This window comes from Panthera leo, chromosome B4 (assembly GCF_018350215.1).
Source record: "Panthera leo isolate Ple1 chromosome B4, P.leo_Ple1_pat1.1, whole genome shotgun sequence".
NCBI lineage: Eukaryota > Metazoa > Chordata > Mammalia > Carnivora > Felidae > Panthera > Panthera leo.
The window spans coordinates 77,797,739-78,084,323 of record NC_056685.1 but is presented as its reverse complement, the minus strand read 5'-3'; the positions used below and the strand labels follow the sequence as shown (position 1 = coordinate 78,084,323).

The following is a 286,585-nucleotide window of genomic DNA, read 5'->3' as shown; positions in this document are numbered from 1 at the left end:
AAGTACTTGACTATGCTTAAAAACAGTACTTTAGTATTTTAAGAATTCCCCTTGTGGGGTGAAACCACTTTATATCTATTTTAAGACCTTGTTAAGTCTGCTTAAATGTAGTTAATTTTTTTTTTTTTTTTTCTGGAAAAGATACCGGCTGCATCAGAAAACTGTTTCTGGCAAAGGTAAGATTGTATAAGTGTGCACCACACAGGCGCTTTCCAAAGGCCATTTCCACCAGAGAGCAGATCTGATTGCCGGAGATTGTTACTAAGGGAACAGTGGGGTGCGAATATAAATTTCACTTCACAAAAGACCTAACGAAAGTATTGATCCAAAGAGATCAGCCAGTGAGTACAGGATAAGAAGCCTGTGTCTAATTGAAATAAACACGCATATAGACATAGCATATATATGTATATATGCAATCTTAGGTTTTTACCTTGTCCTGCAAATCTCTCCTGTTTAGCTGCTGCCCAGATAAGGAAACCAGGGAGATTAGAGAGCCAGGGGCTGGGGAGAGGGACTGGACTGCCTTTCTCCCCTCTCACTTGAGAGAGGAGCAAAGCTAGAAGCATTGACCCCAAGCCAGCCTATAGCTCCACGGAACAGAAGCTGTAAACACTATCCGTGAGGATAGTACACTATTGTTGGTATTGGTAGTATTATTTGTTAAACAATTTTGGCCTGGCCCTTTGCCCAACCTGCTCACAACCACCTTATGTATTATCCCCATTTCAAGATGGGGAAGCTGAGTATCCGTGCTGATCTGCGTCCGGGATCGCAGGCTCGTGAATGGCCGTCAGGACCCCAAAGCTCCGTGGTGGTGGGTTTTGTTTCCTTACCCTTCCGGCAACCCCCCACAACGGGCCTCAGGTTAGTCACACGGTCACATGTTATCATCTGTGCAAGCGGCCTGTGCAAGGCCGCAAGGCACCTCTCGGATTTTGTTTTCTCTTTCTCCACTCCCTTTTCCAATCTCCATCCACCTGCTCCCCTCACCCCCCAGGCACTGTGGTGAACTTGTTCATGTCCTTAAATACATGCACATCTTTGTGAAGGCTGTGGCGTTGTTTTGAATATGCATGCATTCTATTATGATTGTGTGGGGGGGATAGAAACACTTGACATAAGGTCTACCCTCTTAGCATATTTTTAAGTATACAACACAGTATTGTTAACAATAGGCTGTATACTGCACAGAGCTCTAGAACTTTATCTTGTAGAAATGAAACTCTGTACCTTTGACTACTCACATCCTATTTCCACCTCCCCCCAGCCCTGATAACCACCACTCTACTCTCTGCTTCTATGAGTTTGACTATTTTAGATTCCTCAAAAAGTGATACCTTGTCATATTTGTCCTTCCATATCTGGCTTATTTCACTTAGCATAACGTCCTCCAGATCCATCTATGTTGTTGCAAATGGTAGGATTCCCTCCTTTTTTTTTTTTTTTTTAATGTTTATTCAGTTTTGAGAGAGAGCAACAGAGAGTGAGCAGGGGAGGGGCAGAGAGAGAGGGAGACACGGAACTCGAAGCAGGCTCCAGGCTCCATACTGTCAGCACGGAGCCCGACATGGGGCTCAAACTCAGGAACCGTGAGATCATGACCTGAGCTGAAGTCGGACACTTAACTGACTAACCCACCCAGGCACCCCATGGAGTCCCTCCTTTTTAAATATTAATATTAATATTCATTAATGGGTGAATAATATTCCACTGAGTGTACATACTGTGTTTTCTTTTTCTAAATATTTTTAAAGTTTATTTATTTATTTTGAGAGAGACAGAGACAGAGAGAGCAGGGGAGAGGCAGAGAGAGGGGTGGAGAGAGAATCCCACTCAGACTCCGAGCTGACAGTGCAGAGCCCAACATGGGGCTTGAACTCACGAACCATGAGATCATGACCTGAGCTGAGATCAAGAGTTGGATGCTTAACCGACTAAGCCACTAATCTTTTTTTATTTATTTAGACAGAGACAGAGACAGCAAGAGCGGGGGAGAGACAGAGAGAGAGAGAGAGAGAGAGAGACAGAGACAGAGACAGAGAGAGAATCCCAAGCAGGCTCTGTACCATGAGCACAGACCCCGATCCCGACGTGGGGCTCAAACTCACAAAACCAGGAGATCATGACCTGAGCAGAAACTGAGAGTCACTTAACCGAATGAGCCACCCAGGCATCCCTTGTCTTTTTTTTTTTTTTAGGAGAGCTTATTTTTAAGTAATCTCTACACACAACGTGGGGCTTGAACTTACAACTCCAAGATCAAGAGTCGCATGCTCCACCAGCTGAGTCAGCCAGGCGCCCCAATATACCACATGTTCTTTATCCATTTGTCTGTCGATGGACAGCTGGGTTGCTTCATGGTCTTGGCTATCATGAATAATGCTGCAATGAACATGGGAGTGCAGAAATATCTTTGGGATCCTGATTTCAGTTCCTTTGGGTATATACCCAGAAGTGGGATTGCTGGATCATCTGGTGGTTCTCTTACTCATTCCAAATTTATATGAAAGGCATTGTGCTATGACTTTCATTCTCTTTTTGCCCGTCAGTTCTGTGTTTTCTAGATCTATCCATGTAGCAGGGTGCCTGGGGGCTCAGTTGAGCGGCCGACTCTTGATTTCAGCTCAGGTCATGATCTCATGGTTCTGAGTTTGAGCCCTGCATTGGGCTCCATGCTATCACAGTGTGGAGTCCGCTTGGGACTCTCTCTCTCTGCCCCTCCCATGCCCTCTCTCTCTCTCTCTCTCTCAAAATAAATAAATAAACTTGAAAAAAAATTTTAAAAGATCTATCCATGTTACTGTATGTATATTTGGTTCATTGGATGACATAATATTCTGAGATATTCATTTATAACATTTTACTTAGCCATTCCCCCAGGGATGGACACCAAGGTTGGCTCTAGCTCCCTGCTACCACAAACAACACTGGGTTGAACTCCCTCATTCGTGTCCCCTCATGGACTTGTATGAGTACTTTACTGACGTATGGGTGCAGACATGGTATCACAAGGCCAAATGGGACAGACACACCCATTTTTGTAACGCTAAAAAGGCTATACCAATTTACATTTCTATAAGAATTACACAAGAGTTTCTATTTCCCCACATCGTTGCCAACACTGGGCATCATTCACTTTTTTAAATTTTGCCATTTTGATAGATGTCAGGTGTTGTGTCATTTAAATGTGCATTTCTTGCCTCACTAGTGAGTTTGAGTTGTATTGTTAGTCTTTTGGGCTTCTTTTTTGGCGAACTGACTCTTCACGTCTTTGCCCACTTTTTATTGGGTCTTGCTGATTTCCAGGAATTTCTCACACGTTATAGACAATAATGCCTTAAAGTTTTAGGGATTGCAAATATCTCCTTTCAGTCCGCCATCTTTTTTTTTTCAATTAGAGAGAGAGAGAGAGAGAGAGAGTGGGGGGGGAGAAAGGCAGAGGGAGAGAGAGAGAGAGAGAGAGAGAGAGAGAGAATCTTAAGCAGGATCCATGCTCAGAGTAGAGCCTGACTTGGGGCTTGATCTCACGAACCATGAGATCATGACCTGAGCTGAAATCAAGAGTCTGACACTCAACTGACTAAGCCGCCCAGGTGCCCCTCATTAATTTTTGATGTCACCTTTATTAGGTATTAGTTCTTAGGTGTCTATGATTCTGTTTCTGAGCTCTTTATTGTGTTCCACTGGTCCATTTGTCTATCTGTCCACTTGTCTGGTCTTACTCCTCTTACTATGGCTTATCATCTGCTAGAGCAAGTCTATCCTCTTCTCACTTCATCAGAATTGACTTGGCCAGATTCACATATCCTTTGATCTAGGAATTTCACTTTTTCAAATTTATCCTACACATATACTTGAATGAAGCAAAATGATGTACACACCAGTTTACTCGCTGCAGCATTGTTTGTAACAGCCCCAAATTAGGAACAACCAAACTTCCAAATAGAGGGGACTGGCTCTGGAAAACAGTGTGGAGGTTCCTCAAAAAATTAAAAAGAGACCTACCCTATGACCCAGCAACAGCACTGCTAGGAATTTACCCAAAAGACACAGGAGTGCTGATGCACAGGGGCACGTGTACCCCAACGTTTATAGCAGCACTTTCAACAATAGCCAAATTATGGGAAGAGCCCAAATGTACATCAACGGATGGATGGATAAAGATGTGGTTTATATATACAATGGGATACTACGTGGCAATGAGAAAGAACGAAATCATGCCATTTGCAGCAACGTGGATGGAACTGGAAGGTATCATGCTGAGTGAAATAAGTCAGTCAGAGAAAGACAGATATCATATGTTTTCCCTCATATGTGGAAACTTAGCAGAAGACCATGGGGGAAGGGAGGGGAAAAAATAGTTACAAACAGAGAGGGAGGGAGGCAAACCATAAGAGACTCTTAAATACAGAGAACAAAGGGTGGATGGGGGCAGGGGAGAGAGGAAAAGGGGTGACGGGTATTGAGGCGTGCACTTGTTGGGATGAGCACTGGGTATTGTATGTAAGCCAATTTGACAATAAATTATATTAAAACATTTTTAATAAATAAAAGAAAAAAGAGAGAGGGGCCAGGTTTAAATAAGGTGCATTTAAACAGCAGAATAGGGGCGCCTGGGTGGCTCAGTCGGTTAAGCGGCCGACTTCAGCTCAGGTCATGATCTCATGGTCCATGAGTTCGAGCCCCGCGTCGGGCTCTGTGCTGCCAGCTCAGAGCCTGGAGCCTGTTTCAGATTCTGTGTCTCCCTCTCTCTGACCCTCCCCCATTCATGCTCTGTCTCAAAAATAAATAAACGTTAGGGGCGCCTGGGTGGCGCAGTCGGTTAAGCGTCCGACTTCAGCCAGGTCACGATCTCGCGGTCCATGAGTTCGAGCCCCGCGTCAGGCTCTGGGCTGATGGCTCGGAGCCTGGAGCCTGTTTCCGATTCTGTGTCTCCCTCTCTCTCTGCCCCTCCCCCGTTCATGCTCTGTCTCTCTCTGTCCCAAAAATAAATAAAAAACGTTGAAAAAAAAATTAAAAAAATAAATAAATAAATAAACGTTAAAAAAATTTTTTTAATAAAAAAATAAATAAACAGCAGAATAAAATGAATACAGAAAAGAAAAGGAGGGGCGCCTGGGTGGCGCAGTCGGTTAAGCGTCCGACTTCAGCCAGGTCACGATCTCGCGGTCTGTGAGTTCGAGCCCCGCGTCAGGCTCTGGGCTGATGGCTCAGAGCCTGGAGCCTGTTTCAGATTCTGTGTCTCCCTATCTCTCTGCCCCTCCCCCGTTCATGCTCTGTCTCTCTCTGTCCCAAAAATAAATAAAAAACGTTGAAAAAAAAAAATTAAAAAAAAAAAAAAGAAAAGAAAAGGAAAGAAAAAAGGAAAGAAGGAAAGAGAAAAGAAAAGAAAAGAAAAGAAAAGAAAAGAAAAGAAAGAAAGAAAGAAAAGGCAAGGAAGAAAAAGCTCTCTATCTGCCGATATGGAAAAATTTCCAAGACATATTATTAAGTGAAAAAAACAAGGTGTAGAATAGTGTATATAATATGCTATTTTTGGGGGCGCCTGGGTGGCTCAGTTTGTTAACAGTCCAACTCTTGATCTTGGCTCAGGTCATGATCTCACAGTTCATGGTTCGAGCCCTGCATCAGGCTCCACGCTGACAGCACAGAGGCTGCTTGGGATTCTCTCTACCTCTCTCTCTGCCTCTCGCCCGCTCGTGCTTTCTCTCTCTCAAAATAAATAAACTTAAAAAAATATATGCTACTTTTGTATAAAAGGTAGGGTGGGACAGGCTCCATATTAAATTCACATATATATATCTACATAGATATATATATGTAAATATTAAAAATATAGGGGCGCCTGGGTGGTGCAGTCAGTTGGGCGTTCCACTTCGGCTCAGGTCGTGATCTCGCAGTTTGTGAGTTCGAGCCCCACATCGGGCTCTGTGCTGACAGCCCAGAGCCTGGAACCTGCTTGGGATTCCACGTCTCCCTCTCTCTCTGCCCCTCCCCCGCTCATGCTCGCTCTCTCTCTCTCTCTCTCTCTCTCAAAAAAAATAAATATTAAAAAAAATAAAGTACTCTTTGCTTAATTTAAAAAAATATATATATATTAAAAATACATACGTTACATATATAAACTCTGAAGGGACAGAAGCATAAAAACCTAAGACTGGTGATTTCTCTGGGGGTCAGGGAAGGGGAGACAAGGATGGAAGGGAGACTTTTGGCACTTTTGGTTTTGAACCATGTGAACGTATAAACTATTCCAAAAGTCACCTAAAATAAGGGGGAAATTGATACAGCTTGTTAGGAATTTATATTCTTCCATACAAAATTAAGAATAAATTTGTTGAATTACTAAAAAGAAATTCAGCTGGAATCTTGACTAGGATGAAAACCGTTGCTCCTCACTACTCTGCTCCTTCCTCAGGTATCAGAAGTGCAACGAAAGATATGAGGGACCGAAGTCAGGGGAAGACCCTGGTCAGGTGGGAACAAGGACCGGAAACGGTCCAGAATTCAGGAGAAAGTCACCAAGTGGCACGTGGCTGTGGTTTTCCTTTTAAACTCTGGTCATTCAGAGAACCATCTATTCCACTCCTATGTTTGCCTGTTTTATTAAGGAATTACATCTCAGTCGGTTAAGCACCGACGTCGGCTCAAGTCATGATCTTGCGGTTCGTGAGTTCGAGCCCCGCGTCGGGCTCTGTGCTGCCGGCTCAGAGCCTGGAGCCTGCTTCGGATTCTGTGTCTCCCTCTCTCTCTGCTCCTTCCCTGCTCAGGCTCCATCTCTCTCTGTCTCTCAAAAATAAATAAACGTAAAAAAAAAAAAAAAAAAAAAAAAAACCAAAAAACTAAAAAAAAAAGGAATTACATCTCTGGGGAGGAAGAAAAGAGTATTGAACAGAAGTCTTTAGAACACCTCTGTCGGTGAGCAACCCCTACTTGAAGCCTAAGTGGTGGATAAAAACCTCATCACCCACCTGGCGAAAGGTCATCTTAACTGCAGGCAGGGGCGCTCGAGAAAAACTGCCTTGGTCCAGCTGAGTTTACAAATCCAGACCCAAAGAGGGCAGACTGGCATGCTTTGCAAGCTTGTTTGCTTTCATTTTTCTGAACATCAGTCCAGCTTCTTGTCCTGAAGGATCACAGATTCCAAATTGGTAGAGTCAAAATTAATGAGATTTCCCAGTAATGAGCCTAAGACTAAAATTATGGAAAATCCACTAATTATAGACTATGCAGCCACCTATAACCACTACTTGGAGCCAGGACTCTGTGGGGAGGAGGGAGAGGAAGGTCACAGATGCAACCTGTGCCTGACCGTCCTTCCTTCCTGCTGCCCCTGCCCTTCTCCCTAGGCTAGGGGGCCTCACAGCACCCAGTGCTTCCTGCCTCTGAGCTCTGACCCTGCCCCCACCCCCACCAGGTCAAGCTAGGTCCTGCTTCTAAGGGCTCTGTAAGGCCAAATTCCTGGAAACTACAAAATAGGGCCCAGAGTGGAGGTGGGGGGCATGTTTTCCCCCTCGGTTCTGGGAAGCAGTGGGGGAGGGATGCCGGGAGAAGGAATAAGGTAGAAAAGGCAGACGAAATGCCCATTATACCCAAGCCCGTCAATTTCCTTTTTTCATCTCTTTATCAGTGTTTGTGACTGAGCTTCTTATCAACAGGAAACGCCTGCCTAAGGGGACAGGGCAGGTCCAGGGGGACTGGACGCCAGGGATTGGGAATTCTGGGTAATGCACTGCTGCTGTCCAGCCTGACCGAACGGCCTCATGATTGCCAGGACCCAGTAAGGCTCTTGGCCTTGGCATCTGGTGAATCCTTAGGTCTACACAGTAAGACAGCACACCAGACCGGCCCTGAGGCCAAAGGTCTGCAGGAGGGTGGGGCTCCACCTCTAGCCCTCCATGACCAAGGACAAGTCACCAAACAGCTCAAGCCATGAAGTAAGAATTGCCCTTATCCCTAAAACCCACCAAACCCCCTCCTTTCTAGCTGAGGAGAGGCCAAATGACCTACCAAGGTCACAGACGACTTAATGACAATCGCCCCAGTTGGCCCTTCTACTGTGTTTGCCTTCAGCCCTCAGAGGATGGTACCTGTGCTGGGCCTCCAGGCCTGGGACAATTAGGTACTTGGCACGACTTCTAGATGAAGGGAGGAGAGGGGCTCGAGCACTGATTAACCTCCTACTATGTGCCAGGGGCTTTAAAAACACGGATCCTCACTCCAGGCTACTGGTTTCCCAGACGGGGCTCCCAGGAGAGGGACAGACTGAGGGTCAGGTTTCACGGGACGCTAAGATCAAATCTTGGTGCTGAAAATAAACGCCCAAGAGGGATATCTGGGCCAAGCAAGGCTTTATGGGTGGCTCAGAGGAACAGGTTTATCTAGACGTCTTTCTTCAGACTGGCAGACGACTGAACCAAGAGTATGAGAACTGGCTGTTCCCCTGGTGAGGAGAGACAGGAAAGGTTTCTGTAGAACAGAGCTTGGGCCACCTTGCTGCCCACTTCCTGGCCCTCTTGCCTACCAGTTGCTCTTGAGAGGCCACACTCTGCTTCTGGAAATTCCAGCGTGCCTCTTGCCCTGTCCTTGTGTCTCCCTGGACAACCCCACTCTTCCCTCTCACCTCACCACTTGCGCCTCCAGTTGGGATCTAGGTCACTAAGAGTGGGTGGGTGAGAAAGAACAGAGAAGAGACTCATCCAGACGTGACACCCTGCAGGGCAGCAGTGACAACACTTTAACCTGAAATCTGCCTGAAAATAGACTGTGTGTCTATGACATTATGCAAATTATATGCAAAGTCAAGAAGCCCTCTGTCTCTATTTCTAGCAAACTGAATGTGGCCCTGGTGTTAGCAGCTCCTTCCAAGAGTCGCCCACCTAGAGTGACGACGGCAGTTCGCATCAGTCCCCAACCTGGGAGACTGGACTCAGGACGGGCACCCCTCCACTCCAGCCCCAGGCCTGGGTCTTTTACACATGAGGACTGTTATGTCTTGGTCTGTTAATCTTGATGCAAGTGAGGAGTTGGAGAAGCACAGCACCCTCCTTGAAGGTGATGTGGGGTGGGCCTGAGGGAGATTGGTGACTGGGAGGAAGGGAGAATTGTCCTTGAAGGCCTGGGTACCGCGAGGCCCTGGCAGGGGAAGGTTGGTCCTCAGCCTCAAAGCCCATGCTCTAGAGACCACCTTCACCCCCCCCACTTGGGCATGTTACAGGCACTCATCACCCCTAGGGAGGGTCCTTATTACACAGACAATCCTCTTCCTCTTCGCACAGGTAAGGACATTAGAGTTTGGGGTCCCCCAGGAAAGTAGAGCAAAACTGCAAAGAAGTCAATGGGTTTCTTTCTTCCACAGGCAGGCAGGTTCCCTAGGCTCTACATGGCACCTCCCAAGGGCACGGTGACCTCCCAAGGACTCTTCTACCCCTGGAGGGCAATGAGCCAATTCTCCTTTGTCCCACCCCAGCCATAGCCAACCATAGTGTGGACATCAGGGTGGAGATGTAAGGACCAGGTCGGGTGGGCACAGGGAGGGGAAAGGCTGCCTTTGTGGGACACCAGGAACGCTCCAATTTCCACAAAGCTGGTCTGAGAGGTCCTCTGGGGAGGAGGGCACTGTCTGTTGTGGGGAGCTCCATGGACACAGGCACAGGGAGGCTGCAGCAGGCTCTAGGCATAAGGCCAACTGGGGGGCCGCAGGACATAGGGTCGGTCCTCTGTGATACAATCAGGGCACCCTTTCTGCGGTTCCCTAACAGGGCCTCTGATACAAAGGCACAGATTTTTCTGGGCTGAGAAGTCAGATGGACGAGTCCCTTCTCTAATTCTTGCAGTACCTTTCTCCCACATGGCACGTCCTTGCCCCCACTGTCCCGGGGTTGGGGGTGGTGGGAGGTGTTTTCCAAGCCCAGGACGCCAAGATGGGTCTTCGAGGATGGTGAGGACCTTAGCAGTCCAGGGGTGAGGGCCGACTCCCGGCAAGGTGGGGGCCCCATTTGGGGGGGAGGGACTTGAGAACAGAGAAAAATCGAGGCAGACGGGTCCAAGCTGACTCTGAGTGAGGACACAAAAGAGCGCCTTCCTAGGTTTTCGGGGGACAGTCCCTGCAGACTGAGACCCGGCGCAGCTCACGCACGTGCACGCCGGACGCACAGAAGGCGGTCCAGCCCGGGGAAGGGTCCGCGGGTGCCTGCGCAGGGGCGGGGCGGGGCGGGGCGGGCGGCGGCCGCCCGGCAGCCTTTGGCCAGCAGAGGGCGATGTGGCGGACGCCTCGAAGTGTCTGCTCAGGGGCAGAACTGAGATTTGGGCCGCGGGCGGGCGTGGGGGGAAATGATCCTGCGCGAACTTGTGACTTGTGCGTGAAGGGCAAAGACCGGGCATGATACTCAGGGACCCTCTCCTTCCCTGTCCCTTCTGGTTCCCTCTGCGACGAGCCACTGCAGAGGAACCAGCTTAGCAAGACTCAGTAGGAGCTCGAGATTGGACCATGGTTTATTGAGGATCTACTGTGTGCTGAGCACGAGCTGAGTGCTCCCACAAGCAGGATCTCCAGGTAAGAGGCTGTAATTTGGGCCCTGGCACACCTTCCTGCACTCAGACGGAAGCACCGGTGCTCTGCTCTCACCAAAGCCTCTTTCCATCCCTGACCACTGGCCATTAAGCCGGCCCCTGTCACTCCACTTCCCGCCTCAGAACTTCACCCCCTCAGGCATTTTCCAGCCTCTGGAGAGCTGCTGCCTTTGGAGTCCCAGGAGGAGCCTCTTTGCTCCCAAATCCAGCAGAGATAAAATCTGTCATGGGGAGGACTGACTCCTGGGCTGAGCGGGTTCCAGTAACCAGAAGACGCAAAATTGCCGGGAAGTAAACTGCCCTGTGATCATCTGAGAACCTGACAGGTCCCTCTCACTTTCTGTTTTCACCAGTTTCACTTCCTGGTTCTCCTTCGGGCCTTGCACAACTCAGGGAGCCAGGCCTGGGAAAATGCCACGGTGCACGCAAGCCGCCCCTGGGTGGGGGCAGACGGGGGGGGGGGGGTGCTGGGTCATTTGCAGCAGGAGGGAAGGAGGCTGTGTTTTTGTCACCTCCTGTGGAGAATGGTGGGTCCTTCCCTGCCCCAAGGGCTGAGAGGCCAGGTCTTCCGAGCTTGGGACTGTCCTCATCCCTAGCCTGAGCCCTCCCACCCCACAAACCTGAGGCTCTACCTCCCATCCACCAGCCCAGGCTTTGGGGTAACCTCTCCATCACATGGACATACACCCTTGACGTTGCCAAATGCTGAACATTCCACGTGTTTCTCCACAGCCATCAGGTTCTTCTTAGACACACACGGTCTGGGGTCTGGCCAAGACTGTGGGCCTGGGCCAGGGACCAGTGGAGAGCAGGAACCTGGGTGCTGCAGGCTTGCTGGCTGGAGCCAAATTTCTTCTGAGCCTCGGAGGCCCTGCAGGAAGCCGGCCCTCAGCCCTTCTCAGTCCTGGACAGAGAAGGCTAAGCCACAGAGTGGGGTGAGCAGCCAGCTTGCCTGCCCAAAGGCCCAGGGTTGTCTGGGCCCAAGGATGGCGGCTGGTTTAAGGCAGGAACTGGAGCTTGTAGAATTAGTCTCGGAGGCCCTTCAGGCACTCCTGGCCTCAGATAAAGTTCTTTTCAAATCCCCATCTGGAAGCAAATTGCCAGGGGCTGGGGGGCAAAAGGAGCAGAAGGGACTGATGAACTGAGCTCTGACACCGGCTGAAATTTCAAAGAAACCTCACAGGACATCAGGACTGTGGGACAGTGAAGGTCCTGGGACAGTGAAGGCCTCATTCTTGTCACGTAGAGCAATTACCTAGGACCAGAACCTGGGTCTCCCGACTCCCAGCTGAGTCTTTCCCCAGCTGTGCTGGGCTTCTGAAAGCCAAGCTTTCAGTTAGTCCGAAAGTCCTGGGCCTCACCCGTCTGACCTGCTACCTCTGCACTGTCCTCTGACCCTGCCACACCTGCAGCAGGACTCCCTGGGTGGAACGCCCTAATAAGGCAGCTAGGATGGAGGTGGGGAGGGGCCCAGGATCCGGGCCCCAGCTCTCCCAGATGGTTGGCGGCTGGTGCTCAGCTGGTGGGGTCTTGTCCCGGAGACAGAGGCCCCAGGCCTCATAGAGCTGAGATAGAAACCCACACAGAGAAAATGACGGGCCCTGGGTGTCTGTTGGGCTTGTGCCAGAGGCTGAGACCTGGCAGGGCAGGATGTCTACTGAAGGCTGGACAAGGCCCTGTGTCACCCGGGCAGGTCTGGTGGGGCAATGGGGTTAACTGAGGGCAGGGGGTAAAGTGCAGGCCTAGGCTCCGGGCCCGGGGACTGGGATTCCCTGGCCTGGCCACCCTGGCTCTGGGGCCTCTTTTGCATCCTATCCTGGGGGTAGTAGGGGCTGCGCCCCAGGGCGTGAGGGTGGGGAGAGAGCCAGGCGTCAGGGAGCCTGCTGCTCTGCGCGGGCCAGACGGCGGGGGATCGGGTTTCAGCCCAGCTGTATTTTTGGCTGGATGAGCCGGCAGGCGGGCACAGCGGCCCAGAGAGGGGCACCCTCCTCCCCAGCACGCGTACTCACGCCACCTCTACCCAGACAGGGCACCCACCGTCTGCCACCCACCCCACACGCACTGCAGGTACAGGGGAGTCAGGCTTCAGGACTGTGGCTAGCGAATCACTTTGGGCTTCTCGAGACCGTTGCTGAGTTTCTGTAGTGTCTTCTTGATCCGCAGAGCCGTGAGGCGGGCAGAAGGGTTGGGGTACCAGCACTCCCGCATCATCTGAGCCAGGCCTGAGAGGACCTGTGGGGTGGGGGTGGGGGGGCAGGGAGAGGCAGAGGGGAGGAATCAGAGACACAGATCAGGGAAGATGAAAAGGAGGTGGTGAAAAGGGGGCAGTGCCCAAATGGGGGGACATTAAGCGGTACAGAAAGGACCGGATGGGGGAAATAAGAGCATCGAGGAAGGGCAGAGGAAAGACAGAGTGGTAAGAAAGGGAACGGAGGGCAGGAGAGGAGAAAGACGAAAGATGGAAGGGGAAGACAGCGGAGTGACGCGGGGTGGAAGGTGGCAGGCGGGACAGAAAGAGAGCTGTAACTCAGCCCTTCGGGGGCACTCAGGCCCCCTTCGGTGAAGAGTGTCTGGGGAACACCTTACTCCCACCCACCCCCCACCTCCGCCAAGATCCGAGGAAGGGGAGACGTGCGAGCCTCAGAGCCTCCACGTGCCCCGTGCGGCTGGACTCCGGTGCGGAGAGAGGGACTCCCTGGCAGGGCCCCGTGGATACTGGAGGAGGGTCCAGGAGGAGCCCATCCCAGGAAGCTGAGTGGTCTGAGACTGAACGAGCAGCACCTCTGCCTCAGAACTCAAGCTGGTTCCCGACAGGGAGTGTATGTGATGTGTGTGTGCACAGCACTGCCTATGCGTGGCTTTTTATGGATACGCATGTTGTGCAGAAACACGTGTCTATGTACATGTATGTATATACATGCATATTCATTCCTTCAATAAACATTTGTTGGGCGTTCTGAGCCAGGCACTGTGATAGATAGCTGAGATACAAGGCAGCGAAGGAGACATGTTCTTTGTCTTCACAGGGCCAACCGTCTGGCATATATGTGCATGCATATGTATCTGTGAGTATATGTTTATGTAGAAGCATGTGCATGCCTGTATGTGTTTACATACACATGTGCCTGTGTCTTATATATGTATGTGGAGTGTTTAGAGAAAAAAACGAAAACAAACAGCAACAACAAAAACTCCACAGCAAGAAATGTGGCAGAGAGACTCTGCCTTTTCAGGCAAAATGGAGGGTTCTGAAAATCCAACATTTCAGGGGTCCACAGGCCACGGATGTGGGAGGTCAGAGTACCCCCCGGACGGACCCTGGAATCCACCCTCCAGAATCGATTCAGGTGAACAGAGACCTCAGGCACAAGTTCCCAGGGCCAAAAGTCCTAGCTGTGAGCCACCGCCCCATGCCATCCCAGCCCTGGGGAAGCCTCACCGGGTCTGCGGTCAGCCGGTTGGGGATGGTGGGGGTCTGCTGATCAACACACACCACCTTCTTCATGTCCTCAAAGCTGGGATCATTGGGCACCACGTCATAGAAGGGTGGCCTATAGTCCTCCACGATGCCTGAGGATGGGAGCGGGGGGTGGGACAGTCACTCGGCACCCCAAGAAGGCCCCACGCCACCCCGAGGAGAGGCTTGCCCATCTTCTGTTCCACGGTCCGGAAAACCAGGTGTCTGACCCATGCTACCCCTGAGAGGGATGCTATGACATAATCGATACGTGCACCAATAATGATAATTACTGCTAATTTTGCACTCGCCATGTGCCAGGCATTGTGCTATAAACACTTCAATGCTTCCTTTTGTTAGCCTTCACGACAACCCAACGCGATGGGTATTATCATTACCCCTATTTTACAGATGAAGAAACCGATGCTCAGAGGCGTTGAGCCCCAGGTGACACAGCTAGTAAGGGTAGAGTCAAGATTTGGGGGGTCTTGAGCCCAAAGGGTTGAGCCCCAGGTGACACAGCTAGTAAGGGTAGAGTCAAGATTTGCCCAACTCACCTTGGGGCACCTGGGTGGCTCACTCAGTTAAGTGTCTGACATCGGCTCGGGTCACGATCTCATGGTTTGTGAGTTCCAGCCCCCGAATCAGGCTTCACGCAGACAGTGTGGAGCCTGCTTGAGACGGTCTCTCTATCCCTCTCGCTCTCTGCCCCTCCCCCACTCATGTTTGCCCTCTCTCTCAAAATAAATACATAAACTATATAAAAGTATTTTAAAAAGAAAAAGACTTGAACTCGTCTCATTGGATTGCCAGGCCAGACCTTGTTTCAATCTTTCCGTGGCTGCCTCCTGCCCGGGGTCTGGGCACTGCTCCCAGGCCCCAACCATCACAGATGCCCGATAAAAACGTTTACTGGGCACGTTCCCTGTGCCAGGCCCGGTCCTAACTGCGCTGCATTAAATCTTCACAACAACCCTCTGAGTAAGTCATGCTATTAGCTCCACTTTACGAACGATGTAATTGAGGCCAGAGAGGTTAAGACACTTGTCTGAGATCACACAGGCAGTGAGTGACCGAGCTAAGATTCAAGCCCAGGAAGTCTAACCAAAGCCTGTGCTCTTGACCTCCAAGCTATACTTAAGAGAGAGAAGCTGGCCTGCTGCGGGGTGCGGAGGGACGTGGCACAAGGAGAAAGGGATCTTCACCCGGCTCCAAGTAACACCCACCCACTCTCAGACACGGCACAGGCCTCGCTGACCCCTTAGCGGGCAGTACTACCTCTCCTCACTGTCCCTGAGGAGGAGCCTTCTGAAAATGCCTGTGGAGCTGCAGACAGCGCAGGCAGAAGAGGCCAGACCTAGACAAGGCGCCCCGGGCCCCCCTGCTTCCCAGCCTGAGGCTGGGGGCCGTGGCCACACAGCCGCAACCTCAGGAGGGCCCGCGCCAGCTGTTCTCCCCGTGGCGGGCTTCCAGGCTGGCCCCTGCGCCTCTCGAGCCCTAATCAGTGCTGCGCAGAGGCCTGAGCGTGTCTAATGGGCCTTTAATCAGTGCCGGGGCTGACACCAGATTACAGTGTTTATAATGCGCCACGAATCTGTGTGGGGCTGACAGAGCTTCCCTCCGCCCCAGGAGCCTGCGGTCAGCCTCCCTTGCGGCCCTGGCCGGTCCAGCCTTCTCGTCCTGCCTGCAGCCTGGCCCAGGGGGTCTCGGCTCCTTCCAGGTGCCCCCTTCCCCAACCCTAGTGTTCAGAGCCTACTCTGGGAGTGTACGTCTGAAGGGGCAGGAATCTGAGCCCCTCCAGAGTCTCCCAGAGGGACTGGCTACACTCTGGCCTCTCTCTACCAGTCAGCGCTGAGGGTAAAAGAAGGCTGGCATGGGGCTGGCTCCTAGCGGATGCTCAGGAAATGAGAATGTCCCTGTCCCCAAGGAACGGAGCTCAAGTTATATCCTGAGGTTGGCCCCAACCTGTCAGGACCTCCAGCAATCCCTCCCCACAGACAGCCTCCACAAAGACTGACAAGCCTCCCCACCTGGTCCGGGGCTGCAGGGCACCAGCCACAGGTCTGCCCCAGCAAGGCTGAGGTCCCTCCAACTGTTCCTAGCCCCTCCAAAGGCGCCCATGTGTGATAATGAGGCAGCAATAAGCAGGCAGTGCAGACACTATTATATCCTGCATTTTTATAGCAAAGAAACCAAGGACCAAAGAGGTTTAAGTAGCCCAGTGATAAAGAGCATTAGCGCCAGAGTCATATTGGCCTGGTTTCAGAACCCGATGCTGCCTCTAGCCAGCTGAGATTCTGTACCTCAGTACCCTCATCTGTGAAATGGGGATGATACCACGTCAGGTATTCGTTATTACAATAAATTGCTGCTAATATTTACTGAGCCCCAGAATACCTCCAGATACTGTCCTAGGATTATCTCAATTAGAAACTATTAAAAAAATTGTTTTAATGTTTACTTATTTAGAGAGAGAAAGAGTACGTGGGCAGGGCGAGGGGCAGAGAGAGAGAGACTCCCAAGCAGGGCACAGAGCCCGGCTCGGGGCTTGAACTCATGAACCGTGAGATCATGACCTGAGCCGAAAACAAAAGTCGGGCGCCTAACTGACTGAGCCACCCAGGCGCCAATACTAGAAACTATTTTTATTCTCATCTCCAAATGAAATGGAGGCACAGAGAGGTTAAGTAACTTGCCCATGGTCATAATCAGGAACTGAACCCAGGCAGTCTGATTCCCAGCCCATGCCCTTAACCGCTAAGTGATACTACCTCCTGCCAACACACGATGATTAAAGATCATCCGTGCATATAGCAAGGCACGTGGCACATATTTAAGCTCAATAAAAGTTAGCTGCTATCACTTATCCAAGATTTCACAGCCAGACTCATAGATTTGCAGAGCCACACCTTAAACGGTCACTCAACACGACCCTCATGCCACGGGCACCAGCAATGGCAGGAAGCCCCTGTCTCCTGCCTGTCTGCTTGTCTATCTACCTGCCCCATCCCTCTTTCTCCACCCTGTGCGGGGTGGGCCCTCACCATTGACAATGGTCCGACGGGCGATCTCCCACAGCACCAGGCCAAAGGCCCAGATGTCTGTCCACTTGTAGGACTCGAAGCAGTCAGTGCGGATCTGCTCTTCCAGCACCTCGGGGGCCATGTACCGCTTGGTGCCCACTCGTGGGTTGTTTCCGATGTCCAGGTAATCACTACCCTGGGAGTGCATCACAGCCAGGCCTGTGGGTACCAGGCCTGTCACTCCTGCCGCTCGCCCAAGCCCACAGAGTGGCCCCGGAGGTTGGGGTGCGGGGGGCAAGGTGGGGATGGAGAGAGATGGTGAGACATAGAGTAGCAGGCGAATGGAGACCTGCCCTGCGGTGGGCTGGGAGACAGCAGCCACCAGGAGAACCACCTGCCCCGGTTATATTCTGCTCGTGTAGCTCTCCTAGGTGCCCAAGGACCCAGAGAGACGTGAGTAGGCAAGGCAGGTGTAATTATGCCCGTTTCGCAGAGCAGAACCCCAAGGCCCGGTGAGGGGAGCCATGCAGTCAGTGAAGCCAGGATGAGAACCCAGGTTCCTGGAGCCCTGCCCCTTTCTCCCAACTCCTGGAGCCAGAGCGGTATGCCGGAAGGAGTCTGGGCTTGCAAAGCGTCAAGGCAGCTTGTGGGGCTCTCGCACAGGTGAAATGAGACAACACACATGCCTGGAGGGATTAAAGCGCCCATCAGTAGTTGAGTCGTCGCCACACTCGGGAACAGGCAAAGGCAGAGAACCTAGTGAGGGGGAGGGTGCTCCAACCCCGCGCCCCGCGAAGGGCCCGCCCTACCCGGGCAGCTCACCCAGGTCGGCAATGCAGCACTGGAGGTTGCTCTTGACCAACACGTTGCGGCTTTTGAGATCCCGGTGGGCGATGGCCGGTTTGCCCTGAGTGCCGAAGATCTCCACGTGCAAGTGTGCCAGGCCGCAGGCGGCCGATACAGCCAGCCTCAGGGCCAGCTGGGGCTCCAGCGTCTGCCTCTGCAGAAAGTCATAGAGTGACCCATGCTCGTGGTAGTGCGTGATGAGCCACAGCTGCGTGCTCGAATTGCGGGAAGTCATGTCCGAGGCGATAAAGCCTGTGGGCAGAGGGTCGGGTGGCTCAGGCAAGGGGCTAGGGATAAGGGAGGCCGGACTGATCGGGTCAGGGCAAAGCTGGGGCTGGGGCTGGGGTGGAGGCAGGTCTGGCTTAGGTCAGAGATGAAGCTGGGGTCAGCAGTTGCGGCTGAGGGCTGATGGGAGTCCTTCAGGACTAGGTCGGTTGTCCTGAGGCCCGGGGACTCCAGCCTGGAGTGGTGGGGGGGGGGGGGGTGCTGAGAACCCCGGCCTGGCTTAGCATTCCCCGCTTGCCTAGAATGTTGTCGTGTCTGAGCAGCACCGTATTGTAGATCTCTGTCTCCCGGAACCAGGACTGTTCATCCCTTGAAGAGAAGATCTTGATGGCCACGCTCTCACCATGCCACAGGCCGCGCCACACCTCGCCGTAGCGACCCTTTCCTGATCCAATGGCCAGAGGGGTGGGAGAGGGTCACATACTGTGCGCACACAGCCCCTGGGCATGGGAATCCCCAGAAGACCCCCCCATCTTCATTCTGCACTGACCCCAATTGCAGAACCTCTAATGTTTATGTTTAACTTAATCCGGGCCCACCCTCGTTAGCCTTGTTCCTGCCAGCACCTACAAAAGGATCTAGCCCTGAACCATCTCCAAGCCACTCCCTGCCCAGCAGAATTCCCATTTGGACCCAGGCCTGGTCCTGCCTCAGAGGTCCAGACTCAGAGGCCAAGAGCTTGCTCACTCCTGTGCACTCATGGGAGCCCTTGGTCCAATCGCCCAGGCTCACCCACTGCTCACCTACACACTCCACCAGGGCCACCTGCCGCGCCACTGTCCTCTGCACCAGGAAGGGCAGTCCTGAGCCACTGCCCGTGGTGCAGTCACTGTCCAGGAGATCCTGGGGGTACAGAGAGGCCACTGAGAGGCTGCCCCCACCTGGCCCAGCCCATTTCTTCCTCCTTAAGCTGGGCCCCCGCTGCTGTGTCCCTACAGGCTCCTCCCTTGCCCAGCGGCATCTCCCCCCCACCACCCACCCTGACTCAGATCTCTGGGTGTCTGTGACTGAGTCTTTCTCAGCTCCTGTCTGGCTCCTATCTGATTCTCTGGCTCTCATCTACCCAACCCCCACCCCCGGGGTCCCAGGCACCCCCAGGCTTGTACCCCCAGCATGCTGTCCCCCTGCTCCGACGCCTTCAGGATGAGGCTGGACTCGCCCAGCTCGCTGTGCAGACCCCTCTTCTTCTCCCGCCTCCGCCGCCGGACATGCCACAGGCCCAGGGCAGCCAGGGCCACCAGGACCAATAAGGCCAGCACAGGGCCCAGGATCAGAGGCAGCTGGCCGTCTACTTTCGGCTGTTCTGGAGGAGTCGGGGTGGCTGGTGGAGGGGGCAGAGAGGACACTGAGGCCCAGCTTCCACCAAGCCAGATTCCCCCCCCCCCATTTGGCCACTCTGCCAGGTATATCCCAGGGTCCTTCCTCCCCCACCCTCCTGGCCAGAGCAGGAGCTGGAAGCCGGGCAGGGAGGACAGGGACTAAGAAGACAGGGAGGGGTTGCTGGGGTGGCCGCACGTACTCTTCAGCGCCAGAGACACGTTGTGGTTGCACAGGGGGCTGTAGCAGCAGTAGTGGTTGACGAACTCGGTGGGACGCCCCTTGCATAGCTCCTCGTGCAGGCTCCCACAGCCCCGATGCTCCTGGGGTTGTCCGCCCTCCTCCCGCACCAGCACTACTATGCACCAGGCCCCCTGGCAGGTGGGCCCCCTGCAGGTTGGACTCTCACATGTGCAGGTCACCAGCGGGCCCCGGGAGGGCTTCACAGGGTCTCCTGCGAGACACAGCGGAGGCTCAGCCACTCTGGGCCCAACTCCTAGGCAGAGCCTAACAGCCATGCCTGTCCCACTGCCCCTCCCTTCTGACCTCTCAAACACACCCGCTGAGACCTTGGTCCTTCAGTCCCATCCTTAGATTATCCTCCCCTCCAGAACCTGACCCCCCAGACACTAGGAGAACCAGGCTTCTGTCCCCTCCCTGATCCTAAGACCTTCCCTCCCAGTTCTAGGCCCAGCCCTGGCCCCAGCCCCAACCCTGAGGGGTCTCCCAGGTGCCCCCTGCCAATGTCCTCACGCTCTGCACCCCCAGGTGGAGGTTCTCACCGTGGAGGCTGGTAGAGCACCAACCTGTGGGTTTGGATCAGGAGGACAGCAAAGAAGGGTTGGGGTAGCTGGGCATTTAGTCTAACTGAGCCTGCCTCCCACTCTCCAGCCAAGCTCCTAGGTGCCCCCCTCTCCCCAGCTCCTCAAATTCAGCCCCAGCAAGAGCTGAACCTAGCCAGACCTTTCTCTATCCAGGACCCTGTCCCCTACCTGCTTCCCTAGTACTTACCCTGGGTCAAGCCCAAGGCCATCAGTAGCATCAGAAAGCCTCTCCTGAGGGAGTCCAAGGTCATGGTCCCTGGAGAAGAGAGGGGGTACAGCAACATCTATGAAATGTGATCCCCTTGGTGTTCTCAGCCACTAACTGTGGGTCCCTCCCACCTAGAGGAAATCACTGGGAGTTTGGGGGGGGCACAGGGAGGCCTCCTCCCTACTCCCTGTGTCTGGCTTTGGGGCGGGGCCTGCAGGGGAAGTCCTGGTTCACTTCCCCATGGAAACCATCCTGTTAGGGGTAAAGGGTAGAGAGCCATATTTAAGTGACAGAGAGCTTGGGGGACTCCTAGCTATTTACCCCTGCTCCTGAGTTCAGATGGGAGGGCACAGAGGGCACAGGGCCAGGGTGGAAGGAGAGTGTTTTTAGCAGTACCCCCCACTCCTGTCCTCTGCCTCTTACCCACCCCTTTCCCGGTGCCACCATCCCCCTAGCCCTGGCTGCCTCAAACATAAACAGGCTCCTGTCTTCACTTCCTGCCATTCAGGGTCCCGCCAAACTGGGAACAGGAATCAAGATTGTTTAGATTGGGGTCTGGATAGAACAGGCAGGAGTCACGCACAGCAGGGAGGGAGCTCAGGGCTATTCTCAGGGCAGGCTGGGGTGGCTACAAGGTCTGGAGGAGCCACACGGGGCTGGGACACCCCGTGACAGAATTCTAGGGGGATACCTTGTGAACCACAAAACCCAGCTCCTTATTTTAGAGAAGATGGAGATTAGGCCTCAGACAGGGCAGGAGACTTGTCCAAGGTAAGACAGGACTCAGTGGCAGCACCAGGAGTGTGACCCAAGTGTCCAGACTCCCAGTCCAGTGCTTTCCCCACTCTGTCTCCCAATCCAGGCGACAGCCGAGGTCTGAGCCCTCAGGGTGGTAACAACCATACAAACTTGGACAGCGATGGCTCAGGCCAGGTATGAGGAAACCTGTCTACAATCTCACCAGAGCATAAGATGCCCTCTCTGAGCCATTCCCTGGCCGCCTTCCTCCTCTCTCCTTGCTGTCCTGGGAAAGGGTGGGGGTAGGGCCATTGACGTGGGAGGGGAAGTGAAACATACTTAGACACTGAATATTTGACCTTCCACGGCCAGTTAAGGTTGAACTTTTCCAGAAGTTTGGTAGAGAATGTTAAGGAAGTAATTCTGATTGGGGCGCCTGGGTGGCTCAGTCGGTTAAGTGTCCGAATTCAGCTCAGGTCATGATCTCGCGGTCCATGAGTTCAAGCCCCTCACTGGGCTCTGTGCTGACAGCTCGGAGCCTGGAGCCTGCTTCCGATTCTGTGTCTCCCTCTCTCTCTCTCTGCCCCTCCCCCACTCACACTCTGTTTCTCTCACGCGCAAAAATGAATAAATGTTAAAAATATTTAAAAAAAAAAAAAAGGAAGTAATTCTGATCTAGGATAGTCCCCAACTCAGGTCCCAAACCAACTTGTGCTTCAGAAGCCACCTCCTTCTTCATTTCTCAAAGGCTTAGAACTAGAAGGATGGATGCTGCAGCAAGAAGGACTGAGGTCAGACAGCAAGAAGGACTTCCTGAGTGGTGGAGAGTGTGCAGGTGTGTGCCTGGGGTTCCAGTCCCCAGGAGCAGCTACCACCAGGCTGGGGCGGGCGGGGGGGGGGGCTGGGGCGGAGGGGGTCTTTTGGCATAACACAGTGAGGCTGGCAGGGCTGGATGTATGGCCACATGGGCTTCAGAAGGGCCATAGTCTAAGAATGGTACCAAATGAAGATCCATGGTACTGAGGCTCCCAGGGCAGGATGGCTGGGGCGGGGGGGGGGGGGGTGGGGAGGAGGGAGGGGGGATTCATGGGCCTCTTTGGCTGGTGGCAGCTCTAGCCTTCCTGCCTGGGCTTCCTCTGCCCCAGAGGCCCAGGGCTGGGGGAGGAAACGGAGCCCTGGGCTGCTGCAGCTGTGTCCCCAGCCTCTGCCTGACCTCCTGTCTCTCGCCCCTCCCGGCAGGCAGTGATGACTCTGGCAAGCACTCTGCAGGGGGACCGGTGGCTGGAGAAGGACCCCCAGACAAGCTGAATTTACCCACTGGGGCAGGGGTGGGAAGCCATCTGTGGAAGCCTTTTCTTGCCCAAAAAGCAGCTAAGGACAAGGTACGGGGCAGGAAGGAAAGGGTGGATAGCGATCAGGATAAAATCTCCTCTCCAGAAGCTTCCACTTCTCTGACAATGCCCCACGGTACCCTCTTACCTACTTGATTATGCATCAGGATCCCCTGGAAGTGCACATTCTTTGGTCACACCCACACTCCAAATTCTGATTCAGTCCATCCCGGGACCAGCAAGAAACTTGCATTTTAAAACGTCTCCAGGTAATTCTGACCTGTTTGCATGGGTCTACCCCTTGAGAAATGTGTCCTACACAGTGCTAAACCTGCTGTATGTGTTTTCATTTCTCTGTGCAGGGAGGGCCCTGCTGGGTGAGTGGGAGCAGGGTGCAGAGGACAGGGACTCTCAGTCCCACCAGGCACTCCCCCCCCCCCCACCAACTAGAGAAGGGACAGACTAGTGAAACCTCAAAGCCAGGGACTTGGAGACGCTGCAGAGGGAGGGTGGAGTGAGGGCTTTGTTCTCAAGCTTCCCAGGCTCAACAATGGTACAGGGAGGGCCTGACAACATTTGCAGACTCCGCTTCTGGTCTTATCCTGGGAATGTAGTGGAGTAAAATTGTGACTCTCTAGCTTTTGTTTTGTTTTTTGTTTCTTTAACGCCTCCTTTTAATTTTTTCTTTTCTTTTATGTTAGAGACAGAGCACAAGCAGGGCAGAGGGGCAGAGGGAGAAAAAGAATCTTCAGCAGGCTCCACACTCAGCGTGGAGCGGGACACGGGGCTCGATTCCACAACCCTGGGAGCACAGCCTGAGCCGAAATCAAGAGTTGGACGCTCAACTGAATGAGCCACCCTGTGACTCTCTAGCTTTTAACTGGGCCCGGCACAAAGCTAAGTACAGAGAGTGCTGAGTCCTGCCAGTCCAAACTCAGAATGACCCTGATTGCCCAGAGACCTGACTCTAGCACAGACAGACTCCTGGGGACTCGTAGTATCCCTTCACTTCTTTTTTTTTTTAAATTTTTTTATTTTTGAGAGAGAGAGAGAGAGAGCACAAAGGGAGGAGGGACAGAAAGAGAGGGAGACACAGGATCTGAAGTAGACTCCACGCTCCGAGCTGTCAGCACAGAGCCCGACATGGGGCTTAAACTCACGAACCATGAGATCCTGACCCCAGCCGAAGTCCGATGCCCAACCCACTAGGCCACCCAGGTGCCCCTCCCTTCACTTCAAAGCAAAACTTCCTGAAAGATCTCCTGCTGACAGAAGCATCACTGTTGTTGGCCAGAAATCACAAATGCCAAACTAACTTCAAACATTAACTGCCCACTGTGAAATCTTTAATAATAAGAACTAATCTTCTCTGAGTGCTGCTAAGTACTCAACTTTGATGGTTAATCTAATTTAACCCTCACAATGATCCAGTGGGGAAACTGAGGTTCAGGGATGTTAAGTTTCTTGCTCATCATCACCACGGGTGTCCCGATCATCTTGAGGACAGGAACATATTGCACGCTGCTGTTGTTACCACTGGGTGCCCGATGAGGGTTTGTTTAGATGGGAAGACAGAAATCATCTGCTTGCTGCAGGCTTAGTCTTAAGTTGGAGAACCAGAGAAGGGGTGCGCTCAGAAGGTGGTTATCGATCTGTTTCTCAGCGGCAGGACTGGCTCCGCACAGCGACAATTGTAACAGGGCTGGAAGAGCCTCACTCTGCAAATCAACAGGTCTTACCCACACAGCAGAGGGCTGAGCTACTCATACCAGGCTGCCCCTTACCGTACACAAAACACTTTCATCTGCATCATTTCACTGGCCCTTCACCGCAGCGTGATGTAGCATCACCTGGATTTTAGGGTCTCAGACAGAAACCACAGGCAGCACAGTACAGCACCAGGGTCAGGATCAGGCAGACCTGGGTTCAAATCCTGCCTCTCCCACTTAGAACTACGAAGTTTGGGGCAAGTTACTTAAACTTTCTGAGGCTTAGGCTTCCCTACAAAAAAATGAAAATAACAAGTGTTCATTTCATAGGTATCATGTAGTAGAATTATTCAGCCGAGTACTAAGTGGCACACAGTGAGCATTTAACAAATGTTACCAAAAACCCAACAGCACCATTTACACCATCCACGGAGCTTTGGACAAGCGACTCAGGTCTGAACCTCTTTAGTTTTCAGTAGGATGGGCGTAATAAACCTCTTCTGCTAAACTGTGGCCAGGATTCCATGAGAAAAATATAGCTAAGTGTACATCTAAGAGCACTCAAATAAATGGTATCTATTTTTTGACAACCCCATGAGATGAGAGGACAGGCACTAGGACAAATGGGACCGTCAGGAATCAGAGAGGACAGACCCCGACTCAGCCAGAAGCTGCCACTAATAGAGAAAGTCAGTGCTATAGTCCACTATGCCCCTGTCCTTCAAGAAGAAATGGGGGGGGGGGGGCAGCCCAGAGATGCGCTTAACAGCACTGGCCTCCAGGGCAGACTGAAAATCTGGGGTCCCAGCCTACAGGGAGAAAGGGAAACCCTCTGGCCTGGATCTCCAGGGAAGGCCATGGCATGGGGATTATCTGACCCTGCAGGGTTGGAGGTGAGGTCTCCAGGATGGAATTATCCTTAAGCAAGAACCGCAAAGGCTGGCCTGGGAAAGGTGGGCTTCAAGGGGAGGCTCAACACGGTTGCAAGTAGACACTCCCTCCCAGGTCAAGGCAGCTGCCTGGAGGGACACGCGACCCCTTCCCTGTGAAGCAGAGCAGGAATCCTTCTGCCCCTTTTACAGATGAGGAGAGGAGACAGAGAAGTGACTGGCCCAGGAGCCAGAAGTTTTCTGATTCCCAGCCCAGGTTTGGCCCAGCCCGCTCCAGGGTCGTGGGCAGATGTGCGGGGAAGGCCAGGGGCAGCTTGCCCTAGTGGGGAGCTGGGACTGACCCTACGGCGACCTCTGTGAGGCGTCCTCTGGGATCCGCCCCGAGAAGGGCCCGTTCGGGCTCGGGCGCGGGGTCGGGCCGCCCGCGGACCTGGACTCACCTCTGGACCCGCCCTGCGGGCGGCGGGCCGGGCGCCTCCCCTCCCGGCGGCGGACGCGGTGGCACGTCGAGCGCTGGACGGCGGGCCCGGGTCGTCCGCGGCCCCGGACGGCGCTGGGGCCCGGGCGGGGCTCGCTCGGCGCGGACGGCGCGGCGGCCTCCCGGGACTGGGAAAGGGGCTGGAGCAAAAAATGTTTCTTATTCCAGCGTCTTCCTGCCTGGCCCGGCTCCACCACTCCCTCCTAATAAACCGTTTCCTATTGCCCAGCTAGCCGACGGGCCGCCCGCTCGCCCCTCTCTGGGGCCGCAGGACCCGGACCCTCCCCCGCGCGGCTCCCAGACCCCGAGGGCAACCGCCCGCCTCGCCCGCCTCGGCCGCCCCCGCCCCGAGATCGTGGCGGCGCCCCCGCCCCGAGCCTCCCACATCCGCCTCCCCGAGGGGGCGGGCCTTGGACTCGGGCCGCGGGGGGTCTCGCGGGGTGGCCAGGCCAGGAGCCGCGGGGGGCCAGAGCCGAGGTGGGAGGCACGGTCTGAGGGCCGGTAGCGGAGACGATGGACGGGGAGGCGCCCTCTCCCGCTCCGAGACGCGGAGGGGGCGACCTGGAATCGGGACTGGAAGGGGGGCACCGAGGGAAGAACCGCGAGGAGAGGGGGAAGGGGAGGTAACTTACCTGTCCTTCACCCACCCTCGGCCCCTAGTCCTCGGCCTACTAGGCTCAGAGCAGCGAGGGCAGGGTTTGGGGCTGGCAGGGTCCGAAATATTTTGGCCCCGCCCTCTCCACCCTCGACCCCCCGCCCTCGAGGACTCCCGACTCGGTCCGAATCCTTCAGCCTCCTCCCTCTGGCCCCTTCAACCCCTCTTGTTCACTCCCCTCTTCCGCAGCCTCTCTCCGCTCAGCACAGGGTGAAGAGGCCCAGCTCGGGCTGCTCTGGGTCAGCGGTGGGAAGAGTGAGGCCCTCCGGCCACAGCACAGCCCAGTGACAAGCACTCCTCTCCCCACAATGCCAGGCCAGAATTGGAAGGAGAGGCTGGGAACTGCCTTCGACTGCCCCCTTCCAGGAGGCCCCTCACCCCACCAAATGGAGATGGGGACTGGAGCCTACGTCGTCGTCGTCGTGGGGGCACTGATGGGACAAGGCAGACAAAGAGTTGCAGAGGGGAGCAGAATGGCTTCTCCCCCAGAGAGAAACTTGCTCTCTGTCCTGATTCCCTCGCATAGGCTCAGAGTACTGACGTCATCGCCTTGCTTTGCTCCAACCACTGTGAGCACCCTGAAGGCAGGACTTCATTTCTAGCCTCCTAGTTACCCACAAAGACCCTGCAGTCTGGGAATCCAGGCTAGCTGCGTACCTCTCCGTGCCTCACTCCCCCATCTGCTAAATGGGCACAGTCAACAGTGCCAGCCTCATAGGGTTGTTGTGAGAATGAAGGCAAATGATGCTTATCTCAGTGCACAGCAAAAAATGCTGGCTGGCTGTGCCTGCCACAGGGTGGACCCTCAGTGACAGTGTTCAATGAATAAATGAAAAGGCTGGGGAGACAGTAGCCTGGGGGCCAAGGTGGAAAGAGTAGGTATTGGAAGCAGAAGCGGACCTCTAAGGTGCCTTCCTCTGTGAAGATTGTGTAAAATGGGCCAGGGACTCTCCCGCCCACCCCACCCCACCCCACCCCGGGGGCTCCCACCCCAGCCTTTGCTGGGAATAGAGGCTGGGGGAGACATCAGCTCAAGGCTCCGACCGACATCGGTTGTTGACTGACCTCACTTCCTCTGCTGAAACCCTCCCCAGCCCCGACCCCACAGCTGCTTCACAACTTGTGAGCATTGTGAATTGCAGAGCCAAGGCACACCCAGATTTCAGTGTCAGGACCGAGCTGAGTCCTGCAGCCAATAGGAAGTACTATGGGATTACGGTATCTGCTCTTTCAGATTATAGCGGCCACTTCGGAGCGTGGCCTCGTGTCCATCTATCACACCCACTCTCCCCGCCCCCCCCACCCCCCCCACCCCCGCTCCGCCCCTGCCCTGCATTGGCTTCTGATAAACTTCTGCCAATCCCAGCCCCTGGATTTCTGTTCTGGGCGGTGGAAATGGGGGCTTCCCTGAGGGAAGCATTCGGTCTGAGACACTCAGCGGGGACGGAAACAGTGAGATGGCTAGGGCTGAGTCGCTGGTGAGAGCCGCTGGGGATGGGGGCGGGGCGGGGGGGGTGTTATCTAGGAAGGGGTCAAGTTTGGAGGAGGAGGACGGGTGCCCAATGGGGCAATGGGGAACGGGCTGTCAGTCTGTGCTAGAGTCCCCCAACCTCTCCAGAGCACTGAGCCCTCTGGCGCCTGACTGGTGCTCACTAGAGCTTCTTGTGAACCCACCCATGCCACAGCACACGGAAAACCTGGGGAAGGCATCGGAGGAGGGACACAGAGTTGGAGAAAGCCCTGGAGAATCGGCCCAATGAGGAAAGGGAAAAGGAATTACAAACTGTGTCCAAGTCTACAAAATTAATTACTCAGAAGGACCAGCTGTTCCCCATATTCAGTGAGGACAGAACAAGAGGAAACAGGCTGAAAGGGCTGAGATCTGAATTTAGATATTTGGAAGGATTTCCCGATAGTGTGTGAAGCAGAGAGAGAGGCCTGGAGATCCTAGGAAGGGTATGTGGGGTGAATCTCAAGGAGATTCTCACCTGTGGAAGGCAGGTGACGTGGAGTCCAGCAGGCAGGCAGGAGATCGGACAACCTGCACTTTCAGAACCATCTACTAGTGTTGAGTTCACGTATCGCTTTTGACATGAAGGCAGGGCCAACTTCATGGGTATTCAACCTGTGCAGATACATAGGACCCCACGCTTGGCTTAATGCTCTGCTGTTGCCATCTTGAAATTCTTAGTAATGTTTGAACAAAGGGCCCCCGCGCGCGTTTTCATTTCGCACTGGGCCCCACAAATTATGTAGCCAGTTCTGCACCGGGATGAGTAGGAAGAAAAAGCAAGGGGTGGGGGAGGGGGAGGGTGGAATTAGCAGAGGATGAGCTGGGCTTTGTTTCATTCAAATTGCAGAGAGGGAGAGCGAGAGGAGCCAACCTAGGGAATCTTTCTAATGTAAGAGACATGGAAACAGCAGAACAGGGTTACACTACCTGAGGAGGAAGAACTGTGGGTCTCCTTTAGCAGGGAAGAGGGCCAGATACCTGTGAAGTCTGTGCATCAATTCAACACGGAGAAGAGAGTCTGAGCTTTGCGGGCTGGATGAAGCCCGAGTTTTGCCTGGAGTGGGAGGGAAAAGTGATCTCTCTAGGTTTCCTTCAGCTCTGAGCAGAAACACCATGTTGTCCTAAAAATAGCAGTAAACCAGGGGCCTTCTCTGGGCCTCAGTTTCCTCCTCTGTACACTGAGGGGTTTAAACCGGGTACTTCCAAAGTTCCTGCCCAGCTTCATATTATCTTGTTTGGCTCTGAGATTCAGAAAATGGTCTGATCTAAGGCCCGGTCATTACAGCTCAGGTAAAAAACGCCATGTGGCTGGTGTTAAAGTTGGGGGAGGGGAGGGCAGCCAGGGCCTACCCAGCACCTCAGGAAGAGGCTGGCAGACAGGGGCCAGATTGCCAGACTCGGAGGGACAGAGTCACCTTCCTTTTCCTTCCCACCTCCTCCAGGATGTCCCGTAGATGGGTTCATCCGCTCCTTGCCTATCCCTGAACCATCAGGATGACTCATCTCAGGATGGAACCTCTTAAGAAAGGGTTGGCATGTCAGGGCAGCAGTCTGAGATCAGGCAGTGACCACACAATGCCTCAGGGGCAGTTGTCCTGCAGCCTGGGCTCTGCTGGGAAGCCTTCCAGCACCACCTCCACCTCGGCAGGCCGGCAACCTCTGGACTGCCCCTCCCCACTTGCGTCCTCAATGCTCTGACCCTTCCAGAAAACCGGCCCCACCACCGCAGGGAAAGAGTCCAGACTTGGACTTGGAGTGTGCACGCGAGCCTTTGTCTCCACAACCTGGGCAAGGCGCGGACTGTTCCTCCTCTACCACGTTCTCAGCATAAAAGCAAACACTCTGCGAGGGTCCCCTACCAGCTCTAAAACCCACACAGATGTCCAGTTGTGCGCTAGAGGGAGGCCGAGCTGTGCGGGAGGAGAAGAGCGTGAACCAGAAGTCAGGAGATCAGAGGCTTGGCTGTGCGACGGGGGCCTCTGCTTCCCCACCTGCTCAAAGATGAGTAGGATGTGTTGCCTCGTCTACTGATAGGTACCTGAGGGCTTGTTATCCAGATGAATGTATAGCCACTGCAGATGACTTTGAACTATGAGGCCACCATTCTGGGAAAAAAAAAAATTCAAAAAATTCCAAATAAGCACGGGGTGACATAAAGAAATGAGATCCTGGCAGAGGGACTTGATAACGAGAAGCAACTGTGCCCACCCCCGGCCCCTCTTGCTGGGGCTGACCCCCTTCCCAGAGTCTCCACTACTCCCTTCTCTGATGTTTACTGGGTAACTCTAAATGATACATTCGCACTGAGCTCTCTCCATCTTTCCTCAGTTTTATTGAGGTATAATGGACAAGTCAAATTGTAAGGTATTTAAAGTGTTTATCAAAATGATTTCATACACGTATACATTGTGCAACGATTCTTCCCATCAAAATAACACATCAGGGGGCACCTGGGTGACTCAGCCGGCTGAGTGTCCGACTTGGGAGGCTCAGCGCATGATCTCGCTGTTCGTGGGTTCGAGCCCCGTGTCGGGCTCTGTGCTGACCACTAGCTCAGAGCCTGGAGCCTGTCTTTGGATTCTCTCTCTCTCTCAAAAATAAATAAAACATTAAAAAAATTAAATAAAAATAAATAAATATTCAAAAAATAATAACACATCCATTACCCCCTCATAGTTATCTGTTGTTGTTGTTGTTGTTGTTTTGGTGAATAGAACTTTAGTTCCATACTCTCCACTAATTTTATGCAATACGGTATTATCAACTGTAGTCACCATATTGTACGTTAGGTCCTCAGACCTCATTCATCTTCTAGCTGAAAGTTGTACCCTTTTACCAGCCTCTCCCAATGTCTCCCTCCCCTCATCCCCGGCAACCACTTTTCTACCTGCGGTTTCTATGAGTTTGTCTTTGTTTTTGGATTTCACACATAAGTGACACCGTGTGGTATTTGTCTGTCTGCTGTCTCTAAACTCAAAAGCGTTGGGCATTTTTTTTTTTTAAGATTGTATTTTTAAGTAATCTCTACACCCACAGTGGGACTTGAACTCACAACCCTGAGATCAAGAGTCGCACCCTCTACCGGCAGAGCCAGGCAGGCATTATCTTAAAGCTTCAGAATTTAGGCCATTTAGATTCTTTTCTTTTTCTCACTCTTCTAACTATTGATCATTATGTTATTATTTTGTAAATTTAAATAATACAACTTTAGTTCCTATTCTATCGGTATCAGATAGTGTCTTTTTTTTTCCCTACATGGTATCTCTTTTTTCTTTTTTTTTAATTTTTTTTTTGGAGTTTATTCATTTTTGAGAGAGAGAGAGAGAGAGAGAGAGCAAGCAGAGGAGGGGCAGAGAGAGCAGGAAACCCAGAATCTGAAGCAGGCTCCAGGCTCTGAGCTGTCAGCACAGAGCCCAATGCAGGGCTCGAACCCACGAGCCGAAGTTGGATGCTTCACTGACTGAGTCACCCAGACTCCCCCACATACAGTATCTCTTGACTCTTCACTAATTAAGACTCTTCCCCCTTCCCTAAAGCTGCAATTTTGCTGCCATAAAGGAAGATACATCGTGCTGAGGTGAACATCTTATTATTGGGGGATGCCAGGTTGAAAGATCACTGGAGGTGTCCTGAAGGTCTGGCTGAGCATTTGGAATGGCAGCGGAGTTCCTAGAATCATCGAGACTTTTGCCCACCCTAAAGGAAAGCAGATCCCAAATTTGTGGGGTGAGGGTGGGCAGAGTTGCCCGGCCAGGGGATGGGGGCCTGGTAGGCTCTTGGGTGGTGCTGAGGGGACCCTTGCTGCCTGAGGAGAGAGTCTGAGGGGTTAAGGGGACCATCCCCAATGGGGAGGGCTTAGTATTTGAACAAGGAGGGGGTCCCCAGGATTTGAGAGCTGGTAATGGCCCCAGCTGGGAGAGATTGTTTGAAAGAGGGTCTGAGTGGCTGGGTGAGGCCGCAGGCCAGCGGGATTTCCTTCAGCTCCAGCCACGCGGGTGGGTGGGACCGGATTGCTGGAATTGGACACAGGAATCTGCCTTTGTTTCCAGCTGGAGGGGAAATACCATAAATCCTGCCCCTTTCCCACCCCTCTGGCATCCGTGCCCAGGCTCTGTCCTTGCAGGAGCAGACAGCCTAGTATGGAGGGCCCTCAGCAAGCCCGGATTCCAGGGCCCCCCATCCACAGGCCACTGCCCCAAATTCCCCCACAGCAGGTCACGGGCATGGATGTAGGAAATAGTGGTTGGGAGGTATCCGAGGCTCGTCTCGGGTAAATAGCCACAAAGCAGGGTTTAGGTTTTGGCCTGCTCACCTCTCTCCTTTACCTCAGAGGGACCGTGGCTTTTCAGTTAGGTCTAAGGGTGAACTCAGGGGTAAGGTTTTGTCCTGCCCCTCCCTGTCCCCCACCAACTCCCACTCCAAATAGTTGGACAGACTACAACTAGGAGGATAGTCACATGGGCAAAGCACGGAGCTGGACGGCTGGAGAATGTAGAATGCTGGGGCACAGAGGGGCTAAGAGGGGGAGATGGGACCCCAGGAAGGGGGGACCCCGTCTTGATTTTTCCCTTTGCCAGTGTGTCCGTGTGTTTGTGTGCCTGTGTGACAGGGTGTGTTTACGTGTGCTTGGTGGGGGGGTGGGGTAGGGGCCTGTGTGTACTTCTGTGCCTGCCAGCCTGCAGGTCCCTGTGGCACCTGGCTGACTGTTGTGTGTTGGCACGTGACACTGCCTGTGTGACCGATCCACGTTGCAGAGTCCCTCTGACCCCAAGCCTTGCCGTCCAGTCCTCCCTCCAGATGTCATACCTTCCTTAACCATGAAAAGCCAGGTTCCCTCTGAGGAAGAGGAGAGAGGTGAGCAGGTCTGAAAGTCTGCTGACCAGGTGGGTTTCTCGGTGGGGCCAGCTGAAATCTGGGGGGAGAACGATCCTTGGGGGTCAGGGTGAGGGACGGGTGAGGGATGGGGGAACGTATGGGGAGGGAAGCAGCAGGCCTGGTGCTTGGTGTGGTGGGAGATGCGTAGCTGTTTCCAACCATTTGCAACCATTGCATTTCCCAGTTTGGAAAAAAAGACACATCAATGAATGAGTCCCCACCTGTCCCTCTGTCCTCCCTACATATAAGTACTCCCTTGCCTTTTCCTGACCCAGCAGGGCTTCCCTGGGGCATGCCCTGGGATGACTGGGGACACTTGGCTCCTGGACCAGAACAGCTCCTAAGAGGAGGAAGGAGACGGTAAAGGGCCCTCTAAGCATCCCGGACCTTGGTGGAGTCTGAACGCAGTTCGTTGCTACACACGTTTATTCAGCCTGTATGGGTTAGGCACAGAGCCAGGGAGTAGGGAGACGGGCTGAGGTTCTGTCCATGCAGGACTGAGGGAAGGGCGTCCCCACAAGCCTGGCTGATACCCCAGTGTGTCCGGAAAGCCAACTTTCCAGTCCCTTCCGTAGGAGCCCCTATCGGGCAGGGTGAGGGTGGACCTGTGCACATGCAGGGAACAGGTGGTCTGGCCATCAGTGCTATGGGGATGAAAAGTGGGCTGGGGGCACTCCGGGCCTGGGGGGTCTGAGAAGCTGGTCTGAGAAGGCTGTCTGGCCTGAGCAGGTGTTTCCACTTCAGGGCTCGCCAGAGTAGTATTCTAGAATCACGGGGGAGGCCATGGGGTTCCAAGGACATGTCCGCTGGCCTCCTCCACGGGGCTGCCCCCCTTGGCCTCACTCCTTGCCAATCAGCACAGTAACAAAACCTGTTGTTTACCGGGCACTGATGGTTGGCCGGGCCCTTCTCGGAGCCTGGTATGCCTCTCCCTGTTTAGGCTGCACGACAACCCTGGGAAGTACAGATTCTATATTGTCACCATTCGCTGTTACAAATGAGGAGCCGAAGGCTGGGAGCGCTCCCTGGTCACAGAGACGGTAAGAGTCAAGGCCGGGATTCAAACCCAGGTGTTGGTCTTTGCAGGGCACTTTTGCCAGGGGCGTGTTCTGCACAGCCAGGGACCTTGTTCAGAATTCCTTGGCCTCTGCTGACAGGGACTCCATTTGGAAGGCTCGGGAGCTGGGCTGGCGTGGGAAGAAGCTGGGATGTTAGCGGAGAGGTTGACTCGGGGCAGCACAGGCAAAGCGAGCCACGTGGGCTTCTTTCCTCTCCGGCAGCCTGAAAGGCTGTCAGAAGCAGTTAGAGGATTAGAGAGAAATGGCCTGGGAGGAGGACTGGCAGGGCGCAAGCCAGGGACTCCCAGCTGCCCCGAGATGGCCATCAATAGAGGGTGGGTCTCCTAGGTGGAGAGGCTCCCCCTGCTGGAAGATCGCTGCCGCTTGTCGAGCTCCCCAGCATGCTAGACGGGACAGAGAGAGCGACAGTGGGCTAGTTCTCTGGTTCTGAAGATGCTGTGGTCACCCCCACGCCCTAGTACAACTCAGGCTGGTTAGAAGTGGGAGGAAGAGGGGCGCCGGTCGGCTCAGTCGGTTAAGCAGCCGACTTTGGATTTCGGCTCAGGTCATGATCTCATAGTTCATGAGTTCGAGTCCCACGTGGGGCTCTGTGCTAAAGCATGAAGCCTGCTTCAGATTCTCTGTCTCCTTCTCTTTCTGCCTCTCTCTCTCTCTCTGTCTCTCAAAAATAAATAAATGAACATTAAAAAAGTTTAGTGTGTGTGTGTGTGTGTGTGGTCTCCCTATTCAAAGAGCAGATTTATTTTTTAATTTTCCAAGATTCAGTAATACATGACTAAAAAGTCAAAACGTTCTGGGCAGAGTAATTCCAAGTAATTTATGTAGATACTCCACCCCCAGGGGCGCCTGGGTGGCGCAGTCGGTTAAGCGTCCGACTTCAGCCAGGTCACGATCTCGCGGTCCGTGAGTTCGAGCCCCGCGTCAGGCTCTGGGCTGATGGCTCGGAGCCTGGAGCCTGTTTCCGATTCTGTGTCCCTCTCTCTCTGCCCCTCCCCCATTCATGCTCTGTCTCTCTCTGTCCCAAAAATAAATTAAAAACGTTGAAAAAAAAAAAAAAGATACTCCACCCCCAGGAAGATGGGACCTTAACTCCCGCTCTTTCAGTATGGGCTTCATAGACTGACTCCTTTCCAAAGAGCACAGTATAGAAAGGGGGAGAAAAGAGTAGCATCTCAGGGAGAAACCTGACGAATATTACCTCAGTCAGGCGATCGAGGTTCCCTCAACCGTGATGAGTCATGTTCTCGGTATATAACCTTCACACGAAGTAATGAGAATGACATGTCACCTCTGTGGTCTTCCTCCCGCAAACCTATAACCCCAGTCTCCTCATGACAAGAACAGTCCACAAAATACCCGATCAGTACTCCTCAAAATTGTCAAGGTCATCAGAAACAAGAAAAATCTGAGAAGGTGTCACAGTCGAGGGACATCGGCAGAGACGTGACAGCTAAATGTAATGCGGTGTCCTGGCTGGAATTCCGAACAGAAAAGGGGCATTAGGAAAAAACTAAGGAAACCTGAATAAAGTTTAGACTTTTGTAATCATGATGTATTAATATTGGTTCATTAATTGTAACAAATGTACTACATTCATGGTCATCATACAGGTCACCGAGTGTGGGGTATATGGGAACCCTGTACCACCTTTACAACTCTTCTGTAAATCTAAAACCGTTCTAAAAAATAAGGCTCATTTTTTAAAAAGTCAAAAGTTTCAAAAAGGTATTCAGTGACAAATTTCCCTTCTACCCTCGGTCAGTTGTTCAGTCATCTTCCTGAGCGAACTGCCATGTTTCTCCCCAGGGAGGTTCCAGTGAGGGAGTCTGGCTTCCACAACTAGATGGCTGGCTCTGAATCTTGAAAGAGAGGAAGAAAAAATACCCAGGGGTGCCTGGCTGGCTCATTCAGTGGAGCATGAGACTCTTTCTTGATCTCGGGGTTGTGAGTTTGAGCCCTATGTTGGGTGTGGAGAGTACTTAAAAAGAAAATCTTTAAAAAAAGGAAAACCTGAGGGGCTCCTAGGTGGCTCAGTCAGTTGAGCGCCCGACTCTGGATTTTGGCTCAGGTCATGATCCTAGGGTGGCGGGATGATGGTGCCCCCTGCCCGGCTCTGTGCTAAGAGTACCGGGATTCTCTCTCTCTCTCTCTCTGCCTTTCTCCCACTCATTCTCTCTCTCTCAAATAAAAAATTAAAAACATTTTTAACTGATGAAAGACAATTTTAAATAAGGCACACATGAAAAATTACTAAGTGCCTTTCAAGATACTAAAACATTTTTTCTTAAATTTTTTAACATTTATTTATTTTTGAGACAGAGAGAGTCAGAGCATGAATGGGGGAGGGTCAGAGAGAGAGGGAGACACAGAATCCGAAACAGGCTCCAGGCTCTGAGCTGTCAGCACAGAGCCCCATGCGGGGCTTGAACTCATGGACTGTGAGATCATGACCTGAGCTGAAGTCGGACGCTTAACCGACTGAGCCACCCAGGAGCCCCAAAACAAACATTTTTTTAAACGTTTATTCAGTTTTTTAGAGACAGAAAGCGAGCAGGGGAGGGGCAAAGAAAGAGGGAGACACAGAATCCAAAGCAGGTTCCAGGCTCTGAGATGTCAGCACAGAGCCCTTACGAACCAAACCTGTGAGATCGTGACCTGAGCTGAAGTCAGACACTTAACCGACTGAGCCACCCAGGCGCCCCTTTTCAAGATGTTTTAGATCACTGGCTAATAACCCCACCTATGGGTCATCCAGGGGAAGTAATTTTGTCTGACATAGTATTTACTATTGATTAGGGCCCAGATTTTCTATAGGAAGTTAAGAGGTTAACCTGTAGAAGACTGATAAGCAGCAATTTATTTTTGTCTGGCAGAAAAAAAAAAAAGTTATGGTGTTATTGCCGGGTAAGAATTAACTTTTTTTGTACCTAACTTTTCAATCTCATTCTGGGCTTCGTATTTCCACTGTCAGTAATGGTTTTTCGTTTCCTCCTTTGATCCTTCGTTCATCAAGTACTTAAATACATCTTGGTACTCCCTATATATTTGTATTGGTCAAGTTTCTCTTGGTGCAGATTTTACATGGACAAGTAGTAGCATGCCATACACGCTGTTCCACCCATTGAAGACTTTCACTTGATACCTCTTAGAGATAGTTTCATATCAGAACGTAAAGAGCTTCCTTACTCGTTTTACCACTGTATAAAATACATCATATGGATGTATACTTATCACAGCCATAAGCAATTTAGCTAGTCCCCTGCTGATGGACACTTAGGTTGTTTCCACTCTTAGTATTGCAAATAGCGCTGTGTGGACAACCTCCTAAGTAGATTAGAGTAGAATCATTTGTACAGATCTGGATGGGAGAGCACAAGGGGCTCCAGAGGGCAAAGGAGCCTTAGGGAGGGACCTGATCACCTGCTCCCAGCCTGGCCTAGCCCATCTTTCCCTGACTTTGTGCCCGCCTGGCCTCCTCCTCCTGCTTCCTCCTCTCCATCCTGAGCTCCTGATATCTCCAGATAGGAAGGGCCAACCTTCGATTCTCTCCAGGCCTGGACTCTGGCTTGTGCTGTCTGGGAGATGAGGGTGCCTTGGAGAGGCGGATCTTTGGGGCTTGGGGCCTGGGGCTGCTATCGTCACTGGGTTGTAGCCACTGAGGGCACATACTCAACACGCCCTGAGGGCTCTGGTAGGGGATGAGGGCCCGGGGGCCAGGGGCTACCTGGGGGGGCTGGGGATCTGGGGGCGGGGGAGGGGCAGTGCCTAGCAGCTCTGGCACAGACTTGCTTCGGGTGCCCAGTGCAGGTGGGTGCTCAGGGCACAGGGTGTGGCAGGCAGTGGTGAGGAAGGGACTGGCCAGGCTGGTCGTGATGGTCACAAGGTGGTCCAGGACACCCCCCTCCTGAGGAAACCGGGCAAAGGGGAGGCTCAAGGTGGCCTGGAGTCGCTCTAGAAGAGATGGGGCAGCCTGGGCCTGGGCCTGGGCCTGGGCCACGAGCCCAGGCAGGGCTGGCCACTCGGGCTGGTAATGCTGGCTGAGCTGCTCTATCTGGGGGCGCCGCAGCAGCTTCCGGATCCTTTGCACGGTGTCGAAGCTGTCAGTCAGCACTGCCCACTCTAGGGCCGTCTTGCCCCGGACAGGATCCACCGCTGTCAGCTCAGCACCTGGGAGGGGGCACAGGAGTGGCGTGCGATGGGACAGGGATTGGTGAGTTGCAGAAGGGCAGACTCTTTAGCAGCAGGCCTGATTGGGGTCAGATGAAAAACCATAGAGTCCCACCCCGTCGCAGCTGGAATCCGGGAGCCATAGGTGGCTATAGCCTAGGGACAGTACCAGTCCCAGATCCCAACTTCCCAGTATAATGAAGGTGTTGGCTTTCTCTGGGATGCCTTCCATCTCTGACAAGGCAGGGTTCCAGGGACACGATGATGTGTAGTTGGGGCATGTGGCTGCGTGGGACATGCAGGGAACCTGGGTGGCTCAGTCAGTTAAGCGTCCGGCTCTTGATTTTGGCTCAGGTCGCCATCTTGCGGTTCGTGGGATCGAGCCCCCAGTTGGGGCTCCATGCTGACAGTGCAGAGGCTGCTTGGGATTCTGTCTCTCCCTCTCTCTCTCTCTCTCTCTGCCCCTCCCCTGCTCATGCTCTCTCTCTCTCTTTCCCTGTCTCTCTCTCTCAAAATAAATAAATAAACTTAAAAAAAAAAAAAAGACTAAAGAAGAAAACTGAAGTCCAGAGAGGGGAAAAGACTTCAGAGGGACCTGTTGGGGGTCTCCGAACCTGGAATAGAATAAGATCTCCTGGGGCGCCTGGGTGGCTCAGTCGGTTGGGCATCTGACTTCAGCTCAGGTCATGATGACTTCAGCTCAGGTCAGCTCATGGTTTGTGAGTTCGAGCCCCGCGTTGGGCTCTGTGCTGACAGCTCAGAGCCCAGATCCTGCTTTGGATTCTTTGTCTCTTTCTCTCTCTGCCCCTCCCCCACTTGTGCTCTGTCTCTCTCTGTGTCTCAAAAATAAATAAATGTAAAAAAAAAAAAATTAAAAAAAAAAAAAGAATAGAGATCTCCTGAGCCAATAAAGGGGTGGTGTGCAGGTTGCTCAGGACAGGGGGAGGCCCGAGCTGCACCTTCTGGGCAGGTGGAGTGGGGCCCTGCTGGTTCCCACTCCCCATTCTTCTGTTCATCAGCACACCCCTCAAATCCAGGTGGGGGGAGAGCAGTCAACTTGGGACAAAAGAGGGTGTGGAGTTTCCTCCTTTCGCACCCCAGACACAGTTAGATGGCTTGGGGAAGGGAAGAGCTGGAGGCAGGGGTCCCCCAGAGTGATGAATAGAGGGCAGCCTCACCTCAGGAAGAGTGAAGGCCCAAGACTGCACGAACAGTGTGAACTTCACTCCAGAACAACCCCACGCAGCCACGTGCCCCAACTACACATCACCATGTCCCTGGAACCCTGCCTTGTCAGAGTTGGAAGGCATCCCAGAGAAAGCCAACACCTTCATTATACTGGTAAGGCCCAGAGAGGGAAGCCATCTGTCCCGGGTCACTCAGCTAGTGACAGAGCCCGGACCAGAACCCAAGTCTGGTTCCAGATAGCAGCCTTTCTTGTTTTTCCAGCTGGTCTAGGTTATCCTCCCTGGACCAACATTCACCATGGAAATAGAGCTATCCAAGAGCTAGACTTTGTTGATTGTGAGAAGCTCAAGCACACTCCCCTCCTCCAGGAAGTCGGCCTAGATTGATCCTCCATCTCCACTTCTCTCTTCAACTATACAGCTGACTTAGTGTCAGGCTGGAGAGCTTGGGGAGGGACTGGAGGTCACAAATCCCGGTCCAGGCCCCACGCACCTGCCAGGAGGAGGGCCGCCACACATTCCGAACGGTTCCGAATGGCGGCCTTCATCAGTGCCGTTAGCCCCCGCTGGTCCCGGCGCTCCAGGTCCAGGCCTGGGTAGTAGTTGAGCAGGAGACTCACCAGAGGCACATGACCTGCGAGGCACCAAGGACAGAGCTTAGCTGTCCCGGAAAGAGAGTGATGACGCCCCAAACACTCCCTCCACCAAGCACAACAGTGTCCATGGTGGGAGAACCTTATACAAAAAGTGTGGGGTTGTGGCTCCATCTGAAGTGGGGGAGGGGGGATGGTAGGAGGTAAGGTCAACAGTCTGTCACCTGCTTGGGCAGCCAGCATGAGGGCTGTGTCCCCTTCCTTATCCTGCTGGTTCACATCGAGGAAAGGGCAGCGGCTGAGCAAGGCCACAACATTCTCAAAACCGCGGTAGCAGGCGACCATAAGACCTGTCTGGGGGAGGGGCAGCTCAGCTCCTGCTGTCTTTTCCAGGATCTCCTTGGGGCCCCTGTGCCCTCTAAATCCACACCATTCCCAGAGATGTCCCAGCCTCCAGGAAGACGCACCCTGGCTCCCTCCCTCCCTCCCAAGGATGCAGGCACTGAGCGGCGCTGGGGACTCAGAGTTGCACCAGCTGCCCTGGGGAGCACCTGGGGTGGCTCACCCTCCCATTGCCATCCACCTGGACGGCCTCCTCCGGGGAGACCCCACCATCCAATGCGGCTTGGAGCTGGACAGGATCATTGCGGACACACGCCCAGTACAAGGCCCCCAGCCTGCAGCCTGGGGCAGGGGTCTCGCTGCCAGGGCAGGACGATGCCTCCGACATGTCCGGCCCTCCCCGGCACAACGGCCGGCCGCTCTTCCTCTTCCAGCCCGGGGGACAAGAAGACCCGTCGCTCCGCCTCACGCGGGTGCCATCTAGAACACAGAATGGAGGGGAGCAGTGTCTCCCTGTATCCCAGGGTGGGGTCCCAGCACCCCACCCACCTTATGAGAAGACAAGTTGTGGGCCGGGGCCCTAAGAGGGCAGCATCGTTCGCTGGGAAGATCCCAGCGAGAGTCAAGGAGAGGGGTGGTCTTCCCTTTCCCGCAGGACCTTACCCGGCGGCGTGTGGAGGTTCCCCGGGAGGCAGCCATTGCCGGGGGCTCACAGCATCCCGCAGACTCCCGGGAGCACACTCCCCGGGTCTCCGGGCCGGCCCGACGGGGACTCTCTGTCCCCAGAAAGCAGCGCAGGTAACAGATGGCTGGACTTACGGAACGAGCTGCTGCAAACACCCCGGGGCTGAGCTGGATCAAGCTGGGTTAGTAGGGGATGGGGGGTCGGGAGGGGCGGGTGCTCTCCTCCCCCAGCGACCCGGACCCGCCCTGGAGCCGGCCCCGAGTGGGCGGGGCCCGAGTCACGGTGGCTCCTCCCCCAGCTCCTCCTGCACCAAAAACACACCCTCCGGAGTCTGGGGAAGGGGGAGAGGGGTCGCGAGGTGTCCCCCACCCAACCCCGGAAAGCCCGAAGTCCCTTTCCCTTCCGCCAAGCGGGGGTGCTGGAAGGAGAGGGTGCAGGGCAGATGTCTCCCTGAATAGGGGCTGGGACTGGGGGAGGTGGGGCTCCGGGGGTCCCCCCGACCTATTCTTTTGAGGTTCTGGGGAAATTAAAACACAAAGAATTGCCTAATTAGGAGTACATAAATTATGATGGGGGCTCCTGGGTGGCTCAGTCAGTTAAGCATCCTACTCTTGATTTGGGCTCAGGTCATGATCTCACAGTTTGTGAGATCCAGCCCCCTTCCAGCTCCAGGCTGACAGGATGGAGCCTGCTTGGGGTTCTCTCTCTTTGCCCCTCCTCTGCTCGCTCTCTCTCAAAGGAAAGAAATAAACTTAAAAAAAAAAAGAAACCATGACATAGTAAGTTTCGTGGACTAGTTTTGGTATGGTAAATTAAATACAAAATATTTAAATTGCATTAATATTAGATAATTGAATGAAATTAGTTATAATTATTTATCAATAATTATTAAATCATTCTTTAAACTAATACTAAATATTAAATTTAATCGGTCAGTTTTGGACCTCAGTTGTAGAAAATTGAGCCAACCATATTCCTCTGTTTATATCACTCCCACGATCAGCATGTACAAGATCTTTTTTTAAATTTTAGTTTATTTGAGGGGTGCCTGGGTAGCTCAGGCTGGTGGGCGTCCGACTTTGGCTCAGGTCATGATCTCACAGTCTGTGAGTTCAAGCCGGGCCTCGGGCTCTGTACTGAGCTCCGTGCTGTCAGTGCGGAGCCTGAAGCCTGCTTCAGGTTCTGTGTCTCCCCCTCTTTCTGCCCCTCCCCCACTCAAGCTCTGTCTCTATCAAAAAATGAAAAAATGTTAAAAAAAATAAATTTTAGTTTATTTGGTTTTTCTCTTTCATCCCTGATCCCTACAGCCGATTCTTCTCATCCTTCCGTTTACCAACGGGTACTTATATATCCTTGAAAATGTACATTGCATTAGAAAAAGTAGTGTTGGGGGCTCCTGTGTGACTCAGTCTGTTAAGCGTCTGACTTCGGCTCGGTCATGATCTCACAGTTCGTGAGCTCGAGCCCGTGTGGGGCTCTGTGCTGACAACTCAGAGCCTGGAGCCTGCTTTGGATTCTGTGTCTCCCTCTCTCTGCCCCTCCCCCACTCATGCTCTGTCTGTCTCTCTCAAAAATAAACATTAAACAAATTTTTTTTAAAAAGTAGTGTTGGGGGGCGCCTGAGTGGCTCAGTCGGTTGAGCGTCCGACTTCAGCTCAGGTCACGATCTCGTGGTTCACAAGTTCAAGCCCCGCGTCGGCTCTGGGCTGACAGCTCAGAGCCTGGAGCCTGCTTCAGATTCTGTGTCTCCCTTTCTCTCTGCTCCTAACCCACTCTCTCTCTCTCTCTCTCTCACAAATAAATAAACATTAAAAAAAAATTTTTTTTAAATAGTGTTGGGGCGCTTGGGTGGCTCAGTCAGCTGAGTGTCAGACTCTTGATTTCCCCTCAGGTCATGATCCCAGGACCCTGGGACCCAGCCCCGTGTCTGAGCTGAGCACGGAACCCGCTTGGGATTCTCTCTGTCTCTCCCTCTGCCCCTCTCCCACGATCGTATCCTCTCTCTCTCTGTAAAATAAAAAATAAAAAATAAAAAAGGTAGTGCTGATGTATGAATGTTTTAACCAACACCTTAGAACTGTGTGACAAAGCTCATTCTGTTTTTTTTTTTTCACCCCACGCTGTTTTTGAGATCCACTCCTCCTTGCTTTCTGTGCTGTGTGCTAGTTAGGAATGTCTTGGGTTGTAGTTAACCAAAAGCTGGCCTCTGGGTGTGGTGGGCACCAACATCGATTCCAAACTCCTTTTTAGTGTTTCTCCTGAACTACCGAAGGGAAAAAACTAAAACGACACTTCCTCGATTCCCTCGCGTTAGGAATCTGTGATTTAGTTTCTGCTCTTGTGCAAGACATAAATTTGGAACAGAGCTAAATACCATGGGACATCTGTTTTGCTGTCACAGATCAGGACAGATGCAGTAGGGCTCTGGTGAGCAGCTTCCTGATTCATCGGCTTCCTGTAGCAGTGACTGCTGCTTCCCGATCACCGGCAGAGGTCATGTGCTTGTCGAAGCTGGGAGTTGTTTCTGAACCTAGAACGTGCTTCTCCATTCCTTTATGTTGACAGCAGCCAGATTTATTTCTGTTGTCTACGGCTGAGCCCTAACTGACACAAATGGCTTAACTAAATAGGGGTTTATTCTTCACACAAGATTAAGAAGTTCAGGGATAAGCTGTTGGTGTTGATATAAACTAATGATGGCAGGGGCCTTCTCTGGGAGTCTCTTGACTTTTCCTCATGGTCACAAGATGGCTGTGTACTTCCAGCCACGACAGTAAAATGTGGTGAACGCACACCATGGAATTCTATGCAGCAGCTAAAAGAAATCTAGTAGATTATGTGTTAGACATCACTCATCAGATGGCACAATCCCCATCTCTAACCCCCGTCTCTCTAATCACTTTTTAGTTAAATGTGACCACATAACACAGTTTTGGCCAGCAAAATACAAGCAGCGGTCTGATGGGTGACTCTCCTGGGAAAATCTTTGCTCTCTTGCTAAAAGATATGGGGCATACTTTTTACCTCCGTCTTTCTCCCCTCTTCTTCCCGCTGCATAAAATTGCACCGTTGTGGGGAGCCTGGGTGGCTCAGTTGGTTGAGTGTCCGACTTCAGCTCAGGTCATGATCTCACGGCTTGTGGGTCTGAGCCCTGCGTCAGGCTTTGAGCTGACAGCGCGGAGCCTGCGTCAGATTCTCTGTTCCCTCCCCGCTCCCGCTCTCTCTCTCAAAAATAAATAAACATTAAAAAAAATTGTTTGTAATTCCACAGTGTGCATCCATCAGATTTGACTTCTCTGTTCTTCCAGTGTTGAACACCCAGTTGCCTCCAACTTCCTGCCACTACAAATAACGCTGCATGGGGCGCTTGGGTGGCTCAGTCCGTTAAGCGTCCGACTGCAGCTGGGGTCAGTGATCTTGCAGTCCGTGAGTTCGAGCCTCGCGTCAGGCTCTGTGCTGACAGCTCAGAGCCTGGAGCCTGTTTCAGATTCTGTGTCTCCCTCTCTCTGACCCTCCCCCGTTCATGCTCTGTCTCTCTGTGTCTCAAAAATAAATAAAGGTTAAAAAAAATTAAAAAAAAACAAATAACGCTGCATGAACATCCCGGAACGCATCTAGTAGGCCTGTGAGAGAGTATCTCTGAGACTGCTAGGTCACAGGGCACATATATGCTTAATGACCAGGTATTGTCAGATTGCGCCCTATTTCTGAAGTGTGCCCACCAGCGATGCAGAAAAGCCTCCCTACATCCTTGGCCACGCTCGTAATTATCCAGCCTTCTAATTTTTGTCAATCGGATGGTACAGAACTAGAAGGTAGTATCACTATTTTCCACCGGATTTTTCTGGTTATCGACAAGGTGAGCATCTTTCCAAATACCCGAGAGCCATGCTTGTGTCCCCTGCTGCAAACCGCCTGTTCCCAGCCTTTGTCCGATACTCTGTTGAGTTTTCTTATCTTTTTCTTATTGCTGTTTCAGGAATTCCTTTTAATAGTCTAGATAATAAACCCATTTCTAAATGGGTTTTTTTTAAGTGTATTTATTTATTTATTTATTTATTTTGAGAGAAAGAGAGGGAACGAGTAGGGGAAGGGCAGGGAGAGGAGAGAAACAATCCCAGGTAGGCTCCACGAGCCCAATGAGGGGATGGATCCCGCGACCCTGGGATCATGACCTGAGCCCAAATCAAGAGTTAGACACTCAACCGACTGAGCCATCCAGATGCCTCCACTGTCAAATGGGTTTTTAAGTGTCCTGACTGTACCATATACAGTTCTGTACCATGTACACCTTTGGAAAGTCATCAAAATTTCTCCTTATGCTTTGTGCCGTTGGGTCTTTGTTTAAGAACTTTCCACTCCAAGATCACAAAGATCTTCATTTCTTTTATTAATCTTGCAGTTTTATTCGTTTTTACTTTCCTGTTTTGGGGGGATAGAGAGAGTGCGTGGGCATGAGGGCACAAGCGGGGGAGGGTCAGAGAGTGAGCAGGAGAGAGAGAACCTCAAGCAGGTTCCAGGCTCAGCATGGAGCACCCTACTTGGAGAATGATCTCATAACCCTGAGATCATGACCTGAGCTGAAACCAAGAGTCAGACGCTCAACCGACTGAGCCACCTAGGTGCCCCTGCAATCTTTTTTTAAAAATGTTTTAATGTTTATTTATTTATTTATTTAAAAAAATGTTTAATGTTTATTTATTTTTGAGAGAGAGAGAGAGAGTGACAGAGCACAAGCAGGGGAGGGGCAGAGAGAGAGGGAGACCCAGAATCCAAAACAGACTCCAGGCTCTGAGCTGTCAGCACAGAGCCCGACGTGGGGCTCGAACTCAGGAACCGTGAGATCATGACCTGAGCCAAAGCTGGACACTTAACTGACTGAGCCACCCAGGTGCCCTTGCTATTTTGTTTTTAATAGTTAGTCTTTAATCCATCTGAATTTATTCTCATATACAGTATGAAGAAGGGATCTGTTATGAATTGTGTGCCCGCTAAAATTCGTATGTGGAAACCCTAACCCTCAATGTAACTGTATTTGAAGACAGGGCCTTTGTGGACGTCCTTAAAATTAAATGGGGGGGGGGGGGGAACCCTACCCCTCCCCCGCTTGTACTCTGTCTCTGAAAAATAAATAAATGTAAAAAAAATTTTTTTAAATTAAATGAGGTCATGGATTGGGGTCCAAATCCAATAGGGTTGCTGTCCTTTCAAGAAAAGGAAGAGACACCAAAGGTCCCTCCTGTTCTCTCTGTTCCTTTTTTCTTTTTATAATTAATTAATTAATTTTGAGAGGGGTGGGGGGGAGGGGCAGAGAGAGAGAAAGAATCCCAAGCAGGCTCTGCAGTGACAGCGCATGACCCCTACACAGGGCTCGAATTCACGAACCATGAGATCATGACCTGAGCCGAATTTGGATGCTTAACTGACTGAGCCCCCCAGGCGCCCCTCTCTGTCCCTTTCTTTCTCTCTCCCCACTGCCCCTGTCCCGTGTGAGATAGTGGAAAGGCCAAGTGAGGGCACAGTGAGAAATCTATGGTATATAAGCCAAGAAGAGGGTTCTCACCAGAAGCCAACCCTGTTGGCACTTTGGTCTTGGACGTCCAGCCTCCAGAACCGTGAGGAGATACATGTCTGTTGTTTAAGCCATCCAGTCTGTGCTAATTGTTGGGGCAGCACAAGCAGCCTAATGTACAATCCAACTTCATTTCTCTCCAGTTAGTGAGGTGACCCCATCTATGAGACAGTTCTCTCTCTTTTGATGTCTAGTGTCACCTCTATGGTATACGAACTGCGAATTCTCTTTAATGTTTCATGCTGTGTTTGAGTTCTCTGACGTCACCTTTTTAGACTGCTCTTCTGCGAAGGCCCCCTTGATTGTATTACTCTAGCTTTGGGGTCTGTCTGACTGCCTGACAGTGGGGTTCTCCATGTTCGAGTTTCTTTTTCAAAACCAATTTTTATTCTTTCATATAAAATTGCAAACAAATTTGTTTTCCTTTAAAGCTTGCCTTTTTGCTCTTGCTGCGTTTAAAATCTTCTCTTTGTCTGTGGTGTTCTAAAGTTTTACTCTTGGGGTGCCTGGGTGGCTCAGTCACTTAAACATCCAATTCTTGATTTCGGCTCAGGTCATGATCTCACAGTTCGCGGTCTGAGGCCCACCTTGGGCTCTGTGCTGACAGCATGGAGCCTGCTTGGGATTCTCTCTCTCTCCCCTCCCCCTTCTCCTCCCTGACTCATGCTCCAGCTCAAGCGCATGCATATGCACACTCTCTCTCTCTCTCTCTCTCTCAAAATAAATAAACTTAAAAAAATTTTTTAAATAAAGTTTTACTCTTACGTGTAGGCATGAATTTCTTATTGTTTATCTTTCTTCAGATGTTGTATCTATCCTGCTTTTGGATCTGTAAATTGTCCTTCATCAATGCTGGAAAATTCTGAAAATCTCCCACTAAGTTCACCTTGGCTCTGTCAAAGATAGACTGTGGATATTGTGGGGTGGCTGGCTGGCTCAGTCGAAAGAGCATGAGCCCCTTGATCTCCAGGTTGTGAGTTCGAGCCCCATGTTGGGTATAGAGAGTACCTGAATAAATAAAACTTAAGGGGTGCCTGGGTGACTCAGTCGGTTGAGCATCCGACTTCGGCCCAGGTCATGATCCCACGTTTCGTGGGTTCGAGCCCCGCATCAGGCTACGTGCTGACAGCTCAGGGCCTGGAGCTTGCTTCGGATTCTGTGTCTCCCTCACTCTCTGCCCCTCCCCCACTCTGTCTCTCTGTCTCCCAAAAATAAACATTAAAATAAATACATACATACATACATAAAATAAAACTTAAAAAAAAGAAAAAGACTGGAAATTGAAGCTCAAGTTTGCCTAATTCAACAAATATTTTCAAAAATGTTTTTTAATTTATTTTCGACAGTGAGAGAGAGAGAGACAGAGCATGAGCAGGGGAGGGGCAGAGAGAGAGAAGGAGACACAGAGTCCAAAGCAGGCTCCAGGCTCCAATCTGTCAGCATAGAACCTGACATGGGGCTTGCACTCGTGAACCCCAAGATCATAACCTGAACTGAAGTGGACCGCTTAACCAACTGAGCCACCCAGGCGCCCCCAACAAATATTTTCAGACTAAAGTAGATTCCATGTTTTGTTTCCTTGTCTGGGTTCCTGCCTTCCCTTAGAGTTTAACCTAATAAATTCTTGCTATCTGGCCAGCTCTTCTAAGCTTTTAAAATAATTTGTATTTGTATTTTAACTAGCATTTTTAAAATAAATTTTTAAGTTTGTTTATTTATTTATTTATTCATTTATTTAGAGAGCACAAGCGGGGGAGGGGGCAGAGAGAAGGAAAGACAGAATCCCAATCAGGCTCCATGCCACCTGCACAGAGCCCAATGCAGGACACGAACTCACGAACCTTGAGATCATGACCTAAGCCGAGATCAAGAGCTTAACTGACTACACCAGCAGGCAGCCCTTAACTGGCATTTTTGCTGTTTTACTTGGGAATATCAGTCCAGAGTCTAGGCAGTCATGCTATTGGAAATAAAATTTCCTCTAATCCTAATTAATTAAAAAACAATCTAATAGGAATATGGGCAAAAGACGTAATTAATTCATAGAAGAAATACAAACGGCCAATAAACATTTGTAAAGATGCTTAATCTCACAAGTAAGCAGGAAAAGGCAAATTAAAACAATAATGAAATATTACTTTGGGTCCACAGCTTAGCAAAAATTAAACATTAATAATATTAAGTGCTTACACTGTTGGGGGGAATGGAAATTAGTGAAGTATTTTTGGAAAGCATTTTGACAGCATCTTTCAAAATAACAAATGTACATACACATGAACCCAGAAATTTTGCGTTTAGAAATCTTTCCAAAACAGTACTTGCATATGTGAACAAAGATATACTGTATATACTTTGCAGCATTGTTTCTAATTGTAAAAAAAAATTTTCTAACTTAAATGTTCATTAGTAGAGGAAGGGCTTGAAAAAATATGAGATATATCACATGAGATTATGTATGCCTCCATTAAAAAATAATTAGATCCATATGGACTACTCTGAAAATATCCCTGAGACATGTTGTTAATTGAAGAGGAAAAAAAAACGTGTGTGTGTGTGTGTGTGTGCGCGCGCGTGTGTGAGATTGGCTACTTACATGTATGCAAATGCATACAGAGGCCTGGAACAGTAGTTGTAAACATTGGCTGTACCCTGTACTCACTTAGTCACTTTAAAAACAATAGTATGGGGGGCGGGTGCCCGGGTGGCTCAGTCAGTGAAGCGTCCAGCTTTGGCTCAGGTTGTGATCTTGAAGTTAGTGAGTTCCAGCCCAGCATCGGGCTCTCTGCTGTCAGCACAGAGCCTGCCTCGGATCCTCTGTCCCCCCCTCTCTCTGTACCTCCCCCACTTGTGCTCTCTCTCTCTCTCTCTCTCTCTCTCTCTCTCAAAAATAAATAATTAAATAATTAACAAACAAACAAACAAATAAACAAACATTAAAAAAAATAGTGATGCCTGGCACCCACTCCGGAGATTCTGAGGTAATTAGTCTGAGCACAACTTGGGTGATGGGATTCTAAAATCTCCCCATGTGGGGCGCCTGGGTGGCTCAGTTGGAAGAACATGTGACTCTTGGACTCAGGGTTATGAGTTTGAGTCCCATGTTGGGTATAGAGAGTACTTAAAATAAATAAATAAATTTTTTAAATTAAAATAAAAAAGGGGCGCCTGAGTGGCTCAGTGGAGCATCTGGCTTCAGCTCAGGTCGTGATCTCATGGTTTGTGAGTTCGAGCCCCAAAGCGGCCTCTGTGCTGTCCGTGAGAAACCTGCTTTGGATCCTCTGTCTCCCTCTCTCTGCCTCTTCCTTGCTTGCGCTCTCTTTCTCTCAAAAATAAACATTAAAAAAAAAAATTAAAATAAAAAATAAAATCTCTCCATGTGATTCTAACATGTAGCCAAGTCCCAGGACTCTTGTAAATGACCTGTGTTAAAGCATCGCCGGGGTGCCTGGGAGGCTCACTCGGTTAAGCCTCTGACTTCAGCTCAGGTTGTGATCTCACAGTTTGTGAGTTCGAGCCCTCCATGGGGCTCTGCGCTGACAGCGCAGATCCTGTGTCTCCCCCTCTCTCTGCCCCTCCCCCACTCACGCTCTTTCTCTCTCCCTCTCTCAAAAATAAATAAACATTGAGAAAAAAAATTTTTTTAAGCATTGCCAGTGGTTAATTTGAGGGAGGAGAATAGGAATGAGGTGAAAGGAAACCCCATGTTTTCCTTTTTCAACTTCTATGATGTTTGAATCTCCCACCAAGATAATTACTACTTCAGGGCACCTGGGTGGCTCAGTCAGTTGAGCATCCAACTTTGGCTCGGTCATGATCTCACACTTTGTGGGTTCGAGTCCTGCACTGGGCTCTGCTCTGACAGCTCAGAGCCTGGAGCCTGCTTCAGATTCTGTGTTTTCCTCTCTCTCTGCCCCTCCCCTGCTTGTGCTCTTTCTCTCAAAAATAAATAAACATAAAAAACATCATTATTACTTCATAACAAAAGGGGAAAAAGAATCACAAAGATTTCCCTGATTATTTCCTCCTCTTCCTCCCCAACTGCCTATATGTATCTATATATATTTTAAAGTAATCTCTACACCAAACCTGGGGCTCGAACTCCTGCCCCCAAGATCCAGAATCATGTTCCACAGCCTGAGCCAACCAGGCTCCCCTCCCCAATCTCTCTTGTACACAGAGTTCATCGCTTCTCAGTGTTGCCTCTAAACGGCACCCATTCGTTCATTCATTCATTCCTTCAATAACTATTAACTGAAACCTGCTTTGTGTCAGACACTTACTTTGGCTCTTCATACGAGTTATCATTAATCTTGTTCTTGGCTGTTTCCCTCACCTTGGTCGTCCTTGTCTCCTGTATCTAGCACAGTGTTAGCCACTCAGGAAATGCAAGTTCCTGGACAGTCTCTCCTCTGGCCTAAAGAGCCTCCTCCTCCCCACCTCCAGTGCTGTTCAGCAATGACTGTAAAGGCATAGGAGACTTTGATCTGTGCTGAGAGGCTCCAAGGACATCTAACTAGGTAAAAGGGAATTTCATTTCACATTTTGCTTTTCCAATTATCTTCCTCCAAGCCTAGAGAAGCTACCTCTGGTTCAGCACAGAGCACCCCCCCCCCCCCCCCCCCCGCCCCCAGCCTCGGCAAGGGTCTTGTTCTGCAAGGCCACTCTCAGCCAGCAGGTGGCAGCCCTGGGCAGGAATTAGGGGAACATCCTCAACCCAGCGTTGAGGTTATAGCATAAGGTCCTGGGGTTGGGTGTAGGGGCAAGGTCTTGGGAGGGCAGGTGCACAGGAGGAGGGAGATGGAGTCCCACTTTGGGTCCCAAAGCATGGTAGACAAGGCATTTATTTCTGTAGATCAGCTTTAGCCAAGCTGACTGGATACCCAGAAGGTTTGTGAGGTTTCTTTTACCTTCTGTCTGCAGCAAAGCTGTTCCATGGTGCCCTGTCCAAGCTTCTGTCCTCAGGAGGACTGTATGCTTGTCCCTTCCTAACCTCCTTTCCGGTTCCCCAGGCTGGGTGTTGACCCTCCTCGTGCATGTCTTTGCTGTTAGGGATGATTGTGGTAGAGGGGGACTGGAGGTTGCTGGGTAATGCCTAAAATATGATGACATCCTGGGTGTTACAGGTACATTTCAGTCAGGGCCTCAGTGTGGCAGTGTCGAGGATTAACCATGAGGGAACAGTACAGGCTATCAGGTTATCGTCCTTCTGATCTCTTAGCTGCTGGGGTCTTCTGATGGGGGTACACTAGAATGCTCTTTTCTTGCCACTCCAACTTCCTTCCCTTCAGTCTTGATCTCCTCACTGCCTTCTGTCTGTCCATCTTCTTTCTGCCTGCCTGACTTCACCTCTTCTCCATCTTTTCAGTTTTGATCTTTCTCATCTCATCGTCTGGATCTTTCCATCGTCTATCCTTCTAACACTCTCTTAAGCCCTGATCACATACATTGTCTGGAGCAGTGGCTTGAGTCTCTATCTGGTCCCTAACCATCATGCCATATCTCCAACCATCTAATCCTTTGGGCGGGGTTTGCAGGAGTCTTGACTTGTGGAATTCAATCAGAAGGGAAGGGGAAGATTTGGGGAAAGTGTAGTGGTACATCTATAGAGAAAGAGCTCAGCAAACTCTCGAGTTAAGTTTGGAGCACAGGCCAGTCACTGGGAGGGAACCAAATGTACTGTCATCTCAACCTCTGGCTTTCTTCCAGGGTCTTTTTCCAGCACAAGCTCCCTATTCCCACCCTACAGGCCTGGTGGCAGGTATAGCGGGGGCCGGCAGTCAGTAGGGAAATGGCCTATCCCAGCTGAGGAACTAGACACGGGATAGGACCCAACATGGTGGGATAGAGAATGGAGGAGATGACCTCTGACCCCAGCTCTGGCCCCTTCTGGGGGTCCCGTGTGACCTGCCATAGGTCATGCCCCCTCCTCCCTTACCATATCTACATCACAAAACCCACAGCTCGTAACTCAATGCCAGCCAGGGAAGTCTGGGATTGATTTAGGATCCCTTCTGACCAGTTCACCACCACTGGACTATGGCCCCTGGGGTGGAGGTGGGGATGAGGGTCATGGGTGAAGTTCAGGCGGGGGGTCTCGACGACCACTACATCATACCTGTTGCACTCTTAGTGGATGTGTTGGGGGGAAGGGTCCAAGCACAGGAGTTCAAGGTTCTCACTGACCAGCCCCTTCCTGGCTCAGCTCAGGGCCATGCCGAGGGAGCAATGGCCATGGCCTAGTAAGGATTCAGGGACAGTGTCCTCAGGATTCAGAGCCAAGGCATCCTACAAAACAGAGATTCTTGTTACCCACCAAGAGGGCGCTCCGATGGGTCCTAAATGCCCCACCCCCAATCTCAGTTACGCTGAGTTACTCAAAGCCAGGTCTCCCCACCAGGAATGCCATAGCCCAAGACCCACCACATTCTACATTTATATTTCTCCTGGTGTATTTCTTATCGTTCGTTTCCCTTCATCCACCTTTCCATTCTGGAGATACCACTGAAGAATTTCCTCTACTTGGAATATTTCAAACGTTTTTGACCATCACCCACAGTAAAATACATCTACCTCTGGCCCCAGGACACATAAACATCCACAGAACTAAAAGCAAAAGTTTTACGTAACATTGTACATGATGTTTTCTACTCTATTCCATTTTGTTGTTTAAAAATGATTTCACAGGGAGGTGGTGCCTGGGTGACTCAGTCAGTCAGTTAAGCGTCTGACTCTTGATTTCTCTCTTGATTTTGGCTCAAGTCATGATCTCTTGGTTTGTGAGATCAAGCCCCACATTGGGCTCTGGCAGCGAAGAGCCTGCTTGGGATTCTCTCTCTCTGCCCCTCCCCCTCGCTCAAGTGCTCTTTCTCTCTCAAAATAAATAAATAAACTTAAAAAAAATGATTTCACTGGGGTGCCTAAGTGGCTCAGTCAGTTGAGCATTCGACTCTTGTTTTCAGCCCAGGGCATGATCTTGGGGTTCATGGGTTCGAGCCCCCCGTGGGGCTCTGCGCTGATAATGAGGAGCCTGCTTGGAATTCTGTCTGTCCCCTGCTGTCTCTCAAAATAAATAAACTTAAAAAAATGATTTCACAAACAACTAAGGAGCTGGCACTTACAGTTTATAAGTAACCTCTTATATTTTGACATCTTCACAAGCAGTAAAGCCCATTTTATAAAGAGAAAAATCCCTATTATCTTCATAAAAGCCCAGTGAGAAGGTAAGGCAGGGTTTTTCATCAACCCATTTTATAGATGAGAAACACAGACACTGAGCGGCTAGTGGACCTGCTTGAGATCCCCCCTCTCAGCACCCCCCCCCCCCAATCCGGTGATTTTCTGAGATGGGATTCCAAGCCAGGTCGTCCACGTGCTGGTTTGCAGTTCCCTGTGCCCCCAAATCTTCTCTCCCTCCCTCTCATCGCCAACCCTCCCAATTGACTTCATTGTCTCTTTCCAGTTTGAAGGCCATCCCCTTCCAGGAACATGAGGGACAGAGCAGCTGAGTAATTCTGTTTTCTTGTCATCTGTTAACACTGCACCATCTGCCAGCTCTACCCTGGGCTCCTACCGTCTCCGTGAGATGCCGGACGGCAGGGGAAGGGGTGGGGGGCGGTAAGGCTGCTGCCGTCCTGGAGTCTGGACCTCCGGGCCCCCCTTCACCAGGGAACTCCGAAATACCCACACAAGGCTCATTTTTCTGCTCAGCCCCAACAGCAGCGGGCTAGAATTACAGGGATAAGCAAGGGAGCGGAGCGGGATGGGAGGAAGGACTTCCTGACGTCACAGGGATAAAACAATAGGATCCACCCCTCCCCCACTCTCAGGGTCTTGTCTTCAGGCCTCCACACCTCCACGGTGGAGACGGTGATGCTTCAGAGCTGTGAGGGTGACCTGATCCCAAGCAGCAGAAGCCCTGCAAGCCACTCGGGGTGAGGGCAAAGCAAGTCCATCTCACAGGGAGCCCAGGAAGATTTATGAGGCCTCGGGTGTGGCTGGCTGTTACTCAGCCTCTGACTTTTTAATTCCCCAGTCCCCTCACCCACCCCGCCTCCTCCTCAAGAGGGCCTTTGTGCAGGACAATGAGGAATCTATAAATTCCGGGGGACAGGGATGTGGGGGAGGGGAGCACTGGTCATTTCAGCTCAGCATCGACAGCAAAGGGTGGCCTCCATGGACCCGCCACGTCTCATCAGATCCGCACTAGAGCCCAGAGAGAAGGGTGGGCCATGCCTTACCACGGTCTTTTACGGATAAAGAAACTGAGGCTCCGAGGCAAAAGGTATCTCTAGTCCCTTCTTCATTTATTCCACCTTTCACTCATGTATTTATTCTCCTCTCTTACTCTTCCCCGGGTCCTTCCCTCACTCGGGCATTCACTCAACAAACACACGTGTTCACTCAACGGAAACCCACTGAGTACCAACTCGGTACCAGGGCAAGTCCAGAAGACACAACAACTGGTAAACCCTGGCCCACCCTGGAGGGGCATGCAGCAGTGGACTGTGACTCAAGAAGGGCCAAAGTATGGCTCCAGCCCCCAGCTTCTCAGGCTGGCAGCCTGCACCCTTGTCCTATTCCTTTCCAGCAACAACCCTCTGTGGCTGATGAAGTGCTTTCATGAGCGTTTTTAAATTTAATCCCAGTGCTGGCTCTGGCAGTTAGGTAGTATGTAAGCCTTCCCTAGTCTTTTGCTAATGTGGCCCCAAGAGGATAAGTGGTAGCCCAAGATCACTCCTCTGGTGGGGGGCAGAATACCAGGACCCAGGCCCTTGCCACTGCACCACGGCTGTGGCTGTACTCCTGGGTGCTGTGGGGATCCAGAGCACGGGCCTGGGCTGTGGCCCTACACTTCCTCTTCTACCCACTTGCCCAAACTAGCCGTGTGTCCCCCACCCCCACCCCCCATGCTGATCCTTCCCTAACGTTCTGTCCTCCTGTTCCATTCTGCCTTCCTGCTCCACTTATTAAATGCCCCGGGTGCACCTGTGTATTTATTTACTCAACTTACCCATCTGTTGTACAGTAATAACCAACTCAGTGCTTATGATGCATGCATGTGTTTGCAGACTGACCACACATTCTTGTGTATGTCCTAGTATGTCTCTGCTGAGGATATTAGTATCTACTTTGTTGTACAAATTAAATTAGTTAAGCTATGTAAAGCACTTAGAATCATGCCTGGCACATCGTAAATGCTCAATGAGTCTTGGCTGCTAAGTTTACTGATACTGGAAACCACAGGCCTGCCCTAATCTATGAGGCATTTAGGTGAAACATAGGTGAATACAGGGATTTGCAGCTGGCTTCTCCCAGGGAGGGGCCCCCTTCGAAGTGACCAAATGGATTAGTATCCAGTTCATTCCCCAGGGACTCCTGCATTCCTTAAATGCATGAAGTACGTTCAGCACCTCCTAGGTCTGTGCCAGGCATTGCGCTAGCAGAGAATAAGAAAGACACCTGCTGTCATTCTGGTAAGTGAAACAAACCACAAACCAAGTGAATAAAGAAGATAATTACAGAAAGCAGTTAAGTCCTGAAGAAATAGATACAGTTAAGTGACACAGTACACCAGGCAGTTGGGTGTGGGGCTGCTGTAGCATTGTGGTCAGGATTGATGGGGAGCTGACAACCCTGTGAAGGATCTGGGCAGAATGTTCCAGGCAAAGGGAACAGCAAGACCGAAGCCAGAGGTGGGGAAAAGCTTGTCAAGTTCGAGGAATAAAAAAGGCACCCAGTGTGAGTGGCATCTGGGCAGAGGGGAGAGTGAACTAGGAGAGGTCAGAATAGGCAGGGGCAGTGTTAAGAAATTAGGGCTTTCCTCCAAGGGAAGCTATGCAAGGTTGTTAAACAGGGAGTGACGTGCTCTTTTTTTTTTTTTTTTTTCCTGATTGGTATCTTTAACGTCCCCCTGGAAACTGTGTGAATTGACGGTCAGGGTCCAAGAGAGCAGACAGAAGACTTTGCAGTTGTGCAAGGAGGTGATAGGGGCTGAGACACAGGAGGTGGGGAGCTGGGACTGATCCAAGATACATCTTAGAGACAGAAGGGACAAAATTTGCTGATGGACTGGACAACAGGGGAACGATGGGAGAGGAACTCAGGAAGAAAGAACCAGGGAAGCTCAATTGGTAGAGTCATCTCTGTCCTGAGCCATAAGTGTCCTCCAGCTCTCTTTGGCCCTGCCCCAGAGCCCCAGAAGCCTACTCTAGCCATTTACTCTCCCCCCTGTCTACAGTCAGCAGTCCTAAATCAGGGGCAGTCCAGACCCGCTCATCGGGACCCTTTGTAAGAAAAAGTCCCTTGCCTTCCTCCAGAAAGAGCAGCACCTGCCAAGACCCAAGGCTTGGACTTCAGACCCCTTTTAACCTCTCCACCCGGCCCTCGTTTAGATCACAACCCGCACAACCTTACAGCTCCCCTCTCCCCAGCCTGGACCACTGGCCCAACCTGAAAATCCTAGGAGCTTTGAGACCTGCGGGCGCTGGGCTTGTCGGGACACGGGCCTGCAAGCATTCTGGGGCCGGGAACGGGAAGGTGGGGCTTGGCTTTCCCTAAGGGAATCTCCCAGCCGGTTCCCGGGGGAAGGAAGTCCCCTCCCGGGCCGGCGCCCCGGCCCCGCCCCGCCCCGCCCCCCCGCCGGCTAGCTGGCCGCGGAGGCCGCCGTCCCTCCCGCCCTGGAAAGCGCTTGCAGCCGGTCTTCCGGCCTCGGGCTACGGGCGGGGGAGGGTCCGAGCCGTAATTGCTGCCATCTGCTCCCTCCCCTCCCCCACCCCCGCCTGGGGGAGGGGCCGGGGCGCGCACCGCACGCCCCTCTGACGCCCGGCCCCCGAGGGGCGGGGGCTTCGGGTGCCCCGCGAACCCTCCTAGGGGCGAGTGCTGGGGGGTGGGCATGGGGAGCGCGCCCGCAGCCTTTCGTGGGGAGGGGCCGAGGGGTCCCGAGCTGAAGGCACAGCGCTTTACCAGACACCGAAAACCAGCGTTCGGGTTCTGCCCCTCGCGGGGTCGGGACTCCAAAGGGTCCTGGGGGGCCCACCCGCCTCTACTCACACGCGCGACGTCCGCACCGGTCTGTGGTTAAGGCCGGCGTTGGGACATTGACGCATCGATCTCTGTCTGAACAGGACGGATGTGACTGTGGGCGGGGAGGGGGAACCCAAGGCCGGGGCCTGGAGCCCGCGCGCGGGCGAGCCAGGGCGGCTGGAGACAGAACTTGGCCCTCAGACACCAGGGGCCGGGCTGAAAATCCTCCCAGTTACTACCCACTCCCCACTCGGAGGAGCTTGAGTCCATTACTTCGAGCCTCAGAGCCCTCAGAGTCCATTTCCTTGTCCGTAAAAACGGGATCCCCAGCTCCTACCTCTCAGGTGATTCCAAGGAGGGCGAGTTGCTAGTTCTGGGGAGATGGGGGTGGGTGGGTATTGGGCCTTCTGTCTGGCCTGGCGGAGTCCCTGGGACAGTGGGAGTGGGCCCTGTGGAAGGTGCTTGGCAGCTGAGAGCCTTGAGGAGGCAGGCAGAGGGAGGGTGGGCTAGGGACAGGAAGCCAGGGAACAGATCTTGGGAGCAGCCTCACTGGTTTCAAGCCCATCTCTGGTGACTTCTCTGCAACGTCAGCCTCAGGAGGTGAGGATATTGTCTGGCCTCTTTATCCAGCACTGATGATAGCTCTGGGGGCATTGGGGGTGCTCACAGGGCAGAGGAGAGTACCCTACTGCCCGGGTGCTGGGACCCACTTGCCTAAACACATCTTCACACACACCCAGGGGTCTACATAATCCTCCAAGTGCAGAAGCACACGTGATCCCCAGCGAGGCCTCCCTCCTTCTTGCCAGGGCCACAAGACCTCACCTTACATCACACAATGTCTGCTGCCTTCCCCTCCTACAACCTTGCCAACTCTAACAAACCTGTGTTTGTCCCAAGAGCCGCTTCCAGAGGGGCTGAGCTACAGCCCCTCCGCCCCCCAACCATTCCCACCACCAACCTGAGGGCCCATTCCTCCACACAGGTGAGCCCCAGGGATGCCAGGCGGTCTACTCCCAGCCCCTGGAGAGGCTCTCACTTGGAGGGGAGGCAGCTTGAGACATTTGGGAATCACAACAACCATCAAGACAACCCAGGGCACTGCCCTGGGGAGGGGTCCAGAAGACGCTAGGAGTCAGTGGCTTCTGCGGTGGGGCTTCAAGGAGAAACAGAAGTTAACCGGGGGTAGAAGAGGAGATGTGGTGTTCCAGGCAGAAGGAACAGCATGTGCAAAGGCTTGGGAGTGTGAAAATCTGACGGGTCTGGGGACGAGTGAGAAGTTTGATGGGCCTGGACCAAGAGTATTGGAGGGGAGCTGACAGGGATGGGAGGGACAGGGTGTGAAGGGTGGATGAAGTGACATATCACTAGGCCAAGGGATTTAGACTTGGGTTTGTTGTAGCAAGCTACAGTGTCTGCGCAGAAAGAGACAGACAAGAACATAAATGGCTAGAAGGAGTGAAGCTGACAGGAAGTGAGATAAAAAGGTCAGTGCCAGCCCAGTGATAAAAAGGCCATTCACCCATCTCCTGGGGACTGGGGCACATGCAAGCCCCAGGGATCCCTTCTGAAGGGCACAATTGTTACTCGGGCCCCAGCCAGTTATTGTCATACTGGCGTGTGAGCTTAGTGTGGTCAGATATTTTCAAGAAAAGAAATGCAGATGTTTATGTGTTGCCTGCAGGTTTTTCAATGTTGACAACCTTAAAACGGTGTGTGTGTGTGTGTGTGTGTGTGTGTGTGTGTCCAAAACACACCTAACACAGATGTACGTGCAACCGCTGCAGAGTTACTGGGAAGCTGTTGGAAGTTTTGTAAGGAGGGAAATGATCTGAATAGCAGGCCTGGGTTTTAGGATGCCCACTCGGGGGCAGTATGGAGGAGTGGCCTGGTAGGGGGGACAGTTGCAAGTGTCTGGACCAAAGGGGCTGAGGCCTGAACAAAGGCAGCTGACCTGGAGAGGAGGGAGGGCTCCCAGACACAGTGTAGGGGTCTTCGGGGATTAGCCCTTCCTGGGGGCGTTAAGGGTTTAAGTCTCCTATCCTTTTGTCCCCTTTAAGAGATTGCAAAAACATCATCTAGTGGGTGGGGAGGCCTATTTGGAGTGGGATGCCCCTGAAAATCCTGAAAGTTGCACCGTGGCAGGCCACCCCGAAGGAGGGAAAGACGGGGTAAGACATTCCAAGCAGCCCGAAGAGGGAGGGGCCGTGTTGGGGGAGGGGCTCAGGAATCCGCCTGGCCTTCAGGAAGACCCCAGCCAGCCCTAATGGGAACCACACATGGGGTGAGCTGGAATCCCGGATTGCCTGTGACGTTTGGCTTTGGAATTGGACACTTGGCTCAGGTCACTCCTGACCCGCTCAAGTCTGAGGCCTCCCAGCCCAGCTCCCCTCCTAATTGCTGCCAGACGTATTCGGCCCTGTACCCAGCTCTGGGGCCGGCCTGGGTCCCCCATCTCTCACTAGAAGAGCACCTACATTCTGAGGCAGTAGAGGGTTTTCAGACAAGAATTCTAAAACGCTTGATGCTCTCAGAATAGCAGGACAAGAAGTCCTTTCCAGTATCTCCCCCAACAAGATCCCCTGAACTTCACACAGCTCCCAGAGCCCTGAGCTGCTTCTGGCTTTGCAGAAACTGGCGCCCTGGACCTCCAATCCTCCACTGCGGCATCCGTAGGGTGCTCTATGGCTCTGGCAGTCTTAGCTTCCTCCATACCCCGCAGTGTTAATTTCCTGCAGGCCCTCAGGCAGTAGGGGCAGGGAGCAGTCCAAAGGGCAAGGGAAGAGCCCTGGGAGCAGGTGGTTTGCTCCTGAAGATTTGCTGTAAAAAAACGGAAGGGGAACAGGTCTCTCCTAACATATTTCCTGGTGTTTCTCTTCCCCTCATTCATACACCCCCTGGCCCAGGGGACAAAGCTGAAGTTGCATTACAAGATGTCTCAATACAACATGGAAGGCCTAGGAAAAACTCCCAGTCTTTATTTGAGGGGCTCACTCCAGCCTCTGGGCCATGGCTGTCTTTACACCTGCTAAACCCTCTTCATAACCCTGCAACTATAGTGTGTATGAATGGGGGGGGGGGGTGCTTCCTGCTTAAGTCCCAGACACTGCCAGTGGCTGCCTCCAGGCCTTCAGGCCCAGCTCCCTCCCCTGGGGTTCCCTCCTTGAGAACTTCCAGGCAGCCTGCTCAACATCAAGCTAGGGGCCCAGGAGCTTGGACAGACTGCATTCCTGGGTGAAGGGTAGAGGAGACGAGGGCTGCACAGAGCCCCCCTCCTCCCCTTCCAGCACAGACTCCATGTTGGCCAGCCTGAAACTCTCTCTAGCCTACTGAAGATGGCCAATGTAATGCCAACAAAACCCTTGGCAAAGTTAGCAGAGCCAGGGACCTAGGGGCCTCTCTTGAGGATGATGCCATCTCTGCCTTGGAGCTATTCCATTGCTAGTGGGACCTAAGGACTCAGCATTGACGAGGGGCCCACGGTGGGCACAAAGAGGTCTGTGGAGTGAGGCCACCAGGCACAGAGGGGATGCGGGCAGAGGACTGGGGAAGCCCTTGTCGTAACTCAGCACCACACTTCTGCAGGCAGCTCAATCTCCCAAGAGTCTCTAGAGAGGGCTTAGGGACTTCCAAAGAGAAATGTGCCTCAGCAGAATGGAAATCAGGCGGCAGTAGCAGAAGATGAGAGTGTTGGGGAGGAGCCGCGAGGGGGGCCTCCGCTGAAGCTGGGGATTCAGGTAGTCCCTCCAACCGAATCCACCCCCATCCCCCAGCCTGGTTTCGGGAAGCTCTCAGAATGAATATTTAATAGCTCAGCGCTGGGCCTGATTGAATTTTAATGCGGGCGACCCGAGCCCGGAGCCCGAGTCCAGGCAATTAGTCAGGAGCCATTAACGCTGACGGAGCTGATTTATGGGCGGGACCAGGCCCTGTGCGGGGGAGCCCAGGCTGCCCGAGGCCCCGGATTGGGCGGACAAAGTCTCCCGCGTCAGCCAATTCCTGCGGCTGTCTCGACTTGCTTTGCATCTCTTTTGCATAACACTCCCAAAGGGCCGACCTGGGCGGTGGCCCAGGAGAAAACCCGGGGGTGGGTGGATAATAGGGGGTGTCCGGCTGAGACCGGGATCCAAGCTTCGCCTTCCTCTCGGCCTGACCACAGGACATTTATGACTGGGAAAATGTCTATGTTTTGCACGTGGGATTCCATCGGACATTCCAGCTATTCAACAATCTCCTGCCCTTACCTCCCCCCCCCGCCCCGCAAATCAGTAGAGCCCAGTTCTGGGGAAATTCCAAAGGAGGAGGAGAGGAGCAGAGACTCGGGCCGACCTGGGAACTCAGGGCAAAGTTGCTGGGTCTCAGGACCTAGCAAAGGGCTCTGCGGTTAATGGAGACAGGAGCCGTATTGAGCCCTCGCTATGTGCCGGGCACTGTGATTCCATGCCCTCCACCGCTCTCCCGGCTCCCCCACTTGTCCCCTCTCCCACTCCCCATTCGCCTCTCAGAGGAGTTGGGGTGGGGGGGCCGGTGTTCTTCACTGATGGGGATGGGAGTTGCAGGCATTCAGGATGCTGGATTATGCCTCAGAGGGCTGGGAATGAATCCAAGGGACTCTTGGAGGAGACGCCCCCCTCCCTTCCCTGCCCCTCATCCCTCATGACCTGTGCGAATGAGCTGGGACTCAGCCTGGAGTGCTCTATTGAACTATGCCCGACCCCTTAAATCGTAGGTCAAGGATTTAGCTGGCCTGTCTGCTGCCACTCTGGCAGGTGGCCTCCTCCTCACCAGCCCCCACCTCTTTCAGAGCCCTCATCCACTAGAGATGTGGAGAGCGGGCATCCTTCCCTTACTGGACAAGCATCCCCATGGGTCCAGGCCTTATCTGAACTGGAGTGGTCTTTATTGAGGGTTGGGCAATGAAAGGGAGTGGATAGAGCTCTGGGCTGGGAGGCCAGCTCCTACAGGGAGGCTAGTGGAGAGGTTGGCAGGGAAAGGGGAGGCATTAGTCAAGGAAGGCTTCCTGGAAGAGGGAGGTCAGAGTAGACACTGGAAGGAAGGGAGGGACAGGGTCAAAGAAAAGGGGAGGAAATCCTCTGCAGGGAACACCCTGTTTGAGGCAGTAGAAGATGAAGTGTATGCTCAAAACTCTCCATACAGGACTGTAGCAGCAACTCAGCACGTTGCCTGTCTAGGCAGTGGAGACAAGACTTGAAAGGATGATGAAAATTATTATGACTATTTAAAAAAAATTTTTTTTAACATTTATTCATTTTTGAGAGACAGAGCGTGAGTGGGAGAGGGGCAGAGAGAGAGGGAGACAGAATCCAGCAGCTCCAGGCTCCGAGCTGTCAGCACAGAGCCCAACGCGGGGCTCGAACTCGCGGGCCACGAGATCATGACCTGGGGTGATGTCTGACGCTTAACAGACTGAGCCACCCAGGAGCCCTATTGTGGACAATTTAATAAGCACCTACTATGTACCAGCACAATGCTAAGCACTCAAAATATATTGTTTCAAACCACAAGAGACTCTTCACAATAGAGAACAAACTGAGGGTTGATGGAGGGAGGTGGGTAGGGGATGGGCTAGATGGGCACTAAGGAAGGCACTTGGGTGTTGAGCACTGGGTGTTGTGTGTAAGTGATGAATCGCTGAATTCTACTCCTTTTTTTAAAAAATGTTTATTTTTGAGAGAGAGAGGGAGCAGGCAAGCAGGGGAGGGGGAGGGGCAGAGAGAGAGGGAGAAAGGGGATCCAAAGTAGGCTCCACAATGTGAGCCCAAAGCCTGATGCGGGGCTCGAGCTCATGAACCGAACAGCGAGATCATGACCTGAGCCAAAGTCCAATATTTAGCTGACTGAGCCACCCAAGTGCCTGCCCCAAATGAATTCTACTCCTGAAACCAATATTGCACTGTATGTTAACTGAAATTTAAATAAAAAGTTATATATATATATAATATAATATATATAGTTATATATTATAATATATATAATATATATTAAAAGATATGTGTTTTATATATATATATATATATATATATATATTCCTTGACTAGTTTCATCTAATTCATCTAATCTTTATAGCAACCTAATGGAGAAAGTATTCTCAGAATTCCCATTTCACAGGTGAGGACACTGAGGAGCTTGGAGAGAGGCAGTAACTTGCCCCAAATCACATGCTAGTTGGTGGCAGACCCCTTTTTCTGGTCCACTATTCCATGCTGCTCAACTTACACTCTTGGTTTCACTCTCCAAATGTACCCCTCCTCCCATGTTTCTTATGTCCCTTTACCAGCATCTTCCTGGTGCTCAGAACAGATTCTGCTCATAATCTCTGCCAAAAGCTTGAGAAACAATCCTGTCTATATTGTCACCCAAGCCTGAGTCCTGGTGTCATCAATAAATTATAGTCTTGAGATCTGTTTCCTAAAGGTTTCTGAATTCTGTTCCCTCCTCTCTGCTGACCTCTGCTTGGTTCAGGCCAGTTGAGGCAGGACAGGAGCCTTATGGAGCCCTTACTAGATGCCTGGCACTGTGCTGAGAGCTTTCCTGAGTGTTCTCTTAATTAATCTTCGCCAGAAGCTTGAGAGTCGGTCCTTTGATTGCTAGGGTCCCCATTTTCCAGATGGGGGTGGGGAAGGTCAGGGAAGGGTAGGAAGAAACCCCCAGCTGTACTGGGCTCTCTATGGTGGTGGGGCAAGGAGCAGACCCCATCGGATGAAACAGAGCTTCAAAGTCTCCTGCTCTTTTCAGCTGTTCCTCGGAGCCCACAGTTTCCCCGCGCTGGATCTAGGCCCTGACCTCTGAGTGCCTTTCCCTTCTTTTAACCAGAGGGATTAGGCTTCAAGTTACAGAAGACCCAACTTTAAAATACCCTAAACAGTAAGGACAATTGTTTATTATGTTACCAAACAAGAAGTCCCAAGGTGAGGCTGTTGATTAATTCAGTGACTCAACAATGTTATCAAAGGCTTGGTTCCTTCCTTCCTTCTGATTTGTTTGTTTCTTCTTCCTTTCTTTCTGTCTCTCACCAATTTGATTGAAATATAATTTACATGTGGCAGAATGCACACATTTTAAAAGTACAGTCTGGTGAGCGTTGATGAATGAACAGCTGGTAGCCACCATTCCAATCAAGATATAAAACACTGAGGGGCCACCTGACTGGCTCAGTCGAAAGAGCATGGGACTCATGATCCTGGGGTCATGAGTTCGAGCCCCACATTGGGTGTAGAGATTACTTAAATATGTAAAGCTTTAGAAAAAAGAAAAGAAAAAGAAAAAAGATATAGAACACTGGCATCATTCCAGAAAGTTCTCTAGTGTCTGTATGTGCAATCCCCCCCTCATCCCCTGCCACAGGTAACCACTGATTCAATTTCTACTTCAGGAGATCAGGTTTGCACATTCTAGGCCTTCCTGTGAATGGAATCATATTGTATATACTCTTGTGTCTGTCTTTTTTTGCTTCAGGCAATGTTTTTGAAATTCACCTGTTTTGTGGTCTGTATCAGTAGTTGATTTCTGTTGCCAGGCAGGATTCCATTCTGTGAGCATTCTGCTACATTGCTTTCTCATTTCTCTGCCACCCTTATCACGTTGTTTATGTCCTTGTACCCTGACTTCTCTTAAAGTCACAAGATGGCTGCTGCAGTTCTGGACATCACATGCAGACAATAACATTCAGAGGCAAAGAAAAACGGTTTTTCTCCTTCAGCCTCTGAAAAACCTTTCCAGAAGTCTCCTCACAAAAATCCCCTCGTGTGTCGTAGACCAAAATCATATTACATGTCCATTCTTAAGCCAAACACGGGCAGAAGGAATGGAATTCACACAGGTGTCTAAGACTAATCAAGACTCACCCCCTGGAGCTGGAGAGGGGCTCAGCCTCCCCTGAAGAACATGGCAGTCTACTCCCTGAGCAAAATCAAGGTTCTGTTCACAGTCAAGGAGGGCAATGGTTGTTGGTAAATAACTAATAGTGACTGCTTCATCTGCTTCTTCCTTATTAACAGAATTCAGATTTTGTTCAGGGATGCACCTCTCAAGGAACGTAACCCCATGCCCACCCCGCAAATAAATACTACATCAATCTACGTCAATCCTAGTAATCCTGTGCCCCTGACCAGGGGTTAGTTTAAGCATGAAGACAGCGGGAGACTCTGCTTGTGGACACCTACCATCCATTCTCCTCTCTTCTTCCTTAGTAATAAAGAGTCAAATCTTATTTAAGTGACACAGTGCCCAGCTAAAAAACGTTTTTAGCTTTTCTTGCAGCTAGATGTGGCCATGTGACCAACTTCTGACCAATAAGATGTAACTAGAAATGTTCTGTGGGATATCTGAGAAGGTTGCCTAAAGGAGCTGACTCTGTTGAGGAACAACCTTTTGTTCTTCTGCTTTTGCCCCTTCTGGTCTACAGTATAGATCTGATGGCTGGAACTCCAGCAGCCATTTGGGAACATGAGGCAAATCTGAGAATGAAATCCCAGGATATGGGTGGCACCTGAATTCCCGGTGACACTGAAACCATGGAGCCAGCACAACAGCACTGCATATCTTCAGACTTCTTTTATGAGAAAGAATAACCTTCAATATTATTTAAACTAGTCTTGAGTTTTGCTAACATATGCAACTAAACCTAATCCTGACTCACATAGGCAGTAACAATTTCAGGTCAATGAGACAAGGGGGAAATCTTCTGAATGTCTCTGAGAAAGGTTTCTTTGCTCTTAAAAGGATACACCCAAGAGGAATCGTTAGGTCCACACGGGATGATTGCTACCGTATCTGCCATTTTGTGATTTGAGGGGAACCATCCAGAGACACAGCCTTTATGCTAAAGGTGTTAGATGTGAAGATGGAAGGAACTTGGGTCCCTGAAGAAGGTGTTGAGTCTGAATTAATCAGCTCTGGAGCTACCATTTCTCCTTATTATGTAAAATATCACATTTGATCAATTCTAAAATGCACATTTGGTCACGTTTTTAACATTTCTGAAATCATTAGGCATCTTTCGATCAATAGCATTTTATTTTTTTTTATTAAATTTTTTTTTAAACGTTTGTATTTATTTTTGAGACAGAGAGAGACAGAGCATGAACAGGGGAGGGTCAGAGAGAGGGAGACACAGAATCTGAAACAGGCTCCAGGCTCTGAGCTGTCAGCACAGAGCCCGACGCGGGGCTCGAACTCACGGAGCGCGAGATCATGACCTGAGCCGAAGTCGGCCTCTTAACTGACTGAGCCACCCAGGCGCCCCTCGATCAATAGCATTTTAATCTGCTGTCAGCCAGACAGCCGTTGTGCTCAGCTGTCCTTCCTGGGCATGTGCAAATTTTGGTGACTTCCCTGATGTCCGGACAAGACAATGACAATCCTATGATGTTTTATTATTGTTTTATTATTCTTTTAATGTTTATTTATTTTTGAGACCGGGGGAGGGGCATAGAGCAAGAGGGAGACACAGAATCCAAAGCAGACTCCAGGCTCTGAGCTGTCAGCATAGAACCCGACGTGGGGCTTGAACTCACCAACTGTGTGATCATGACCTGAATCAAAGTCCGATGCTTGACTGACTGAGCCCCCCAGGCGCGCCAATCCTGTGATGTTTTAGTCCATAAGCCATTCAAGGACTTTTTGAGTCCTGAATGATACCTAGAAACTTTTATTGGGTATCTGACAAGATCATCTGCCAGCCATAAACACTTCTAGAATGGATGTCAGTGGCTTGGGAGGAAATCCTGGAGTGTGGTACTGGATGTGGTAGTCAATCTGCAAAATGGCCCCCCAACGATCCTCACCTCCTGCTACTCAAGCTCTTGTGTCGTTTCTTCCCACAGTGTTCTGGGCTGGTCTTTCTGACTAGGAGTATAGGGCAGAAATCACGCCATGTCTCTTCTGATATCAGCTTATAAAAAGGCTGTGGCTTCTGTATTGAATGCTTAATTGTGCTCTCTCTTGGATCACTTGTCAGTGAGGCCAGCTGCCATGTCATGAAGACAGTCAGGCAGCCTACTGAGGCCTATGTGGCGAGGAACTGCGGTATCCAGACAACACTCAGGTAGGAACTGAGATCTGCCGTGTCAATGAGCTTGGAAGTGGACTCTCCAGCCCCACAGGACTGCAGTCCCCTGCCAATAGCCTGACTGCTAGCTCAGGAGAGACCCTGAGCCAGAACCTCCCGGCTAAACCACTCCCGGATTCCTGACCCACAGAAACTGTAAGGTAATAAATGTTTGTGGGCCGCGTGGGTGGCTCAGTCGGTTAAGCATCGGACTCTTGATCGCAGCTCAGGCCTTGATCTCAGGGCATGAGTCCAAGCCCCGTGTGGAGCCTACTTTAAAAAAAAAAAAGGAGGGGATAAATGTATGCTGCTTTTAGCTGCTAAGATTTGGGGTAATTTTTTACACAGCGAGAGATAATTAATCCAGTGGAGCAGTTTTAAAGAAATGCTGTGTCACCAAAACTTGTGACGGCCCAGATGATGAGTCTATATGTGTAAAAACACAGACACCAATAGCTCCAAGATGAAAAGTGATTCTAGGAAACAGGCTCGGGATGTGATAAAGTTTAAAGAAAACCTTAGCCAATCTATTTCACCTGTGTTTTCCTTGTTCTGTAGGTGCGAGAGTAATTTATGTTAAAAAATATATGTTTCTGGGGCACCTGGGTGGCTCAGTCAGTTAAGCACCTGACTTTGGCTCAGGTCGTGATCTCACAGTTTGAGCCCCGCATTGGGCTCTCGGCTGTCAGCACAGAGCCTGCTTCAGATCCTCTGTCCCCCTCTCTCTGCCCCTCTCTCTGCCTCTACCCTGCTGGAGCTCTCTCTTTCAAAACTAAATAAGCATTAATATATATATTATATATATATATAAATCTAAAAGAGTTTTCTAAATAAATCTAAAATAAAAGCTCAAAGTGATAAGAAATCCTTGTGTCAGTTTAATTGGCAGTGTTTTTTCTTTCTAATGGTATTTTTATAAAGTAACAGTGCTTTTTTTTGTTTATGTATTTTGAGGGGGGGGGGGCAGGAGAGAACACAAGCGGGGTAGGGGCAGAGAGAGAGAGGGAGAATCCCAAGCAGGCTCCAAGCTGTCAGTGCAGAGCCCAACGCAGGACTCTATCCCACAAACTGTGAGATCATGACCTGAGCTGAAATCAAGAGTTGGTTGCTTAATGGACTGAGCCACCCAGGTACCCTCGGTAATGGTGCTTCTTAACATCAGTGGCATCTAAACTGGATGAAATGTGATCACACGTTTTCCTATTGCATAAACCACCATGAGGGGAGTTTTCTGGTACTTGCAGCAAGGATTTGAATTCGCCAGAGTATAGGACTAGGGTTGAGGTGGTAAGAAGGAGGAAACAAGGATATGAGGGACACCAGAAGAAGGTTGAGTCAGGGTTTGTGGCAAACTGCTCAAAAATATGTACAGGAGAGGCACCTGGGTGGCTCAGTCGATTACCCATCTGACTCTTGATTCTGACTCAGGGCATGATCTCACAGTTCATGGGTTTGAGCCCTGCATCGGGCTCTGAGCTGACAGCACGGAGCCTGCTTGGATTTTCTGACTCCCTCTCTCTCTCTCTCTCTGCCCCTCCCCTGTTCACACTCTGTCTCTCTCTAAAAAATAAATAAATAAGCATAAAGAAAAATATGTACGGGAAACCCATGTTGCTCACTGCTCAAGCGTGTCACTCCTAAACCTCCAGTGCGTTATTAAAAGCCTGGAACCAATGTCACCCACGGCGCCTTAGCAATGGCTGGCTGCACTGGAAAGCCTGCATTTCCCAGACAAAAATGAAGAAATATGATCTGACAGGAGTTTTCCTGTATTTTAAATTTCATTTTCCCCCCAGAGCCTTTAGAGTTTTACAGCTTTAGGGCTCCTATAAAGGGAAATGGGCCTGTGGAAGAGAAATACTTCCCTGGGACATCAGTTGCCCCTCATCTCCCACAGGTGTGGCCAATTGTTGGGCAAATGTCCAGGGGCCCAAATCTAGACCGGACATGAGATCTAGACTGGGTTGGGGATCAGTCGGCGTCAGCATTAAGCCTGAATCATGATTCCACTTGTCTCACCAGCATTGTTTCATCCTTCCTCAAGAGAGCACCAGGAGGGAGTGGGTGTCAATCATCGACCCTCTTTACAGACTGGAAAGCTGTACCCAGTTCAGCTCACGGGGTAAAGGACAGGCCAGAATTTGAACTCAGGCCATCTGGCTCCAAAGCCAGTGCTCGTCTTAGCCAATGCGTGAAGGCATTTTAGATCTGTGGGGAATTTGGCAACCAGGGAAGCCCAAGCCCCTGATTTTACAGTTGAGAAAACAGGGGCTTTCCAGAGAGCAGGACCTGCCCGAGATCCACCGGGAGGGGGTGGCGGGGCAGGCCTGATTAGGCTTGTGGATCTGAGCTGGTAAAAGGAGGGGGCGGGGCTGTAGGCACAGAAGTACTGCCGTCCCCACCCTGCCCCCAATACAAAGTGCCCCTTCGTTCCATTTTGGGAACGGGTGCAACTTGCTGGGGGCGGGTGGGGAGCGCTCGGAAAACCACCAGCCTTCTTCATTCTCGGGATTCCCGAAGCAGCCATTTTCGGGGGAAGGAATGTTCGTCCAGCAGCCCCCAGGGGCGGGGCCCCTTTCCGGGCACCAGACAAGCCTGCTTTGTGCTCTCCACCCAGGGCCCCTCCCAGGCCGGCTGTCACTAGCCAGGCTTTCTGAGCATCTTACAGGGAGGGCTTCCAGGCCAGGTCACTAAGGGATGAAGCGAGTAGGAAAGGCGTGGGCCTTGTGGGAAGCACTGAAAGGCCAGTCTGGGAAGACTGCAGGGAGGAGGTATGAGGTCTGAGGTCCACCCAGAGGTCTGGACTAGTGGCTCCTCAAAGTTAAAAATACGCATTCCTGGGGCGCCTGGGTGGCTCAGTCGGTTAAGTGCCCGACTTGGGCTCAGGTCACGATCTCACGGTTCATGGGTTCGAGCCCCACGTCGGGCTCTATGCTGACAGCTCAGAGCCTGGAGCCTGCTTTGGATTCTGTGTGTGTGTGTGTCTCTCTCTCATCCTCCCCTGCTCGTGCTCTGTCTCTTTCTCTTTCAAAAATAAATGAACATTAAAAAAACTTTTTTTAGTAAGCATTCCTAGCTTCCCATTACTAGAAATTTATCCTAAACAGACATGCACAAAGGTGGATGTTGTAAGTCTGTTCATCAAGCTTTTATTTGTGAAAACAACAACAACAAAATCCCACAACAAAAGAAACTTGTTAATTCTTGCATGTCCACAGGATGGAATATTAAGCTGTCATTAAAAATTATGTGGTATAGGGGCACCTGGCTGTCACGTGCAACATGTGACTCATGATCTTGGGGTTGTAAATTAAAGCCCCACACTGGGTGGAGAGATTACTTAAAATAAAATCTTTAAGGGGCACCTGGCTGGCTCACTGGGTTGAACATCTAACTCTTGATTTTGGCTCAGGTCATGGTTGTGGGATGGCCGCACTCTGTGCTGACAGCATTGAGCCTGCTTGGGATTCTCTCTCTCTCAATCTCTCTCTCTTTCTCAAAATAAATTAATCAACATTAAAAAAAAATTAAAAATAGAAGTAAAAAAAAAATAGAAGTTAAAAAATTACGTGTAATAAATTTATTTATAGATAGGAACAGATATTCAAAATATTTGTCTATTGAGAAAAGCAGATTACAAAATAGTGTAGAGACCTGTCTATATATACATATATTGGTATCTAGAATAATATCTGAACTGCTCCAGAGTCTAACCAGTGGTTATCTCTGGGTTGTGGGATTAAGGGTATATGCTTTTTTTTTAATTAAAAAAAAAAAAAAAGTTTGTTTATTTATTTATTTTTGAGAGACAGCGCGAGTGGCGGAGGGGCAGAGAGCCAGGACAGGATCCGAAACGAAGCAGGCTCCAGGATGACAGTACAGAGCTCGATGCAAGGATTGAACTCACAAACTTTGTGATCATGACCTGAACCAAAGTCAGCCGCTTAGGTTTAACCCACTGAGCCACCCAGGCTCCACCTATTTGATTTTTTAAAAAACTTTTTGTTTTGTGCTTTTCTCCGTATGTTCTAATTTTTGTGAAAAGGTGTTTCAGTTGTGTAACACAAGCGTGGATGCGTGTGTGTATGTGCGGACCACCGCTGCCTGCTGCTCTGGACTGGGCGTCCCCCACCAGAGAAGTTTCTGCAACATGGCTCCTGCCCTCCGAGGAGGGGGCAGAGACAGCTGTGGAAGCATCAGAACGAGAGCCGGAGCGCCAGACAGGCAACGTTTGAGCCTAATGACAATGGCAACCGCTCACCGAGCACCGCACAAAGTGCTTCTAACACACATTATCTTATTTGAATCCCACCACAACCCTCCCAGGTCGCATCATCCCGCTTTTACAGGCGAGGAGACAGGCTCCGGAAGGTGAAGTGGCCCCCCCTAGGGGCGGGAAAGTGGGGAGCCGCGTTTCGAGCCAAAGTCTCTGGTCTTCCGCCACCTTACCCCACCGCGCTCCCCTCGTGTCCATCCCGGCATCTTGCCTCTATTCGTCCACTGTCCTTCTCCTCCACTGACTGTGACTCTGTCTTGGTAGCACTGGGGTTTTGTTCAAGGTCTCTCTTCCCAGAACTTAGGGTCCTTAGGCATCGGTACCCGCTCTCGGATGAATGAATGAACATCCAACCGGGCTGAAGAAGGTCATCCATGAGCCTGTTCTTTGCCGCCCCTTGTTTTTTTTTTTTTTTAATTTAAATCCAAGTTAGTTAACAGATAGTGTAATACGTAGCCTGTGTCTTTGGATACTTGTATTGTCTGCCTTTATTTCCCTTTGGTTCTTTAATATTAGCAAAGCCTTTTGGAAAATGGCTGACAGCAAGGGTTGTCGTGGGAACAGCTCTCTGTCTGGATCTGAACCAAAACTTTAAAAAAGGCAGAAACGCTCCCACTCCTTGTGACACACACAAGAGAAACTGGAGGCAGCCACCCTGGAGGCTGACTGATGGTGGCAGAGGAGGGGCCCTTGGTCAGCTTTCCTCCCTGCCTCGGGGAAAGGTTTGTATTGAGGACCAGTGCTTGGAAAGGATGGGGATTCCACACACTGAGCCACACTGAGCACACACCCTCCTGGACCCTGGACCCCAGAACCGTAGAGATGGAGAGTTCAAGGGATGGGCCAATCAAGGAAGGCATCCTGGAGGAGAGAACCAGGAGGTTTAGGAAGGGGAGGAGGCCAGGACAGAGGGGAGAAGAGCAGGGGACATGCCTGGGCAGTTAGTTGGGCGCTGGGTGATTTAAGTACAACCAGATGTGCTGGGAGTCTCCTGTCAGGCCCAGCCCCAGTGAGGGCAGGCAGAGTGGGGGTGGGGAGACCTCTGAGCCACTTGGATTTCCACTTCCCCATTCTGCCCTGGGTTTGTAAGCTTTAGGGAAAGGAGAAACCCAGTGGGAGTCCAGAGGAGATGGCACGTGAAAGATTGAGCCAGTCAGGCCTGGATTAGTCTTCTGCCTTTGAAGAAGGAGGGAAGGGCTCCTCTAGGAAGCAGGGTATTGGCTCAACTCCTGGAACCTAGGAAAAAGGATTGGGAGAGCTCTGGGGTAGGGGCTATCAGCTCTCCTGGGGGTGGGGGATAGCTAGGGAAGGCTTTACAGAAGAAGGAATATCTGAGTTGGGTTTTGAAGGATGAATAGGATCTCCCCAGGCATAATAGGGGAAAAGATAACTCCAGCGAGAGAGACTCGGGTATTAAATTGGTGTGGATTCTTAGTGAAAGGTTCTGCAAGGCTGTATTATAAAGGTAAATGGGGAGATGATGGTTCAGCTTGGGGTGCTGGCCCAAAGTCTGTGCTGCGGGGGGGGGGGGGGGGGGGGGGGTGGGGGGATGCTTCTGTTCACAGAACAAATGGTAGAGCCAGATATGTGATGAGGATTTAGAAGTGGCCACCAGGATCCCCAAGAGTTGGGCCCCTAAGGGAAAGGAGGGGATCGATGGCCAGCTCCTCCTCCTAAGTCTTGTGTGGTCGGGCACAGAGCTGTGTCTGCCCAGGACAGTTTTTCTGGTTCTTATGGAGGCTCTTTAAGAGCCCCTGGCCAGGGGTGCCTGGCTGGCTGAGTCGGTAAAGCGTGTGACTCTTGATCTCAGGGTTGTGAGTTCAAGTCCCACCTTGGGTGTAGAGATTACTGAAAAGAAAAAAAAAAGAAAAAGCACCCCTGGCTGTGGCTGTGGTGGGGATTGGCCCCGGACTCACCGGGAAGGTAAATCTGGTATGAGCGCACAGAGAGTAAGGGGCTGGAGCAGCATTGAGGAGGCACTGAGAGATGAATCTTAAAAGCCAAGGGGCTAGAAAGAGAAGATCTGGGGCCCCACAAAGGGGGGGGGGGAGCAGCCCCAGCCCTGGCTAGCAGGCAGCACTAAATGAGCTGGGTGTGGTGTTTCTGGGCGCACCCCAATCCCCCAGCCCCAGGACCAGCCCCAGGACGCACTTCCTTCCTTTCCAGCTTCTTAATGATTCCTGAGTGGCCCATGCAGAGGACCACAAAGAGAGCTCTCTCCGCCCTTTCCTCTTCCTCTCTTCCATTTCTTTCTCCCTTCCTCCCCCCACCCCCATCCTTCCCCGGGGCCCTTTTCTTTCCTTCCTCCCCACCCCACCTGCTCCTCCCTCCCTCCCTCTTGGCTTTCCACATCTTCCCTCTAACTCTCCTCTCTCTCTTTGAAACTCTCAACGCTGGTTCTCCCGGGTCAGCTGGGTTAGTGTCCTTCATGTTTTCAGAAAGGCCTTGTTACAAGTCTGGACCCCGATGATCACACACTCGCACACGCCCTATGCATATACACATGCTCCGTATACACACACCCAAACATAGCACCTGCCTTCCCTGGGAGTGGGGTTGGGGGGGGGGGGGGATGGGATTCTCCACTTTGAATGTGATACCAGCAAAAGGACTAGGAAAGAATGGAGGGCCCTCTGCAGAAGACAAGCATTACTGCCATCATCACCACTATTATTATCCAATCCACTGCTGCGCACTTGACCTACCCCTGAGCTGATCACAAGACCAGCCTGACTCCTGTCCGCAGCAGGGGGCTCTCAAGGGCACAGATCCCTTGACTAGGGACAGTCAGGAGAGGGGTGAGCAGAGAGTCCTCAGAGATTAGACCCCCAGCACCCTGCCCAGGAGAGCAGAGGCAGAGACATGATGAAGGGCCATTTGCTAGGATTGAGTATTTGTCAGCCCAGGAGGCTGGATGATGTATTAACAGGACTTTAATGAGCTTGGGAGGGGGAGCCACACTTCATTGCCTGAGCACTGGTGCAGGATGGGGGGCAGAGGGGTGAAGAGGCCAGCCGCACCCCCAACTGCTAACTAACCCCCTTAATGTGACCCATGCTAGTTTGCTCATCGGAAATAACTCAGCACCTCCAAGATGCGGAACACTCCCTCCTGGAGGCCAGTGAAGGCCTTCTCAGCATGCTGGCCAGTCCTACTATCTTACTGGGAAGGACTTCCCTAGGTCTAACCCTGTCCTTCCTACTAGCACTGGAGGGTTCTGGGGGAAGAGGGAGAACTGAACACTTGCTCCAGGGGAGCGCATTATCAGTTCTTTCCTCTGGCCTTACTACTGTCATCCGCCCCCACCCTGAAGCCTGGTGGAGAATGGCCCCCAGTGACACCCAGCCACAGTGCCCTGGCAATGCCAGGCTTGGCCTCCCGGCACTAGTCCTGCTGGTTGAGATCGCTCAGCTCCTGTGGACATTGGCTTCTCTCTTAACTCTTGCCTCTGACCCTTGGGGAACAGGACAGGTGGGGTGGAAATTCTACAGTGGATTCTAGATCCAGTTTTGCTGTGCGACCCCAAGAATGTCACTTCTCCAGGCTTCAGATGCTCCATCAGTAAAGAAACACCCAACGAGTTTCTTCCACCTCTGTTACCCTGGGATTGTCCCTTCAGCAGGGAGTTGAGCCCCCCCTAGGGTGGTGGCTGTGGCTCCCTTTATCCTGCTGGTCTGATTCTGAAGCCAGGGCTGCCCCAGCATAGTGAGCCTTGACACATCTGTCCTTGGTGCCAGGCTGTGGTCCTGGGGGTGTGAAGTGGAGAGGAGGAGAGGATTCTGGGAGTGGAGAAGTTCCTCATCTTGGTGAGTTCCAGAACCTGCTTGGGTGCTAGTCTTGCCTCCACATGCGGGACACTGGGTACTCAGTATCTCCCCCAGGAAACGTATCCTGACCCTCCAATCTAAGCCCAGCTCCATCTCAGACAACCTCCTTGGGCGCTTTCGCTGCAGCCTCCCTTTTCCACCTGGACCAGCGCTAAAGCCCTGAGCCTGGGCCGGTAGAATCCTGGCCACCCTTGGACCAGGAGCTCCACGGGGACAGGGATGTGCCTCGGAGACTCTTCTCAGGTGTCTCCAGCGTCTAGCTCAAAGCTTGGAGCAGAGTCGGCGCACCCAGCCCTGAACGCCTTAGGCTACCTCTCCGCAGACCACAGGTCTGGAATCCATCCTCCCTCTTCGCCCTCCACCATTCAGCCTGCTTGGCCCAGCGTGAATGCCGCCTCCTTGGGGAAGCCCTCCAGTGAGCCCAGCCTTTTAGAACTCACACCCTCCCCTCCGCTGTCTAGGTCTAGGGCTTAACCACGGCCGCCACTCGGAGAGGCGGACTTGCGCGGCTGTGTGTGTCCCACCCTCTGCATCCTGGGCTGGGGCGGTCTCCTAAGCAGTAGGAGCTCAGTTCACCTGGGGGCGGGAGGATGAGAGCATGAGTCAACAAGGCTTTGGCCAAGGGGCTTAAGGCTGTACTGCGCGAGGGGGTCTAGGGAGGCAAGCTGACGGGGCGGGCCGGGCTGGCTGCCTTCCCCTTTAGCTGCCTTCCCCTTTGCCCTTCGACCCAGGAAGCCTCTCACACCCGGCGGACACGCTCGGTGGCCCCCACTCAATCCCGGCCTCCCCCCTCGGGGGACCGCTCCGCCACCCTCACCGGCCTGCCCAGCCTCCACCCCCACCCCAACTTCCCGCTCGACGGCCCGGGAGAGGCCGGGGCGCGCCGGAGAGTGGCGCAAGGACACTATCCACACCAAGGGTCATTTGCTCTTTTCTCCCCCTCTGTGGCTAATTTATTTTAGAGCTAGGGGAGGGAGGGGGCGGGGCCAAGCCGGGAGGGTTGAGAGGAGGGGCCGGGCGAGCCCAGGGGAGGTGGGGGCGGGGCGGGGGCGAGTTGGGGGAGGGCGGAGAAGGAGCCCGGGGTGGAGAGGGCCAGAGAAGGGGCGGGAGTTGGGGGGAAGGGAGGGGCATTAGGGGAGGGAGGAGCAGGGAAAGGGGAGGGGAGCAAAGGCCTGCGAGGGAGGGCGCTGGGGGCGGGCGAGGGGAGGCGGGGGTGGGGGTGGGGGTCCTGCCTGCGGGGGGAGCCGGGGCGGCCCCTTGTCCGGCCACCCCCACTGCCCAGTCCCGCTCCCGGCCGCGGCGGCCGCAGCAGCCGCAGCAGTAGCGGCTCCAGGATGGTGAGCGCCGCTGCCCCCCAGCCCCGGCCTGTCGCCCCCGGCCCGCGCCCCGGCCCCGGGGCCGGACGCCCCCCCAGGCCGCGCACACTCACCTAGGACCCGGCCGGGATGCCGAGGTACGGGGCCGCGGGCCCGGGCGGGGGCAGACACGGGAGCGCGCGGGCGGGCCGGGGTCAGGGGGTGGTGACCGTTCGGTCGGGGTGTCCGGAGCTTTGTCCGCGGGCGCGGGGCAGTGTGAGGGCCAGAGAGGGCGGGGGTTGCGGGGCGCGGGGTTCAACTAGGCGAGGGTCGAAGGGCAAGGCCAGCCAGAGACCCGGGCGGGTGCGTGGGAGCCGAGGGTCACTTCCCGGGGGGAGGGGGAGGGCCGACAAGGGGGCTCTCGTCTCCGCCGCCGACGGGCACCCTCTTCGCCGCCCCCTTTGGTGCGCAGGCTGCAGCAATAGCGAGCGTCCGGCTCTGGGGGGAGCCTGCGGGATTGGGGGGTGGGGAGCCAGGATCTGCGGGTTCGGGTCCCCGAAGGATCCTGTGTCCGGAGCCCGAGGGCCGGCCCGCAGGCCCCTCCCACTCCGTCAGGTCTTTGTCCAGCGGCCCCTGTGTGTGTGGGAGGGGGTGGGGGCTGGGTTCCTGGCCCGGAGATTCCCCAGCATCGTGACGGGGCAGTGACAGGAGACCGAGGCCACTTAGGGCCCTGCGCCCCTAACGCCCACCCCCTTCCTTTCTTTTCTTCTGGCCGGGGAGAGCATAGCCCCATCTCAGAGTCAGGGCGTTGCAAAAAGCTGCACTTACCTTCTTCACCCTTGGGCTACTGGCTACAAGGGGGACCCTCTGAGCTCTCGGCTCTCTAGAGAGCCCCCCTTAAACTTGCCTACTCCAGGAGCCCTCTCGGTCTGCACAGAGCTTCCCTTGCTGGGAACCCACTCTGTCGAGGGACCTCCGCAGAAAGATGGGCACACAGTAGGTGCTTACCAAATGTGGCCCCCCCTCCCCCCTTCCCCAGCGCCGCGGTCCCGGAGCGGCTCCAAGGGCGGAGGAGGCCTGGGAAGGGTCTGCGCGGGGAGCGAGCGAGCGGCCTGGAGCCTGCGCCCAGCGGCGGCCTGGAGCGCAGGGGTGGGTGGACGGGTGGGTGGGCTGTTAAAGGGACGGTCACTAAATCAGGATTAGGCCGTGGGGCTGTCAGGCTGCCTGGCCCTGTCTCCATGGATACCTAATTTGGAGGAGAATAGAGGACGGAAGAATGTTTGTGTTGTGGTCCGCACGGGCTGCCGCGGCTGAGCGGGCTCTTGCCCTGGGCCAGGCAGCGGGGAGCCGGGCTCTGGTTCCCAGCCCACTCTGGACTTCTGTAGGGGGGAGCTTCTCGGTTCTCGGGGCCCAGAGCCTTCCCTGTGGAGTCTTTAGAGTGGGAGGGATGGTGTCGGGGTCCAAAGCCCCCTGACCTGCACAGGGAGCCCCAGAACCTCCGGAATCCAGCCTGAATGCCCTGTGCACCCTCCTGGATACCGCCGCGCTGAGGTTCCCCTCCCCAGACCTCCTGGCCGGGAGCAACCGTCATTCTCCGCTGAGCTTTGGCCCCGGAGGACCCACGCGCTGGGCGGCTGGGTGCTGCGGCGCTGCCGGGACCCGGCCGCGGAGCGCGGACCCCGCGGCCACTGGGCAGCGGGCAGGGGGCGGGGCGCGACTTCCTGGGGTGGGCGAGAAAGGGGCGGGGCTTGCCGGCTGGCTGCGCTGGACGCGGTGACAGGCCTCGTAAATCCCCCTTTCCCATATTTAACACCATTTCATTTATTTCCACTTCAATCTATTGGTGTCCGCAGCAGCAACCCCAGTGAGGAGCGCCCCTCGCCCTGGCTGTAATACCTTCTGGGGGAAAGTCCTCTTGGGCCAAAGGGAATTTAGCTCTGTAGGGCGGTGGAGTTGCCCCTGGTGAGTCCCAGATAACCTAATTCCTCCGAGGGGGGCGGGGGGGGACCTCCATCTTCCCAGAAGTGGGGGCTGAGAGGCACAGGATGGAGTTTGGCCTCTGAGGCCCTTTTTGGATTTTCTGGCTGTGGTCTAAGAGTAGGTTGGGCTGAGGATCCCATGGGTGGATAATTCCAGCACACAGCGTGGAGCGGGGTAGGGGAGAGGGACCGGACCAGTGTGTGTGTTGTTCCAAGGGCCCTTTCCTGCCTTCCTCCTGGTCATCCATGGCCACAGCTTTTTATGGAGCAAGGGTCCCTTCCCCTCCCCTGCCTGGGCTGCAGCTTTATTGCTGAGATCTCAGACTCTCCACGCAATTTCACGCTTCTCTGCCTTTGCTCTTGCTGTTCCCTCAGCCAAATGCCTTCCCCATTGTCCCTGTCTCTCCACAACCTCCTCATTCTTCAAGGCCCAGCTCAGATGCCATACTTCCTCCCTGTAGCCTCCCCAGAGCCCCTAGCTCTTGTCACTTGCTCCTCCTGCCATGTTCTCCAAGCCCTGCACCTGTGCCTCCCTTCAGCTTTTGTGGCTGAGTCCACACTAGGCTTTGCCTTGTGGAGGATAGGGATGGGGCCCACACCTCCCTGCACCCTGCCCACGCCGGGCCTGGCACAGAGCCTGGCACCTTGTGGTTGCTCTGTGAATATCTGTCGGCTGAATACAACGGATTTTGTGAGGGCAGCCTGCAAAGCATGGAATCTGGCCACTCTGGCAAATAGCTTTGCACTCCTGGGTGGGTGGAGACCCCTGGGTGGGTCTCCTCCTCCTCCTCCTCCTCCTCCTCCTCATTGCTGACCCTCCCCACCCCCCAAGTTGGGGAGGACTTTGCCCCTTCCTTTCCCCACAGACCAGCATTCTTTCCCTGCCATTATCATCCTGTTAAACAGAGAGGCCAGTCAGGATCCATATGGATCACATTAACAATTGCTTATTATCTGGGCCACGACTGCCCCCACTCTCCACCCCCAGCTCCTGCTGCTGCAGTTGTTGGGCCCTTAGGAGCCCAGCCTCCCTGCCTCCCCCTCCCCCCACCATCGGTCAGCCAGGGAGGGCAGGGGACAGGCTGGTCTCCCTCACCCTCCCCATGCCTTCTAGCAGAACTTCGCTTCTTCTTGACTTGGCTGGCAGTTAATGACTCCTTTCCCTGATTTAATGAAAACCAGGCTCCCCGTAGAAAGTGTGGCTCAGTAAATTTCCAGGACTGCAGCAGGGAGAGGTGGACCTAAGTTCCGGGTGCACCTGTGGTCCGCAGCACTGACAGCCCCCGCCTTCCAGTGGACAGAAGCTGTGGGTTGGGGCCAGCCACACTGGGCCGGCCATGGGGCCCTTGGCTGGCCCTGCTCCCTTCTGGGAGCTGGTAGGCTAGTGAGGGGGATCAAACCAGGAGAGACCTTGCATAGCCTTGGGTCCCAAGCCTTCTGCTGCAAAGAAGCAGGAAACCTGAGAGTTTCCCAGAGCTGCAGCGGAGACAGCCTTGAAGGATGGGGAGTGGGTTTCTGCTGAAATGCATATAGCCCGAGAGCACTAGGGATGGAAGAGGGTCTTCAAGATCGCCCAACAATTCTTCTGATTTACAGGCCCCTCAGAGGGATTGATGAAAGCTGTTCCCCCAAAATGCACCTTCAGTTGACCCTAGCCTTTGCATTCTGCCTCCAAGGGTTCTTGGGCCCTCTGAAGCCCATGGGGACCCTGCATGAAGACCTCCCTCTAGTCCAGTCCCCCTCTGATATGCAGAGGGCCAAGGTAGGCTGGCAGCCCAGGACTCCTGACCTCCACACTCAGCGCTGTCTTCATGGCCTTATTCCTGGGCCAAGGGACCAGGGTGGCTATTGAGGTGCTGGGCCAGCCTTCAACTGGGAACGGTTCACACTGCCTGTGTTGGGGTAAGGGCTGGTCGTGTCGTCTCTGAGTGTGTTGCCTGGAGAGAGGACGTTCAGGGTTTTTTTTTGGTTTGTTCTGTTTTGGAGTCTACTCGTCCCCAGGAACATGATCGATTGGCAAGAAAGTCTAACTCTTTTCTGAGCATTTTTGTAAGTGTCTCGAGTCGTAATGAACACTTAAGTAGCACGTATTGAACACTCCATATCTCACCTGCGAAATGGTGCTCTCCTGAGTGTAATCATGAGGATTAAATGAGGCAACAGGCAGGAGCCGGGAGCCCCGAGTTCCAATCTTGAATGACTGTGTGCTGCGAGGGCTGCTCAGGAATGCAGGTGACAGGGCTCAGGGCTGTCATTGCTGTCGATTACCCAGCCAAAGAGAGGGGACTGCATGGGAGCCACCAGGGTGCCTTGCTTTCTTTTCCTTTTGAGCTGAGGTGTTGGCAGGGTCGGCCTTTGCAATTCATCTTGGGGACTGGAGGTGGGGTGGGGTGTTCTCAGGGAATGGGAGAACGCGGCTCTGGTCACAGGCCAGTCTCCCACAGGGCTGTGACACTGACCCCATTTTATTTTATTCAGTTTTAATTAAAAAAATTTTTTTTAAAGTAAGCTCTATGCCCATCGTGGGGCTGGAACTCACGAACTCAAGCTCAACAGTCGCATGCTCTACTGACTGAGCCAGGCGGCACCCCAACCTGGCCCCGTTTAAAATGACTAATCATGGAGGCGCCTGGGTGGCTCAGTTGGTTAAGTGTCTGACTTCGGCTCAGGTCATGATCTCATGGTTCATGAGTTCAAGCCCCGCATCGGGCTCTGTGCTGACGGCTCAGAGCCTGGAGTCTGTTTCAGATTCTGTGCCTCCCTCTCTCTCTGCCCCTCCCCTGCTTCTACTCTGCCTCTTTATCTGTCTCTCAAAAATAAATAAACATTTAAAAAAAAAAAAAAAAGACCAGTCATGGCCTCCACCCTAGGGGCCAAGCCCTGGGCTGCAATGACCCCGACACTAATTACGGATAATTGCCCTAGATGAGTCACTCTGGGTCTCAAATTCTCATCTGTAAAATGGGGATAAGGACACTAGTGAGTTCATAGGTGACAGAGGCCCTGATTTTAAATAGTGTGCCCTTTTGTCTCTGAAGTACATGCCTGCCTCTGGTGAGCTGCTCAGTAACTCAGAACCCAGGGACTCTGGAGAACCACCTCCCGTGTAGGTGCAAGGAGAAAGAGAGGGCATGTGTGTGTGAAAGTTCTGGGCCATCTTTGAAAGCTCCCTCCAAAGTCGAGTCAGAGCAGAGAGGGGGGGTCAGGAGGTGGGCGAGAGGAGAGGCAGCTTGGCTACCTCAGGAATCTGGGAGGTGAAAGCACACCTTCCTTTATCTGCCCTCACGGCCCAGGCAGGCTCAGGCCACCTGGTCCCTAGCCCTGTGCTGGGATTAATCGGGGATGGGTCAGGAGATGTGAGGACAAGGAGGCATTTTACCCTTAGTAACGCGGTGTTGAGCACCTGCCGTGTCCTGTGGTTCTGGGGATACCCCAGCCAGGCTCCAGAGGGGGCCCAGCCAGGGTTGGGATTCCTGGGCCCCTGAGACTTGCCGCACACTCACTGGGCAGCTAAGCACCAGGCCCTGAGCAGGGCAGATCTCCCATAATCGCCTTCGGCTTCCCACGTGGCCAGGGAGGACCAGAGGACATTCCCCGGCCCTGGCATTGTTTGCTCTGCCCCAAGCACCTAGCAGGAAGCGTGGCCAGGCTCGTGGCCCCCTTGGCAAGGCCGTGTGCCAGGCCCTGGAGATGTTTGTCCGGGTAGCTCTTCACCAACATCCATGATTGTCTGATGCAGTCCCACTTTCTAACGTTTATTTATTTTTGAGACAGAGAGAGACAGAGCATGAATGGGGGAAGGTCAGAGAGAGGGAGACACAGAATCTGAAACAGGCTCCAGACTCTGAGCGGTCAGCACAGAGCCTGACGCGGGGCTTGAACTCACGGACCTCGAGATCATGACCTGAGCCGAAGTCGGCCGCTTAACTGACTGAGCCACCCAGGCGCCCCCGGTCCCACTTTCAAGGAGCTTACCGGACAGTTGGGCACCAGAGAAGAGGCAAAGAGACAGGCTGGGCTTTCAGAGACTGCGTTCCTGGTGCTTCCCTGTGCAGACGGGGGTCAGTGACTGCAGAGTGGTGCTGCTTAGGGCTGTGGAGGGAGCACCAGAGGGGCTGGAGAGGAGGGACTCGGGGAAGGGACCAGCTACCTGACCGCAGGGCTCTGCATCACCGGTGGCATCCAAAGGAGACTGAGTTTCCCCGGGGGAGGCTGTTCATAGGTGACAGAAGGTCCAACTCAGTGAGAATTAGGAGGAAGCTGGGAATGTCCCCCTGCAGCTGACTGGCCTATTTGGCCCGTGGACGCTCAAGAGGCTGGGGCTATCTGTCCTTTCTAGGCTAGTGAGGAAAGAAAGCTGGTGGGATTCAGGTTATACTGAAGAAAGACTCCCCGTCCCGCCCCATGCATCGTGCGTTCCACAGCTACCCGGTCTGCCAGTCGGTTTCTTTGGGGGCAGAGGGGCTCCCTGGAAACACTGGCCATGGGGGCACTCACCCCTTCCACCCAGCTCTGTAGACAGCATCCATCAGTGGCCTGACCCGTACTCTTCTTTTTCCAGACTGACTGAGTCCTGTGTGGGGTGGCCATTCTTAGGTCATATCTTCCATACTGGAGGATGAAGGATATTCGGGGCCAGAGAACATAGGATCACTCAGTCTTTAAAGCTTAAGCTTTTTGGAGGTCACATGCCACCCAAATGGACTCATGTTAAACCTGGTTGAGGGAAAGGGTGTTGGGGCCGGCGAGGGGGGTTCTATCCAGTCTTCTGGGCTGAGACTTGTGGTCTACGACCCCTGAGGAGTTCACGGGTAAAACCGTATTCTAATGTTATTAGTTCCTTTTGTAGCCTCGTGTATTTTTAATTTTTGTTAAAGTTTTTATTGCTTATCTTTATTTTAAAAATTTTATTTTTTCAGGGTGGAGTTTTAGGGACGTGAGCCCCTTGTTGAGAATGATGGACGCGCCTCGATGGGGTGGGGACGGCAGCTGGAGGGTGGGGGTGGGGTGGCCGGGAGTTCAGTCCCCGTGGCTTGTTGGCTTTGGCCTATTAGATATGCAAGTGGGGAGGCCCCAGAAAACCTGCACAGAGGAAGGAGGAGTCCTTCAGCCTGCCGGGAGTGCCCCTCTCAGGACAGAGAGCCTCTCATGCTGAATGCCTCTATGGATGGGGAGCTCGTTCAGACAGCTAACACGAAGCCAAACCTCTTTCTTGGAGGGTTCGCCTCGTTCGAGGAGGGTGGGGAGAGGAGTGGCCGTGCACAGGCACACGGCCAGCCGCCTGACAGTCACAGTCGGTCAGGGATTTGGAGACAGGGGTCCTCGGAATCTTTCTTTCCCGAGTAAACACTCCCACTTCCCACCGTAGCTGTCCTGCTCCTCTCTGATCACTCCCCTGAGGGCTGGGGGCTCAGACCTGCAAGGGTGCAGGTCCCACGGGAACCGCTTTGGAATGTGCTGAGCTCTGGGGTCTGTGGCTGCGGATGGGGGCACCAAGGGAAGAGGGCTACAGGGGGGCAGGGGAGGTTGATGAGGATGGTGGGAACCAACTGATACCTCCATTTTCTTAGCTGTGAAATGGGAACATTAACAACTGCCTCTGGCAGGAGAGGCAGAGAAGCCTCTGGGCTGAAAAGCCCCCGTGGGTGTCACCACGCCCTAGCTTGGTGACTGAGCCGAGCGGACTGTGCCTCAGTTTCCTCCTCTATAACACGGGACTAATAGCTGTACCTGCTTCCCAGCGTCGTTCTGTGGATTCAGTGAACTACTCTGCAGAGGTCCCTTAGAACTGTGCTTGGAGAGTGCTAGGATCCCGTACAGGAGCAGACAGACAGAAGGAACTGTCGTGGTGGGTCAGTCTTTGCCTAGCACCCTCTCCCCGGTTTCTCTTTCCACCTCTGTTCCTGTGGCCTTGCGGGTATGGGGGGGCCACCCCCCTGAGGATGTAGCCCTGCCCACTCACGCCCAGGTAGACCGGCCAGGCCGCATAGCTGGAGTTACTCAGCTCAGCACCCCCAGGGCTGGGAAGGGCCTACGAGGGGGGCAGGGGTGGCTACTGGGGAAGCCTGGGTGGGCGGCCTGGGCCTGCTTCCTTCCCTCTGCTCAGCCTGGTTCTGTGTCTCCCACCCACCCCCGTGCATGGTGGGGGGTGGGGGCGGCATATTTGGGGCCCTAAGAACATAGGATCACACCCAGTCCTTAAAGCTTAAGGATCACACCCCCTTTTTGGAGGTCACATGCCACCCAAATTGACTCAAGTCAACTTTGGATCTTAAACCTGGCCGAGGGGAGGGGTGGTGGGTGGAGAGGGGGTTCTATCCGGTCTTTTGGGCTGAGACTTGTGGTTTTCGACCCCTGGGGAGTTCATGGGTGAAACTGTATTCTAATGTTATTAATTCCTTTTGTAGCCTCATGTATTTTTTATTTTTATTGTGATTGTTACATTTTTTTATTTTTTATTTTTGTTTCTTAGTGTTTATTTATTTTGTGTGTGTGTGAGAGACAGAGTGCATGCAAACACAGATGTGGGGGAAGGGCAGAGAAAGAGGGAGAGAGACTCCAAGTGGGCTCCTGGGCTATAGGGGGGCAGGGGAGGGGGGCAGCTAAGATCTGCACTTGGTGTCAGTGCAGACCCCAGAGCCCAATGCAGCCCATGAACGGTGAGATCATGACCTGAGCCAAAATCAAGTCAGACACTCAACTGACTGAGCCACCCAGGTGCCCCTAAATTTTTTATTTTATTTTTTAAATGTTTCTTTTTTAATTTAATTTTATTATTATTATTTTTTTAATTTTAAATGTTTATTTTTTTGAGAGAGACAGAGTGCGAGCAGGGGAGGGGCAGAGAGAGTGAGACACAGAATCTGAATCAAGATCCAGGCTGTGAGCTGTGAGGCACAGAGCCCAACGTGAGGCTTGAACTCACGTACCGTGAGATCATGACCTGAGCTGAAGTCAGACACTTAACCAACCGAGCCAGCCAGGAGCCCCTACAATGTTTATTTTTGGGAAAGAGAAAGACAGAGTGCGAGTGGGGGAGGGGCAGAGAGAGAGGGAGACACAGAATGGGAAGCAGGCTCCAGGCTCTGAGCTGTCAGCACAGAGCCCGATGTGGGGCTCGAACTCACCAACTGTGAGATCATGACCTGAGCCGAAGTTGGATGCTTAACTAACTGAGCCACCCAGGCACGCTGAAAAAGTGGTTTTGAACAGACCACAGGTTTACCAGACGGCAAAAGGGGTGGATTACTGGGGTGCCTTGCTGGCACCGTTGGTAGAGCGTGCCGCTCTTTTTTTTTTTTTTTTTAATGTTTATTTATTTTGAGAGAGAGAGAGAGAGACAGAGGCCGTGAGCAGAGGAGGAACAGAGAGAGAGAGACACAGAATCTGAAGGCGACTCCAGGCTCTGAGCTGTCAGCACAGAGCCCGATGCAGGGTTCGAACTTGCAAATTGCAAGATCATGACTTGAGCCAAAGTTGGACACTTAACTGATTGAGCCAGCCAGGCACCCCGGAGCATGTGACTCCTGATCTTGGGGTCGTGAGTTCAAGCCCTACACTGGGCATAAAGCTTACTTAAAAACATTTTTTTTAGGGTCGCCTGGGTGGTTCAGTCAGTTGGGCGACCGACTTCACTCAGGTCGTGATCTCACAGCTCGTGAGTTCGAGCCCCGCGTCGGGCTCTGTGCTGACAGCTCAGAGCCTGGAGCCCGCTTTGGATTCTGTGCCTCCCTCTCTCTCTGCCCCTCCCCCCGCCCCCTCTCTCCTTCAAGGGTAAACGTTAAAAAAAATTAAAAACAAATTTTTTTAAAGGGGCCTATGACTGAACACTGATCAGGAGCCCTGACTTCACCCTCCAACCCACACCCACCCAGGGCCCAGTCCCCAGGGAGGAGGGCCCCCAGATACAGACCCATGAGGAGACAGACCCTGGGAGGGTCTCACCCAACCCTGACAGCCTTGGGGCCACGGCCTCCTCGGAGCACAAGCTTGATGTATCCAAGTGTCTGTACATTGAAGCGCTCACAAGCTTTGTGTGTACAAGGCCAGTACTGTCTCCATACTGTGGTGAGAAGCTGAGTGGCTCAGAGAGGGGCTGACTCTAGAGGCGGTGGGGTGGGGTGGGTGGGGAAGCACACCCCTGCAAACCACTGTGCTTAAGTGAATAATCTTTATTTTTTTAATGTTTGTTTATTTTTGAGAGAGAGAGAGAGAGTGCCAGCAGGGGAGGGGCAGAGAAAGAGAGACACACAGAATCCAAAGCAGGCTCCAGGCTCCGAGCTGTCAGCACAGAGCCCGACCCGGGTCTCGAACCCACGCATCGTGAGATCATGAGCTGAGCCGAAGTTGGACACTTAACTCACTGAGCCACCCAGGCGTTCCAGTAAATAATCTTTAAAAAGAGGAATTATTGGGGTGCCTGGGTGGCTCAGTCGGTTAAGCGTCTGACTCTTGATTTCAGCTGCGGTCATGATCTCACAGTTCATGAGTTTGAGTTCCACATCCGGCTCCTCACGGAGTGTGGGGCCAGCTTCGGATTCTCTCCCTCCCTCCCTCTCTGTCCCCCTTCCCTCCCACCCCCACCTCCACGCAGAAATAAGTAAACTTTAAACAAAATAATAAAAGAAATTTTAAAAAAAGAAAAGAGGAATTATCTAGAACAAGTACCTACTGTAGGAAGAACGCCACAGGCCCTGCTCTTCCCACGGCCATTGTATCAGGGAAGGTTTTCTGGGGAAAGGACTTTGGGAGGGAGAGGACAGGGCAGGCAGGGAAAGGTTGGGCTGCTGGACTAGAAAAGTGCTGTGCAAAGGCCCAGGGGCAGGGGTATCTGAGCAGGGAGGAAATGGGGAGCCCATTTTAACCAGTGACAACTGCAAATAAGGCCTTTGAGTGGCAGGACAGAAGTGCAGGGCACTTGCTCGGGGCACCCAAGAAGGAGCCAGCAACAGTATCGAAGTGACATAATAGGGGTGCCCGGCTCTCTCAGTTGGTAGAGCATGCGATTTTCAGGTCGTGAGTTCAAGGCCCACATTAGGCATGGAGCCTAGTTAAAAAAAAAAAAAAAAAAAAAGCAAAGCAAAAACAAAACCAAAGTGACATAACAGTGTGGGAGCACCCCCACTGCAGAACTGGGAAGAGGGCATTTTGGAACATGGAGCAAAGGCCTAGAAGTATGAGTGTGTATTGCCTGGAGAATGGACCCATGTGGCTGGAGGGGTCCAGAATGGCAGAGCCTGAGGCTGGAGGAAGGACACACTGAGCCACCTCTGGTGCTGGGCTAAGGGGTTTGAGGCCCCCTCTGAGGTCAGGGGAGGGTTGAGTCTGAAGAAACCCCTGGCGGCCGTCCAAAAGAAGGGTTGTGGGGGAGAGACGGAGTCCAGACGTGGGGCCAGCCATGGTGGGAGGCAGGGGAGCTGCAGGTCATTTCAGACAGTGTGAAGGGGACTCAATGACCAGCTAGATGCAAGGAGGCTGCAAGAGGTAGAGAGACACGAGGACTCCAGGGTGTCCAGGCTGGGTGAATGGATTCTGGGGAGAGAAGACAGAGATGTTTTCTCTGGGCACATGGAGTCTGAGGTCTTGGTGGGCATCCATGAGGCTCGAAAGCGTCTCATCTATCATCTAGATTCTCAGGCGCGATGAAAAGTGTGGCTCAGGTTGAAGTTGGGTCTGGTGTGGGGGGCCCTCAGGATGCATGTGAAGAGGCATGTGACCTTGGCCGGGCAGTTTCGGAGTGGTGGGGTGGGGGTGGGGGTGGGGGGGTGTGGCAGGGCCCTGAGGCTCCTGCCTCTATCAGCAGGAGAGGAGCTGGTGAGAGCTGGCCCAGAACACAGGTCAGAGGGGCCAGGAGCCAGGCTAGGATGTCTTAGGAAGCTGTGGCTTCAGTGACGTTGAGCTCAGGTCCCCCACAGCTTCTTCAGACCCACCCGAAAGCCAGTCAGGGGCAGGACAGGGACTTCACCCTGCCGGTCGGTGCTCTCCACTCAGGGCACAACTTCTCTCCTTGGGGTCCCTCACGTCTGTTGGGTTGTTTTGGCCTCAGAAAGCATCTGCCCCCTCTCCTACTCTACCCAGCCTGAAGCACCTGGCCAAGTCAGAGCCTGCCCTAGGTCCTGCCCCAAGCCCTGGTCCCATTCTAGAGAGTCTTAAAAGTACCACTCTTCCTTCCTTGCCCTCAAGGTAGCCTGTGAGGGAGATGCTGGGTGCCCCCCCCCCCCATTTCACACCAGAGGAAACAGAGATTGACACTTGACTCCTGCACCATCTGAGCCACGGGAGGGAGGTGGGACCTGGACCCCCAGATGGACACCCCAGGCCTGACAGGGTGGGCGCAGAGACCCCGCCTTGGGTCAGCCTTTCAGACACCTGCCTGACTCCAGCTGCTAATGGGTCCAGGCTGCATTCGAGGGTCCATGGAGGCAGCCCATGAAGGTGAGGAAAGCAGGGCGGGGAGGGGTTAAGGGAAGGGAAGGAGTAGAACTGACTTGTACCACACTCCTTGTCTAGCAGCCTGTTGCCAGGGCTGACGGACATCGTGGAGATCTAGCCCCAGCCCAGCATGCAGGAGCCCCTGGGAGACAGCCTGACCTCCTGAGCCCTCTGGAAAGCACTCCATAGGGTGACCCCTCCCTCCCTTCCTGTCCCATCCCCTGGGCTCAGAAGTTGAAGTCCAGTCCACACCCAATGTAGGCAGGCCGTGAGAAGGGGGCGTGGCAGAGTGGGCTGCTGCCTTCAAAGCAATTCCCTGCCCTAAAGACTTATTGTCAAATGTGCTGAAAATGTGTACTTGCTCAGTGCAGCTCATCTCAAGCAGGCGGTAGGCAGAGCCAATCAGCCTTGCTAACCTTCACGAGGGGTGAGTGGCTGATGGCCAGGAAGCTCCCAGGGGTGCGCGTGGTTTAAAAGAGGATATTTGTGGGGCGCCTGGGTGGCTCAATCGGTTAAGCGCCCGACTCTTAATTTCGGCTCAGGTCATGACCTCCCGGTTCATGAGATCATGAGATCGAGCCCCACATCCGGCTCCGCGGTGACCTGTGGAGCGTGCTTGGGATTCTCTCTCTTTCTCTCTCTCTCTCTCTGCTTCTCCCCTGCTCACTCTCTCTCTAAAAAATAAATGAATAAACTTAAAAAAATAAATAAATCAAAGAGGATGTTTGTGAATGAGAATGGTCTTCTGTTGCTGAAATCCCAGGCAGCCTTAGCTAAGTGAAGCAAACAAAATTTAGGCGGGTGAAGACAAATTGTGTTTATTTTGGGGGAAGGGGCAAGGGTAACAACTAGGCTAGTTCTCCCTACCTGGTGTGTCCAGGGAGGTGGGTTAGGGATAGAGAACCGGTACCCACCCCGCCGCCAGCCAGCGGTGTTCCTAGCCAGGGGGAGGGGAGAGGTGTGGCGGTGGAAGGAAGGAATCAGAGCATGCCCCAGCAGTGACGGCACCAGAAGTAGGGCCAAGAGGAAACATGGAGGGGCTGTTGGAAAGAAAGGGGCGGGGAGGTGAGTTTCAGAGCTGGAAAAGTGATTAGCAGCTCTGATGAAACTGATGTCAGCCCTGGCAGCCCCGGGGCAGCCCCGGAGAGAAATAGCTTAGCCGTTATTCGCGGAGGGCAGACAAAGATGGCCGCCAGGCGAGCCTCCTCCCCCAGAGGCCGCCGGATCACAGCGGGTCCAGGCTGGTCCAGGCCCTAGGACGGATGCCCCTCTAGGAGCTTGGGGGTGGGACCGAGTCTGCAGATAAAACGCTGGGAACCTGTGTGCCGGGTCCAGGCTCCCCAGGACCTTCTGCAAGAGTGGGGGAAGCCCAGCAGCCACCCCCAACCTCCTGGGGTAGTAGATGGGCCGTTTGATCAGTGAGTGTGTAAATTGGGATTTTATGGATCGCTTATTCACTGCTGGAGCTGGGGCCCCCAAATTCCTCTGTGCCCCAGAATGCTTAATCTACTCCTGAGCTTTCCCCTGGGAGAGGAGGGAGGAAAGCTCCCCACAGGCCCCCACCCCTCCTGCTGTGTCTCCTCCCAAGGCCCCAGGCTTTGTCATTGCTGGTTGAGCGGTTCAAATGTGCTAATACACTCCCTGGGGGCTGCTGGGCAATGGGACTTACCCTTCAGTGCTGTGATTGGCCAGAGAGACCATGGGAGGGGGGGTTCATGGCAGCAGCTGGGAGTGTGTGTGTGTGTGTGTGTGTGTGTGCATGCGCGTGCATGTGCGCCTGTTTGAAGGGAGGGGGTTGGGGGGTGTCCATCCTGCTCAGACCACTGGGCAGAGACAAAGGATCTTCATCTAGGCTGAACAGAGGATTAAGTCCAGAACAAGCTACCTGGTCAAGCTGGTTGGGGAGCCCACCTGTCCATCTTTCCATCCTCTTATTACATCTTGATGTGGTGGGGACTTACTCAGGGTGTGTTGAATGGCTGGATGGATGAGTGACCACATGAGTGACTGCATTTTTAACTGGGGCTGTGTCTGCTGGAATAATCCAGCACCTACAGATTCCTAAACCTCCCCTAAGATTCCTGAGTACCTCCCCCTTCCCTGAAATTCGCTTTAGCCCAGTCCCAGCCCATAGAGGCTGGACATGAGGGACAGGCCAGGCCTCGGGGGACACAACTGTGACCCCCAGACTCTGTTGCCATTTGAGAGTGCTTTCACTGTGGTCACGTTTCCTGCAGCCGGCCCCCATCTGTCCTTGGGATTTGATGAGGATGAGGATGGTAGGCAAAGGGGAGGGGTGTTGAGCAGCTGAGGGGGTGTGGAGGGAAGGAAGCGCAGCCCGAAGGGCCAGATGACAAACTGTCCTGTCCTACTGTCCTCTCTTCTTCAGCCTGCTCCTCCTCTCCTGCCCTGAGCTTGAGGACAGGGTGGGCTGGTGGGGAGGGGCTGGTCCAGCTAGTCAGCCCTCCCTTCCTGGCCCCTGGAGCCCTGCCTAGCCAGAAAACTTCCCAGAAATCCTAAGGAAAGGAGTCTGAGTCCCAGCAAAGTCTACCTGGAGACCCTAGGAAGGGAGACTCCATTCAAGTTCAAGAGAAAGCTTTGGAGGCTCCGGTTGTAGTGGGAAGCACCCTGGCTGCAGAATGGAGCCCTGGCTGGGATTAGAGCATTGCTGTCCAATAGAACTTTCAGCAGTGACGAGAATGTGCTGTGTCTGCACTGTCCGAAATGGCAGCCACTACCACACATGACTGTGGAGCGCTTGGGGTGTGGCAAAAGCCGTTGAGAAACCGAAATTTAAATTTAACTTCACTTTCATAATACATTTTTTATTTTGGTAATTAATAAATGATAATGACTTACATTTAAAAGTAATTCATACATTGTAACACATTTGAATTTGAATAGCCACCTGTGGCTAGTGGCTGTGATTTGGACAGCACAGGACTCAGGGCTCTGATCAGGGGCTGAAGCCAAGCCCTTGGGTGCAAATCCCTTCCTGGCTGTGCGACCTTGGGTAGGGCTCCTCCCAGCATGAGATGCTCTCTCCCCAGACCCAGGGTGGACCCCAAGAGGTTAGGGAATCATCTGTTCCTGTGTATGGCTGCACTGCCCTTAAGAGGTCCTCGGACATGAGGGGGTCAAACCAACAGATCAGCAGACAGATCAATAGCCCAGGGTGGGAAAGGAGTGGCTGTACAGAGCTCTATACTTAGAGGCATCTTCAGAACTTCCTTGGTGGTGTCAGTCCTAAAGGTTTTCTGGAAGAGGGGGCTATGGGGCAAGCTGGAGCTGGAGCTGAACAGTGAGCCAGGGATGGATGGAAGGGCTACACTTGAGTGTTTGGTGCCCAGGCACCTTGGTCAAGGCTGGGGTAGGGAGGGGCTGGCAGAATGGGCTGAGAGTCCCAGCTTCCTCTCTTACTAGCTATTATGACCTTGAGAGAATCACTCCTTTTCTCTGAGCCTGCATTTCACCTTCTGTAAAATGGGGAGACTACGCTTAGCTGGCAGGCAAGATGTGAGGGTGAAAGCAAATGGTAACTGTGAAAGTTCTTTGCAAACACTAGAAGGCCAGGGGAAAGCGATGGTTTATCCTCAGGGACGCTAGGCCCCTGGACTGGCCTCTCAAGAAGACAACAGATGGTCGCAGCTTGTCTGTGGCCCTGACCGCGGACACAGGCAGGGATTTCTACACTCTCCCCTCCCCCCAGCGCGTGTGTGCGCACACATACAGCCCAGATGGGGGCTGCTTGGCCAGCCCTGCTCAGGCTGACCTCCTGCTGTTTGGCATTTGACATATGAGGAGTCCAGGGCCACAGCACACCCCCCTACACACCTCCCACCCCAGAGAGGAGCCAGACTGGCGGGGAGGCCTCACTACCTCGAGGAAGCAGGATCCCAAGGGTCCTGATCTCTTTACCATGTGTCCAGTGGCCTTTGATGGGAATTCCAGTGCCCCTTTTGTCCTCTCCCAGAGGCCTAACTTCGGGAAGAGAGAAGGAGGAAGATTTTTCTTAAAAAGGCTAGGTGGGGTCCTGGGGGGCTCAGCTGAGTGCCCTTCAACTGCAGCCAGATTGCTCTGGACACCCTTTCCCTATCCACTCCTGAAGGAGTCTCCCCTGGCTTTGCCTCCTGCCACCCTCACCATTTCATGCGGCTCAGACGGAGTTACCCTTTCACTCTTTCTTTGGACACAGAGGCGATTTCCGGCCTCTTTGCTCATCTATTGGCTCAAACATCCATCCATCCATTGTATAGTCTATTAAAAACTTGTTGTGTAGGGTGCCTGGGTGGCTCAGTCGGTTGAGTGAATTCGGCTCAGGTCGTACATGATCTTGTGGTTCATGGATTCTGTGCTGACAGCTCAGAGCCTGGAGCCTGCTTCAGATTCTGTGTCTCCCTCTCTCTCTGGCCCTTCCTGGCTCGTGTTCTGTCTCTCACTTTCTCTCTCAAAAATAAATAAACATTAAAAAAAAAAAAAAACACAAAACTTATTGTGTGCCCAGTGCTGTTCTAGGTGCTTGGGGGCAGAGGATGGAAGAGAAGGAAACAAATAGCAACACAGGAACTTTTAAACCATTGTTTCCCTGATCTCAAGGAACTTTCTAGTGGGTTCAGCAGAGCAACCAGTAGGGCAGATTATGATGAGTGCTACAAGGAACAACAGGTTGAGGCGGCCAGTGTGTGATGAAGTGACAACCGTACAGAGACCTGAGGGTATGAGCGAGTACAGGTGGGAGCAGGCCTGTGTGGGGAGGCCAGTGTGGCTGGAGTGGAGGAGCTGGGGGAGAATGGCAGGAGAGGGAGAGCTAAGGGGACGTGGTGGGGCCCTGTGAAGATGCTGGTTTATTTTTTGGGGGGGGGGTAAATTCTACCCCCAATGTGGGGGCTCAAACTCACAACCTTGAGATCAACCCCAAGATCAAGATCGCATGCTCTACAGACTGCGCCAGCCAGGGCCCAGGGACATGGGCTTTTATTCTGAGAACGCAGAGAACGGAAAGACAAGGCTAGAAATGGGAGGTGGGATAGGAGGCTGCTGCAGGAATCCGGGTGAGAGATGGTTGCATTCCGGATAGATTTTGAAGCAAGGGCCAATCTGATTGGCTGGTCTGAGGCGTGAGGGAGAGAAGTTACAGATGGTCCCAGGTTTTCTGGCCTGAGCAACTGGTAAGGATGAAGCTGCCATTTCCTGAGACAGGGAAGACAGGGAAGGGTAGATCGACCAGGGCGGGGCTGGGGAGCTAGGGAGCGGTGAGGAAGTGAGAGGTCTGATTTCTAGACATGTTATTATGCCAATTAAGTGTCAGGAAGAAGGTTGAATGTGCCAGTGGGGAGCGCAGGGGAGAAACCTAGGCGGAAGCATCATGTTTGGGAATCCTCAATGTACTGACACTGGTCAAGTCCACGGGACTGAATGGGGTCTCCAAGGAGTTAATGTGTAAAGAAGGCTTGGAGGACAGAAAGGAGGGCAATGAAATAGGCTGAAGAGGAGAGGGGGTGGGCAGCCCAGTAAAGAATTTTCCGGAAGGAGGGATGATCTGCTGAGGCTCCTGTTGCTGAGGTGAGGACTGATCACCAATTTATTTATTTTTAAATTCTTTTCTTAAAGTTTATTTTTGAGACAGAGAGAGAGAGAGAGAGAGAGAGAGAGAGAGAATGAGTGGGGGAGGGGCAGAGAGAGAGGGGGGCAGAGAGAGAGGGGGACACAGAATCCGAAGCAAGTTTTAGGCTCTGAGCTGTCAGCACGGAGCCTGACACAGGGCTCGAACTCACCAACTGTGAGATCATGACCTGAGCCGAAGTCGGACGTTAACCGGCTGAGCCACCCAGGCACCCCTGGACTGATCACCAATTTAACAACGTGGCCTGCACGCAGGTGGCTGCAGTGCTGGGTGTGAAAGCCCGGAGGGAGGGCATTCAAGAGAGAACCCAAGGGGAGGAACCAGAAATAGTTGTGCGGACAACTCTTAAACTGTTTTGGTAAAAAAGGAACCAGAGAGCAATGGGATGTAGCTGGGGGGAGGGGGTGTCAAGAGATTATTTTGAGCTTTCCTCCCCCCCCCCCCCCCCGCCTTAAAATGGGAGAAAAAACAGTATGTTTGTAGGCTGATGAGAGGATCCTCTAGTGGGGAAAGGATGAAGGGGACAGTGGCCTAGAGCATTGACAGGGGATGGAATCAGTGCACAGGAGCAGGACCGTCCTCTGTTCTTGCTGCCCAGAGGGGCTTCAAGCGGGGCTTCAAGAGGGGCTTTGTCCAGCTTACCCAAGAAGGCAAAGCGTCCCTAGGACTGGAGTGGCCAGGAAAGATGTATGGAAGTGGAGGCCCCGCCATGGCCCTGAGGATGGGAGAGGGTTGGTTGGCAGAGGGAGGGCATTTCTGACAGGTACAACTGTGTGGGCAACAGTCTCAGGCCTGAATGAGCAGTGCTGATTTTTTCTAGATTTCTTTAGGTCCTGTGCGTGGAGAGAAAATCTGGCTTCAGAGAGGCTGTGATGTTCACCAACAGTAAACGGGGAGGACAGGAACTTGCCCTGAGCCACAAAGGGAATCATCCTGACAGTAACATACCCGTCCAGACCATTCCCACTCCTTGAGCTCATGGCAAGTGCTCCAGTCCTCATTTTTCCATGGACCTCCCCTTGCCCTGACCAGCTACAAGTTCTTTACCATTCTCCAGCGCAAGATTGAGCTTGGGGACAGGGAGGGAGAGTTCAGATCTCAAGAGCCGATCCTTGATCTCCAATTTACATCCGTGCCTGACCACAGTCTGTAGAGGTGGGAAAACACCAACCAGAGGGAGGAGGGCCCTTCGGACCTTGGCAGGCTACATCTCCTCCCCGGGACTCAGTGTCATCTATAAATACTATCTACTTAGGTGGGGCCTTGTGGGCAGTGATGGCTGAACCCATGTTGTCAGCGTTTCCTCTTCTCACTGGCCTCAAGTTCATGCACAGACCCCAAGCCTTCCATCCTCACACACGCATTTTAAGTGCTGCCCTGAGGGGTGCCTGGGTGGCTCAGTTGGCTGAGCATCCAACTTGGGCTCAGGTCACGACCTCATGGTTCGTGGGTTTGAGCCCTGCATTGGGCTCGTTGCTGTCAGTGCAGAGCTGGCTTTGGATCCTCTGTCCCCTTCTCTGCCCCTCCACTGCTCGTGCTCTATCAAAAACAAATAAAACATTTAAATGCTGCCGTGATTCCCCGGCCCACCAAAGATAGCCTCAACTGTCTATGAACCACCAGAATTCATTCTTTTCTTTTCTCTTTTCCTCCCTTTTTCCCTCTCTCCCTTTCTTTCTTTTGGCCAAGGCCGCTTTCACCTTATCTCTCCTGTTAGAGGATAGAGTCCCTGAGGGTGGGTCACAGTTTGACCCAATTTTGCATCTCTAACAGCCAGTTTGGCCCTCTGGTGTCCTGAGAGTGTCTGCTGGCTCCGTGAGACCGCAGATCTGTGGACAACAGGCTGTAGCCCTAGCGACATGAAGTCTGGCAGCCACCTCTCTGGCCTCCTTTGGCTCATCCCCTAAACACATATTGAGCCCTGCCCAAGCTAGGCCCTGTGCCGGGACCCAGGGGGGCTCCCCAGGCAGGGTTCTGGCGGTCTGGCTGTGTTAGGGGCTGCTCTCCGGCCTGGACTTGGGGCAGAGGTTCCTGAGTGGCGGGTGCAAGGCTGTGGCAGGTGACCAGTCCTCGGTTCCCCTCGTCGCCCCTCCCTCTCCTCTCCTGTTGCAGTAACTGGGGTTGGCACGAATGGGCAGGGGCAGGGGCAGGGCCCAGTAGTTGGGGGGAGGGAGGGGACAGCCCAGTTCGAGTTCTGCCAGGCAGACAGAGACCCCCGGGGCACCAGTTGTGAGCAGGAGACAAAAAGCCTGGGACAAAAGGCCTGTGGGAGCCGTGGTGAATAGATTAATGAGATTTCCATAGGCGGCCCAACAATGGGATTCTCCACTCCAGCCTCTTTGTCCCAGGCTGAGATAATGGAGGCCGAGGAGCTTGCCCAGGAGGACGGCCTTGTGCCTGCTGCACTCAGGTCTGGAGCAGCCACACAGCTGCCCCTCCTCCCCTGTCCTGCCCCCAGCCCTGTCTATGGGTAATGGTATTTGGAATCAGAGAATTTCTGTAAGATCCAGAGGGGTGTCAGGAGCCTCCTCAGGGAGTCGGAGGGGGCTGCTGGCACTGCGTGGCTGGGGTCCCCTCCCATGGCATCTTGTATAAAATTGGCTTGGAAGGGTTCCTAGTGGGAGAAAAGTTTGCTGTCCGCTGCCTCAATCAACTGTCCTTCGACGCCTGAAGAAAAGGAGGCTTAAAGAGGCTGGGTGTCTTGCCCTCGGTCACTGCAACCGTGGAGGGTGTCCGCGGGCCTGGGATGCCAGGGTAGGGGTGGAAGAGGAGGGTCTACAGGCCTGTGTGAGGGAAAACACGCCCTCCCTGCATATCTCTTCCTTTATTCGCACCCTACGTTGCCACGTGCTCCACTTCCGACACCCACGTAGGGGTTTCCACATGGCAACCAGTTCCGTCACACCAGCTGGACGTCCTACAAACTGCACTCAACATCTACCTGGAGATAGCATCAGATCCTATCGGGTCAGGGCTCAGTCCCACGAGACTGCCCCACTTCAGATGCCAGTCGACAGTCCAGACTGTCACCTGTGCTTCTGACCTGTGGCTCTAAATCCCATGGCCCCCTCCCTCCTTGGGTCCGATTAATTTGCTAGAGGGGCTGAAAGAACGCAAGAAACCAGTTTACTCACTAGGCCACCGGTTTATTATCACAGGGTGTGACTCAGGAACGGCCGGATGGAAGAGGTGCAAGCGGCAAGGTGTGAGAAGGGGCGTGGGGCTTCCAGGCCCTTCCAGCACGTCCATGTGTTCACCGCCCTGAAGGGATCCAAACCCCATCCTTTTGGGGTCTTGTGGAGGCTTCCTCACATAGCCACGATTGAATAAATCATTGGCTGTTGGGGACTGAGCTCCACCTCTAGTCCCTCGCCCTTGGGTGGGGAGATGTGGGGCGTGATCCAAAGTTATAACCCCCTAACCAAGGCTTGTTCTTCGGGCAACCGGCCTCCATCCTTAGGTTACCTTGGGGCTTTGAATACCCCACCCACTTTGCCTTCATGGCTCTGAAGCAATTTCAGCGACTGAGGACAAGACCATTCCATAAGGAAAGGTGCTACCATTGCTCTTACACTTAGGACATCGCAAGGGGTTTTGGAACTGTGAGCCAGAACAGTGGACACAGACCAAATATATGTTTCTTATTATAAATCACACTCACTATCGCAGCCTGTGTCAGGCCTAATGCACCAGTGTCCTGGGCAACGGCCCATAGGGACTGAGACTGGTGCACTGGTTTGGCCATTTGTGAAGGCCCAGTCTCTCATCCATCCTGGAAGACTTCCTAAAAACAAGGGGGAGGAGTTTAAGAGATTCTTTACTTATCCTTCCATCCAGTAATTCTTGCCATTGCTGTCAGTCACCTGTGAGTTTGAAGGCCGCACTCTCTGGGTGGAGTCCAATGGTGTTCCACCCTCCTGTGTGGAAGAGGGCCCCGGCGTCTTCAGGGGTCTGCAGAGACAGAGCTTCGTGACCTTACTTCCCAAACAGTGCAGCCACAGGGAGTTTTCACTAGGGTCCTAGCCAGTCCCGGGGGAGGTCACAGACCCAAAGAAAGACCTGTCCGCCCAGCCTAGGGGTGTGACCCCTAGGACCACACCTCCCGGGCTGTTTTGCGGTGAGGACATGAATCCTCTCCTGCTTGGGGAGCACAGGAGACTTGGGACCCCCCAGCAGGCAGGTGCTTCCAGCTGGATTTGAAGGATAAATGCAAAGCACGTGAGGCACAGCCACATTCCCAGGCAAACACAGAAACGTGCTTCCACAGGAACAAGATGAGCATGATAAAGGCCATCACAGGGTCAGGTTCTTCTCTGGCTGGGAGAACCAAGGGCTAGACCAGGGAGGCAGTGCAGCCAAGAGTAAGGGCCTGGGCTCTGTGGTCAGACTGCTGGGGTCTGAATCCCGCTCCGCTATGTAACAGCTGTGTGACCTTGGGATGTATTAATCTCCCTGCACCTCAGTCTCCTCATCTGTAAAGTGGGGACAATGACAATAGTAGTAGTCTCATAGGGCCATTGTGGGGGCTACATAAGACAATGCACGGAAGCCACAGAAAAGGGGCTGGCTCTCTGAGCCTAGTGCTGGAGTGCTCTGGTGCTGATGATGGACTAATCTGTCATATCAAAGCTGGAAGGAATTTCCCTCACAGAACATTTTCCAAGTTCCTCCAACCCCGGGGAGTTATTCAGAGTCACTCAGCAAGGTAAGGCCACTGCTTGGGTTCTTAACTGTACCATTTATCACACAATTTTGTATCCTACATGGGACATATATATTTTATATACTTTATTTATTATTCATTTTTTAAATTTTTACTTTTTTATTTTTGAGACAGAGAGAGACAGAGCATGAGCAGGGAAGGGGCAGAGAGGGGGGAGACACAGAATCTGAAGCGGGCTCCAGGCTCTGAGCTGTCAGCACAGAGCCCGAAGCGGGGCTTGAACTCACGGAGTGTGAGATCATGACCTGAGCCGAAGTCGGATGCTCAACCAACTGAGCCACCCAGGCACCCCGATACATTACTTTTTAAAAAAATGTTCATTTATTTTGAGAGAGCGAGAGAGAGTGAGCGAGCACATGAGCTGGGGAGGGGCAAAGAGAGAGAGAGAGACAGAATCCCAAGCAGGCTCTGCACTGTGAGCGTGAAGCCCGATTCAGGCCTTGACCCGTGAACCATAAGATCCTGACCTGAGCCAAAACCAAGAGCTGGACACCAAACTGACTGAGCCACCCAGGCGCCCCTATACATTACCTTTTTAAATCTTGTGGCCACCCTTCAAAGGATATGTTATGCATTTTAACAGATGGAGAGGTTCAGTGAGGTCAGGTAATCTGCTCAGGGTCACATAGTGTCTGAGCGTGGATTCAAACCCAGGTCTCGCGGAGTCAGAGCGCACACTTACCCTAAGTCCCCAGGGCCTTTCCTTACTTCCAGCTCAGCTGATGCACGGCATTGGAGTGTGGCCTATGAACCTGGAAGGAGACCACTCCAGGTGCGGGAGGCTGAATGGCAGGAGCTTGTGGGCTGGGCCACAGGCAGGCCCAGGGTCACTGTGAGAAGAGGAGGGCTGTAACTGGCCTGGAGGGGGGGGGGGGGCGGCCAAGGAGACAGCATGGTCTCCCCCCTATCCTCCCCCACCCCACCCTTCTGAGTCAGGAAGGGGCAGAAGTCAAGGTTGTTGTGGGCGTGGGTGTGGCAGGAGGCACCCAACTGATACTGCCCCTAAAGCTTGAGACTGTGTGTCTATACACGTGGGCCTGTGGCTGTGTGCATCTGTGGGTGTTCCCAGCGGTACGTGTGTGCATGCGGGTATGTCCTCAGGCTCACATAGACCAGCACTCTCAGCCTATGTGCAGGTCAGGCAATGTCACCTCCTTCCCTTCCCTGCAAATTTCTGTCCTCTCATTTTCCTTGGGTTGGTTGATTGAGCTTACTCCTTGGGCAGTTTGACTGTGGCCAGACCTTTGTTCTTTCCCTTGGAAGAGGTGAGAGGAAGTCTCCAGATGCAGTCTATGTGACTAAGTTCAGCAGAACCTGCTGACTCGGTCCTCTGCTCCCCAATGAGTGGTCTAAAGGACCTCTAGTAGAGGCCGTATGGTGAAAGAGAAGGGGCAGAGGGATGGGCTGGTAGCTAGTGGGGGACTTGGGGTCCAGGAGGTCTTTTTGAAGGTGGGAAAGAATTAAGCTTGCTGTGGGGAGGGAGCCAAGGGGTGGAGTAGTTCATTGATGGTGGTAAGGTCCCTACCGGACCGCAAAGTGGATGTAGATGTAGATGAAGGTGGAAACGGAAGGCCAGAGGTGAGGGAGCTGTGCCCTTGGCTAAAATGAGAAGAGAATTACCTGGAATGGAAGGGCCAGTATCTGAGGGGATGGAGGGGAGAGACCAGGTAGGTGGCATGAGCTGCCAGGGACAGGTTCCCTCTAGAGAGGGACTAGGAGCTGCCTAAAAGGGGCGAAGCCCAGAATAGGATAGTAGGTGTGAGGCTGGGAGGACAGGTTTGGAGAGCTGGAGGTGGGTTCCCTGAGTCCACAATTGCTGAGATGGAGAGGTTTGGTGATGACCAGGGCCTGAGTATGCTGGTCTTGAGGGTAAGGCCTTGAATGGAGATTGCTGCAGGCCAGGGCAGTTGCTGAGTGAGAGGGGCAGGGAGGACACCATTGTGACAGGAGAGGCGGGGAGCAGAGGGTTTGGGAAGGGGCGAAGGAAGTTTTTCGTAAGTCCAGATCCAGAGCTTTCCTTGCTGTGTCTCTGTCCTTCTGAGAGGGGCCCTGCTTTTTCCCCAGCATGCTGGGGCAGGGTGGGGGTGGGGGGGTAAGTGTGATCAAGGCCAAGTCTCCTTTTCCATATTAAGAAGACAAAGCACAGATAACAGAGAATAAAAAAAACAAACAGGTTTGGGGTCCATGTCACATCATAGTATTTGCATTGGTAGAACCTTGAAGTTCCATCATTGTATAACCCTGCAAACCAGAACCACTTGTGATTTCTGATGTCCCAGGACATTACCCCCTCTGACACTAGGTAATGCCTCTGTTCTCCAGAGACCCCTCTCAGCAGGGGCTGGAGAGATGCGTATCTGCCCTCCAGGGACCTCACACTCAGTTCTGCCGTCTCTGCTCTGAACCTCTTGCCACTGGTGGCCGGGCTCTCCTCTCCACCTCAGAGAGGTCTACTTCCCTTTTTAGCTTTAGTACCTATGGCTCATGCCTCCCTTAGGGCGGTGGGAATGAGAATACAGTTTTACTTTCAAACAGTGTCCTGCTGACAGCAGGTCCTAGCCGTAGGAGGTGGTGACATCAACAGAGGTCGTGCTGCCAACAAGCAGCTGCAAGAAAGGGCAACTGAAGAGAACCCCAGAGCCACCTGACGATCTGCAGCCTTTTCTACCACTCCCCCCCCACACACCCCATGGTACAAATCTAGATTTGTAGATTATGACAACTTTCCGGAAGGTGGCAGTAGAGTGTCTTGAGGAAGGGAATAGGGCGAGTAAGCTAACAGAGCCCTGGCTTTCTGAATGCATTGTGCTGGAACCTTCTGGCCTGCCTGGCCAACTTGGTCCCTCACCCTTCAAGGTCCAGTAAAGACACCTCCTTCCTGCTGAGGTCTTGTTAGCCAGGCATGGCACATTTCCCTGAGCCCCAGAGCCCCTGGCATACACCTCTGTTTTCCCACCTCATAAAGGATGTCGTCTACTTGTCTAAACCTTTCATTCTGCCCCTTTGCCTGGCACCTTAGTATTCGCTCAATAAAAATTTGAAGACAGAATATTGAACCTGTAAGTTTAACATGTCTTATCAAAAGCTTAGGTTTGAGAAATAATCATTATCAAAATGGTCTCTGGCATGCCATGGGCCCACTTCACCTTTGAAATTTAATCCTCAGATCAGGCCAGCCCATTGGAGACATGTGCCTGGGAAGAGTTGTTCCCCAGGCCCTGAATCCTTTACCAACCAGTGTTCGGCTCATGCCTTGACTGGTGCTCAGGACTAGGGTAAGAAACTTGTGGGGGACATTTGTGCCATGTTTATGGCATGGCTAAGAGGACACTATTTATTACATCTCGCAGGTCTGCTTCCTGAGGTCCATGAAAAAATGTTCCAAGATTTCTATGCCAGCAACGTTTTTGCTTCTTTTGAGTATGGTTGGTGCTCTTTGTTTTGCAACGTGTTTTCGGTTGCTGGGAAGCTCAGAAACAAATCTGTGACGCACTTTCCATGACGTGTACTAACTGTCCCCCCTCTTCTCTGGAATGTGATTTGTCTATTCTAAATAACGCTTCTGCATTGTGGTGAAACACATTTTGGGAATGAGGCAGATGGCGGTGCCTGCCTGGGCACACAGCGAGCGTGTGCAGGGATGGGTCTGGAACCCAGGTGCTCTGACTTCATCAAGCAGAGACTGAAACTAAGCGGAAAGGAAGTGAACGCTTCTGGGTCAGCCACTGGGGTTTCCTAAGGACCATGAGGCACTGCCTACAGACGCTGGAATCTCTGACTTCAGGCCCAAAGAGGGCCCTGGAACCTCGGGGAGGGCTGAGGTGCACAGAGTACCCAACTGCCGAGCCACTCATCTTTATACAAACCTAGTGTTTCTGTAATGCCTAGCGCCTGGTGGGTGTGTAGCAAACATGTATTACTTGAGCCCCACCTGGATTTGACTATTCCCAGGGGTGGGGTGTCTCACCCATCGACTGACCATTGACTCCATTAGGGCTGGAAGTAAGGACCAGGTGTTCTAGAGGGCAGCGCTCCCGTGGCTGGGACAAAGTCATCATCATATTGCCTTTAAGGTGAAGTTAGGGTCAAACATCTCGTTTCCAGATCTCTCTGAGGAAAGTATTTTCAGAGAACTTTAATCCTGGAACGTGCCGGGCAAGGCAAGTACTGTGTAGCTGGTGCCTGGAGAAGGGTGGCCCGGGAGGGTGCAACGGTGGGTGGTGGAGAGCAGCCCGTTCCAAGCTGCCATCCAAGCCGCCTGGCCTGTGACTGGCGGGTGGTGGGTCCTCTGAGGCTCTGCGGAACCTCTCTAGGCGCTTCTCTCCCTCTCGCCCGCAGCTCTGTCGAAGATGCACTGGACACCGGAACACGCCCAGCCCCTCAACCAGTGGCCAGAGCAGCACCTGGACGTCTCCTCCACTACCCCGTCGCCGGCCCACAAGTTGGAGCTGCCCCCTGGGGGCCGCCAGCGCTGCCACTATGCTTGGGCACACGACGACATCTCTGCCCTCACAGCCTCCAACCTCCTCAAGCGCTACGCGGAGAAGTACTCAGGGGTCCTGGACTCGCCCTACGAGCGCCCCGCGCTGGGCGGCTATGGCGACGCCGCCTTCCTCAATGGCGCCAAGGGGGACCCCGAGCCCTGGCCAGGGCCCGAGCCACCCTACCCCTTGGCCTCACTCCACGAGGGCCTCCCGGGAACGAAGTCGGCCAGTGGGGGCGGCTCCGGGGGCCTCGGGGGCTCGCCGGTTTTAGCCGGGAACCTGGCTGAACCCCTCTACGCCGGCAATGCGTGCGGGGGCCCGTCGGCGGCGCCCGAGTACGCGGCGGGCTACGGCGGGGGGTACCTGGCCCCCGGCTACTGCGCGCAGACGGGCGCCGCGCTGCCCCCGCCGCCCCCCGCCGCGCTACTGCAGCCCCCGCCTCCGCCGGGTTACGGCCCGTCGGGGCCTCTGTACAACTACCCCGCGGGGGGCTACGCCGCTCAGCCCGGATACGGGGCTCTCCCGCCGCCCCCGGCCCCGCCCCCGGCCCCCTACCTGACCTCCGGCCTGGCGGCGCCCACGCCCCTGCCAGCGCCCGCTCCGCCCCGGCCGGCGCCCACCTCCTACAGCTTCCAGGCGGCCGCTCCCGGCGCCGAGGCCGGGGTGTCGCTGAAGCGCAAGGCGGCCGACGAGGGCGCGGAGGGCCGCTACCGCAAGTACGTCTACGAGCCGGCCAAGACGGCGGCCGACGGCGCCTCCTATCCCGCAACGGACAACGGCGACTGTCGGGGCAACGGGTTCCGGCCGAAGCCGCCGGGCGCCGCGGAGGAGGCGTCTGTCAAGTACGGTGGCGGCGTCCCCCTCAAGGTCTTGGGCTCTCCGGTCTACGGCCCGCAACTCGAGCCCTTTGAAAAGTTCCCGGAGCGCGCTCCGGCGCCGGCTCCCCGCGGGGTCTTCGGAGTGCCGTCGGGAGAGCCCCCCAAAGGCGTGGACCCGGGGGCCCTGGAGCTGGTGACGAGCAAGATGGTGGACTGCGGGCCCCCGGTGCAGTGGGCAGATGTGGCAGGCCAAGGCGCGCTCAAGGCGGCGCTGGAGGAGGAGCTGGTGTGGCCGCTGCTCAGGCCGCCCGCCTACCCTGGCAGCCCGCGCCCGCCGCGGACCGTGCTGCTCTTCGGACCGCGGGGCGCGGGCAAAGCGCTGTTGAGCCGCTGCCTGGCCACGCAGCTGGGCGCCACGCTGCTGCGCCTGCGCGGAGCGACGCTGGCCGCGCCCGGCGCCGCCGAGGGCGCACACCTCCTCCAGGCCGCCTTCGCGGCTGCGCGCTGCCGCCCGCCCGCCGTGCTCCTCATCAGCGAGCTGGACGCGCTGCTCTCGGCTCGGGACGACGGCGCCGCCACCGCGGGCGCGCTGCAGGCGCCGCTCCTGGCTTGCCTGGACGGCGGCTGCGGCGCGGGGGCGGACGGTGTGCTGGTCGTGGGCACCACCTCGCGGCCCGCGGCTCTGGACGAGGCCACCCGCAGGCGCTTCGCTCTCCGATTCTACGTGGCGCTGCCCGACGGTCCTGCCCGCGGGCAGATCCTGCAGCGGGCGCTGGCCCAGCAGGGCTGCGCGCTGAACGAGCGGGAGCTCGCGGCCCTGGTGCAGGGCACCCAGGGCTTCTCCGGGGGCGAGCTGGGGCAGCTGTGCCAGCAGGCGGCGGCCGGGGCGGGCCTCCCGGGGCTGCAGCGGCCCCTCTCCTACAAGGACTTGGAGGCAGCGCTCGCCAAGGTGGGCCCTAGGGCCTCCCCCAAGGACCTGGACTCGTACGTGGAATGGGACAAAATGTACGGCTCCGGACACTGACGGCGCGCCGGGAGGTCGCGGGAGCAGCCGCCCCTTCCTCCCAGCCCTTCCGTCCGGGAGGGGGATGTCTTTAACCAAACCGGGCTGGGAGGGTGCCGGAGTGATGAATGTGGGCTGGGGGAGGGGTGGGGCTGCCGGTGGATTTTTTTTCGTAGGAAGGAAAATGCTTCTGCTAGGCAGATAGATGCCATATGCGCTGTGTACTCAGGTTTTTCCTATTTATTGTGGACGGGAAGCTCGCCATCTCTGCCCAGCCGACGGGCCGACCCGGGATGGGCTGGCACCCGGGGCCTAAGGAACTCCTGCGCCCTCTCCACAATCCTTTTGTCTCCTCGCGCTCTGAATGCGCCCCCCCCCCCTCCCCTTCTCTGCATTCGCGTAGTTTTTTCTCTCCGTGGCTTTGTCACTACTGACCTGTCCCTCATATGCTGGCCCTGTTTCTCTTTTGCTCCTTCCTCCCCTATCTCTCCATCTATCACCCTCTGTGCTTCTGTCTCCATCCCTTGCTCTCCAGCCTGTTTTCCCTTGGTCCTTCTCATTCAAAGAATGCAGTGTCCCTTTGCAGGAGATCTGGAAGTCCGGGGCTGAGGAGGAGGGTGTGGGGAGTTCCCTCCCACCCCATTATCCTTCACCCAGTTGTATCCTTGGGCCTTGGGGGGTGGGAGAAGGCAAGCAAAACAAACAAAACAAAACAAAAAAAAAACAAAACACCCAAAGAAGGGTTTTTGTTTGTTTGTTTGTTTTTGAGGGGGAAGTCCCAGAAATGTAGCTTGTTTAATATTTTAGGCCTCTTATTTTTGTAAGATGTGTAGAATTTGCTGTTTTTCGTTTTGTTTTGACAACTCAGGAAGAAACTGACCTCAGAAAGAATGTTAGACTTTGGCTGCTCTCCTGTGTGTTCCCTGCCCCCCCACCCCCCTCCCGAGGAACAGATTCTCCCAGAAGACTCAGAAAGTGAAACTTGTGGGTAACGGGAGAGGAAGGCCCAGAGCCCCACGGACACCCCTGCTCTTCCTGGGACAGAAGCGGAATGTATTTCTAGGGCTTCCTCCCCAGGTCCAAGGTTGTAGGCAGGGGTGTGGGGGAGTGGGTTGTGGGATTTGAGAGGAGGTAGGTCCTGTTGCTCTCCCCTGAGCCCCACTCTCCAGCTTAGTGTTTTTTTCGTTAGGGTTATCCAGAGGGAGGCCCTTGCCCCCTCCCTGTCCCAGATCCAGAAAGAGAGGACCCAAATGGGAAGGTGTCCGAGGCAGAAAGTCCCCAGAGTGGTCATCTCACCTGGCCCTTCCCTAGGTAGAGATCTTCTATAATTTAGGATTCCCTCGGGAGAGAAGACCGTGTGGCCATGAGTCTGGCTGGGCACAAAACTGACTACAGACTCAGCTTCCCTGTATGTTGGGAGGCTCCAAGGAGTAAGTAGCACCAATTACAGAAGGTTCTGTGGGGAAGCGGGCCTGTTCCGTTCTCCTAGGGTCCTCGGTTGGGAGCCCCAGGGGCTTCCAGAGGGTGAAAGGGATGGGCAAGCTGGTTTTCCCTGATGCTAGGAGTTTCCCTGATGCTAGGGTGGGAGTTCCACCCAAACTTTCCACCAGAAGCCAGCCTCAGGGAAGGGGCGGGTGCGGGGGGCTTCCTTGTGAGAAGAATATTCCTGTCCTTCCCAGCAACTTTCCCTTGATAGGGCTTCTCTCCCTCAGGGAGCCCATTTCACCACTCTGACCTTTGGTCCAAAGCAGGAGGCAAGCCCTCACCCTACCTCTTCTCTCTCCCACCCCAGCCTCCCTCCCTGTTCCCTGCTCACCCTTCCAGCTCCTCCAGTCTCTGTACCATCTCCCACTCTCTGCTGGAAGGGTGTCCACAGGGGACATTTCAGGTGCCAAGGTGCCGAGGGCCTGTGCTGGCCTAGGGCTGCTAACAGGAAAGCTGCTCTGTTTCTCCCCCACCCCCCGCTTTTCATCCTTGGTCTTTCTGGCCCTCCTCTCCTCGGAGCTGGCTGACCACAGGGCTTTGGTGCCTCAGCAGCAGTGGGTTGCACTGCTGTAAAGGGCCCTTTGGAGGGTGCAGGGCGTGAGAAGTTTCTCTCAGGTGTGTGTATGTATATGGGGGTGGGGGTGGAGGGCCCTGGGGAGTGGGGTTGGGATCTCAGCCTTCCCTTCAAGAGGCAGGCAGCTGGCGGTGGGGGGAGGAACTCACTGAGACCCAGGGCCCCCACTGCCTCCTCCACTGGCCTTGGGGAGCTTTGCACAAGGAGACAGCCCCCAGTCTACTAGCACCTACCTCATGGGCACTGGGGCAGGTGGGGGGAAGGGCAGGTCCAGCTCTGGCAATGTTGGGGGGGGGGCATACCAAAGAATCCAGGGGCACGGATGTGGGGAGGACAGACTCGGCAAGCTGGTCCTCCTCTTCCTCTACCCAGACTGGGGTTGGGTTCCTCTCCTCCAGCTGTAACCATTTCTACCTCATTTTGCTGCGTGTTGTACATGGACGTATTTATCTCCTGTCTGATGATGCTCTGCAGTTGTGGTCTGTCTACCTCAGAAGAGACTGTATTTTAAAAGAAAGTATTACACAGTATTAAAGCGATGACATGTGGCTTCCAGAGAATTTCTTGGGGGCAGCAGGATGTGGGGAGCCCTTGGGGAATGCTTGGGCATCCAGGGCTGCCGGGCATGTGGTCCTGTGGGCGTTTCTAGTCCTTCAGCAAACCATTACTGTGGGTCTCCCGTTCCTCATTTTGGCACAGCAAGTGCCTACCAAGTATTGGGCGCTAAGGCTACCAGGTGAAAAGCCCCTGGATAGGGAAGCCCCTCCTGTAGTTATGAGCTCCCAGAGGCTCAGAATTGGGGCTGACTCCTATCTGCAGAGCCCCAAGGTATGAGGGGAAAGAAGGGCTCACACGTTTGGTGAACGAGTGAATAGATGAATAAATGAATGCTTGGAGAAAAGGGGGCAGCTTGAAGAGGAAGGTGCACCCAGAATGTGGACAGCAGCCCTCATTGGCTTGAGCTAAGATCAGACTTTGTTCTTGGAGGGAGGGTAAGGGGGCAGAGGGCAGGCTATGGAAAGGGCCTAGTTCCAGTCTTCAGGGTCACATGGGACCCTTTGTCCACCACCATCTGTCAATTCCCAAACTCTGTCTTTGCCAGCTTATCATAAACGGAGCCTGAGAAAACTAGGAAGGAAGGAAGACCTTGCTGAAAAAGTTGTACGTAGATACCTGTCAGAGGTGTGGACCTACAGTTTCCTGAGGTCCTTGAATGCTCTAAGCAAAATTATTGAAAATGCACCAAAGTGCAAGGATTACAGTACGTGTGCACAGGGCCTCAGGGCTCAGGGCCACCCTGGGCTTTCATGAGGCAAAGCAAGCCCGAGGGGAGAGCCTGCAAAGCAGTTTCCCCCGTAAGAGAAACAATTGTGTGCCTGGATAAGGGGGGCTCTAGGGCATTGGCCCAGGACTCAGAGACCAACCCGTCTTGGCCCCTAGAGGCCTAGACACTGTGCAGACACTGTGTAGTCCTGAGGATACAGAAATGGTTAAGCACAGCTGCTGTTCTGGAGAGCTCACGATAAAGGGTGAGAAAAGCTCAAAAAATGGATTATTTGATTATTATTATTTATTTATTTATTTTTTAAGTAGGCTCCACACCCAATGTGGGGCTCGGACTCAGGACTCTGAGATCAAGAGTCACACGCTCTACTGACTGAGCCAGCCAGGCGCCCCCATAATGGATCATTTGAAAATACAACTGGAAAAAGCTGCTGGGGAGGGATCATATGAAAATCGTATATTCTCACGTTTGGTACAGTATTTCGTATGTGGAAGACACTAAACAAATGCTGGACAAGTCCTTCAATTAATGATTTTCCAGATAAGTGTCCCAATGGAGGATGCACAGGCTATCTCAATGCCCAGAAGAGATTCTAACCTGCGGTGGTGGTGGTGTGTCAGAAAAACTTCCTGGAGGGGGTACAGCCCAATGAAACTGGAGGCTGGAACCCACCACGGGTGTGATTTGTTACAAAAGCATCAAGTGAGGGCAGGAGTGGGGGGAGTGGGGGTTCGGGGGAGAAATGAGGCTGGACGGATCCTTGGGACTGTACCACCTTAGCAGGAGGAACTTTCATGCCCTGTGAAGAGCCCAGGATCTGAGATGAAGGTCATGGGTGCGTGTTTGGACAGGGACTGATTTGCAAGTCATGAATTCACACACACACTGATTGAAAACATCTTTCCTGAACACCTACTCTGCACTAGTTGCCATTGGGACAACAAAAGGACCTTACAGCCGAATGGAGGAGACAGTAAAAAGGCAGAACTGCGGTGTGTTGCAGGAGAGAGTAAGAGGGATTCTTAATGGAGAGGGGCAAAGGCTGTGTGCTGGGGTCAGAGAGGGCTTCCCAGAAAGGACCCACTCTGGCTGAGGAGTGACTAGGGCAGAAGCGTGTGGGCCAAGAGCCAAAGGGGAGCCAGAGCTGAGGTTGCTCAGGAAACAAGGCCAGTGAGTGGGGCCCCAGCGTGTGTGCAGTGGGAGTGGGCACTTGAATAGCTCACCTTATCTAGACAAGAGGAGATGAGGGTCTGGAGGTACCTGTGGGAGGGTGGGAATTGGTAGAGTCTATAAATATTTGGTAGTCCGAGAATTAGGGATTGGATATTGGATAATGGGGAGCAAGGGGTCTAGGGCTTGTGCTGGAGGCTGAGTGGTTACAAATGGATTAATGGAGATGTGGGAGACTTGCTAAGTTTGAGGCATTAGTGGGATGGCTGGGAGTCAGGCGTTGGGCAGGCATTTTAATAGAAGGGCCCAGGATTCTATCCTATCCTAGGGGACTGGGTCTTCCCCCCCCCCCCCCCCACCCGCTACCCTTGGGTGTTGAAGAACTCACTCCAATTCCTTTTTGATTCCTAGTTTCTGGGTGCTGGGAGATTCCCACCAAGCCCCAAGTGTCAGCTGCCCCCTGGCCCCCAGTCCCGGCCGGCGGAAGCCCCGCCCTCTCCCCTCCCCCGTCGCCAGGGTCAGGCTCCCCTCCCCCACCATGGGTGTTCTGAGCTCCTCCCCGCCCAGTCGGGTCACAGACGGCGATGGCAACGGGGACGGCGACGGCCGCGCGGGCCCGGGCCCTGGCGTTGGCGCTCTGGGGCTGGGCGCTGGCCCCGGCGGGGGCCTTGGACGCTATGGGCCCCCACGCGGCCGTCCGTCTGGCCGAGCTGCTCACCCCGGAGGAGTGCGACCATTTCCAGTCGCTCCTGAAGGTGCCCGAGCCGGACGTCGAGGCCGAGCTGGCCCGGCTCTCTGAGGACCGGCTGGCCCGCGCGGAGACGCTGGGGCCCACGTCCAAGCCGCCGGGCAGGCTGTGGCGGCTGTGGCGGCGGCGGCGGAAGCGGGCGGCGGCCGAGTCCGCGGAGGTGTCGGACGGCTGCCGGGAGAGGCTGGCGGACTGGCTGGCGGCCGAGGCCCCGACCCTCTCTTGGGACCGCGTGGCCCGGGCGCTGCGGCGCTGCGGCCGGCCGGACGTGGCCCGGGAGCTGGGCAAGAACCTCCACCAGCAGGCGACGCTGCAGCTGCGCAAGTTCGGCCAGGCCTACCTGCGCCCGCCGGCCGCCCCCGCCCCCGCCCCCGGCCCCGCCCCCGCCCCGCCCCCGGCCCCGCCCCCGGCCCCGCCCCCGGCCCCGGCCCCGCCCCCGCGCCCCCGCCGCGCCGCGCTCCCGGAGCCCGACTGGGACCAGCTGCAGCTGATCTTGGAGCGTCTGCCCCAGGCACCGTACGAGCGCAACCCCGCCGGCTGGGTCGGGCCGCTGGCGCTCGGCCTCCTCACCGGCTTTGTGGGGGCGTTGGGCGCCGGGGCGCTGTTCATCACGCTCACGCTGTGGCTCACGGGCGGCGACGGCCACGGCCCGGGCCCCGGCCCTCCCCGGCGCAGGTCCGCCCAGGTGCGCGGCGGGCGGCAAGCCAGGCCGCCCCTGTCTGCAGAGCAGCTCGAGCCGTCGAGGGCCCGGGCTGCACGCGGGCCGGTCCCCCCTCGCCTCAGTTTCCCCGGCCGTAAAACGGGAGCGCAGCCCCGGCAGAGTGCCGTCTTCCCCGTATTATAAACGTTACCAAATACGCAAAGGAGGGAGCATTCGTTGGTTTGTTGGAAATGGCCGCACACCCGGCGGGACTGCCGGTGGGAGAGGAGGGGCTGGGGTGCTAGGGTGCCGGGGTGGGAGGCAGGCCCTCCCTCTTGTCAGCCTTAGAGCCTTCTTATCTCGCAGTAGCTCTTGCACCGAGAGCTACCATTTATTGAGTGCCAACTGTATGCCAGGCCCTGTGCTAAGCGGGTTGCGTAGGTTATTTGATAAAAGCTTCAGAACCCAAGAAAAGCAGGTATGATCTCCATTACACATAAAGAAACTGGCCACAACTAGTCGGTGGCATAGTCAGGGTTTTGAACCCAGAGCTGCCTGAGCTGAGAGTTTGAATCCCAGAGGGAGTGATCTGTGACTCCCCAGAGGGAGCTTGACAAACCAGGTGCGACCTGAACAAGAGGCGGGGTTTCTGTTTACTCTGAGGCCCTGCAGGAGTGTGCAGGGTGGGGTGGCACAGCTAGAGGTGGTGTCCCCACTTTCAGGGGCCGCTGCCTCCAAGCTGCTCTTCTACTCAGACCCCTGAAGGTCCACCTGGAGCCCCAAAGCTTCCCCACCCACCTGAGTGGCCAGGGCCCTGCCAGCCCATCTAAGGAGCTGAGCCTGGGTGAGCCCTTAGACTCTGTCCCCTGTCACGGGGGAGGGCAAAGAGGACAGCCGTGGGGTCTTGCTGGGTGGGAGGGTCTGTCCACCCCCCGGGGGGCCGAGGGGCTTTGCTGTGAGAGCAGTGACAGAATGACAGGCCAGTCCAAGAGGAGAGTTGAAAACAAGATTGACGTAACCCTTTATTGCAAATTCTAAAGTAAAAAGATGTACAGTACAAAGTAAAATTGAAATTTCAGACTATAAACTTCCAATCCACTTATGCATTCTCATTTCTCAAGCATTTCTGCCATTTCCGCGTAAACGGAACAGGGAACAAGTCGAGGTGGTGAGGGAAGGAGATACAGCGAGGGAAAAAAATTAAGTGTCTAGAATAATCACAAACACCAGAAGCAAGTGAAAGGAAAGACATTTTCTCGACCTGCTGTCCTGGTGATGAGAAGCGGGGGTGATTGGAGCAGTGCAGTTTAAAATGGCTCTCAGAATAGCAGCATTTATGGTACCATTTCATCTTCCTTAAGTCCAAATAATTCTTTGCCCTTCCCTAGTGCCTTTGCCTCTGTATCTCAAAACACTTTACAAAACATTTAGTTAAAGCCTCACAACACCCCTGTGAGGTAGGTCAGTATTATTATCCCCATTTTACAGATGAGGAAACTGAGGCACAGAGAGGTTAAGTGACTTGCCCAAGGCCACACAGCGAGCCAGTGGTTGAGCTGGGGATGGAACACAGGAGTTCTGCCCCTTTTCTGGAACCACTGGACCACGCTCCCCTTTACCTATATACATTCTTCACACACACACATCACACGTGCACACCCGCCCACCCCACCCCACTTAGCCTCTATGTACAGCAAACAGCAGTGGGGGGCAGGGGCAGGGGGTGCCTCAGGAGCATTTTAATGGAGGAAATCTTGGAAAAGGAATCCAAGAAGGCACAGAGCTGAGCCACAAAGCAGACTCTGTGCAAACCTTGGGCCCCTCCCGACCCAGACTTCCTCCTCTCTCCTGATGTCCCCCTGGCTGGCTAGTTGCAGCCGATTCTTTAGGGGGTGGGGGTACCTGAAAATGAACGAAGCTTTTTGCAAGACTTTGGGCAACATCTGAGAAAAGAAGTAGGCATCATTGCAGAAGACGCCCAGGACTCAAGTCACAAAGTCGTAACCCATGGCGATCTCACCTCCACAGCAGGCCTGGAGGCTGGGGCCGAGAGGAGGAGGATGGGGACTGACCTACCAGCCAGACTAGAGTGGGCACTTCAGAATCCTCCTGAGAGTGTTCCTGGACCAGGAGACATGGCCTAGAGAGGGATGTCCCCAAAGCAGGGCAGGGTGAGGGAGGGGAGCGGTGCCCCTCTCCCCTGCACGGATGTGAACGAGACCAGCCGTAGTCTGCTGGTGTATGTGTTGGGGTGATGGAGGGCAGGGCCCAGCGTTAGCTAGCAGAGTGGAGGCTGTTGGGCATCGTGCTCGCCCGAGCTTTGGGGCATCGGCATAGCTCTTTCCTTAACGTACCGGTGAGAAAGGCAGAAGTGAGGCCAGCCCGGCTGGGTTGGCTGACATCATCTTGGGGGGCTCTGCCGGGTGGACTGGTGAAGAAGGGGTTTTGTGGACGGTTAAGCACTGGCCCGGGAGTGGGGAGAACATCACATGCAATGGGTGAGTGGGGGTCTGGGGGGGCGGTGGGGGGTTGGTGGGCAGGACCTTGCTTTTCTCTCCAATCTCTACTTCTCAGCCAGAACTTAGCGAGAGACCCTGATCTCTCTCCCTTCTGTTCCCCTCCTTTCCCCACACGTGCTAAGGTCCCAATTCCCAGACCCCTCCCAGGACTCAAGAATCGGGAGAGTCAAGCAACAAACGGACACCAAGACAGGCTTCCCTTGTACAGTAAAAAGGGTCATTTTTATTTTGTTTCCTCTTGGCTTATAGTAGTGATGTACTTTGTATCACGTCTCATTTAGAGCAGTGTTGGCCTCCATGCATTCACTAATACACTCATCTTCACTAGTGGTCTTTTACAAATTTACACGGGTTGCGGCGGAAAAGAAAAGAACTCTGGGCACTGTCGTTCCAGGGGCTTTGACCGGGAGCTTCTGCTTACTTCTCCCCAGTCAACTTCCGACACCGAAAGTGGCTCATTTAGAGAAGTGGGAGTAGGTCATGTTGACTCGGGAAGGTTTCGCTGCTCTCGCCCTCTGAATTACGGAGTCTCCTCAGCCTGAGCAGCAAGGAGGTTAAGGGAAGAAGAGGGGAAGGTGTTTTGCACACACAAACCAGCAACCGTGTCAGCTGCTGCTCAGTGGCTTTGGCTCTGCATTTGAAGTTAACAGCATCACACGTCTTTTTGCTTTTTGTCCTTTTTTAAAGGTGAATTGTGGAGTATAAATACTGCACCAAGGACCTGGCTACAAAAAATAAATATTTATATTATATTTATATATCTATATATATATATGTGCAGTGATACTGTGGCTGCTGCTGCTTTTTGATTGGCTTCGTTAATATTTGGCAAAGCGTTGCCACTTACCCACCCGGCGAGGGCGTACAAAAACGTCCTCACTGGTTCTTTCAGTTCAATGCCTGTTAACTGCGGGTGTAGACTGCTGGTGATGGTGTCATTTACTACCGAAGAAGTGTGGAGCAGGGCGGGTGAGTGAGAGAGTGAGTGAGCGAGTGGGCGGAGGGGCGGCGGGTGAGGGACAAGAAGGTAGGAAAAGTTAAAAAAAAAAAAAAAGTTGAAACATCAAGTAAGAGTGGAGGTGGCTTCTTCCCTGTGAAGCTGGCTGATGGGTGTCAGATACCAAGGCCCATGTGTGTGTTACTGAGGAGATAGCTGCTGGGGGTCTGGGGGAGGGAAAAGGGCAGATCTTAGAAAAAAAAATCTCATTAATATGCTCTAGTAGCTTAATGACATCACTAGCACGAGCACTTGGGGTACCGAGCGGGGTCTTCTAGCTCTGTTGCCCATCTCAAGACCTAAGAACAATGATGAAGTGTAGCCAAATCTTGCATAGAAGTGGTTAGAATTTATTGCACATTGGAACAAAAATATATATATTTTTTGTTGTTTTGGAAAAGACCATTAGCAATAAAAAATTTTTTGTCTGTCTGTCTGGTTTGGGGATGTACATTGGCTGACAGCATCTAAGTTCTAAGAAGAAAGAAAAGTATAAAAAATAAAAATAAACATGACAATGGCATAAGCCAGAAGCCATTTCCTATTTAATAAGTTGTTAATTTGTATTTACAAAAAGGCATGCCGATAAAATAAAATGATATATTACAGTATTTATAATTCTCTTAAAAAGAATAGCCACACACGTCAGCTTCGTGTTTTGTGCTGTTGACGACGTCGCCTGTACATGTTACTATACATTCGTCCTAGCGGTTAGCAGGGTCACTGAGAGAAATGCTTTTCCAACCTGGGTCGCGTGTAGTACGAAAGTTCTACGGAGGAGGCCGCAGAAGCAGGCTTAGGAGAGCCGGGCAGAGTTTCTAATGGTCCAAGAAGACAGAAAGCTCGGCTTACTGCCTCGCTGTGTTGGTCGTACGCAAAACTAGTCGGGTGGGTGGTGCGGTCCCACCGAGTGCTTCTGCTACAAGGCAGAATGGTGTGTCTGATCGCGGGGGGTCTTTAGCCCCCCCCCTCTACTTTATGGTGCAGGAGGAATTTTAGTTTGGTTTAGTTCGCATGCTAAAGTCTCTCCTCATTCTTTGTATCGACTTCCTGAGACACTCAACTGCAGCATCCTGGCTTTGAGATCTAGTCCTCGGATGAGAAGCCCCTGGACTAAAAACCGTCTTCCCTAAAGCGGGAGAGGGGACGGAAGACAGGACGCTCCCCCCAGAGCCACCCTCCGATGACAGCGGGCAGGTCACTAAGCAGGCGGCACGACGGGCTAGAAAGGGGACGTGCCGGGCAGGGGAAGCTGCGACAGTTTAGGAATTAGTACTGAATCGCTTTCTCATGAGAATCGGTGCGATAAAGAAACCACGTGGGCTTGGTTCAGAGGCGGCTCCCTCTCTACCTTGGGTCCCACCAGTGACTATGTGTTCGCTAGAACGTGAAAGGAACCACAGCCGTTAGCCCCAGCGCGGCCGCCCTCACCCGCCTCTGCAAGTAAGGGAAGCCCTGCTTGGTGGAAAGACGAGATGGAGACAAGAGGCATCATGCAGTGTGTGAGCTTGTGACAACCCCTCTGCCGAGGGAGAGGCCCGTTCAGGATATCCGAATCCCTCTCCGGCTTGTCCCAAGCCCAGAGAGAGCCACAGTGCAGCAGGACGTGATACTACCTGAAGCGAGCACCCCAGACCCCCCCGTGAAAGCTTAAGTTCCCCAAATTACCCCCTAGAGATGCCATGCCACTTTGAATAGCGCTTGTACCTCTGCCCCAAACAAGTGTCAGTTCCCCAGCATGAAGGCTAAACAATCATCATAAATATTGCAATACAAATGAACTGGGTTTTGTTGTTGTTGTTGTTTTGATTTCTGTTTTTAGCCCTAGGATTTGGTTTTACAGTGACATTATTAATACAAAGCCATTCGAGATCGAAGTTTCCCCGTGGACGGGACACCGAGCAGCATTAAACAGTTCATCTTTCAAAATGGGCAACAATGGCTGTATGTTAGAGATGTCTGTTAAACATGTACACACAACGGATCCATCTGCTTGTTGGACTGGGTCTGTTTTCTGTTGGTAGTGGTGGTGGGGTCAATCGGTCGGTTGTGTTTCCCTACCCAGAAGATGTATGAAAGACTTCTACGAATTCGTAAGGAATTGCAGTGGAATGGAACGCTTACCGTTTTGTTCTCCGAATACAGTGAACGGTGCAGGGCTGGGTCCTGTCCAAAGGCTGACCCAGGGCAGGGGACAGGGTTAGTAGTGTCCTGTGGTGTATGGTTCTCATGCATGACTTCTGATCACGGCATGCCATCATGCAAATCATTTCTACGCAGTGAACGAGCACAATGTTTGGAATCGGCCTGAGCAAGTCCTCCTCAGCCTGAAGAAACCTGATTGTTTTCCCCCACCCATCTCCAAACCACGTGAAGCCATGTGGAGAAGATGCGGTTTATGTCAAAGAAACGGACAATTAAATGACACGGGCTAGATGGGAGTGTGTGTGTGTGTGTTTCCTGTGTGCTGCTTAGCTTAACTAATGTAAGAATGCAAATACAGTTTGCACGAACAAACAAACTTTTAAAGTGATGCTTTCTGCTTCTGAGAATCACCAAAATGAAAAAATAAAATCCATTTGGCTGCAACGGAAATATGCTGGTCCCGGCAGCCTCTCCTCTGGTTTTCGTATCCTGTTGGTTTTGTCCTAAGTTGCATTGACTGATGTGGAACATGCAGTAACCACCTGCCCAAGCATTAGAAAATCTGTGAGTCCAGGGAGCAGGGTCCTTTGCCCTCGGCAGGTCACTGCTCAAGATGCAACCGTGTTACATGGTAAGCCGACTACGTTTGGTATAGATCTTCGGGTTAAAGTGTCTCCACAGCTGTCCTGCATTGATAATACTCAGGAAGTTTGTAAACAATCTTTCGCTTGCAAGTTTTACATCTGTACAATGTTTAATTTTTGCTTTCCTCTAACACTTGGATTCTCTGACCTCTTTTTGTCTTTTGGCTCTTTCCCTTCTTCCTTCCTCTGCCCGTTGTTGCTTCTCCTTCTCAGGTTTCGTTACACTGTCATAGGACGGGAGGGAGGCTGTGGACGGGGTGCTCTCTTTTTTCTCCCGGTGTGTGCCTCCGTTCTCCAGCTTATTGGAAGTGGTCTTTTTGCAAACGAAACCCCGTCTTGCTAAATGTCCCCGGTAGGCGCGCTGCAGGACCACCGCCGACACCTCCTCCTGCTTGCGCCGCAGTGTGGTCGTGATGGGCTCGTAAGACACTTTGGAAGGATTGGATGCCACGAACCGCTCCTCCATCTGCTGCCGGAGGATGTCCAACTCCCCGCTGTCCCCCAGGACCCGCTTGGTGAAGGCAAAAAGGATGTCCAAGCAGTGGATGCGATCCCCGCTGACCATCGGCAGATCCATGGCAATGAGCTCGATGGTGTTCGGCTTGGGCACTCGGAGAGGGTGCTCCAAGGCGTCTGCAAAGTCTGCCAGCTTACAGTACTCGATGAACTGGGTGGCGTCAGGGTCAAACTTCTCCCAGATCTCATAGAAGGTCTCGAAGTCGTCCTCGCTCAGAGGGTCCGCGCTCTCCTCTGTGGCCACACTGAAGTTCTCCAAGATGATGGCGATGTACATGTTCACAACAATCAGGAAGGAGATGATGATGTAGCTTACGAAGAAGAAGATGCCCACCGAGGGGTTCCCGCAGTCTCCCTTGAAGCCACTCCCCGGGTGCTCCTTATCCAGGCTGCAGTCAGGGGGGCGGTTCAGGATGGGCAGCAGGAGGCCATCCCAACCGGCCGACGTCGTGATCTGAAACAGGCAGATCATGCTGTTGCCAAATGTCTCAAAGTTGAACATGTCGTCGATGCCGGCCTCGTGCTTCACGTATGCGAAATTGGACATCCCAAAGATGGAGAAGATGAACATGACCAGGAAGAGCAGAAGGCCAATGTTGAACAGAGCAGGCAAGGACATCATTAAGGCAAAGAGCAGGGTACGGATCCCTTTGGCGCCTTTGATCAGACGCAAGATGCGCCCAATACGGGCCAACCGGATGACTCGGAATAGGGTTGGGGACACAAAGTATTTCTCAATGATATCAGCCAGGAACATTCCTAAGAGGGCAGAAGAAGAAATGTTACTGAGATTGGAGACCCCTTTCTCGTTACTTATGTCATCTGGCACTGGAGCCCTTAAGTTCAAAGGACTTCACAGAGTCAGTGCCTAACGATTCAATCTGAACTCTCAGGATTTCAAAACAAAGTCACATGCTTCAACCGTACGGAAAAGCAGAGAAAACACTAAAACGGACACCTATGCACCAGGCATCCAGATTTAACAGATGCTAGTATTTTACCAAATTTGTTTTCTCCCTTCATCCCCGAAAGCAACCGCAATCCTGGAGATGGTGTGTATGTACCATTCCAGTTTCTTCATTTCGCTGTGCATGAATCTATAACTACTATACACACGGACAGACAGCATCCTGGCAGCCTACTGTCCTGAAAGAATTATACCGTATCTATCTGTTTAGAACAAGTTTTTTAGATCCCTAACTTGGTCTTCAGACTTCGCGCTATGTTTGTGAGACTGATCTCTGGCGTTAAGAGAATTTTGGATTGTTCATTTTCACTGGTGAGCCGTACTCCATTTCATGCATAGGTCCTCATTTATCTGTTTTCTTATTCAAGGACAAGGAGTTTTCCTTGGGTTTGTGCGTGTGTGGCTTTCCAAGGTGTTACTGATTCCTCTCCAAAATGCTATCAAATTTCCATATCCACAGACAATGGATGAGAGGTCCCGGCGCCACCCATGACTTCATGACCCTTTGGCTGCGATGTCTTAGTTACTTCGCTGTGGTGCCAATTTTCCAAGTATCTTCTGCCTGGCTCTGAAAAGACATTTTTGGTTTCTTATTGTCCCATGTCCCTATCCTTTCTACGCCAAAGTAGCCTAGAAAACCAAAGGGACCTCCCAGAAGTGGCTTTTAACTCAGAGCTTCTAGACTTGTGCTTACAGCCACAGATCAGAAACAGCATTGGCAGACAAAAAGGTCAAGGCGTAAGTGGGATGTGAAAGTCAAGGGTGACCACGTAAAACGAGAGGGCCTTTCTCTGTTTATGTTTAGTCAGGAGTCCACTCAGCTGGACCGCTTGCCTTTAACACTGCACAGCAATAATGGGAGCCCAGAGAGGGACCACAGAAGGAAGGGGACGCGCAAAGGTTGCGACACGGCAGCTGAAGGGATGGCAATGACATGCTGTCTTTCTTCAGTGCCTTCTCTTGCTGTCAAGGCCCTAATGAGACAACACGAGTTTCTACTGACAGGAAGGATTTACTCTGAATAAGGAAACATCTTTCAACCCTAAGGACTCATAAATACTGGTGAAGTGAACTGCAGAAGCCTATATAATCCCCTTATTTGAACCCTTTTCTTTTTTTTTTTTTTTTTTTTAAAGTAGGCTCCCGTGCCCAGTGCGGGGCTTGAACTCACAACCCCGAGACAGAGTTATATGCTCTACCGACCGAGCCAGCCAAGCACGCCACCTGCCCCCCCACCCCCAACTCTTATCTGAGTTTTTTAAGTTGGGACAGAATCTTAACTTTCAGGAAGGGATGAGACACAGGAAGTTTGGACAGCCTCTTGGGGCCTCTTCTGGAGTTCGTATTCCATGAGGTATTCGAGCTTTCAAGAAAATCTCTACCTCAGCCAGGACCCAAGATGAATTCTCAGCTCTCTTCTTTTTAATGTCTCAATTAAGTCATAACCGGTGACTGTAAGAAGTCAGGTGACATCTGTAAAACTTGCATTCCGTGTCCGGTGGGCAAGTGAGGCTTCAGAAAGAAGATGCCAGCCTTTGATTTTATATGCTGAATGTATACTTGTCCCCAGAGAAGAGGGGAGAAGGATGGGTAGGCGGCACTCCAGGCAGCAGGAACATCACTTAAGGCGGCTTCTAGGAGGTTCCAGGGCTAGTTTTATCCCAATTCCTCTTACTTTAAAACGATAATTTCTATTCTTTTGTTTCTGAACAAATGAATACTATTTAATAAAAAATCCCAATCATCAAAACCAAAACTATTCTTCCTCTTTATTTTTGAGTATCATCTGAGGAGAGGATGCATGGTTTGGTCTGTGGGTTTCCCATCCCACTCAACGATGGGTGGGCAGAAAACATTCTGGGCGACAGGGCGACACTGTCCAAAGTAGGTTGCGGGGGAGGTTAGGAGTGGGGGTTTGAGGCCGGGGGCTGGACCTGAACCCCTGCTCACTGGCTTACTAGCTTCATGTCTTGGTCACTGCTCTGTGCCTCAGCTCCTCATGACGCTCAGATGGTTGCCATGAGGACTATAGGTGTGAAAACAAGTAAAGCACTTAGAAAGATGACCGGCACAGGGGCACCCGGGTGGCTCGGTCAGTTGAGCGTCCGACTTCAGCTCAGGTCATGATCTCACCATTCGTGAGTTCGAGCCCCACATCGGGTTCTGTGTTGACAGCTCGAAGCCCGGAGCCTGCTTCGGAGTCTGTGCCCACCCCCCCCACCAACTCCCCAAAATAAATAAACATTAAAAAATTAAAAAAAAAAGGTGACTGGCACATAGTAGTTCCATTAAAACATGAGATACCGTTCACATTACTTGAAAAGAGGGTGTTGTGGTTAAATACAGATAGGATGGTGTGTTCAACAATTCTTTACTACAGGGCTTCAAAAACCTTCTATAGGCTAACGTGCTCTGTGACGTTCCGAAGGGAAATTCAGCGTACAGTGTGGCCCAAAGTAATTTCATCATGGGGTTATTTTCTTGTGGGGGAGAAGAATGGGGCTAAGGCTTCATGCAACAGCACGCTTTTGGACGTGCTGCTGCAGAGGACAGAACTAGAAACTGACACAGGCCAAGGGGAAGGCCGGCTGCCTTCGGGAGCCCACAGTGGCCACCTTGCTAAGCCAGACTGGCCACCAGCTCTGGGGCTGGTTCCCGCAGGCCTCGGGCACTCTCTCTCTGCCAGCCTATGCCAGTTAAACCTACCTGGAAGCAAGCCAGTGTTTCACCATTTGAGATGCCTCCTTAGGAAGGCAAGGAAACGTTCTGGGAGGCCAATGAATAGGATACCGTTTTCTCTGCCTGCCAGGGTATCACCCCTTCCATGCCTTTAGGTTGAAGCGAAATGTCACACAGTTGCTATTAAGATCCAGCCTCTTAAGTTAGGCTGCTTCTTGGGCCGTCATAAGGATCAAATGAGATAATCATGCCAGTGAAGAAACTCTCAAACTATACCCGCACACAGGAAAACCTCAGTAAAATGAGCACCGCCTTCGCCACCAGAATGCCCTCAGGCCATTTTCATTACTATTCAGCCTCACAATCTCTTGCCATTCCTTTTTCCACTGCTATTGCAGCCACAGTTCTTTTCTTTCTTTCTTTTTTTTTTTTTTACGTTTCTTTTACCTCCCCTGTTGACTTTAGACTCCTTGAAAGCAAACCGCCAAATCGAAATCAATCGTCTCCCCCCCTTCAACCAGGGAATTTATAATCCAAGACTACTACAAACACACAGAAGAGACTCACTGACCACGTGACCCACTGGGCAGGCCCACGGGATGACTTAGGGATGCACACGGGCTCCAGCCGTTAGAGTAGGGGGCCCGCACTTCACACCCGTGGAGGCGGCTGCTCTCCCAGGAACCTCATGCTCAAGGCCAGTCAGGTCCCCTTCCCCTTCCCTCTCCCGTCCCACTTACCCACAATGGAGAGAATGACTACCACAAAGTCAAAGATGTTCCAGCCAATGGTGAAGTAGTAGTGCCTCAAGGCAAACATTTTGAGCACACACTCACAGGTGAAAAAGATGACGAAGACCAGGTTAATCCAGTAGAGAATGTTTTCCATCTGTTTGCTCTGTGTATCTGTCTCCACCATCATTGTCACCATGTTAAGGCAGATGAGCATCATGATAACAATATCGAAGGCTTGCTGGGTGACAAAATCGAAGATGATACCTTGGATTTTGTTCTGGGGGCAGGGGGGAGGAAAGATACAAGAGCATTCGTGAGAACCTTTCTGAGCGGACCGTGGAAGCCGCCATCCTGTTCGTCAGAGGAGTCGCCTTTCTGGCCAGCTCTATCCCGCTGCTCTGTCGGGAAATCAGGAGCACGGACGGACCCCGACATCAGTCTTCACCTCCCCAAGAGTTTTCTAAAACTGTCATTCTCTGTTCTGTGTCGTGTCTACGCCATCACACACTTCTAGGCGTCTTCCTGCCTCGCCGACTGCTCCTGTTCAGTCCGTTTTGCCGGCCATGTCTTCCCTGACTTCCACTCTTCTTTCTCTACTCTCCCCAGGAGAGCTCATCTATTCCTACTGCGTACATAGCACCTTTGTACGTCATTTTCTTAAATCCTTTCCTCTGAATTCCTGTGTTGCTTTCTCGACATCTCAAACCTAACAGGTCCTTCCCTTGCCCCTCACCCAACCCACTCCTCTCTTCTCCCATCTCAATCGTGTACCCAGTCTCCAAGCCAGAAACCCGAGGGTCACCCTTGTCGCTTTCCTCTCCCTCTCCCCTTGCCTGATGCGCTGCAGGTCCTACTGATTCTCCTGAGCCCACCCACTTCACCCCGCTTCTGTCGGCCCTTCTCCGGCCCAAGCACCAGTACCTTCTGTCTGGACTTCTGGAAGTTTCCTGACTAGTCTCCCTGCTTCCTCTCTTGCCCTCATCCAACATGGTCTTCACACAGTAGCAAGTGTGATGATTTAAAAACATAAATGCACCACATCCCTCTTGACTTAAAACCTTTCAATGGTTTTCCATTGGGCTTGCAATGAAATTCCTATTGTTAGCCTGGCTGAGAGATGCCTCTCACAGCCTCATCCTGCTAATCTCATGCCCCCTCCTCTCGGCCATTACCACTTGGCCATACTGATGCTTTCTGCTTTTAGAACCTCATTTGCTTTTCCAGGTTCTCCTCCCCTAACATTCTGGCTCCTTCTCATCTATCCAAGTAGTCCTTCCCTACTTCCCTTTCTCTGACTACTCTGTTCAAGTAGATCCCCCACCCCAAGCCTCCACGTTCTCTGTCACGGCCCTCCACGGAATATTGTTTTTCTCCCAACATTCCACACTGTATTGTAGCTGTTCACTTACTTACTACCTCTAGCCCCTCTGTATCATAAGCTCCATTGACAACAGGGTCTGAATTTTGTTCATCACTTTGGGGCCTAGTGCCTGGAATGCAGGAGGGGATCTAGAACTATTTGCTGAATGAGGGCCGATCACTCTTTATTAATGTCTCCTACCATATTTTAGAGTGGACGAAAATATACTCAAGTTCCCGTGTGCAAGGGCCTGAACGGAACTTCAGACATGTTAACCCTCTCCCGTCTCCTTAGTCTCATTTCCATCACAGGATGGAAACTCTGACATCAGGGAAATACAAAAAACATTCGCTTTTTTAAGATCGCCCTGATTTTGTCAACTAACTTGAATTTAAATAAATAAATTTTCAAAAAATCTCCCTGACTTTTTTTTTTTTTTTCGAAAGAACCTAGGCACTTAAACTGATGCTTACTTTCAGGATCACTTTTAACTTGTCGGTTTTCAAACCAAGGGTTTCCTTTCCCTTGGAAGTCGATGAGGCAAGTAAGCCAGGCAAGCCCCAGGGTGTGGGGTTACATAGGGAAAATGCTCTGGGACTCCCAGTCTTGATTCAAAGGAGCTCTACTTTTATTTTTACAAATGAGACTGCCAGATAAGCTTTTATTTTAGGGTTGTGCCATTTTTAAATAAAAAGTTACTTTATATGAAAGTTACAGAAGATGGAACTTTGAGCCTGGGGCTTATGTCCCACCCCGCTGGGTATATGGCTTCAGGAGCAGTTATCTGCTCTGAAGCAAGGGAACGGCCACCACCAGAAGGGCAAAGCGGAATCCCAGTGCCCGAGTCTGTTTTACAAAAGGCTTGGTTCGAGACAGAAAATCAGGACATCAGACCCCTAGTTTCACCCTCTTCTGCTCCCACAAATAGCCAGAGTATTACTTTCTCTTGGGAAGACTTCCTTGTTGGGTAGAGAACTGAGAAGACAGTGACCACGCCCTATCTTGTACTGGTAGGAAAGAGGTCAGCTTTCATTTTCACTGTCCTTTGTTAATTTTTAGTTTCTCTTAAAACATCTCTCTACCAGTGCCAGAGCCAATGTGGCTATATAACATGCTGATTCTCTGCTGCCGCCCAAGGAAGTCTCAGAGGAAAGGTCGAGCACAAATATCAAAGGCATCCCGTACCTTTATCTCTGTTCTGCTGTTTTCCCCAGGTCCTCTGGGCGGAGCAGCTGGGAGAGGATCAGAGGGCACAGGCGGCTCATCACTTACCCCTTTGTTTCCTTTGCAATAACCCTACCAGTGTCTTTTCCGTATGGGGTCTCACTCGGCCCTTGGCCTGCACTCACCAGGGGGCGGGGAATGGGTTTCTGTGGTTTCTTTGAGCCCAGCTTTTTCATGGCATTGTAGTACTTCTTCTGTTCTTCAGTCATGAAGATGTCCTGACCTCCAAAGTAAAGGAAGAAAGAAGAGAACGAACTGTTACAATAGGCTCTCGCATGCTGTGGTTTGGACCTAAGGTTCAACCCTAAGCACTGAGGGGGGGCCTTACCCCCTTACCTCTCCAGAGGTCAGTTTGGCTAGTAGCCCCCTAATGAGGTAGACCTGGGACAACTATTCTAATTCAAAGGAACGCCAGCCTCTGTCCTCGGCTTGGGATTCCTGAGACCTGCCAGTGGCCGGGCACGAGGGAGATGGACTATCCAGCTGTGGGCCCTCCGGCAGGGGACACCCAAGGGCAGAGATGCTTGCACCTCACTGGTTCATACATATCTTTTGGACCTGCTTTCCTGATAAAATTATAAAAAAAAACAAGCATTTTAAAATGAAAGGATTTTCAAGTCCCGGTTACTAGCCCGGGACTAATTTCCGACGATATTAAACCTTCAGAAATCCGAGCGCAAAAAAGCAACGTGGGGAGTTCCTTGACACAGTCTTGTTTCGTAAAATGGACGACAGGAGTCAGTGCTTCAGTTTGTTTTGGAAAATCGTTAACCATCTGGAGCAGTAAGTAAGTGAACTTTCCGAGGATGGGCTCTCAAACCCCAGTTTGCTAGGGGTGCCCAGGGATTACCACAGGTGATTACGAGTCCAGACACTCTCCATTTCTTGCTATTCACCTGCCGCTTTCCTTTTCACCCGTGACTAGACCCTCTCTGACCTTGCTTCCCTCTGGTTGGATGCCAAACCCAGTAAAGGCTTCAACAATCGCGAGTAAATGTGGTAAACCGCATACTGTGAAATCAAGCCCCCCGAGAGAAAAAGTTGGGGGCGGGGGCTAACGTCTAGGGGGCCGGGGCCACAGTGAGGCGATGATGTGCATTTTAGAGAAAGAGAGGCATTTTCTTTCTAGAGATAGGGATAGAAGTGCCTCTCATCTGAGTTGACCTCTGGCCACTGGTAATGAGGGGAGGAGACCTATCTTTTTCTTTTGTTGATTGAAGTTATCAATGATGACACCAATGAACAGGTTCAGGGTGAAGAAGGAGCCGAAGATGATGAAGATGACAAAGTAGATGTACATGTAGATGTTGTCCTCATACTTAGGCTGCTGGTCAGGCTGGCAAAGGACAGGAGGGAAAAAGCAGAGCATCAGTTCCTGGAGTGGGATCAGGTGGGGGATTCTGACATGCCAACGCCATCGGCCATAACAGACCACCTGAGCTGCTGTACAAGCTGCGGAGAGGGCGCTCTACATTCTCCCTGCCTGTTCCCTCTGCCACACTGGCAGGCCCTGCCCTGGGGAGCACTGGTGGGGTGAATATGCAAATCGTGAGGCGAGGGGGCGGGGGAGGGCTGTCCCCCAGGAGCCACATTTCTGTCAGCGGGGAAAGGCAACAGCCTGATCATCCAGAGCCAGTGTAAGGGAGTGATGACTGACTGAGAGGAGGAGAGCAATCTGCAATCGGTCAAACAAGCAAATACGTGTCCCGACCCGCTCTCTCTTGGTAAGCGCCACCATGCTGCCTGCTTTCTAACCGCCTAAGTAGGCTGTGGTTTCGCCAGGTGTATCCTTACCTTTCGGGAGTCTACAGCTGCATACATGATGTCCATCCAGCCTTTGAAGGTTGCCTGGCAAACAGAGTCAGTCATTAGACTGTGCCTGTTAGGGGGTAGGTGGGAGTCTAGGCAGGGGTCCCAGAGGCCAGGCTCAGGTTCAGCAGAACACAAGACGGAGTTTGGGCACAGCCTCACAAGGACACAGAATTTCCTATTTGTTAACACGGGTCCCCAGGGGGCTTTGTCTAAGTCCCTGAAAATAACATCAAAGTCTGGCAGAGAAACACGTTGATAATGGTAATTGGATGAATACTTTCACAAAAGGTCTTTAAAATGGGTCTGAGAAGGTTGCCTAGAGCTGGGGCAAACTCACATTTATGAATGAGTGGCGGGACTCCACTTGAGGGTCCTGAGAACTTAGCCTAACACTGAGGAGTCATTTTTTACGATGGTGTTAAATAAGCAAGGGGGGTCTGAAAACCTCAAAGTTGCATTAACATAAAAATAAAATAAACACAAAAACAAGGCCAGAACTTTCCCCCTACTACTATACACATTTAGCCTATGGCAATGGCAATCCTGGCTTCCTCACGAGCAGCCCTTCCTAACCCACTCTCCTTCAATCTACTCTACCTAGCCTCATTCTGGAAACAAATACGGCCAAGCAATCCAGTATTCTCTATGTTTTCTTATTGTTCTATTTGCTTTATATATTCAACCAGATTCAAAGCTTTTTGCGGGGCACGGGCGGTTCTTTATTGATCAGATGGCCTGAGCCGTGCCATGCACAGCACCTTGCACCTGGTGGGACTCTAAATACAATGTCTGACTGGCTGACTGATGTGTACTGCTCTCCTGGAGCTGCTCCAATTCAGATTCAATTTGTGGGTCCAATTTCTCCAACTGGGATAAAACAACAAAAGCCTCTGGATAAAGCACTGCTTATTCTATTAACTTTGCCTCCTAATACTAGCTAACAGTAAGTGTGCACTATCTGTAAGGTCAAGTTGAAGGCTTCACCTGCATTATCCCATTTAATACTCCCAACGGCTATATGATATAGGCACAGTTGTGACAGTAACAAAAATACCCAATAGCAAAGGCCATTAATTAAGCACTGCTATGTGCCAGGCATTCTGCTGAGAAATTCTAATAAATTATCATGAATCCTCTTAACAGCGGTGCAAGGTATTATTCCCGACATTTAAAAGAAAAAGAAACAGCCCCAGGGAAGTCGAGTATTTTGTCCAAGGTTACATATCCAGTAAACATCAGAGTGGGGCTCAAACCTACATCTGTCTAACTCCAAAGCCTAGGGGCTTTCCCTGCATCATACGGTCTTGTCAAACATTCCAAAAAAGACTGGTAAGGGTGGAAGAGAAAACTAGACAAGATGGCACGCTATGTAATTAAAATAAATCCTTTCTTACTGCGATACATTAATTTGAGACTTTTCTCTCGGGATTGAGCTGACATGGGCGGCAGCATCCTAGCACTGCCCCCATCCTTTTCTTTAGTTAGTTTAGTGTAGCTGTTATACAGGAATATCCTGCTAAATCAAAATTGTTTTGTTTTTGTTTTTGTTTTTTTTTTTGTGGTGGTGGGCTGTGTCTATGTACTTACCTTCTTTTTTTGTTTTTCCTTTCTCCTTAAATACATACTCCATCCTGGAGAGAGAAGCTGATCTCTCTGCAGGAATCTATTTGCTGTTGAGCAGGAGTCTGCTCTCGAGCACAGTGAAAGATAACCTTTGAGTGAGGCCTTGGGGAAGTCAGAATTCTCAGGAAAGGTGTCTCCCTGGAACTGGTGTGGGAAATGGCATTGTTGTCTGTGACCTACTAAGAGTAATCTTGATTCTGAATGTCGGACTGAGAAGGAGCCAAATGCGATTTCTGCTAGCTGTCTGAATTTCACAGGACTGAAGAAAAGAGCAACACTTACCACTTGAAGAAGTGCCAGATATCCTGCCCCAACGTTGTCGAAGTTGATCTTCACGTTCTTCCACCTGATTTCGGTGTTGTTCCCCTCCATGAGCTTTTCACAATCGGTTTTATTGTTGACATCTTCAATTTCAAATCGGATTTCAGAAGTCTCATTAAAGCAGTAGTGATACTTTCCCGCAAACAGGTTAACTCCCATGATGCTGAAAATCAGCCAGAAGATGAGACACACCAGTAGCACATTCATGATGGAGGGGATGGCGCCCACCAAGGCATTCACCACCACCTGCATTGGAAGGGGGAGGTCGCTGAGTGTTGGAAGTAAGAGCAAGCACATTCTTTTGATTTCCAGGAGGGGAATGATACTGTGTGGCTTGTTCTGACTACAAAAACATCGTGTTCCCTTTGGAGTCAGGGTAACAGGACAGATCCACAAGTAGGACCAAAATTTTCTAAATCTGTAAGATGTAGTTTGACGAATTCCAGTAAATTACGTATTTATTTCATCTAACTCGAATTCCCCTGCCCAAGTTGACCTAGGTCTTCTCTCCCAGGTTCCGGCCTGGGACCGAAAAAATTATTTCTTAGTCTAGTCTCCCTTCTTGCCAACTTGTAAAATATGCCCCCGTGGGGAATCTGATTTCAAGCTCACCAGTTGCCTTTCAACAGACATTCCCCCTCTGCAAAACAAGGTAGAATTGTTCAAAATCACAGAGAACTACTCTTTGGGGTTAGCAGGGAATCAGTCAATGGTACATAAAGTCTCTTTTATGCAAGGCCAGTTATCTTAGTTCAGGCAATAGCTGAGCATGCATATTTTGCAGGCTCAAGAAAAAAAAAAAAGCTATATTCCCTCTACCAAACAGAATAAAATAAAATCTGAACAGATCTATTTTTCACTCAAGGTTCACTACTCTTTTTCAGTTTTTTTCCTGAATTGGTAGGCTTCGAAATCTAAGAGTCACCCCTGTTTGGCTAATGCTGATTGATATCTCTCTGCTCAATCCAGGGCCAGACTCAACTCTTCACGATGTATTCGAAATAGGAATGACTTATGTTTTCTGGACAGTTTTGGGTTAGATTGCTGCTCTTGAAACCCCAAAACCAGCATATTGCTAAAAATCACTGACTGCAGTTAAACTCAGGAATGAAAAAAAGCAAAGGGAAAAAACTCTTCAGGAATCAAAGTTTCTGGGTTGTTTTTAACTTTGATTTTGATTCACACTATGGGTGAGACTAACTAGACAACACTCCTACTGTGCGGCAGATTTCACTAGGGGAGTTCAGAGGGGCGTCCAAAAATAGCACTTCAGCAGGCTGGGACAGAAAACAAGGCTGGTGTTCATTCTGCCCTGATTCTTACTTGCTGTTGTCTTAAGCGGGACTGCTAAGGCCCAGAAAGGCGACCCTGAAATGGGAAGAATGTGTCTTTCTTTTTCTAATATCCTAGGAAAATTAAAATGGAGTTAAAATAAAACCAGTGGATATAAACGCAGCTTTCTAATGTTTGTTAGAAGGAGGTGAGAAGTGTCACCATGTTGCGGCATCAGCAGGGAAGAGGCAAGGGCACTCTGCCAATAAGCACAGCATCAAAAGGGCCAAAAGGGCTGTGCTGCAGAAGGAACGGCAGGGGGCAGCTCTGGGCTCTATTTGACTTGGGTTCGGGTTTTCCTTCTCTTCTGTTCTTGCCTTACATTGCAATGTCACTCACAGGAATGTGTGGCTGAGAAGAGCTGTTCTGTCCTATACAAAAAAGGCAAAGATACTCTACTGAGGAGTCACTCTCCTTTAGATTAAAATATTAGTTTTGTGTTTCTCCAATTCACAGATGAAGGCCTTTAGATTGAGAGGTAGTTATTTCTTAATTCTTAGACCAAGAAATCTCTTTTAGATTTAATAGCTCTGTCATTAGTATAAAATGGTGATCCTTCCACTGTTCGTTACTTTGAGGGAGGCAAGCCAGAATATCTGAAATCTGGAAAATCCCCAGTGTTATTTTGGAGAATGATATTCATATTTATTTATTTATGTTACCAAAGTTGGCGGGTGGTCAGATCTGAATTTTACCTCATTCTATAGTTGCTCTCACCCTTTGGTGGAGCACCAGAAAGCAATGAAATGTGCAAATGAATAGGCAAGAGGAGGATGATCTATAAACGGAATAATCATTTCTCGGACGGTAAGCGAGTAGATTATCAAGAATTCAGAAGCTCAAGTCTATGCGATAGCATTTTGGAAGAGAGCTTAGGTGAGAGATCATGACCTATTAGACCATCATGAGTGTACAGCAGGGAAGTAGCCCCAAAAGATTTGCAACCTAGAAATGCTGCATTTTATCTCAATTCTGAATCCACTTCCTCTACGAAGTCTTCTATCTTAACCCAGTCTAACCTGTCCTACAGTGTTAAAGTTACAAAGTGTTACAGTTAAATATGCAGTAATATTTATAGCAGGGAAGAATAATCAGCTAATTAACAAAGTGACCTCTTCCCGCTTTTATACTCATAGATCGGATTAAAAGAATCAATAGATGGAAGTATTTATGGAGCCTTGTTCTTGGATACACAGGACATAAAAATCCTATAAAATCCAATAAAACCCATTTACACGATGTAAATGTACTTTCAATTGTTCATTATAAACAAAGAAAAACTTCTTAGATTAGTTGTAGGAATTGAATAGTAAACAGTTGATGAAATTTACTAATAATTCTTCCTGGCTGTAGACATTAGCTAGTAGTGGGAACTGTTGAACTGTGCTCCACATAAAATTGTCCTTGTGCTGATATTCTCAGCAAGCAAAGGGCAAGAAACCACGCTTTCTTGAACTCTCACACTATAGGTAAATATAAATGACAATTCAAGTTTCCACGGGCAATCACTTCATAAATGGGTCCTTAATAACTCCCATGTTATTCTACATTGCTTTTAATTATGACGGACTTCACTGTTAAAAACTAGGTACAGAAACATTACTCAAAGTTTGGTTCTAGCAATCTGCACAGTTATTTTTTCCAACGGAAATTTATACTTAATGATTGATTCAAATCTCACTCGACTGATGAAAAAATTCCTACGGATACTAATTCTTACAGCATTGGTGTCTTCTCATAATGCCTAGAACATTATTGTTCATTAAATACTATAAAAATCTGTCAAACGGCTTTTAATATCTGGCAGAGGGAACATGGCTTTAATGGACAACTATGTACTGACAATCAACAAAAATGCATGCATGTTTCATAGCATTATGTACCCTCAAAAATTTAGTAGCACAGCAAAGTCTTTTAATGGAGATTACTATGGAGGAGAGAAAAGCAAAGAACTACATTAAGTATTCCTTTGCCAATAGCACGAGTGCTTCAATTTTCTGGTGTTTGGTTTGAGGAAGGAGAGAGGAAAGACTGTCCCAGGACAGGCTAGGGCTGTATGTTTCCTCCCAAAGGAAGGTCTGAGCCGATCATTGGAGCAGCACAGTGACAGTGGAGCCCACCTGCATTGATGGTATTTGGTTTGAGAAGATTTCTTATTTTCTAAGGATAATCTCTCAGTGTTGGTACGGAAGAACCCACACCGAAGAATGGAAAACATACGGCCCCACAGAAAAGTAACTCTCATATAAAACGTATACACCTAACTCTGTTTATCACTGGGACACTTACTATAAGCTCAGGCAGATTCAATCTTTTCTTCTTGCAGTTACTCTTCTGCAGAAGGGCTGGGGAACTGCAGGGCAGGGTGGGATCCCGAGCCCTCTCCGCCACCCAACCAGAGGTGGACAGTGCTGGAGGCTGACCGGGGTCAACCAAACCAAATGACGATCCTGTATCAGAGCTGCCCTTACTGAACACTCATTGTTGGAAACCCTGGCTTTGGGCTCAAACTGGTCTTTGCTCAAATTATCTTACTCGAAAAAACCTTGAGGGAGAGGTTGCACTCTCAAATGCTTTTTCAAAGAAAACTTTCTGCTCTTCTGATCACCGCTTCTGGACCTCTGGGTTCCTAAACGACTTGAAAGTTGGCAACCGAAAGTTTGGAAGGAATAAAAACTGTGAGTCCAGGGAAGGGGGAGGGGCTAGAGAGAAGAGGTGTGGCCAGCAAAAGGGCTCACGCGACCAGATTATTGGAATAAATTCCTCCTGAGCACACTGGCACCAGCTGGTCAACGCGGACTACTTCTGCCATGGGCTAGGACTGGCAGTGATGAGCATCCGGATGGAGAAAGTAGCAAGGGTCAGTTGGGGACTTTTTTTCTTGGACTTCCTTCAGGTATTACCGGTCTGGTTTTAGGAGGCCCAGGATCACTGCTGGGGGCTGTGGAGGGGCACAGGCTACTGGGCTCGGCTGCCATGGGGCAAGTACTGTCTGCAACAGCCTTCTTCAGGTCCTCAGCATCCCGGTCACCGAAACAGATTATCAACACTCTAACAAAACTGATGGGACTTATTTAAAAAATGTAACCAGCGCTTTCTGAAAAAAGTGGGAAGGCAAGGGAGGAGGGGAGAGCACTGCAATCCTACGTCTGAAGACTTGGACACTTTGAACTATACTCTCTCTCCCTAAACCTGGCCTGAACATAACAAAGACCTTACTGCACACATTCTGAAATCTCTCTTATCGGTGGGAGAAAGACACTCCCAAACTCTGGTTTGTTTTTTTAAGTTAAAGTAAGTCTGTGTGGCTGTGGAACCGACCTCCCTGCGGATGCTTTCAGGCGGGCTGCAGAAAGCTTATACCCAGTAAAGCACACTGTGACTGTGCTACCGAAGAAACGCAATTTGTTGTGAGAAGCATTTGACTGAACAAACAGAATAAAACCCCCAAATCGCAGCAAAATTTCCACCTTCCTGGACGGCCGTGGGTGGCTCTGTGCAACGGTGGCCAGGGATCACAGATGAGGAACGCACAGATGAGGAGCACTGTCCTGGTACCTAGTTTCTCCAATTAGCCTTGCTCCCTGGGGACCACGGGAACCATTTAATTTTTATTCCTACATTTTGAGATTCCGTCATTTAAAAACACATCCTCTGGTTTGCTCTCCTGCATGTATTCAACATCTGAATCGAAACGAGTTTTCTTGGTCTCGTTAAGTATAACAGACCTCTCTGATTACCACAGGACAACTATCACCACCAAAAGCCAGTTGCCCACTTGATTTTAGGAAGTTGACTTTTTAAGGTGTGCGTGCGTGTGCGCATGCACACGCACGCGCAGTGTTTCTGAACCAAGAGAGACAGCAAGAGGGAGCCTCGTTCCTAAGTTGGCAGGGTGACAGCACCTTGCCCCGTTGGGATTCGGGTGGAGTATCACCAAAGCAGGAATAGCAGAAATTTCAGGAGAACTAGCTGATGGTCATCTGGTGTCGTACGTGATTGTCCTTTTGACTGTGTCAGGATAGGGGACCACAGAGCGTGGACAGAGGGGTGGGGGGGGGGGTGAGGAGGAAAGCTTTGCTATCAGACAGAGGCTGCCAGTCCTTATGGGACTGGGCTGAGAACAACAAGGTGCAATAAGAGGAATCAGAATAGAAAGAAAAGCATTTCTTTTCCCAGGGCTATGCCAAATTCCGCTCCATTCCCAATTCCAGGCCTGCCGTCATGCCTTCCAGCCCCTTCTCAGACGCTTTCTCAGCGACTGCAAGGCCACAGTCCCCACCTGGCTGATGCCCCTATATGGCACTCACCCTGCCTGCAGCCTCTGCTTTTCAGTGGGTCTGTGGGTTACAATTCCCCTTCTTTGCACCTGGTGATTCTCCCTATTAAAACCAACAGCCCAGAAAGCCGCCCCGAGTGCTACAGGTAAGCCAGGCCGAGTGAGAACAGCCAGCGTTAACATGTTCTGCGATGGCACGTTGTTGGGGTGGGGCCCATATTAATGTGATGAGGCAGCTTGATGCGACCCCCTCGCACAGGGCAGGTGCGGGGAGCGAGTGGAGGATCAAATCAGCAGCTGCATCACAGTTCGTGTCTGAATGATCTTCCCACCATGTGATCAGTTCTAGCATGCGTAAACAGTTTCCATCAGCATGCAGAAGGATCAGCTGCTCTTAGTTTCTTACCCTCATCCCTTCAAATCGTGATAAGGCTCTTAAGGGTCTCAAAGCTCTTAGGGTCCTAAGGGACTTTATGGCACCTAGTTCCGAGTAGCCCAGGGCATTAGCTATAAGGCTGACTAAAGAGACCTACACGGAAACAGAAGAGAAAAACAAAAAACAAAAAAGGAAACAAAACAAAACAAAGGAAAAAAAAAAAAGAAAAAAGAAAAGAGGTTCCAGAGTGTTAGAATAAAGCCCCTAGCACTGATTACACAGATTGGGCCCCCCCCACCCCCAGGTAGAGAGAGAGGGTAACACCAGCTGCCTACTTCAACTTGGACTCAAACGACCTGAAAGGAAAGGAGGTTGAGAGGCAGAAGAAAAAACACAAGGGGAAGAGAAACTCGAGAGGAGGCAGTAGAACATACATACAGGTTGGCAAAGGGAGGAGGCTGAAGGGAGAGGGGGAATGAGGACGTTCCATTGGAAGGAGAGGAGCCTGAACAGATGACAAAAACCTTACCCTCGCCCTTTACAGCCTCTGCAGCTCCCAGAAGTTGCCATTAAATTAAGCCAGACAAACTTAATGGTACCTATGGAAAAGAATACAGATAAATACACACACTCCACACAAGCTGCCCCCGCCTCAGCTCATTCACCGCGGATTTCCAACAGGGACAAGCTCTCTTGCTGCTGGTTGGCGAGAAACCATTTGCTGGAGAACGTGACGAGTTACCACATCAACAAAGGAAACACGTCCAGTAAGCGCCACGGTGGCTTGGCAGTTCCCGGGACGAAAAGAACCAAAGGAAGCGATTTCTAGACAGAGTTTTGGCCCCACGAGAACTCACTTAAGCAATTTTTTTCTCTCTCACTTTCAACTATAATAATCCGTCCATCTTTGAACTACAACCATGACTCCTTCGCGGCCGTGAGGACTTGGGCAGGGGGTGGGGAGGCTGGCGGTCTGAAAACTGAACCCATGCTTTTCCTTGTGATCCCCATTCTTTCTCTCCAGAACAGCTCCAAAGGAACCGGCCTCGGGTCTGTCCTTTCCAGGACAATCTTCTGCTCTCATCATTAGAAAAATGGCTGGTAGGATTCTTGGAAGAATTTAAAACATTTACGGGTGAGGAAATGGAGACCCATACACCAGTGTCACATGGGCAGTTCTGGAGCCAGGAACAGGGAGGGACCCACTCTCCTGCTTCCCAGGCCAGAGCCCCTTCCTCCACAGAGAGTTCACCCCTCCCCCTGGCAGGTAAAATGAAGTTATCTCAAGAGAGGACTGTTGGAATCTGAGTAATATGGAGTTGACTAAATTGCCAGACTGGGGAGAAGTCTGCAGGTCTCCAGGCCTGCAGTCGTGACGGTCAAATGCCCTCCTGCTCTTCCAGAGACAAACTCACTGTGTTCTACCAGGGAGCTCAGAGCTGTTACCACGTGGTCCCGGAACACTGGATGCCAAGCATACTAGGGCGGCCTAGGCCTGAACTGGGAGGCCTGAGCAAACCTCCCACCAAAGGAAACTACCTTTAGCTGATCAAATCCTAAAATGTCTGGCCTCTGCATTTCTTGGAACAGTCTTTCCCTTGTCCTGCACCACCCAATTCTGGGATAGGTTCAGATGTTCCCATCCATCATTCTTAAGTTCCCTCTCCTGGGAAATGGCGGTTACAGCCCTGCTCAGCCTAAATTGGTACGTGAAAGCAGAGTTAGAGGAGAAAAATGGAAACAAATGATAACTGGGTTTCGGTTGTTGATTTTTCTCTCTAGCCAAGGGCTTTCATTCTGGATCTTGGAACTGTACAGAACCCTTTTAAAAAGAATTTCTTCCTTCCTTCCTTCCTTCCTTCCTTCCTTCCTTCCTTCCTTCCTTCTTCCTTCCTTTCTTTTTTTATAATTAAGCGGCAGGACTGGCAGGAGGCAGAAGGAGGATGTCAGTGACCTAGGGAGGGAAAGGGTGAGCAGGCTCAAAGATTTGTTTTTAAAAAGGGGTGTGGCCCTTTATCTATGCACAGACTCATAATCCATCAGTGTAGGGATCTTCCCTGGAGCCCTGGGCAGTACCCAAAGCAAATCTGGGTACTATTAAAGCTTACTTCCTCACGTTCTTCGAGGGTAGATGGTTCACAGTTCAATTTCTGTCTAAAACAAGGGCCTCAAAAGCTTTATCTAGAACACAGTAGCACCAAACAATCATTTTGCCTCCATTTATCATTATCACTAAGAATCTACATGGAGGTATCTTTTGCCAATTATTGCCAGGTGCAGCCGACTCTTAACCCCAAACAATCTAAAATCACCAGATTCTTAGGCCTTAACAGGTACATCTGAAGGTGAACTATCCCATTCCGGCCAAGTGTCCTGAGTTCAAAATACCCCTGAGTCGACCTCATCCTGAGAAACTATGCCACGTAAAGAGTGCAAAACACTGAGGTTTGAGGGGCGTTGGGCCCCACACACGGCAGGAAGACCCCGGCTCTTCAAGGGGGTGGTTACTCTGATAACAAAGAGGCCTGAGGTGGGGAGAAGGATGGAGGTACAGATGCCAGTCTGGAGGTTGGCTCCAAACAGTGCTGAGATGATGTGCTGCTCAATTGATTAATCTAGCTAAGATCTCCCAAGGCAGGGTCAGCAAGGGTCCTATCTGGACTATTCCTTAGCTGCTGAGGGTGCTCTGACAATCCTTTGAGTCCCCATGTTCAACTCTCACTGGAGGTAATCAGATCATTGCTGAAAGTATACTTTGAGGAAAGAATCAAACCTGCAAAAAAGAAAGGAGTTGAGGGGAAGTCGAAATTCAGGGTGGCTGCAGGAATGGAAAAAAAGGGGACACTGGGTGACTTTTTCCAAATGATGTGGACATTTTCAAACGGAGAAGGTTTGTAATAGTCTGAATTCAGGACGAGTGGTCTCTGAAAGTTCCCATCCCTGGAACTGATATGCTGGCTAGCCTCCGGATATGATGTGGCAAATTTCCCTGGGGGAAAGATGACAAAATTCTTCTACCGGACAAGATCTCCAGTGCAGCCAAGGACCTGAGCAAAATAAAATACTGTCTCTGTTTGGGAACTCACATGGCTTATAACCAAAGAGAATTAACCTTGAAAGTTGTCCGGATTATCCCTGTGATTCTAAAAAGTACTCTTAGCAGGTTTAAGGAGCAACACAGAGGAATGAGACTCCATTAGGGACACAGACATAGTGTTGAGTAACAGATTCGGACATCTAGTCATTGGGGGATGACATGGGAGGAAGAGAGTCTCTCATAGATGGTGCTAGAGTAGGACCTAAAATTTATGCCTGCTGGATGTTCTAGAATGCCACAGGCATTAGACAGCAAAAACCCTGATCGTTCCAGCTGTGCAGGTGTCCTCTGGGCCTCATTGTGCATTTCTAAGTCGAACTCAGGAGTGGCAAACAGGGCAGCCACAGTATGGACTGGGGCTGCTCCCACTTAGCACATGTGGCTTCGTGCGTGGTTATTTGTGTTTTCAGGCCTTCAGAGAGAAGTGATCATGTCTTCTGCTCTCTGTATCCTCCACAGCACCTGGCGGGAGGCTTTGCACGTTGTGTGTGCTCAATAAACGTTTGGTACTAAATGCACCGTCCTGCCCAAGAGAAGTCAGTAGGTGGGAGGGTCCTGAGAGAGCCTTGTTCTCAGAATGCTGGGTGCCCATAAGCCTGGAATGAGGCCAGAGTGGTCCTGCGAGCTGGTGTGAGCGCCTGAGAGGCGGGGGCCATGCCTGCCTGCCCCTCGTGACCCACTCCGGCTTCTGGGACAACTCTACACAGGGATTGGTATTTGGCTTACATTTGTACAGAGATGTTCTCAGGAACCGCTGTCAGGTCTCAGGGCAATGTGAGAATCCGGCAACTCCCTAAAGCTCTCAGGGCAATGTAAGAATCCGGCAACTCCCTAAAGCTGGGTAGTTTATGGACTGCTGTCAATTGGCTACATGTCTGTCCATTTCTCTGCCACCCAGTATAAAAAGCGATAAAAGTGTGCTCTCTCACTCTCTCTAAAATCAATAAATATTTAAAAAAAAATTTTTTTTTTAAAGTGGAGGGGTGTCTGGGTGGCTCAGTTGGTTGAGCGTCCGACTTCGACTCAGGTCATGATCTCGCGGTTCGTGAGTTCGAGACCCGCGTCCGGCTCTATGCTGACAGCTCGGCGCCTGGAGCCTGCTTCCCATTCTGTGTCTCCCTCTCTCTCTGACCCTTCCCTATTCACGCTCTGTCCCTCACTCTCTCTAAAATAAATAAACATTAAAAAAAAGAGTACTTACTAAATAAATGGTGATGTGCAGGACCATCAACGCTTTTACCGGCTTATTTGGGTTCCAGAGGAAAGCGGGACACCTGATCAATAGCCTTGGCTTCTGGGGTTGTGCACCCCAGAGAGAAGAGAATCAGTAGCTCAGGTTGGGGCAGGGGCAAGAGGTAAAGGTCGTGGTGGGGAAGATCTGTTCTAAATCACAGCTTCCTGAGGGCTATTGGAAGTGTGGTAGTGGATTATCTATCTGAATTCTTGGAAGGCCCAGAAGATGAGGGGCTTTCTAGGACTCCCACAGATGTCCCACCTGACTCCAAGTGGTCCTGTTCTGTGGAAAGAGAGCTGGCCCAGTGTCACTTTAGTTCTCTGGGCCGTATCTCAAGCCCCTTCCTTAATTCTTAGAACCTAAGCTTTCCGTCTGTGGGGGGAAGAACCCTTCCATCGGAAGGGGTCTCATGTTGGCACCCTCCGGGGCAGTACCCGCTTGGATGCCTTCAAGGGCAGAGGGTGACTTCCTCACCTCATTTGGGCATCTTCCCAAAGGTTTGATTTCTGAAAAGGGAATGCAAATGGGAGCAGAGTGACAGCTCCTGGGAGTCCTTAACCACGGAAGCTGCAGACACCGTGTGGGAACAGGAATGCGTTTATAGAGCAGGGATCTCTGGTGCCGAGTGCTGGGCTCCTGCTTTCTGAGAGAGAGACTTCCATGCTGCTCTATTGTGGATCCCAGAGCCACTCTACAGGTAGTTTACTAGACAGCTGAGAAAACCTATATTCTAAATGTGCCAAGCCAGCCTCCAAACACTCCACTTTCTTGGCACTTAGCCCTCAGCAGGAAGTGAATTCTCCATAGGCCCTGGTCCTGAAATTCCCATTCACCCTTTCTTTCAAATGCTGATCGGCTAGAAGAAAAGAGCTTCAGTGATTACACAGAATAAGAAGCATTCATCATGGTTAGAAGCGCCAACAAGGAACAAGGGCTGGGGAGGAGGGGGTGAGAAATAGTTACAGATGATGCAGCTCCCACCCTGAAAAACAACACAGGAGGTAATGGGCACCAAGCCTTGCAGATGATCAGAGGCCACCAAGCCTTGGAGAGACGGTCTTGGAACCTGGAGGAAAAAAGGATTCTTTTAAGTTTGAGCACCACTGTGGAAATGGCAACGTGTGGGAAGAGGGCGGGGTATTCTGGTGTGAACTCTGTCTCTTCTGGATAGACTGACTGGTTCAGAGGAGTCTGGTACAAGCCTTGAGTTGACGGGAGCGTCCATAGGAATGGTGAGTGGGAGAGCCTGCCGAGACCCTCCCCCCGACCCCGCCGACCTGTACCCCAGCAGCACCCACCTCATCCTCGCCCCTCTCCTGGCACCAGAAAGAGGACGTCCTGCTGGTGTGGGGCAAGAACCTTCCTGTTCCCAGCCTAACAGCAAGGGGCGCGGACACCAGTGATTCCTCCCCCCATTCCTAATCTCTGACCCTCTGAAGCCAAACCACCAGAGCGAAGAGCTAGGTGGTTAGTCCCTGGAGCAAACGTAGGGGCTTCAGCGCTCCCTCTCCCAAAGTCAAGATCTGAGTGCCCTGAAAGGAACTGTACCCAAACCTACGGCTACATCCTGTCCGACATCTACGTCCCCAGGCAACCGTGGCCATTGGAGGGAGGAGCATCCCTGTTTTTGTTTTCCTGCTGGGAGGGGTGGGAAGTAGAAAGCAGGACACGTACAGCCACGATGAGGAAGTCCAGCCAGCACCAGGCGTTGGTGAAGAACTTGACGAAGCCGTAGGCTGTCCACTTGAGCAACATCTCCAGGATGAAGATGTAGGTGAAGACTTTGTCGGCATACTCCAGGATGGTACGGATGGTCTTTCTCTGCTCAATGTAGATGTCCTCGAAGGCCTGAAAGAGAAGCAGCAGCTGCCTGACGTGCCTGAAGGCTGCACGTGACACCGGAAGGCCCCCCACTGCCCCGGCAGCTCCTCGGCCTGAGGCCGGCCTGTCGTCATCGTCATCGCCTTCCTGTCTCTCTCGCCCCACTGCCCGGCCCCACGGGGCTTCTTAAAAGAAACCCCACACCCTCCCGCCGCCACCTTCTAGCCTCCCTGTCTCCCGCTAGTCCAAGCAGCCACTAGGCTACCTTCTCTCTTCAGATCTGCCCATTCCAGACACTTCACATGGACGCAGTCATACGATATGTGGCCCTCGGTGACAGGCTTCTTACGCCACGCGCTGCAGCAGGCGTCACGACTGCAATTCTTGTCGTGGATGGAGAATACCCCATGGTGTGGCTCTATCGTGCTTGGTCTACCCTCATCACTGACGGACGCCGTGTGTCTGCTTTCTGGCTATTGTGCGTAGTGCTGCTGTGAACGTGCATGCGGTAAGTTTTTATGTGGACCTGTCTTCGTTTCCCTAGGGTACAAGGCCCAGGTGTGGAACTTCCGGCTGACAGGGGACCGGAGGTGTCAGGTTTTGAGGGACTGCCAACCAGCGTTCCAGAGTGGCCGCGCCGTTCTAGGTTTCCTCGGGCAGCGTATGCGGGTTCCGGCTTCTCCGTGTCCTTGCCAATGCTCTCTCTGTCTGTATGACAAAATCTTTTCTCCTTTCAGCCCTGGATGCCACTGATATAGGGGGAAGGTCACAGGGCTGGGAGACGCCCAGGCGAAGAAAATCTTTCTCCCTGGAGTCCCTGAACGAGGGAATTCCCTGACATGAAGGTATGATCATTCCCACGAGTGGGGTGGTGGGCTGCAGAGAGGGGGAAGAGGGAGTCCTGAAGCACGAGAGAAAGCTACAAGTGGCACAAAAGTCCCGAGTCGTGCAACGGGAGGTCCCGCTCCGGACAGTTCTGGAAGGAAGGACACAATCGGGCTGCCTGCAGATACATTTCTAACATGGAGGCACAAGGACATCAGATATTCCAGTTTCTTTACGGGGCAGTGGGGGCAGCGGTTAGGGGCCCAAAGTCCTTTTCAGGGTCTGGGTACAAATAGACCCCGTCTGCTCTATGAAAACCTCAAAGGCTTCCATGTCAACGTCCCCCTCACCTCCCTGTGCAGAGATCCGTTCTGTCACCCAGTACACGAGAGATGTGCAAGACTGAGCTTCCTGTCACTGGAGGCTCTAGGCCCTCCCTCTGAAGTCCCACTTTAACCCCATTCTTGTCTTTTCTCAGACATTTTAGCTGTGGCTTCACTTTGCTATGTTTTTTTTTTTCTTCCAGTTGATTTTGAGAGAGAGAAAGAGAGGTAGGGGGAGGGGCAGAGAGAGAGGGAGAGAGAATCCCAAGCAGGCTCTGCACTGGCAGCACAGGGCCCGACACGGGGCTCGAACTCACGAACCGTGAGATCATGACCTGAGCCGAAGTTGGACGCTTAACTGACTGAGCCACCCAGGTGCCCTGTGCCTGCCTTCTTTAAAAGCACTTCAAAGTTCTATATTTTTCAGCTTTCCCTTAACTCAAAGAAGGAAAATGTGTAGCGTCTCTAAGTCCTTACTGTCCTCAAATCTACCCAACTGGGAAACGGCTCTCTCACACCTGATCCTGTCCAGATATCCACAGTTATAATCCAGCTAAAATGAAAGCAAAGGCCAAGATAATTAGTTCCAGCAGGGGGGGAGCCTGTGTGTGTCTCCTGGATTAATGATGAGCACTTACAGCGACGGGAATATAAATATCCTTTATACCAGAGACCTGGCTCCTTCAGGTATTTGCTAATGCCAGGGTTCTCCAGATCCAGCTGGGTGTGAGGGAAGACGGGTGACTGGAAAGTCAAGAACAAGATAGTTGGGGTGTAAGGTGAAAAGGGGAAGTTCATTTTAGGAAGCCGCTCAGAACGGGGCAAACGAAGCAGTGAAGGTCCTTGGCAGTTTGTGCTCTCATCCTGATAGAGAGGGGGTCTTAGATGTGAGAGGGATCGTGCGGAGTGTAAAGAAATGCAGACGTGGACAAGTGAATTCTAATCCCAACGGCTCAAAACACCAGCCCAAAGCACTCTGGCAGACCCTTATCCTTGGGGCCGCAGCCGTCGGTGCTCCCAGAGGAATGGGGCCTGGGCCCCCTCCGGTCTGGTCTGCTAGTCCCTACGAAGCCTTCCCCAGCCCGTCCTTCCCTGCCTTCTCCCCTGGACTCACCAGGGCGCCACTGCTGAGCAGAATCATGAAGATGATGAAGGTCTCAAACCAGTTGTGCTCCACAATGAGAAAGCAGGTTTTCCGCAGGATCCACCAAGACTTGCCCAGCCCCTCTTCGATGTTGACCTGGCAGCATTTGAATCGTTGGACGCAACCTGGCACCAGCGGGAGAGGTGGGTCAGACCGTGGGAGCGAGCCCCGCCCAGACCTGCCCCCTGCTCGGTCTCCCAGGCCCCTACCACACAGCTGGGAGTACTGGGGCTGAGCCAGAATGTCTGATTCAGACATGGAGGGTGGCAGGGCTGGAGCTATGCTGCAAGGCTAGTAGGGCAGGGCCCTCTGGAGTTGGGAAGATGTCCTATAAAGAAGCAGTGAGAAGGAGGAGAAAAGGGGAATCAGGAGGCACGCACAGCCGTGACGGAACATACCTTTCTAATGGAAGTTTTTGGGCTGGTGCCGAGAGAAAATGGACAATTCAGTGCTTGAGAACAGAGACTTGAGAATAGGTAAGAATCAATGGAAACAATCTCAACCTCCCTCAAGATGATGAAGCGGGGAACAAAGTTCTTGAAAATGGCCACAGAGTCCCCACCCTTACCCAACCACCGACCCTGGCAGAAATCTGGGACCAGCACGAAGTGCCACATGCCCACCGCTGCCCTTGCCCCCTTTCACCTTCTGTGAAGCAGGCGTCTGGATCCAAGTATTCCTCGGGCTGTTCCACTGGGACTTCTTCTACTTCAGGTTTGATATCGATGGTGCTTCCTTCAGAGGAGCTAGTATCATCCAGTTTCTAGATTTGCAAAGGAAAGAGAGCTGGAGAACGCTGCAGCGATGCTTCCACTCCACACTGACTGCTCCAGACTGAACCAGCTGGAATTCTTCCCAATTCTTACTACAGACTCTGCATCATCCCGCTCACGGGGGGCACACAATTACCAGATGGCCCTCAAAACTTCTGTCAGGATTGGGTAGAACATTAAAGCCGCTCACAAATTACAGTGATCTGCCCTCAACAAAATGTGACTATTGGTTGGTCTCAGTGCTACAGCTCAGATTAATGGCAGGGACGTCCTCCAGGGTTTGCTCCAGCCACTGACCGAGATGATCCAGCAGCAATGGAGACAGATCTAGGAGCACCTCAGGGACCTAGGTCACTTAGGGAAGGCCTAGAATGACAATGGGCATTAGGGTTGGTTCTCAAACCTACTTGGCCATTCCACAATCTCTCTCCCAAGCCCACATCCGAACCAGTCCTGGGAGCTGACAGAACCCTGCTGGTTCTCACACGGAGTCAAGGTTGGGTTTTAGGCTGGGACCTTACATCTTTGCTGCCTTCAGGATCCGACTCGCTGCTCACATCCTCTGTGTTGAGGTTCTCAAAATCAGACTCGCCCACAGCAATGGGCACCCGCACGGTCAAGTTGGGATTGTTGATGAAGGACATGTGGTCCTCGTCAATGATATACTTCTCCACGCTGCTGCCAATGCCACTGGTTGTGCCATTGCCATTCTTCTGGAAGTCACCATTCCGGTGGATGTCTGCACCGGTGTGGTTGGCGATGCAGTTGGCCTTCTTTTCATACAGCTCGTCCAGGGGCTTCACTTCATCGGCCTCACGCTGCTTAAAGTGGGCCTGCATGAAGGCGTGCACTTTGAGTTTGGCCCAAGCCACCCCCTTCTTGATCCGGATTACTGAGATCTGTAGGTTGTTCATTTCCCCGTCGTCGTCTGTGGCTGCCAGATTGTCTGCGCTGAAGGAGCTCAGGAGCAAGGCCAGAAACAGGTTCAGCACCTGTACCAGTGGCATTAGGGAAAAGGAGAGTGAATGCAGACGGTATTAGGTAAAGTTATCTACTAGACTAGGATTACAGACTGGAAGCCCACAGACTCATGTGACAGGCACAAAGAGTTTCTGTTGTGTTCGGTTTGACCCACTTACTGTTTTAAGCGCTCATGTCAACTAAGTGGGCATTTAAAAAAGTTCTTTTACTGAAGTGTAATTAACATAGTATTATATTAGTTGCAGGTGTACTATTCAACAATTCTACACGTTACTCAGTGCTCATCACAATAAGCGTACTCTCAATCCTCTTTATTTCACCCATTCCCCCCACCTCCCCGCCGGCAACAGTTGTCTACATTTAAGAGCCTGTTGTGTTTTTTCTTCTGTTCATTTGTTTTGTCTCTTAAATTCCACCTATGAGTGAAATTAAATGGTATTTATCTTTCTCTGACTTGTTTCGTTTAGCATAATCCTCTCTGGCTCCATCCATGTTGTTGCAAATGACAAGATTTCATTCTCTTTTTACGGCTGAGTAATATTCCATTGTATACAAATACGACACCTTTATCCATTCATCTATGGATGGATACTTGGGTTATTTCTGTATCTTGACTATTGTAAATAATGCTGCAATAAACATAGGGGTGAAGGTATCTTTTCTAATTAGTGTTTTTGTTTTCTTTGGGTAAATACCCAGCAGTTGAATTACTGGATCATATGATAGATCTATTTTTAATTTTTTGAGGACCCTCCATACTCTTTTCCACCAAGTGGGCAGTTTGTTTCGTTTTGACTGTAATGCAAGTTGAGCACCTCTTCTCTTGGTTCTTTTATAGTTTTACATACATACCTATGTACCCCCAAATATAAGACTTTTCTTGTAATCAGAAAAAGCAAAAGCTGTACCCATTTTGGAAGAAAATTCCCCCAAACAGAAGAAAAAAAATGGACATGGCTTATTGGGAGGGTCAAGGAGGGCACAGATGCTATGTATTCGCCTGCAGAACCCACATTAGAAAAACAGCTAGGTTTGGAGAGCCTAGCTTAGTTTCCTAACATTTATCAAAATAAAATACTTTAATAAGACAGTGATGGTGACTTTTGCATTCTGTTGGATATCTAAGTGTCCAGCCCTCAGATGCAAGCTTTTATTTATGTTTGAATATCCTATTTTACCACACTGGATATTAAGATTAATTAATTTATTTTTATTAAGACTTACTTTAAATATTGGGAGAGGTGTTCACTTCTTGATTTAGACTTGGCCCTTACTTTGTCATACTTCTGAAGAAGAGTAAGGCATACATTTTAGGTAGAGATGACAATACGTGTAGAGTGGGAGGGATGGAAACAATAAATGAATTATATGTATGCAAATTATTTGGGCCATTTGTAGAATTACAAAGGAATATGGTTGGTAAAATGGGGGTGATTTGGAGGGGGCTTTGAAGGCCAGCCTGAGGGATCTGAATTTTATTTAACTGGATCCCCTACTGGTCTTTGAGTAAAGGAATAAAAATGACAGAAATCTGAGCAAACCATTCCTACCAGCAACATACGGGAGTGGGGGTGGGGATGGACCAGGCGTTAGAGTGTCACTTGTATGAGTTAATAAGGGTCTGGATTAGGCTATCGTAATCTCAAACCTTAGCAGGCATCAAAATCTCCTGGGGTGGGATGCATGAAAAAATACATATTTCCTTTCCTTGGCCTCACCTGAAAGATTCTGATTCAGGAGATCTGGTGTAGGGCCTGGGACTCAAGTCTTTTTTAATGAGTGAAACCTGGGTGTCTGCGATCTTCAGACTTTTAGAAATATTGAACGGGTTACAGGAATGGAATGGAAAGGATGGGTCAGATCTTGGAAATACCAGGAAGAGAGATGTATGAAAGGCATCAGATAATTACTGGGAAGGGAGGGAAGAGAGTCAGAAGAGACTTACAGTTATAGATTCCTAGAGACTAGGTGGGCAGAAGGCCTGAGCAAAGGGGAACCTGGAAAGGTGTCATCAGAAGCGGAAATAATACTGGATTTGGTCATGTGCTCAGGTATCTGTAGAGAGTCATGGGGAGATGGTGTTGAGACAACTGAGAATAGGAGGAGGGAGAAAGGGCAGCGAGGTCAGCACTGACAAATGTGGATTCCACTATGTACCAGGAGGCAACAGCTGAGTTCACTGAAGGAGTGGGAAGGCCAGAGGGAGCAGGACTGAGGGAAAGGTGGTCGGGAGTGAGGAAAGGGAGGGATTACAGACACACCATGGTGTCCGCTGTCACATGTCATAGGAGGGAATAGGGTGGCACGGCCGGTTCAGAGGCTGCTGAGCGGGAAGCCTCTACTGGCACGCTTCTCTGTGGCACAAGAAGGGAGAGAGCTGCTCTGGATGAGCCGATGGGGGATCATCCGGGTCTGCCTTCTTTCGGTCCCTCTCGCTCTATACTTGCGAGTGGGATTGGGCCTGATCTGCAAGATCAGTACTTCTTAAACTTTAGTGAGCAGGTGAATCACCTGGGGAAATCACTTGTTAGAAATGCAGATTCTGATTCAGTAGTTCTGGGGTGAGGCCTAAGCGTCTGCATTTCTAACATACTCTAAAGTGATCTCACTGCGGCTAGTCCTCAGATCATTCTTGGAGAAAGATGGTGTCAAAATCTCTGTTGGTGAATATTCTATTTACAGAGGCAAAAGACAGCAGACAGATCAGAATAAGGCAAAAACGTGACTTGCCATTTATACAAGTGAGATAAAACCCTCAGTTGTTTTAGACCAGTGGTTCACAGGGGAGGGTAATTTTGCCTCCAAGGAGACAGCTGGCAATGTCTGGAGACATTTTTGGTTGTCACCGCTTAGGCTGTGGGGCGCTACGGGCCGGTGGAAGGTAGGGGTCAGGGATGCTGCTAAACTTCGACAATCTATGGGACAATCCCACAACAAAGAATGATCTAACCCAAAGTGTCAACAGTGTCAAGCTGAGAAATTCTAATTTAAGTGAGGGAAACTTTTGTAGTAGAAAGAGCAAAGACTTTGTAGTCTAGGATCTAATATAAGCCCTGACATTCACCAGTTGTGTGACTTTGGAAAAGTCACTTAACTTTGCGGAGTTTGGTTTCCACAACTATGAAAAAGGGTTGACAGGTTGTGGGGCTTATGACTCAGGAGCAGTCTCCTTTCCTTCATTTGCACCTTAGGGTTCTTGGGCCAAGAAAGAATAAAAACTAGCACAGATATGGAATGTAGTAGGACCAAGCCCACTGGTGTAAGACGCTCGGGGCAAAAAACGAAAAATTCTACAAGTTAGTACTAACCACCAAGTTGCCAATAACCATGACCATCATGAAGACAATCAGGCACATGGCCTGGCCTGCCACTTCCATGCAGTCCCACATGGTCTCGATCCACTCCCCGCACAACACTCGAAAGACAATGAGGAAGGAATGGAAAAAGTCATTCATGTGCCAGCGAGGGAGCTGACAGTCCTGGTTGATCTTGCAGACACACTCTTTGTAGCTCTTTCCAAACAGTTGCATCCCCACCACGGCGAAGATGAAGACAATGATGGCCAGCACCAGGGTCAGGTTGCCCAGGGCACCCACTGAATTTCCAATGATCTTGATCAGCATGTTCAGGGTGGGCCAGGATTTGGCCAGTTTGAACACTCGGAGCTAAGGGGGAAAGAACCCAAACAAAAATCAGATGACACTGAATCCATTTTCTTACCACATGGCTAAAATAAGAACATATAATGTCAGTAAGATCAGCTTCAATTTATTGAGCACCCTTGGGAAGTTCCCAGGACTCTCTAACTGTTTTAGACTACAGTGGGAGAACATGAGGCATAGATGGGGAAAATGGACAAACTTCAGAGTAAGTGAAAGATTTAGAACTAGGAACCAAGATTACTGCCTCTAGCCCCCTGTATTGGTCCCTGGGTCAGTCCACTTTTTAAAAACCCATTCATGAACATATCCTTTTCCTACTGATTTTGCCTTGACTCCTCAAGGAACATATCAAGGAAAGTGTGATTTTTAGTGAAGCAAAAGATCAAAATAGTAGGCACAGTGGAAATAAGTCATCTGTCTCTTCTTAAAAAACATGTATTTAAAAATTCTAAAATCTCTCTTTTTGTCTGCCAAAAAATAACAAATAACCAATGGCTGATATGGAACTTTGTGATATACTTGGAATAATTTGGAGGAAAAGCACAACATCCGAGTAGGGGCAGTTCCACATATATCAAACATCTTATGAGAACGGACTCTAATGATATTAATTCAGAGGACAGAACTTCTGTTATCTGCAATCATGAAGTTTCTGTGTTTTATAAGGAATGATTTACAAGTCTTAGCTAATAGTCTGAGAAGTATAATGAAGAAAGGCCATGAATGAAATGATAATAATGAGATCATTTCCAGACATCATGAGTTAATGACTAACACATGAGATAAGAGGAATTCTGGTAGAAGGCAACTGTGCTGATTGGGACATTTTTTTTCCTTTCAAAGCTTGAGTCTCATCTGAGAGCTCAAGAGCCACCAGGTGTTTCTCCGTGTGACTATCTGGGTCATTCACATTTTTTCCCTTTCTGACTGGCTTTTTAATTATTAGGAATATTAGTGCTAAGGTGGCTTCTCTTATTCCTTCATCTCATATTCCAGATAATAAGAACTATTTTCAAAAAGTCTACTGTGGGCTGGATCCTAACCACAGACTAGTAAGCAGAGGTTCCAGAAACCGGGCAGATGCTATGTGTGACCTGGACTGAGTGAGACCTCTGTTTTGTAAATAGTTCCATTTTATTCCAATCTTCCTTCTTAAATATGCTGAGTATCCTGATGAAAAAAACCTGAAATCCTTCCAGTTACAGGTGCTTAGGTAATTTTTTCCAATGGGAAGAGAAAAACCTAAGCCCCCCAGTTCTGATGCTTTGTTTGAGTGGGATACCCTCAAAGTAACTCAGCTTCTTAAGGGACTTAATCAGGACATCACTTATGCCTATGTTTATGGGAAGCTCTTTCGAGGACATCATTAACTATTCTGTCAGAGTCATTTTAGTAATTTTAACATTAACTTCTTCAAATATATTACAGAATCTTTCTCAGCTAGTGTTAAGGAAAAAACCTGAATGTTCAACCATTAATTTCAATATAGTTTTAAAAATTATTTCATTCTCATTTTCTGGAAGGGGTCACCATGACAGAAGAAATGAGACACATCTTTGAACAAGGAGAAATCCTTGCCATTTCGGGGAGAGTTCAGACGAAGAAACAGATTTATTACCAAATCCAACTTAGACCTCAGAATAGTCCTTGAGAGTCTTTCTTTTTCATCTGTCAGATTAACCATTATTTTCTGAGGAACTTCCTAAAATGGATTTCTGTTTGTTAATTGAAATTAAAAACTAACTTCTATATTAGGCGTTTAGCAGAAAAATTTTCAAGATTTTAGAATCTAAGCCAATAAATCGCCAACTGGAATTGTGAGCGGAATATAGCTAAGGATTCTTTTAATCATCAGACTAACTTGTGGAAAATTTTTTTAGTAGGTACAAGACAGGAAATGTAAAAAGAAGTTGGAGAAACATGGAATACCAATCGGAAAGATCGCAGCACCGAGAGCCCCTCCACGTCTGCTAGACTCAGTTCCATTAAACTGAGGGACACAATAAATCCGTCAAAAATGTTCCAACCTTCTTGGAAATAATAGTAGGGATCCATGGCTATGAGCTTCAGGAACATTTCCGCTGTGAAAATTCCAGTGAAAACCTAAAGAGGGGGAAGGCAGGGGGTAAGAAAAAGAAATAATAGAAAGAGAATGCCTTTATCATTATCTTTGAATACATGTCCAAGAAGCCTCAAGACCCAGCCTTGCTAAATTGTGCATCTGAGGACACCAATCCTTCAACGTCCCAGGGCTATACCACATGATAAAGGATAGTCTTGTCTCCCTCGTGAATCAAGCACTCAGTCCCAATGTTTACATCGTCATTACCAGAACCACCCAAATTACACTGTACAAGAATGCATTTAAAAAACGATTTTAAGCAGGGGTGCCTGGGTGGCTCAGTCAGTTAAGGGTCCAACTTCAGCACAGGTCACGATCTCACAGTTTGTGAGTTCAAGCCCCGCATCGGGCTCTGTGCCGACAGCTCGGAGCCTGGAGCCTGCTTCAGATTCTGTGTCTCCCTCTCTTTCTGTCCCTCTCCCGCTCGCACTCTGTCTCTCTCTCTCTCAAAAATAAATAAACATTAAAAAAACAAAATGATTTTAAGTAATAGGAATACCACATAGGGGACTCCTTCTAAAGGGTCAGCAGTCATTTTGAATGTTTGTGCTTGGGACATTTGCCTTAAAAAAAAAATCATTAATTGAGTTATAATTATATTAAAAAATACAGTATCCCTGATTTGATATTATGTGTCTTATCAAACTTAGACACACGCTGCAGGGTTTCTTATTTTAAATTGTAAAAGCAACAGAACATTGTCACAAGTGTGCAAAATACAGGAAAAAACTAGAGTCTCCATCTTACACACAACTATCAGTTTTATGTATTCCCTTTCTGTTTTTTTTTTTTTCTCCCAATGTGTGTATATTTTGACAGAATTGCAAAATCATAGAGTACATAATACCTTGGGTCTTGTTTTTCACTTACCACAACTCAGTCCATGTTGCTACGAAGTTGCATAAAATTCTATTGGGTGAATGTATCCTCAAGGAATATATATATCCTTGCTGGACAGTTTCGTGCTTCCTTTTGATTTTTTAAATGTGATAATCAATGACATAATAACTGTTTGGATTGAGAGCTTACTGGGTATGAGAACGACTTGTTCCCTGAGTTACCTGACTCCCACTTTTCTACCCTTCAGAGCACCCTGTGTTTCCCAGTGCCTTCGGCCTCCCACAGGACTTAATAACATCACACGTGGTAAGAAAGTAAAATCCCATGAATGCCAGTCTCGACAAGAGCTGTACCCTCATTCTAAGCTAACCATGTAACACCCCACTCTTACTGAATATTATGATTTTAGAGGAGGACTTTAACGTAATGGGTTTTAAACTCGTAATAAATTAGTCCTTGCAACTACCTGGTTACCAATTTTACAAACGAAGGAGTTTAAGGAAAACTTTGAAGATGTAGTCTGAAGACAGAATTGAAAATAGTGAAAAATACTTAGATTACAGATGCTGTTGGGAAAGAGACTCAATGAATGTATAGCAATAGCAAAACAGAATGGCGTGATAGAAATCAAAATGGATGCATGGCCCGCAAGGTTTTACGTCCCTGTACTTTTCCATGGTTCCCCACTTTTCTAAATTGAAGATGCGGTATTCTAAAACTGAAAGAGAATCTTCCCTGAAGAGATCCAGCGAAGCAAAAATCAAAGTTCACCGTGCGCGCTAAGTATCTACAGAGGGAACATCACTCTAAGTGAGGGCAGCTAATCGATCCCTGACATATGTTTTACCCTCGGCATAAACCCATGGAAGGTTTCTCTACATAGAAATGGCAGCCTGCTTCACACGCTAAATAGAGACTGAATTCACCACTGGTTCTGGTGAACACACGGGAAATGCTCCACAGTAAGCACTGGCTAACTGACCATGGAATATTTATACTGTGGGAACTCTGGTTCCTAAGAGAAAATCAACAATGACACATTGCTGCCTTTCAATGGGATGAATGGCATCCAGAGGCCTGGGGGAAATGCCCATGACAGAGGTCGGCAAGCATGTTATTTCAACCTAGTGTACTGCCAATATTTGGGGTTTGGGTAAAAATAAATTGTAACTGTTTGACGTATGAAGAATTACTTTTTTTTATTTTTTAAATTTTATTTGCTTTTATTATTTATTTTGAGAGAGAGAGAGAGAGAGAGAGAGAGAGAGAGAGAGAGGAGAGAGACAGACAGGGAGGGAGCATGAGCGGGGGAGGGACAGAGAGAGAGAGAGAGGGAGAGAGAGAGAATCCTAAGCAGGCTCTACGCCCAGTGCAGAGCCTGATGCAAGGATCCCTAACTCAGACATGCAGAGTAGAAAGACCACAGAATTATCTTGGATGTGTACCAGGGAACATGATGGGCTGCAAGGACTAACCAGATAAAGGGTCTCCTTTGTCACATGTGTTTTCATAATCAGAACTCAAAATGATTTTATAACACTTTAATAGCTTATTTGGACTTAATGTAAAAACTGTGTGTGTGTGTGTGTGTGTGTGTGTGTGTGAGAGAGAGAGAGAGAGAGAGAGAGAGAGAGACAGAGAGACAGAGAGACAGAGAGAGACACAGACAGACATCAGGCAGAGATCGTACTCAAGTTAAATGGCAACAATTAGATTTGACTTGCTTGTGGTGAAACTCCTAAGGAATAATGAAGCCCAGGAGATCTAGAGGATCCTTTCCAACTAATTCTTTCCCATCTATCAAAATTCAATCAACTCCTGATTTTTGGACTACAGAAATAAAACAGACAATCCCCAAATCACAACTATTTGACTTTAGAATACACTGTGTCACCTATTAAAAAACAAAAAACAAAAAACAACCAACTCATTCTTATCTTCTAAATAATGTAATAAGTTAAATATATGACTTAAGCTAACATGAAAGTAAATCTGGCACAGATCAACTAACGGTGGAAACTGGACTAGAGCCCAGAAGTTGGACAGGAGGGGAAAACCAGCCTGGAATTAAAAGTTTCCCCGAGATGGGCCCCATATGGGTAATTAAGGTATGACAGTGCAGGCAAATTTATAGTTACGTTTAATGCACCAAAAGAGCTCCCCTATATTTTGTGGCACCTGCTACTGAAGGTGAAAGGGGAAGTGGTGTGCTGGAACACTGCAGGCAGCAATGTGAGAAAGGGAATGAGAAAAAAACTCCCCAAGTCCTTGGCTCAGGTTGCCAAAACCAACCCACTGCACCATGCCTCCCATTCTGTCACCATGCCTGGGTTTCTGCCAACAGCTCCTAAATGACGTCTTGAAAGTTCTGCAGAAAGAGGAAACAGCCACGGGATCACAACAGTGAGCAGAAGTGGCTGGGGCTGCGCCATATGTGGAAGCATTTGTCTTCCAATTAACTATTACTTTCTTTTCAACTAAGCTCCAGCTTCCAGTATCAGAAAAAGATGTCCTACAGGCAAAACATGTTCAGATCATAAAATCAGGAGAGAACGTTCCATCTTACCAGGTTTCCTACAGCCAAGACGTGTTCAAATTGCGGTGTCATAGGATGATGCTCCATTGCCATAAACAGGGTATTCAGGACAATGCAGATGGTGATGGCCAAGTCCACAAAAGGGTCCATAACGATCAAGTTCACAATCTCTTTCAGTTTTATCCAGTAGGGGTGGCACTCCCAGATGAGGAAAGTATTGGCGAATTTGTACCAGCACGGTGGGCACTTTCTCTGAGACTCTTCCAGTTCTGTAGTGAGTAAAGAACAAAGGTGGCCCTCGATCACGGTGAGAAAACAAAGAGGGTTTCAAAGAGCCACTACTCCTCCTCACTGACTCATTAAGGTAATCGCTGCTTTGAACCACGAGAAGAAAGATGGTTTGAGTGCTGACTGCCCTAACTGTGCGGTCCTCCCGCTTCCATTTCATTTCTCTTGAAGGCAAAGAGGAGGCATGGGAAATACCGGGTCATTTCGTTGTTAACAACATCTAGCTGTAAATTAGAGTGTGATCCATCCATTTGGGGAGCACAGCATTCTGGTTAGGGGCTTGGCCTTTGGAGTCTGACTCCCTGGTCCAACTGGCTTCAACACTCACAACGTGTGATGTCAGGCAAGTTACCGATTCCTGTTCTTCTGTTGCCTCATCTGAAATGACACTATACAGGCTATAGGACAACACGAGTCCTGTAATCCTCATCCACTGACTGCATGAGTTGATGGACGTAAAGCAGGCAGCACAGTGCCTGGCACAAGGCAAGTCCTCAATAAATGGCAGGTATTACACTATACGTCGTATCACTAAATTATTACCAGAGAAGCAATCAAAAGCATAGACTCTGAAAGCAGACATACCTGGGTGCAAATAGCAGCTCAGACACTGCTAACTGTGGGAACCTGAGTACATTACTTCAATCTGCTGAATTAAATGAGCTAAGATATATATAAAGTGCCTTGGAACACCCTGGCATACAGTGAGAAGCATTTGCTATTATTATTATCTTTGCAGCAGAAAAGAAGCAGCACTGGCCGCCGGGCTACTATGTGCAGTGTGTCTCTTACGTTCCCGCAGAAGCGCAAGTCAATGAGTTCACAATTCACGACCGAGTTGGGCATGGGAGTCCCACTCCTTTCCCCGCTTCCCTCCCTTCCTCTCTCTCGTCCCCCCTCTCTTCTTTTCTCCTTCTCGCTGGCCCTTTTGTCCTTTCTCACCCTCATCATTCCCTTCTCTGTTTTCATCCTTCCTTCCTCCATCTCTTTCCCCTTTCCTTTTTCTTGTCTTCTTTCTCTTTTAGAAACAGAACTGGTTGGTCTCAAACAAGATCTTATGTGGCCCCCAATATATGACACAGATAAACCAGGAACTCCTCTAGTTGAAGCTCAGCCCGATGGACTTCTTCCTTCCCTGAGGCACTTCCCCAGGATCCTGGGACTCTGATAGACACGGATGGAATATCACCGGACCAAGATGACCTCTAGGGTCATCACAAAATGAAGATGAAAAAGGACCATTAGACATAAAGGCAGAGAGCCATTCAGCTGGCAGCCACAACATTCTAGGCAGGAGGCCCTGGGTAACAAAGCCCTCCTCAAGTTAAGTAGGAATTAGAACAGCTTGGATTACAATCGCCCAAGGACCTTGATCTAGGAGGATGTTCTTTAAGAGACGTAGTTTTGAAAACCCATCAGCATGATAATCCTTAGAGGCCAGGTCTTGGTTCCACGGGTTGGATATAACCGCATCCATCCCACACCCCAACGCAATTCTGCTGACAAAATCAAATCACTCAGGGAATGAATAAAAGTTTCCCAACATTTCACCAAGAACAAGATGGCTGCCTGAAATTAGTCTACTTTCCCTTTTGCCAACCAGCTGGATGGTACCCATGGTGATGGCTTTATTTCAGATGGGGTGCTTGGGTTGGGTTTTTGATTGGCTCCCTGGTTGCTAAGAAAATGGTTGCCTTGGTTTTTCAGATTTAAGGGCCACAGTAAGCGCCACGTGGGAGTCTGCGTGGGAAAGGAAGTCTGTGAAGAAAATTTGCTTTGGCTTCTTCCTCATAGAACTCCCTCCCTTCCCAAGGTAAATTTAGTTTTCTAACCAAAAAAAGAAAATGAAAAGGTTCTCTTATTTCCATAAATTCTTATAGGACATATTTGGAAATTTGGTTCCGTTCCTTTTTTTAATCTCCTCCCTTCTCCAAATGTCTGCTGTTCACTGGCACGTGGAGGTTGAGGCAGCGACTGTTCACGTTTCTGACAGGAGATACAATTGTACTGTTGTAGAGTGCACTAGGCTCCCAGTCTTTGCCAGATACTGAAGAGGGGTTTCCCTACCCTACGGGGCATGAAGGAGATTCCTACAGGGATACTAGGGATCACATCCACATTGTCTCAGGTAAGATCTCAGGATGATCTTTTCCGTTCCACAAACAGTAATACAACGTGGAACTTTACGAGCTAGAAAAGATCAATTAGGTGAACGTAAAGGTTTAGAGAGTGACGTGCAACCTTGTAAACTGTTACTGGCCCCACGTGCCCGACACGGCTAAGAATCTGGTCTGGGGGAAGACGAGATAGCCAAAGGTTTGTGGGGTTCCCCGTACTTTGCTGCTGTACATTTTCAGAGGGGTTACCGTAGTCTCAACCTCAGGCGCACTGGGAGGTGTTTTCAGAGAGGGCCTCACAATTCCACCAAGATGGTGGGGTTAGCAGACTGTGAGGTTTCTGAAGGCAGGGCTTCTCTCAGTCCAATTCAACAATGTTTCAGCACCTACAGCATACGAGGCACTGGGAATTCGCTGGTGAACAAGAGTCCCCGTCCTCAAAGAGCTTACAGCCACACCAGGAAAGGCGGATAGCAAATAAGCAATCGTATGGATGCTGCCTGTCAGTTGAACAAAAGAGTGAATCAACGAATCATGGCAGCAACAGCTATGGCCAGTTGCCTCTATAAGGAGTTTCTGAACCTGTTTTACCTGAGAACCAAGAATGCCAACTATCATCACGTCTTCATTCTTACTTCGCCAACGGTCTCCCCGCCTCCCACAGCCTCGCTGCTTTGAGAAGTGAGACCGTACTGCTCTCTGCCCACACCCTACCCCCAGTCCTCTGAAATATCCCCAAGCTGATGGCTCTGCTGACTGTGAATTCTGCTGACTTTACTGGATCCGCGTGAGCATGTCTGCCAACGGGCTAGGTGTGACACACAGCAGGCAGGATTTTCTCATTATTTACATGATTCTGGAATGCTCCACTGTGGTTTCTAAGCCATCGGTAGGTAGAAGCCTGCTTCTTTGGTTTGGTAATCCAAAAATTAAAATAATGTCAGAGTTTCTGAACTGAAGGCCTGAGAAGCAGGAATAATTATTCATTCAACGCTGGCTTTTAATGCTGTAGCAATCATTAAACACAGAGGGGCCAGCGGTGAAATAGGAATGGAGTTTCTTTTTTTTTTTAATTTTTTTTTTTCAACGTTTTTTATTTATTTTTGGGACAGAGAGAGACAGAGCATGAACGGGGGAGGGGCAGAGAGAGAGGGAGACACAGAATCGGAAACAGGCTCCAGGCTCCGAGCCATCAGCCCAGAGCCTGACGCGGGGCTCGAACTCACGGACCGCGAGATCGTGACCCGGCTGAAGTCGGACGCTTAACCGACTGCGCCACCCAGGTGCCCCAGGAATGGAGTTTCTTAATGCCCTTCAACTCCCTCTCAAATTCTTCAGTTCCAGCCATTCATTGTTCTTTGCTTATAGCGGTTCTGTCTCCTCGGCTTTAACAAAGCGAGTTGAATACTAGGGGAGGGGACAGTGGAATGTCTGAGCAGTGAAAGGCTATGTGAGCATTAGGACTTAGAAAAGGGAGAAAAAGCTGGGACGGCTTCCTACTCAGGAACACAACTATGACTGTCTCTCTCCCCTGAGCTACCCCTGCGTCTATTTTTTTATCATGTGTGTGCTGGTGGGTGGAGGGTGGAGAATGAGTATAGCAGAACAGGAAGGGAAGGAAGAGCACAGGGAGAAGAGGAAGAAAAAGGAGAAGAAAAAGGCAGAGCTACCACTCCAGTGTTTCTATCCAACTCCGTAGAGGAATGGAAGCACCAAGGCCTCTGACAGGAAGCCCGCAGCACCGACCAAGCACAGCAAGGTTCAGCCCCACAAACATTTCTTGAGCATTGACCTTGACTAGACCCTGCGCTAGGCCACTGTAGTAATCAACTACAGAATTGTTGCTCTACACCAACAGTTCTGCTGTTCTGACGTCTTTGCCAGTAATAAAATATGCCTGTTGGAGGGGGTTCATTTGTCTTTCTCAACTTCCACAGATTCCCAGAGAAATCCCATTCTTGTCTCCAAGTGAAGAATAAAATTAGCCAAGGTTCTTAAGCTAGTGTTTCTTAGATTGGAATTTTTTTTAAGTTTATTTACTAATTTTGAGAGAGAGAGAGAGAGAGAGAGAGAGAGAGGGAGAGGGAGGGGGAGGGAGGGAGGGAGGGAGAGAGAGAGATTCCCAAGCAGGCTCCATGCTGTCAGTGCAGAGCCTGACGTGGGGCTTGATCTCGTGAAGTGTGAAATCATGACTTGAGCTGAAATCAAGAGTCAGACACTTAACAGACTGAGCCACCCGGGAGGAGCCCCTTAGCTTGCAATTCTTATGCTCTGCAGTTATTTACCTATAATCTCAAAGTATAAACCACAAAGTTTAAAGATGCTCTCTCAGACAATGACCTCAATGAGAATTAAAGAAAACAGACATAAATGAAGTGTGGAGGCAGCTGGTAATAGTCAATTCAATACTCTTTTTGGCTTGATACAGTCTCAAGATTAGTCTAGGTATAGTCTAACTCCTTGCTCACATGTGAGAAGGGAAACACTCGAAGAGTTTTTCTTTCTGGGGGTTCTCCCTTTACCACAGACGCCCCTGCTGAACTCTTTTTCTCTGAGTAGAAGTGGTATTGGGCTTAAATGACTCAAAAAATAACTTGTTCCAAGGACACCAGGAAATTCTGACTCTCCTTACAAAAGGAGGGGCTGGGGCGCCTGGGTGGCTCAATCGGTTGGGCGTCCGACTTCAACTCAGGTCATGATCTCACGGTCCGTGAGTTCGAGCCCCGCGTCGGGCTCTGGGCTGATGGCTCAGAGCCTGGAGCCTGTTTCCAATTCTGTGTCTCTCTCTCTCTCTGCCCCTCCCCCGTTCATGCTCTGTCTCTCTCTGTCTCAAAAATAAATAAAACGTTTAAAAAAAAAAAAAAAAAAAAAGGAGGGGCTCTGGGTATTGTGGGGTTAGCCTGGGGGTTTGAACTCTGAAGAACAGCAGTCTGAGGCTTCAAGAATATTCTGGATCTACAGTGGGACAGCTCAGCTAAAGCAACATGAATCAAAAGAAGAGGATTCATGCAGGATCAGTCAGAATCTTGTGAGAGAAAACCCAGTTACGGAATCTACATCTGACGAAACAAAGGGGAGCCTAGAATACAGACCACAACCGGACAGATGGGACACCCGCTGGGGGGCTGTGGTGTAATGGAAAATCCTGACATTCCTCAGCGGGCCAGGCTGTGTCACGGAGGAGCCACCTAATACGAAGTTCAGGCACTGACAGCAACACTCCTGCAGATAGGCTATGATTCAACAGCGGCTGCTCTTTTCCTGTGGCACAGAGCGCCGGAATAAGAGGGGTTTCAGCTTACCTATTCACACATCAAATATATTTATGGGTATGTGGGGGTGTTTGATGAGAGGCAGAATTAGGTGCAATCAAAATGCACAGTACATCAGTCCTTCAGGGAAAAGCAAAAGGGTTGTAGGGTGCTAAAAAGGAAAAGAGGAAGGTATGTTTTGGGGTAGAGGGCAGGAGGGGGGTTCCATTATTTCGTATCTTCACACTTCAGTCTATATCCTTCGTGCCTCATATCACCCTGCTGGCCCCTCGTGACAATTACAGTCTTCTTGAGATCTGCTAGCTCACTCTTAAATGTCATTCCTTCATACTTCTTATCTATCTGTATACAATGCTGGCAGCAGCTTTGAAGTCCTTATTTGATTCTCTGCATGCAGACATGGGATGCTGGTTTCCATAACAAGTAGACTATTCCTAAAGTTCAGAGTCAATTTTTGCAAAAGTCAGGCCAAGGGACAGGGATTATATTTATCGTGCACAGGACGTAATTTTATCTTGGTGGTCTGGGCTGACATCAAGGGCACATACCTTCTACTAGTGTATTTGTAACAACACTCAATATACTGTTGATTCTGTCCTTCCGTCCATAGGAGGCCAGTTGGTCCATGGAAACTAAGAGAGATCCAGGGCCTTTCTTCTTAATTTCCACCTCAGTTGTAGCCTGAAAACAAGAGTAAATCAGGTGAGTAAAGTCTTATAAAGGTTAAAGTTGGTTACATACTGGACAAATTGTCCAGAGTGTGAGCACAAACATATGCTCTTTATAACATCTTTTTACTTTGATCCTACAATCCTATTAACCTCAAGAAGTAGAGTGAAACATGACCACGGATCATCCTTAGCGCTACAGATGAGATGACCAGGTTAAGTTTGTACAAACCTACAGTTAACCAAAGAATCTGGCTGGGACCCAAACGCCTCGTCTGGTCAACTCCATGCACCCGGTGCAAAGACCACATCTTCCGGGGCAATGACATCAGAAGGAGAACCTGAGTTTTCCCATCTCAGTCTCATATCCACAGCATTTGGCTAGAATTTGACCCCATGATAAAATAAGTCGAATTCACCTCTATTCGACATTTCACTAAAGGGCCAAGTCCCTGATCACACTGAATGCTATAGATGTTGCTTCCTCCATGGGCAGGGGCACCATCACTCTCTCAAACTGTCACTTCTAAATGTCAAACCTGGGCCTAACTGAATGTTAGCAAGTTGAAGTTCTACCCCAAATCTCCCCCAAGCCCCGGTAAAGAAATACGGTAAGGGTTTTGCTATTTTATTAAACAATTTTTTTAATGTTTATTTATTTCTGAGAGAGAGAGACAGAGAGAGACAGAGGTAGAGAGAGAGAGAGAGAGAGAGAGAGAAACACAAGTGAGGGAGGGGCAGAGAAAGCGAGACACAGAATCTGAAGCAGGCTTCAGGCTCTGGGCTGTCAGTAGAGCCTGACACAGGGCTCTAACCCAAGAACTGTAAGATTATGACCTGAGCTAAAGTTAGACACTTAATCAACTGAGCCACCCAGGCATCCCTCACTATTTTAACTAAATATATAGCGCTACATATGTTTATCTTGCCCTTGTTACAGTCTACTTTGTAAGTTAACCTGCAATGTTCAAATTCTCAAACAAAAAGGGCAGAAAACACCATCGGCGTGTCGTACAAACTGTTTTTTACAAGTTCCATTGTGGGGAATACTGGTAGGGGAGATTATAGCACAGCGTTTCTTAATGTCCCTTGCCCGTGCTCTCTGTGCCAACCTGCATATGCTACATTAGGTCAGGCTCAATGCAGTGGATTAAAAGCTAGCTTTTAAGTAACCATGCCGTCCACTATAACACATCATCCAGGTAATGTTGGCTGTCCCTTCCACTGTGAAGGCAAGAAGACAGACACTCACCATTTCTCAGAGGACAGGGAGGATACATGTTTATATGAAGCTAGAAAAGTCAGTCTGATCAGTACCAGAATGACACTAGCTGTTTTGAAAAGAAAATAATTGTCTCTGGAGAGCTACATCCGAAAGGCTTTCTGTCCTTAGGTATGTTTCGATTTTAAGAACTGTACAGAAGAAAGTATCTGGCACATCATAATTTATCTTATTACAGCGTTTCATCAAGCTGTTTCACGGATTCAGACATTTGGTTTACCACTGGGTTTTGTTCTGTCTGACAGAGCTACAGAAGAAATGGAAAAGAAAAAGAACTGATTTCCTTGGGAATTCCTGGCTGTATTACGATACAAACAACTGCGAATGTAACAACGACTTGTTGACCATTACTGTCAGGTCATAATAAGATATATTTCTCTGGTGAGCCACTTTCTGCTCCAATTCCCGGCCTGATATTCATGACACCTAATAAATCCGATTAGACTCCTACATTTTAAAAATGACAATCGTCTAAAAATGAACACAGAAAGGCCCCATACGGTGGATATTCTTGTTTCTGGCATTTATTCATTCTAAACTTTTACTGAGCTGCTCTCTGTGGATCTACAGTACACAGTAGGTAATTTTCATAATGCTGACTCTGAAGGTACTGTAAGATCTACTGGACTGGCTGATTCATCAAGAAAGGATGAAACTGCATTTAAAAATGGCTTTGGTTCTCCTCTTGCACTGTTGGTGGGAATGCAAACTGGTGCAGCCGCTCTGGAAAACAGTGTGGAGGTGCCTCAGAAAATTAAAAATTGATCTACCCTATGACCCAGCAATAGCACTGCTAGGAGTCTACCCAAGGGATACAGGAGTGCTGATGCATAGGGGCACTTGTACCCCAATGTTTATAGCAGCACTTTCAACAATAGCCAAATTATGGAAAGAGCCTAAATGTCCATCAACTGATGGGTGGATAAAGAAATTGTGGTTTACATACACAATGGAATACTACGTGGCAATGAGAAAGAATGAAATATGGCCTTTTGTAGCAATGTGGACGGAACTGGAGAGTGTGATGCTAAGTGAAATAAGCCATACAGAGAAAGACAGATACCATATGTTTTCACTCTTATGTGGATCCTGAGAAACTTAACAGGAACCCATGGGGGAGGGGAAGGAAAAAAAAAAAGAGAGAGAGGTTAGAGAGGGAGAGAGCCAAAGCATAAGAGACTCTTAAAAACTGAGAACAAACTGAGGGCTGATGGGGGGTGGGAGGGAGGGGAGAGTGGGTGATGGGTATTGAAGAGGGCATCTTTTGGGATGAGCACTGGGTGTTGTATGGAAACCAATTTGACAATAAATTTCACATATTTAAAAAAATTGCTTTGATTCTAAGTATATCTTACTGTTTTCTGGACTTGCTGGATATAACAAGAGATAAATTCTTGAGACTTTAGTAACATTAACCTTAAACAAAGTTAATAAAAATGCTGTCTAAAGGAACTAGTCAAATCATTAGATTATTATTTAGTGGTATCTATTTGAAAGCTAAAATAATTTTTAGCTTGGATTAAAAACTCCACATAAAGAGAAGTTTATCCCCAAACTTAGTATTAAGATGGAACAATGATTATTTATATCTTTCTACGTAAAATGAAAATAAACTGTAACAGGGATATGTGGTGACAACCTCTATAACAACATTAAAATTCGTTCCATACTAAGGCATGTTATAGAACATATCTTAAGTTTCAAAAAAGAAATAAAAAAGACACCAAGAAAAGGAAGTTTCAAAGATCATACTTAGGGAACCTTACAGGGTAAAAAGAGAATTCATTATGTCACCTTTTTACACAGGCTACAGCGTCTACCACAGATCCAAGGAACTGGTTCCACTGAAAAATCTTGTGGTAGCAGTAAGACATCCAGAAAAATCCCCTTAGGTTTATAAATGAAACAACAGACTTCTAAAAGTCCACAGATCAAAGCTAAAATCACAAAGGAAATTAGAAAATACTTTGATGATAATGAAAATAATCCATTAAGATTTATGGGATGCAGCTAACACCATGGTTTGAGAAAATTTTACAGCACTAACTGCTATAAAAGACGTAAAATCAATGCTCTAAATTTCCACCTTAAGAAATAAGAAAAAGATCAAATTAAACTGTGGGTAAGTAGAGGAGAGAATATAATAAAAATAAGAGTGGAGATTAATGAATTAGTAAATGGACAAACAATAGACGATTACAAAGGGCAAATGTTGTTTTTTAAAAATAGATTAATAAAATTGATAATTCTCTAGCAAGACTGACGAAGAAAAAAAGATAGAAAACACAAATTATTATTTTCAGGAATAGTAATGGGGACATTACTACAACTCCTACAGGCATTATTGGGATAATAAGAATATATCGTAATTTTAAGCTGAACCATCGTAAGAAAGGAGGCTTCTGTACAATATTTATAGTAGTCAGAGTATAATAAGATAGAGTATCATAATAAATAAACCCAAAAATTTAAGTGGGCTAACCTAACAAAAAAAAAAAAAAAAAAAAAGCAAAGGAAGAATAATTGCCAACAACTTCAAGTCATATCACCTTGGATAAAATGAACAAACTTATCAAAATACAACTTATCAAAACTGATAGAAGAAGCAACAGAAAATCTAAATAGCCCACATTAGAAATTGTTAATTAAAAAAACCTTACAATAAAGAGAACTCTAGTCCAGATATCTCTACAAGTGAATTCTATCAAACATTTACAGAAGAAATAATACCAATACTAATACCAATTCTTTCAGAAAATAGAGAAGGGAATACTTCTCAACCTGTTTTATAAAGTTAACATAACCCTGATATTAAACCTAACAAAAAACATTACAACAAAAGAAAATCAGAGACCAATATTCCTCATGAACGGTGATGTGAAATCCTTAACAAAACTTGAGAAAATAGAACCCGTCAATATATACGAAGATAATACATCATGACCAACAGGATTTATCCCAGGAAAGCTAGTTTCACGTCAGAAAAAAAAAAGTCAATGTCATTCATCACTTTAGCGGAATAAAAGAGAAAAAAATATCTGATTATCTCAAATGCAGTAAAAGAACATTTGATAAAATTCAACACCTCTGCATAATAAAATTTCTTAGCAAGCCACAAATAGAACATGGCAGTTCCAATCTGATAAAGAACATCTATGAAAACCTATAGCCAACATTATAATTCTTGCTGAAACATTAAATCTTTTCCCACGAATAATGGAAACAAGGAAGAATATCTGCTTTCATCATTTCTATGCATTTTGTATCTGAAGTCCTAGCTAGTGCAATAAAGCAAGAAAAATAAATAAAAAGCATAAAGGTTGCAGTTGCTGTTAGTCACAGAAAATATTATTGTGCATGTAAAATCCCTATGAAATTTGCAACAAAAAGACCTAATAGAACTGAGATGTTAATTTATAAGGTCATAGCATTCAAAAACTAACTGTATTTCTATGTTCTGACAACAAATACCTGAAAATAAAAAGGTTTTAAATTATACCTTTTACAACAGTATCAAATACTACAAATACCAAGGAATAAATCTAATGGAAGATGGGTAAGACCTCCACTACAAATTATACAACTTTGCTGAGAGAAACTTGAGAAGACTTTAATAAACGAGAATAAAACCACATTCACAGATTGAAAGATTCAATATAATTAAGATGCCCATTATTCCCAAATTGACCTATAGATTCAGTGCAATCACTATAAAAATTCTAGGCTCTTCTGAAGAAACTGACCAAAAAAAAAAAAAAAAAAAAAAAAAAGACTCTAAAATATATAAAGACACGTGAAGAATCTAGCAAAATAGCAAAATAATAGCAAAAAATAGCAAAATAATCTTTTTAAAAAGATCTGAAAAGCAAATTAATCTCTTAAGAGATTGTTTCATGATCTTTAAAATATTTTTTGTTTGGAAGGCTTATGCTATCTCATTTCAAGACTATAAAGTTACAGTAATTAGACAAGCGTAGTATTGTTATAAGCATAAACAAATAGATCAAGGGAACGGAACAGAATCCAGAAACAGACCCAAACATGTACATCAGTTGATTTTTGACCAAGATGCCAAGTCAGTTCAGTGAAGGAAGGAAAGTCTTTTTTTTGTATTAATACATTTTCTTAATGTTTTACTTTTTGAGAGAGAGAGAAGAAAGGGAGAGAGAGTGTGCACACACACAGAGGAAGAGCAGAGAGAGGCTGTCAGAGGATCCGAAGTGGGCTGTGTACTGACAGCAGAGAGCCCAACGAGGGGCTCGAAGTCACGAACTATGAGATCATGACCTGAGCTGAAGTTGGACGCTTAATCAACCGAGCCACCCAGGCGCCCCAAAAAGTCTTTTTAACAAACAGTACTGAAAAACTAGATATTCATCCAAATCAACTCCTAATTTCATACACAAAAATTAACTTGAGCTGAATCAGAGACCTGAATGTAAAACCCAGAACTGTGAAATTTAGAGAAGAAAATAACTTCACAATTTGGGGTAATGGCAAATTTTCCTAGAAGAAAAAAAAAAACAAAACCTGATACATTGGATGTCATCAAAATTAAAAGGTTATGTATCTGATAAAGGACTTGTATCCATAACATATAAAAAAATCGAAATGGGCAAAAGATTTAAATAAGCAACTTAATGAAAGATCTATGAGAAGCCAGTAAATACATGAAAAGATGCACATCGTCATTAATCAGCAGGGAAATGCAAATTAAAAGCATAGTAAGACAACAGTTTATGCCTACTCAAATGCTAAAACAAAGACTAATATCACCAAATGTTGGCTAGGATGGGGGGCAATTGGAATTCTAATACACTGTTGGTAGGACTATTAAAAACAAATAGTGTAACTGTTTTGGAGAGCTGTTTGGCAGTTTCTCGCAAAGCTGGACATACATTTACCATATGACCCAGGAATTTCATTCTGAGGTAGTTATCCAATATAAATGAAACCATTTATCTGCCAAAAGAGTTGCACAAGAATGCTCTCAGCAAGCTTCTTCATACTACTGAAAACTGGAAACAACGTGAACGTCCATCAACAGGAACATGGACTAACAATTTGGAGTGTACTTATACAATGAAGGACCCAATCAATCAATACTCATCAATAACAAGAAATAAACTACTGATACCCAACATGGATGTATCTCAAAAAAACATCTTGTTGAGTGAAAGAAGCCAAATAAAAAAGACATACCGCACGAGTCCTCGAAAATGAAAGCAAACTAATCTGTGTTGATACATGTCAGAAGAGGCTGCTCGGAGAGGTGAGGGGATCGAGTAGGAAAATGTACTTTTCTGGGAGAGTCTTGTGGTACAAAGGGGTTTAGGGGACAATTCTCAGCTGGCCAGACAGCTCCTGCTCCACCACCTTTGTTCCCACACCTTTGGTAACTCTTGGGTGGGGGTTACCCAGTGTACTATTGCGATATTGATCGTGCAGTAGAATTCCTTTGAGAAAGAATACGAAAGAGTGTGTAAATGCGTAGAAAATGTTATTTGTATTATGGAAATAAAGGAAGATCAACCAAGTGAGAAAAGCAAAGGCTATTTATTCTGAGCTTAAGATGGGGAGTCAGCCACCATCACATGCGTTTCACCAGAGATGCAAAGGCAGGCAGGGGAGTGGGAAAGCTTTCGCGTGGAAAAAAGGGAAGGCTTCAGGTGTGCCTGGACTTCAAGGCTGTTGGCATGAGGGCGCTGCAGCTGGGCTAACTAGAAGCAAGGCATCCTAGGTGACTGATTAGGGGTGCATATTTGGCTTTCTCGGGTGGGTCCGAAGGTGAACACAGAAACAAAAATTAGGGAACTCATCAGTTATTAATCAAGCCCTGACCACCTGGGGCTGATTGTTATAGAAGGTATCATACCTTCCTGGATTGTCACAAGAGATAGCAGACTGGCTTCCTTACTAGTGTGACTTACGGCAGGCTGGCTGCCTGGGTTGTTTATCAGAGATAAGGGGGCTGGTTTCTCGGGCACGTCGTGGGTGAAAGTCCTATTTTATATATGGCCTGGTCATTGTCAGAACACGCAGCCTCTTTGTATTCATCAGATGTGACTGATTAATGGAGAGAGAGGGAGCAAACATGTGTTCATCACTGTTAGCTGCCTGAGATGATACAAACTAAAACTACTTATGAAGAACATCACTTCAAAGTGCTAAGCACTAACTGGGGGCTAAGACAGTATCCAGAGAAAAATAAATCTGTAGTAAGTAAACCAGGGTACACAGGAATCCAAGATGGATGGGTAGTTCCTGAAATCCCTCCTCCCCGGGTGAGGTTTTGAAAGCTGGGACTGAAAGTCTGGGCTGTTGTTTCTCTTTTCAACTTTTACAACATTGAGATAAAATGCACATTACAATAAAATTCCCCATTTTAATGGTTTCAAAGTGTGCAATTCAGTGGCTTTTAGTATATTTACAGTATATTCCAGAACATTTCCATCATACCAAAGAAAAACACAGTACCTGTTTGCAGCCAATCCCCCTATTTTCTGTCTCTATAGATCTATCTCTTCTAGACATTTCATATAAATGGAACCATGTGGGGGCACCTGGGTGGCTCAGTTGGTTAAGCGTCTGACTTTGGCTCAGGTCATGATCTTGCAGTTCGTGGGTTCAAGCCCCACACGGGGCTCTGCGCTGACAGCTCAGAGCCTGGAGCCTGCTTCCCATTCTGTGTCCCTCTCTCTGCCCCTCCCCTGCTCATGCTCTCTCAGTCTCTCTCAAAAATGAATAAAAACATTACAAAAAAACTGAAATGGAACCATATACAGTAATATGTGGCCTTTTGTGCCTGGCTTCTTTCACTGAGCATAATGTTTTCAAGGTTCATTCGTGCTGTGGCATGTAACTATACCTTGTTCCCTTTTATGGCCGAATGATATTCCATAATAGGGACATGCCACATTTTATTTATCCATCCCTCAGTTGATGGGCACTTGGGTTGCTTCCACTTTTTGGCTATTATGAATAATGGTTTTATGAATATTCATGTACAAGTTTTTGTGTGAACACCTGTTTTCAGTTTTACCTAGGATCATATGGTAACTCTATGTTTAATTTTTCTGAGAATCCGCCACTGTTTTCCAAAGCAGTCATACCATTTTACATTCCCATCAGTGCTGTTGGCTATTGTTTCTTGTGCCAGATTCTAGCCAACTGAAGGCTCTCCCATGTACAGCAGCTTCAGAGGAACCCTTCCTCCAGAATCTTCTTGGGATAGTGGGGGGGGGGGGGGGAGGGTATAGCTCAGTGGTAGAGCATTTGACTGCAGAATCTCCTCGGGATTCTGTCAGGGATGTCTCTGCTCTTGGCTTAGCTACTCAATTCTTATCACTTGGGAGGTAGGGAGAGGGCTTCCTCCTTCAACCATGCTGAGACCCGAGGACCAGAGGAGAGATCACATACTCTTTCCTTCCCCTTCCCTATCTCCTCAGGTCATTTTTTATTCCTGTGAGTGGAGGCGTTTATTTCTTTTGTTTGTTTGTTTGGTCTCACTTTGTTGGGGAGGAAAAGAGGAGAATTCACAACGTTTTAAAGTCAGGAGCTTCTGCCTTTTTTGGAACTCAGCCTCTAAGGAGGTTTCATGTAAAACTATCAGTAACAGAGGAAGCAACAAAGAGCCTCAATTACATTCTTTGAAAGTGAAACTCAGTGCAAATTTGTTCCATTTCTCTCAACCCAAATGCAAAGTTTATTACGACATTTAGCCACTGACTTCCAACCTCCTCAATTGTAGCTGTACTTCTCAAAGAGATATCCTATAACACCTGCAGATGGCAGATTTTGCCCACATTTCTACAGATCTGCCCAAGGAAGCACAACTAAATCGCCTTCCCATGGAAATACATGAATGGAAATTTATCAGGTAGTTACCTTTTTCTTGGAACTAAAATTTAGAGCGCTTTATTTTTTTAATGTTTATTTATTTTGAGAGAAAGAGCAAGTGCGCGAGCAGGGGAAGGACAGAGAGAGGGAGAGAGAGAGAATCCCAAGCAGGCCCCACGCCATCAGCTTAACCGACTGAGCCACCCAGGCACCCCTGTAGTAATCTGCTTTAAAATAGTTGTACAATAATTTCTTCTCAGACAAAGGATCTTTAAGGTATTCCTTAGAAGGAATACAACCCTCTCCAAGTCAAGCAATTCAGTAGAAATCCTAACGTCCACATCTCAGGACTAAAAAGGCCAAAAGAGTGGAGGGAAAGAAATGGAAACTGGCTTCTGAACACCAAGAATGGACCAAATAATATGCTTCACATTTTATAAATGTTATTGCATTTAATCTTTACGATTGCCCTTTAGCAAAGGTCCTTTTATCTCTTTTTCACAGATAAGGAAATGGGCTTAGAGGGGTTATGTTAATTTCCCAGGATCACATCAGTAAATAAACTGAAGGACTCAGGCTTTAGAGCTGGTGCAGCACACTGGTTACTGGCCAGTGCTCAGGAGCCAGACTGCCTGCACTCAAGCCCTAATTCTGTCTGCCGCTTACTGTGTGATCTTGGACAAGCCACTTTATTTCTCTAAGCCTTGGTTACCTCCTCAGTGAAATGCAGACAACAGCAGTGTCTATCAGCTGTGGGCGTTAAATGAGTTAATACTTATATATTTGTAAGCTAATACAACAGGGTTTCTGAGTTACGTCTGATTTTTGGATTGTCAGCAGCACCTGCTTTCTCTATGAGTGGTGAGATTCTCACCTACTTTTCCAGCTTAGAGATGAAGGCATGGGAAAAGTCCCCTCATCCTCTGCTTCAGCAGAAAGCAAAAGTGAAAACTCCCAAACCATTGAAATTTTGGGCCTCAGCAGCTCCTGCAATGCTCCACAAAGCATGAGCACACATTGGGAAGCACTCTTGTGGTTCAGGCGCAGGCAAATCAATCCATGGCTGGAGTCACATCCCAAACGTGATTCTCCCCCCCGCCCCCCCCTGCCACCACATAAAACATCTTAGTTTATTAATCCTCTCATGAAAAATCCGCACAATCACCAGACAGTCACTGCAGAATCTTTACTCCTTGACAGTAAGAATTGCTACATCTTAGCCTAAGGAGGTATTTGTTGCTCATGTGGCCTGGGCTGCATACAACATTAGTAATATATTGCATTCCTCTAAGATAAATGATAAATGTTTTTTTTTTCCCCACTTCCCAAAGGAGCTAATCAGGAAGACCTTGGTTCAAGCTCCACTGCCACGAGTCACTAAGGCTTTGAACCTCATCTGTTTAACAGGATAAAGCCACCTACCAAATAGGATGGTTATAAGAATTAAATGAGATCGTGCATATATTTAAGTGCTTAGCATACTATAGCAAGAACCCATATGGTAGCTATAATTATTATGTCATTGTAGAAAGCCGTAAAGAACACAAAAGAGTAAGGGAAAAAAAAGCCACCGATAATTTCCCCTCCTAAAGGCAACCACGGTTAACTTCTGATTAGTCATCCTCTTTCTGTGTGTAGTTTGTCTTTCTATAGATCCGATATCATACCACACGCGGTCTATGCAGTCTGGGTTTGTTTTATTGTGTCTTTTTGGCCTATTATTATAACTTACACATATCCCCACGCCATCAACAGCTGAGAAGCACTTCTTTATGGCTTCTAACAATACAGCTTTTCCTGGTTATGAAGCCTTTGGGAATGAAATAGTCGTGCCTATCTTATCTTCCTGCCTCTTTGGGATCTGCCCTCCTGGCCTTGGGAATCCTCAAATCTGTCACCATCATCGCTTGGGACCACAGCAAAGAATCTCCTAAGGGCCTACAGGGGGTGGAGTGTGCAGGCCCCCCAAAACTCCAAAGGCAGCACTCTGTGGAGGCCACAACGTAAGGCAGTGCACAGAGCCTTGCTTCCACAGCCATCTGCTCAACTGCCTCTCAAGTTTTTTTCCCACACAGTCTAACAGAAGCTGCCAGGAAACCAAAAACAAAACCCCCAAATCTGCTCATGTGCCTTCAGCTTGAAGTTCAATCTCCTCCTTCCTGGATACCTTTTCTATACCTTCTTTTCAACAAAAAAGCAAGATGTATGATTTGGCTTAAATATTAAAAAAAAAAAAAAAAAAGCCAGGATATCAGAAATAAATTTGGTTTTTAACATTTGAGTTGCCAGAACTGTACTGTCCATGCTGACACAACCCTCGTTATCTGTTGACACATTACCTTGTTTTTTTCAGATAATGTAACTGTCTAATAACAGACCGTAAATATTTACTTCTAGATATAGAATTAGGGACAATCAAAAATTACATTTAAAGTAAAGATAATCACGTCTATAATATTTATTTTGGCCAACTACCTGGTTTTGGGGGAATTTTGGAACCACTGTTTGTTATTATTATTGTTCCTACCATAGTTGATATTAAATAAACAGTTTTCTTGAAGAAAAATGGCCATGTGGCTATACAGAGAAGACACTAAAATGAACTGAGAAATGGAAGATTGAGTTTTCCCTAAGACTCTGGCTCTATCAATAATGAGCTATGTGACCTTAAGGAGCCCAAATTCTCTGAAACTACCCCCCGTCTAAAACCAGGGATAATGAGCTTCACTTTGCCAGCCTTACAGAATTTTTATTCAGAGCAAATTAAATAATGAATGTAAAAGTAATTTGTCACTTCTAAAGAGCTATACAAATGTGTGTGTGTGTGTGTGTGTGTGTGTGTGTGTGTGTGTAGCACGGGCAGTTATTTTACTATGAAATGAAAAGGCAGGAGAGAAAAGACAGTGTCAAACACATCCTAACTGCTTTTTGAATTTTTATCTGTACGGTCAACAGGCATCCAGAAACGTTAAAAACAGATCACTGTGGATAATTCCACTTTGTCCACTTTTCCTCCACACATGCATCATGCTAATTAAAGGACCGGCTGTCTCCGTGCTGTGTTAGAGGAAACTGAAGTGTTAGGACAAGACGGACTGGCATGCCATCTCAAGGAGTCTATGCCAGCTAAGGAAGGACTGAGGGAGGTTAAGGAGTTAGAGGTACAGAGGATTGGGATCGCTGAGGTTATAAGAATTTAAAACTAGAAAGAAGGTATAAACAGCTTAGAATTTAAAGGAGTGTTAGGAGATGGCTTTTCCCAAAGAGGGGAGCCATTATCCAAACCCCTCGACAAGTGATTTTCTGAAGCTATTATATGCAGCTCCTCCAGAGCCTGACATTTGATTACATTTAAAATTCATCTTTTGCTTCCCTTTTTCTTCCTCCCCCATGCACCATGTGTTCTTGCCCCAACCTCCCACTTTCCCCCTCCTTTGATTTCTTTCCATTTCAAATGCTTTTGAATGTCTAGCTCCAGTTCTGCACTGGCTTCCCTAACCTCTCCTTGCCTGGTTCTCCCCGGTGCGAACCTCCTGCCGACAGCATCATGTATGCACATTCCTCTTTGGAAAAATCACACCTCATTCTTACAGAGGAGACTTGGAAAATTATTCTGAACTATATTGCTGTTTTGTTTTGTTTTTTTTAATAGAAAGATAAAAGCTTTAAATTCCAGGCTGTTTCCCTATAAGGAGAGGACATGGGAGGGAGAGAAGCGATGGTAGTTCCAAACCGGCTCAGACTTGGTCATTGGTGGTGGCAGGATGCCATTCTCATTCCATCCGGGCAGGATCCGCTGGCCAGAGGCATTCAGTCAAAGCAGGTGGGGGGGGTGCGGTGGGGCGGGGGAAGGAATACAGGTAGGCTAACAGAGACTTGCAAAGATGGAGAGAAAGAGAAAGAGGTAAAGTAAAGCCAAGAGGGGATGGGGAAGGGCAGTAGTCCGAAACAAGGAGGGAGGGGATGGGTGGGGGGAAACAGAGCAGGGAATAAAGTAAAAGGGAGAAGGAGGGGCGGAAGAGAACAACAGAAACAAAGCAGGTGGGAGAAGACAGAAACGGTGGGGGGCAGTGGGGACAGGAGTCTAGAGAGTGGGGACAGCGCGTGGGAGCGAGCGGCCGGACCGGAGAGAAGAGAGGAGGGCGCGGGAAAGACTGCCATGCCTAGCCTCGGTCTATGTGTTTACTTCCTTACACTGTCATCGGTAGCTGCCTTATCTATTTTCACCTCTGGCAGGAGCCGCCCGCCGATGTGGGAGCCGGGGCCGCCGATGAGGGACACCACGCCGTTGCAGTCGACCGTGCTGTTGCGCTTGACGCTGCGCCGCAGGCTGGGGAAGATGCGCGACGAGCGGCTGCCCTGGCTGTAGCCGCTGTAGCCGCTGTAGCTGCTGCGGCGCTCGCGGGCCCGGATCGGGATGAAGAGCGAGTCCCGGCGGCCCTCGCTCTCCTCCACCGTGCTGTGCTCGTCGTCCGCGAACTCGTTCTCCGAGCCCGGGTCGCGGAACCGCCCGGGCCCTCGGAAGCTGAAGATGCTGCTTTTGCTGTTGTGGCGGGAGAGGAACGGCGAGCCCGGGATGCTGAGCAGTGACTGCAGGGGCGGAGAGAGAGAGAGAGAGAGAGAGAGAGAGAGAGAGAGAGAGAGAGAGAGAGAGAGAGAGAGAGGAGAGAGAGAGAGAGAGACACACACAAGAGACGGCGTGAGACGGGAGGCTGACCCGTACAGGCCCAGCAAGGGCGGTTTGCCTCCCCCTCCCGGCCCTACCCTTGCATTCCTGGTATGAGAACACACGTGTTTCCAGAGAGCACTTTTCTGGAGGTTGCGTTTATACCACTGTCCACACCCATAATCACTCACTTCTTGCCCCATACCCTTGAGATGCATCTGGCTTTGAGCAGGTAGCCGTACACAAATTCTACTCCTATTTGGCCATGCATTACAACGATGCTTTTATCCCGTGCTCTATGTAGCTAACCACGGGGAAAGACATCGGTGTGTCTATTTCGCAGTACTATGAGCTCACCTGAAGTGTGCCTTTACTCAAGTTAGACTCCAAGCCACACGTGGCAAAAAGGAGAGAATTTAAAAGTGCTCTATCATTATCAAAAGTGCTATTCTGTCAATGAGTACATGCCCCGGAGATAAGTAGTATGCCAACAATAGTCTTGAAGTAGCTTTTGTTCAGTTGAATATTATGTATGTTTCCTTCTACTCCATTTTAAACTTAAAAGTTTATTTATTTTGAGAGAGAGAAAGAGAGAGAGACAGAATGTGAGCAGGGGAGGGGCAGAGAGAGAATCCCAAGCAGGCTCTGTGCTGGGGGGGGGGGGGAGTGGGGGGGGAGCTGGAGGGGGCAGGTGGGGATTGAGTCCATCATCTTTAAAATCATGACCTGAGCCAAAATCAAGAGTCAGATGCTTAACTGACTGACCCACCTAGGGCTCTCCTCCTATTCCATTTTAAAGTCAACATTTTTTTTTATCACAAGTTTAAATATTTGTAAATTATATAATTCCCAGCGCTGACATCTTGAAATGAAACTTTTATTTACCATTTACAAATTTTTCCTCATTTCTTTTTCTCCTTCATCTCATACTTCCCTTCCATATTCCCTAGAGAATTGTGTGCTAATGCATATTGATATGCTTTACCGCATTTTACTGATCACCTTTGAATACTTTTCTGCAACAAAAAATTATAAATAACTGTACTTAAAATTTGAAAATTTTCCTGTGATCCTGAGTCTCTAAGAATTTTTAAAAATTCTCCTGGATTGGGGCGCCTGGGTGGCTCAGTACATTAAACATCTGACTCTTGATTTCAGCTCAGGTCATGATCTCACAGTTGGTGAATTCGAGCCCAGAGTCCAGCTCTGCTCTGGCAGCATGGAGCCTGCTTGGGATTCTTTCTCTCTTTCCCTCTCTCTCTCTTCCCCTCCCCTCCTAGCATATACTCTCTCTCTCTCTCGAAATAAACATAAAAAAATTCTCCTGGATTGATTTTTTATTATAATTCTTATTATTAAAATTGATTGAGATATATAAATATAGGGCGCCTTGGTGGTTCAGCGGTTGAGCATCCAACTTCAGCTCAGGTCATGATCTCGCGGTCCATGGGTTTGAGTCCCATGTCGGACTCTGTGCTGACAGCTCATAAGTATACATTTTATAAGTAATTATTAAGCTTAAAAAGGGTATTTTATTAAAATGTATCTCCTAATGAGTTTTTAAAATTGGTGTTTCGGGGGTTGAAATATTTGTATTATTTATTACTAGAATCAAACATGGCTCAACATCAACCCTCCCTTCCCTTTCTAATATTAGATTTTAAGAGCTCAAAAACCTTATTCACACAAATAGTATCTGGGAACAGAAGAATTTTATTGTAGCAATGTCACTCAATTCTTTGAACTCCTTACAAATTATATTCCAAAATCACATAGTAAGCTGTTAGCAAAATTTATCTTAATCAGCTGACAGTCAAATTAGGTAGTCTTTCAACTTTATTGGAAGCAAAGAACTATAAACCAACCAACTTGCCAAATTTGTTACCTAGTTGTTAGAAATATTCCATGTCTTGTTTTCTGAGGATACCAAAAAAGGCTTAAGTTTTTATTAATAATTATATGGGTTACTCTTACAGGGGTTATTCTTTTTCTTAAAGGAACCTTATCTAACCCAAAAGAAAAAGGTGGAATAATCAAAATATCATTACTTTCAATATATCACTGCCAACATTAATTTTTCCAATATTAGTTTTTTAATAAAATAATTTTATCTTATCACATGCCTTCAAGATATTTTCATCAAAACCTTAAAGCCACAGATTTAGCTTGTTTCATTTATAAAAATACCCACTATATGATACAATTAGCAAAGCCAGTCCTTACTGTCAAACCACTTGACCAACTCAGACTTTTTTTTAATTTGAAAATTATGACCTTATTTTTCCATTTTAAAATTTAAAAAAATTTTTAATGTTTATCCATTTATTTTTGAGAGAAAGAGCAAGCAGGGGAGGGGCAGAGAAAGAGGGAGACAGAATCCCAAGCAGGCTCCATGCCGTCAGCACAGAGCCCAATGCCGGGCTTGAACCCACAGACGTGAGATCATGATCTGAGCCGAAACCAAGAGCCGGACACTTAACCAACTAAGTTTCCTAGGCACCCCAGACCTTATTTTTCTTTTTATTTAAAAAAAAAATTTTTTTTAACATTTATTTATTTTTGAGACAGAGAGAGACAGAGCATGAACGGGGGAGGGTCAGAGAGAGGGAGACACAGAATCTGAAACAGGCTCCAGGCTCTGAGCTGTCAGCACAGAGCCTGACGCAGGGCTTGAACTCACGGACCATGAGATCATGACCTGAGCCGAAGTCGGACGCTTAACCGACTGAGCCACCCAGGCGCCCCCTTATTTTTCCTTTTAAATAAATGTAGTAATATATATCCCAGTGACATCCATCCAATTCCTGATTTTAAAACATCTCAACAGCCCTGAGTATAAGACAGATAAATTCAGAAAGTCTTACAATGGATTTAAATTTCCTTGGTTAAAGAAAACTTAAAGACCCAAATATTTTCAATTGTCTCTTTGTTTGGCATCCCCCCTGCCCCTCAATTTTTATACCTCAGGGCAATGTTCTATGCCAAAGGCAGTGCCTTCCTATTGTACATATGATTTTGTTCTAATGAAAAACGGTAAGGTGACAGACACAGAGACAACTGCCTTTGGAAGAGTCTATTAGTCACAGCTCCCACGAGAAGGGGGCATGCCACGCCATGCCATGCCATGCAGGGCCTCCTGGGGAGGTAGCAGGGTCAGTTAGGAGGCAGAAGAGCAAGGGAAAAGCATGGTTCAGAGCCTGGATGGTGGTCTCCCTGGCAGGAACAGGTGAGGCAGAGCAGGCACATCTGAGAAGTCCAGGATTGGGCAGTTTGAATAATTTCAGTAGGCTCTGGGCTACAGGACTGGTCCTAGCTGCCCAATGCCTGGCCCTTGGAGTGATTTCGGGCAGGGGGGACACTGGTGTGGTATATCTTGGCATGTGAGCTTTAAATAAAGTTGGGGATGAGGGTTTGGATTGATCCATCTGCATATGAAAGGCACACTCCCAGGCAAGTTGTTCAGTGTCCAGGAATTAAGTCTGCACTGGGAGGGGCACTCTCTCCCCAGCTAGCAAGGCTCCTAAAATGTCGAAGCATCATAAAATACAGAAAATAAAAACCGTAAGTACTACAGTAGGATCCCAAGATTGGACTGAGGGAGGGATGGGAAATATCTTTGAGCTTCCACCCACATGTTCAGTTCAGTGGAACACAGAACTCTGAGGTTCTGTGTTAGATGTTGACAAACAGTGTCTTCGGCGTATGTATCTCCTTGTAAGGCTCACTAGAGAGAAAGAAGGCCAGAACTCTTGGGCTCCTTTGTTAAATCCCATGATCACACTTAATTTCATCAATCCTCCCAGCTTTGACTCTAGTTTACTTTTTCCATTTTATCTTTTACCCTTTCCCTTCACAGACCTTACCATTGAGCCACGCTGCTTTCAGGTCTTTATTTTCTATACCTCCAGCTGTGGAGATTCTCTCTACTGTCCATGGTCCAGCCCTTCACCTTCTTCCTCAACAAACTTCCTTCACCCTTCAACAGCATGGAGCCTCTCTTTCACAGTACTTGCGCTCTACTTTTTGCTACAGTTCTTTGTATATATGCTTTTAGCTCTCTCTCTCTCTCTCTTTTCAATTTTTAGAGGGAGTGCGCATGCAAATGGGGGAAGAGCAGAGGGAGAGAGGGAGAGAATCTTAAGCAGGCTCCATGCTCAGCACGGAGCCCAATGCGGGGCTCAATCCCGTGACCCTGGGTTCACAACCTGAGCCGACATCAAGAGTCGGACACTCCAACGACTGGGCCAACCAGGCGCCCCTAGCTCTCCTTTTTGACGAACTACAAGCTCTTCAGAGGGTCACACTGCCTGATTCATCTTTTCTTGGTGTGCTTTGTACATCGTAGGTGCAGTGCTTAATTTAATGAACAGGTACTTGGGTTTTATACTGTAAATTAGCCACCCACACCTTAGCATTATCCCACACCTGCACTGGGTCACTGCTTTGCTTCTCATAGCAAGCTTCCCTGGACTAAATCTGTGATTTTGCTCATACTACACGGTACATTAGGTCTCCACATTAGGAAAGAGGTTTCATTTCTTCGACGAATGATCATTAAATACCTATTGTGTACTAAGTGATGTGAATACAGTTGTAAAGAAGACATATAGCATGGTCCCTGTCCTCTCAAACCTTGCAGCCTAGTAGGAAATATATACTACAGGAGATCTATTCTTAACCGGTAGGAAAGTGATAAGATAATGATCAATTTAGTGACCTACAAACACATAGAAATCAGGATCCTGAGACAGTACACACTAAAAGAAAATAATTTATGTCTTACTGTTTAGTTCCCTGTTCCATTCTTGGCAAAAGAGCTGATGGTAATAAATGTGGAAGGGGAGAAGAGAACCCAATATTCAATCCTGCTCCAGCCCATTCTCTAAGGAGATACATCCTGAGGGTAGCCAGCCCAGCCTGTCACCGGTCTCAGTTTCCCTGGGCTAGAGGGTTGCAGTGATGACCCAGGACTCTTGGCTCTATTAACTCCCGGGATCCAGGCTACTTTATGAAATGGGTGGGCCTTACCTTCCTTCTGTTTTCAAAATCTTTCTTGTCCACCAACCAGGAGCTTCACACATCACAGCTCACTAGAAATACTACCTTAGGTCTAGGTGTTTGCTCGGCAGAATGGCTATGGGGTGTTCTCGATTTGAGGAGGTGGCCCTCATATTCCATGGAAAAACTGAGGATTTTAGGGTATCCATGCCAGCTGTCTGTTGGGACCAGGCTTAACAATGACTGGGATCCTTAGGATGTGATAAGTTACTGATTTAAATGTTCTATGTCCATGCCATATTTCACTTTTTCCAGAACTGGACCCACAAAAGTATGGCCAACTCATCTTTGACAAAGTAGGAAAGACTATCCAATGGAAAAAAGACAGTCTCTCTAACAAACGGTGCTGGGAGAACTGGACAGCAACATGCAGAAGGATGAAACTAGACCACTTTCTTACACCATTCACCAAAATAAACTCAAAATGGATAAAGGACCTGAATGTGAGACAGGAAACCATCAAAACCCTAGAGGAGAAAGCAGTGAAAAACAGCTTGTTCTTAATGTGGTCTAGGGACTCCTGGGGGTCCTGTGACCCTCTTAAGGGGGATCAAGAGGTCAAAACTATTTCATAACAATACTAAGATCATATCTTCATCACTTTCATTTTCTCACAAGTATAGAGTGGACTCTGGAAGCATGACAGTTTCACAGTATTTAGACTTTTCTTATGAGCTGTTAGTGATAGTAATGTATGTGATTTTTTTTTTTTTAACGTTTATTTATTTTTGAGACAGAGAGAGACAGAGCATGAATGGGGGGAGGGTCAGAGAGAGAGGGAGACACAGAATCGGAAGCAGGCTCCAGGCTCCGAGCTGTCAGCACAGGGCCCGACACGGGGCTCGAACTCGTAAACCACGAGATCATGACCTGAACCGAAGTCGGACACTTAACCGACTGAGCCACCCAGGCGCCCCTGTATGTGATTTTTAAAACTTGTGTGTGGCAGTACTTGGAAGATGTGTATAACTCAATGAACAGATATTCCCTAAGTGATCAATGCATGATGCTACTAATCACTCATGAGTTAATGATCTATGGTGATAAATACAGCAAAGGATTTTAATGTAACAGACTTACAGTTTCAAATTCTATACTGCAACTAATCACTGAAAAAACAGTAATTGCGCTGAGTTTTGGAATAGCATTAAAGATGAATATTCATAATTATCTGAAAAGGCTTTTAAATTTTCCACCCTTTTTTTGTCATTTTTAAAAAATGTTTATCTTTGAGAGAGTGAGTGAGAAGGGGAAGGACAGAGAGAGAGGGGCACAGAGGGCCCGAAGCAGACTCCAGGCTCCGTGCTGACAACAGAGAGACCAACATGGGGCTCGAACCTATGAACTGTGAGATCATAACCTGAGCTGAAGTCAGACGCTTAACTGACTGAACTACGCTGGCACCCCTATTCCTCCCTTTTCTTTTTCTTTTTTTCTTTTTTGTTTAATTTTTTTTTAACATTTATTTATTATTGAGAGACAGAGAGAGAGCATGAGCATGGGAGGGGCAGAGAGAGGGGAGACACAGAATCTGAAGGAGGTTCCAGGCTCTGAGCTATCAGCACAGAGCCTGACGCGGGGCTAGAACTCACAGACAGTGAGATCCTGACCTGAGCCAAAGTCAGACACTCAACCGACTGAGTCACCCAGGTGCCCCATCCATCCCTTTTCTAATTACATCCGTATGAAACTAGATTTCCTTCAAATATGTCAACCCCCCATATTTTTTTAACATATCCTTTTTTTTTTAATGTTTATGTATTTCTGAGAGAGAGAGACAGAGAGAGAGAGGTGTGTGTGTGGGGGGGGGGGGGGGGGGAGGGGCAAAGAAAGGGAGACACACAATCAGAAGCAGGCTCCAGGCTCCAAACTGTCAGCACAGAGCCTGACAGGGAGCTCAAACCCATGAACTGTGAGATCATGACCTGAGCTGAAGTTGGATGTGCAACCCATTGAGCCACCCAGGCGCCCCTATTTTTTTTTAAGTAATCTCTACACCCAGTGTAGGACTGGAACTCACAACCCCAAGATCAAGAGTCACATGCTCTATCAATTGAGCCAGCCAGGCGCCCCTATCATTATTTTTTTTTTAATTTATTATTATTTTTTTTAAATGTTTATTTATTTCTGAGAGAGAGAGTGAGACAAAGCGTGAGTGGGGGAGGGCCAGAGAGAGGGAGACACAGAATCGGAAGCAGGCTCCAGGCTCCGAGCTGTCAGCACAGAGCCCGACGCAGGGCTCGAACTCACGGACTGCGAGATCATGACCTGAGCCGAAGTTGGATGCCCAACCGACTGAGCCACCCAGGCGCCCCCCTATCATTATTATTTTTAGGTAAATCAGTAAATAAACATGCTTAATATTTTTAAAGTTCTTAATTTAATAGTAATTATTAAATTACATATTGTAGGTATTTAATTATTAAATTTCTTAATTTCTAATATAGATTAAAAGCACACTTAAAAAAAGCACTTTGAGGTCTTCAATTTTTAAGAATATTAAGGGAGCCTAGGGGCAGCTGGGTGGCTCAGTCAGTTAAGCATCCAACTCTTGATTTCAGCTCAGGTCATTCACTTCTCAACCTTTTGGCTAAGATCAAGTGTAGCTCAGGTCAAGATCCTGGGGTCTAAGATTGAGCCAGGTATGGGGTTCCACACTGGGCATAGAGCCTGCTTAGGATTTTATTCTCTCCCTCTCCCTCTATCCCTCACTCTTTCTCTCTTTCTCTCTAAAAAAAAAAAAAAAAAAGAATATCAAGGCATCTTAAGACCAAAAAGCTTGAGGAATACTGTAATAGAAAAATTAAAACACTGTGCATAATTGAACTCAACTTAATATTTATAAACTGTCCTAAGCCATAAAACCAGAGCAGTAATTTTATAGAGAAATGAGTAGGAGATTGGGTGGGCAGGTGTCTTAAGGGCTCTCTACAGATCTGGCAACACAGGAAACTGAACTGAAGCCATGTTCACTGGTGAGCCAACAGAAGAGATGACCATGGATGTGTGGAGGTGAGTGGGGAGGGAGTGGCTGCACACGGTCATGTACAGGAATACAAGCTCTGTGGTCCAAAGGACCTGGTTCAAATCTTGACTGAAACACCTACTAGCCATATAACCTTAGATAAGTTAACGACTCTAGGCCTCAGTTTTAGTCTTTCTTCCAGATAAAATCAGAGAAACCACAGAAGAGTCCTGGGACAAAGAATATTACTTCCATGTAGGGTTTCTAAGCAAGTCTTGGCAGACAGCCACGGCCTCTAGGAATCTACAATTTTTTTTCAGATGGGGAAATTAGAGGAAGTGAACATTTTCATGCAAAGCAGGACATTTCAGAAGCCCAGTTTTATTTTTTGAGCTAGGGAGCAATCAGTGCAACTCTGCTAAAGCCAATAGATTAATCAGAGACCATTCAATAACAGCACTAAGGTATTCATTAACCAGCTCAGTGATGGCTCTCAAGACAAGGGTTGGATTACAATGAAGCTGCAATCATACTTTTCCCCAAAAGAGGCAGAACTAGGAGAAAGGTGAGGTGAAGGTGAGACAGAGATGGCTCTAGGCCACAAAGAAGTCCCAGAAGGGGTGAAATCAGATTTATAAAAGTCCCCCATTCATCTGTCCAACAAATATCTGAACACTAGCCATATGCATGCCTTGCCTTTAGCACTTTATCTAAGAGAGGAAAGAATAGTAGGAGTAAAAAGCAACACATAAAGAGATACGTAGGAAACATAATGGAAAGATAAAATGGTAATCCCCACTGAGGTGTGGAGTCGGGGAGGGTTGGGAAGGTTTTTTGAGAGAAGGATGTGAAGAGGAAGTATGATGTGGACACTGAGAGCAAGAAAAATAGAGCATCTTAGAGAGGGGGTTCCTGGAGCAAATCTGAGGGTAGGAAACAAACCTCGTAGATGAGAAGCATCTAGTAGTTCATTCTGGCCTAAGTGCAGGGCGGCTGACAGGGCACAGTGACTGGGATTGAAAAGGCCAGGAGCGGGGAGCACTATAATTTCCAACTAGGGGCTGGCACTTGGTTGGTAAATAGATTGAATCTGTTTAGGGTAATTTCCTCTCCTATTCTTTGTAATAACTATTCTATACTGTCAATATTTTCTTTAAACACCCCTCTCATTTCTTTAAACTCAACCTCTTGGGGCGCCTGGGTGGCTCAATTGGTTAAGCATCTGACTCTTGATCTCGGCTCAGGTCATGATCTCCTGGGTCCAGGTCATGATCTCACGGTTCACAGGTTCGTGCCCCAAGTCGGGTTCCGTGCTGAGAGTGCCCCTCTCTCTGCCCCTCCCCTGTTTGTGTGCATACTCTCTCTTGAAAATAAATAAACTTTAAACTCAACCTCTCATTCCCTTCAATAGGACTTTGAATTTCCTACATTACTGCAAACTACAGACATTCCAGTGTCATCTTCTTCAACTTCCTACTCCCTATCTACAAACTTATCCACACCCGCATGTCCTGACATTTTCGGGTAAAAGGTAGCCCCTTCCTGTTAGAGACTCTATCTAGTTTCATATCTTCCAAGACTGTGCTCCAGTTTCTTTTCTATTCGACTCCATTTTCGACCTCTACTTCCCCTTCTTCTGGGCTCCCCACTACAGATTATAAAAAATACTTACCTTCCACCCATATCTTTCAAGAAGCTTTTATGAGATGTCTACACTCATCGTCTCCAGTTCTCACTTAATATGGCATCCATCCTTACCCTGGACTGAAGTGTGTCTTTAAAGTGCTCAGTGACTTATATTGCCAAATCCAGTGCTTATTTCCAATTCTGATCTCATGAAGCATTTCTGTTAACTTTCAATCCATTGACCACTCGCCTGTTTTCTCCAATCTTTGTGCTCTCCTGGTTTCACTGAACTGGTTCTCTCAGCACCTCTCATGACTGTTCATTTGTTTTTCTTCATGAGCTCCATCTGCGATGCCCATGAACATCAGAGATGGAGCCCCTAGGCCACTGTTCCTTCACCTGACACAACCTCTTTGAGTACCTCATCAAGTCTCAAGGTTCCAGTCACCAGGTCTCGGCTCAGGACCTCTTCCCAAAGACGTCATTTGATTATCTGTGTGTCTAAAAGACCTCTCTACTTGGTTATAGGGTGTCCAAACTGGAACATACTTTTCTTCCCCACCTGGAATGTCCTTTCTTCTGCCCTATTACTCCCTCATCAATACACACACACACACACACACACACACACACACACACACACACACACACATTACCTAATTCCTGTTTATCCTTTATTAACCTTCCCGAGAAAGTCTTTGCCAAACCTCCAGGTTGCGGTACATCCCGTGACCTCTAAAACATTCCAGCCTATTTCAATTACGGAAAAACATGGAACCATCCATGGTATTATAGAAATAAGTTTTGGTGGCCACTCCACTACACTGTTAAGTTCCTTAGGAGAGGGACAGTGTTTTAATCACCGTGAATCTCTGGGAGTCAGCATAATCCCTGATGCATGGTAGGCACTCCATAACTGCTTGGTGGTGAATAATGATAGCTCTGTTTTAGGAAGTGCTCTGTTGACAGTATATACAACATAAAGGAGAGGGAGAATGATCAGAGGAAACAAACCCGCAGTGGATATAACTGAGGTAGAACAGACTAATACACATGAACTAAGATACAGTTAATAGGATGGGAAGCGGGGGATGGACACGAGAGATTCTGCTGTGATCAAGTGAATAGGACTGGCAGAGGCTGAACTGGGAGGGGAGAGGTGTTAGGGAGAGGCACAATGGTCACCTCTCGGAAACAAGCAAAGACACAGGGTACGCTGCCAGAAGACCAGTAACTGTCATCTATTTCATACCGGACTAACTTTCTAGCATTTCCTTAAAATTGGGAATTTAATGGCCTCAGGATTGGATTTTGGTGGTGTTCTTCGAAATCCAAAAATAGGTGTTATGTGGTGGTATTTATAGTAATAGAATGCTCAGTAATTACCCGTAAGTCCTCTCCTCTCTCTTTCTCTTAGTTTCCCCATTTATCAAAGTTGGGTACAACTGGAGGCTTTTAACCTACCATAGGCTAATTTATCAGCATGACATTATATATCTAGAATAATTAATTACTAGAATTTGCCACACTTAAATAAGGTGACCTAGAGTTTCAGGACTCTTTTTTTCTTTAACCTACAATTACATGCAATTCTTAAACAGAGATGTTTGAAAGCTAAATTCTGATGTTCCAACGTTTAAGGAGAGGGGTAGAATGGAAGGCCTACTGGTGTGAAAGGGACTTTACGGCTGCAGTAAGGCTGCCAGAGGTGATCACACGGTCCTAGGGCTGGCCCAGAGCAGAGAGGGGAGGGCAGGACTGGAGCAGAGGACAGCCCTAACACGCCCACAATGCTCCCTCTAGAGGATAGTACGGACCATGGAGAGACAGGCCTGAGGACGCAGGGGAGGGGCTGGAAAATGTAGAGCAAAAGGGGGTAATGTGAGAATCAAGTGAGATTAGGAAAAGGAGATTTCTTAGGCTTATTTGACCCAGTGCAAATAGTTTACCTGATTCATGATGGAAAACTTCCTTCCTATTCTGTTGTCTGGCAGCCGAAAGCCCTTCCTCCTCATCCCGTCTTCCGACTCTGACTTAAAGACCTTTTCAGGATCCCCTTTTTCCTCTCCTTCAGAGAGCTCCTTCTGCTTCCTCTTCTTTCTCCTGTTACGTCTTTCTTTGGCGCTCTTGGAGCTGAGTTTGGATACTTCAGAGGAGCTCCGAGGAGAGCCTACCCCTTCTTCACCTTCTTCCTCTATGGCATCTTCTGAGACGGTGCCAGCGGAGGTGGCCATCGCTGCCGCCTGGAGGGGGGAGCCACAGTGACAGGCCAGTCAGAAGCAGTTAACTGGAGCTGCAAGGAGCCAAGCAATCAGGGCAGTTCATTTCCTTTCCCACGGATAGGGGAAGCAGGGAAAAAGGAGGAGGGCGAACCAGCCTGGAGAGGAGACTGCGGCCAGGACTTGGCTATCTCCATTTTCTGGTTGATCTGTATTGTGGCACCCAGCCACACACACTGTGGCACACACTGTGTAATCAGAGCAGAACCCAGGGGGAAGAACTCAGGGATTTATTCTCTGAAGTATCTCTGACAAGAAAGTGGCTGCCTTCTTGGTACCAAAAGATTTCTTCTGGACAACTCTGAAAATGAATGCTAAGAAACCAAATTATACACATTATGGGCCCAACGGTGTAAAAACGCATGTATGTTTGGACAAGAATCAGAAAGCAAAGCGTTAGGGTGGTGGGATCACTGGACTGGTTTTCAAATTTTATTTTACTCTTTTACCTGTATCTTCTTTCCAATTGCAACCAATATTTTCATGATCGCAGAGAATGTATGAAGGAGATCCTACTGATGGCCTCAACAAAAAGGCTATGCTTATAGGAAGCACTCTATGTACTGCTCTGGCCACTTGCTTCCCCCGCCCAGCCACCCTAGCAGTTGAACACTAAACAGCTGAGAAATTCAAGTAGAGATCATATTAACAAACTATTTGGCCGTTAAGACAAATGGAATAATTGGGCCAGCCATCTGCGGTTGTCACTTGGGTTATTTTAATCAGATCAATGGCTTCTATTTGACAACGTGCCTCGAAAAGATCAACTGCAATGGCAATGAGATAGGGCCTTAGTCACGGTGATCTGGCAGGAAGGACTGTATATCGCAAAGCACCGATCACCAACCTGTGCCTCTTCCTGTTGCTTTTTCAGTTGCTCCAACATTGCTTTGAATTCAGCCTCTTTTTGCTCTGCCTCCTCCAGGGTTGCCTGATTCTGTTCTTCATAAGCCATGGCCACCACAGCCAAGATCAAGTTCACCAGATAGAAAGAACCCACAAAGATGACCAAGACGAAGAAGATCATGTACGTTTTCCCAGCAGCTCGCAGGGTCTGTGAAGACGAAGACCATTTTCTGAGTCCTATGCATCAAATGAACCAGGCTGAAACTACCTCGTGGGATAATGTTCGTCTGCAGGGGCACCACTGCAGTTTTGACAGAACAGTCCTTTGTTGTGCGGTGTGCCTTCAATACTGCAGAGTACTTAGCATCCCCAGTGGCCAAATGGCTTCCTCCAGCCTCAATTCAGAGTAAATGTCACTAGCACCTCCAATGCCTTGTGACAGAAAAAGTCTGCTTCCCTTTCCGAGTACTCCTGATATACTCCCTTCATGGAAAAATACTTGATTGTTTTTAAAGGGAAAAATGCTCCGAGCTAAGAATTATATTTGCCTTCGTTAGCTGATTCTAAAACAAGTATAAAGAAATGAATTCAAGACTTCAGCTCATTTATCTACTGGTCCTCAAAGAGCGTTAACAGATAAATTCCATCTTAGGGATCGGGTCCAAGTCATAGAAGTCCCCATCTTGAGTGACATCCTTCCTTTCCTTCTGCAATAGGGTGGGTTTTTAAAGAGAGATGTGGCACAAATAACAGTGGAGAAAAAAGTAGGAAGGAGGATCCTAGGACCAGTCCTTTCACTAGCTGTGAGCAAATGGACATCAAAGAACACTTGGGTTTTAGTTTATGTATATGCGACTTACTCTTACTTAGTTTTCATTATTATTTAAAAAAAAATTTTTTTTAACGTTTATTTATTTTTGAGAGGCGGGGGGAGGGGCAGAGAGAGGGAGACACAGAATTCGAAGTAGGCTCCAGTCTCTGAGGTGTCAGCATAGAGCCCGACGTGGGGCTCGAACTCTCACCGGTGAGATCATGACCTGAGCTGAAGTCTGACGCTTAACTGACTGAGCCACCCAGACGCCCCCATTGTTATTCTTTTCAACTACAAATAGTAAATGAAACTTAGCATCAACCACAAATATTTCACAAGAAAGATTTGAACCTGAGAGAACTCTAGGCTGTCCTACAGGATCTGAGTTGGAAGATTCCCTTTAAGGGGTGCCTGGGTGGCTCAGTCAGTTAAGTGTCCGACTTTGGCTCAGGTCGTGATCTCATGGTTCACAGGTTTGAGTCCCGCGTGGGGCTCTGTGTTGATGGCTCACAGCCTGAAGCTGCTTCAGATTCTGTGTCTCCCTCTCTCTCTGTCCCTCCCCTGCTTGCACTCTGGCTCTCTCACTCTCAAAAATAAATAAACATTAAAAAAAAAAAAAAAAGAAGCTTCCCTTCGAGACATTCCTTCATGCCTGAAGGAGACATATTTCTTATTCTTGAACTGGCGTCACCAAACACCAGAGTCAAATAGAAAACAATGAATTATCATGGAATTTCCAAGCTGGAAGACCCTTAGCAATCACCTAGACTTACTCCTCCATCACCACCAGCAAAGTTAAATGACTTGCCTAGTCACCAATATAGCCCAACAGAATGGCAGACCTTTTTTTTTAATCTGTCACAACCTGTCTGTATAACATATGTCCACATATGTTACAAATCTCAAAAATGTTATGTTTAGAATCCAAGGTCTTTGTGGATAGAAATCTCATCTTTCTAATGTCTAGCATGGTGCTTTGTAGAGTATGTTTAATTGATATGCCTCAAAAAGACACCCTAAGCCAAAAATCTGAGCAGAGAAACACTGCAGATGGTCTGGTGAAACAACAGGAAGTAAACCGAGATAGCTGATTCCCAGGCCAGGCAAAAGGCTGTCAAGGCTGTGAGCCTCTACAAGCTTTACATGACTGGGCACTAAAGAAACAGGGGCAAGAGCTGGGAGAATTCACTTAATTTTGTAAGTCAGCTGACTCCGAGAAATAATATCCTAAGATCCTGTACAATGCCTTCCCTGAAGGTCTCTTGCACAGAATGTCCCCAACCCCATACCCTCATACAAATTCTGTCACCAAAGAGAAAAAGCACTCAAAAGAGAGGTAGTACTACTTACCAGCTGATACAAATTTTCCCAGTAGTCCTGGGTCATAAGGCGAAATAATGCCAAGAAGGCCCAGCTGAACGTGTCAAAGCTTGTGTAACCGTAGTTGGGGTTCCTTCCTGCTTTCATACACTGGTACCCCTCTGGGCATTGTCTGAGAAAAGAAAAGGAATTTCAGGGCTTTTCAACATCATTCTACCCAGTCATCAACTATAAGTCATCTCTAGGACTATGGAGATAACAAATAACCATCTAGAAAGTCAGGCCAAAATATAGGTGTTAAAAAAAGAAAACGTCAACATTTCAAAAAACGATGTCTTGGGGACAGCCTAGGATCAGAATCGCCAGGCTTGCCTCTTGAAAATGCTGATTCCTATGTCCTACCCAGACCTAGGTATAAAAGCTCTGGATATGGGAGCCACGAATCTGCATTAAAAAAAAATGTTTGTTTATTTTTGAGACAGTGCAAGTCGAGAAGGGGCAGAGAGAGGGGGACACAGGATCCGAGGATCTGAAGCGGGCTTTGCACTGGGCCACACAGAGCCCGATGCGGGGCTCAAACTCACAAACCATGAGATCATGACCTGAGCCAAAGTCGATGCTCAACTGACTGAGCCACCCAGGCACCCTCCCGGATCTGCATTTTAAAGAGGCATGCCAGGTAATTCGTATGCACACCAAAATTTGAGAACCACTGTCCCAGATTCATACCAATGTGCAATTCAAGCAAATTCCTCTTGGCTATGATCCCAAATGACAAATGGCTAGCTAGAAGTTCCTCTTCATCACCTCTGTTCTCTTAATACTCACCAAGACAACCTATGTCACACTGGGAATCTCGGTGACCTCGTTTTTACCAGTTCTCCTGCTTTTAGACTCACCTGATATGTATTTCAATGGAACTTCTGGTATTGACTTAGATACAGAAATTAAATGGACATCTAGTTGTTACGGTCATCTTAAAACACCAATTCCTAGAGGGCCAATACACCCTGGATAATGATGTGACACCCTCACATTTATGTGACTTTCTGTTTCCAAAGGACTTTCATGTATGTCATCTAATTGCATCATTGCAATAGCCCTTGAAGGAAGCGAGCACAGGACTTATTGATTCCGTGTTATGGGTGAAGAAATTGAGGCTCACCTAAGTGAAATGGCTTGCCAAAAGTCTTAGAGCTGAAAGTAGCAGAATCAAGATTTGCATTATGTTGGTGGCAACTTGTGTTCACAGTAGCATTACTCACAATAACTAAAATATGGGAGCAACCTGAGTGTCCGCCGACGGACGAATGGATAAACGAAATGTGGTTTTTAAAGACAATGGAATATCACTCAACATGAAAAAGGAAAGAAATTCTGACACATGCAATAACATGGGTAAACCTTGAGGACATCCTGCCAAGCGAAAAAAGCCAGTCACAAAAAGACAACTGCTGCATGATTCCTCTGACATGAGAGACTCAGAGTGGTCGAAATAATAGAGAGAGAAAGTGGAATGGGAGGGGAAGGGGAAATGGGGAGTTAGTAGTTAACGGGTACTTAATGCCACTGAACTGTACGCGTAAAAATGGTTATGAGGGTAAATTTTATGTTCTGTGTACTTTCCCACCATTTTTTAAAAATGGCAAAAAAAAAGACTATGTTGCTACTCTTTTCCCTCCCCACACTGTCAGGCCTAGCATGTTTTAGGTCATCCTTGGTACTAATCTGTCACCAAGACAGTGTCCCTTCTATAGATGTACTTAATTGTGGTATAAGACAATGAGGGGAAATCTACAAGAGACAGGCAACATATCTGGTGTTGCAGACTCTATCCTTCCCAGCCTTTTACATTTCTTATTTTGGCTTGAGACTATAGGCACATTCATCTCCTAGTGAAATGCCAATTTTGGATGGACAAATACGAAACAGAAAGAAAATCTGAGTCAACCAATACGTCAGACCTAGTTAGGATCTACTATATGAGCACAAAGAAAAGTGAAAATATTGCCCATTTTCATCTGACACATTATTTCAAGGGACAAGAACAAAATGAGGTGAGCTACTTACCCAGCATCAGAACTGTTCCCACAGAGTAAAGGTTCCAGCATGCCAGGAACCGTGTAAAAATTTGCTAGAAAAGTTTGAAGAGGCAGGAAATGAATAAGGCAGATACAAGTGAATGAGAGAATAAAGTTTCACTGTTCCTAATTAGCCCCAGCAGAAACAGTTATTGATTTTAGCTCATATAAATCTTTTCTGACAGAGGAAAACCTGATAAAAATTCTTTCCCATTAATCATTTTCATATATATACTTAAAAATGAAAAATGCTACTAGGAGTCCTAACACAATGTTCTTTTCACAGACACTTGGCTTCCCCTCATATCTCCAATCCTCACGCTAGTTTCTGGGACTTGAAATTAAGGGGTCTAGAAGTGAGTCTTCTGAGTTCTTTATTCCTTTGTACAACTTTGGCCTTCCATCCTTCTTCTGTACCCAAGACAAATGAAATCCTCACTGATCACATTACCATGTCCTATATTAAATTAGCAGGCATGTTTCCCTTTCCTGTATGTGTTCCTGAAATTCCCTTTGCAACATTTTCTTACAGCTACTTAACTGCCTTTATTTCTCAGGAGTGACTAATAGTGGTATTGTTAACTTTTCCCCATTTTATTTTACTAAAGAAATTTTTTCATGTTTATTTATTTTTGAGAGAGAGAGAGAGAGAGAGAGAGAGAGAGAAAGGGAGAGAATGAGTGAGCCGGGGAGGGGCAGAGAGAGAGGGAGACAAAGGATCTGAAGGAGGCTCTGTACTGACAGCAGAGAGCCCAATGTGGGGCTCAAACTCATGAACCACAAGATCACGACCTGAGCCAAAGTGAGACACTCAACCGACTGAGCCACCCAGGTGCCCCACTCCCCATTTTATAGAAATACCATCACACCAAATGTTCCTTAGTGTAAGACCCAAGGGCTTTGGTTCCTGAAATGAAATTATTAAAACTCCTTAACTATAATAGGCTCAAATGGTTACTTATAGATTACCTGACTCTCCACACCAGACCAACTATGACAGTCTTAGTAATATTAAGAGAGCTTACTATGCATATTCTGAACTAAATGTTTAAATATCTGACGTTTTACTGAACTAGAGCAAATGGTATTTTTATCAAACTCATGAGCCTGATTTTCAAAGCAAAAGTTTAGGGGTGCCTGCAAAAAAGCTATAGTTTCATTTTCAGTTTTAAAAGGAGAGGAAAAAAACAAAACAAAACAAAACCAGAGTGCGTTTCTGAACACAGTCCTACCCCGAGGAAAGGGAGTAACTTCCTCAGGTTGCTTCAGTAGCACTGGATTCCTTTCCAGCCCAACTACTTTTAAAGCCCAGTGATGGCTTTGAACCACATAAACTACAGAAAGACTGGTCTTTCACTTCTTGCAGGAAAAGGGCCACCTACTTTTATTATTGATATACTCTTCCCAATCAAAGCCTCTGGTGCCATTTTCCAGATAGCTCTCATTGAAGTTTATGGGCCACACAACACACTTGTTTCGCAGATTTCCCATGAAAAGCTGCAGTCCAATCAAGGCAAAAACACTCAGGCAGAACACTGTCAGAATCATCACGTCTGACAGCTTCTTCACTGACTGGATTAGGGCACCCACAATGGTCTTCAGGCCTGTGGAGACAGAAGCCTCAGAATCAGAGTCACCCCATACCCCTCCCCACCTCCCCCAGCCTCCCTCTCGGCTACTGGCTTCTACTCCTCCCCACAGCACCACCCTTGAACCATGGCCACTTTATCTCTTATGCCAGGGGAATAACAATGGGTCAACAATCAGTCATTCCAGAAGTATCAATTCTTGAGTCAATTAATTTCTAAAAAGAAAAAGAAAGTTCCTTCTCCAACATGCGACTCTTTTCTTCCTATACTTTCCTGGGTCTGACTGCTGCTTACCTCCTTGAATGAATCCGGCTCTTACTTGCCTCATAGTCTTCCTACAGGCTGTTCCCTATGCCTGGAATGCTTCCTTCCATTCCCCTGTCCTACCCGCCTAACTCCTATTCATCCTTTCCATTCCCCTGTCCTACCCGCCTAACTCTTATTCATCCTTTCCATTCCCCTGTCCTGCCTAACTCCTATTCATCCTTTGGGCTCAGCTTAAATATCAATTCCTCCAGAAAGCCTTCCCGGACTTTACAATTCTTCTCCCTCCTCCATTATTATTAATAATTTAATAATACCTCATACTTTGCTCTGTAGCATTTATCACGGTTATAATTAATTATTTATGTCTGTTTCATTCACAGCTGTATCTAGACTGCCTAGCTCATGGCAGGTACTGAGTAAATATTTGCTGAATAAACAAATGGGAAAAACAGGGATTGAGGAGGGTTCCTGGTTGGACAGAGAACTACTGGAAAGTTTAAAAGCCAAGTAGTAAGAAAGTACGATAAATATTTTCCCAAGAGCTCTGGTAATGCCAATATATTGAAAAGGTTATTATCAACCCAGTATTTATGGTTCGTCTTTCCATTTACGAATATACCTTCTCTGTATCACACATATGCCCTGTTCTCTACAACTGACCTTTTTTTCTATCCTAGATTGAAAACAAAATAAAAAACATATAACCCACTTGAATTTGAGGTTTAACTGCAAGCCACTGGTTCAAATTTAAACCTGCAGGTAGCTTTCTTAACTGTACATGGAGTTATTAATGATAGGAGACACAGGAGAACATAGTTGTGGGTTCATGATGTTTGGGTCAAAACGGATTCTGTGTGAGGCTCTCCCGGGCACGTCTAGGCATCGGGCCATCCATAGGACATAGCCAAAAATATACTGAGCACTCCAGGGATGCCAGTGTACCAGGACAGATGGGAGGCAAACCCAGTGCCTTGACACATAGGCCTCGAGAGGGATCATACTCCTGATCCACTTCCGAAGGCAGGAATACCAGACTGAAATTCAAGAGAAATCCTAATCTTGGCTGTGGAGTGGGAAGCGAGGTATATAATTACTATTTTTGACTAAGTTATACCACTACTTGTGTGACCTGAGTAATATACCTAACCTTTTGGAATCTTAGGTTTTTCATCTTTAAAATGGGAATAATTATAGCTGAACCTCTAGGGCTGTTGTGAGGATTGAGCATAATTCATTTAAGTACTTAACATAGCACCTGGCACACGGCAAAGACTCAAATGTTAACTATTTTTGTCTGAACCTCAGTTTACTCATCTATAAAAAGGTATTACCAAAACGCTTCACTGGGCTGTTGTGAGGTTTAAATAGGAAAATGAATGTAAAATACCAAGTACAGGGCCTGGCACTTGACACTGGCAAGCTATCGCTGTTACACACGCGGTGCCCTCCTCAAAGAGATATGATTGGGATAATGACACTACGTGGCTAACCTCGTATGGTGATTGAATGGGGGGGGGGGGGGGATGAACATGATTGGGTTTTTCTGCTGTATTTTGCAAGTAACCACCTGGAATTTTTAAAGTTGGATTTGATAGAATTTTCTATACAAGTCCAGTAATAGTTATGCATGCTGTGCAAAGCACAGGACCTGGCATGAAGCATACACTTCATATATATATAAAATATATAATATATACACATATTTTTTAAGTTCACTTATTTTTGAGAGAGAGAGAGAGAGAGAGAGAGCGCGCAAGTGGAGGAGGGGCAGAGAGGGAGACCAAGGATCCAAAGTGCGCTCTGCACTGACAGCAGAGAGCCTGACGCAAGGCTCGAGCTCACTAACCATGAGATCATAACCTGAGCCGAAGTTGGACACTTAACTGACTGAGCCATCCAGGCCCCCCTCAGTTAATATATTTTCATTGAAAGAGCAAATGAATAAGTTTTCTTTCCTCTCACACAGATAACCTGAAAGGATTCTAAGAGATATTAAAGAAAAAAGAGCTACAAATTAAGATTGCAGAGATACAAAAGTGTGCAAAGGCCTGTGCTTTCTTACGGAACAGACCTTCCATGAAGACTGTGGCCACCGAAAGGATTAGGAAAAGCTTGTCTGCTTTCAAGGCACAGGACACAGGACATTTCTAACCTGATTGTTTTCTCCTCATAAGGCTGTGCAAAAAGAGCACCAGATAGGGAATCAGAAAGCAGGAATTCTTGTCCTGGCTCAGCCACTAGTTATAACCCACTGTACATCAGAGCAAATTCAAGGTTCCACCTCAGTCTCATTTTTCCATACACAGTATGTGGCAGTGGGCAGTGGAGGAAAAACTGAAAAATCTTCTTGAAAAGTCTTTCAGAATAGGGGAGAGATATCTATTCTTTCAGACTAAGTAGCTGAAATTTCAACCTTTTATTTGAAGGCCCTAAGAAACTGTATCATAGCCACATAGGCAAGTAAGAAGATACTGGTGGTATAAAATAGAAGGCAACCATCAAGATGTAAAAGTTGCTGCAGTATTATGGGTCTTATTTTCATAAGTTGCTGAGGAATAGAAAAGTCCTTCACTGCATTTGGCTCGGTTGAGGTGGGTCTATACTGGGTCAATAATTCAATTCTAGCTTCCTAAAATTATAAAGCTCTGTTTTCAAAGTCAAAGCATGATTTAAAAAAAAAAAAAAACAGTTGAATAAGTCCCTGAAGAATGGTTGTAGTTTCTCTTCCTGGACTTCTTTAAGAAGAGCTTAAGATCATTCAGAATATCTCCCCTGAATGGTTCAGACAAACACTTATGTGAACATGGGATGATTGTTCAAAGTCATTTCTATTTCCATTTTAAATGAATTGAGAAAAGAGCTGTAAGCTGTCATTCATATTAGTGACATAAGTAAATACTACAAAAATAGTCAAACCAATGCATTTGTGATGTAAATACATACATAAAATTAAATAAAATTTAAAAACCCATAAAATTTTAGCATGAGTCTAATTTGATTTTCCTGGGCTGGGAACTCTTGATGAATGAGTGAATGAATGAATGAGTGAATGAATGAATAAAATAAAATAAAATAAAAATTTAAAAACCATACAATTTAGCATGAGTCTAATCTGATCTTCCTGGGCTGGGACTCTCTGCACAGTTCCAGGCCTGTATAATAGGAAATTCCAGGCCACGAGGCTCAAACAATCCCCTGTTTCTAAACCTGGGCTCTCAGCAACCTTGTATGTAGGAAGTGACCTTCTGTTAGTAGTTTATAGACGTCAGGGTGGACATCTGATCTAAATCCCAATCGTTTCCTCCAGGATTGATTGATTTCTCTATTTACTCATTCATTTATTTTTAATTTCAATCAGTTTTAAGTTTATTTTTGAGGGGGTGGGGAAGGGCAGAGAGAGAGAGAGACAGAGACAGAGTATCCCAAGCAGGCTCAGAGCTGACAGCAGAGAGCCTGATCCGGGGCTCGAACTCACGAACTGTGAGATTATGACCTGAGCCAAAGTTGGATGCTTAACCGACTGAGCCACCCAGGCACCGCTCCTCCTGGAATTTAGAATGGGACAAGAGACAGTCCAGTAGCCTTTTCGAGTAGAAGGAATGATAACATAAATTTGGGAACTAAGTGGTAGCCTTATTCTGTCATTATGTTAGGGTATGCCCGAGAAGTAAAGGCAGTTAGTAAGCTAAGAGATAGAAAAAGGAAATGGGCACACGGAGAGAAAAAGACATTAAGACAAAGTACTTCCTGGTATCTGGAACTTTCTGACTGCATTCTGATTTCACGGGCTTCCAGAAGCCCAAAAGCATTCCAACCCTTAGGTTCCCTGAAGTCCTCATATATCCTTTCACTTGCAACCAAAGATGTTCAACTAATACACCAACCGTACGTGGAACTCATCACTTTCCTGGGAATAGACCTACATGCTCTCACTCAGCTGGTTTCAAATCTTTTCTCCATAAACCAGATGTCATTGCTGAAGAAGTCTGTAAACATGAGTCAAGAAAGCAAAAAAAAAAAAAAAAAAAAAAAAAAAAAAATTCAAGTGTTTTGTTTTGAAGTCTGAGGTTTAGATCAACTCCTTGGTAAGAGTTCTTTCAGCTTTCAAGAAGTTTCAAGTAGAAACTCAAGTTGGAAATGGCATTCAGGTATTCAGGGGATCAGAGAAACAAATCTTAATTAAGCAACGATAATCCCTAAATAACACTACCGATGGCCATCTAAAAAGTTTACTCTCCAAGATTCTCATCCAGGTCCCACAGGAAGAAAGGTGATTTAGTGTGATGTTAGCATCCCGAGGCAGACACACAATTACACAGCAATATTAAATGTAAATGGTCACTGGATCATCTGGCCTCAGCCAAGACTCTTCTTCCTTCCATTAGGGTTGATGACTATGAATGACCATATTTGCAGAAATCAGTGCCAAGTTAGGGAGAGGATGCTGTCAATGCATTTCTTTTTCTTTTTCCAATTTTATTGAGAAATAATTGACATATATCACTGTAGGAATTTAAGGCGTACATCATGATGTGAAATGATTACCATAGTAGGTTCAGCTCACATCCATCTTCTCATATAGGTACAATAAAAAGGGGGGGGGGAGAGAGAAAAAGGAAAAAAATTTTTCCTTGTGGTGAGAACTCTTAGCAGTTACTCTGTTAACAACTTTCCTATATATCACACAGCAGTGTTAGCTATACTCATCATGTTACACATTCCATCCCTAGTACTTACCTTTCTCTTATAACTGGAAGTCTGTACCTTTTGGCCACCTTCCTCCAATTCCTCCTCCTCCCACACTCTGCCTCTGGTACCCACAAATCTGATCTCTTTTTCTATGAGTTTGTTTTTAGATTCCACACATAAGTGAGATCATACATTTCTCTGTCCAACTTATCTTACTGAGCATAATACTTCAAGGTCCATCCATGTTGTCACAAATGGTACGGTTTCCTCATTTTTTATACCTGAATAATATTCCATTGTGTGTGTGTGTATGTATATATGTATGCGTGTGTGTATGCGTGTGTGTGTGCGTGTGTGTGTGTGTGTGTATCTCACAACATTATCTATTGATCCATCCATGGACACTTTGGCTGTTTCCATGTCTTGGCTATTGTAAATAATGCTGCTATGAGCATGGGGTGCAGATATCTTTTTTGAGTTAGTGTTTTCGTTTCTTTTGGATGTATTCCCAGAAATGGAAATGCTGGATCATATGGTAGTTCTATTTTTAAGTTTTGAGGATACTTCATACCGTTTCCCATAGTGGCTGCACCACTTTACTAATCCCAACAATGTGCAAGGGTTCCCTTTTTTCCATATCCATGCCCAGTGTTTGTTAACTCTTGTCTCTTTGACGATGGCCATTCTAATCTGTGTGAGGTGATATCTCATTATGGTTCTAACTTGCATTTCCCTATGATTAGTGATATTGAGCATCTTTTCATGTACCTGATAGTCTTTCGCAGAATGCATTTCTTGAACTCAAGCTCTACAGTCTTGCCAGCAGTGACTGATATGCTCTAGTAAATGCAGTCAGGCAAAAGTGCATCCTGCTATCACCAATGCAGGTCACTGAAGTAAGAAGCTGCTGGTGGAATTTCTAACCTGATGCACGTAAGAATGGAAAATGCCACTGTGCTGGCTGTGAGGAGAAGTTGCTTTGCTGCTTCTACTGGCTCACAACACCACATACCAGAACAAGCAAGATACCGACTGAAAACTGATTATCCAAAACAGAGCAGAATGCTCCTTCAAACAACTCCCACACAACAGAGTGCACAACAGAAGCCACGTGGGGGCAAATTGGACAGCGAGAACTCTTGGAAAAGGCTAACATTAACTAGCACTGGGATGTGTTTGAGCAGAAGTAGTTAATACATTTACTGTAAATCAGGAAAAGACAGCTGGACCCAATGTACAGAAATGTCAGCTATCAGAGAGGAATTTGGGCCATTTAAAGAATTTTGAGGAGAAGATGAAGCCTCTATGTCCAAAGGCACCGCTGAACCTCCTGTCACCTTTCATGACATCCAGCCATCTCCTGAACAAGTGAACAAAGCCTGCTTATGTGCCAAGTCCAGAGAAATCAGCCATGCATGCTGGGATCAAAATCTTCCACCATGGTGATGCCAGATTGTAAATAAAGTAAATTTCTATTTCCTGGTTTGTGGCTCAGGTTGAAAAATCTATCTGGTTTGAAGCAACGCGAGCTAATTCTACAAAATTCACACCGGCACGGGTCTCTAGAGCGGTAACGAGGAGTTCTCACTCCACAGGGAAGTAAGTTTCCCCAATTCCTGAAGTCTGGCTTGGTCCAGACAAGTCCTAGGGTAAATCTGTGCCAGGTCAGTTTTCTTGCCACAGGTCCAAGCCTTACAATGATATTATTGAAGGTTCTGTAGATCAGGAATAAATTGGGAGAGATTTAGAGGCAGTAGATTTATTTACTCAACACCAGATTTATACCACAAGGTCTCAACAAAACTTACACTAGCTCCCAAAGGTGGATCGGTGGGATCCTATGAGACTTCAGTGTTTCCCCACTTAGGGCCACTATGTTAAACTTTGGCTATTTATTCTGAGAAGCAATGTGGGAAAAGGAGAAACATAAAAGCAACTGGATTAATAACTCGAATACTGTAAAGGAAACAATGAGGCTAAATATAGTCTGAAAACACTTTCCCCCTTCACTGTGCAGCAGAAATTGCCATATTCATAATGCATACATTTAAAGAAAATGGTTTCTTTGTGAATACTGGGGTGGGAGGAAAAAGGGCCCATCATTTTTCCTACTTCTTCTCTGATACCACAGTTAAGGAGAGAAAGTAACAGAAATGAAAGCACAGGAATGAAAAATCAAAGAGAAAAGTAATCAAGAAATTACAACTCTAAAGAAAGCAAAATGATATTAAACCAGTGTGGGCAAATAGAGACGTAGTGCTTTTCAGGAGTCACTGAAATGATGCTAGAAATGAGAAGCAACTGGTAAATAAGGCCATCCCAACCCATTCTATTTACACCATTAAATGCTACTCTGTAGGAAAAACCTCAGACGCCTGCTTTGAGATGTCCACCCTGTCTTTGGGCAGGTCAGTCCTGTGGCACACGGTCAAAGAATGGAGAAGATGAAACTTCTGACAAAGTCACTCAGAAGCTCATTTTTCTGCCTGGGCCCCAAATGAATATACAGCAAAGACAAAGTTTTAAGACATAAATTTCCACATAGTATACTTCAATGTCAAGTTGAATGTGGCAAATTCCAGACCAAAGGAAATGTAGAAAGGAAGGGTCTCTTCCTGTAACTGACCGTTCCAGCATGCAGTTTGCAAGCCCTGTTCTTGAAGCCAAGCTCTCTGAAGCAAAAGGCAAACCATGTGTGATGCCTGTCTAGATCTTGAGTCAGCAAATAAAAAGGGTGAGAATGTGGGTTTCGTGTTTTCTAAGCCACGAAAAGGCTCTAAATCAAAGCACCTCGTATCCAAAAGGCTGGAGCTAACTGAGGCAGTGCACTGTCCCATCTCCTGGGAGTCCTGGCTGCTCTGACGCAGTCAGAATATCCACCAAAGGTGCTAAGGGGGAAGGCAGTGGCAGCCCAGGTGAGTGGGTGAGTTCTCCAGGAAGACTCTCATGAAGGGAGCCAGGGGCTTTGGGGGATCTTGCAGACCCCACGTCAGTTCTGTGGTTGCTCTTGCTGCTGTTTCTGGCAGCTTCAGCAAAAGCCTACAGTCAAACTGGGAACAGGAAAAGGCAAAAATATCAGCAGTCCCACTGAAGTGATCCCGGAGAAGACTTGGTGTGCAGGACGATGGCTTTCACAAAGAGGGAACTGAGGCCTGGCTCTACAATAGAGTAAAAAATGACTGAGATTTCCAGTCAAGAAATGGTGTCAGGTCTACTAACTCATACAATGGTATTCCCACCTTGAAAGGAGACCTGGGTAACAGGCAGGTAGGAACAGGACAATAGCCCGCGATAAGTAGTATAGGGAACGAAAGGATTGGGGATAAAAAGTCACACTTTAATTCAAGGATCAGTTATACCACTCACTGACAGAGACCTATTACTGGCTTTATTATCCCTTAAAGTTCTTCTCCATCCCAGTTAACTTCACAAAGCCAGCTCGAGTGGGGGTGCTTCTAGAAACAGGAATTGGGAATCTATTTCAAATCATCAAGCTGAGGTCTAAACGCTGACACAAGCCCTTTCTTTGAGTTTAGGTTTCTTCTTTAAATAATAATTGTTACACAAAATCATTTATGGAGCCCTACCAGTACTTATAAACACTATAGAAATGTGCTTATAAATATATTTTATAGATAGACTGATTAATAGTGAGGATAAATAATGTGAGACCAGTCAAGAGTTATCTTGCAGAAATGCTGTGGTCAGAAGCTACCCATACAGCAGAGACAGAAGCTAAGAGCTAGACCAGAGATAGCATCTGCTGCCCTAGTTAGTGAACAGAATGCAGCTTTCCAATTTAATTCTGGAAGAGAAGTTTTGAGATCACAAGAACATAAAGAGACAGATGCCTTGCAGAGTACGTTGGGGGAAGTGAGCAGAAAACATGGGATCATATTTAAAAGAGGCCAGAGACGAAAGAGAGCAAAGGAAAAATGAAAGTAAAGATGTGGTGCTCCAGATGCCTTAAAAAATAAGACAAGGCCTGCCTAAGGGTTAAACCACCATCAATGAGCTTCATGAGGCTGCCCACAGAATGAACTGCGCTTTCTGTCGCAGGCTAGGAACCGAACCTTGATTAAGTCGGGGTTGTAGTTTTTTGCCACGAAGAATATACTCTAATGGACACCCAGCCTCTAGTTGATAAGGAGAAAGCTCCCATTGCTAAATACAAAGGTATTCATTTTTAGTAGGGCCCGAATTTACTGGCCCACTTCATGGCCCAAGTTTGTAAATGGGGAAACTGAGGTTTACCTTCCTTGAGGTTCTCAGAAAGCCACATTCCAAGTCAGCCTTCTCCAGGATTCTACCTTTGTGCTTCCCTCTCTCTGTGTCTGATATTTAGATAAAGTTGAAAAGGGGAAAAGAGGAATATTTCTGAGTCAGCCACAAGAAGAGCCACAGGACACCAGGAACGGGGCGCCTCTGTTCTTCACGTCCCTGTTCCTACAAAGCTGTACTAAAAAGCTTGGTCTCTTGGGAATCTTCCCTGAAAACCCCTGGACACAACCAAAGTCCAACCAGCAACCATACAGTCTTGATTTCTGCCGTGTTACTGCCAGTATATCTCAGGCTTGCAAGACTAACTAAAATATCTTTCCTTCCAGTCAAAACCAGTCTTTAGAAAAAACAGTTAAGTGCTACTCGGTAGTAAGGATTTAGATTAAATTAAGGACCTTAGCTTGGGGTCCACAGATGGGTTTCAGAGGGGCCTGCAAACTTTCCCCTGATTCTCAAAAGGATCCAAACCCTTCCAAAGGTTAAGAACCACTGGGCCAGCGCAAACAGCACCAAAAAGAAAAAGGCAAAAATTATAAAAAGACTGTCGATTAACTACCTCTCAACCACCCACTGATTCCTTTTTTTCTTCTCAAGTTTCTGTCCTTTTTGTTTGCCCATACATTCAGATGTATGTATCTTATCTTACCTTGGATTGTTTTTAACAGCATCTGCACAAGCATTCATGGGGATCTGTGCTTGAAAATGGTCTCTGAATATATATATATATTCACTGGTTCTTACTCCAGTGAAACAGACAGCGACAGAATGTGATAGACCGTGATTATTAAAGTTCAGTTCCCTAACTCCAAGGCTCTTTAATGTGGCTATAATACTGGACTAGTCAACGGGTAAGTCTCTTCTGGGGTTAAATAATTCCATTAACACAGTAACAGTAAAAGTATAGTTCATTGAAGAACATCCCATCAGCAAACCATGCGACAGGAAGCCTAGAAATCACAAGCAATGGGATGACAGTGAATGTTAAATTACTGTAATTCCATGAGGCCAGGAAGCACATGATTTATGTTCAAAGAGACAGCTAGCTCTGTGACAATTTTTTCACATATTGTAAGATCCAAATGATGTCGAAGCACGTGCTTTTTCAAAGCATGGAATGGGGGCTGCATGCCTGGCAAAGCGTCATCACTGAAACTGCCTTACGACCAAAGGGCCATCCCAGAGAACGTCTCCCAGGAGAAACATGCGGAGTGCAAGGCCATACCAATTGTGCTGACGCCAGCTTTAGAATGTGGTGGACAAATGAATGGAGGGGAAAGAGGAGATGAGGCAGTCAGTCTTGTGTGTAAATTTTCTCACCTGGAATTACAGAGATAGTTTTCAAAGCTCGCAGAACCCTGAATGTTCTCAGCGCTGAGACATTGCCCAGGTCCACAAACTCTGTCACATATCTGTAGTAAGGGAGGTCACACACAGACACAAGTGACAAACACAGACACGAACACAAAACACCAAAGGAAAAAAACAAAACCACAACAAAACAAAAAGTACAATACGTCACGTCAGGGCCCTAACCCCACACCTAACACCAACCCCGGGCCATCTTACCTGGGATTACCGAAATAGTTTTCAAAGCCCTCAGTACCCTGAAAGTGCGTAGAGCTGAAACATTGCCTAGGTTTACAAACTCTGTTATATACCTGCAGAATCAAACCAAAGTTAACTTGTAATGGTACCACTGGGCGAGGGTTTGACAATGGGGGGGAAGAAAGGGTCTTACACACAAGCTATGATTTCATTTTTTGTTGTTGTTGAAAAAGAAAATTTCAAAATATAAACACTTAAAGAACACATTTTTTTTTCCAATTGGCAAGGAGAATTCAAAAGAATATTTGAAAGAACCGATACAACCGGGAGGTTCCGGGGGGCTTACTCTCTTAATCAGCATCGGGCTGTGTAGATCCCAATCAGAATGACTACTCTCAGTCCACTCATTATGTTTAGCAAAAAGGAAGGCCAGGAGGTATCAAAGGCTTATGTCCCCAAGCTTTGAGAACAATTTCTTAGAAAGAGGAGACAAATTTCTGCAGCAGAATCCCCATAAAAACAAATTTACATTCAAATAATTCCCTCGATGACAACGGCAAAAGTGCCTGTCTATATATATGACTTATCCAAGAGTTGTACGCATTATCTTTGCAGTCATGCCTACAGATGAAGTTATAGCCTGTGACATACAAAAGCAGGGCTCAGGATCATGGGATCAAAGCAAAGAGTGTGTTAAGTGCCCGTTTTGTCACCAGCTCTGTGCCTAGCAAAAGACACTTAAATTTTAAATGAACACCAAGGTGTACTCATAATGTTGGAAAGCTAGAAGTTGCCTTAAAATAACAGAAAGTCAAAGTTCCAGTTTCAAATATTCAATGCATACCATTCATTCATTCATTCACATTTTCCAGGTGAAATACATCTTTCTGATGCTCAGGCCGTATATATACAAACACACTCAACCTTTCACACATTTGCATACACACACACAGCCTATACAACACCGTTATTATACCCTACTCTACCAGAGAGTGCTTTCCCAACCTGAAGATAAAAATAATAAAGTCTGTTATAACTCTTCTATCATCAGCTAAGTTTCCCAAAGAGATACGTGTTCACTGTTAAAACAACAATGAACAAGTTACCAAGAGCAGCTAGCATACTAATGGGGAATTATACTATTATCTCGCAATAGTTTGAAGTTCTGGTCAGTACTTCCTTAGGAAGTGACCAGTTTGGATACCTTGGCTCATGTTTTAACTCTAAAATGTGCTCTGAAGTCTCCAACATCTGGGTCAGCCTCACGAAATTACATGCGATATAACATACCCAGGACATGGATTTTCAGCTTAATTAAGGTTTACACCAAAAACATTTCAAGTCTTCACTAAAGTCCCATAGTGATCAGCGTGCAAACCTTGGTCAGTGTTATAAGGGGGAAGAAAATACGAGAGCACGTCAATGGAAAAATCACTTCCTACTTCCTTTCCTAGCTGTAAAGCCTTGGCTTACCTTCTTCCATATAGACATGCTGTCACTGCCTAGACTGCCCAGCCCTCACAAGAATCTCAGGCATAAGCCTGTGTGGCCTTGCATGGTTACCCATTAACTCTGCTTGTAGCTGGCCACAAACGTGCCCTTAACCAACACAACCACGCATACAACCACATAGACATAATCACACCCTTAATGTCAGTCAATAAAGTAAGCAGACAACTTACGCCATCATGATGACGCTGAAATCTAACCAGTTCCACGGATCCCGTAAAAAGGTAAAGCCATCTATGCAGAAACCTCTTGCAATGATTTTCACTAGTGATTCAAATGTATAAATCCCTGTGAATGTGTACCTGTCAAAGAAACGGATAGCTCGAGGTAAGTTCTGAACAGACAGAAACTTTGAATGAATCTTTTAAGGTAACTACGGTGCCTGAAATGCAGCTTCGACTGACAGAGACAAAACAGAACGGGCACAGCCAGTGCAGCAGAAAGAATGGCAGGAAGGGGAAGGGGTGCTTTGAAGGAAACTTACTGAAACACAAAACCAAGAATTTTGGAATGTTGTGGGTACCATCTAGTAGGTGATAATTTTGAACCAGGTGAGGAGGCCCCAGAGCTATTTTTAACTTTAGACAAGTCAAAAAAAAAAAAAAAAAAAGGAGACCTCATGTTGGAGAAGAAGGCAGTGCCACGAGGGACTAACTGAGGGCACAAGATGGCACTGGGGGAGCAGGTCAAAGGCTCTGGCCAGCACAGCAGGGGGTGGAGGTGAAGGGCAGTAACTTCCAGAGCACACTTTCTCTTCTTTCTCTTTCTAGAGTTTGCCTCTAAGGGTAGTTCCTAAATTCCACATGAAGCCTCCCCCCTCTCTGTGAAGTAAAGAGTGGGGGGAGAAAAAAAAAAAAACAGCAACAACAATTTTTTTCCCTTGACGTTTAAACTGTGCAAAGCAAGATTCGGTGAGTAGAAATCCTTGAAACAAGCAGGCAGACAAATTAATAAATGAGCTACTTACTCCACATTCTTCGACCATTCAGGAGGGTTACTAAAAGTCATGAATACACAGTTGGTCAAAATAGTGCACATAATGATCATGCTAAATACTGTAGAAAAGAGTCAAGGGAGAATGTACAAAATCTGGCCTGTTTTCTTCCTCAGAAAGCAAACACGTTTCACACTGGGTATCATGAGAATTAAATCGGTAACCTGAAAGGAGAATGCCACCATATGTATCTACACCTGACCAGAGAACTGTGGGTGGACACAGCAGGAAGGCCACTTTCAAAAAGCCTGTCACTGCTCTACCCCTTTTGGATAAAACATTCCCCCCTCTTGCCACTTTAGCCTCAGCTATGGAATAAGCCTCCAAATACCTTTATACACAGTAACCTGAAAGCTACCAGTCTACTGGATGCCAAAGTCATCAGGTGACAAAGTAAATTGAATCGAACCTGTATTATTCAGTACTCATTTATTAATTTACCTTATGTAACTACTTACTTGAAAATCTACATGCAATTAATGGTTTACTTTTAATTTTAATTGAAGTATAGTCAATATATACAATGTTACGTTAGCTCGGGTTTAGAACATAACAGTTCACTTTTCTCCCTAGTTCTCCAAAGGGCTGAGTTGTCCTTGGAGGGCAATGCTACAGCCACTATGTGTGGCATTTGCACACTTTGGGAAACCAGTTATGGCCTGTTGGGGAAGGATTTCAAGGACATCTGTACCGCTGTACCCCTAAAAATTAGATAATGGGGTAAATTCATCTGATCATTTTGAAAGCGCCCAGGAATGCTTATGGATAACAAACCACTTTGATGTCTTTTCAGTCCACCCAAGATTTTTCTCAGCCCTTTCTGTTCTTGTCTACTGAGAAAAAAATAAACTCCTTTAGGTCAGCATGGGAGTTATTCAAACTCAAACTGTCACTTTACCCAGCAGAGAAGTCATATCTCATTTATTGCTAACTCACTCTCTCTTGCTAATGGCATTCACCATCTTCATTCTACTAATGGAGTTTCAAAAACAAAAAAATACTTCTTACCGCTGGGTTTTTCTTCCGGGAATCATAACAGAAGACATTGTCTTCTGAACCAGCAAAAAGGGAAGAAGTCCATTGTGAATTATTTATTCCTTATAAACCTTTAGATTTCAGAACTATGTTACTTGCAAACCACTGATTTCAGAATCAAGCTACTAAATTCTTAGAGTTAATAAAATGTGGCAAAAGCTTATTAGCAAACCAATTTGCCCAAGTTGCAACTGCTGCTTCCTCATCTTACCTGGAGGATACACTATCCTTGGGAGCACAGGACTAAGCACTGACAGATTCAACACCAACCATAAAATTTTAAAGTTATGCAAAGTAGCTAAACCCATCACATATTTTTTTATCTGTCATATGCTCTCCTATATTAATAAGATAAAAAAAAAGGCAGGCCACATGAGTAAATTGGCATTTTCTATTTAAGGGCAGTAAAAATACCAGAAAGATACATATCAGTCTTACAATCTAGATCCAAACCTCTGTACCGAGGAGGCCATTTAATCTGAGACTATCTCAGACACTTTCCATACCCACTGCTCAAGAAATCAGAAATATACAAGGCAGATCTCTAAAGCATTCATTCAACTATTTGCGCTCAACGAAGCAGCCTTCCAAAAAATTCTAATATCGGACTTACGTTAAAGAACTGAATCATATGCTCAGGATAAAATTACTGAAGCCTGAGCGCTTTAAAAAGTTACAGGTTATCATCTTAATTTGTCTCTCTTCACAATACCAACGAAATTCCAGACTCCCATGATATCATCCTAGGAAAAAAGAATTTGCTGAAGCTCAGCTCAGGATCCGGAAGAAGTTCACTCACACTTCTGACTGGTGGGATAGTCAAGTACACTATTGATAAAATACTTAATATACAATTCGACTGTCAAAGTTCAGAAACGTGTAGCAGTGAGCATGCAACTTCCGCACTCCACATTTGTGAAAAGGATATGAATGTATCAAAATTTTAATAGCTATTCTTCTTATCAGGTTAAAAGGACTTAAAATGTACAAGGCAGGCGTGGCACTGAATCTGAAGAGAGTTTTCCCTCTGTTTAATACTACAAAGGTCTGTGGAGAAAGAAAAAGAGAAATTATTAAAGCATGGGAATTAACCACCACATGGAACAACATTTTTTCTAGGCAAGAAATAAATAAACTCAAATATACTTATACTTTTGACTTCCCAATTTGGTTTCTAAGGCAAGAAACCTTAAAGCTCCACGTCTCTCTTACCTTCACCTCCCTCCCCTGCCCTGCCCCAGATTATATACATAATACACAGTGGGCACTGTCTTAGCAGTTTCATACATTTCTGTAAACTTCTTTCCTTCTTTCAGAAATAAGCCATTTGAACTGTACTGGGGCTGTATCTCGGCCAGCTCTGGACAAGGTGCTGAAGTTCATTAATATAGGATTTATTTACTCAACAAATATTTCCTAAGTCCCTACTATGTTCCAGGCAATGATCTAGGGGCTTGGGAAACAGCAGGGAACAAGGCTACCATGGTGTGGGGAGCTTATATTCCAATGGGGAAGACAGACTACAAATAAACACAATGAACAAGTAAATTACATACAAGTGCAACTGCTATGGAAGAAGGAGGAAGATGAAGGAAGGGGAGTGCTGGGGTCAGGAGACGAGGGAACACAGAGGTGACAATTTTAAAGGACATGGTCAGGGTACGCCTACTGAGAAAAAAGATGTAAGCAAAGACTTGAAGTTAAGTGAGAAGAGTTCTTCATTCCACCAATATATACCTACCAAGTCTGCTCTATCTGCCTTTTTTGTTTTTATTTTTTAACGTTTATTCATTTTTTGGGAGACAGAGACAGCACGAGCAGGGGAGGGGCAGAAAGAAAGGGAGACACAGAATCTGAAGCAGCCTCCAGGTTCTGAGCTGTCAGCACAGAGCCCGACGTGGGGCTCGGACTCACGAACTGTGAGATTACCACTTGAGCCAAAGTAGGACGTTAACTGACTGAGCCACCCGGGTGCCCCAATTCCATCTGCCTTTGAAGAGCCTCTATTATCACCCTTATCAAATTCATTCAACCATATTTTCCACCACGAATCTTCCTGTCTGGCCAAATGAGTACACGTTACAATAACTCGCAATGTTGGCCTCTGTTCACGTTGCTTGTCCGACCCAGAATGCTTTTCTCATCTCACGAATTCAATTCAATCAAAATACTTTTGAGCATCTATTTTGTGTGAAACTGTATAAAGTTGTACTTTTAGAGAAGACATACATGTGAGCTAGTAATTATGATGCAGGGTAAACACAAAGTTCAATAACAAACATACGTGTAATGTATGAGAGGCAGCAGGAGGGAGAGTTTTCTCTCCCTTCGGGTAGGGAATGAAAGGGAGGAGAGTGAGCTGGAAGGTGTTCACAAAGGAAGGTAACTAGTATTTGGAAAGTTTTTGTTTTTGTTTTTTTAAGTTCATTTACTTAATTTGAGACAGAGAGTGCAAGCGGGGGAGGGGCAGAGAAAAAGGGAGAGGCAGAATCCCAAGCAGGCTCCATGCTCAGCACTGAGCCCGATGTGGGGCTCGATCTCCCGAACTGGAATGACCTGAGCTGACAGCCAGAGTCAGATGCTTAACTGACTGAGCCACCCAGGAGCTCCTGGAAGGGGTTTTAAAGGATAACAGGGGAAGGGCTGGCAGATAAAGGGCGAAAGGTTGGCAGGGAAAGGGAACAGCATAGTATGTATGGAGGCATAGTAGCACACAACCGCGGGCTGTTTTGGAGGGACTGACAAGTAATTCGGGGTTGCTGGAGGATAAACAGAGAAGGGGTGCAGCAGATTGTGAAGCTGGAGGTACAGGGGCCCCACCAGACTGAGTTCCTAAGGAGACAAGGCCGGGGGCAAGTACACAGCACCAGCACCTCACTAGCGGATGAAAGGGCAGATGGTCAAATGTTGGCCATGTTAAGTAGGCTTTTTAAAAAACATAGAGCAGTCCATGCTTGTAATTACATACAAGGCACAAGACTTAAGTTCTATCTCATTACCCAAAGATAAGCTTTGCTACTTATATATCTTTTTTTGTATGTCTTTTCAGAACTTTTCTGTGTAAATACAAGCACACAGATACAGCCTTAAAAAGACTCTCTCTCTCTCGGATGGGATTGTACTATAAATACTCTTCTGCACCTTGCATTAAAAAAATGATCCCCCACAAAGAAAAGCCCAGGACCAGATGGCTTCACTGATGAATTCCACCAAATGTTTAAAGAATTAATACCAATCCTTCACAAACTCTTCCAAAAAAACAGAAGATGACACACTTCCCAACTCATTCTGTAAGGCCAGTATTGCCTTGATACAAAATTAGACAAAGATACCATAAGAAAAAAAAATAAAACTCAAGACTAATATCCCTTGTGAATATAGATACAAAAGCCTCAACAAAATACCAGCAAACTGAATTCTGCCGCATATAAACAGGATTACAGGGGGTGCCTGGATGGCTCAGTCGGTTCAGTATCTGACTCAATCTCAGCTCAGGTCATGATCTCATGGTTTGTGAGACTGAGCCCCGTGTCGGACTCTGAGCTGACAGTGCAGAGCCTGCTTGGGATTCTCTCTCTGCCCCTCCCTGACTTGTGCTCATACATTCTCTCTCAAAATAAATAAATAAACATTAAAAAAAGGATTATACACCATGATCAAGTGGGATTTATCCCAGAAATACAAAGACAGTTTAACGTGTGAAAAATCAATGTAATGCAACACGTTAATAAAATAAAGGACAATAACCGCATGATCATCTCAACAGATGCACAAAAAGCATTCGACAAAATCCAACACTCTTTCATTTTTTTTAATGTTTACTTTATTTTTGAGAGAGAGAAAGAAAGAGAGACAGAGTGCAAGAAGGGGAGGAGCTAAGAGAGAGGGAGACACAGAATCCGAAGCAGGCTCCAGGCTCTGAGCTGTCAGCACAGAGCTTGACGCAGGGCTTGGACCCACAAACCATGAGACCACGACTGGAGTTGAAGTCAGATGTTTAACTGACTGAGTCACCCAGGTGCCCCCCCAATGCTCTTTCATAATAAAAACACCCAATAAACTAGAAATAGAAGGGAACTTCCTTAACCTGATAAAGAGCATCTATGAAAAAACCACAGCTAACATCACATTTAATGATAAGACTGAAAGCTTCCTCCCAAAGAGCAGGAACAGGAGAAGGATGTCCCTCTCACCACTTCTATTCCATATTGTACTGGATGTTCTAGGCAAGGCAAGTAAGCAAGTAAAACAATTTCTGTTTTCAGATGAAATGGTCTTGTATACAGTTAACTCTAAGGAATACACAGACACAAAACTAAAAACAAGAACAAAACACAAAACTATTAGAGTTCATAAACAAGTTCAGCATGGATTCAAGATACAAGATAAATACATAAAAGTAAGTTGTATTTCTATACACTAGCAATAGACAATCCAGAAATTAAGAAAACAACTCCATTTACAAGAGCATCCAAAAGAACAAAATACCTAGGAATAAGTTTAATAAAAGAAGTATAAGATTTGTACACTGAAAACTACAAAACATCATTCAAAGAAATTTTTTAAAAAGACCTAAACCAGTGGAAAGACACCTTGTGTTCAGGAATTAGAAGACATAATGTTGTTAAGATGGCAATCCTCCCCAAACTAATCTACAAATTCAATGCAACGCCAATCAAAATTTCAACTGCTTTTTTGGGCCGAAATTAACAAGTTGAAAATTCATATTCAATTCATATAGAAATGCAAGGGAACCAAAATAGCCAAAACAATTTCGAAAAATAAGAACAAAGTTGAGGACTCACACTTCCCTGTTTCAAAGCTCACTACAAAGCTATAGTAATCAAGACCGTGGTATTAGCAGGGTGCCTGGGTGGCTCAGTCAGTTAAGCGTCTGACTTCGGCTCAGGTCATGATCTCATGGTCCGTGAGTTCAAGCCCTGTGTCGAGCTCTGTGCTGACAGCTCAGAGCCTGAAGCTTGCTTCAGAGATTATGTGTCTCTCTCTCACCTGCTTGCATTCTATCTCTCTCTTTCTCTCTTTCAAAAATAATAAACATTAAAAAAAAAAAAAGACTGTGGTGCTAGCATAAGGATAGACATATCTATCAATAGAACAGAACTGAGAATTCAGAAATGAGCCCATACATCTACGTTAATTGATTTTTTTTAAGGGTGCCGAGGTAATTCAAAGGGAAAGAGTAGCCTTCAATAATTAGCGCTCAGACAATTGGGTAACCACATGCAAAAGAATTGAATCCGGACCTGTACTTCACATCTCATACAAACATTAACTCAAAATGGAATGAAAACCTGAATGTAAGAGCTAAAATGATAAAACTCTTAGAAGAAAACAAAAGTGTAAATCTTCACATCTTTGGATTAGGCAACGGTGTCATATTTGTGACACCTAAGGCACAAGCAACCAAATTGAAAAGAGATAAATTGGACTTCATTAAAATTCAAAATTTTGTGCAAAATGACACTATCAAGAAAGTTAAAAAAAAAAAACCCCACATAATGGGAGAAAATATTTGCAAATTGTGAATCTAATAAGGATCTAGCAGCCAAAATAGAAAAGGACTCTTAGAGCTCAGCAGCAGTAAAAAGACAATCTAGTTTTAAAAAAGATTAGAAAAAGCAGACAAATGGCCAATAGGCACACGTAAAGATGTTCAACATCAAAAGTTTTTAAGGAAATGAAAATAAAACCACATGAGACAGCACTTCACATCTACCAGGATGAATATAATGAACAACAACAACAACAACATAGAAAAGAAAAAGTGCTGGCAAGGATATAGAGAAATTAGAATCCTCACACATTATTGGCGGGACTGTAAAATGGTACAGCCATGTTGGAAAACAGTTTGCCAGTTCTTTAAAAGTTAAACACAAAGTTACCGTATGACCCAGCAATTCCTCTCCTAGGTGTATGACCAGAAGAACTGGAAACAGGTATTCACACAAAAACTCATACTCGAATGTTCATTAATACATTATTCAAAATACTACTAAGCAGAAAGGACCCTGATGTCCATCAATGATGAATGCATAAACAAGATGTGGTCTATCATTATATAATGGGATGTCAGTCAGTCTTTAAAAGGAATAAGAGGGGCACCTGGGTGGCTCGGTCGGTTAAGCGGCCGACTTCGGCTCAGGTCACGATCTCGCTGTCTGTGGGTTCGAGCCCCGCGTCGGACTCTGTGCTGACAGCTCAGAGCCTGGAGCCTGTTTCGGATTCTGTGTCTCCCTCTCTCTCTGACCCTCCCCCATTCATGCTCTGTCTCTGTCTCAAAAATAAGTAAATGTTTAAAAAAAAAATAAAAGGAATAAGATTCATATACATGTTACAACACAGATAAACCCTGAAGACATCATGCTAAGTGAAATAAGACAGACACAAAAGGACAGATATAGGATTCCACTTCTATGAGGAACCTGGAATAGGCAAATTCACAGAGAAAGAAAGTAGAATGGAGTTTACCAGGGGCTGGAGGAGGGGAAATGGAGAGTGACCATTTAATGGATGCAAGTTTCTCTCTGGGATGTTGAAAAGTTCTGGAGATGGATGGTGGTGATGATTGTACAACATGGTAGATATATTTAATATCACTGAACTGGGTACTTAAAAATGGTTAAGGGGCGCCTGGGTGGCTCAATTGGTTAAGCATCTGACTTGTGGTTTCGACTTAGCTAATAATCTGACTCTTGGTTTCATGAGTTCCAGCCCCACGTCAGGCTCTGTGTTGGCAGCATGGAGCCTGCTTGGGATTCTCTCCCATTTCCTCTCTCTCTCTGCCTTTCCCCAACTCGTGCTATCTCTCTCTCAAAATAAATAAACTTTATTATTACTTTTTTAACGTTTATTTTTGAGAGAGAGAGACACACACACACAGAGTGTGAGTGGGGAAGGGCACAGAGAGAGAGACGGAGACACAAAATCTGAAGTGGGCTCCAGGCTTTTAGCTGTCAGCACAGAGCCCGATGTGGGGCTCGAACTCACGAATGGTGAGATCATGACCTGAGCTGAAGTCGGACGCTTAACTAACTGAGCCAGCCAGGTGCCCCACCAATAAAGAAACTTTAAAAAATTTTAATAAAAAATAGTTAAAATGATAAATTTTATGTTACATCTATTTTACCACAATAAAAATACATACATTATTACCTGAAGAGTGTCTAGTAAGGTGTTATTGACAAACTTTTAATAATTAGCTTTATTCCAAGCCAAATAGTAGAATTAAGCATAGTAATAGCTAAAAGTGGTTCCTAACCCATTCTGAACTTCAGAGTGATTTGAGGAGCTTTTTGGAAACAAAACACATCTGGCCCCAGAAAAAGGGAAAGAAGGAAAGAAATTAAGGATTATCCATGCCACAACACGGGTAAACCTTGAAAATCCTGAAAAGAATTCAGACACAAAAGGTCACATATTGTAGGATTCTACTTATATGAAAGGCCCAGTATAGGCAGATCTATGACAAAAAGTTGGTCAGTGGCTGCCTAGGGCTAGATGGAGAGGGGAATGGAGGAGTCACTGCTAATGGATCTCACTGGGGTGACAAGAATGTTCTGGAATTAGATAGTGGTGACAACTGTACAACCTGTGAACAAGAAACCAATGAAAAGCACACTTGAAAATGGCAAACTGTCTAGCTTGTGAATGATATCTCAGTAAAAAACACACCACAGCAACAAAACAAAACAGTGAGCCATTTTAAGAAGTGTAAGACATATAAAAAGGTCTAAAGAATGATACCACTAACATCTATCTATGTACCCATCAGGAGCTGAAGAGCTAAGGCCTTACCGATACTGCTCCCGCCGGCACACGCTCCAAATATACCCCCTCTTCCCAGAAAGGAGGCGTGATTTTGAATTTCACCCTGAGGTCCCACTTTTTAATGAAATATCCCCAATGACTCTGAGCTCTCCCTTTTCTGAACTTTTTTTTTTTAAGAGTATTTATTTTGAGAGAGAGCAAAAGAGTACCCAAGTGGGGAAAGGGCAGAGAGAGAGGAGGAGAGAAGTCCAAGCAGGCTTTGCACTGTCAGCGTGGAGCCTGATGTGGGGCTCGAACTCATGAACCATGAGATCATGACCTGAGCTAAATTCGAACTGACTTAACTGACTGGGCCACCTTTTTTTTTTTTTTTAACCCTTCTTTCCCGGCGCCTCCCCCAAACAGTTACCCCTGAAACTAGAGGGTAGGAATCAATCTCATACTTCCTCCCACGGTTCCAGGAGAAGGCTCAACCCATGCCACGCACTCCCAATAAACAGCTGCTGACAGATTATTATTTTTTAAAAGATCCTTTCCTCGGGGCGCTTGGGTGGCTCAGTCGGTTAAGTGTCCGACTTCGGCCCAGGTCATGATCTTGTGGTTCACGAGTTCGAGCCCCGCGTCGGGCTCTGTGCTGACAGCTCGGAGCCTGGAGCCTGCTTCCAAATTCTGTGTCTTCCTCTCTCTCTGACCCTCCCCCCATTCATGCTCTGTCTCTCTCTGTCTCAAAAATAAATAAATGTTAAAAAAAAAAATTGAAAAAAAAAAATAAAAAATAAATAAAAATAAAAGATCCTTTCCTCTCATCTTCTGTTCTTTCCTTTGGTAATCTGGCAGTCACGCCTTTCTCTCCCAAGTAGAAAAGCAGTGCTGGTATTGAGCCACGTACACTCTGGAAATGCTCAATTCACTATCCCTAGAGACTGCAGTGCGAAATCGTTCTTCCTGTTACTAGAGGGTATTGGCTCTGGCAGGGCATGCTGCAGGGAAGCTGAATCCTAAAACCAAGAGGGAGCGGTAGACCCAGGGTTAGGCTGAAAACAGGTCAGAGGCCGGGTCTTCCATATTTTGGCTACCCAAAGAAACAAAGACCCCGGGGCCTTTCCCAAAACCCCCTCTCTGAAGTACTTGTAGGCCTCTGTTTCTATAGCAACTCCCTCTATGAAAATGCCAAGCCTTTTAAATAACCTCCCCATTCAACCTCATAATATTCCTGTGAAGTATGGCTGAGGAGGGATTGTTATCCTCTATGCATTTTACAAAAGCTCAGGAGAGGGACACCACCTATCGAAGGTCACGCAGCCCAGAGCAGCATGTTATGCCAAGTTGAGAGCCTCTTTACAGCTTCTACTGTGCCAGATTGAGAGGCAGTTTAGCGGCAATCTGGCAGAGAATGAAACTGGTGTGGGGGATGGATTCTCTGGTGAATGAGAAATGTGAGCCCCTGGGGTACACTACAGAAAAGCCTAAGCAACAATGAAAGAAGGCTGGCCCATGTCCCAGGATCTAAAAACCACCAGGCCAGGCCTTGACAACATCACCCACCTGCCTTAGAAGAAGACAGGGAAGAGGACTTTTAAAAGTAACGTCCCCTGCACCTTCCGTTTCTCTTATCTTTTAGTTTGATCGTGGTGGAAAGACAGGTCTCGAGGTGCCACCGAGGGTACTTCCTATTGCAGAGTCAGCATCTGCGCATTAATAAATCTCTGCTGCCTGATTAATGAACAAATGCTTGTATGTGCGAGGTGAGGGACAAGAAGGAAAGGCAAAAGAAAAGGAAGACAGCAAGACACTGAAACTGTTAGCTTTGGTTGAAGAAAAACCAGGAGGCAGCTAAGATCCTGAATTAGTAAGAGCTGGCGAGGAAAGTAGGGATCTTCAGTGAATTTTAAAACTACAGCTTTATAGGTATACGGGCTTTATTAAGAATGTTTTAAATGTGAAGTAGAAATTTCATAATGAATCGTACTGAACACCGCACACAGAATAGTTTATCAGCACTCCTTTCCAAATATTTACATCCTAGATCTTCATCAAGTAGAAAAACAAGGTACTTTTTCTATTCAAAGAGAAACAAACATATAAGCCACACTAAATTTCCTGAAATGAAGAGGAATCCTCCATACTTCAAGTAGCGAGTTGTATTACAATAAAACACACTTTTTGTTAAAATAATTATTTACATAAACTTAATTTATATGCAGTTTTTCATAACTGCATATTTAGCATAAAACAAGATGGTGTTTGAACTAACACAAGTTCTCGAAGCTTAGGAATCTCCCTTTTGACACTGGTCCGTGTGGTGCTTATATAAGAAACAGAACAGTATATATCAGGGGTCACCAAATTTGACTTGTAAAGAGCCACACAGTAAATACTGTAGGCTCTGTGGGCCATACAGTCAACTCAACCCTGTCCCTGTGGTGCAAAAGTAACCTCAGACAATATGTAAACAAGTAATAGTGGCTGTGTTTCAATAAAACTTTATTTATGGACAAGGAAATTTAAACTTCATGTAATTTTCACACATCACAATATATTGTGACTTTTGACTTTTCCGTAACCATTTACAAATGTACAAACCCTTGTGAACTCACGGGCCACACAACAACAAATGGCAGAGATGACCTGACCCATGGGACATAGGCGATTGATCCCTGTTATACACTAACACCAGTTCCAGACCTAGGCCAGACTGGCTGCATAGGAATTATGTGAGTAGCTTTTTAAAAAAATGCAAATTCACAAGTCCCACCCCAGAGGTTCTGATGCAGTAAGCTGCAGAGGAATCTGTGCTCACCAGGATTTTGGGAACCACCAGGTCACCTCCCAGGTCCCTAAAACAGTGGGGTTTCAAAACACTTGCCTTAAAACACTTAGGTTCTCCTGCTTCAACTGCTCCTACCTCGCTGTATGGCCTGGACTGCATCTCTCTGGATCCGATTTTCCTTGTCTATAATATGAGAGAGAGGGCTGCCTGATGGGCGTGCCCAGGTCCTTTCCTGCTCTGACATCTGTGACTCTGATTTAGAAAATATGCAGAAGCATCCAAGATTAAGTACAACAAAGCAGCAAACCATACTTTGGAGGGGAAAGCCTATTATTATTTATTCTTTCACATTACATCTTGGTGGAACTCTCCTGAATTGGTTATTTTGCTCCTTCATGGGATACTCTGTCAAGTTCAGGGTCAACAGCATTTGATACCATCTTGAGAACTACACTTATGTGGGCAGGGGGCAGCATGGAGCAGCCCCACGGCACAGCTGCCCACAGGCCGCATTCCCCTGCCCTATCTGCCAGGCTTTTAGACCCTCTTCTCGGCAGAACAGAGAATATAAGAGAGAAAATGAAGCGGCCTGACTGGTGATGGGCTAACTAAAACAATATATATATTTAAAGCATGCCCCATGCATGGCTAATAAAATCTCAGTAATCATCATTAAACTGCTGATGAGAATCCAGAAAAGGAGATTCGTCCCTTGTTCAAACACTGGATTCTTCAAAGCCCAGGATGAGTGGAAAGGAAAAGCAGGCGTTGGATTCTTACAAGAATACTTCTTAAGCAAGAATAACTTGGTGTCCATGCAGTCCAATAATATTTTACCTAATCTGTCTTAAATTAGATCTTTGTGAAGTAAACGAGTTAAAAGGAAAACTGAAATTGAATTGTGGTTTACTGCCCAAGGGGAAATATCAGTTTATAAAAACAGCCACTGAATGCGTTTGAACACAAGGCCCATTAAGAGCAGTGGAACAGCTCTTAACGAGTTATGGCATGGAGAATTAATAAATATGTCATTCGGGCATAAAATGAACCTCTGAAAAGCACAGGCTTTTCATTTCCAATTAGCAACGTGGGGCTTGGAGCGCAGGATATGGAGGAGCTTCACCACTGCTAATTCAGGATAAGATGTATCCTCTTCCGGGTCTACGATAAGGGAAAGGGACACTGTGTAAGACCAGGTACGAGCCCATTCCTACACACGCCACAAAAATCCTAGCATACTGCAAATGCAATACAATAAATCTACACAGTTACCAAAGCACTGCAGTGCAGCCAACTTATTAGCATTTCCTCACCTTCACCCCAGGATCAGATTAACTTTTTTAATCACACAAAAAGTATAGATTGAAAGGACATTACAGAGAAGAGTGCTCAACACAGGGTGGACCATATCACAGAACAGAAAGCTTCTTAGGGAGACAGGTTTAGTACCCAGCCCCTGGTTTGCTGTGGGACACACGGCTCAGGAGAGTGGCTCTCCACTCAACCAAGTTCTCCCTCTCCTGTGAGGTCATCATCTCAATTAAGGCAAAGGTAACCTGCAGGTACCTGATGACCTTCTGGCTGTCATGAACACTGAGGGGCCCAGAGATTGAGCCAACAAGAAGGCAGCTGGAAACCAATGTCCTTTGAGTCTATCTAGCTAGAGCTGTTACTGACACTGACTTATGACTGTCTCCCAGAGTTTGGGCCGTAGATCTTAACTGTTTTGATCTCTGGCACTGCCCAACCCTCTTGTTTTTAGCTGCCTTCTCTAGCCTTCAATTCTTGCCTGCCTAAACCTAACATATATACCTTATTCTCCCAGACCTATGTACCTCTTCTGTACCAGGCAAGGGGCCAGTTTGACTTACAGTAGTTGTTAGCTCTTCCTGCCTAACTCAAACTGTTAATTCCGGTAACTTCTACCAGGGGCAAATCCTCTCTGCCTATTGCTTTCAGAATGTGCATGCACAGAGTGGTCTTCTATCAGATAATAATACAAATACAGCTGATCTGCAGGGCAGCTACAGCAGTAGTAAGGGCAGGTAGTCAGGTATCCGCTGGTCAACGGTGGTTTGGCATTTGACTTCTAGCTATAGAGCCAATATGGCAGGCAACAAGCAAATGTCCTCTCAAAGTTTCCCTGCTTTATTTTTTTTTTTAATTTTTTTTAATGTTTATTTATTTTTGAGACAGAGAGAGACAGAGCATGAACGGGGGAGGGGCAGAGAGAGAGGGAGACACAGAATCTGAAGCAGGCTCCAGGGTCTGAGCTGGCAGCACAGAGCCCGACGCGGGGCTTGAACTCATGGACCACGAGATCGTGACCTGAGCCGAAGTCGGACGCTCAACCAACTGAGCCATCCAGGCGCCCCAAAGTTTCCCTGCTTTAATAAAGGAAAATATAATGCTGAATCTAAACAGGTTCTAGGGGCGCCTGGGTGGCTCAGTCGGTTAAGCATCCGACTCTGGCTCAGGTCATGATCTCACAGTTCGTGGGTTTGAGCCCCACGTCAGGCTCTGTGCTGACAGCTTGGAGCCTGGAGCCTGCTTCTGTGTCTCCCTCTCTCTCTGCCCCTCCCCTGCTCATTTCCTGTTTCTCTCTCTCTCTCTCTCTCAAAAATAAACAAATAATCTTTAAAAAAATAAAAAAATAAACAGATTCTACTTCAGACCAGGAAGGTGTTCAGAAGTAAATGGCCTGTACTGTCAAAACAACTACCTCACGTTCAAAAGAGTCCAGATGCCTTTCTTAATCCCAATCTGCTTAGTGGGCCCCTCAGGTGAAATCACAACTTTAGTCCCAGTATGCCTCAGGAAAGGCTCCAGCAAAGGCACAGCTGGCCTGAATTTCTTCAGTACCTGTGTCCTGGTACTAAGCTGCCTTTAGAAATACTGAACTCAAGCAGGACATGAGACACGGACAAATTCTGATTAGGCTTGTACTTCTGTTTGAACTATAAATATTTAGAGCCCTCATCTTCCAAGTCTCTATTCCACTACCCTGAGGATTGAGCAAGAGAGACCTCTAAATCCCAAATTTATGTTTTTATTGCTTTGGGTCATTGATAGCTATACCATGAACTTACCTGAAGAGTAACAGTGAATACTCATTAAGCATTTACTATGTGGCAGGCACCCTACTAAGATGCCTATACAATATCTGTCACCCAGTAATGGGTAGGTATTATTTTACAGATGATGAAATTGAGGTGGAAAGGTCAAGTAACTTTCCCAAGACCGCACAATTATTCATTAAGTGGCAAAACTTAAAATCGAACTGCGGCGGCGATCTGACTCCAGAGTCTCTGATCTTAATTGTCATACCGTACGGCAATTTTAAAAAGCTTTAAAAAAATCTAACTCCTCACTTTACAGACAAGAAAGCAAGCAGAGAGAGAGCTCTGTGCACACTGACACCACAGAGCTGAGGTTTACCAGGTCCCAGGTCTCCCAGCGTCTGGTCCTGAACGCTTTTCACCACCCCAAGTCATCTAGTCCAATCCTTGGGTCAACGAAGGAATCTCTCTTGCTTAATACCTTTAACTCCGGCAAAAAGCAAAGCCCCTGCATGTGCCTCAGAGATCACAGCAGCTGGTTATGGTCTTTCCCCCAAATTAAGCCGGATGAAGGCAAGGCTGGTGCACATCTATCTATGGCTTTGCTGTTTTCCAGGTGCTTCTGTATACACTCTCTCATTCAGTTTGACCTTGTAACCTCGTGCCCTCCAACCCACACTGGGAGCAGCTGACACCCTTCCTGCCCATATCCTGGTCACAGGAAGCCATACCTGGCACAACAGCAGTGCTGTGTACCTGCTCCAGCGCGGAGCCAGCATGATGCTGCTCCCCAAGGCCGGGCAGCTCCGAACCTCCTACATGGCCTCTCTTCCTCACTGCCCTTCAAGAGGAGGTGGCCTTTGATCTTCTTCCTCCTTACCCTCTTAGGGGACACAGACTGCAGCTGCTCTGGGGTAAAGCAAAATGCATGCTTATTATGTAAAGTGTATTAACCCCTCTAGTAACTGTATTCGTATTCCAGAATATTCTATATTCTCGCTCTCTTCTTTCTTAGAAAGCAGCAGAGAGGTTTCTATAGAGGCTTTGATACAACAAAGAGCTGGATTCAAGACCTAGCTCTGTTGCTTATTAGCTGTCAGGCCCTTTGTCAACTTATTTAGGTTGCTAAGACTCAGGTTTCTCACTGATAAAACAGGAATAATGACCGACACTAGCTACTTTATCAGGTTGTGAGAATGAAATACAGAGTCACAAAAAGTACTTACTACAGTACCCGGCACAGAATAAACACACAATAAACGTGACTATGATGCTGCCTCTGCCACTCCTGCTCCTTGGCTACAAACACGGGCTGGCCATCAGGAGACTTGAAGGGCATGGGGCGCCTGGAGGGCTCCGTCAGCTAAGCATCTAACTCTTGATTCTGGCTCAGGTCGTGATCTCACAGTTCACAAGTTCGAGCCCCACACTGAGCTCCGCACCGTCAGCGCAGAGCCTCCTTGAGATTTTCTCTCTACCTCTCCCTCTGCTCCTTCCCCATGCTAGTGTGTGCACGCACATGCACACGCACGTTCTCTGTCTCTCAAGTAAATACATAAACTTTAAAAAAAAAAACGAGAGGGGTGCCTGGGTGGCTCAGTCGGTTAAGCGTCCGGCCTCAGCTCAGGTCACGATCTCATGCTTCATGGGTTCGAGCCCCATGCCAGGCTCTGTGCTGTCGGCACAGAGCCTGCTCTTCGGATTCTGTGTCTCCCTCTCTCTCTGCCCTATCCTGCTCCCACTCTGTCTTGCTCTCCCTCGCTCTCTGTCTCAAAAATAAACATTTAAAAAAAAAAAAAGGAGAGTCTAAGGACTAACATTCACATTAGTTGGTATTCACACACTTGGCAGAAGGCAGTAGGACAAGGTACAGCAATTCTCCAGAGTCACTAGGAGACACCTGTATGGTTGCACTGGTTCAAAACAGGCCCCAGGGCTTAGGTCAAACCTAGGAACTCTGGAAGGAGGAGAAAATAAAAGCTGCCTAGTATGCACACACTGGGATCCAACCTGCCTTTCCACCTTTGGCTCCTGTCATAGCCAAAGTAGTGCTCTAGTCACAAGTAAACTCACGGTGTGAAACAATTCAGCCTTTCCTATGCCTCTCTGCCTTTTCATGCACCGGTCTTTATACACAAACTTACTCTTTCTTCTCTTCTCCAACAGGTGGATTTTTTAAAACCATATTTTATATGGTATACGTTAAGGTCCAGCTTAACTATCACCTCCTCTCTGAAGATGGCCCCATTCCACTGTCTCAAACAGAATTATCCTTCCTTCCTGTGTGTCTCCACTCCGCACCTACTCCTGTTATAGCAGTTAATGTGGTACTGTCGCTTTTGTTTACACATCTCTGTCTCTCGCTGGACCCTGAGATCCTTAAAGGCAGGGCTATAGCTTCCAACTACCGTTTCTCAGCTCAGCAAGCAGAGTGCAGAATACGATGCCCATCTGGCATAAGGTAGAGAGCTCACATGTGTTTACTGAGCATATGAATGAATCTCTTAGACTTGAGGAAAGGATACTATACTAACTATACAACAAACCTGTAACTTTACACAACTTTCTGCTAGGTGCCTAATTGACCTTTTCCACCCTTTAGCTCATCCTCCCGTAAGAATTGTTTTAGTTTGAAAAGTCTTCTCATCTTTTCTATGTCTTTAGATACCATGCTAAAGATATAGCATGAAATAAACAAATACACTTTAAAAAACGCCCAAAACACCACATACCAGCTTCATATTGTGGCAATGTAAAATGACAGAAAATTATCTCAAAATGATAGTAGAAAACAAAAACTCAGTCTGTAATATACTCCATAGAGACAGCGTGATATGGTAGAAAGACCGTGAATATTAAATCCTACATCCCTGGAACTTAAATCTGGCTCTGCCACACACCAGCTGAGGAAATGTGAACAATTACAATTTCTGAGCCACGATGTTTTCTTACTTACAAAAATATGCAACATTCTACTGACAGCTCCCTAACACTGGTCACCCTTAAGGACTGCAGAAAATTGGGGAATCAATAATGATATCCAGAATTTAGCTGGTGTCATCCACTAAAATAGCAGATGAAAGCAGCGGGTTTAAGGGGAGAAAGGAGCTCAATTTTGAACACACTGAGTTACCTGCCGGAAATCCAGAGAGAGATGCCTGGCAAGGTGTTGAATATTAAGGCGCGTTCTAGGCTGGAAATACAGTTTCAGGAGTACTGAGAGTCTAGGTGACATCACCCAGGGAGAGTGTGCCAGGAACACGGGCCAGGTACGGAACCCGGGAGGACACCAACATTTAAGGGAGAGGAGGGGGAAATGGGAGAGAAGGAGTAGTCTGAGATGTAAGGAGAATGCAGCCAAGGAAGTAAAGAAAAGAGCTGCAAGAATTGGGGAGCAATCCACAGTATCAAACACAGCACAGAGCTCCGGTGGGATAAGAAGTGAAACAACATCCGATAAATTTGGCAATTTGACATCACAGAGGATCTTATCTTGAGAATGCCAGCAGAGAGGAGGATGCGGGTGAAGAAGCGGGTGGGAGGTTTGTAGGTGGTGATGCTGAGTAAAGGCTACTCTTTGAAAGTTTCAATGGCAGGAGAAGAGTGGTTAGACTAGCTGGGGATGTGGGGTCAAGTAAGGGCTCATTACAGTGCGAGAGGCTTTGACAGTGTTTAAAGCTGAGGGGAAGGAGCATGAGTGAAAAGGGAAAGACTGACAGAACAGTGTCACAGCACAGAACAGTGAGAGGAAAACTGAGAGACAGAAGTTCTAGAGAAAGTTCTAGAGAAAGTCCCCTGGATGGGGACTGACCCTGAACAGCAGACAGGAGATTTCATCCTCTGAAATTGGGGGAATCTTTTATTCAAACTTGAATCCATAGGCCAAAGTCTGTAGCCCCAACAAAGTCTCTGGAACAGGAGTGCCTCTCCAGAGCTTATATGGAATATTCTACTGCTAGATTCAGAGGTGGCAGAAATTGTCCTATAAGGGGGCAATCCTAATCTTGAATGGTGTCAAACAGGGTTATATGTAACGAGCAATATGTAAAGAATTTACAACTCATATGAATTTGGAAGCAATGAGTAAGAGAAGCGTTCCTCTGTATAAGGACTTTACGGGCTTACTCTCTGACGAAGAAAGGATTTAAAATATGGTTAATTATCATCAGAAGATGATCGATATCACCTTGATTTTGAGACATCCTCCAACATTTCAATGGTCATTACTAAATAAGTCATTCGACGGGTCAATTTTTATTAAAATAAAAATGTTTCACACCCTGGAAAAAACTATCAGAGACTAATCCCTCTGATAGTGGAATCAATCAATCACGTGGAATTTTATGGCTAAGGTGATTAGCTAATAACACACATTCCAGAATTCAGGTAAAAGGTGTCTTTCTCACTAATGTGGCTACTGGTGCAAGGACTTGAGAAGACCTGAGGCTCTTTTCTGGAGAAAATGCTAGGTTCTATCTGCAGATGGCCCGGTGACTCACACTGATGCTGAAATGTACTGGACCCCTGCCTATGTAAAAATCGAAGACTGGCAAAATGTCTCAACAGAGTGACAATCCTGGCTTTTAAGTAACTCAGAAGATCGGCATTATGGGTCCTTTTAAAGATTATAATTTAGTGCTTGCTAAAGGCCTATTTAAGACACTGAGTATTTAGACAGCATGCAGCCTTTGATTCTTCTGGATTCTCCAAGTTTAGTCTCCATACCAAGTTAGAGCACCACAACCTCTCAAGTACCTGGACCGTATTATCGTTAATGCACTCACCATTATATGTAATGATGAATTTCTTTACCTGTTTATTATCTGTCTCCCCAACAAAAACTAAGGTTCCGGAGTAGCATAAAGAGATCGTCTGTTTTGTTCCCAAGGGCATGGAGCAGAGCCTGGGCATATAGAAAACGCTCAATAACAATTTATCAGATTACCAAATGAATGACTGAATGCTAGACTCTTCCTTAGCCCTCCACAATCAATCACAAAATCCTATCAACTCATCTCTGTAACACCTCTTGACTTCATCCACTCCCTTTACTTTTCACTTCCACCATCACACTTTGGACCCTCACTACCCCACGGCTGGTCTCTGTCCCAGTTCTCTTTCCATCTGGTCCACCGTACGTACCACGGCCACATTCACCTCCCCCAAGCACAGCTTCAATCACATCTGCTCAGTCCCGGACACCGTCAGTAGTTCTCCACTATTTGTCAAGTAAAGACCAAAGTTCCAGGTCTCACACTAAGTCCACCGTGATTTGGCTCCAGCTCTCCCCTCCCAGCCTCATCTCCCAAGGCTCCTCACTCATTCCCCTACATTCCAGCTCAATCAGACCCCTCAGCTTTCTCCTCCACTGTCCTACACTCTGGTCTCTGAGCCTTTGCTCATATTGTTCTTTCTGCCTACAATGTTTCAGTCTATCCTTCTTTCCTAAACTCCGAAGCCTGATTCAAATACTACAATTACAATGAGGTAAGTAAGGCCCTTTTCTGGGGCTCCCTTATCAAAAATAGTATATTATACACTACCTTGTTATAAGCTACTTCAGGGTAAAGAGTGGACTTCATGAATCTTTGTTTCCCCAACAGAATTGAACAGACTGCTCCACCCCTGCAATGCCTCCCATATAGGAATACTCAAGAAGTATTTGTTGAATAAGCAGGTTGTTCTTATATGAGGCAACCCAAACTAGTATATATTCCAATGTCAGCTTCTCTCATTTCCTTTATAGTCAGTGAATACACGGAGGGTGACACAAGTCGCCCAGCCAAGAAAGAAGCAAGAACACTTAATAAAGGCAGACGTGACAGGACAACTTAGAATATTCAGGAAGTGGCATCCTTTGTATAATACACACTTGATACCAATAAACCAAGAAGAGATTCAAGCACTAGGAGGAGGCTATCAACCCATGACCTTTGATAAAGTTCCTTCCAATTCTAAGTTTCTACAAGAGGAGAGATAAGACTGGTGGCGCTGAACAATAGTCATCCAGCCCTTTGAAAATCTCTAAAATGTCAGGAGCTACTTCCTCAGCCCCTAAAGGAAACTAATTCTTTGGGAAAGGAAAAGATACACTGGTAATCAGTCTCTTCTCCCTCTAGAGTTCAATTCATTTTGGTAGATGGGAAAATTTTCATTAGAGAAAACATCATAATGTCACCTTTCATGTTCAAAGCACTCAGAAAAGTACATAGTGTTTTCGTAGGCATATTTCCTAAGATTAATTGATTCAACAGATAGGGATTGAGCACTTACGACAGTGCAGGCACTGCTCCAGCCGATGAGCAGACAAGAGGATGAACAACAAACAAATAAACATATGGCTGGTGTTGCTGGGTGCTACAGAGAAAACTGATGCTGGGTAGGAGCAACAGGCTGTTTCATTTTGTAAAGGGTAGTCAAGATCATCACAACAACCTGGCGAAATAGGTGCAATACTATAATCTTAATTTCCAGGATTAGGGAAACTGATTCCCTGAGTGGTTAAGTTACATACACGTTAACCTGGAATTAGATGGGGAGGGGGTCAGAAATAAGATTTCCCAACACTGAGTCTACTGCTAAGGGTTTTTTTAAAAAAATAATAAAACAAATGAACCTTATTTATTTTGGGGGGGAGGGGACAGAGAGAGAGAGAGCTAGAGAGAATCCCAAATAGGTTCTGTGTTGTTAGCGTGGAGCCTGACACAGGGCTCGAACTCACAAATGGTGAGATCATGACCCGAGCCGAAATCAAGAGTTGGATGTTTAAAGGACTGAGCCACCCAGGCGCCCCTACTGCTAAGGTTTTAAAGAAGGCCTAGAGTTGGGAATGTTCAACTAAATTCCTTCCCCTCTAGAGAATGTTGCTTAGAGAGTGGAAAAGAGCACCATACATGCACATCATTAACCCATCACCCTGAGAATGGCCTGCCTCCCACTGGTGCATAAGCATTTGCCTCCCTTTGGTCTGGTGAATAAAATAACAGAAACACCATTTTGGTTTTTTTTAATATTGTTGCAAAATGGCTTTTTTGAGCAAAATAAAGTTTGAAAACATGCAGTTTTTATTTAGAATGGAAGGGTGCATCTAGCCTTATTGTGCGAGAGCAGGCAATGCAACACTTCATTAGCAAAATTTCAAACCACACCTAATGGATGTAAACTCTCCTTTAGCGGCCTGTCTCTGCTCTGCACACTTGTTGAAAAGTGTGTGAAAATAGATTCAGCAAGGATTTTCTGCCAAGAGTACATGGGACTGCGTGTGTGTGTGTGTGTGTGTGTGTGTGTGTATGCGCGCACATGTGCGTGTGCCTGTGTGTGTGTGGGTAAGGAGAAAATTGTAAACATTCCTGGGAACAGGATGCCCTCCTATATCTAACCTGAATTAAATCTAAAAGCCACTTCTTAGTAAAGGTAGGGCTAAAGATCTTAATGTAGCACAGGAATTCAGAAGGTAGAATCAGTTCTGGTAGAGAGAATCAAGTCAGGCTGTAAGGAAGAAGAGGGCCTTGGACGAATGGGTCGAGGGTCAAAAGTTTCCTGAAGTTAAAGGACATTCTGAGAGGAGGGAATGGAGACCACATTCTGAGTCCCACATTCTGAGAGGAGGGAATGGAGACCAGGAGGCAGGGGGCACTAGGGAAACAGAAAGCAGTCTGTTCAGCTAAAACGTAACGGTGACAGACACATGTGTGAAACACAATGAGAAGGATATAGATATAGGCCCAACTCTTATCTTGTATTTATTATAGGTAAGGAAACTGAAGCCCCAGAGATTTTAAGTGATTTACCCAAAGGCAAACAAGGGGCAAAGAAAGAACTAAAATGGAAGTTTTTATGTTTCCAGCTAGGTGCTCTTTTCACTGTCCCATTCTGTCGTTGGGGACGTGTGGGAGATCTTCTTCCCTTTAAAAGTATACATATACAGAGAGGTTAAATGAGTTATCTTTAGATTACATATCCAGCTGAATAGTGGCAGCAGTGCTGATACTGAGCCCGAGTCTCTGGAACAGCTTATCAAGGGCCACTGCACGACTTAGCAACTTCACTGGAGAAGGTAAAATCCTGGAGCTAATACAAAGGCCATCCTTCCCCTCAGAAGCACTGTACCTGTCAGGACCCATCCTGAAAAAGGTTATAAAGCCACAGGGACGATCAGGGATGTGGGTGAAAAAGCAGGTTCTTCTTCCTGTCTCTAAATTTGCCTACCTAGCTCCAGAAGGACTCAGCCAATGGAGTGGAGTATCGATGAATAAAACATGAGAAAAGCGGAGACCTCGAAACGTGTTGTAATAAACTGAGAGTTAGGAGGCATGGGTTTTAGTTTTGACTCTACCACCAACACGGGTGCTGGCTTTTGACAAGAACTTTACCCCATTAAATTTATAAGAGGAGGATGATGAACCAGCCTATATCTAAGGCTACAATATTCTAATTTTCTATGATTCTGGGTAGACTCCAATTTGCAGGAAAAGAGACAGGAAGAGTTGAAGGTACACTGAACTCTGAGAAACAACATGTAATTTAATGCAATAGGAACGAGCCCTATTTAAAGGCACATCAGTCCATCCTATAATTTCGATTTTTGTTTACATTTATATTTCTGAACAGAAAAGGACACACAGAGCAACTACCAATTTTAAGAAATGGGAAAAGGAGTAGGAGTCAACTCTGAAGGCCTTTTTCAACTTAATCCATAGACTTTCTTGCTGCCCCACTTAAGATGGTTATTGGAATATATGTGGCCATTTGAAATTCACTAAGTTATTATTAAGAACTGGAGAGAGGCGTCAGGGTGGCTCAGTCGGTTAAGCGTCCAACTCTTGATTTCGGCTCGGGCTCACGTTCATGACGTGGAGCCCCATGTCGGGCTCTGTGCTGGCAGTGGAGCCTGCTTAAGATGCTCTCTCCCTCTCTGCCCCTCCCCTGCTCACTTGTGTGCTTCTCTTTCTCTCTCTCTCTAAAAAAAAAAAAACAGAACAAAGAAAGACTTCAACAGGCTTAAGAAAATAGAAAGAAAACCAAGAACAAAGACATGTTGGCGAGTTCAAGCTTGTTAGAGTACCTATTTGGTTTTGAATATACATATATAAAGAAACTCGGGAAGATCCTACTAAAACAGTGGTCACCTGTTCAGGGAGACAGAAGTGAGCAGATGAGGGAGAAATGTAAAGGGGAGACTTTTTACCAAATAACTTTAATTGACTTTTTAACCATGTAGGTAAATACCTTATTTTTATTTAAAAATCAAATAAATAAATATAAACATCCCCGAAATTCTATTTTTTGCAAGCAACTGTTGCAAAACAAGAAAGCCAAACAAAGGAGACATTAGAACAAAGTCCCAAGAGGCAAAGAAAATGTTGTAACACTGGGAGGTCGGAGGAAACCCAAAGAGAGAATCATCTAGACTGTTTTCAGGGACCATCTGGGAAAGTCAGTGAAATACAACATGCACAACCCTGTTGAGGGCCTGAAGTAGCTTATGATAGCTCAAACCAGCACCAGCTGGTACAAGAGTGTCTTAAAAAATATGACACACAGGTTTATGTCCCCGTGTCCCTGGAAGAGTGTGAAATCCGCAAGGGGATAAAAATGAGAACTCTACGAATGGGGAAGTAGTTTTCCTTCACCCTCTAAAACAGAGGGAAGGAAATGAGACACCGGTGTCAATGAGAGCCATAAAAGTGATTAATTAGGTAGAAAAGGAGACCTATGAGGAAACGGGAAAGAAATCCACTTTTATCACTTAGCAAAGAAATTCTATTTGGGAAGAATTATTTAAGGCAGCCCATGAAGCACAAACATAAGGGAATGTCCTCTTAAAGTCATTTCTACTCTCAGGATTTTTTGATTTGTGGGTTAGTTCCCAGTGTGCTTCCTTGTAGAGGAGACCTTGCTAATTTGGCCTAGTGAAAGGCCTAGTTAGTAAGAAGTATTAGTAATGCCAGGGAAGACCTGCAAATAAACTTGAGCCAGCACATTATTAATCAACTAAAAAATCCCTCGCTTTGGGGTGCCTGACTGGCGCAGTCGGTAGAGCACGCGACTCTTGATCTTGGGGTTGTAAGTTTGAGCCCCTTGTTGGGTATGGAGAATACTTAAAAATAAAATCTTAAACAAAAACATCCCTTGCTTATAAGGACAATTAATACTTCCGAAGTGCTACTAATGTTCTTTCTTGTCACAAGTGTTAGTTTGTTTGCTTCATAACAATCATTAAGCTATGCATTTATGTTTTATGAACTTTTCTGCATGCTGGTATATTTCACAATAAAAAAAATGATCACCAAAAAAAAAAAAATACAATTAAAGTAATCCTTTCCACAAACTATATACCCTTGTGGTGAGGCCAAAGGCTGAAGTCATCCTGTCTATCATGAAGAACCAGTCTCCTAATGGAGCTCCACCAACATTCCTACCCAAGGAATGACACCCATCAGGGCCAGAGATCTGCCCTCTCTGAGGCCTCACTCCCAATCCAGGGTCACTGAAATCTGAGGCATTAGGAGAAAAGAGGCTACCTATAGGGCAGACACCAGGGGAAAAGGCATGCAAAGGAAAACTGGGCCCTGTTGATGTGTATTCTTCATCTATTAAGTCTGGTTTAAGGAAAGGAGATTGAATCTGCATTTGAGTTGGAAAGATAAACAGTTCAAATAAAAGCAAAACAGTTCTGGCTGCCTGAAAGGCCAGGGTCCAAAGGGCTTTACATATCTACTTATTGCAGTAAGAGTACTTTCTGAAAAAGTCACACCATTGGCCAACTCACCTAAATAGGCACAACCTAAACCCTGTGATTTGTCATTGCTTTGTACCTCCACTAAGATCATGGATGCAAGGATAGGAAAGTGTAAGAAGACATTTCTAAAAATATTTCAAAAATTTACAATGGGATGAAATGTTCTTCTAAAAATAGCCCAAGATTCCACGTTCCCTTGTTCACTAACCCAGAAAGTTAAAGCCTGCCTCCTCCCTCACCCATCTACCCCACTCGGCAAAGGCCCACATTACAAAGCCAGACTTTAAAGAAGGGAAGAGTAACTGAGCAAATCAATGAAAGTTTATGAAAACTACTCAGCTCCAGAACTTGAGATGTGAAGAAGTCCTTAGAAAGTCTGTCCAACTTCTCAGTTCTAGATGAGAAAATTTAGGCCCAAAGAGGTGACACATCTTGCTAAAACGACATGAACTAGTTTTGGGAAGTTGTTTTATTTGTAACTTGCTTTTCCCATAAACTATTTGAGGCATCTTGAACAATACACATATGAGAAAAGAGAAATATAGATCAGAAACATGGTGCATTATGGTAGAGTCAGGATTTCTTACTTCTGGTTGACTGTTATTCACATCACTTCATGCTTCGTTTCTTAAACTTTCTATATTTCCCAGTGGAGGATACAGGCCACTGTTGGCACTTATATCCTGAGTTGCAAGAGAAGTGAGTGAAGGACCATCTTGTGTAGACAACGTCGTAACTGCCTTTGCCATCCTGAGCCAAAAACGCCTTCACAACTACAGCTGGGTCAAGAGATCAACGGGTGTCATCTTACTTCTGTCTCGTTATTAAGCCAAGAAACTAAAATTTCTTCCAAATTATGAGCCTGAAGGACAATTTAGTTAAGGGAAGCTTATGGGGCAGTTTTGTTAATATAGATAGTTGAGTTAAGCTTTATATTTGTGAATATGTTATCACACACAGCCTTTTCTCCCCTCATCTGGAAACACCTCTCAATCTAATTCTTTAAATGACCTTTGTCAAATGGGGGATCCCTAGAATGGTGTTTGGCGTCAGTCCTCAGTATGCAATGGCTAAGTAGTTGGCTGGCGGATTAGCCAGGGGGCTTTGCTTCTCCACCTGTTGCCTTGCTGCAAAAGAGAATCATGAGAAAGAAGCCCACGGTTGGGTCAAATGTTTGTTAGAGGAGTTTGAAACTCTTGGCCAAATGAAGACAAGTATTTATTTCACTTGTGCTTCTTACGAGCAAGAGTAACAGAACGGACTCTAATGTAAGAATGAGTGTTGGCTCAAGCCGGACAACTGAGTAACAAGGCCAAAGACCTGGTCTCCTCACGGGCCCAGTTTGGTTTACTCTCTACTATTCCTGTCCCCAGCAGCTAAGATCTAATGTCACCAAGGGACAGAGGAAGTTCCGATAGAGTACAAATCCATCATCTCCTTCAAAACAGTAGGCTTTGCTGATGTTGTAACAGTTACATTATCTTTATATGTAAAGATGGAATTCTGAGTGGGTGTGGGAGACAGATTCTACCTGGCTGCATCATCTCTCGGTACGCCATCTTTCTTGGACTCTATTAAATAGTCCCGTTTCATTTATGTTCTCTTTTGTTTTTGTTTTCGAATCTGTTTTCATCTTTTTCTGATCTGGCCTGGAGCCAAAAACTAAAGCCTTATTAACAGACTCAAGGAGCGTCAAGGCCCACAAATGAGCCTGCGCAGCAATTACACTGAAAAACAAACCCCATCAACCAGAAGCGAAACAAAGGATTAACTACTTATCCAAACTCTGGCAAAGGGACAGTTCTTCCTCCCCCGTCTCCCCTAAGCCTGTTAGGAAAGGGGTGTCTGAAGCCGCACTGCCGTCTCCTCCAACTCACTTTCTGCGTCAAATAGTATGGGTCAAAGTCCTCCAGGGGAACTGCAACCAGGCCTTGCGGGATGTCCCCATAGATGAAAGGCAAACTCTTCCCCGCTTCCAGGTCACTGTTCGGCTTGGGCTTGCTGTCCTCATCGTCTTCCCGATGACTGCCTTCGGCCTTTGGTGGTTTCTTGAGCTTGCTCTCGGCAATGCGCCTCTCGATGTTTGCCAGTGACTCAGGGGTGAAAGGCTTGAAACTATCAGGGCCTGGTGGTGCGAGCAGCCGCGCTGCCATCTTCTCATCCTGCAGCAGCTTCGTTAGTTATGCTGCGTCCGGGACAGGTCAGCTCTGGAAGAAACGGCAACACAGACAGCAGTAATCAATCGCTGCTCTAAAAAGAGGCCAGACCAAACCATCTCACTCTCGACCTTTATTCACAACCTCCGCAACACATAGTTTCTTCTGTGACACGGGTGTTTTGCTCTTCAGAAAATTTGTGGCGGGAATGGGCGAGATGATGCTCATAAGCCCCTCTCAGGGGAATGGTCAGCCAGGGAGATCCAAAGATGGGAGGCTCCTAAATTGCTCATGTTTGTTACTTACATGCAACTCACTGTTTGTAAACCACACACAACTACAAACATACATCCCATACCCTCAACGGACTTCTATTCTAAACTAGTAAGGCATATTTGACATTACCCAGGGGGACGTGTCAGCTTTGGAATCCTCCTATGATGCTCAAGTCACCTTCCTGTCCTGGAAGTCTACTCCCTACAGAGATACTCTTTCTTCCAAAGACAACGCAAGGGCAAACTGTCACTCTTTCCAGATTCCGGGTTCTGAAAACACTAAACCCTTCAAAACTTTGGAGGCACAACAAAATACAGACAAAATAGCTTCCATCTGCTTTGGCTCTTCCATTTCGAGTTATTTTTCAATCCACCAAGTTGTGTAAAATCCATCTGGTACAGAAGTCCAGAAGTGTGTGCTTTGATGACCAAGATCCTGCCAGGGACAACCGGGGGCGGGGGGTGGGGGTGAGGGGAGCAATTGGTGGAGGAATCTCAGAGAACTTCCTCTGAAACAACAGCACCACAGTGCCACAGGGTGAACGATGGCCGAAAGGCCTGCATGCAACCCAGAGGGGCTCAAGCCAGGAAGGACAGAAGTAAGAACAGAACAAACTAAGTTTTTCTTCTAAAAGGAAAAATGAAGTAGTGCCACACGAGAGCCAGTGATTTCTAAGCACAGGATCTGAAAAGCCCGTTTCCACGTTTACACAGAGTCCTGGGTCATTTAAAACACGCCCTGACACAGGGGAATCCCTAACATCAAAAGCACTCATGCTTGGTGCCTGTCACAAAAGGACCTGAGCAGGTGAGTCTTACCACGAAGGCTTTAGGGTTGTACCGGCATCTCATCTGGTGTTCCTGGTGCTGCTTTCTCCCCTTTAGTTTTGTGAGCTCCACAAAGACAATCGGGGAACTTCTTTTAGAAAGGCTAAAGATTGTTCTATCCCTCCTACTTAGCCCTCAGGGTCCACTTCAAGGCAAGTACCCATAAAACTCAAGGCTCCTCAAGAGGATGGTAGTAGAGTTAACTCTAAATAATTTGAGAGTGAAATACCCCAGGGCTCTTTTCATAAATACACCCGCAGAGATCCCAGATTTCTCTGGTGGTGGTGATTGCTAAGTGTTGCAAAGGCAGTGTGTAGCGTCTATATATGGGGCTGGTCAGCTCAATCCCTTACAGCATGGGACTAATGAGGCCAGAACCACAAGTCCGCCCTCACACACACCAGAGAGCCTCACACTGTGCTGAAAAAAAACCCCACTATTCCATAGACCATGGGGTCAAAGAAATCATTCTCACGTGTGAAGCACAGGTTTCCTGAGATGCAAAGGATTTTACAGATACAGTCCATTTCATTTTATAGATTAGGAACCCTGGGGTCCTAAGAGATGAGACAACTTGCTCAAAGTCACAGGGCCAGGATAGAAATCACAGCCAAAGAGCTCTGACTCTCCAGCTCCCACTTTTATTATGACCAGTGTCAGTCACCCACCCTCCTGTCCTACTCCAATCCCAGCGGGAACGGTCTGGATCATGGAGTAAATCACGCACAAATGCCAATGGTTTTGCTGCTCTAAGACTTTATTCGCAATGTTTCCCTCAAACTAGAATTCCTTTTCTCTCATTCCTTCCCTCCTCTCTATTCCTGAATTGTCTCCACACGAATTTTCCTCCTTGACTGCTATAGCTTTACCATGATCTTAGCTAACCTTTATCCACTACTTACTATGTTGCAGGCACTGTTCCAAGCACCTTACTTATATGAACTCATTTAATCTCCGGAACAACATACGAGGTAGATATCATCATTCTCCCCTTTTAATAGATGAGAAAAGAGACACAGAGACCTGCCCATAGTTACATAGCTAGAAACGGGTAAATCAGGATTCAAAACATCCTATTCATACTTGTTTGGGCTCTTAGTCATTGTTGAACTGCACCTATAAATTCCCAGAGGGCATGGAGGGTGCCTTAAACTACTTTTGTATCCCTTTCACAAAAAATGGGACTATGCTTGAAACCCATAATTAGGTTAAATACCTGGGACCTCTTGGCTCCCACGGTCACACTCATTCTCAACTCTGGTTCCTACCTGGAGGACAAATATTGCAATAGTTGCTCCCAAATGGAAAGTGTCCATCGAAAGATGAATGGATACAGAAGTTGATATATATGTATATATGTATATATATATATATATGTATATATATATGTATATTTAAACATATTCTGATATATATATGTATTATATATATAATGTAATATTAGCCATAAGAAAGAATGATACCTTGCCATTTGCAATAACATGGGTGGACCCAGAGGGCTTAATGCTAAGTGAGATTAAGTCAGACAGAAAAAGGCAAATACCATACGATTTCACTCATACATAGAATCTAAAGAAACAGCAGAAACAGACCCATAGAGAACAAACTGATGGTTGCCAGAGGGGAGGAGAATGGGGGGATGGGCAAGGTGGATGAAAAGGAGGGGGAGATGCAGGCTTCCAGCTACGGAATGAATACATCACGGGGATGAAAGGCACAGCATAGGGAATATAGTCAGTGACATGGTGATAGCATCGCATGGTGAGATGGTAGCTATGCTTATGGTGAGCATATAGATTTGTCCAACCATTATGTTGTACACCTGAAACTAATGTTAACACTGCAAATCAACTATTCTTCAACTGAAAACAAATACGCAAGAAGTGACTGAAGATGCTGACAATTTCTGTGACCGCATTGCACAACCTGGGTTCTTCACCGCTCACCCTATCCAAGGCTAAGTTCTCCACCTTTCTTCCTGCCTTCTCCAACACCATGGTCCCTCAGTGATCCCAGCTCCCCCTCACATTCTCAATCTTCACTCTTCCTCTCCTACTTCTGTATCTTCTCCCTTTGTATCTCCTGCCCTGCTCTCTCTCCATTTGGTTTAAGTGATCTTCATTGTATGTTATCTTGGTTCTATCCACAACTACAGTCTCTTCTCTCGGGGCTAGCCTTCTGCAATCTCTCTGCAACACTCTTTCAGGGATCTCATCTACTCCAAATAATCTGTACCTGGGTGATTTTCAGATTTCTAGCACCAGTCCTAATTGCTCTGTTGACCCCCACAGCTGCCTGTCACCACTTCAAAATTAAAGTATATAAAACCACTCATCTCTTGACTTCCCAAACTGATTCTTTCTCCTGGCTTTCTTAATTCTGTTATGAGAACCATCGTTTTAAAGAGCAAAACAAGAGGGGCCGAGTGGCTCAGTCAGGTAAGCATCTGAGTCTTGATCTCAGCTCAGGTCACAATCTCACTGAGGGTTTGTGAAATCGAGCCCTGCGTTGGGCTCTGCGCTGACAGTGCAGACCCTGCCTGGGGTTCTCTCTCACGCATATGTCTCTGCCCCTCTTCCACTTGGTGTGCGCTTTCTTCTCTCTCAAAATAAAAAAAATAAATTAAAAAGATGTTTATAAAAACAAATCAGAAACAAACAAAAAAGAACCATCGGTTTTCCAGCCTTCTAGCACGGAATCTGTCATCTCTGCTCTGTCACCCTTTGCTGTCCTTGCCCAACCAGTCACCAGCCTTACTAATCCTTCTTTCTTCTGAGTTTCCATTTTCAACAGCATCACCATCACCCGGGTCCTAATGCAACAGCCTCACTTGTAGACCAGGCCTCAGTCCAACAGGCACATCTCTGCTTCCATTATGTCATTTCCCTCCCTCAGGCCTCAGGTTGTCAGAGGAGACAACCCACACATGCCACTCCACCGCCATTCAAGGTCTTCTACAACCTTATGCTTCTCAAACATTCTCTTCTACTGCTTCCCCGCAAGAACATCTACACTGGTGACTGTTTTTTGTTTTGATTTTCTAGGGTTTTTTTAAAGGTGGAACATAATAAAGTATATAGATCTCTAGTGCACGGATTGGTTACTTTGTACAGATGTATACATCTGTGTAACCACCATGCAGCTTAAGTAATGGAAGATTTATTCCAGCATCCCAGACAGCTCTCTTGAACTCCCTTGTCAATAACCACCATCACCACCCACACCCAGTAAAGGCTGTTCTGACATCTATCTCCATAGATTAGTTTGGCCTGTTCCTGAACTTCATGTAAATAGAATATAAAATATTCTTCAGGGTCTGCCTTCTTTCACTCAACATTATTTCTGTGTAACTTATCTTCGTTGTGTATGTACCAGTGGTTCATTCTTTTTATTGCTGGGTAGTATTCCACATATGAACACAGCATGGTTTATTTATCCATTTTACCTTGATAGACAGTTAGGTTGTTTATGGTTTTAGGCTATTATGGACAAAAGCTGCTAAGGATGTTTTTGTGCATGTCTTCTGGTGGCCATATGTGTTCATTTCTTTTTAGCGTATAAACAGGAGTAGAATGCTGGGGTCAGAAGAGGGCATGTGTTTGTCTAGCTTTGGTGATACTCCCATTAGAAATGTAAGAGGGTGAGGCGCCTGGGTGGCTCAGTCGGTTAAGCATCCAACTTCAGCTCAGGTCATGATCTCATGGTTCGTGAGTTCAAGCCCCATGTCAGGCTCTCTGCTGTCAGCACACAGCCGGCTTGGATCCTCTGTGCCCATCTCTGCCCCTCCCATGTGTGCGCTCTCTCTCTCTCTCAAAAATAAATAAACATTAAAAAAAAATCACAGTCTTCTTTATTTCCACCCATTCTAATGTGTATATATAGAGGTACTGCAGTTTCGTAAAAGATAATTTACTGAGGTGAAATTTATATAACATAAAATTAACCATTTCAGAGTGAACAACTCAGTGGCAATTAATACACTCACAGTGTAGTGCAATTACCAAGTCTATTTAGTTCCAAAACATTTCCATCAATCCAGAGTAAAACGCTTTACCCTATTAATATTAATTAGTTTCTCTTCATTTCTCTCCCTGTCCACCACCCCCCCCCCCCCTTGTCCTGAGCTCCTGGCAACAGGAGCTGTCTGTCTGTGTTCTGTCTCTGTTGATCTTTTCTGGATATTCATACAAATGGGAATTATATAATAAGTAACCTTTTGGGTCTGGCTTCTTTCACTTAGCATCATGTTTTTGAAGTGCATCCACCCTGTAGCATGTGTCAGGACTTCAACTCCTTTCTATGGGTGAGTAATGTTTCGTTACACGTATCATAATTTGTTTATTCATTCATCCATTGATGGACATTTGCGGTCTTCCCATTTTTTGACTATTGTGAATAGTGTGTACATATGTACTTATTTTAGTTCCTGTTTTCAACTCTTATGGGTATACACCTAGGAGTAGAATTACAGGGTCATATGGTAATGGTATATTTAATTTTTTGAGGAAATGCCAAACTTTTCCTACAGTGGCTGAGCCATTCTGCATTCTCATCAGCAATGTAAGGATCCAATTTCTCCATATCCTAGCCAGCACTTGTTATTTTCCTTTTTAAATTCTTTTCTAAATTTTTTTATTACAGCCATCTTAGTGGGTGTGAGTGGTGTCTGATTACGGGTTTTGACTTGCATTTCCCTAATGACTAAAGAGGCTGAGCATTTTTTTCATGTTTGTTGGCTCAGTGGAGTTTTAATTTGCTTTTCTCTGATGGTATTGAGCACCTTTTCATATGTTTATTGACCATTCAGATATCCTCCTTTGTGAAATGAAGTCTTTGGCCACTTTTTTCTATTGGATCATCTGTATTTTCTCATTGATTTGTGGGAATTCTTTGGATATTTTCCATACAAGTCATTAGTCAGATATATTTCAAATGCTTTTCTCCTTTTTACTTTCTTAATGGTGTCTTTTGATCAACAGTAGTTCTTAATTTTGCTAAAATCCAACCTATCAATCTTCTCTTTCATGTTTTCTTTGTTCTGAGAAATCTTTGCCTATCCCAAGGTCATGCAGTTATTAGCCTATGTTTTCTTCTGGAAGCTTCACTGTTTCACCTTTCTTATTTAGATTTCAAATAATTTGGAATTGATTTTTTTTACATATAAGCTAGAGGTCAAGGTTCTTTTTTTTTTTTTTTTTTTCCCTACATGGATATCTCATTGACTCAGTATCACTCAATAAAAGACTAGTCACTGGGGGGCCTGGGTGGCTTAGTTGAGCTTCCAACTCTTGGTTTCAGCTCAGGTCATGATCTCTTGAGTCCCAGGACAGGCTCTGTGCTGGCAGTGCAGAGGAGCCTGCTTGGGATTTTCTCTCTCCCTCTCTCTCTGCCCTTCCCCTGCTCACACACTCTCAAAATAAATAAACATAAAAAAAAAAAAAAAAAAAGAAAGGACTGGTCACTTATTTTCATTGACTCCTAAATATACTTTTCATTTTCTTGTTTTAAATCTCCTGAAGTCATTCTTTCCTCCTCTTCAAGGTTCTAGCTGTCCCTTAAAACCAGCTTAAATTCCTTCTGCTGAGGAAACTGTGATGCAAAAAGTAAAAATAAACTTTTTGGATTTAGAAGGAACCTTAGAGACCAGCGAGTCCAACTCTTACTTTACAGATAAGAGAACTTTGCAAGAAGCAAGAAAGGCTGAGTTATCTAACTGCTAATTAGTGACAGATGTAGGGCTAGGACTCAGGTCTCTTGGCCTCCAACACAACACTCTTCTCACTATAGCACACAGTCTCCTGGGTAGCACACCTTGCCCATCAGACCACCCCAGCCTCAGCTTTCTTCGTCCTGCAGTGATGCGATGAGACAGTCAGCCCAGATGACAAAAGAACAAGAAAAGCCACGTTTAACCCTAAGAGTTCTGAAAGAGACTGAACTGGACTCAAAGTTAGGAGAAAGAGATGGTTAGGATTCCCTTCTCTTGGTCATCCAGTAGGATTAAGATCTTAAAACATTAGCTGTGGTCTGTAACTACAAATAGAAATGAATCTAAATTAAGGGGAGAGGGAGACAAAACTGGCTTTGGAGTGGTTGTGACAGGGATGAAGGAAGAGAAGTCATGCAGGAGGAGTTGCTAATGGAAACATCACAGGCAAGGGTACACAAGAAAAAATGTTAGGAGGAGGGCCAAATAGCAAATAGTATTAAACACTCGTCTGACTTGAAAGAAAAGAACGAAGTTGGGAGACTTATACTTTCTGATAGCAAAAATTACTACAAAGATACAGTTACCAAAGCAGTGTGGTACTGATGAGGGATAAAAGCAGAAAATTGTTCATCTTTAGCCCTGAAGGCTGACTTATAGCCTGCACAGTTCTGATAAGGATCACATATATGCTGGTTGCTACATTCTTAAAGGGTCTCATGACAGCCTGTAAATCTCACTGATAGCTGATACTGAACTGAACAATAAGCATCAGAGAAATCTTGTGAAAGTAGTTTTATGAGTAGAAATTTGAAGAAGACATTTATGATCTAATACTCCCTGCGTGTCCCCATCCGCTTGAGCATGAAGCGTCACAGAGCCTCGTGAGCAAAGCCTCACTGAGCAAAAGTGCAGCTCTTTCTGTCCAAGGGACTCTTGTCCCCGTGCTACTTAAACAGACTAAGCTGCACCATACAACATCGCAAGAATTCTTTCTTGGCCGTTGCAGGGGGTGATCCCGCAACAGTAGCGGCATAAGACAGACATATAGGCCAATGAAATAGCCCAGAAACAAACACTTATATATATCGTCAAATGATTTTCAACAAGGGTGACAAGACCCTTCGATGAGGAAAAGGAGAGGTTTTTCAAAAAATGGTGCTGGGAAAACTAGATAGCCACATGAAGAAGAATGAAGTTGGACCCTTATCTTACATCACATACAAAAATTAACTCAAAATGGATCAAATATCTAAATGTAAGAGCTAACCCTATAAAACTCTTGGCAGAAAATGTAGAGGGAAAGCTTCATGACATTGGGTTTGGCAAGGATTTCTTGCATAGGACACCACAAGCACGGCAACAACAACAAAATAGATATAATGGACTGCATCAAATAAAAACCTTTGTGCATCAAAGGGCACTCAAGAGAGTGAAAAGGCAACCCACAGAATGGAAGAAAGTATTTGCAAACCATATATCTCATAAGAGACTAATACTCAGACTTTATTTAAAAAAAACCCTACAACTCAACAACAAAGCAACCAACCTGGTTAAAAAAATGGACAGAGCACTGGAATAGAAATTTCTGCAAAGCAGACATACAAACAGTCAATAACCACATGCAAAGATGCACAACATCACTAATCATTACAGAAATGCAAATCAAAACCACAATGAGAATGAGATACCACCTCACATTCACTAGAATGGCTGTTCTAAAACAAAACAAAACAAAACAAAACAAAACAGAAACTAACAAGAATTGGCAAGAACATAGAAAAACTGGAAACCTTGTGGAAAACAGTATGGCAGTGCCTCAAACAATTAGATATAGAATCACCACAAGATTCGGCAATTCCACTTGTAGGATTATACCCAGAGAATCAAAAGCAGGGACTCAAATAGTTTTCTTCTTTCTGTGACCCATGGTCACAGTGGCATTACTCACAATAGCCAAAAGGTGGAAGCAATCCAAATGTCCATGGATAGATGAATGGACAGAAAAGATGTGCCATATTCGTACAATAGAATATTATTCAGCCTTAAAAAGGGAGGGAATTCTGTCACATGCTACAACATGAATGAACCTTGAAGACATCATGCTAAGTGAAATAAACCAGACTCAAAAAGACAAATATTGTATGATTCCACTTATATGAGGTACCTACAATCAAATACATAGAGACAAAGTAGAATAGTGGTTACCAGGGGCAACGGGGAGGAGGCAATGGGAAATTATGTAAATGGGTTCAGAGTTTCAGTTTGGGATGATGAAAAAGTTCTGCAGATGGATAGTGGTGATGGTCGTACAATGTAAATGTACTTAACACTGCTGAATTGTACATTTGAGGTGGTAAATTTCGTATTATATGTATTTACCACAACTTTTTATTTTTATTTATTTTTTTTAAGTTTATTTATTCATTTTGAGAGAGAGAGAAAGAGAGTGCAAGCAGGGGAGGGACACAGAGAAAGGGAGAGAGACAGAATCCCAAGCAGGCTCCGCACTGCCAGCATAGAGCCCGACTCAGGGCTCATACTCACAAACTGTGAGATCCTGACCTGGGCCGAAATCAAGAGTTGGACACTTAACCAACTGAGCCACCCAGGCACCCCATTACCACAACTTAAAAAAAAAAAAAAAAAAAAAAAAAAAAAGCAAATGATAATTTACTGTGCTCCCTACCATATGCCAGAAACTGTACTGATGATCAATGTAGCTCCCTGCCTTTAAGGGACCTTTAAAGTCTTCTGGGGGTGGTAGACAAGTAAACAGACAAAGTACCATATGATAAATCCAATAAAGTAAAGCAGGTTTTTATAGACACACACAAGTGAGACCCCTAACCTAGTTTGGAGAGATGAGGGAAGGCTGTCTGGAGAAAGTGATATCTCAGCTAAAGCCTGAAGGATGGCTGGTGGAGTAGGGGGTGACAGGAAAATGGAGAAGCTTTGCAGGAAGAAGAAACAGCATGTACCAGAGACCTCAGACAAGGCAGAGCAAGTCACTTGGGTACTGCAAACAGTTCAATGTAAGCCGACTTCAGAAAATTAACAGATAAGCAGGTGCCACATCAGGAAGGCAAAGACGTTATCATGGGAAGGAGTTCTGATTTTATCCTGAAGGCAATACGGAGATGCTGAAGGTTTTTAAATGGGGAATGACTTGATCAAACTTGCACTTCAGAAAGATTATTCCAGCTACAGTGTATAGAATGAGGTGGGCAGTGGGGAGATGGGTGGGGGAGGAGCATGATCCGAGGGAAGAAGACCACGTAGACTGCTGTAGTGATTCCGGTGAGAGACAACGGCAGCCTGAATCAGGCAGCAGCAGTAGGGAGGATACTCCACACTCCTGTCGACTACTTGAAGTGGGAAGTGAAGGAGAAGGAAAATCAAGAAAGAGGCCCAGAGTTTTGTCATGGGCAAATGGAGGGAAGGCAGTAAAATTCAGTGAGACGGGGAATAAGATGTGACGCACACCTTGGGGGTTGAGATGATGATTTGACTTTTAAAAGAGTTGAGTCTGAGTTGCTTTGGTACATCCAAATGGAGCCACACTGATAGGCAGTAGATATGCAGTTCTGAAGTTCAAGGGAAAGACTTAACCCCACAAACTAAAAGAAGAGAAGTGTGGTGGAGAACACGAGCTAGCCCCCGAGGACTGCCAGCCAGCTCTCCGCATGTTGATATATGGTGCAGGTGGGATCAGCCAGAGGAGCACTGCAGCGCTGCACTGGGAGGAAGGTGGGCGGCTCTAACCACCCAAGAGAAAAATGCAGCCAGATGGATGGAGTTTACACTGTCCCCACTCCCTAGGCCCCTCCTTCCTCAAGTGACAACTAGATGCTAGGCTGCCAATTTTCTTTGTCACTTACAGATTTCATTTTGGGAACTCATATAACAGTTCTAGAAATTGAAATAAAAACAATTTGGTCAAACCTTCATTTTACTCATTTGAAACATAAAAAATTGCAGTCCTAACCCTCTCTTGATGGCATCAAAATCTGGCTCTCCCTCCTACAAGATCTCAACAGCCCAGGCTCACCCTGGTGACTGTCAGCACCCATGCTAACGGAGAGCGGCCTTAAGCATTCTGTCGCAATGGCTTTCCACCTCATGAGGCCACTCTGAGGTTTGTTCTTCCTAAGCCTCACACTCATCAAACTCTCCCAAAGCTGACCTATTTCTGCTTCTGATTCTCAATAATTGGTGTCTTCCTAATCCCTTTAAGACATTCACCCTTCCGTGATTTGCATCTATGTCTTCCAGCAGATACCCTTTGAACGGTCTGTTTATAGAATATTTTGAAAGAGGCCTAATATGGATATAAACATAAAATTGACCATGATAAACACATCCAGGATTCATAAATAACTCTACCAGGAAAGGCTTGTGAAGCACTTACACTTTGAGTACTTGAATATCTTGATGTAAAAAGGCATTTAAATAAGGTCAAAACCAATTATTACCATGATTGTAAATGGATCCAAATGTTTCTCGGAGCAGGTCCCGTCAGCCCAAAATGAAGACAGGATTCCGCCATGTCTATAGATCCATACAACCATAAAGCCTACTCTTCTCTCTGCTTCTCAAGCTATGGCCCAATCAAGAGGTCATTAGACTTCACCTCTCTGGCCCTGCAGACACTACCAGTCAAAATTTTCCTCAATTTCATCACTTATCCCCTATCACCAATTTTCTTTTCTTTCCTTTTTTTTTTCAAATTTAACTGGCTTTCCATGTTTCCTTTATTTCTTCCACAAGGCACAGGAGCCTTTTCCCTTTATACCCCACACACTAAACCCTTTGTAGATTGTGGTTGTTGCCCCCACATCTATTGCCATTCCCTTCACTAGTCTCCTGATTCAAGTGACAGTGCAAACAATTTTTTTCTTGTTCATGGCATTACAATTGAAATTTGCAATCGGCGGCTCTCTACTTCTTTTGGTCTCAATTCCAACATGCACGTTAGATTTTAACCTCAATTTCCTATGCCTTCCCTTCGTAGTCATACTGAGACTCTCCTCTCCACTCACTTGATCCTTCCTCCCATCCCCAGTGGTCTAAAGAAAGAGCAGATGTTGTCTTATTTTCCACTGGATTGCTTCCATGTTTTTCAGAGAACCAAACTATCGATACTTGTTAAGCATCTAGAAAAGAAACGTCACTTAAAAGGTGCTCATACTTCTAAGGAAGACCAAAACATTTGGGAAGCTGTATTTCATTCCAAGTATCTTAGGTTTCCAGTACAACTCTAGAGCCCAGATAAGAAACTCACTTTACACACTCTCCCATTAGCATTTATTGGGCCAGGTGGGAACAGGAAAAATCCTTCCATATGAAGAAATATGGTTGGGGGTGGAGGGAGAAAGTAGCTGTACACACAAAAAGATTATTATTTTTAAAAATTATGTTATTATATAACTGAGGATAAGAAATCAACACATCTTATGGTTCATGTTGTTCTTTTCCTTTACAACTGGACAGAGTTCATCAGCTCAAGTCCACTGAATATATGATTTGGGTTAGAGATTCACAGCCTCTGACCCAAAATCCAATGGTTTTAAGCTATATCTCTGCTATATAATGACTATCAGCCCTACTAAAATGACAAAGAAAGTACAGGGATAAACACAGTGTCTAACAAGTAAAAGGTGCACAGTAAATATTAGTTAATACCACCTGTATCATCAGTTTAATTTTTTTCTCACTTTGTTCAATCTTCATAAAATAAATAAAAAGCCAAAACAATGTCTGAAAAATCATTGCCTAAATCTTGCTGAACAAAGATGGCATCACCGTGGAAATAAATTTTTGGTGGGCAGTCAGTGACACAAAATACTATTCATAAATGTTCATTTTTCAGTTGATACCAAAAAAATGCCAATGTGGATAATAAAAAGGTGGCTAAGGAGGATCAATATGTAGGCAAGATACTCTCTACTCCGTTATAGATTATATACAGCCAGAGGCATGCCTGCCAAGATCAGCTGAGGGACGAAGAGGACTTCACTCTCAACAGAGAAAGAGACGGTAGAAATGCTTGAGGGACTTGGCAACAACTTTCACAAGTGAGGATGAAGGTACGGCCTAGGGTAACATCGGCCTCGTAGGGGTGTTGTGCTTTTGTCTGCATATACTTTTTTGTTATACAGATTTTAGAAGTCACAGTATTTCACAGCTGGCCTTATCTTTGCCATCTTCAAAACTAGGGCATCTTAATATAATAAGGGTTATGAGGTTTCTGCTCTCCATGATTGGTTAAGACCCTCGCCCACATGCTTCTATAGCGCTTGACAATTTCCAATCATACTACTTCTGGACAGCTAACGTTACCTTTGCTATAGAGATTTTTTTTTTTTTTTAATTATGACATCAGATCAAGACCTCTACTACACCCCCAAAAGAGAAACAATCTTAGGCCAAGAGTGAGAAACTGAGATTACAGTTTGGATATTGTCACTGACCAGCTGTATGACCCTTAATAATTCAATTCACCTATCCAAGCCTTGGTCTTATTTACAAAAGGAGGGAGGTAAGTAAGAGGGTTCATAGAGCCAGCGCTGTAGTTTGTCAACTAATTGACCTTGGGCAAATTACATAATCTTAGGGAGCCTCCAGTTCCTCATTTAAGGGTTAAATGAGATAATGCATGTGAAACAGGCCACAATAAATAAATAATGATGATCATAATACTACTGATAATTATAGTTAACACGGAGCATTTACTACATCCTCTAGGCACAGTTCTAAGAGCTTTTATACCCTTTTCATCCTTCCAACAACTCTGTGAAGTACTTATTGTTATCATTCCACGTTATCTTTTTAAGTTTATTTTTTATGTTTATTTTGAGAGATGGCGAGCGAGCAGGGAAGGGGCAGAGAGAGAGAGAATCCCAAGCAGGCTCCGCACCATCAGTACAGATGCTGATGTGGGGCTCAAACCCATGTACTGTGAGATCATGACCTCATGACCTGAGCCAAAATCAAGAGTTGGGACGCTTAACGGACTGAGCCACCCAGGCGCCCCCAATCCCACATTATTGACGAGGAAACTGAAATGGAGACGTTCAGAAACTTGCCCAAGATCACAGAGTGGGACTCAAACCCAAGCTGCTTGGCTTCAGAGTCTGTGTTCTTAACTATTTCACCATGCTACTTCTTATCAGCACTCTTCTCCCTTCACTGAACCTGTTCGAAGATCCCTTTCAGTTCTATGATTCCATAAACATAAATTAATTAGCTGCTGTAGACTCTGACAGGCTAAGCAAAGCTGGCTTCTCTGAGAGAATTACCGAGGTTCTGAACATATAGGCTTCAATCAGAAAGAACTGTGTCCTGACTCACCTAGCATCAAATAACTATATGTCGAGTAAAGGAATGAACACGGAGGCTAAGAAGAGGTCTAGTGCTATTCGGTTGATCCTTGCCACAACAATGACCCAGAATTCACTCCTTCAATTAAGCACTTCTTGAGTGTCTACTATGTGGCACTGGAAAGCTTAGAACTTAGAAAACTGGTATCACAACACATTCTCCCAAGTCACTATCTGTCATTCCTGCTGTAAAGGAGATTCCTGCACCGGATGGTAGAAAGTTGGATTAAAATGTTAAAGCTTTCGCTTTCAATCATCGGAAGTCTTCTTCAAATAAAATCTCAGATGAAACATCAATAACACAGACAAAAGTATCTCTGCTCTAACTGATGCAGGGAGTGGGCACAAGGTCCACCTCACTCCTCTCGGATCACCCCTGCAGAGTGCCAGGATGGCCCCAAAACCATTACTCAAAATAATGACTGGGTGTCTTTCAAATCCAGAGCTCACTGGACAACAAGCACAATGAATCTGGGACTATTCACTAATAAAGCTCACTTGATACGGACATACAAAAATGTATGAGAGTGGTTATGTGCAAAGCTGCAAAGCTGGTGTAGTAGCTATAAAGATTGGGATAATATATATTGCCAGGCACTTTATGAACACTACCTTTAATCGTCACAACAATCTAGTAATGCAAATATTGTCAGCTTCATTTTACAAATGAGGAAAGAGAAACTCAAAGGAGAAAGAAAAAGTAATTCCCAAGGTCACACAGGAAGTAGCCTCCCTCCAAAGCCCACATGCTTTCCCCAGTACCATGGTGCCTCTGACAACGACTAAGGTCAAGCACTCGCCTACTCCAAAGAGCTCTACAAACAAGAGGAAGACTTTTAACGAAACCATGAGAGTTGATGGCTTCCACGGAGCTTTGCTACTCAGGCAACACACAGGTTGCTTCACTGGCCAAAAAGGGTGACACCCAAACTGGGTCACACCGTATGGCATTCAAAAGGCACGGAGCGCCAAGGCCTTGGCTGTGGCTAAGAGGTCGGAGTAGAGGCACCACAAACATCTTGCCGAGCTCCTATGGTTTTTGCTCTTCACTTGCTGCATCAGTCACTAGTGGAGAGCAGGGCAGATCCACTACGTGGTTATCAGAAGACAGGGTGCTGACCAAACTCAGAAGCATCACTCACACTTCTTCAAGGCTGTCAGGGGAAGGGAAGATGGGCCACACAAGCAGCCACTTTGGCACTCACACATGGTGACTACAAGCAGGGAGACACAGACAAGGGGATGGCCATGGGGATAATAAAATCATCTTCCTCACACAGGGTTACCACAAGGAGCAGAAGAGAGAATATCAGGAGCTCGCGGTGTCGTACAAATGACAATACGGTAATACGCTGCAGCCTCGCTGTGAGCTGTGAGGAAATCATCGCAACAAACAAGCCAACGTGGTCAGCCATGATTAAAAACAGGATAGATCTTTCCTGAACGAGGTTTCAGACTTGTTAGGAGTCTCAGGAGACCAGGCTGACAGCGATAAACTGTCAAACAGTTGCTGAGGCTACAAACGAACGCCACCTCTTATCTGCATAGCGCTCTAACGTCTATAGAGCGCTCATCTCATCCTCACTTGTGAGATGAGAAAGCGCTCACTTTCTCATCTTTACCTCATCTCATCCTCACTTGTGAGGTTCAAGGAGAAACGAATGCTAGACCCCACTTCCCAGAAAAAGGTATCCGGGGTTAGAGAGGTTAACTGACTTGCTTTGTATCCAACAGCCAGTGGCCAGGGACAAAATAGCAAATGGTCCCCTGTCCATCTTCCAAGGAGGGAGAATTTCCTTCCTGTTGAGACTAGCTATCTTCCTCGCTGCTGAACAGAACAAGGAGTAAGAAGGGAAAGGGGGAAACTACATAATAATAATGATAATGGTGGTGATGATAAAGAGGCCAGGCAGGAAAGCTCTGGGAATACAGCTGATGCGGGAGATGGGTTTCAGCTGGGGCTGGGAAGTTTGCAGACAGAACGAAAAGGAGAAAGCAGGAGACAGGACAGCGATTATATGGAGTGGCTAACGAATATCTTTTAGCAAGTCTAGTGAATTAATGTCCGATACATCCTGCTAATCTTTAAAAAAAATTTTTTTTTTTCTTTTGAGAGAGAGCGTACCCGTGCAGGGCGGGGCAGAGGGGGAAAGAGAGAATCTTAGGCTCCATGCTCAGGGAGGAGCTGGACACAGAACTGGATCCAGCAATCCTGGGATCATGACCCGAGCCGAAAACAAGAGTTGGACGCTCAGCCAACTGAGCCACCCAGGCACCTCTTTCTTCCTGCTCATCTCTTTAAGAATCATCTGGTAAACATGCGCATTACTCATGAAGTCTTTTGGAATTGAGTGTTTTGTTTCTGTTGTTTTGCGGTTGTATGGTTTAGTTTTTTGGGTGCCTTAAGACGAATGCAGGGTAGCTTACAAAAGCAGGCAGTTACATCCGAGGGACATGGGCAAGCGGCAGGGCATGGCCTGGCACTGGGCGCTTCTTTCTGCCCCACTGCTTTTCCCCTGCGATAACACACTGCCGCTAGGCACTGTGGACACCACGTGGGCGGGGACTTCACAGAAGCATCCACGAACACAGCCCACATGAAACATCACCTCCAAATAGAAAGCACAGCAGCTCGCCGTGTTAGGAATACTATTAGTAATGCTTTCACAACCACTTTCCAACTGGACTTTCACAACCGCCCTATGGCAGCCCCACAGAGGTGAAGTGACTTGCTCGGGGTCACAAAGACGGCACATAGCACAGTCAGGACTTAAACTCATGGTGTGGCCCTTCATCCAGTTGCGTTCTTCTGTAGTGCAACGTTTCGGGAAAAGAACGTTATAATGGGACAAGCACAGTGGTAGCAAGATGAGAAATCTATTTCTAATCTCATTTCTAATAACATTAACAAAATTTAATCTTACACTTTTCCCTGAGATGTCCCAAGTTCTCTCTATCTACTCAGAGGAGGTGGGACTAGCCAACATCCTGTAGGAGACATTAAAACAGAAAATTGTTCATAACTGTTATGATACCCTGACTATTGTTAACCACTTCACCAACGACAAATGAACTGACTAATCCTCACAGCTGTTGGCACAACCCAGGCAGCCTCAGGGACAGTACAGTTGTTCTAAACTGGAGACGCAATCGGAAACTGAAATGAAATTTAGCTTTGATGGCCGTGGCTCCCTTCTGCTCAAAAATCTTCAGACTCTCCACTGCTTTTTGATTAAAATTTAAATCTTTAAATGAGCAGTCAGGGCCCTTTTCAGCCTATTAATAGCTATTCTCTGCTTGTAGCTTCTGCTTCACGAAACCACTCCTCGCTCCTACTGTACTTTTCCATTGCCACACCTTTGCTTGTGCTGTCCCCTCTGCCTAGAATGCTATCATGCCTAACCTTGCTGAGGACAGCGGTTCATATTCCCCCTACTCAAGACAACTTCTCCTGCCCCTCAGTATTTTATATCCCCTCCTCAAATAGTATTTTATGTGTCTGTGTTTCATTTTCCTTAATTATACGTGCCTCAAGGGCAAAGGTCATGCTTATTAACCACGGCATCCTCTCAATGCCTTGCCTGGCACTGGGCTTTGTGCACAAAGAAGAACAGAGTAGGACATGGGATAAACGTTTGCAGCATAAATGGAAGAATGGTATTCAGCTTTTGTCTTAAGTAAGACAACAGCTATATTATAAGGCAAATTGACTTTCATACCCCTTAAATAATGCATCTAACAGTTTTGAGATCTTCAGTAGTCAAGGGAACCACAGCTCAAATCAACTATTGAACTAAATTTCTGCTAATCACACCATAGTCAATGATCTCTCTGCTAAAGGTTAAGTGATAATTTGGGAATATGACTTGTGGTCAATAAAACGAAGCATCCACTCGGGCTAAAGTTACCATGCCTTCATTCAGACCACCAGGTGGAAAATGGCAACAATTTGAACTGAGTCCTCATATTAACAGGACTATGATAGGTTGAGGCATTCTACAAAAACTGTGTGAAAAAATGAATACTCGGGATAGTAGTTCCCTTGGAGAAAGGTAGTAAGTGATCAGGAGAGGCAGGAGGAGACTACTGGGTTGCTGGGTACACAGATGTACTCACCAAAACTTGATCAGCATGCGCCCATGATTTCTGCATTCTTCTGTATGCATCTTGTATTTCAATAAGAACTATTTATAAAATGAATACTGATAAAACAACTGGCCTATATTAAGAAATCAGACCATTTAAAGCAAGAGTTAAAAACTGCACTTAAAATCCGATAAGAGGAAGGAACAACCAATTTAACAATTTTTTAATTGTTAATTATCTCAATCCTGGGTGCGCTTTCATCATTTCCCTACTTCCTCCTTTGTTATTTTCTAGTAAGATGCTGGCATTTAAAACTCTGGCTTTTCATTTCTCTACTTAGAGATTCCAGGGAGAATTCTGAAATTCTTATTACTCAATTATTTCTCTTGTACCTATGAGCAAAAAAACCTACTTTAAAGTTTTCCATCAAATGGGTCAGTTTCCAGAAGGTCCCCCTCAGCTCTGACCTTTTCATCCATTTGTTCATTCAAGAATTATCTACCGGTGCTTTCTTCTATGTGCCGGACGCTGTGCTGGATCCCAAGGAATGATTCAATAATGAACAAAATCTCTGCATCCTATCCTGTGGAACTCACACTGCGGTAGAGACAGATGGATTACCGGCCAATTACAATGCAGGGACACAACAGCATTAAAATACCAGGTACCTTAGGTACCAAAGAGTCACATAACCCAGAATGAGGGGCGGAGGGGGATGGGGATGGGGTGGATTGTTCTACGAACATGTGAAATGGGTGACAGGGACAAGGAAAACGGAAAAGTTTAACATGAAGTTTATTTCTCTGGTTTGATTCAGCCTATCTCTAACCCCATGAGACTTTCTTCCCACTAGGAAGTGGTTAGCTTGGTAAACCATGCTGTCTGTCTTGGAGAATCATTATTTGTCTTAACATGATTGTATACAATGCTAAATAGCATCCTTTGGCTTTAAAAATCCTAGCAGTTTTTTCCTCTAAACCTAATTCCTTAAAAACAAAAACTTTTTAAAGCAAAGAGAGTAGGAAAACACTCATCACATGAAAGTGTGTGAAAATTATGCAGCCAGTTAAAGTCACTGTAAAATGCTTTCAGGTCCAGACTGGAGCAAAAGCTCTGAGCAGCTGTCAGTTCCACTTTACTGTCTTATGTTGATATCCTGTGACCTCTTTTTTAAAAAATAACATTTATTGTTATTTTCCTGGTTATACAAATAATACAGATTTCATTGCAGAAAACTAGGAAAATATAAAAAACAAAAACCATCTATGAGCCTCATACCCAGAGAGCTACCGTTAAATCTTTCCTTTGCTTATAATTTTCCAAAGCTGGGGCCATACTCCTTATACATTGCTATAGATTGAATATGTCCCCCCACCCCGCCCCAATTCATTACAAAGACAGAGGCTCCTGTAAAAGAGAGCCCAGAGAGCTCCCTGGCCCCTTCCACCGTGTGAGGTCACAGCGAAAAGATGGCCTTTTACCAAAGGAAGGAGACCCTCACCACACACTCATCTATGGATTTCCTAGCCTCCAAAACCGAGAAATACATGTCTATTGTCTTTAAGCCACCCAGTCTGGGGCGTTTTTATTATAGGAACCTAAATGAGATAAGACGTACATTTTGAATTCTTTTTATTACAGTTGACTCGTTTTATGAAATATTTCAGGCATTAAAAAAACATACAGATAGTAATAGAACTTTACGGATAACTTTAATCTTACCCCTTTGTATTCTTTTTTTTTTTAACTTTATTTTTTTATTTTTTAAAATTTACATCCAAATTAGTTAGCATATAGTGAAGCAAGGATTTCAGTAGATTCCTTAAAATTCCCCTTACCCATTTAGCCCATCCCCCCTCCCACAACCCCTCCAGCAACCCTCAGTTTGTTCTCCGTATTTAAGAGTCTCTTATGTTTTGTCTCCCTCCCTGTTTTTATATTATTTTTGCTTCCCTTTCCTTATGTTCATCTGTTTTGTATCTTAAATTCCACATATGAGTGAAGTCATGATATTTGTCTTTCTCTAATTTTGTTTAGCATAATACCCTCTAGTTCCATCCATGTAGTTGCAAATGGCAAGATTTCATTCTTTTTGATTGCTAAGTAATACTCTATTGTATATATATGCCACCTCTTCTTTATCCATTCATCCGTCAATGGACATCTGGGCTCTTTCCATACTTTGGCTATTGTCAATAGTGCTGCTATAAACATGGGGGTGCATGTGTCCCTTCGAAACAGCACACCTGTATCCCATGGATAAATGCCTAGTAGTGCAATTGCTGGGTTACCCCTTTGTATTCTTATCCATACAATTCCTCTCTACCCTCCTCGAAGGCAACCACGATCCTGAATTAGGTGTTTCTCACTCTTGCACTTCTTATATTATTTTATATTATTGCCCTCTAAACAATCTATCCCTTATAATACATTGTTTTGCATGTTCTGATATTTTGTATAAATGCAAAATACTGATATTCTAAAACTTGCAAGTTTCCACCTCACATTATGACACATTCCTTTTGACATATTTCCCTAATTCATGCATTTTCATGGCTTCACAATTGTAGTTCCCTGTTTGACGATATTACAACTTATCCTCCTTACTGTTGCTGAACCTTTGTTTTCAACAATTGCATGCTATTGTCAACAATGTTACCATAAACATTCTTGTCCAGGTGACCATGTGCTCAAATGAGGAAGTTCCTTTCATGTATACACCTAGGAGTTCAATTACTGGGTTCCAGAGCACAAGCATGTTTAATTTCCACACTTGAATCTTAACATTCACAAAAATTTTTTTAATGTTTATTTATTATTGAGAGACAAAGAGAGACAGAGCATGAGCATGGGAGGGGCAGAGAGAGGAGGAGACACAGAATCCAAAGCAGGCTCCAGGCTCTGAGCTGTCAGCACAGAGCCCGATGCGGGGCTCAAACTCACAAGCCACGAGATCATGACCTGGGCTGAAGTCGGATACTTCACCTACTGAGCCACCCAGGGGCCCCTTAAACATTTTAAATAATAAAACTGAAATTATTACTACAGTTATACAGGAATATCTTCACCCATGTACCCCTTCTCTACCTTGGGCCAGAGTACCATAATTAAATAAAATCAAATGATTAAGTAAATATGGAAGGCTGAGAGACAATGACCAGCAAGAAGGATCTATTAAGAAACCTACACACAGTGGCACAGAAATGATCAGACAGTAATTACACCTGACTGTCTTCTGGTTAATGTGCTATAAAGGAACTGTTGAGGCATCCTTAACTCTTGCACAGCAGGAGAGCCCTCTTCAGACTCCATTCAGTAGAAGAGACAGAGCACAAGGGAGAGAAAGACATATTCCAGGGTAATAAAGAATTGTTGGCAGGAATTTTGCAAAGCATGCTGGTGAAAGCAAACCTCTGTAGCCAAACAGCTGATGAAGATTCTTACTGAAAATTTGAACTTTCAGCAGAGGCAGACTAAGACATTGATTTTTTTAAATGGCCATTCCAGTGCAAAACAACGTGGGAGATAGGTCAGAAAATAACAGAGAAGCTTGTAAATGATAGAAGAAAGGAGTCCAGATAGAGAGGATTTCCCCTGGCCTGCACCTTCAAAGTATTTCCAATGATATGTACATGTGCATATGTGCGTGTATACACATACAAGTGAAAGGCAGATGTGTCGTAGTTTGGAAAAGCCCCTGGGGATCCTGATCCATCCCTTCCCTTGGCCATCTCCCTCCCCCCAGCACCCTTTCCCACAGCCTTGGAAAACACTGCTGTAGGTACTCCATATGGACGACTGACGCCACATGTAAAACATGGTGCTTTACAAACCACTTCTACATACATCACCACACTCGACTCTCAAAATAACTTGGAAAAGGCAGGCGTTGCTATTATTCTCACTTTATAGATGAGAAATATAATAGAAAGCTCACAGAGGTACAGCAATTTACCCAAGGTCACAGTGAACGGGGGAGGGAAGCTGTGAAAGCACTTGAGGAGACAGAATACTGAATATAGGTCGCAGAAGGCAGGCCTCCTCCAGGGACGCCAAGCACTCTGCACTGTGCCTTAGACAAAAAAGTTGGGACTGGGGGTGAACATGGTGCTTCTGGGCCTTCAAATGAATCCATGGTAATTTCTTACATTGCAAAAAAGAGCGACAGCAAATATTCTATTATTCTCTATATTTTTCTGTATGCCAAAACTATTTCATATTAAAAATAAAAATTCTTTTGGCAGAGTTTAGAGATGCCATCATATTGAGGTTAGGATCCCAAGGAGTGGATAATACCCGAGGCCTAAGTAGAAAAGAGTTTACTTTTCCAGGGATCAGAATAGGTGAGAGACAGAATTATGCCTGGACTGCCAGACACAAGAGCACACCCGCATGGGGGAAGAGCGCCGTGGAAACGCCAGACCTACGGGAGAACTAGGGAGCCCCCAGAGAAACCGACGTACCTTACACCGGGTGGATCTGATCTTGGTAACCTGAGACCACACACCTGAGGCCTGATTCGTTCTATACATTGTCTGAAGTAATTCCCCTACTTAACAGAAAAATCGTTTTTGCTTTTTAAAACAGATGAATGTACCCAAGCACCATGCAGTGAGTACTATGGGAAACAGGCATTATGGGTTTGAAAAAGAACAAAGACTAGGAATGCTGGGGCTTATCTTTGGAGGTGAAATTCCTCTTTATCTTACAAGCAGAGGCTGTGTGTGGCAAGTTACTTGAGCAAACAGTGGTGACACAACTCGGCCAACCAGGGAGTCATGGGTTTGTGGGCCATACCTCCTTACAATCTCTCTGGGAAAACCATTAGAAGCAACTCTGTTCTTATCTGCCTTGTTGGTTTTATTTCCCTGATCCCCACACTGGGGTAGGGAGAGGGATGTATCTTGCTGAAGGTGCATAGCTGGGCCAAGAATAGAACTCCAGCATCCTGTCTCTCGGCTCACTTCTGGACCATGCTACCTCAGGAAGGAACATTTGAAAATAGTAATTCTCTCCCACCTTGCAACCAAGCTGTGCACAAGCACATGATCGATGAATGAAGTTGGCTAAGTGACTCAGCACTGGGCTGGCTCCCCTGTGAGTCAGGCCCAGAATCTTGAGTGGTTGGAAGCACAATCTCTTTAAATAAGACTTTAAAACCAAGGTCTTTACCACCCAAGATCCCTGAAAGATTTCAGGGGTATTTTATTTTGTTTGGACAAGGATCAGGATGTCACCTCTAGCCCCTTAGACATGAATCAGCTTGAGTAATTATATCACCCATAATTTTCATGGATGTTTCTTTCATTGTACACTGTAGGCTGCGCAGGTAGTAGTCTTAGAGTCCAGAACCAGTTGAGGCAGATAGAGGCAAGAGCATAGACCAGACGGACAAGCGGCTGGACCACAGGAATTAACTAACAATTTAGGATCACATCTGCATCTCTTCTTCTTTAATGCGGAAAAAGACCACAAAGTAAGACCTTCTCGTATTCCTCTGAAGGATAACGGCTATACACACAGCTTTGGGGGCATATTGGTAAGATGCCCCAACCTGACCCTGTCAATAGCCGTGGGTTTTGACCACCTGCTCCCGGCAGGGAAGAAGCTAGCCTCTGAGCAATGACCCCTGTGACAGATGGCACAGCACAGACAGAAAAGGGCCAGCCAAAAATATTCCTTCCCACAGAGGGAGGGAGCCTGGGTGTTTAAAAGCAGGAGTCAAAAGAACAAAGCAATGAAATTCACCAAGTGTATCTAAAACTCGCCCTGAGGATATCAACAGTCTTTTGAATGACAAATGAATCAAAACCCTTGATGAAGGGACCTCAGGACCCTGGGCACAGCAAGCTGTCATTAGCAAGGTTTTGGAACAAATTATCTTAGGGAAAAAGTGTGACAATGAGTTTAGTGAAGGACTCTCAGAGCCATTAAAAAAAACCTGAACTCTTAAGGCAACCTTAGAATCAAATTTCCGGAGATTCACTAGTCTTGAAATAACACAAACGGTTCAGAGAATATTGATTGCAAAATGTCAGTACGAGAAAGGACTTTAACTGGCAGGAAAAAAAATCCATTAGCCCCTGTTTTGGTTTGGTTACCAGTACTGGGTGGGGGGACATGAAAGCAGCAGAAGCGAAAAAGCTGCATAAAAAAGGGTGAGGAAGGAAAGTTCCACTTATCACGTGCTAATGTCCGGCACTCCGCAGGGAACCTTTACAGAGAGCTGCCAAGATTCTACGAAGGAAGCGCTTTTTGCCGTTTTTTAAATGAAAAGAACAACAACAACAACAAAAAGACAAAAACAACCCCCACAGCAGCATTATTCACAGTAGCCAAAAAGGAGAAACAACGCAAGTGTCCACTGACAGATGAATGGATAAACACACTGTGGCACGTACAGACAGTGGAATACTGTTCGGCCTTAGAAAGGAAATTCTGACGCAAGCTACTGGGGCTGCAGCTTGAAAAGATTATGCTCAAATATGCCAGGCACAAGAGGGTAAATACGGTCTGCTACTTCTTGTAAGAGGCGCCTAGAGGAGTCAAGAGAGTAGAATGGTGGTCACCAGCGGCCGGAGGCGAGGAGGAGAGAAAGTTTTCGAGATGGGGGTGGTGATGGCAGCTCCACAATGTGAATATACTTAATACCACTGAAGCGTATACTTTAAAATGGTCAATTATACGTTATATATTTTACCACGGTTTTTAAAAATGAAAAAAAGTAAGGCACCGTGAGATTTAAAAACTTGGCCAGGTCAAAGCTAGTAAAGGGAGACAAGAGTCAAGCCAAGCTAAGTGGCTCAGTTGGTTAAGTGTCCGGCTCAGGTCACGATCCCGCGCTTTGTGGGTTCGAATCCCGCGTCGGGCTCTGTGCTGACAGCTCAGAGCCTGGAGCCTGCTTCGGATTCTGTGTCTCTCTCTCTCCGCCCTTCCTCTGCCTGTGTGCTCTCTCTCTCTCTCTCTCTCTCTCTCTCTCTCTCTCTCAAAAATAAATAAATATTTTAAAAAAAGAAAGAAAGAGTGGGACACTTAACCAACTTAACCCAGGAGCCCGTCTGAAGACATTTTTGACTGTCGCGCTTGGGGGAGGGGAACCGCTGGCATCTAGCGGTAGGCCAGCGATGCTGCTAAACACCCTATAATGCGAACAGCCCACCATGCCAAAGAGTATCCCGTTCAAAATGTCAAGAGTGCTGGGGTGCCTGGGTGGCTCACTGAGTCGAGCATCGGACTCTTGGTTTCGGCCAGGTCATGACCTCACGGTTCACGGGTTCGAGCCTCATGTTGGGCTCCACACTGGCGGTGTGCAGAGCCTGCACTGCTTGCGATTCTTTCTCTCTGCTTCTCCCCTGCTCGCACTCTCTCTCTCTCTCTCTCTCAAAATAAATACCTAAACTTAAAAATAAAAGTCAACGGTGCCAAAGCTGAGACACCCTGGCAGCCCAGCCACTCACATGACACTTGTGCTTCCTTTACAAATTACCAAGAGAAGACAGCCTCTGCTATGATACCTACGATGGACAGAGGACTGTGATCTGAGGCAGTTAACATCTGTTAACAAGTAAGCGGATGCCTCAAATTTGATCACCATTTGCCTCTGTGAGCTTTCGCCCATCAGTCCTCACGCTAATTCTGAGGTCCAACAACAGTCAAATATCCCTGTTGTACGAGACAGCTCTTCAAAATCAGAAGACAGTAACAATATTTTATGCTATAAACACAGGAGATGGGCATTTATAGAAATGTCTTGACATGCTTTTATATTTAGGTTTAAGAGGCCTGCACTGAAATTCTCAAGAGCAGGTAGCATGCCTACATTGCGTTGCCCAGACTGCCAGCAAAAATATCATCCAGACTAGTACTTAATAGTATATAACTAGTACTTACTAACATAGAACTAGGTTGATGGTGAGCATGAAGGAGATGGGCACCTGCCAACCTGCTGTAGTGCCCAGATAAGAACAGAACATTTTCTTTAGGGGAGAAGTGCCATCACTATTCCACACAAACACAAGTCTGCTGATACCAATACTCAGCTCTTCTTTCCACTTAATTATTTTTTTAATGATTTATTTTTGAAAGAGAGAGAGAGTGTGTACTAGTGGGAGAAGGGCAGAGACAGGGGGAGACATAGAATCAGAAGCAGGCTCCAGGCTCTGAGCTGTCAGCACAGACCCTGACGCAGAGCTTGAACTCACGAGCTGTGAGATCATGACCTTAGCTGAAGTCAGACACTTAACCGACTGAGCCACCCAGGTGCCCCTTTTTTCCACTTTAAATGGTCTCTACCTGCCACCTATAGCTGGGGGCCAGCGTGCCGTCTGTCTGTCTGTCTGTCTGTCTCTCTCTCTCTCTCTCTCACACACACACACACACACACACACACACACACACACACACACCCCAGCTGGTGAGAATCCCTACACAGTAAGAATCCTCTTTATCCTCTAGAAGGAAAGTAACCCAAACTTTGGCACAGCTCCATAAAAGGATGCTAATTCCTGGCCTAGGTGCTTAGCTGGGCTACGAAGCTGCTAAAAACTTCTGACGTTCTACATACAGTATTAATGACATCAGCAGCCTAAGAGACTGGCTCTGCAGAAGAAAGATGCTTTGTAAGCATTAAGTCTCAACCTTGCAGAGTTAGTCTACACAGTGACAAGGACTCACTTCAGAACAAAGCTGGAAGGTTGCTTGACTCTGATAAATGTATAGCCCCAGGGAATAAATACAATTTAAAAATTATTCTAACAACTCACCAGTTTGGCCTTCACTCCTGTTCTACCAGTTCATTCACTTTCTCGTGTGCCATTCTCATTCCTCCCTGTAATCCTATCCAGGCATATCTTTCTTCTTTCCTTTCCCAAGCAAAACCTACTGTGACTTTAAGCTGAACATCAGGACCTCTCTCAAACCTTCTATCAAGTCTTTTTTATTAACTCCATTCCATGATGATCTCTCCCAGTCTGTATACCAACTCCTCAGTCCCCTTATATATATTCTGCTTTAGAATGAATCCCCAAAGGTTTTATTTAGATATGCAAAACATTCAACAAGTATCAATCAATCAACAAATATGTACTGAGTTCTTACAATGTACTCTTGGTTCTGCAGGAGATAGAAAATGCGGATACTCTTTTGTTATGCTCCATGAAGTGCCAAGACTAACCCATTCAAAACCATCACTAAACTTAAAGCATGTATTTACTAAGTTACGGCTATAGATGTTAAATACTACACAAGTTCAGAAAATAAGTTCAAGATCTCTCCCCGTTCTCATTTCTTAGAATGAAATGTCAGAAACAAACAAAAAGGGATATTTTCATTCATTCTCTCCATATTTTGAGGCTTTTTATGTATGAGACATTACAATATACACTACATTTGTTTTTTTGTTTGTTTTGTTTTTAATGTTTATTTATTTTTGAGACAGAAACAGAGGATGAACGGGGGAGGGTCAGAGAGAGAGGGAGACACAGAATCCAAAGCAGGCTCCAGGCACTGAGCTGTCAGCACAGAGCCCGACACGGGGCTCGAACCCACAAACTGCGAGCTCATGACCTGAGCTGAAGTTGCATGCTTAACCCACCGAGCCACCCAGGCGCCCCACAGCCCACAGCTTCTAACTCTCTTCCCACAGCCCCTCCTCCCGCCTCCTTTAGCCACACATATGACTGTGCAACCTTGCCCATTACTGCTTTTGAGACACAGCAGTATAAAGTCAAGACAACTACCTAAACAAAGCTTTGCATTTTTATTCTTTTTTTTAACGGTAGGCTCCACACCCAACATGGAACTTGAACTCACAGCCCTGAAATCAAGGGTCACATCCTCTATTGACTGAGCCAGCTGAGCGCCCCCCAAAGTTTTGCATTTTTAAAATATCTGCTCCAGGAAAAAAAATCTGCTCTAGGTCCTTAAAAGAACCTATCATATGCCTTTTCTTATACTTTTCAAGAATGTATAAACTCAAATCCATAATCTAAGTTCCTCTAAATCTAAATGTATGGTCTAGAAAACAACTGAAAAGTGGGGTGGGGGGGGTAAGAGGGAAATAGAAACAACAAAATGAGAATATGTATTTTGGTATTAAATATTAACATTTATAAAGGAGAGAAACCTACTCTATTTGGTTATGCACTTTCCATCTATTATATTAAACCCTGTATCTTCAGAGACTAGCAAGTGCCTGGCACATGGTAGATGTCCAATAATGCGTAGTGAATGAATGAATCTGTTTTCCCTGATATCATGAGTTCCTTGAGGGCAAAGACCTCATCTCACACATTTACATACCCCTTTTCAAAGTAGGCAGTCAGTACCGCACTGAATTAAAGTATTCAGCTGGAAAGCACAGAGAGCTCCATGTAGGAAGGTTGTGTTGGTATTCTGTGTTTTCTTAGATTCTGTATTTATCTACTTGTTATCCATTAATCACAGGGCCAAACTAACAACCAGAATTGTTTCTACCTCCCTGCCATCCAGAGTCCATACTCTGAGCTACATCCTTTATCAACTCACACACCAAGCCAGTATTCTCCTTGCCCTAAATCAACTCAGGTCCAGGTACCAGACAATGAGGAATGGCCCTTCTATCCCCAAGCCCATCAGAATTATTCAAACTAGCTAATCCAATGTCGCTTCCCCTGCTCTGCCTTGCCTTTCCCATAAAAAACACAATAAAGGCTCTGGGCCATGCTTTCTCATCACTCTCTCCTCCTGACCAAACCTGGTGCTTCCCCCGCAGCCCTGTGTGGTGTGGCATCCCTCTACTTAGGAAGTGTTAATAAATTCTTCCTTTAATGGCATTTACCTCTCCGTGTTGTCAATCACCTTTATAGATTAAGACCCAGACACAAATCAGTTGGATACTGTCATTATCATCACCACCAGACACAAAGAACTAGAACCCAGGCTAATCCTAAATGCTGCCTTACGCCACTGCTTATAAAAACCTACCCTCCCTAGAAGATGGCAAACTCCTTTGAAGGCTTAAACAAGATCTTCTCTTGTATCACCTATTCACCAAATTTAATGCTATGTACAGAGCAGCCACTTGATAAGCTGAGTGTTACAGATATCTGAGTGAACCTATGCTTAACTGCTTAACACACACACACACACACACACACACACACACACAAATACACATGCACAGATGAATCAATTCAGGAATAATTATAAATACCATACATACATGGGTTGGTTATACAACATGTGTATTTCCTAGCTCTATCCTCTGAGAGGACCTACTAGTGATACACACACCCTATCAGATCTCGCTTTCTCCAGTGAAAAGAACCAGCCCTCCTTTCTAAGATGCCGATTCTAGAGTAAGGACAGGGAAACTATAAGATGGGCCCGGAATCTCTTCTAGTTCCAGAAAGTAAGGAAGTGCTCAAGTAACAGAAGAATGAGGGCGTGTCAAAGGGACAGAAGCCAATCTGGAACAGACCCCAGTGGCCAAAACCGGACCAATTTGAGCAACCAAATACACAGCATGATTATAACCCAAAACATATACTAAATACGTGAGTCCGTGCTGATATAAATTAATGACAGTAAAAAACAGGGGAAAAGGAATAAATCTTCCTTTACAGAAGGATTCCAAATAACGTATGTAGATACTACCTTCTCCAGGAAGTGGAGCTTAATTCTCATCCCTCCTCCCCCCAAGTGCGGGCTGGACTTAGTGACTAATTTCCAAGGAATACAGTATGGAAAAACAGTCACTTTATAGTGGAAAAACCTGGCAAACATTACCTTAACCAAATGACTATGGTTAACATCACCAGTGGTAAGTCATGCTAATACCATATACTGCCGATAGGATGTGATAAAGAGGACACTTCACCTTTACACTTCACCTTTACAGTATTCTTCAAAACCCATAACCTTAAGTCTAATCCTAAAACTCCAGACAAACCCAAACTGAGGGATAAAATAGCTCACCAGTTACTCCTCAAAACTGCCAATGTCATACTGAACAAGGGAAGTCTGAGAAACTGAGGGAACCAGAGACTAAGAAGACATAATGACTGAATACAATGTGATATGTTGGACTAGATCTTGCAAGAGAAAAAGGACGTTAATATAAAAACTGGTGAAATCCGGGGGCACTTGGGTGGCTCAGTTGGTTAAGCGCCTGACTCTTGATTTTGGTTCAGGTTATGATCTCACAGTTCATGGGACTGAGCCCTGCATTGGGCTCTGCGCTGACAGAGCACAGCCTGCTTGGGAGACTCTCTGCCTCTCCCCCACTTAGCGGTGCTTTTTCTCTCTCTCTCAAAATAAGTAATCATTTTTTTAAAAAAATTAAAAAATAAAAACTGTTAAAATCCAAAGAAAGTCCAGAATTTCACAATGATGCACCACTCTTGGTTTCTTAGTTTTTTGATAATTATACCATGGTAATGTAAGGTGTTAACATTAGGGGAAACTGAGTAAGGCATATACAGAACTTTCTGTATTTGCAACTTTTTTGTGAATCTAAAATTATTCCAAAATAAAAAGTTGATTTTTTAATAATATAATGCTGGTTTAAGGTCAAACTAGTGTGAAAACTAATTAATATTTTATCTGCAAAATTTCTGTGTGACAAAAGTATAGGATCACGGTATTAGGCACATCTGTTACAGAGAGGGAATAAAGTGCACTTGACTTACTATCTGTTGTAAACTAAATTTGTTGTAATAATACTTCTGTTGATGAAGATAATGCATTCCCCTGGCACATTTCTGGTCAGATGCTTCTTTACCAGAGGTAGAATCCATAAAATACAGAACTACATGCTTTTTCTTTGATGAGGACTTCTTCCTTCCTTTCCATGCCTTCAGATGAGATTAACTGGGCTTCTCAGGCCTACATAGCAGAACTCTGGCCTCTCTTGGGACTCTCACCTTGTCTGGTCTGGACACTGGCCAGCCTTTAAAATGCCAAGGGCCATGGCTAAGACTCTGTCCCTTCCTTCTTACTTGCGATTGGCTCTGACATAGAACGAAAGAGATCTGAACCACCCCAGTATCTCCACTTCCAGATTAAATTATTCCAGAAGCAACACTGTGTATATGAACTGATAACAGCAATGTCCCAGTCTATAGCCAAATAACTGCACAGGCTCTTCATAAGATATCAGCCCTGGTGAGTAACACCTGACACTCATACTATTACCATCAGTGTTTTGAGAATTCACCATCTAAAAGAGGTCATCAATACAATGCACTTTGTATTCCTGAATGAAAATCAGCACTACATGTTTAAGGTAATGATGTAAAATTCTAAGAATTCAGGGCACCTGGGTGGCTCAGTCAGTTAAGCAATCAGCTCTTGGTTTCAGCTCAGGTCATGATCTCACAGTTTGTGGGTTCAAGCCCCTGAGTCAGGCTCCATGCTAAAAGCACAGAGCTTGCCTGGAGTTCTCTCTCTCTCTCTCTCTCTCTCTCTCTCTCTCTGCCCCTCCCCTGTGCATGCAGGAGCTCTCTCTCTGTCTCAAAATAAATAAATAAACTTTAAAAAAAAGAAAGAAAAAAGATACATTAGTAAATAAAATAAAATTCTAAGAATTAATTGGCTGCCCTCTGGGAAAGATGTATACTGGCTCTGATCTCTAATCCAAATTCAGAAAATAGCATTCAAAAGGGAATTTCTAGACCCAAAGACATATGATAAGTTTATAATTGGCAAGGGCCACACTTGCTTAACTTGCTTTATATGCTAAACAGAGGTCACAGAACTTTATGAAGATAAAAAGTAAAAGATACAGCATTTAAGCAATAAAAAGTTTCTTGACAGTCTTTCCTCTGTCACATTACTCTATGAAACCACAATGTCAGATAAGACCAAGGATATCGTGTGTGAGTCCTTTCTTAGTATCTTCCAGTAAGCCTGCTAGTCATTATAAGAACCATCGACTTTTCCTTCCCAGTCTGCCCCATAGTGGTGTCTGATCATACAGAGCGGGTTTTTTGTTTTTTGTCTTTTTTTTTTATTTGACTGATATGGAACAGATTCAGAAGGCAAATCAAACACAAAATTCCAACAATATTTTATGTAATAATTGCTTTACTGTATTAAAGTGCACGGTCTCCCAAGATAACTGTTTTTGTTTTGTATTTTCTACTGCATTGTATTTCTTCAAATAATGAATACATGCTCATCCTTATTTCTCAGATAATATGGGGTTAAATACCTAAAAAATTAAAATCAGGTGACTATTTGAAGAGCCACCCAAACCAGTTTTATTGCTTAATAATTTACCCAAGTAGGGTCCCCACTTGGAAAGAACACACCATTCATTCCCTTTAAAAAGTCTTTTTTTTCATATTAATGTTCTAGCTAATTTTATTATTTACTAAAATTAATTGAAGCAGATACTAACACAATTAAAGCTAAGTAAACATGAAAAATTTTAAGTATCTCATTGATCTGATTTTTAGTCTTACATACAAAGTCACAAAGACTGTTATTAGGAAAATGCTACACCTGAAACCCTTGTTTTCAAACCAACACCATAAACCATTAAAAAAACAAACCCTGGGAGGCGTGCCTGGGTGGCTCAGTTGGTTGAACGTCCAATTCTTGGTTTCAGTTCAGGTTGTGATCCCAGGGTTGTAGGATCAAGCCTCACACTGGGCTCAGAACTGATCATGGAGCCTGCTTAAGATTCTCTTCTCTCCCTCTGCCCCTCTCCCCTGTTCACATGCACACACTCCCTCTAAACAAACAAACAAACAAACCCTAACTGATGACACTTTGGTCCCCATGATATTAACTGTGTCTCCAAGACCGCTTCTTCCATAAAACTTTCCCATCACATAGGCTGATCTAGAGATCAGAAAAAAATGATCATTGTATTTGTATGGTTTCTGTTCCCCCATAAATATAGTAAATGACAGCAGCCTGCTCCATGGACATAGATAGGCATGGTTGTGCAGGTGGAAATACATGGTGGACAAAATGTTCCTCAAAAGAAAAGCCTGAATTCAAACCAACATGCGAGGATTAGGAACTGACTAATCATGGGCCATCCAAGTCCTCTTGACTGTCATATTTACTTTTCCTTTTGGCTGTTTACTAAATAGTCATCTTACACTATTTTCTCTACAGCTTGTTGGCACATCTCTTAATAGAAATAGAAGGAGGAAATAAGGTAAATGCCAACTAATCTGCTTTCTTTTGCTCCCCACACGATTTTGGTAAATTACCTGGCAGAACCAGAGTTAGATGTTAACCAGAATTAGAAAACTTAAAGTTAAGATTATATGAAGGTTTCTATTACCTATTCTAATATGCCTCTACTCACCAAAGCTTAAAAAGTTGATGGGTTATTTGCAGTAGCATGAAACAAGACACCAACATGCTATTAAAAATTTGGCAATTTTAAATGGACATACATACTCTTTACTCCTAGGTACCGGTTCACATATGTAAAATGTGTGTACAAGGATATACAATGAAACTTTCCTATAATAACCAAAGGACTGAAATCAATAGAGTATTTATTTACTAAATAAATGTACATTTATGGATGCAATAACACCCACTAATAAATGACTTAGTGATAAATCATATTATATTCACTCAACAGTATTCTTCACTACTGCTAAAAATAATGAGGCCTCCTACAGACACTGCTGGAAAGGTCTCCAGGACATATCAAGTGAGAAAGCTAGGCATGGAGCAGTGTGTACAGAACATTTGTTAATATATGCACACTTATTCCCACTTTATGTTTGGTAATGTGTGGAATATCTCTGCAAGGATACAAAAGAAACTGGTCACTGGGTGTCTCCAGGGAAAGGAAATGGTGGCTAGAGTAAGTGAAGGAAACTTACCTCTCTCTCTTTGTTCCCCTGCAAATACATTATCTACTCAAAAATTTTTTTATTTTAAAATTAAAAAGATGGGGAGAGAGCATACCACCCCCAAAATGCTGCAGTCTTACCCTGAGGCACCTCCTCCACCAGGGACCGTGAAGCCTGTTCACCCGGTCATTTGATCTTTTGGGACTGATAACCCTCCTTGAAACCACCACCTTTCTCACCTCATCTCAGCATGTGTTTAATAAATAAGCCAAATTTCTGGTTCCAGTTAAGATGGAATAAAAGTCCATTCCACCCTCTCTCTCCCACTGAACTCAACTAAAATCCCTAGATACAGCTACTCCATGCTTTGTCGGAGGATTTAAAAGTCACTGATCGCCAGAAGGCTGGGAAAAGAAACCAAAACTCAAAGTATCATGAAATCAACAGAGAGTTTTCCTTTTTTCTTCTTCTGGGACTTCCTGGACTGAACTCAAAGGCAGCCCAAACCCAGAACTGTACACCAGGTGCAGACAGAAAGAGCTCCAAGACCTCCGTTTTTGGTGCAAAACAAAACAAAAAACAAAAACAAAAACAGGAAAGGGAGCCCCTAAAGGTCAAAAGAAATAGAGGAAATCCCGATTTTGTTCCTCTCTTTTGTTTGCTCCTGCTTTACCCTAAACAAATAGGCAGTGATGGCAATGACAACAGCAGAATAGGAAAAGCTTTTCTCTGACCAGAGAAACTGCAATCCCAAGAGCAAAGAGGGTATCTCCATTCTCTTGTTTTCTTTCTCTACCCCCTTGGTTCTCAAGGAAATGTAGTTCCAGGAAGTTCAAAGCAGAGCAGAAAGCTAAAGTTTCAGCTTTTTAGTGAGAGGAGCAAAAAGGAGAATGCTTTGGGTCTTGAAAGTTTGAGAGAACAGGAAGAGGAGGGAGCTCAATAAGGCTGGATGTGAACTCCAGGGCTCATCCCTAAGCTGCACATGGCATGTATCTGACCCTAAACACATACCAAAGGCTTTGACAACTCATCTATTAATAAATGGTATACGACTGCCCAGGTCTGAGAATGGCCACTGACTGGTACCCACATGGAACAGACACAAATAGCACTGCAAATACTTTGAAAATTGGACAGATACTGAACACCAGCCCATAGAAGACAGGTAAGTACTTATAGCCTGAACCTAACAAGACTGGTGGACTGCTGAAACAAGCAAACAGAAACATTCTCTATAAAATTTACACAAGACTCAAAGTCTCACAACATAATATTCAAAATATCCAAGATACAAATCCAAACTGATATAAAAAAATTTGAACATCTCACACAAGGGAGAAGACAATGAACAGACACCAACCGCAACATATAAAATTATCAAAGACTTTAAAGCAGCTATTATAATCATACACCAGGAAATAAAGGCAAACACTCTTTAAGTAAATGGAAACATAATCTCAACGAAGGAATAGAACATACACACACACACACAGGAACCAAATTGGGGGGAAAAAGTTTTTTTGTTTGTTTTACAGTTTTGTTTTCACTGAGGTTTTATTAAATTGCTATAATTTTCCAGTGAACAAGGTCATCTACATCAATTGAATTTCCAATCACACATAAGAATCTAAGGAAGTTGTTTGTGATGTTATTATCTTTAACTATTTATGGAACTAAGAATTCCGGGAATAATTCCACCAGCAACTCACTGGATGATCCTTCTGCATATTACTCCATATTTTCTGTCTCATTTCAGAAGCTGCTTTAGAATTTGTCTTCCCTGGTTTCATTATCACTTTATCTACGTGGCTTTTTGTGGCTTGCAACACATTTTCTGTGGTGGGCCAAAGGTCATTAGGTTTTGAAAGATCCAAAACAAGAACAATAGAAAACGTCCATAAAGTATCACTTGTGATGAGTATGCTGATTAAGTCCTATAAGGAGGTTCCTCCACCTAGTTTCCAAAAGTGAGCAATATCTTTTGGTATATTATTCCCTTTTACTTTTCTTCCATATGTATATTCCAAAGCTAAGGTTGGTTTTAGTGGCTCATCCCTGTCAAGCCACCTCAGAATAATAGTAGCCTTTCCCTGGGTGTCGTGGCTTGACCACCCTAGTGTTGTGGGCTCAGCATTGGGACCAGCCTAAAATCAGGAGACCCATGAGCTCCAAGGTGGGCCGAATTTTCAGGAAAAAATTATTTATTTTGAGAGAGAGAGAGAGAGAGAGAGCAAGTGCACATGAGCAGGGTAGGGGCAGAGAGAGAGAAAGAGAGAGAATCCCAAGCAGGCTCCATGCCATCAGCATGGAGCCCAACATGGGGCTTGATCTCACAAACTATGAGATCATGACCTGAGCTGAAATCGAGAGTTGAACACTAAACCAATTGAGCCATCCAGGTACCCCCAAATAGAACATTTTAAATTAGAAAATACAATAACAGAAATTTTAAAATCTGCTGGGTGGGATCAAAAGTGGAATTAAGATGACAGAAGAGTCAGTGAACTTGAAGATGGAACCAACAAAAATTATCCAAGCTGAACAATACAGAAGACCTAACACTTAATCATCAAAGGCCCATAGGGAAAGGAGAAAGAGTGTGGTCCAGGAAAAATATTTGAAGAAATAATAGCCAAAAACTTCCCAAGGTTGGTAAAAGACATAAACTACATTCAAGAAACTCAGTGCATGGCAAACAGGATAAACTTAAAGACATTCTTGCCCAGTGAAAACTAAAACAAAGAAAAAAAATCTTGGAAATAATCATAAAAATTATGCATTACTTATACAGGAACAATAATGCGAATGATTCTGGATGTGTCATGGAGGACAGAAGGCAATGGAACAAGATTTTTAAGTGCTGGGAAAAAAACAACTGTCAACCTAAAATTTTATATCCAGGGAAAATATCCTTCAAAAATGATGAAGGAATGAATTGTCACATGAAGAAAACCAACAGAAGACATTACCAGCACATCTGCCAAAAGAAAAGCTAAGGGGAATTCTTCAGGAAGGGAAATGATACTTAAGGAGAACTTAGAATTTCCGGAATACATTAAAACAGAAATGATAAATATCTGAGTAAATGTCATAGACATTTTTACTCCTCTTTAGTTCTTTAAAATATAAATGATGGTAAAAAGCAAAAATTAAACAATGTCTGATGGTGCTTTCAATGAATGTAGATGTAATGCATATGACAATTACAAACATAAAAGGAAGAGGGTAAAGAGGTAAATCTAATGGTGCTAAAGTTTCTACATTCCACTGTAAGTCGTTAATACCTACTCTAAGTAGAATAAGTATGTATATTGTAATCCTCAGTCAAAACTAAAATAACTATACAAGATAGTAAAAAAAACTTAGTAAGTAAACTAAAATAGAGTACTAAAAAAAATATTCACATAATCCAAAAGAACAGAAGGGAAGTAAATACAAAACAGAAGAAACAAACAAAATAAATAATAAAATGGCAGACTTGAATCGAAAGCAATAATTATGTTAAATGCAAATGGTCTAAACACATCAATTAGAAGAGAGATTGTCAGGGGCACCTGGGTGGCTCAGTTGGTTAAGCGTCCAACTCTTGGTTTCGGCTCAGGTCATGATCTCACAGTTCATTAGTTTGAGTACCATGTCATGCTCTGCGCTGGCAGTGCAGAGCCTGCTTGGGATTCTCTCTCTCTCTCTCTCTCTCTCTCTCTCTCTGCCTCTCTCTCATGCTCTCTTTCTCTCTCAAAAAAAGAAAAAGGATGCTAAATGCAATATGAATTGGATTATGGGAACAGAAAAGGGACATTACTAGAAAATCTGGCGAAATCCAAATAAAATCCTGAGGTTACTTAATAGAGTACTAATACTTATGTTAATTTCTCAGTTTTGATAAATGTACTAAGGCTATATAAGAGGTTAATATTAGGGAAAGCTAAGTGAAGGGCACATAGGAACTCTGTACTACTTTTGAAACTCTTTTAATAATTTGAAATTATTTCAAAATTTAAAAATGTTTAAGAGAGGAAAATATATACATGAAAATATGATCAACAGGAATCTGGAGTGGCTATATTAATATCAGACAAAGTGGACTTCAAAGCAAGGAAAATCACCAGGAATGAAAGAACATGAAATAATGATAAAAGGGTCAATTCACTAAATGTATATACACCCAACAAAAGAGACTCAAAATATATGAAACAAAACTTGACAGAACTAAGGGAAGAAATGGACAGATCTACAATTACAGTTGGAGATTTGAATCTTCCTTTCTCAGTAATCAACCAGACAACTAAATAAAAACCAATCAAGGATATCAAAACATAAAGTTGTATACCTTAAATATACACAATTCCTATTAGTCAATTATACTTCAAAAAACTAAAAAAAATAAAAAGGTAGAATATAATGTTTCAATTAAATAATCAAATCACCATTTTAGAAAAAGAGAGAGAGGAGAAAAAATTAAGGATACAGAAGAAATGAACAGCACCATCAATCAATTGATATAATTGACATGTATAGAACATTCCACCAAACAACAGCAGAATATACATTCTTTTCAAGTGCACATGGAACATTCACCAAGATAGACCATATCTTGGCTGGTAAAAAAATCTCAACAATTGTAAAAGTACTGAAATCATACAAAGTATGTTCTTTGACAATAATGGAATTAAACTAGAAATCAATGAATGAAAGACTCTGGACTACCTCACATCAACACATTTCCAAATAATTAACTGCTCAAAAAGGAAGTCTCAAGGGAAATAAAATTTCAACATACCAAAATTTGTAAAATATAGTCACAGCAGTGTTTACAGGGAAGTTAGGGAAATTTAGAGTATTAAAAACTTCTATTAGAAAATTAAGTCTCAAACAATCTAAACTTCCATCTTAAAAAAAAAACACAAAAAACAGAAGAGGGGTGGCCAGGTGGCTCAGTCGGTTAAGTGTCCGACTTTTGATTTTTGGCTCAGGTCTTGATCTCATGTGAGATCAAGCCCCGAGCTGGGCTCTGCATTGGGCATGGAGCTTGCTTGGGATTCTCTCTCTCCCTCTCTCTGCCACACCTCCCCTTGCACTCTCTCTTTCTCAAAACAAAAACAAAAAACAAAACAAAAAAACTTATAAACAAACACAGAAGAGTAAATTAAAGCATACAGAAGGAAGAAAAGAAATATAAGAAAAACAATATAAACAGAAAACAATTTAAAGAAAAACAGTAGAGAAAAATCAATAAAATTAAAAGCTGGTTTTCTGGGGGCGCCTGGGTGGTTCAGTTGGTTAAGTGTCCGACTTCGGCTCAGGTCATGATCTCACAGATCATGAGTTCAAGCCCCTCAGCAGGCTCTGTGCTGACAGCTCAGAGCCTGGAGCCTACTTCAGATTCTGTGTCTCCCTCTGTCTCTGCCCCTCCTCAACTTGCACATGCTCATGAACACACTCTCTCTCTCTCTCAAAAATAAACATTTTTTTAAAAAGCTGGTCCTTTGAATAAGTGGATAAAATTGATAAGCCTCTACTCAAAGAAAAAAAGAAAAGAATGAATACACAAAATTATCAGTAACAGGAAGGAAAGAAGGAATATCACTATAGACCCCCACACATTAAAAGGATAATAAGGGGGGTGCCTGGGTGGCTCAGTCAGTTGTGCATCTGACTTCGGCACAGGTCATGATCTCGCGATTTGTGAGTTCGAGCCCTGCTTTGGGCTTTGTGCTGATAGCTGGGAGCCTGGAGCCTGCTCCGGATTCTGTGTCTCCCTCTCTCTCTGCCCCTCCCCCACTTGTGCTCTGTCTCTGTCTCTCAAAAATGAATAAATGTAAAAAAAAATTTTTGTTAAAGGGTAACAAGGGAAATACATTAATTTCACCGACTTATATGAAATGAAACAATTCTTTCAAAGTCACAAAGTATCAAAATTCACCCCAAAAGAAATATGCAACCTGAGTTGTCTTATATCTAATAAAGAAATCTAGGGGCGCCTGGGTGGCTCAGTCGGTTAAGCATCCGACTTCGGCTCAGGTCATGATCTCATGGTTCATGAGTTCAAGCCCCGCATTGGGCTCTGGGCTGACAGTTCACGGTCTGGGACCTGCTTCAGATTCTGTGTCTCCCTCTCTCTCTGCCCCTCTCCGCACACTGTCTCTCTCTCAAGTAAATAAACATTAAAAAAATTAAAAAAAAAAAAAAAGAAATCTAATTTGTAGTTAAAACCTTCACACACAAAAAATCCTAGGCACAAATGCCTTCACTAGAGAATTCTACCAAATACTTAAGAGAAGGAATTCTACACATTCTATTCCAAAAAATATCAACAGAAACACTTTCTAACTTATTTTGCAAGACCAGCATTATCCTGATACCAAAAACTAGACAAAGACAGCACAAGAAAAAAACAAAACTACGGACTGATAATATCCTCATGAACACAGATGTAAAACTCAACAAATTAGCAAATCAACATTATAGAAGAGTACCTCATCACAACCAAGTGATGTTTACCCTAAGAATGCAAGGCTGGTTCAATATTAAAAATCAATCAGTGTAATCTATTACATTAACAGATTAAAGAAGAAAAAAAAACCTATGATCATATCAATTGATACAGAAAAAACATTTGACAAAACTCAACATCCATTCCTGAAAAAACTCTCAGCAACTAGGAATAGAGGGGAACCAAGCCTTATAAAGAACACCTACAAAAACCTCAACATCCATTCCTGAAAAAACTCTCAGCAACTAGGAATAGAGGGGAACCAAGCCTTATAAAGAACACCTACAAAAACCAACAGCTACCATCATACTTAATGGTGAAAGACTAAATGCTTTTTCCCTAAGAACAGGAAGAAAGCATGAATATCTACTCTCACTACTCTCATTCAATATCCTACTGGAAGTCTGTAAAGTCTATAATAAGGGTGGAAGAGAGAAAGAAATAAAAAGCATATACATTAGAAAGGAAAAAATTAAGCTGTCACTATTCATAGATGACATAATTGTCTATATAAAAGTCCCCATAATCTATAAAAAGGCTTCTAGAACTATTAAGTGAGTTTAACAAGGTTGTAGAATACAGATTCAACATAAAAAATTCATCATATTTCTATACTCTAAGAATGAATTAGAAATTGAAGTCTAAAACAAAAACTTTAAAAATAGATCAAAATAAATACTTAAGAATAAATCTAACAAAATAATGTGTAAATCTGTATGCTCAAAACAATAAAATGCTGATTAATCAAAGCAACCTAAATAGATGAAGACATACATCATGTTCATTGATTGGAATATACGATATAGTTAAGGTATCAACTCTCAACTTATCTACAGATTTAATGCAGTTCTAATCAAAATGCAAGCAGGAGTTTTTGCAACATATAGACCAACTGATTTTAAAATTGATATGGAAAGATCAAAGGATTAGAATAGCCAAAGCAGGGGCGCCTGGGTGGCTCAGTCGGTTGAGCGTCCGACTTCGGCTCAGGTCATGATCTCGCAGCTCGTGAGTTCGAGCCCCACGTCGGGCTCTGTGTCGACAGCTCAGAGCCTGGAGCCTGTTTTGGATTCTGTGTCTCCCTCTCGCTCTGTCCCAACCCACTCGCATTCTGTCTCTGTCTCTCTCAAAAATAAATAAACATTTAAAAAAATTAAAAAAAAAAAAAAAGAATAGCCAAAGCAATTTTGAAAAAAAGAAGAAAGCTAGAAAGCTCACACCACACAATTGTCAGTCTTGCTACAAAGCTACAGTAGTCAGACAGTTGGTATCAGCGAAAGGGACAGACACATAAATCAATGGAACAGAATAGAGAGTCTAGAAAAAGACCCACACAAATATAGCCAATTGACTTTTGACAAGGGTGCAAAACAAATTCAATGGAAAAAGAATAGTCTTTCCAATAGCGGGAATAACCACACATCTATCTGCAAAAAGTAAATAAAAATGAACCTGGGTCTAAATTTCATACCTTATACAAAAATTAACTCATATGGATCATAGACCTAAATGAAAAATGGGAAACTATAAAACTTTTAGAAGAAAGCAAAGAACATCTTTGTGTCATATATAAGAATTCTTATGTATGATCTCAAAAACACGATCCATAAAAGAAATAAACAAATTAGACTTAAAATTGAAAACTGTAGCTCTATAAAAGACACTGTTAAGAGAAGAAAAAGAAAAGCTACAAACTAGGAGAAAATATATCCAGGTAATTTATCCGATAAAAGACTTTCTATCCAGGATAGAAGTAATTGTTTTAAACTCAAAAAACACAGTAAGAAAATAAATAATCCAATTTGTTTAAATGTGCAAAAGATCTGAACAGATGCTTCACCAAAGACACCAAGTGCAAATGAGGACCTGGCGTAAATGAACTTTCATACATTGCTGGTGGGAATACAAAATGGTATAACCACTCTACAAAATATAGTTTCATAGTTTCTTATAAAGGTAAACACACACTCACTATATTACCTAGCAATCTCACTCTTAGAGATATCTTTGAGAAATATGAATTTGGGTTCAAAAACCAATACACGAATGTTTACAGCAGCACTATTCACAATTGCTTGGAATTGGACACATCTCAAATCAAACACCGGTCATCAAATGAGTGGATAAACAAACTGTCACATAACCTACAGTAGGCTACTACTTAGCAATGAAAAAGAATGAACTATTGATACACACAATATGGACAAATCTCCCAGGCACCATGTTAAGTGGAAGAAGCCAGTCTCAAAAGGCTATGTACTGTAGCAGGTAGGATTCCATTTACATGACATTCCAGAAAAGGCAAAACCCTAGGAATGGGGAACCAATCAGTGGCTGGTAAGGATTATGGGTTAAGGAGAGTGTGACTACAAAGGGACAGCAGTGGGGAGACTTTCTGAGGTGATGGAACTGTTCAGTAGGCTGAATGCGGAGGTGGTTACATATATGAATCCAGACATGTGTTAAAACTCACAGAACTATATACCAAATTTGTTTCAACTGTACTTCTTGTAAACTTTAAAAATAACAATAGAAGAAAAAAATAACTAAAGCTGTTAAAAATGTTAAAAGGAAAAAATTATATTTGCTATACATGAGCAAGAACCTCAAAAACTTTTCAAATACTAGTTTTTTTAAGTTTATTTATTTACTTTGAGAGAGCGAGCGAGCAAGGGAAAGGCAGAGAAAGAGAGAGAAAAAGAGAGAGAGAATCCCAAGCAGGCTCTGCACTGTCAGTGAGGAGCCCAGTGGAGGGCTTGAACCCACAGACCACGAGATCATGACGTGAGCCAAAATCAAGAGTTGGATGTTTAACTGACTAAGCCACCCTGGTGCCCCAATATTATTAGTTCTATGGGACTTATTCTTGTGAAGGAAACAGGACCCTATTCGGTGACAGTACCCTAATAGGAACACGTTTCCAAATAGGAAAAAGAACCCTGTTCATCCCAGGAGCACAGTATACTAGTCCAAAGCCACAACTAGATCACAGGGGTTCTGGTACCTAAATTTTATACATGAAAACATCAGAGATACCCTCTTGCCCAAAATGTAGACTAGTGTCCATACTCTGACCTCTACAGATCCACAGTAGATTTTTATAATAACCACCAAAAGTCGGCAGTCAGTTCCCACAAATAAGAGTTCTTACTAGGTTCTGTGAGTAAACCATGGAAGGAAAAACAAACAAATAAACGAACAAACAAACGAGCAAACAAACAAACAAACAAACCTGGAAAGGCTGTGACAAGTCAACACCTATAAACAGAAGCAGTACCTAAAAGGAGCTGATGGGTCTGCAATCCTGGCTAGAAAAGTGGCACTGCTTTCTGGGGAGGATTTTTTTTTTCTTGAGATTTTGCAATGGATTGCACTGAGTGATAAATATATTGCTCTTAAAAAACAAACAAAAACCCTTTCTCTGAGCACTATCCTGAGCAAAGCTAGGGCTCCAGAGCAGAATTCAAGCAGGCACAGAAGTCACACTCCCCCAGAGGACCGCTAGGCCTCACCACTGGAAAGCCGGAAGGCAGCCAGATAAGGAGTGGGAGGTGAAGTTGTGGCAGCTCCCACAACCCACAGGGGACAGTACAAACCGAAGACTTACTAATGGTCAGGAAGGAGCATGTGGCTAGGAACAAAACCTAGCAGCCCCCAAAGGTCAGGCTGGATGTAGTCTAATTAAAATGAAAGATGGAAAACACTCGGATCTAATTAATAACATGTCTTCGATATCCATACATAACACAAAATGTACTTATTTTCTTTGACCTATAAAACTTTCCAGCAATTTCTAATGCCAAGAGTCTATATTAAGATCTCAAAATGAAAGAAGTCTTACCCGTCTGCACTCATGGCTGAACTTTTCTTATGAGTGAGGGGGAAAAAAAAGCTTATAAGGCAAGTGAAATAGTCACATGGTTGTTTACTTTGCTTCCCACTACACTTAATCACTCGTTTTGTGCCTTTCTTGGGTCTTACATACCCCTCCACTTTCTTTTCTAGAGATGTGGAAGAACTATTACAAAAGTAAGTGAAATAAAATAAAAATCTGTAAATCTACCAACACATTACTTGCTCTACAACAGCTAGATTAATAAAACAGGTTGCCAGCATTCAGTGAAGAGGTCTTTATGGACTTTCCTCATCCCGGACTGGCTTTTGTTTAACTTAATCACTTGCTTTGAGCAGTCAAACCAGGAAACAGGTACTAACTTACACTGTGATTGCACAGAGAACCTCCTGATGGGATTACTTACTGTAAGGATGCTTTGCATCCCTAAAAAGAGGGCTAAATGTACTAACATCGTGTACATGAACTCTCTCTGCTCTACTGGTTCCACACAAACCATGGGGACTTCTGCCAACTGTCTGAGTGCAAACTGTGGCAAATGTTAATGGAATTTGCAAGAACTCAGTAATTGTAGTGGCGAGAAGGAAAATAATATTAACAAATTAAATGAAAATTTTTATTGCATTAAATTGCTTTCCTCTTACGTGTATGCCTTTATTTTCCATGCACATATTCTAATGTTCCAATCACCCTTTGTTTTTTTCTTATTCAAAGATCTTTGTTGAATACGAAAGGCTAGAACAGAACCTAAGCTTCCTGAGCACATCCTTTGCTCTGAAGTTGTATGGTAGGGCCCACTGGCCTCTGTCTGGCACCCTAGATACACCAACGTTTCTGCAAGTCAAGTCTGACATTTTGTATCCACAGCCCAAGATTCAATACCTGAAATAAAAAGAAACACCACTGACTGATAAAGTCTCTTTCCCTCTGCTTTTACCTATTAGAATCCTTTCAGTTGCAACCTTTAATTAAGCCTGCAGTTTCAAATGGTTTTCATGAAGCACACAGAACATAAGCAAATGATCAAAGAAAGAAAGCCACTGAGTTTCAGTAAGGATAAAACAGCCATCCCCCAGGTCTATGAAAAGGTGCATAATTCTTATTTCTTTATATGCGAAACTAAAGGTTAGTTGAGAATATCAAGGAAAAAGACCACATGTTAAATTCTGCTTATAAATGGACAGAATTTAACACTCCAAAATTAGAAAAGGACAGAGATCTACAAAGGTTAAGTAATCTTTATCAGTGAGCGAACACGGAGAGTAAAGAAGTAGGGACACTTAAGTTTCCCTTAAGGAAAACTTTAAAAGCTCAAGGCGGGGAGGAGGTGGGTGGGGTGAGGAGCGGGCAAAATTCTCTACAGAGAAAGGATTAAAAATTAGAAATAGGGGCACTTGGCTGGCTCAGGCAGAAGAGAATCTGACTCCCAGGGTCCTGAGTTCGAGCCCCACACTGGGTGTAGAGTTTACTTACAAAAATAAATAAATAAATAAATAAATAAATAAATAAATAAATAAATAAATAAATAATGACAGCTTGCTAACCAACATGCTCTGGACTAGACTGCCAACATGTATTGTAGAACATACTTCCCTAAATGTTCTAATTAGAAGACTCTATGTCTTTAAACTTTAAAACGGCAAAATAATCTTGAACTCCTCCTCTTCCCTTTTCCCCATGTAGTCTTTCATCAAGTCCTACTGAGTCTTCCTATAAACTATTTCTTACGTTAGGAAAATGTTAGTTAAACACACGTGACACACATGTATAAAATTCTATTTCTTTTCCTTCCTATCTTTCTCACTACAATCCTAGTCCAAGCCCTCGTCACCATGCATCTAAGGCTAAACCAAATAGCCAATTAACTGGATGTCCATTTCTTGTTCTATTCTGTCCTATTACACATTGCTGCCCAATCCTCCTAACACATTATAGCACAGCTTTGATGATGGGTCATTCTGTGCTCCCTCTAAAATCTTCTTTGTTCTTCACTGTCTCTAAGGATAAATGCAACTTCAAAAAGTCCTTAATATTTGGCTACCTCTACCCTATCTTTTGCAGGCTTTCCTGCCACTTGGGGGGCAGGGGTTCCTACCCCAGTCCAACTGATTTGTTTACTGCACTCCCAAAATACTTTGTGCATTCTCACCTTCTTACTTTGACTCACACTGTCTTACCAAACCATTCCATAAAGCCCAATTCAAATCATACTTCTTCTGTCACCCTGTCTCTCATTATACCAGCTTAAAGCTCTCTCTTTCCAAAACAAAACAACACAAAAAAAAAAAAAAACCCACCCAACTTACTTACATTCTATATCATTTATGTGCCAATTAAACCCTTTAAAGTTGTCATCATGAACCATTACAAAAACCTCTTAACATTTTGTGTTTATAATGTATTTCACCAAATAAATACATTCCTGCAACATAAGGTCTATCTTTTCTCTATCTTTCAACCCTGTCACAATGCCTCACCCACAGTTGCTACTCATGAAAAATCTGTCGATTGGTGTAGTCAGGGTAGGTGATCTACAGTTCCCCACAGAAAGCAACAGACCAATAGTTCTCAAGGCCATGTCTTCCTCTATACTTTTTTCATAAATAATTCTCAAATGGAAACCCTAAAAAGCAATGTCATTGGTAGGAAAAGGCTGTTTTGGTCCAAACTAACTTTTTTACTTTAAATAAGCCAAGAAATGTCACTAAGAAAAATAAAACATGAGGGATTAGCTACATCATAAGGAAAAGAAGGAAAAATTGATCTCAGATGATTTAAAATGAGAGTTCAAATCCGTAAACAAATACAAGAGAAACTGGTAATGCCTACTGCCTTCATGGAGTGCATACTAACTGATTGGGAGACAGTTACAAGAGGACTTAAATAACTTTGAATCTTCTGATTTTTGAACACTGTGCCTCCGTTAGCTACTCAAATGTAAAATATGTATTTTACAAAACAGAATGGGAGAGAGAACTTCAACAGTGCCTTTTGAGAAAAAGTTTTGCTATTAAATGACTTAGAATTCTTTTTTAAAAAGGGGAAATAAAATAACATTTAAGAATGTCACTATATCTTTTGCTCCAAAGCGAGAAAACATTCTCCAGCTTTTCCAATCCAAGGATCAGACAGAGAAAGCTATTTGCAAGCAGGTTCTGGCAGAGCTAGGGATAAAACAACACTTAAAAACCAAACACCTTCCTAAGGCTCCAAGCCCCATCCAGAAAAGATCAGGAGCACTCTAGTTCAGTGGTACACAGAGATGTTTCCAAAAGAGTCTCCTTCTCCTAAGAAATGAGCCATTCCCCAAGTTCACATCCAAACTTCCTTGTCCATTTCACAGCAGTCGTACCCACCCTTTCCCGACCTCTGCTCTGATGAGTCCTCACACTCCCAATACTTTCCTCCCTATCACAATGTAAATCTTAAAAAAAAAAAAAAAAAATGCCTATTTTCTCCAAGGCCTCTTTCCTAGAAACAACACACTTTGCCTCTTTAGTCTTCGCCAAAATCTTAGGAAATCCAATTGAAGATTCTGCAGCAAATGGGGTTTCTGAGTATTCTGACTCCCGAGAAAGCTCTACTGGTCTCATTTGCAACCTGCTCAATTTTTCTCTGCAATTTAATAATAATACATCAATTTGTTTTCATTTGAAAGCATTTTATTCAGCTTCTTGCTAAGACAAAAAGACAATAGTGAATGTGAAGGAAAAGCCTGTTACATTATCCTTAATTGAAGAAGGTTTCCTCCTGAAACAAGAAACTAACCATGTAATAAATTAAGTCCTATTTATTTACAGGACTGTTGCTCACTAAAATGAAGGAAAACTGGTATTTCACATTTGCTTTCAGGGAAGCTGGAAGCTTTTAGAGGTTCAGCCTTCAAAAAGTGGAACTATTAAAATAACAACAGAATAAGAACAGATGAAAAATGAACTGCCTTTTCATTGATAAAGTAGCTGTGATCTCTTCCTTTATCAATCACTACCTAAAAATTTAACGTAACATTTTAATTTTGACTTTTTTCCCTTCCCAAGCTCATTCTAGTGGAAATGTTAATGATCGGTAAAATACCCAAAATGTAGGAAAAGGGAGGGAAATAAATGACATGTATAATTCACAGTCTAGATAATCCATCCCTGGGTAAATAAGCATTCATTTATATTTCTCTAATGTTCTTACTCTCCAGGAACTCAGAAGATTTTACAGCATAAAAACAGCGCTAATCATCCAAACATGAGAGGAGCCCATCAATGTGTCTTTTGGGGGATTTCAGTGCTTTCCACTTCCAGATCCCAGAACAAGCCCACTGAACATGGGAGGCCTCTCCCTACCACCAACAGTGAAATGCAAGTGCTTCAGACCCCTCCAGCTAACATTTCAGTTACCCTAACCCAACTGACTCCTTTCAGGATCAAGAGACCTTAAATCCCAAACCTAGAGTACCTCTTAGGCAACCAGCTTTTATTTTGTTCCACTCTCCTCAATATGACACATCTCCATAGACCTAAGGGAAATCTTAACTATTATCCACTTTTACCTTTGCTGTTCTAGCCCAAGAGCCTCCCAGAACTTTTTCTGCTCCACCTCAAATACCCCTCCCAGCACCAATTCCCAGTATACAGTCCTACACCAATTTCAGCCTTGCACATAAGCAAAGAAGTCAGGTGGTGGAAGCCATAATTCCTCTACAGTCCTGGTTATAACTTATGTTGGCGATATGAGAGCATTCATGAGTAGCCAAATGTGTGTATTTACGTGCAAGAGAAATGAAGAAAGATAAGCAGACACCAAGACCTTTTAAAAAGTACCTCAGAGAGCTGCAGAAACAAAACAGGTATGTTACTTCAACACCTCTTATTTTCACCCATATTCTATTTATTGGTAAATCTTCTGTTCATTTCCCTCATCCTTCCTGCTTCCAAAATGCTCTCTACCAAAGGTACTCTTGCCCTCCCTCTGCCTATCCCAGAATCTTTCATTATGCCCACTCACTATGTTTAGCTACCTAGGATAATGATAATTTCTTAAAGCCAAAATTGTTCACTTTACTTGGTTATATGAACATCAGAATATAACACCACTTAATGGAAAAACATCTTTAAGCAAGAGTCAGTCAACCAACCTGGGTACCCATCTCCACTCCATGACTTAATGGTCCTGTAGCCCTGGACAATACACGTAAGCTGTGGGATACTCAGTTTCCTCAGCTATAAAACAGGTAGAACAATATCTGCCTTATCTGACTCAATCAACTGATAGAAGGATTTTAAAAGTTCTGATAAACAGAAAAACAAAGAATAATAATTACCAAAGGTCAATGGTCAGCTGTCAGACCTAACTACATGAGACCCATTCAAATAAATCCGTGCAAATACTATGGGAAAACCCAGAATGGTTCTGAAGACGAAAGAAACTCCAAACTTGATAATCACTCATCGTAATTAAAATATCCAGCTAAAGGAAGGATAAAGGGGAGCCTCAGTCTTTGGTCCTATTCCACCTTCAGATCCCCGGCTGTAGCTAAAAACAGTCCGGTTGCCTGCCAGCTAGCTGGTCAGTGCCAGGGCATTTCTCTTGGGTAAAGAGTCCTATTCTAGAATAGTTCAGGAATGAATGAGAAAAGAGTTACTTTGGTAAATGCATTCTCACTGTCGTGGTGGAGATCAGTACTGCAATTGTACAGTAAAACTTTTCTCCTTTTACACTAACAGTGTCCATCCAAATCAGGGTATCTGCAGATTCTATCCTCTATGCCAGACTGAAGATAAAGCAACCGTCTGCTTTTGAGACTACTGAAATTTAATACAGTACATAGATACTATATCAAATACACATATAAATACGCACTAAGCTGCTAAATCCCTAGAGGGAAAGGAGCAAATATATATTGAGCTCTATGTGTCAGAAACCACAAGGTAACAGAGATTTCATTTAATCCCCACAAACACCCTGCAAGGTAGGTATTAGTATTCCTATTTTTATCGATGAGAACACTGAAGCTCAAATATATTCAATAATTTGCCCAAAGCCACAAAGCTAATAAGTAGCAGAGTCAGAACTTGAACTTAGTTTTGCCTAACTCCAGAGCCCATACTGCTTTTTTTCTCAATGGTGTTTAACTACGGCAACCTTCTTGTGTCTTCATTTCACCTGAATTCCTGAGATGCTACTGACCTCTGCGTCCTGCTTGTGTCTCTATGACCTCACAAAGAGAGAAAATTTTTCCAGAAGGCTTCTTCTTTGCCTTTTCTTTTCCTGCATTTACTTCCTATTCCTATGCAAACTATTCTTTTTTAGGTTGGATTACCAGGCTAGACCTAACAGTCTGCCATGCCACATTTCAGCAATTAATGTACACCAAAAGCATGAAAGTTCTGTTTCATTCAACACTTTAACAGCCATAGTTTTTGAGCGTGGTATCATTTTCTAAGCTGTTCCTGCCACTTAAAGAGTGTTAGTGTCTAGTACGATGCCTCACATACAGTAGGTACAGAGAGAGAATATTTGTTGATTCACTAAGAAAAGATTTCTTTGGGGCTCCTGGGTGGCTCAGTCAGTAAAGCATCTGATTCTTGATCTCAGGGTTGTGAGTTCAAGCCTCACATCCTCACACTGGGCATGAAGCCTACTTAAAAAAATTTTTTTTTAAAGACTTCTTTACTCCTCTAGTTATCTTGCTATATTTAAATCAAGAGATTTTACAGGAGTCCAATTCCGGGAATGAGTCCTTTCTCATTAAAGATAATTTTTTTTGGGAAATATAAACGTGATTCAGAAAAAAAGGTAAGTTAAATATAACAATCTTGTGTTTAAATCCCTAAATGACTAACTAGTGGACTATGAACTTAAGGTTTTAAAAGGCTTGGTTTAAAAATACTTTCATTCTGGATAACTTTTGCAAGAGCTTCTTGCCCTCTCTATGGAAAACAAAAGACTGAAAATATACAATGCAACACAGACAACTGTTTTGCTTAGGACAGTTAAGACTAAGGATGACTTTTTTCCTGTTTTTTTTCTTACATATATTACATTTTTTCTGCCAGAAGTATGTGTTATTTTCATAATTATGGAAACTAATCTCACTCTGGAAAAACTTTGCCTTTTTAACACTTTCCATACAGTGTGGGGTTATTTTCTTTCTCAGATATAATCAATAGGAATTAAGTATTCATTAATTCATGCCTGTGACTCCAGAACTTGTTACATAACATCTGCAAGTTAAAGATAATTATTTTTCTCTCCATTCATAGAATGTTTTTCTTGCTTTAGGTGGATATGTCTCTATCTTTGAATGCTTTTTAAGCAGATGCAGATTTCTTGTATAATCTTTTCTTGGTTAACGAACACAAGAATGACGTTTGGCCTTGATATAGCCCCAATCTATAGGTCTTTTAACTTTATACATGTTATCTTTTCAGTGACATTAAAGTACTCCAATCATAGTGGGACCTAAATGGAATGAGCTATTTTATGCAGTAGGAAGTTTCCTTCCACGGAAGTATTCAAAGCAAAGATCTCCCATAAGGGGATTCCTGCGCTGGGAGGTTATACGAGCTGAATGTTATGACCACCTTCCCTTTCTAGGATTTTAAAATAATTTTTTTTACAAGTCTACTTTAGCAATACAATGGATTGAACACTGGCGGCGTCTGCCATGTCAAGTCCTTTTCTTAGCTCACTGTTCAGATCAACCCAGAGAATATTCCCTTCTGATCCAGCTTAACTTAGCAAGCTATCTGATTACTTCTTGTGGAGACCAAATCTCCATAATTATTAACAGATCCTTGCTATGTGAAATTACTGAAATGTGCTGAAATAATGCAGTCAGCAAAATGTCACTGTATGTCTTACATATGGATCTGTTGCAGCCTGTAAAACACTGTCTCCATGAGGGACAGCCAAAATGAAGAGTTATGTGGGAGTA

At 46.9% G+C, this 286,585-nt stretch overlaps 5 protein-coding genes, 3 long non-coding RNA genes and 1 pseudogene across 19 annotated transcripts; 2 read left to right on the top strand and 7 right to left on the bottom strand.

Moving 5' to 3' along the window:
* Nucleotides 1–10,479: 10,479 nt before the first annotated feature.
* ACVRL1 (activin A receptor like type 1) lies at nucleotides 10,480–26,005 on the bottom strand. Of its 4 annotated transcripts, none has more exons than XM_042946592.1 (10): nucleotides 25,644–26,005; nucleotides 20,515–20,583; nucleotides 19,706–19,957; nucleotides 19,293–19,507; nucleotides 18,930–19,029; nucleotides 18,425–18,571; nucleotides 17,878–18,153; nucleotides 17,077–17,274; nucleotides 14,015–14,145; nucleotides 10,480–12,807 (listed from the first exon to the last, which is right to left on the bottom strand). In XM_042946592.1, exons 2-10 carry the CDS (start codon nucleotides 20,576–20,578, stop codon nucleotides 12,673–12,675), a joined length of 1,518 nt encoding a protein of 505 aa, XP_042802526.1. In that variant the 5' UTR covers nucleotides 20,579–20,583; nucleotides 25,644–26,005; the 3' UTR covers nucleotides 10,480–12,672. The 4 variants fall into 4 exon arrangements, with proteins under 4 accessions (XP_042802526.1, XP_042802527.1, XP_042802524.1 ...); XM_042946593.1 differs by lacking the exon at nucleotides 25,644–26,005 and adding an exon at nucleotides 20,857–20,950; XM_042946590.1 differs by lacking the exon at nucleotides 25,644–26,005 and having other exon boundaries at nucleotides 20,515–20,673.
* Nucleotides 26,006–36,496: 10,491 nt separating this feature from the next.
* Nucleotides 36,497–40,545, bottom strand: ANKRD33 (ankyrin repeat domain 33). 2 transcript variants are annotated; one of them, XM_042944542.1, is made up of 4 exons: nucleotides 40,316–40,545; nucleotides 39,975–40,104; nucleotides 39,651–39,791; nucleotides 36,497–37,970 (listed from the first exon to the last, which is right to left on the bottom strand). In XM_042944542.1, exons 1-4 carry the CDS (start codon nucleotides 40,478–40,480, stop codon nucleotides 37,240–37,242), a joined length of 1,167 nt encoding a protein of 388 aa, XP_042800476.1. In that variant the 5' UTR covers nucleotides 40,481–40,545; the 3' UTR covers nucleotides 36,497–37,239. The 2 variants fall into 2 exon arrangements, with proteins under 2 accessions (XP_042800476.1, XP_042800477.1); XM_042944543.1 differs by having other exon boundaries at nucleotides 39,975–40,100; nucleotides 40,316–40,399.
* Nucleotides 40,546–51,184: 10,639 nt separating this feature from the next.
* LOC122223567 lies at nucleotides 51,185–54,098 on the bottom strand. The gene is made up of 3 exons (XR_006204361.1): nucleotides 53,920–54,098; nucleotides 52,465–52,634; nucleotides 51,185–51,441 (listed from the first exon to the last, which is right to left on the bottom strand). It is a non-coding gene; the product is annotated as an uncharacterized LOC122223567 (long non-coding RNA).
* Nucleotides 54,099–76,842: 22,744 nt separating this feature from the next.
* On the top strand, nucleotides 76,843–106,073 carry FIGNL2 (fidgetin like 2). Its single transcript, XM_042946588.1, has 2 exons — nucleotides 76,843–76,996; nucleotides 103,933–106,073. Exon 2 carries the CDS (start codon nucleotides 103,944–103,946, stop codon nucleotides 105,918–105,920), a length of 1,977 nt encoding a protein of 658 aa, XP_042802522.1. The 5' UTR covers nucleotides 76,843–76,996; nucleotides 103,933–103,943; the 3' UTR covers nucleotides 105,921–106,073.
* LOC122224568 lies at nucleotides 94,195–96,283 on the bottom strand. Its single transcript, XR_006204856.1, has 2 exons — nucleotides 95,514–96,283; nucleotides 94,195–94,438 (listed from the first exon to the last, which is right to left on the bottom strand). It is a non-coding gene; the product is annotated as an uncharacterized LOC122224568 (long non-coding RNA).
* On the bottom strand, nucleotides 98,139–110,890 carry LOC122224567. Of its 7 annotated transcripts, none has more exons than XR_006204850.1 (4): nucleotides 104,699–105,084; nucleotides 100,277–100,424; nucleotides 98,735–98,822; nucleotides 98,139–98,655 (listed from the first exon to the last, which is right to left on the bottom strand). It is a non-coding gene; the product is annotated as an uncharacterized LOC122224567 (long non-coding RNA). The 7 variants fall into 7 exon arrangements; XR_006204851.1 differs by lacking the exons at nucleotides 98,139–98,655; nucleotides 104,699–105,084 and adding exons at nucleotides 108,261–108,458; nucleotides 110,802–110,890 and having other exon boundaries at nucleotides 98,702–98,822; XR_006204853.1 differs by lacking the exons at nucleotides 98,139–98,655; nucleotides 104,699–105,084 and adding exons at nucleotides 108,261–108,458; nucleotides 110,467–110,729 and having other exon boundaries at nucleotides 98,702–98,822.
* Nucleotides 110,891–110,979: 89 nt separating this feature from the next.
* TMDD1 (transmembrane and death domain 1) lies at nucleotides 110,980–112,025 on the top strand. Its single transcript, XM_042946585.1, has one exon. It carries the CDS (start codon nucleotides 110,998–111,000, stop codon nucleotides 112,003–112,005), a length of 1,008 nt encoding a protein of 335 aa, XP_042802519.1. The 5' UTR covers nucleotides 110,980–110,997; the 3' UTR covers nucleotides 112,006–112,025.
* Nucleotides 112,026–115,066: 3,041 nt separating this feature from the next.
* On the bottom strand, nucleotides 115,067–234,261 carry SCN8A (sodium voltage-gated channel alpha subunit 8). Of its 2 annotated transcripts, none has more exons than XM_042946586.1 (26): nucleotides 233,950–234,261; nucleotides 208,643–208,761; nucleotides 206,653–206,742; nucleotides 205,859–205,987; nucleotides 204,198–204,289; nucleotides 193,188–193,409; nucleotides 191,795–191,858; nucleotides 189,755–189,896; nucleotides 187,595–187,801; nucleotides 186,418–186,711; nucleotides 174,381–174,743; nucleotides 160,913–161,045; nucleotides 154,718–154,956; nucleotides 151,119–151,292; nucleotides 148,836–149,192; nucleotides 145,068–145,538; nucleotides 144,419–144,536; nucleotides 143,744–143,898; nucleotides 141,335–141,508; nucleotides 135,360–135,482; nucleotides 129,304–129,588; nucleotides 127,381–127,434; nucleotides 126,785–126,922; nucleotides 125,712–125,816; nucleotides 123,009–123,279; nucleotides 115,067–119,381 (listed from the first exon to the last, which is right to left on the bottom strand). In XM_042946586.1, exons 1-26 carry the CDS (start codon nucleotides 234,223–234,225, stop codon nucleotides 118,234–118,236), a joined length of 5,943 nt encoding a protein of 1,980 aa, XP_042802520.1. In that variant the 5' UTR covers nucleotides 234,226–234,261; the 3' UTR covers nucleotides 115,067–118,233. The 2 variants fall into 2 exon arrangements, with proteins under 2 accessions (XP_042802520.1, XP_042802521.1); XM_042946587.1 differs by lacking the exon at nucleotides 204,198–204,289 and adding an exon at nucleotides 203,949–204,040 and having other exon boundaries at nucleotides 174,348–174,743.
* A 35,608-nt stretch (nucleotides 234,262–269,869) lies between these two features.
* LOC122225390 lies at nucleotides 269,870–279,112 on the bottom strand (annotated as a pseudogene).
* Nucleotides 279,113–286,585: the final 7,473 nt, after the last annotated feature.

Bases quoted from the DNA above. Each gene is read 5' to 3' on its own strand.
- ACVRL1 (XM_042946590.1), bottom strand. From the start codon at position 20,611: ATGTTGCTGTACCCCCTCTCTTCTCCAGGGACCATGACCTTGGACTCC. The intron at 19,030-19,292 runs GTACAAGCCTGG...CTGTACCCCCAG, and splicing joins AGGGGGACAGCATGCTGGGG to GATCTCCTGGACAGTGACTG. The intron at 14,146-17,076 runs GTGAGGGCCCAC...TCCCATCCTCAG, and splicing joins CCGTCGGACCATTGTCAATG to GCATCGTGGAGGACTATAGG.
- ANKRD33 (XM_042944542.1), bottom strand. From the start codon at position 40,480: ATGTCGGAGGCATCGTCCTGCCCTGGCAGCGAGACCCCTGCCCCAGGC. The intron at 39,792-39,974 runs GTGACAGACTGT...GGTGCCTCGCAG, and splicing joins CATGCTGGCTGCCCAAGCAG to GTCATGTGCCTCTGGTGAGT. The intron at 37,971-39,650 runs GTGCGTGGGGCC...GCCCCCTCCCAG, and splicing joins GGCGGCCCTCCTCCTGGCAG to GTGCTGAGCTGACAGCGGTG.
- FIGNL2 (XM_042946588.1), top strand. From the start codon at position 103,944: ATGCACTGGACACCGGAACACGCCCAGCCCCTCAACCAGTGGCCAGAG.
- TMDD1 (XM_042946585.1), top strand. From the start codon at position 110,998: ATGGCAACGGGGACGGCGACGGCCGCGCGGGCCCGGGCCCTGGCGTTG.
- SCN8A (XM_042946587.1), bottom strand. From the start codon at position 234,225: ATGGCAGCGCGGCTGCTCGCACCACCAGGCCCTGATAGTTTCAAGCCT. The intron at 187,802-189,754 runs GTAAGTAGTACT...TCGTCTTCACAG, and splicing joins GGGAAAATTTGTATCAGCTG to ACCCTGCGAGCTGCTGGGAA. The intron at 129,589-135,359 runs GTAAGAAACTAA...CTTCCAATGCAG, and splicing joins CACGATTTGAAGGGATGAGG to GTGGTGGTGAATGCCTTGGT.